Genomic DNA, 247577 nt, shown 5'->3' with positions numbered 1-247577 from the left:
TCACTTTATCTCTGAGGAAACAATACATACTTTCTTGCTTTCTCTGCAGACAGTTTGATGTTGCTGTAGCGCTTGAGATTGAATTTGTTGTGATTGCATGCGTTTGCCAGCAAAGTTTTTCTGAAGAGAATCACAAACAAAGAAAAATGTTATAGAAAATGCTGAATTTGAAGGTCGATGCATCATTTTGTTACACCTAATTCCAGAAACCTCACAATGCTTTGAACTTGTCAGCCAGCAATTTAATTTTTTTAATCACATCTTTGGTAATATGAACAATGAGCAATACATTAAAAAAAAAACAAATACATTGCATTCAGAAAGTTTTCTCTGGGCTGAGCTTTTCCTACATTTTGTTGTTACAAATTATTTGCAAATAGTTTTAATTCATTTCTGTCCCTAACATTCTCCACGTTACCCCATAATGACAATATGATAACATTGAAATGTTTGACAGGATTTCTAAATCATGACCGATGAACAACCACAGCGGGGCTCCTGTTGTTGACTTGTAGAAAAATTAATGATCAGTAGAAATGAGAAGTTGCTGAGCTCCATGACTTTGATTACTTATGTAATGTCATTTTTGAGTGTATTTTTAATTAATTTGCAAGAAATGTTCATGGTGTTGTTGTTTGATGTCCCTTTTGGAATGAAGCTGTAACATAAAACGTGGATTTTCTGTAACGAAGTACATCAGTAATTTAGTGATAAATACATTCCTTATTACTATTTCATTCACCTTAAGACGTCAAAACAAGTGTGGGTAGAAACATTTCCACACTTTGGGGGCTCAGGCAGCAAAAAAGGAGCCCCCAAACTTAACATGGGAGATATTCTCTCATTTGCCACTGTCTCAACACTTGTTTCCATCCTCCTCCTCCTCCTCTTCCTCCTTGTTTTCTTTTTTTGAGGAGGATAGATCTTTCAATGTTTTTCACAGCAGCAGCACCGAGCAGCTCGCTAAAGGCCCCATTCGGGAGATTCCCAGAGTATCATCGTAGCCTGAGGGAGTTTCAAGTTATGTCATTGATACTGATAATATTGAATAAATTCAGTTTCCAAGAGGCCCGTGAACAGTGTCAATATACCGGTGGTCTGCATTCAAGGGATTAAGATAAGATAAGATAAGATAAGATAAGATAAGATAAGATAAGATAAGCCTTTATTGATCTCACAAAGGAGAAATGTACTTGTTACATTCTGCTCTTAAAGACACTCGTGTAGGAAAGACAAGAAATGTGCAAACAGTTAGATAAGAATAGTTGTATCTCATATACAATGACTATCAAGAACTCTGAGGGCCAAACGTATTTACAGTAGAAAGTAATAATAAGTAAAAAAAAAAAAGAAAATAGGACTAAAATAAAAATAAGATAAAAATCACAGACTATAATAAAGTATAATAAGTTCTAAGGGGAGCAAAGTATACAGTAAGATGAAATACAGGAAATTAAACTATGATGGGCGGGACGGCAAAGTGTAGAATAAAAGTACAATAAACATACTATAGTAAAAAATAATACTGTTGGTAGTGCAGGTTCAGTCCTAGTACAAGTGGTCAATTAAGTGACGGAGATAAGGTGACTTAGATAAAGTGGCATAGATAAAGTGGCATAGATGCAGGGGTTATTACAAATAGTATTGCATGTTACTTTACAGTCCTGTTGTCCAGTCTGACAGCAGTGGGGATGAAGGACTTGCTCCGTCCTACACTGAGGGTGTCTCAGTCTGCCACTGAGAGCTCCTCAGCTCCTCTACAGTCCCGTGCAGTGGGTGGGTGGTGTTGTCCATGATGGAGGAGCCTTAACTACCACCCTCCTGTCGCTTACCTCCTTCACAGAGTCCAGGGGCCAGGGGCCCAGGACGGAGCTGGCCCTCCTGACCAGCTTGTCCAGTCTGTTCTTGTCCCGCTCTGTGCTGCCAGGGGCCCAGGGGCCAGGGGCCTGGGGCCCAGGGGCCAGGGGCCCAGGGGCCAGGGGCCTGGGGCCCAGGGGCCAGGGGGCCAGGGGGCCAGGGGGCCAGGGGGCCAGGGACCCAGGGGCCCGGGGCCCAGCACACGGCAGCGTAGTGGAGAGCAGAGGCCACCACAGAGTCATAAAAAGTCCTGAGCAGAGTCCTGCTCACTCCAAAGGACCTCAGTCTCCTCAGAAGGTGGGGGCCACTTTGGCCCTTCTTGTACAGGGCGTCGGTGTTGTGGGACCAGTCCAGTTTATTGTTGAGGTGAACACCCAGGTACTTGAAACTGTCCCCCTCCTCAATGTCCTCCCCCTGGATGTCCCCGGTGTGTGTGGTGGTCTCTTCCTCCTGAAGTCCATCACCATCTCCTTCGTCTTACTGGTGTTCAAGCACAGGTGGTTGGATCACACCAGTCCACAAAGTCCCCGATGACCGACCGGTACTCCAGTTAGTCCCTGATGACTGACCGGTACTCCAGTTAGTCCCTGATGACCGACCGGTACTCCAGTTAGTCCCTGATGACCGACCGGTACTCCAGTTAGTCCCTGATGACCGACCGGTACTCCAGTTAGTCCCTGATGACCGACCGGTACTCCAGTTAGTCCCTGATGACCGACCGGTACTCCAGTTAGTCCCTGATGACCGACCGGTACTCCAGTTAGTCCCTGATGACCGACCGGTACTCCAGTTAGTCCCTGGTGACCGACCGGTACTCCAGTTAGTCCCTGATGACCGACCGGTACTCCAGTTAGTCCCTGGTGACCGACCGGTACTCCAGTTAGTCCCTGGTGACCGACCGGTACTCCAGTTAGTCCCTGGTGACCGACCGGTACTCCAGTTAGTCCATGATGACCGACCGGTACTCCAGTTAGTCCCTGATGACCGACCGGTACTCCAGTTAGTCCCTGATGACCGACCGGTACTCCAGTTAGTCCATGATGACCGACCGGTACTCCAGTTAGTCCCTGATGACCGACCGGTACTCCAGTTAGTCCCTGATGACCGACCGGTACTCCAGTTAGTCCCTGATGACCGACCGGTACTCCAGTTAGTCCCTGATGACCGACCGGTACTCCAGTTAGTCCATGATGACCGACCGGTACTCCAGTTAGTCCCTGATGACCGACCGGTACTCCAGTTAGTCCATGATGACCGACCGGTACTCCAGTTAGTCCCTGATGACCGACCGGTACTCCAGTTAGTCCCTGATGACCGACCGGTACTCCAGTTAGTCCATGATGACCGACCGGTACTCCAGTTCGTTTCCCATCGTGGGTCGGGTGTCTGAGGGAAACGAACTGGTGTACTGGATTCCAAATATTGTTGAATAAAATGTATTGCAGATAGTGTCTAAGTAAAGAATTTCCTTGACATCGTTGATATGGATTAATCAGCTTCTCTTCCCACACTCTGAGTTTGGCTGTATTAGGAGCAGTGTTTGGAATAACGGCGTTTAAAATAACGGCGTTAGGTAACGGCGTTATTTTTTCAGTAACGGGGTAATCTAACTAATTGTTTTTGACGCCGTCACAACGCCGTTAACGTTACTGAACGTTAAATGGGGTACGTTACATTGCATTGATGTCATCCAGGAACACCCCAGGCTTCCAAACCCGTGTGCAGTGACTGTGAGGAGGTGGCTTAAAAACGAGGTCAGTGATTGGCTCAGGCGGAGTCGTCTTTCATGGGAGCCAATCAGAGCCAGTATTATTTTTACATACGTGCCAGCTGAGCACACACACACACACACACACACACACACGAGAGCAGCGTGAAGCAGTCCGATGAAAGCTTTTTTTTTCATTTTTCATTTTCAAGGTGGCGATACAAGCTACTTTAAATTCATTGTGGTCAAAGGCAAGAACGTGCATGTGAAGTGTACATTATGTTCCGGAGCAAAGACTTTGTCGACTCAATTTGATGAAGCGTCTCACAACGACACGCGTCTACAAAGCGTGTAGCCAAAACGAACCTCAACCACAGACGAGATCCTCCGTCCACGAGCGAAGAAGGACACGGAGCAAAGCAAAGCAAGCAGCCAAAGCTATATCTTTCTCCCTCAGCTTTTTTTGTTGTTTAAACATTTACTTTTGTTGTGAACAAAATACTTGGAAGTACACGTTGTGTTACTTGACCAGTTGTCTCAGGTTGTGAACATTTGATTTAATTTGATATAGAGTAAAACACACTCTTTACTTTTTAAGATAATACTTGAAGTGCAGGATAAACCTCTGTTGATGTGCAATAAATATAGTTATGTACAACAAGCACCTGTCTGTTCTACTCATTTCTATTGACTTGTGAAACCTGCTAAAAAAAAAGCAGAATTTTTTGACATATAGCAACTTTTTTTTAACAGTAGCGGAAATGGTTACTTTCCTTGGTATTCAGTTACTTTTATTATAGAGTAATTCAATTACTAACTCAGTTACATTTTGGAACTAGTAGTGAGTAACTATAACTAATGACTTTTTTTAAAGTAACGTTCCCAACACTGATTAGGAGGAAATATCCTGCAAATGGATCCAGTTCCGTGAAGATTGACATCTTGTTGATGTCACACACAAAAAACAACTTTATTCATCATATAAAGTATAGTTTTACTATTTTAGCTGCAGGTACTTCAATAGATCTGTCTGCTCAGTGCTGTGAACATTTTTTTTAAATGCTTGTGTAATGTTATTGTTGTGAACATAAGCTGTCCCTGAGAGTCCAGTTTATCCTAAATAAATTAAAGTAATAACTCCATGTGTGAGCAGCTGTACTTGTTGAATGGCGTCGGTTGAGTTTTGTGTTTGCTGAGATCATTTAGATTTCCTGCTTTTGTGGCTGCCAACCAAACTATCACTGTTTTCAAAATAAAATAGGATTTCCATCATTAATATAGGAGGTTTTCTAATAAAGCTTCCGGACTGTCTTGACCACAGATGTTTCAGATTTACTTGGAGACACAGCGGATCAAGATATACACAGGGATCAGTGAATGGCGGAGGGGTTAAAAATAATTCTTTAAAAAAGAACAAATATCCTACATGCAGAGCTCAGCTTAGGCAGATCCTCATGACAAGAACTTTGTGGGTCACAAGACAGAGCATCTTTTCGAATTGATAAAGAAATTTCTGCTTTTAGAACTTCAAGGCAATGCACATTTATGTATGGAGCACCATTCAAACACAAGGCAATTCACAGTAGGTGAGGAGGAAGGAACTAAAGGCTGCTTCAGCTTGTTTGTTTCTGACTGTAGGAACACTGAGTAAACCTCTTCCTGAGGACCTCACAGGTCTGGAGGTTTGATATTCTACAAGTCAATCTGAGATTGTTTAGGCCTGAGACCATTTAAAGCTTTATAGACCAGAAGGAAGATGTTGAAGTCAATCCTTGGACACGCAGGCAGCCAGTGCAGGGATTGGAGCATGGAGTAATGTGCTCCACCCTCTTTGTGGTGGTGAGGACTCTGGCTGCAGCATTCTGGATGAGCTGTAGCTGGCTGTAGTTCACCAAACGCTTAATGTCTAAATCATGTTTGGTCTCTTTATTAAGGACAATATTTGATATTGGGATGTTTTTCTTGTTATTGGCACAGTTGAACCACTCATCTCCATAATTCAAATATGTTCTTAATAAATTTGCTTTTGTTTAATCCTTATATTGCATTACTATATTTCGATTTACCATTGCCGCAGAGCGAGATGGTGAGGTTCACTTGGGGGGGGGGGGGGGGGGATTTATGTTCTCCCTATTCTTTAACTATGGTTTCCTCCGACAGTCTTAAAACACTAATTGGAGGTCAATTTGTGCAATTTGTTTCAAAAATGACCCCAGGGTCATTGAAAAGGTCATTAAAATGAAAAGTTGTCATATATTCATATTCCAGGTATTACTCAAACAACATGTTTGTGACATGAGGCCATTTGTATTTTTTATTTATTTTTTCATTAATTTTAAGAAATTGCAGTTTTTGTATCACCACCCCACTCTTCCACAAGTGGGGTCAAAAATGACCACAACCAGTTCCTATGGAATCTTCTAATTAAACTTAATTCTTAGCAACTCTGACTGTCTCACTTACACATCTGATGTCATCTCACACATCTAATGCAACTTTGACTGTCAATACTGTCCCACTTACACATGTGATGTCAGCAGTCTCACCACCCTGGAGGACATTTTACCCAGCAACGTACATGTAAGTATTCTCTCCATTTATGAACTTATTTTTCATTGACAGATTATGATGTGTGATCAAACTAGTGATCAAATGTGTGACCAGATTAGCCTACTTTGTTGTTAGTTGACAGTATTGTATTTAGGTAGGTAACAAAGTATTGTGTTCGCTAACAGTAGCCAACAGTATAACACACACACACACACACACACACAGAGAGAGAGAGAGAGAGAGAAACACACACACACTTTGTACCAGTACTTATATGAGAAAGCTATTATAATTAAATACATTATTTATCAAAGCATACAGATGGGCATAAAGCAGACTTGCATGGACAAATACAAAATGAGTAACAGTCACATCATCCAGCTTCCTGACTGTATGACTCAGCCTGCAGGTCTTTTCTTTGGAGCATCACCTCATAGTTCAATAATGTCTGATTGAAACCTACAGAAAAAGTATGACTATTGACTTCCCTTGTCTAGGTACCTCGTTTCACAGGCTGTCGTCATCCTGCCTTCACATCCACCTGCACATTCTAACGAGGTGATCGCAGCCATCAAACCCCAGACTGTGATCGCATTGAATGCTTAACCCATGTGTACCTTTTCCTCTCTTTGTTAGAATGTAGCTGTACACACACACACACACACACACACACACACACACACACACACGGAGGCCCGGGTAGTTTCCTGCAGTCAGACGAAGGAGGTGTGTTTCTAATTATAAAACCTGATTCAGGCTTAAACACTCTCTGCTGGTCACAGCAGCCAGCAGGATCTATGGTTCCACCTTTCAATACTCCCACCTCTGGAGTCCACCAGAGAAGAAAACCTGTTCACTCACTGTGGCTATCAATCAGGACGGTATGGCCACCAGCTGTCAGTCGACCTGAAAACTGATTGTGTTGTATCCTGCAGGAGGCCAGACAACCAACCTGCAAGAGTCTGTGAGCCATGTCACAGTCATGCAGTGATAGTTTTCAAAAATTATATATTGATTTACAGTGGTGGAAATCTTTTTTTTTTTTTGAGAAACCCAGTGCAGATTGTTCTCTGCCCTCGGCCTCAAATCTGCAGGAGTCTATAACCTGAACCTTCCATCTTCTACAGCCAAACAGAGTGAAATGTAAGTGCATGGTGTGTGAAGGCAGAGCACATGGTGGACCAGGCCAGGCCTTCACAGGGCCAACACAGAGGGACAGACACAATTTGACATCTACAGGACACTGAGAGAAACGTATTGGTATCAAATGCATGTGTTTGTACTGCGGGAAGAAATGAGAGGGCTGGAAAAACTAAATATTTACTTGTGTACAGTGTACAGTGAGAAAATATTTTTGCTGAGAAATTCTTTTAACTCAGAATATTCTCACTGGGAGCCCATTTGATATGCTGAATAAAACCTTACAAAATCAGTTCTGACTATGCAAAGAACTCAAGTGGAGTTGTGTATTGCTGGTTAAACACTGCAATACAATATAACAAAATTAACTTAATCACACATTATTAAAGACCCACATGACGAGTAAACTCACTCGGGCCAAAAACGGGTCTGGCTCTGAATCACTTCAGCCTCAAGCCTTTTCATTACATGTCAAGGAAATCCTTCACATATGAGGAGGTTTCCCTTTTGTGTAATAAAGATCCAAAATATTGTGTCAAAAACAATCAGGAATGTTGTAAACAATGCAGTGGAACAAACCTCCCGCATGACAGATGTGTTATTACCAGACATGGACATAGTTCGGCCGTTGCTCATTGCTGGGTTGCTGAAACCTCAGGGGAGCAATGGCCTCAGCTCAGGACAAACAGGGAGAGGTAGCAACTGGACATAATCCAGGCTGTGCTGTGACGAATGCCCCCTTTGGCAAAACACAAGCACTCACATACTTAAGGTCCAAAAGCTGCACATACCTTCCTATATATTGTTAATGACTAAAGAATCAGAGCAAAGAAGCCAAAAATGTCATAATCACAGGAAATTGCATTCAACACAGAAGCAGAATCACTGGGGCGGCAATAGGTGCCGAGGTCAATGCAATAGTGTTGATCATAGGAAGTGTCTCGCTTATTAACAATGACAAAAACAAACATAGGTGGTTCTTTTAGTTGGTTATTTTGGAGCAGGACAGCAACAAGTAGAAGTGGGGCTTTCCTACAGTGAGGCTGGTCTCTCCAGGGCCTGAGGGACATGACAGAAGTGCCTGCAGCTGCCAGAACCTCTGCAGAGGAAAAACCTTTGTTCCTTTGTTCTGCTTCTCAAAAGTTCTTATGGGCTTGTGCTCTCATAGGCGCACCGAGTGTGTCTTTTACTGAGTGCAGCCACAAAACAATGGCTCCTATTGGATATACACGTATAGATTAACAGTCACAATGTAAACAGCAGGTAACAAGTCAGATAGTGACAGTGACATGTAAACTGTACATTTCCTGCACATTGTCCGCAAGCTCCAGAGTCAGATATTTGTTTATATCTCTGCTTCTGTGGCTTCATGTTAAAGACACAATAACGAGCAAAGATTGGAGAGATATAATGTAATCTAAAAAACACTGAAGATTGTAAGCTTGCCTTGATGTTCAGTGAGATTATTGGTTCCTAAAATACATACATTCCAGAGTAAAGACAGTAGTTACTACCTGAAAAATGGCCACCAGTCATTTACATTCACCCTGCTGCTCTGAGTAACAAGATACATAAGCAAACTGAGATAATCGTAAAACTCTTAATGGCCTTGTAGGTATATCACGTGGTGTGGAGTGACATCAAGTGGTCTAACTAACACAGTGCACCGTTGGTGTAATATTTCCTGGGAAGAAAATGGATCTCTCAACATAATATAAAGAATATAAAAAAAAAAAAAAACTCACAAAAAGGATACAAAGTGTGCCTGCCAACATGTTTAATAAAACATACTTATAATAACACTGTTGTGAAACATGCATAAAAATCAATAGCCTCCATTCTGCAAAACCACCACCTGAAATAAAAATCAAACCAGAAGAAAGCCATCAAAAAGCACACAGTCCTGCCTGGCGAGACTACGATCCTATTATTTGCTATACTGCCTTAAAAAAGTTTTTAAATCTATCCACAATGTTTTTGAGTTCTGTTAAACTACCAGCAACCATGTAATCACCTGCGTCCTGGCGGAGGGAAGCTCCAAGGAGGAAATGAGGGTTAGAATTTAGCATTAATATTGTGTGAGGATGATCTGAATCAATGTGAAATTTAAATTACATCTCCTTCTTCAAGATGAAACTAAACACATTTAAACCGTATGTAACTGCAACACGTGTGATTTACAGGCTATATAAAGAATCATGCATTGTTGAGTTGATTAATGTGTCACGACCGCGAAAGTGGGAGATTTGGCCATTTATTAAAAACGTAACCAGAAGAAACGATCTCTCCATAAACCACAAATTAAAACTTTAATCAAATCTAATTGATCGCATTAAAAAGACACCTTTTTCAATGAGAGACTTGATTGGTGTAAAGTGTGCACCTTCAACCAATCAGGGGATCTGTCATGCAAGAAGCTTCTGATTGGCTGTCACTATAAGCCCCGCCCCCAGCACGTTGGGTCCTCAGACAGGCAGGCAGGGTTTTTACAGTTCACGGAGGTAAGCGATGTTTTATCTGTCGTTTTATCGGTAAAACCTTCTTGCTGCATGTTGCACATGTTTGTTTTCTCACAGTGAGCGATTTATGAGCGTCAGTTCGGCCCAGAGAGGTGAAAGTCTGACACAAGAGACCCGCACCGTGTCCGTTTTATAACCGTCCCTTCAAACCAAATGTCAGCTGAGCTTCTGGATTCTGAGCAGGGAAACATGAAGGAAGCAAGAAATACACCTAGTAACGTGTGTATTTCAAGTACTGACTTATTCTTCACATGAAAGAGTAGCCACAACACAGATTCATGATAATACCCACAATAAACAATTCACCTGAATCTATGACCTTTATAGTTTAACTCGAGTTCTAATAGCACAGTTACTATTTGATTGACTGAAAAATAACATGGAGATAAGAAGAGGTATTTGTTTCACTTACTAGCTAGTAGTAGTTCAGAGGTGAAAAGAGAACTTCATATTTCCAATCAGGTACAACCTGTTCTTGTACTTTGTTTAAATTGTACACAATTGCAAGTGAAGCTCAGGCTCTTAAAATGCTCAAGTACAAGACTGTTTAATTGCACATCATGGCATGGAATATTTGTCCATTGTTCCAACTTGCATATATATATATATATATATCCGCAGCTTTCCTCTCATTGAAGAGAAACTATCTGAGAAAAGCAACATGATGGAAAACAAGCCCAAATCTAATGGCGTGACGAAAGCAGGGCCGAGGATTGTTGTGGATGATGACGACGAAGCTCTCAGGTATGAGGAACTTTTTTTTTGATTATAATTTTGTTTTTTAATACATTTATTGTTCATGTGTTCACCTGCCAGTCCGACAGACCTTTCCGAGCTGCTGGCGGAGGGCACCAAGGAGTCGCATGACAAAGCAGAGAACTGCCAGTTTGTCAAAGATTTCCTGAGGGGCCGCATCCAGAGGGAACTGTTCAAGGTGGGCTTCAGCAGTGCAAGGCTCTAGTGCTGCGTGGAACGCCAGCTTCTGCTGAATACTGGAACCATTTGATAGAGAAAGCAACGATTCACTACAGTGTGATTTTGTCTCACGTTAAATCATATTAACGTTCATCTAAACACAGGACCTTTTTGATTGATTTTATTTTTTCCTCCCGTTTCTCTCTTTCTGTTGTCAGAGAGGCACAGCAGCTCTTTACTTCGTCTACTCAGCCATGGAGGAGGAGATTGAGAAGAACAGAGACCACCCTCACATTGCGCCCATCTATTTCCCCACAGAGCTGCACAGACGTGACGCCCTGGCTCGGGACCTGGAGTATTTCTACGGCGAGGACTGGGAGAGTCAGGTGAGCTTCTCATCAAGTCTCTGGATGAGAAGGTTTTATTTGTGGAGAATCAGGCGTCGCTCACACTGAAGGGAAATGAGACCCAATTCAGATTTGGGTTTTTTTTTTTGTCACAGGTGACTCATATCCGACTGGTTTTGTGGCCGTGTGAATGCGCCAATTCTGATTTTTTTTCCCACTCCAGATTCAGACAGTCCCAGCGTCAAGCGGGGGTGTCAGTCAAAATCTAGTCATTTATTTTTTTATATATATTGTTTTCAGTCTATGACAAACAACTAATAAACTAACTCAAAACTCGGAAGAAACTCCACTGACTTGTTAAAAATCATAATTAACAGTTTTAGAAGTTCAAATTGTGAGTTTTCAGTGGTCCTTGAACGCACCACACCATCACGCACCTGATGACGTCATCGTATCAATCCGCCACGAAGAGCGGCTCTTCAGTCACCTCTCACGTATCACTGATATCACGATGGATGTATGGAAAATTGTTAATGTCTGTTTATAGTAAGTGGATGAAAACTAAAAACAGGACATTTTAGCATGTGAACAGATTGCAACCTGCCATGTGCCTCCAAACAAAAAAATCTACACATAGATATAAATAAAGGCACATAAATATTAAACTTGCATTAAAAAAAAAAACTATTAAAGGGAAAACAAACTTAAATTGTATAATTTTCTGTATATTTACTTGTGGAAGTGTGCTATTGTAACTTGTGTCTTATCACGCTTCTATGTGGCTGAAATAAAACTATTGTGCTGCAGAAGTTTTCTCATTCTCTGCATCACATCATCGCCCCCCCCCCCTCGGTTTTCAGCCACCCCCCCCCCCCCCCCCCCCCCCTCCTGTACTGAGCTGGAGCTGGGACTGGATCTGGCCTCAAACATATGTGGTACCAATTCAGATATTGTTCTACATGCGACTGCTTCATCATGGAGAAGCAGCTCCGCCGAAATGTTAAACGTTGTTTAAAGCTCTTTTTTCCTCATTCTCTTTCTTCTTTCCCTCGTCAGGTTGTCTCGATTTTGTTGCTCATATTTAACAACCTTTGGAAAACGCTGACCGGCATTGCCAGATATGGCATTATCCCCCAAACTCTTACCTTTAAACTTTGTTTATTTAGAGCATTTGTGTGTTTATGGCCTGTTCTTTATTACACATTAACATCAATTTCAACATGATTCTTACACAGGCTGTGTGGCTATTCTATTGATGTGTGTGGGTTCTACGTCTTGATTTGAAAGAGTGAGTCACATCTGGCAACCCTGGTTGCTGACCAGTGTGCTCTGCTGCTCAGCATGATTCTGCGTCTTCTGTTCTCTGGGGCCCGAAAACATCCAGTCCGATCGCTGTTCACATGGCAGGTCGTGTTTGAAATGATCACGCGAAAAAAAATCCGATCTCAGCAAAACAATCATCGAGCATTAAGACCTGCAGTGTGAGCGGAGCCTTAGGCTCGGGAATCAATTCAGGCTGCAGTATTATCTACCACAGTACTACAGATGGGCTTTCATATTCCCTCACACAAGAGGGAATACAACTAAAACGCTACAGATTCAGTCTCTTCACTGCTGAATAATGGCTCCAGACCGGTCGGGGTGTCAAGTCTGTTGTCTCTCACAGGTCAGCCTCTCGGCTGGCACCAAGCCTTACGTGGACCGGATCCACGAGGTCGGGGCGGCGGACCCGTTGCTGCTGGTGGCCCACTCCTACACCCGCTACATGGGCGACCTGTCTGGAGGACAGATTCTCAAGAAGGTGGCCCAGAGGGCCCTGAAGCTGCCCTCGACAGGAGAGGGCCTCAACTTCTACCAGTTTGAAGGAATCCACAGTCACAAAGGCTTCAAGCAGCTGTACCGGGGCAGGATGAACGAGCTGGAGCTGGACGCACACGACAAGCACCAGGTCGTGGAGGAGTCCAACCGGGCCTTCGGCTTCAACATGATGGTGAGCGAGCGGGGGAGATGTGAAGCGATCTGATTGCAGGATGCATGGGTGAGATCAGTACGAGAGGGGAGGAAACGAAAGCTTGACAGAAATTTGAGATTTGTTGGGTTTTTCTCTTTTCTCTGTTAAAAGCACCGAGAACTGACTGTTGTATTTGGCGCTGTGTGAATAAAGTTGACTAGAAATCGACTTTCCTTTTGAACACGAGGTGTTCACTGAGCTTGAAGACGTTGGCAAAACCGTCCAGGACGAGGTCCAGGACTCAGGCCTCGGACACAGTCACGCAGAGGTCACGGAGGGGGGAGACGTCAATAAGTGCCCCTACTACGCAGCCAAAATGGGTAAGAAGGCATTCTGGGGGTTTTGAGACTCCACTGTTGTGGAATAAATGGTAAATGGACTTTCCTTTTATAGTGCTTTTCAACTGCATGAACAGCCTCAAAGTGCTTTGCATCGTGAAGTTTGTGGAATTATTAACCTCTAATGGAGAGTATGTAATAGCGCAGTCCACCATTAACTACCCAACACTTTCTAATTACTGTTCTCGTGAGCCTAAAATATTGTCTTTATGAACCGTTCCGCTCTGCTGCCTGTTCTCACGTTCTCCTCTTCCCTCTCATTGGTCCAGCTGCCAGTGGAAATCCCTCTCATGCTTGCCAGTTGGCGGTGACGCTCCTGCGACACGCCCCCTGTCAGGTGGCTCTGGCCACATGGGTGGCGCTTCTCGCTGGGCTCGCCACCTGGTACTTCTTTTGACTGGAGGAAACTCGCCGGTTAACGTCCTTCACTAGTCTGACTGGTGAAACCAAAAACTGAACTTATTCAGGTATTTTTTTTTTTTTTGTCTGAAGCATCTGATGCATATCGCTATTTAAGTTTCTGCATGTCAGTATTAGTTTAATGCCACTGTTCCACTTGCAGAATTAAAGACTTCAGAATAACATTTGTGTTGATGCAGTTGTGAGTCGCACAGCACACCTGGATGCATTTAATTATGTGCCGTATGCAGGGTGCAGAGTTTAGAGATTTTTCATGTAAAAAAAAAAAGGAAAGAAATGTAGGTCAGAATTTAAAGTAACATATACCTAATGTGTTGCTGGCTACACTGTACAAATTGTACATTTCTCTTGACAATAAACAACGACTAAAACTAAGCAAGATATATTGGTGTTGATTGCATTTCAGCTGTTTTTCCTGTATTTTCTATATTCCACATTTCTCTTTAAATATCACTTTAGGCTGTCTTCTTAATTGTCTTTGCCCATTGGCAACAGCCGATCTCCCCCCTCACATATCAAACTCTTTCCACTGCCTCCATCCTCTACAGTTCAACAAATCCCCTCCAGGTTCGCTTCGCTATGAGACGCCGTACTATTTTCCACAATACGGTACTTCCTGATAACGAAGAGATACCTTTTGTTGGGTTGATCAATAACTACAGAACACCCAAAGTACATAGAAAACCAAGCTTTAAGTTACTAAATCTTATTTTATTTAATTGGCACTTCATCTGAATTTGCTGTTGTCACTCAGCGTGTTTAAAAAGTTGTGGAACCGTGTTCTACTATTCGACACCTCCCTAAAGCATCGCCTGTAGTTCCAGCTAAGGTCGATCCTTGAGTGAGTGAAGACAAAGTCTATATTTTGTGTGTGTGTGTGTTAGTTTGGGTCCAATGCAGTTGAACACGGGGAATATTGAATTGTGTACACATAAACATTGGTGGCTGTTAGACTTTATTATTTACCAGCCACAGTGGCAGGTGGACCAACACGTTCATTTCCTTCCCTGGAGGGTAAGTGTCTGGATCTTCTTTTTATTTTTTTTTAACCCTTGGATGCACAACCTGCCAGTTCCTACACTCGTCCACAAGGGGGGGTTAAAAATGACCCCAATTCAAATCAATGCGTTTTTGCAATAAGTATATTGGGTTGTTATCTTCAAAATCTGTAAAACAAAGAGTTGTAATATTTTAATATTCTGGGTATTCCTCATAAAACATTTTTGTGACGTGAAACTATTTGCATTTTTATTTATTTTTTTAATCAATTTTAAGACATTGCAGTTTTTGTATCACGACCCCCACGCTTCCACAAGCAGTTCCTATGGAATCTTCTATGAAACGTTAATTCTTAGCAACTCTGACCGTCCTACTTACACATCTGATGTCGTCTTACACAGAACTGCTTGGGGGTCATTTTTGACCCCCACTTGTGGAAGAGTCTTAAACTGCAATGTCTTAAAATTAATGAAAAAATAAATAAAAATGCAAATGGGCTCATGTCACAAACATGTTTTATGAGGAATGCCTAGAATATGAATATATCACAACTTTTCATTTTAAAGATGTTGAAGAATAACAACCCGTGGGGTCATTTTTGACCCCGCGGGTGCAGCTAAGGGTTAAGTCCATTTGAAGTGTCCTCTTTGCAGCATGTGTTTCACAGCTGCCGACATTTCTTGCACAGCACTGTATATTTGTGTAAGGTTATTAAAAGACTTATCAGGTAGGATTATGATCAGACATTCCACCTTGTAAAAGTACAATTGTTTTCACAAATGTATGCAACACTGGGGTGATATTATAATCACCCATATTTCCCCATAATAGGAACATGTCTAGCTATGACAGGAGGCCTTTCTGTGTGGGACGTTCTTCCCCTCTGTCTGGGATTCTCCAGGTAATATGGTTTCCTCCGCTAGTCAATAAAAACATGCATTTGAGGCTAATTGGTGACTCTAAAGTTACACATTTGTCATATAGTGGAGCAAAACAAAGAATTACTGTAGTTTCTTTCAAGGTTAATAAAGAAATTAACATATATGCAGGATAAGTCAGATGAGAGATGTACAATCAGTCCTTTTCATTAGATTATCTGCGATATTAATCCTAGTAGACGTGCTTGGTCACAATTTGGTCTTCTGGTAGGATATTTTTTTTACGGCAGCAGAAATTCACTGTTCGTGGGTCCAATCATTCTTTTTCGGATTTTTGATGCACGTCTTTTTCTTAGAGTAGAAATGATGGTGACAATCTCATTTATAGTAGAAATATTCCAGATTTTATTGATATCTTTCTTTCCACTTCACATATTTATATCACAGCTTACGAGGCAACTATAATACTCCTGCTAACATCCTGCTTATCTTTGCAAATGCATATAGCCACTTTCAACGGAAGCGTAATAACAACCTATGACAGTCTTACATTTTTAAAAGATTTGGCATTTGAGGTTCCAGCAATTCCTTTCATGTAATATTTAACATTTAACTCAAATCCTTTTTGCGTTCTGAACAGATGTATTATTTGAAACTTCCAAACACCTTTTCAAACTGACGTCTGTCGACCACACGTCCAAAATGAGTGGAAAAATATAACGTCTCTGCACTGCTGTATCTCTTCAGTTTCAATATGGTCTCATTCGGAACGTCCCCGGTGTCTGCGATGGTCATAATGTCCGACACGGGCAGGAAAATATCCCTGCGTTTGCCCCAGAAGGAGAGATGGGACACCTTGAGCGTGGTCTGAGACGGGTCCAAGTACATCATCCCCACAACCCTCCTGAAGAAGTGACTGAGCGTGTACAGCATGACGCCGGCAAACAGTGCGATCCCTGTTGTGTAGCTGACGAGAAACAAAGGGGCAGATCCTTGGAGGTAGAGAATGTACACTGGGGGCAAGATGACCACTGTCATGGCAGTTTGAAGCAGCTTGAGTCTGGACACCGCTCTGAGGTGTTTAATGTATGGCAGCGTGTAAATCACAGTGTACTTCTCAGTAGCTACGTCAGAGTATCTGCCCAGGGGAGTGACTTCAGGCAGCAGGGATCCACGGAGGCTCTGCTGGACTGCTGGGTAACCTGGGACTGAATGACGCCGCAGACTCGGAGGCGTTCGGGCCGCGAGCAAACATGGAGCTCTGTTACAGGACAGGACGTGAGATACTGACCTGCACGGCAGCAAAGATCTCATCTGTAGAAAGACAAGAAGCAGACAAATCTGACTCTTCTGCAAAGCCAAAACATTCAGCTTATGTTTGAATCCAGCACTTTCACAGCCATTTAACTTGGTGACAGTTTCACAACATAGTGAAAAAATGAGGACTCAACAAAACTAAGACAAACGCAACTCATGATTGCTTTTGCTAACAATTACTGTCACATCTAAATGGCAACCAACAATATGTATGAATAGTTTGTTTTTTCACGAAGAGGCGATACAGCATATCTGCTTCATACCATTCTGAATTTAGCCTGGTGTGACTCTTAAAAGTCTTGAAGCAATAAAGTACGATAAACCCACAACAACAGGTGATATTATCAGATACCAGACTACAGGATTCATTTCCTGATCATTTCATCTGTCTTTCATTGTCCAAGTCAGTCTATATTCTATTTTAAAATGTCCACAACCAAATGATGACTTATTTCCCTGGAGGATAGATAAAACAGAATAAAATCAATTTAAATTCATAATTCTTAACTGGATTAATTGTGAATTCTACCCTTTACCCACATGTAAGAGACAAAATTGATTTCAGACAACAGTAGTTGGCACAAGTAAACTTAACTGGATTTTATTATGATGAATACATTTACTCTTGGAAATGTGATCAATAAAATGCATGCAATTACAATTAAAATGAATTAACTTATTATGCAGGTATGGTTAAACCAGAATTTGAAAAGCTGGAAACAGCCCTGCCGTTGTTGGCTTCTAATCTTAAATACTTATTGTTCCTCATCACTGAACTCAGATTCATTTCTGCATCTGAAATCGTGAAAATGTAAGTAATAAACACTCAAATCAAGCAGCAAACAAGATACAAGTACGTATAAATATGCTTTCTTCAATTTGATTAACTTGGTTTATTGTACAAAAAAAAAAAACATAAATTAAAAGGTATTCGGAGAAACTTTCCTGGAATGACTGTGTTTAAAGAATTAATTAAATTATCAATCAGGTCACGTTTCATTGATTTTTATCCATCAGACATTCGGAGCTGTCATTATGGCTTTAAACAGCTCTGTTAGCCCCGGTAGCTAATAACCTTGCTTTGGCATCTTTCAGAGTATTTATAAAACCGTGAAAGGAAATCATAACTTTAGGGAACAGAAAGAGGCTCACCGTCGTCGTCAATGGGTGGAATATATAGATACATAAAGCGAAGAATAGAGAGTAAAACTGAAATGACGCTAACTGTAGCATGAACTAAAGTGACGTTAAGAAGGGACGCTCTGCCTTTTGACCCGGATGTGCTTATTAATGGTTCAATACAGGTTTTTTTGTTTTTTTTAAGTAGAGAACCCCTTGAAGAAAGTTATTTTGGAAAAATTTTTTTACATCAACTATAACATGGAAAATCTCTTACAACAAGATTTCAGTGTTAAATTAAATGTTGCGTTGTCGCGTGTCTGCGGGACGACACGGAAGAAGAAGCGGAACCGTCATGTCCGCCGCTGAGTGGGTGCCACTCTCAAAGCTACTCCGCAAATGAAAACATTTCGTTTCATGGTTTCTCCCGCTGCTTCGGGCGCCTTGACGACGGCTGTTTTCGGGTTCTGTTGTGTTTGAGTCGCACGGTGTCGCCTCGTCGTTTGAGGAGAATAAACTTGTCCGGAGGAGAACCAGAGTGAGGGTAACAGACGGCGACTGTGTTGCGTTCAGGGACCGCTCTCTGCAAGTCGGACACGGGATGTTGCAACTCGGGGATGAAGTCACCCTCTACTCGCTGCTCTTCGCGGTGCTGCTGCTGGGGACCCGGAGCCCGGTGTGGACCACCGGCCTCACCGTCTCCCTCTACCTCTTCGTGGCCCTGTTCCGGTTCCCCCAGGTGCCGTCCAGCCGAGCCCGGCAGGTGCTGCACCCGGCCACAGGATGCGGTAGAGCGTCTGTGATCGCACACCGGGGCGGAGGACACGACGCCCCGGAGAACACGATAGCCGCGATCCGGGAGGTGAGCGACCCTGAGGGGACTCGTTTATGGTGGAACGCCAGAGTGATTGTTTTAAAAATATCTCTATATCAACGTTTATGAGTTACCTTTTTCTAGTTTTTGATAAGCCCCGCCTGGGGGCGCCTGGGAGCCACACTGGACTAGGACACATCGGGGTTCAAGGAGATTTATCTTCTTATCACGTTTTCACTTTGTTTTATTAATGTTAAAACATGGTGGATTTGAACACTATAATCATTTGATTCGTTGTCCATTAGCATTTGCACAGCAACGTTCTGAAAAAGATCTTGGCATATGCATGCATGCAGAGAACAATACCCTGTAAATGTTAAAATGGGTTAACATTAAAATGCAGTGGAATCTTTAAAGTTTTCGTGGTTTTCGTTGTCGTGTAAATGGGGCCTCCGTCTCCATGGAAAAAGGGGAAACACTACTTATTTGAAAGGCTGCTACTGCACACCAGCTGGCCAATCACAACAAAGCTGTGTGCAGCAAAAACTGTGGTATTATGACTCCCAGTCCATATTCTACTGGGACTTGGGACTTTTATTTTGACAGTCACCATAATGACAATCCAATTTGGTGGTTTTATTTTGAGAGTTACAGTAAAAACAATCCAACTCGGTCCTACTCAAATCAATCCGGACATCACCGGGCAAACAGAGCGAGGTGACTGTGATGCTCGTGGGGAGGCTGCTTCCAGACTTCACTGTCTCGAGTCTCTTGAATCGGTTGCTCCGCAGGCCAGTAAGAACGGGGCGTGTGGCGTGGAGTTGGACCTGGAGTTCTCGGCAGACGGCTTCCCGATTCTGCTGCACGACGACACGGTGGACCGGACCACCAATGGGTCGGGGCCCCTCAGCCACATGAAGCTCGCAGATTTGGCCAAACTGGACGCAGCTGCTAAACATAGACTCCGGTAAAAAGGGAACTGCTCCCTGATAGAAACACTTCCTTATATGTTCTGTTCACGAAGGCAGTGATGCGGGACCACTGACGCAACATTCGAAAACAAACCAATTCAAATAAAATGTGCTTTTAAAGAAGGGAACTTGTCAAACATGTCACATGTATTTTGAGCTGTTTGGTGCTTGAAATATTTAATTTCTATTTGATCTATATTGTTGTTGTACAGTCATGAACAGAATGGAGAACAGTCATCGTCCTGCATTTGGATGAATAAAAGAAAATAAAGAATGTTCTCAACACTAGAAAAACATTTGTCAAAATGACTGAACAATGTAAAAACACACTGTCTGAATGCAGCAGACAAAGGAAAGTGAATTGGAGAAAGACGTATTGAATAGAGGAGTTGTCTGATGGTGTTTGTGAGGAAAAGTGATTCTAAATAACTTGATGGACATGACATCAACAAACTGTCATTTTCTCTTCTGCAGTATCTGATATCATCACATTAATATCATCAACTGGTTAAATTAGTTCATGAACTTCTCCTGTTTACTTGTATTATATCCTATGAAACTGGATATTTCACACATTGAATATAACATTTTATAAACTCTTCCTTTGTGTGTGTTGTGAGGTACACGTGAGCCTGATGTTTTTTGGCTGCTCTCCAGGGAGAAGTTTGCCGGGGAGAGGATCCCCACTCTGGAGGAGGCGGTGGAGGAGTGCGTCAGGCTGCAGCTCACCATCTACTTTGATGTCAAAGGTCACCCGAACGAGGTGCGACGTGCTGAACACACAGACTCCAGGCTGTCTGCTGAGTTTTGTTGATTCAGTCGATCCATTTCATGTAACGTAACAGTGTTGAGTGTGATGCTATTCCGAAGACTAGAGACGGCTGGTATTTGTTTTAGTATTCTCTAATCAGTCAAGAATATAGAGTAAGTGTTGGGATTTATGGTTGGTTATTAGTGTTAAAATGACTGTGAGTAATAGATTACTGAAAGTAATAAATCAATGGAAGTAATTTCTGAAAAATTTTAATTATTAATGAAGTAAATGGTCATTCATTCATTAACAACTCCTAGAGTAATTGAGTAATTACTTAAAAGTTAATAAATTATAAAAAATAATTTATTAATAACAATTTATTTGAATAAATTGGTTATTTATCAAATAATAATGGAATTGGGGCACCACCAGCTAAACTGGAAATGGCTAATACCAAAATATCAGTCTTGTTTGTAAAAAGGGTTATTTAAGTTAATATTCCTGTGCAAAATATAACAATCTTAAATAACAGGGACAGTGTGAGAAGCACAGACTGTTACAAACCAGTGAATTATCAACAATAAATATACAATAATTACCAGGAATCGATCAATTCAGCTAACAGGCGTTTATTAACACAAATGTATTAATTCAGAAATAATTCTGAAATTCTGTGTGTGTGTGTGTGTGTGTGTGTGTGTGTGTGTGTGTGTGTGTGTGTGTGTGTGTGTGTGTGTGTGTGTGTGTGTGTGTGTGTGTGTGTGTGTGTGTGTCCTGGGAGTTTAAGTGGGGATGTAATGACCACGAGTGTCCACCAGGTGGCGACGGACCTTGTTGTAATGCTAATGATGCTGATGTGATGATACGGATGTATCACGGCGGCACAAGTTAGCAGTTTGGTTGCTAACTGTAGCTATGTGGAGAGCCTATCTCGATCCGTTAACACACGCGGTGGGGGATACGCACAGGTGCGCGTGCGCACGAGGGGTTAATAAAGGAGACAGAGAGCAGGAACGTTCTGGTGCCAGAAGCTCAACTGGAACTCCTGGTTTTTTATTTAATTTTTCGTTTCCTTTCAAGTTAATTTAGTGCATGATTGCATTGGAAAAATGGCACTGAACTAATTAAATATTCTAATTAATATTCTTGCTGCTGATGGAACAAAGTGACACATGAGTTCAAGATGAAATCTGACACCTGTGAGAAATTATGACATGAACTGCAAAATATTGATTTGCCCGCCAAGGGCACACTTTATCTTTATTTGGTGAGTTCAGGTGATCTGGATTAATATAGAGATGTAGAAATATGCCAAAATTAAGGATAATTTCTAGATTTTGACAAGTTATTCTGAGCTAAAATACTATTATTTTTGAGTTCCAGCTCCATGTGGCCAAATGTTTTCAGCCTTTGAAAATGTAAATCAAATAATAATAAATATCTTAATACATAATATTGCGACATAATGTTGAAATTTCAGTTCTTTATGTTTATTTCTTAATATACATTAAACTATATTGGTATTTCTGAGTATATTTTAATTCCTCATTGTTAACCACTCCTGTTAAAAGGTCATTCTGTATAATAAAGGGATTCCAGTCACCTGATGAGCTGGTATAGACGGAGACAGACTGCAGCGCTGCGCTGGTGGTTGGTCAGTGACTGTCCACAGAGGCTTCAGGCAGTGAATGCACACAGACACAGTTGCCAGTTTACGCCGTGTGGCCGAACACCCAACACCGACAAACGCAAAGCTGTTGCCCGACTGAGAAGGTGTGTGTCTTTGTTCTCTTCAGGCGGCCGCCGCTCTCAAGATTCTGTTCAAGAAACACCCAGTCCTCTACAACAGCAGCATCGTCTGCTCATTCGAGCCCAAAGTCATCTACAGGGTAAGTGGTTGTCTGTGTTTACCCTGTGGTGGAAATAGTCCCCGTCAGCCTGGAACCAGGGCGACACGACCCTGAGTGAGATGAAAAGAGATGAATGGAGAGTCGCGGCTGAACGAGTTGGTGGTTCATTGCGGGGCTTCGCATTGAGAAACAAGAGAAGCACACCCACGGCCAGTTCAGGGTCAACTCCACAAGCACGTCTTTGGTGGAAGGAAGCTACATTTCTAAATAAAAGCCATAAAGATACAAGGACATGCAAACTACACAATGAAATTCTCAGTCGAACCAGGATTTTCAGGACTAAACAGACGATCTCGGTGCCACTTCATGCTCTTATCAACAAAACTGAATATTTACTGTTCACAAACGGAGGAAAAGCTGGAAATCTTTTTCATGAGAAGACACTTTAAATATCTTGTGGTGATTTCCCATTAATATAAGATACGTTTGACTTGTCAACCTGCACACACACTCATTAGCTCCAAACCCAATGATGATTTTTTTTTAAATCTCAGTATTTTAGACTTCCTTGTGTTTAGCCTGAGTGTCCGAGGCCTGGGTACATAATACTGCATGAAAATGAGCATAAGTCTAGAATTCAAGGTGTAATAATTACTTCCTGTGGTGACCTGTGTAAGATGGAGTGGTCAAGTAAACACTTCTTCTAAATGTAGAAGAAGAATCCTACTTTATTTCTACTCTTGCCCTTACAACCTTCGCACTGTGAAGGGAGAGCGCAGACCCCCGTGCTTGTAGAGACCTACAAAATATGATTCTTCTGTTCACATGTCGTTATGTGCAAAAACCTCTTCAAAATAGTCATTTTAATTAGTATTCTCTTAGAATTTCTGTTAAAAAAATAAAGAAATGTATGATTTTGTCCTGATGTTATTGTATTCAAGTAGGTAAAAACAATCTTAAAGTGTGGATTTCAGAGGTAAAAACTGTGATCATGAGGCGATAGTTGCTGCACATTTAAAGAAAACTGCAGGAGATCAGTTTCTATTAAAGTGAGGGTCTGATGGATGATCAAGCTTCTGTAGTACAGACTGTAGTACAGACTGGAGCTCAAACTGTAGTACAGACTGGAGCTCAGATTGTAGTACAGACTGTAGGTCCAACTGTAGTACAGACTGTAGCTCAGACTAGCTCAAACTGTAGTACAGACTGTAGCTCAGAGTAGCTCAAACTGTAGTACAGACTGTAGCTCAGATTGTAGTACAGACTGTAGGTCCAACTGTAGTACAGACTGTAGCTCAGACTAGCTCAGATTGTAGTACAGACTGTAGCTCAGACTAGCTCAAACTGTAGTAAAGACTGTAGCTCAAACTGTAGTACAAACTGTAGCTCAGACTAGCTCAAACTGTAGTACAGACTGTAGCTCAGACTAGCTCAGATTGTAGTACAGACTGTAGCTCAGATTGTAGTACAGACTGTAGCTCAGATTGTAGTACAGACTGTGTCTCAGATTGTAGTACAGACTGTAGCTCAAACTGTAGTACAGACTGTGTCTCAGATTGTAGTACAGACTGTAGCTCAGATTGTAGTACAGACTGTAGCTCAGATTGTAGTACAGACTGTAGCTCAGATTGTAGTACAGACTGTAGCTCAAACTGTAGTACAGACTGTAGCTCAAACTGTAGCACAGACTGTAGCTCAAACTGTAGTACAGACTGTAGCTCAAACTGTAGTACAGACTGTAGCTCAGTAGCTCAGACTGGAGTTCAAACTGTAGCTAAAGGTTTAGTTCAGACTGTAGCTCAGACTGTAGTTCAGACTGTAGCTAAAGGTTTAGTTCAGACTGTAGCTCAGGCTGTAGTTCAGACTGTAGCTAAAGCTTTAGTTCAGACTGTAGCTCAGACTGTAGCTAAAGCTTTAGTTCAGACTGTAGCTCAGGCTGTAGTTCAGACTGTAGCTAAAGCTTTAGTTCAGACTGTAGTTCAGACTGTAGCTAAAGCTTTAGTTCAGACTGTAGCTCAGGCTGTAGTTCAGACTGTAGCTAAAGCTTTAGTTCAGACTGTAGCTCAGGCTGTAGTTCAGACTGTAGCTAAAGCTTTAGTTCAGACTGTAGCTAAAGCTTTAGTTCAGACTGTAGCTCAGACTGTAGTTCAGACTGTAGCTAAAGCTTTAGTTCAGACTGTAGCTAAAGGTTTAGTTCAGACTGTAGCTCAGACTGTAGTTCAGACTGTAGCTAAAGGTTTAGTTCAGACTGTAGCTCAGGCTGTAGTTCAGACTGTAGCTAAAGCTTTAGTTCAGACTGTAGTTCAGACTGTAGCTAAAGCTTTAGTTCAGACTGTAGCTCAGGCTGTAGTTCAGACTGTAGCTAAAGCTTTAGTTCAGACTGTAGCTAAAGCTTTAGTTCAGACTGTAGCTAAAGCTTTAGTTCAGACTGTAGCTCAGACTGTAGTTCAGACTGTAGCTAAAGCTTTAGTTCAGACTGTAGTTCAGGCTGTAGCTAAAGCTTTAGTTCAGACTGTAGCTCAGACTGTAGTTCAGACTGTAGCTAAAGCTTTAGTTCAGACTGTAGTTCAGACTGTAGCTAAAGCTTTAGTTCAGACTGTAGCTCAGACTGTAGTTCAGACTGTAGCTAAAGCTTTAGTTCAGACTGTAGTTCAGACTGTAGCTAAAGCTTTAGTTCAGACTGTAGTTCAGGCTGTAGCTCAGGCGATGACCTGTAGCGCAGGCCATCGTGGCTGTTTCTGATGGAAAACAGTCAAAATCCCCAACACATGGCCGCCATTTTCTTTGTTCAGCAACTGAAGCAGGTGGTTTTAATGTGATGACCCATCCAAGTATTAAATAACGTGATGTGGTGTCGAACGCAGATGAGACAGAGCGACCCGGAGGTGGTGACGGCTCTGACCCACAGGCCGTGGTACCTGAGCCACCTGGGAGACGGCGCCCCGCGCTTCTCGTCTCCATGGAAACAGCATTGGATGACGCTGCTGGACGTGCTGTTGGACTGGGCGCACCATCATGTGCTGTGGAGACTGTGTGGCGTCTCGGCCTTCCTCATACAGAAGAACTTCATCTCACCGTGAGTGTTTGTAGAAGTGAAGGACTGGTTTTGAAATAGTTTTAAGATTGTAAGACGCTCATTAAAGGACCCTTATTTCGCTATATTTCATGTTTCACAGTCCATCCTATGCTCATGCAGGATAATAATTTAGGTGATAGTATACAACACTCAAAACTTGTGAAATTACAGCTATTTCTTGGATTGAGCTGACGTCACCTCTCATGATGGTGGTTCTCAGCTCCTCTTCCTCCAAAGGAAGTCCTCCAAAGTCCAGCCACATTTGCCGCTGTGCTTCTTCTTTCGGCAAGACAAATAGTGTGGAACCATACTTGCACCCGAAAACACATTTTCTCCAAGTGGACATGAAGGTGAAAACACATTTTGTCCAAGTGGACATGAAGGTGAAAACACATTTTGTCCAGTGGACATGAAGGTGAAAACACATTTTGTCCAAGTGGACATGATGGTGAAAACACATTTTGTCCAAGTGGACATGATGGTGAAAACACATTTTGTCCAAGTGGACATGAAGGTGAAAACACATTTTGTCCAGTGGACATGATGGTGAAAACACATTTTGTCCAAGTGGACATGATGGTGAAAACACATTTTGTCCAAGTGGACATGATGGTGAAAACACATTTTGTCCAAGTGGACATGAAGGTGAAAACACATTTTGTCCAGTGGACATGATGGTGAAAACACATTTTGTCCAAGTGGACATGATGGTGAAAACACATTTTGTCCAAGTGGACATGATGGTGAAAACACATTTTGTCCAAGTGGACATGAAGGTGAAAACACATTTTGTCCAAGTGGACATGAAGGTGAAAACACATTTTGTCCAAGTGGACATGAAGGTGAAAACACATTTTGTCCAAGTGGACATGATGGTGAAAACACATTTTGTCCAAGTGGACATGAAGGTGAAAACACATTTTGTCCAAGTGGACATGAAGGTGAAAACACATTTTGTCCAAGTGGACATGAAGGTGAAAACACATTTTGTCCAAGTGGACATGAAGGTGAAAACAGTTATCAACAGCAACAAAACCAGCAGTTCAATGTGAAGCAGCAGAGACTGAGAGAGCAGAGAAGAGGCTGCAGCTCCTTGGCACATTCGTGGGCGTGTCTTGTTTTGGTTTCTCCACATGTCAATCTTCCTGGAGGCGGGGCTTCTCCAGCTCTGTGATCAGCAAGGTGGTGCTGCTTCATCAAATAGAATCAAGGTGTTGAGCTCCTCCACCAGTTAGAACAGAGAAAGATCGTTCTCCAACTCAAACTTGAGGGAATCAATGAAAAAACCACTTTGGGGATGTATATGAACCCCAAATAGCACTTTTATGATGTTTACAGCGCAGAAAAGTCGATTTAGTCGATAATATTTAACAACGAGGCTGCTAAAATCCTCAGTCTATAGTTTCATTATTTTTGTAGGAATTTCTTACCTCATAAGGATCACTAGGACCCATTTATGTTATGGTTGGCTATCGATAATGATTAATAATGATCAAAGATAGTTATTAATAATGTTGTTGAAATTTTATCTGATCTGTATCAGAACCTCGGAGCTCCACCTGTCGTAACAGGAAATGATAGTCAATTCAGTTCTATCAGTCTCATAAGATATACTAAACAGTTAATCAGGAATTTGAATTAATAGTTAAATTAATTACAATTACCAGAATTAACAGTCAAGGTTGAAGGATTGGTGGATCACAAGAAACTACATTCCAAATGGAGGTTATCAGAGAGCAGGAAGTCTGTCCTGGGTCAAGTATGATTCCAAACATTATATTTATTAACAATGAAAACAAATAAACATAGATCCTAAATACCGATATACAGCTGTGTGTGTGTGTGTGTGGGGGGGGGGGGAGAGAGAGAGAGAGAGAGGTGGGGGGAGTGTGTGTGTGTGAGATGTGTGATGAACTACAAAACAAGATGGCGGATCACAAGAAACTACATTCCAATGGAGGTTATCAGAGAGCAGGAAGTCTGTCCTGGGTCTCCACCATGTGCTGGAGAACAATGGAACATGGAAGCTAGTCTTTAGCGTCTGCTTCCTGTGTGTCTCTGCTAAAGGACCATTTCTAGAATGACTTGATGTGAATGAGACTTGTTTTGTAAAACGTCAGGAGTCGTCAGATGGTGTTCAGTTACTGTGTGATGTTGTCTTTGATGTGATATGTGTAGGATTGTGAGTTAACTAGTTAGTAAAGCAAAGATTAGCATGCAGACCCTGTGTCTGTGGCAGAGCTAACGTTGGTTTACAGGTTGATAACTGCTCCTAATATCATTATCTATAGAACTCAATCCCTGTAACAGAATCAACACATCTTCATAAAGTTAAACAGTTCTATCATAGCATCAGGTTTAACTAATCTCAGGTAAAGCCCAGTTGTTCCCACTTCCTTGAAGGAGTTCAGTTGTTGTCCTGCTGGAGGGAAGCTGGTGTCTTCTCCTGTAGTTAGCACCTCCTGCTAACTGTGGTTGCTGGTTCTGCAGGCCGAGGAGAAGAAGATGGAGTTGATGTTTCAGGAGTCCTTCTTTACAGCTCCTGGTTGTTCCTTTTGTCCAGACTGAGGAGCTGGTCGCTCAGGTCTGTGATGGTTTTCCTGCTGGTTGAGGAAAACACAAAGAAGTTCTGTGAGGTGTCGTTTCCCTGGTCCGTCCTGGAGGAACTGCTTGGTTTTCCTGGTTGATGGGAGATCAGACTCTGGGTGCTGGTCTCTGGACCAGGGGAAGGTCTGACCCTCGTGGTGGGTCAGCAAAGGAGTTGAGGAGTGAAGGCCTCTGGTTGCAGGCCTCTGGTGTTAGCTGGATGCTAACGCTGGGTGAGCGGAGCTGCTGGGAAGCAGCTCTTCCCACAGTGTTCACTGGAGATGACTCGCTGCAAGACTGGTTTTGCAGGCTTTTGTTGAAAGTTTGTGGATTCGAAGGTGTTGAATCTTGAGAGCTTCAACCAATCAGTGACTGGCTGAGTGCATGGGGGAAGCGTCTTTTGAGCAGAAAGCGGGGGAGGGTTGCATGGGTCTGCTGTGGAAAAAGTTCCCCCCCACTGGGTGTGATGGTCAACCACATTCCTGCTTCTGAATTCATACATCATGACTGTGTATCATGACAAATGAAAATGGTCTTTCCCTAGAAATGAACAAACTTTCTGTGGTCTTGTGAGATCCCAACACTTTCAATGCACTTTTCCACTGTAAATATAATCCACTTCTTTCGATCTCTGGTTAATCTCATTTAGAGTACTTTTGTTTGGTAAAATACAACGTCACCATTTTATAAGAGAGAAGGAACGTTTCTTTGTGTAGCACCAGAAATGCATCAAATTACATTAAAATCATATAAATACAACAAGATATTAAGAAAATACAAGCAAATTTAAAAGACAAAAGGCAATTAGAACATGAGTATAAATAGTTCATTTGAAATGAAGTCAATACAATGCATTTAGAAAAGTGAACATTTTTAATGTTTACAAGGAGTAATGCAATAAAATGTATATTCTTGAATCTATTTCAGTCTATGTTTTTTTTTATATTCTCACAGGAAGTTCCAAAAGTGAAGAGCGTAGCAAAGTCTCATATATTTCAAGGATTTGTCAGAAATCTTATGAAAACACAATTTTTTTTGGTCTTTTTAATGCCTTTTCATGTTTGTTTCCTAAGCTTGCCTGTCATACTGTATAATCTTATTAATTTTGACTGTCTTTAAGTCACAAAAAGATTTTAAAAAGTTTTCAAATGGAGTGCTCTTTAAAGGACTGAATGGTAAACCTGATGCTGTGTGTGTGTGTGTGTGTATGCAGGGACTACGTTCAGCACTGGGCTCAGAGGGGTGTGGAGGTGGTGGCCTGGACCGTCAACACCAGGGTGGAGAAAGATTACTACCAGGAGCTGCTGCAGGTCAACTACATCACTGACAGCCTGGTGGAGGACTGCCAGCCTCATTACTGACAGGAACATTGTGTCTCCAGCAAGGAGGAGACGATTCTCTCTTCCATGCAGTATGATGATGTTTGCTGCCGACAGTTTAATAATGGGTGAATTCGCTCAAGTGTGGCATTTTAGTCCCGTTTCCACTGCATCAAAACTGCAGGAAGGAAGGGAGAGCTACAAAGTGTAACCGGAGCCCAGTCTGGTGCGTTTCCTCCACAGAAAGCAGGTTCACATGTAGGTTGGGTTTCGAGCTACACAGATATGTGACGTGACAACAGTAATCTCAGCCGGGCGACAGATCTGGATCTTAAGAATACTCTGTTGTTGTTGTTGTTGTTGTTTACATCCTTTGTTCTGCAGCCACAGAGCTGCAGCTGTTACTTCCGTGTTTGCTCCAGTGTCGCGCCGCTGGATGTGACAGCCACAACTTCTGCAGACGTGATGCAAGGACAGACACCGGTACGCCCTGTGTGGATGCGGTCCGAGTTCGGTGGTCGCGTTGCGTCCCGTCGCTGGCCGGTGCGACGGCCAGCGACGGGACGCAACGTGACGTGACGAGCGGACTCGGTAGTGCATGGGTTACGGCCGTAGTGTCTGCTCCTGAGTGCCGTTCTCCCCTCCCTCGCGTCTGCTCTTTTGGGACCAACGTGAAAGAGAAAAAAGAGAAAACAACCAGTGCAAAGCTGAATATGTTAACAACAGAGGAGTCATACAGCCGACATATTAAAATGTGGAAGGCGTGTCTTAAATCACTGACCAATGAGCAAACAGTGCCTCAAAATCAGACCCGTTGTGTTGTCCTGAGTCCCCCTAACGCAGTGCTTCTCAAATGGGGGGGGCGTGGTGGGGTGTCAGGGGGGGCGTGAGGCGGGCGGGGCTTTCAGTATTAGTGTCTTTATTCATGCTTGAACGATAAAAAAAGGGCCTCCAGCTCATTTTATTAATTTATTTTGATAATCAGGCGATTGTATGCAGAATGCTGGTGCAGCAACTCATACAGTGGTTTATACAGATAAATAAATACATATTATCAGGTTCTCAATGGTAGTACAATTCAGGGGGGGGGCCCTGAAAACAATTCTGTCCTCTAGGGGGGGGCGTGACAGAAAGTAATTGAGAACCACTGGTCTAACGGAAGGACGACGGAAGAGCTTCAAGCTTTGGAGCAGTTATTTCTGTAAAATCCACAATTGTTGCAGTGGAAAGCTGAACCTTTAAAGGACTACTACCAGTCCCTCCTGCACTACATGTGCGCTGGAACCGGGGCTGTTGCAGAACCGAAATCAAACGTACTGTAACTCACCACCTCAGGACCAGAGTGACTTCAATTTAGTTGACTCGGCCTTGTTTTTGTGCTTAACTTCCTTAATTCAAAGGTAAATATCAGGTGATTTTTTTTCATGGAGTAAATTTAAATAAATTTATTGGGGGGGAGGGAAAACAGCTAAGAATTTAAAAAAAAATAATTCACATTTAGAATGAGAATGAAATGTTTCGTGTTAGAATTGATTACATATTTCATTGCAATATTAAAATCACTATTTTACTGTATTTGTGAGGACAGACCTTACTTGTTTTCTTTTGAAGACTTTTAAAAACCTCTAAGAATCTGGAGAAGTGCAGGAAATGATTCAGGTGGAGGAAACTGAAAGTTTGTGTATAAATTAACACTTTAATTTCAACTCACTGCGGACATGCAACAGAAGATTAGTGAGTAAAGTGAAGCTACACCTGTCATTTGATTAAACACCTGTCTGTGTTTAATTGCTGCGAAATTGTATTTAAAATGGTAAGGAATTTCAGTGTCTTAAATGTGAATGGAATAAAGAATATTTCTTTTGTTGTAGCAGCTGGTCGGAGCGTGTTCTGGTGTTGGAAGCGTCTCTACGGTGTGTTTTCATGTCGCTGTGACAGTTTGAACTTCACTATGATGAAGTTGTCAGATGAGATTAGAACCCGATGTTTTAATCGTCAGTCAGTCATGGGAGAATAATCAGTCAAGTCAGTTTCAAATAGTCAAATGTTTTACAACACACTTTTTTAAAGAAACATCTGATGGATGAGAACTTTATATTTACATTTACAAACATTGAATAGTTTGTGTTTGCCTTCATTAAACCAGGGTTAATCTTTAATGATTATGAGAGGAAACAAAAGTTTGGGCAGAAGAAGTCACAACTTCACAAAATGTGACTAGATTTACTTTTTCAGTAGTTTTTACCAGGTTGAGACAAATTTTCTGTAAATTCTAGAAGCTCACCCTGGTTTCCTGTCATTATCCCCCGCCGTGGCTGATAGGCCCCGAAGGGGGATCTTGAAACCGTCTCCGTCCGTACGTCCGTCCGTTCGAACGTTTCTACCTATATCTCGGCAACCCCTGGGCCCACAGTGACCAAACTTCACATGTGGATACATCTCAGAGGGGGAAGGGATACCATGGTGACCTTGACCTAATTTGCATATTAAGTAGGTCACAGGGTCACGAAGTGCTTAAAAACACATTTTGGGCTCTGGAGGTCTAGGTTTTTGAGCTAGGGCTCTGAAATGTTATACACACATGATACACACTCCAGGGATAACCTCCAGTACACCAAGTGACCTGACCTTGACCTTGAAGATTGGTAGGGTCTGAAGTTTGCTCGTCATGGTTGCACAATACATGTATTTTCATATAAACATTTCTCCTCATTTCTCAGCAGTTCCTGGGCCCACAGTCACCAAACTTCACACATGGACACTCCCCCTGGGGAGAAGGGGCACCATGGTGACCATGACCTCATTTGCATATCAGGTCACAGGGTCACTAAGTGCATAAAAACACCTTTTGGGCTCTGGAGACGTATTTTGACATAGCTTATGAAGAAGACCTTTCAGATTCTACATAATGATCTACTAGGACCCATGGAACACCCTCTAGTGTACCAAGTGTGCTGCCTTAGAGCTGCTTTGTGAGAAAATATAACGCCCTCCGGCGGGGGATTAGCCCAGCAACGGCCTTCTTGTTTTTACTTGTTTTGAATTGCTTACTGTGGTTTAAGCCACATTCTCTGTTTTCCCATGATTTAGACTGAATTTTTCTAGTTTATATTGAGTTCACAGTGATTATCTGTAGTTAAGGCTGATTTTATTTGACAGTTTAGACCTAATTCAGATAGCATTTCATTAGTTTGAACTACTTTCCTGTACTTCTGGACTGGATTTCTCCTTTCCTGATACGTTCCTACAGGTTTACTAGAAGCAGAGTGAAGCCAGCAGCGTTGATCTGGTGACATAAAGCCTCTGCAGCGTTGATTAGCCTTCTGACCTGGAACTGGCTGGACGGGCCCAGATGGAGGCGAAGTGTTGGATGTCACCCTGGATAAGCACGTCTGAGCTTCTGCTGCTGAACATCTCGGCTCCCTTTTCACCTGAACAACAGAGTTTACATGTGATGAAACCTCAGATTTACACTCTGTAATAATAATAATAAGAAATAAAGAGCTGAAGACAGGAAAGCAACTCTTGTCAACCACATTACTTTTTTTTAATCGTGTGTGTGTGTGTGTGTGTGTGTGTGTGTGTGTGTGTGTGTGTGTGTGTGTGTGTGTGTGTGTGTGTGTGTGTGTGTGTGTGTGTGTGTGAAGACTACTCTGCTGTTTGGGTTTAATAGGTGAAAGGTGATCACTTTGGCTTCGCCCACTAAACGCCTTCTGAGGGGCGAGTGCTGTGACGTCGAAGTGATATCACATGGGGGGGGGGGGGGGGGTGCCCGCAGTTCCAACCGGAAGTAATAATATCACACTGGGGACACTAACTCGTTTCAAAATGAAGGTATGAGCTACTTCAAACTCACTGCGAGACACAAATGAGAGGATTTATATCATAACTGCTAAACTGTTAGAAATGTGCAGAAAATCACGTGGGTTTTTTTTTTTTTTTTGGGGGGGGGGGGGGGGGGGGGGCGCCAAAGACAACATGCAAGTTTGCAGCATTGGCGGTGAGGAATGTGGCTATGAGGCGAGCGCTCCAACCACTGCTCCACCATGCTTCAATGCTTTGAATCAAACCACTGAGGTGCAAGTACAAGGTACAGGTAATACAAGGTAATACCCATTCTGAGGTAGAACACTAAACTGCTCCATATGGATGAACTGAGCACATTACACTACATTAGTAGTGTGAGTGAATTTGATCACCAATGTAACGTGCCTAAAGGGTCATATGATGCAAAATTCACTTTCTAAAGGTTTTCTAACAGTGCTCATTGTCCCCATACTTGGAACGACGCCCAACAAGTGGAGAAAGTGTGTCCTCTCTCTCCCTGGCTTGTTTCAGAATTTAAAAAGTGTGTTGCTCCAACCAGCCAATCAGGAACCCAACCCTATATAGCGTCATCAGGGGTTTAGCCAATCACAATCAAGGTAGGTCCTCCCTTTGACTCCTCCCACAATCAGGCAGCTCTGCTCTGGCACCATGAGAGGAAGTACTTCCTCCTCTTCCAATACATGGGCATGTGTGGGCGGGGCCAGTCCAGCTCACACAGACACAGCAGATTCTGAATGCAGCTTCTATGATCCAATATTCTAATGGAGGGAAATCAAGGAGGAGCTGGAAACTTTGAATAGCAGGTTTCTGGAGCGACCAGCCCAGGAGGAGGAGGTGAACATCTGGATGATAGGAGAACTTTAAATGGTGGAAAATGTTACAGAAGAGACGTTCATGTGCCATTTTATTTACATTGTCAATAACGGGTGTTTTTGAACTGTGGGGAATTACTCTGTTCGATGTGCAAAAATGAACTGAATAATTAATAAAAATATCTGCCCATGAGGGAGAGGCTCCAGATGTTCTCCAGAGGCCTGCAGGCTTTGCTGGTTGGTCCCCCTTTCCGCCATACAGAACACGCAGGTCTTATTTTGAAATCCCCCACGGATCCGGCGCAGTGCATTGCCGCTAGCTTGGCTGCGGCTCCGCGTGGTGGCGCTCCGTCCTACACCCAAGGCTGCTGTGTCCTTGTTTCCTGTCGGATACCGCAGCGGAGCCCCCCTCCCCCTGGTCCCGAGCAGCCCGGACCCCCCAGTGTCCGCTTCGGACTGTCACGAACCCTGGACGTCTGCAGACGCTGCACCTCCTCCTCCTCCTCCTCTTGGTCCCCGACATGTCGCACCGGGTTCTCCTTGAATGACCTCCACGCTCCTCCGGAGCAGCGGACACCTGCAGCGTGGAGAGGGACCTCCTCCAGCGGGCATCGAGGCACCGCGAGCCGGCCTGTCTGCAGGCTGCCGGGCCGAGCCTGGAGCACCTGGCCGGGGAGACCAGCTGTTGCCCCCCCCCACCACATCCCCGCCCCTTCCCCTTCGCGGAGGACCCCCAGTGTTCGTGTCTGAACTCCTGCCGCCCCCATGATGTACACGATCAGCAGGGGTCCCAGCAGGCTGGTCACCCAGCGGAGGACCGGTGAGCTCCGGGTAACACCACCGACCTCAGGCTCGGTGACCAGCCGACTTACGGCTGGACGCACACAGTGTAGTGTGGCGCACAAAGTGGAGTGTGTGGAGAAAAGTGGAGTTTGGCGCAGACTGACTACTGGAATGTCTCTGCAGGTCCCACTCAGCAGATGGAGAACAAGTTCAGCGACTTGAAGCTGAAGCCCACCTCCTGGCTCACCTCCAGGTGAGTCCCTACCCCTAACCCTAACCCTACCCCTTAGCCCTCCGCCTACGCCTCTGCCTTCCCCTCCAAAACGAGGGCAAAGGGATAACAGTTTCAGCCCTTAGATTCCTTATTCACGTGTCCTCCTAGATTGATTGATTGATTGATTGGTTGATTTAATTCGTGATGTGCTGTGGGCTCTTGCTGCCGCGGCGTCCCCAAAAATACTGGGCAGTGAGTCGGGCGGGCGGGTGTGCATCCATTATCGGACAGACCTAGAACCGTTATCGGACACAAGTTCTTCTACCTGCTGAGACAACAGACTTTATTAGATTGTTCTCGTAATGCAGGGACCAATGATCCAACATCCAATGTTTATGAGGAGGAACATTACAAAACATTCAAATTCTCACCATTTAAAAAAAACACAAAAAAACCCCCATCAATCTACAAGAATGAACATTGATGTTGATTTCATGTATTGTTTGGAGCCGGAAACAACTGAGAAACGATATTTGTAAAAACATCTAGTATGAAAAGTAAAGGATTAAAAAAATTACCTGAATGGAGAAATAAAACTGATTTGATGAAAAATAGTTAAATAAACAAAAAATGTAGAAAATAAAATAACATGCATAACATTTTAACTTAAGTTAAAAGTGAGGCTGAGCTGTAAATGTATTTAATGAATCAATTGTAATCCCATTTATTTAGACAAATTAAAATACATTATTCACAACCCTATTGTTTAATAATTTTACTGCTACTAATCTATACCATCTTGTTGCTAAATTATAGTAAAATATCAGTATTGAGTTTGAAGAAATCATCACTAAATATTGTTTTGAGTAAAGCTTGTGAGAGTGAAGTGTAAAATGTTGAATAAAGTTAAAATACATCTTGATTTAGGTTTCCCTTGGTCATTTTAAACAAGTTGCACATAAAGACACAAATTAAAACGAAGGATCTTTGTTTTCTCAGTCTGTAGGTTTGAAAGACACACTAACACATAAACGACATTTAAAATAGAAACTGAAGCTGAAATAACAAACCAGGAGTCACAATAAGAATAGACGTTAAAATAAATTGATTTCAACATTTAAAAACAATCAAACACATGGCCTGATGTCCTGAACATTCCCTCTGACCTCACCGTAGCGCTCCGACGCCCAAGATCGTCTTCAACCGCCTCAATGAGAGGCGTTACCACGGCAACGCTGCCCTGCTGAAGGCCCAGAGCCCGGGGGAGGGATTCACACCGGCACACGAGGAGAACGTCCGCTTCGTGCATGAAGGTGAGGCTCAGCAGTGCCACCACTGGGGGCAATAGGAAGGTGAGGCTCAGCAACACCACCACTGGGGGCAATAGGAAGGTGAGGCTCAGCAACACCACCACTGGGGGCAATAGGAAGGTGAGGCTCAGCAGTGCCACCACTGGGAGCAATAGGAAGGTGAGGCTCAGCAACACCACCACTGGGGGCAATAGGAAGGTGAGGCTCAGCAACACCACCACTGGGGGCAATAGGAAGGTGAGGCTCAGCAGTGCCACCACTGGGAGCAATAGGAAGGTGAGGCTCAGCAACACCACCACTGGGGGCAATAGGAAGGTGAGGCTCAGCAACACCACCACTGGGGGCAATAGGAAGGTGAGGCTCAGCAGTGCCACCACTGGGAGCAATAGGAAGGTGAGGCTCAGCAGTGCCACCACTGGGGGCAATAGGAAGGTGAGGCTCAGCAACACCACCACTGGGAGCAATAGGAAGGTGAGGCTCAGCAGTGCCACCACTGGGAGCAATAGGAAGGTGAGGCTCAGCAACACCACCACTGGGGGCAATAGGAAGGTGAGGCTCAGCAACACCACCACTGGGGGCAATAGGAAGGTGAGGCTCAGCAGTGCCACCACTGGGAGCAATAGGAAGGTGAGGCTCAGCAACACCACCACTGGGGGCAATAGGAAGGTGAGGCTCAGCAGTGCCACCACTGGGGGCAATAGGAAGGTGAGGCTCAGCAACACCACCACTGGGGGCAATAGGAAGGTGAGGCTCAGCAGTGCCACCACTGGGGGCAATAGGAAGGTGAGGCTCAGCAGCACCACCACTGGGGGCAATAGGAAGGTGAGGCTCAGCAGCGCCACCACTGGGGGCAATAGGAAGGTGAGGCTCAGCAACACCACCACTGGGGGCAATAGGAAGGTGAGGCTCAGCAGCACCACCACTGGGGGCAATAGGAAGGTGAGGCTCAGCAGTGCCACCACTGGGAGCAATAGGAAGGTGAGGCTCAGCAGCGCCACCACTGGGGGCAATAGGAAGGTGAGGCTCAGCAGCGCCACCACTGGGGGCAATAGGAAGGTGAGGCTCAGCAACACCACCACTGGGAGCAATAGGAAGGTGAGGCTCAGCAGTGAAACATCTGGATATGAAGCAACACAAAGTGACTTTAACAATGATAAAAGAAGAATCAGAAGAAGAATTGTCTCTATTGTTATTGTAACAGGTACAACGAAGTTGCATATAAAGTTTGGGGGAAAGGACAACAAGGTGAGGAGAGGAGGGGAAAGGACAACGAGGTGAGGAGAGGAGGGGAAAGGACAACGAGGTGAGGTGAGGAGAGGAGGGGAAAGGACAACGAGGTGAGGAGAGGAGGGGAAAGGACAACGAGGTGAGGAGAGGAGGGGAAAGGACAACGAGGAGAGGAGAGGAGGGGAAAGGACAACGAGGAGAGGAGAGGAGAGGAGGGGAAAGGACAACGAGGTGAGGAGAGGAGGGGAAAGGACAACAAGAGGTGAGGAGAGGAGGGGAAAGGACAAAGAGGTGAGGAGAGGAGAGGAGGGGAAAGGACAACGAGGTGAGGAGAGGAGAGGAGGGGAAAGGACAACGAGGTGAGGAGAGGAGAGGAGGGGAAAGGACAACAAGAGGTGAGGAGAGGAGGGGAAAGGACAACGAGGTGAGGAGAGGAGGGGAAAGGACAAAGAGGTGAGGAGAGGAGAGGAGGGGAAAGGACAACGAGGTGAGGAGAGGAGAGGAGGGGAAAGGACAACGAGGTGAGGAGAGGAGGGGAAAGGACAACGAGGTGAGGTGAGGAGAGGAGGGGAAAGGACAACGAGGTGAGGAGAGGAGGGGAAAGGACAAAGAGGTGAGGAGAGGAGGGGAAAGGACAACGAGGTGAGGAGAGGAGAGGAGGGGAAAGGACAACAAGGTGAGGAGAGGAGGGGAAAGGACAACGAGGTGAGGAGAGGAGGGGAAAGGACAACGAGGTGAGGAGAGGAGGGGAAAGGACAACGAGGTGAGGAGAGGAGGGGAAAGGACAACGAGGTGAGGAGAGGAGGGGAAAGGACAACGAGGTGAGGAGAGGAGGGGAAAGGACAACGAGGTGAGGAGAGGAGGGGAAAGGACAACGAGGTGAGGAGAGGAGGGGAAAGGACAACGAGGTGAGGAGAGGAGGGGAAAGGCAGATTACAGACTGCTCTGAGGAGCGAAAGGCGGTGAAGGTACTGTTTGCTTGTCTCTGCAGTTAGTCCAGTTCTGTTGTTGTGAGAAGGCTTGGAGTCCTGAACAGAGCAGCTTCCAGTGGGCCAGGTGAGGGGTTCATCAGGGAAGAAGGGGAGGAAGGGGGGCAGAGCCTTCGTTCCTCACATCCAGGAGAGTTGAAGACCAAACACCAGCCTCGACGACTGGGTGTCTGGAAATCCGAAATAAAGGAATATACTGTGTGTGTGTATATATGTATATATATGTATAGATATACACACAATATAACCTTCATGCGTTTTGCGATCAGAAGGTCCAGCAGGTCTTAATGAAATATTCTTATTGCTCCTGTAGTGTTGTGGTATCAGTGCAGCCTGGAGGCTGAAATAATAGATACAGATGAGTTGGAGTTAAAGAAAATAGAATAAAAGTTGAGCTGAGCATTAAGCTGCTGGAACAGATTGATTAGTCTGGAGGCTCCTTTCATCTTGTTTCGGAGAAAATAATAGAATAAGAAAACTTTATGAAGGAGAGATAAGTACGTTTAATTCCGTTCAGACAACTGGTGAAAGTAATGGACAAATACTTCTAATATTGTAAATAACTTGTGTTCATTGGTTCTTGTGCCTTTTTACTTTTGAAGTATATAATTTCACTAGTAGTGGAGTGTAATATAATCTACTCTACAACTTTGTCTCTACGAAGTATCTCCATAGTATTTTTTCTGACCAGTGAGTTTATTTTAACAAAGAAAATCTCTGCAGGTAAAATGTAATGTTTAGAAAGTGACAGTGTGACACTTGCACCATGTATATTTCGCTTAAGTAATGTTTTTTTTTTTAAACAAATATGTGAATTGAATGCCAACGATTCACAAGTAAGCAGTACTCTGAGAAACATAACTATATAATAATATATATATACATATATATATAATATAAGATGAACCTGCGTTGACGTAAGGAAAACTGGAGTCACGGCTACGCAGACAAAACGGGCAAAAAGTTTGTGAAACTAGACAATGATTATGGCTTTTACCCAGAATGCACTGTGATGGGAATTCCGCCAGCAGACTGATGAAGACCTCGAGATAAACACTTTATTCATGCTCATTTTCTCATGAAAACTTGAGATTCCTGTGAGCAGGAAGTTCTCGGGGCGAAAATATGAACGTCTTTACTGGGAAGGATTTCAACTTGTCTGTCTGAACCACTTTATAGATCTCAAGGTGCTACAAGCAAATCACGAATCTCTGCGTCAACACAAAGTTTTTGGTCTCATTTTAGTTTATATTTTGAAAAGCTGAGCAATCCAGTGTCGTCATATGTTTGTTTTTTTTCCACACACACAGAACATTTGTGGAAGTGATTTATCCCTTCACTCTTATTTTCAACACATGAAACCAGATGAAGAAAAAAGTTGACAATGTCGAAGTGAAGCAAAGTCAGGTGACCTGATCTCATAAACGACAAGTTGCACGTCCACGTCCAGTTTGCTAAAGACTGACAAGAAACGTTTAACCGGCAGGTTTTTTTATCCATTAAAAGGTGGAGAGTTATTCTCTTTTCTTTGACAAATGAAGCTTTTGGATTTAGTTCAATGGTTTGAGGGAAAAGGTAAAGCCTGAAAGAGTCGAGTTCACAGAACTTCAGGATTCATACTTTTAATCTCTTCATCACAAAAATCTGATCAAAAATACATTCAAACTGAATGAAAAGTGATTTCTACTGAAATTCTTCACTTGAGTACAATTTCCAAGTGTTACTGCAGGTTTTTTTACCTTGCTGATGTTGCTTCCACTTGAACATATGGAATCTACTCAACCTGGATTGTATTTATAAAAGTGTTATTTACTTTAAGAGAATTAATAATGGATATAAGTGGCTTCCAGTCTGTTTTAACTGATTTTAGAAGTTAGATTTGAAGATCTGAATTATGTGAAAGTGTAGTTCCATTAATAATCTTTCTGCTCATCTTTAGTTATATGGATATATTATTATGTATAAATTAGTCATTTATTATTTATTTATGTTTAACTGCTGTTCGGGGCAGATTCACTAATCTAGTCGCTCACAGATCCTTTAAATTAGAATATTATTGAAGTATTTTCAGTCAGTATTTTCTTCTCTCACAACATAAAATTGAAAAATATACATTTCTTTAATCTGATCATGGTTTCTGATTTAAAGAAAATTAAATAAATGAAATTCCAATAACATGTCAATAACATGCAGGACAGTTTGTTGAACACGAGCGGAATAGAAATGACCTCAGAGGAGACGAAGACGATAATCCAGCCTTTTATTCACTTCTTTCCATCAGTGGACGACGCGGCTCCGTGGAAGTTTTCTGTTCGTGAGATTATTTCCAACATAAGTCAGAGAAAAGGAGCCTAATGCTCCGTGGTTTACTTGCAGTGTGGCAGGAGGTGCAGCAGAAGCTGGAGGCGTCGGCTGGAAGCCCGGGACCCACTCAGTACAGCGACAAGACGCCCAGCGCAGCGATGAAGAGTGAGTCCCTCCTCATCCTCAGTCAGTCTACTCTCTTTGACATCCGCCTTGATACGAGTCGCCTGCCGACCTTTGAACCGGTGAACTCTTGCTTTTACCCCCCGCCGTGGCCGATAGGCCCCGAAGGGGGATCTTGAAACAGTCTCCGTACGTCCGTCCGTTCGAACGTTTCTACCTATATCTCGGCAACCCCTGGGCCCACAGTGACCAAACTTCACATGTGGATACATCTCAGAGGGGGAAGGGATACTATGGTGACCTTGACCTAATTTGCATATTAAGTAGGTCACAGGGTCACGAAGTGCTTAAAAACACATTTTGGGCTCTGGAGGCCTAGGCTTTTGAGCTAGGGCTCTGAAATTGTATACACACATGATACACACTCCAGGGATAACCTCCAGTACACCAAGTGACCTGACCTTGACCTTGAAGATTGGTAGGGTCTGAAGTTTGCTCGTCATGGTTGCACAATACATGTGTTTTCATATAAACATTTCTCAGCAGTTCCTGGGCCCACAGTCACCAAACTTCACACATGGACACTCCACCTGGGGAGAAGGGGCACCATGGTGACCATGACCTCATTTGCATATCAGGTCACAGGGTCACTAAGTGCATAAAAACACCTTTTTGGCTCTGGAGACGTATTTTGACATAGCTTATGAAGAAGACCTTTCAGATTCTACGTAATTATCTACTAGGACCCATGGAACACCCTCTAGTGTACCAAGTGTGCTGCCTTAGAGCTGCTTTGTGAGAAAATATAAAGCCCTCCGGCGGGGGATTAGCCCAGCAACGGCCTTCTTGTTCTAATTAGTTCTTTCCTCAAAATGTACCTGCTTCAATATCATATTCGTTCAACTGGCTCTGCTTTAGCATTGTTCTCTCTCTCTCTCTCTCTCTGCACCACAACAATGAGTTTAAGAATAATATCTGTCATAAGAAACAGATGAATATTTAAAAGACTGGAACAGTTTGACCTTTGACATCGTGGTTCTGTCCTCAGACTTTGTGGCGATCGACCTGGAGGAGTGGTGGGCTCAGCGCTTCCTCGCCAACATCGCCAACCTGTCGTGACGGACTGACGCTCCCAGGCCTCGGCGCTCCGGTCGCCCGTCACCAGAACCTCTGGCGACGCCCACTGCAGCGGGGCGAGTCATTCTGGAATCTGATTGGACGCCCGGTGCTTTATGCCGCCGTAGAGAAATGTGGGTACAGACCCGCCCCGCTAAGCCCCGCCCACAGACTGAACTCCCGACAGTCTCGTGCTGCGTTCGAGGACCCGTCTCTACTTGAATGTGGCTTCAGATGGAAGCTGTGATATTTTTCTTGGGACTCTCAACTCCTCCTCCTGCTGATCTTTGGATCTGAAGCAACTGAAGAGCAAAACAAAAAAAGTAAAATGTTTTTCCAAAAACTTCCTGTGTTCTGGAGTTTGTTTTTTTTATTGTGTGAAACATTTCCATCCGCAGGCACACCTTGAGTTGAGCCTGTTGATCTGGATGTATTTTATTTTTAACAAGCAGTTTGGCCAGAAAACATTATTTTGGAAACAAGTTGTTGAACAGAAAAAAGAAACCATCATTTAAAGAGTTGCAGTTTCGATATAAAAGCACTTAAATAACGGCTGCACCGCCTCTCTTCCTCCTCACGCCTCCTCGCCCAGCTGCCCTGGGCCTCTTGCCAGCCTGCCGCCGCCGCCGGCCCCCGGCTGTGGTGAAGGTGATGCACTGGGAGTCCAGGTAGTCGATGAGCTTGGCGGCGCCGAGGCGGATCCCCGCTGCCTTGAGCTGCCGCCGCAGCTGCGACAGGACCAGCGGCTCGTAGTGCAAGATGCGGCTGTACAGGTCGGCGTCCGACAAGATAAAGGAGCGGACCGCCAGCAGGCGCTCCTGGAGGCGGGACGCCGCCTGGGACGACAAGGCGCCGCCATCGCTGTCCGAGCCGCCCTCGGAGGAAACGCACAACTCTGGGTTGGACCTGAGGAGGAAAGGAATGGCGATACAGTACCTCGTCTCGGAGGGAAACAAGAGACCTGCAAAAACTCCACACGTGTATTCAGGTGGACAACACAGTGTTTAGCGTGTTTGATTTGGCAAACAGCTTTGAGTAATGTTCTTCTGAAGTAAAAAAGTAAATGTCTGTTTTATATTTATTTCACCTCCATAACTCAGATATAAACAAATGAAGGAGTTCTATAATAATTGGAGGGAATTTTGATTTGTCCTACAATGGAGGAAATCGACGTGACGCCGCTCTTCAGACTCCTCGCCGTACCTTTCAGACTCCTCGCCGTACCTTTCAGACTCCTCGCTGGCGGCAGTCGAAGACGTGTTGGATCCCTGAGAAGTGGACAGCAGCTCTTCCTCTCCATCCTCCTCTTCTTCGTGATGTTTCAGAGGGGGTGGGGCCTGAGGTTCTCGGAACTCCCCCGGGCTGCAGGGGCGAGGCTTCCTGTGAGCCTCTTCCTCAGAGTCTGAGCTGGTCAGCTGGTGGGTGTACTGGTGGATCTCCTTCAGCTTCAGGACCATCTGACGCTTGGGCAGCGGCCGGACGCCAAACCTGTCGGAGAAGGTTTACAGTCACGATGGAACGACATCCCAACAGATTTTGACGGCAGGTGACTGGATATACGTTTCTCACTTAACTGTTTGATCAGAGAGAAATAAACAAACTTGGCTGTCAGTTAACCTCCTGAGGAAAAGCAGTGAAGCGACGGACCTGTTGAGTTTGTTCTTGAGTTCCGGTGTGTCCATGTCGGAGTAGTGAGGCATGGGAGTGACGGGGGCCAGCAAGGGGCGTGGCTTACCGCGTGAGGACGCTGCCGAGACGCCAGGGACAACAACAAAAAAACTAGATTAAATGAAGCGCTGTCATCAACTTAGCAAACATTGCAATAGGCAATCTCGTGGAAAAACCCTCACATGGACTACAAGCTCTGAAGAAACACCTTCAAGATGGCCGGGACTCAAACCAGGGACTTTTCTCTGCACTGTGAGAGCCAACCATTCAACCTCATCTGAGAAGCAGTCGTATTTTGTCTCCTGTGTCGTTTGCCACTCCATTTTCATTTTCCTTGCATCTGCACTTGTTGTATCCACTTGTGGTGCTTAATTTTAAAACTTCACTCTTCTAGAAGTTATTTGAACATTTTCATCCAACAAAACAAAACGATTACGGTGGTTTTTTCTAAGAGTTTTAGCAAAGTACACAGAACTACATCGTGTCCTGTAGAAATACTCACTTGGTGTTTTCAGCTGGGCAGAAGGATTCACCCTCTGGGACAAAGGAAGCACTTCCTCCTCCTCTTCCTCCTCCCAGCTTTCCCATATTTTGGAGTCCAGCAGGTCTTTGTCAAACTCGGTCATTGTGGTGGGGTCCGGGGGTGAAGGTCTGGATGAGGGGCCTGGTTTTGGCGCTGGACTGCTGGATGATTGTAATCTGGTAGCGTTCGGTGGAAGAGGCATGGCCATGGCACCGTGGCTCTTCACTGACTGGATGGTGTGACTTGATGGAGCAGGATGGGAGGAGGAGGAGGAGGAGGAGGAGGAGGAAGGTCCGCTGGCCTCCAGTCTTAGGCTGAAGCAGCCTGGAGGCTGGTCAGCGCCAGCGTCCGCGTCCAGACCACAGGAATCATTGAGAGCTAAAGGCGGTTCGTCCAGCGCCGTGAAGCTGAGCTGGAAACTGGATTCTGCCTCTCCGGCTTCTCTCGTCTCTCCATCAGCTGTGTCTGCATCGACACAGCCTCTCACTCTTCTCGCCACAACTCGCTTCTCTGTCAGCTTGTCACCACGTCTGGCCTCCGCAGCTCGCTGGGTGAATTCGTTGTGGTTTTGGGGACGACTGGAGGAGGCAGGAGACAGATGGAGGCTCTCCGCCGTTGGCGTCTCACTTCTTCCTGCCTCACCAGGGTACCTGTGAAGGGGAGAGGCTGGGAGGAGGGCGGGAGGCTTCCAGTGCTCTGTGTTCAGGGGGGTGCTGCTGTGGGGGAGGGGGGTGTTCTGTCTAAAGGAAGCAGAACTAGTGAAACTTGAGAGGTGTGACTGCTTCATTCGGGGCGGGCCAAACATCTCTGCACTGCAGTTGTTTCTGGGGGAGGCGGCGTTCGGGCCCGAGATGTGAGGCGGTGAAGCGGGAGAAGAGGAAACACAGGACAGAGGAGGGGGTGTTTCCATGGGGAAGAGCTGCGTCCTGCACATGCTGCTCCTGGTCTGGGTGGAGCTGGAGGCGGTGCTCCTGCCGGGCTGCAGCGGCGTGGACGGGATCAGCCAGGACACCTCAGGCGAACAGTCTGGAGGATCGCCGGGACTCCGGCGCCCTCCACTGGGCTCTTTACTCTCCACAGCAGGGGGAGTCCGTCTGCATGTGATCTCTGTGTCGCTCTGCGGGTTGTGGGGGGCGCGGGGGGAGGGCGGCGAAGGACTAAGGACAGCAACATCCACCTCCATGTCCTCGTTGGAGTCGGATAAAACGATGAGCTCCGGTTCAGACGGTTGTTTAGGACACCGGGGAGACGGAGGAATGGAAATACTGCGCGAGCCTGGACGTTCTGGTTTGGTGGGTTCATCCAGCTCAACATCGTCTCCACGGCGACTGGAGGTGTCCGGCTGTCGGGGTGATAGGCCGGCGACGGGCAGGTTGGAGGAACTGGGCGGAGGACTGAAAGAGAAGTTGTCCACCGAGGACTGGAGTACAGTTCTGCAGGACAGTTGAGGTGAGGGTTTGTTGGCAGACTGCTTGGGTTGAGAAGGTTGAGTCTTCGATGTTCCAAAGTCGCCCTCCTCGTAGACGCCCCAAGACTCTGACAAGAGCCGGTTGTAGCTGCGATCCAGACTCCAGTCAGGCTGCAGTCTTTCGTCACAAAATCCTCTTTTTGGCTCAGAGAGTTTAGATTCTCCACCATCGTGCAGCCTCTCCTCCTCCTCCTCCTCCTCCTCACTATACTCCTCCTCCTTTCTTCGCTGCGTGGCAGCAAACTCGTAGATCTCCTCCAGCTCTTTCTCATTCACCTGCTCCTCACTCGTCTCTCTGTTGTCTGCTGCTTCCTTGTCAGCCTGATGATCCTCCTCCACGTGTCTAACTTCACTTCTTCCTCCGTCAGAATCCGTTCCCTCGTCTTCTTCCTCCCCTTCAACCCACATGGAGCGGAGGAGCTCCATGAAGGCCCGGTCCGTTTGGTCGTTGTCCTCCTGATCCGTGTGACCCACCTCCTCTTCCTGGCGGAGCTGACAAAGCTGCTGAAGCTCCTGCAAGTCAAACCTTGAGAAGAAGAAGAGAATGGATCTTTTCCATTTCTTGATTATCTCTCTTTTGAACACATGTTTAAGGAATATTGGAAGAAAAGCAGAGCTTAACATGCTGCTGCTCTTGAGTATTGCATGCATGAACCGGGACCTAGTGTGTTGAAGACGTGGAGGAAACTTTGCCGATTGCTGTTCATATAGAGTAACATCTGCTAGCGGAGCAGAGTGATGGTTTAAAGCAGCATCTTTCTCACTGGAGACCAAATCAATGCACAAAGATATGAAGATAAGTCCAAGAATGTTGGTAAAATCTGATATTTGTTTTCCAGAAGCATTGCAAAATGATCTATTAAACACAAACGACCAGATTTTCCAGACCTGAATGACTGCCTGGGCTCTCAGACCAACCTGGACGCCAGCTCCAGCACATGAGGCTGCAGTGATGCTGGGACGGAGCAGCGGCCGGTGTAGAGGTACTGCAGCAGCGCGAGCACCGCCTGGTTCGGGACATCGCTCATCAATACCCTCCGGGCTGCAAGCAGCCCTTCTTCCTGCACCCCAAATCCACTTTCATGAACCTGTGAGGGACGAGCGAACATGAGCATGTTCGTAGAATAGGACAGCGTGTCAGTGCGTTCAGTGATTACACTACATTTACAGATCAATCTGAAACAGTCATAGTTTCTCTTTTACCATTTCTGCCAGCAGGGGGCAGCGAGCATACACCATGAAGGAGTGAGCAAAGAAGACCTCGCCACTGTCCACCTGGAGCTGCACGTCACTGAGTTGAGGGTTGTTGACCATACTGCTCAGGTCTGACGCCAACCTGGACAGCAACCCCTGCACAGGAAACCATCGCAATGTGATCGGTATCATCGCATTCAGCGCAGAGGTTCAACTTGTAATTGTGCTTTACGGAGCCGTCTTACTGATCCGTGGCTCCATCTGGTCGCTCTCCGCTGATCAGTCGCCATAGATGCTGGGCGGTGAGCGTCCAAGTGTCTGAGCTCAGTTTCTGGCAGGAAGCCGCTGGCACAGAGCTCGTCTTCCTGGACGAAGCCACTCAGACGAAGGTTTGTGGTCTGACCTGCGCTGACCTGCTGACCTGCACAAACAGAGACGAGCCGAGCGAGACGATTCAAATCTCAGGTCAGCAAACAGTCATGAATTCAAAATCTGCACTTAACGAACTGTAGTCACGGTTTTCATCAGCCGACGAGGTAGTTACTAAACAAACAATACATGAAAACCAAGTTGTTTAATTCCTGCAATGTATGTAAGGGTATGGGATTACTCCCAGTTACCAGAATTGAACTTGCTCATTAAAAGAGAATAAAGGAAATATGGTGTTAAGTGAAGCATCAACAAAGATCAACCACAAATGTTCTACGTTTGCATCTTCTGACATTTCTCTGTCCCTTTACCTGTTCCATCACACCGACACTGTGTGAGCACCATGCCGTCCTCAGCCAGCTCCATCAGGTCCTGCAGAGCCTGGCTGCCCACCAGGAGCTGCCCCACCCCTGGAGTGGGTGGAGCCCTGGGGGCTGTGGGCGGGGCCACATAGGAGGGAGGCTGGACGGAGGAAGGACTTTCCTCTCTGGCACACTTGACAGACGACTCGGGCTTGTCGAGTCTCGCATTAATCTATGAAAATTAAAAAACCAGAAATGATTCATCAGGAATTGAAAGCTTGCAACTTTCTTTAAAAATGTAAACACAAAACAAACAGATGTGTCTTTTTCACCACGGCTGATCCAGAGCTTGTGAAGAACTCCCTGAGCTCCGCGGAGTAGTACTCGGACACGCCGCCGGAGGCTCCGTCCTGCAGGAAGCTTTTCTGCCAGAGGGGGGCAGCACCCTCCCGTCCGGGCAGAGTGCTGGGGCGGCGGGTGGGGGTGGGGGGGGAGGGGGCCCGGCCGTGCAGAAGGAGAGCAGAGACACGCTCCTGCAGCCTGGTCAGGGCGGCCTCGGCGTCCTGGACGAGGAGCAGCGGGGGGGGCAAAGGGACGCCGCCTCTCCTCCTCTTTCCACGCCCCCGACCTGCTGGAGCAGACGAGAAACACTTCCTCCAATTACAATCATTTCTTAGTCAATTCAAGAACTGATCTGAATTGTTCCTATCAAGCCTTTGACTTGTTAAACTCGTCATACCCGCTTCCTGTTGCCACTTCAGCACTGGAAGTCTCTCCGCCCCCTGCCCCCCCCGCCACTCCCTCTTCTGCTGCTGCAGGGAAGAGGACAAGGCCAGAGCCATCAGGGTCTCCTCATCCAGGGTTGGGGGCTTCGTCCTGGGCTTTTTCTTCATGGGGAGACCCGGTTTGGGTGGGCCATTTCTTTTACTGCCTAAAGTCTGAGTGCTGAAGACAAACACACATGCTCATCTTCTGTTCGTACGACTGGGACATCCGTCCACCCCGTCAGCATTCCTGCTGACGGGGTGGACGGATGTTTCGTTCAACAGATCGGAGGTTGAGGATGAGGATCATTTCACAGCAGCAGCTGACGTGGGACAGTTTGGTGACAAAAGGAGAGAGATAACAGATGTTGGAGAGATGTAGAGAGGAAGACGAGGAGCTGCCAGACAACCAGAGAAGACGAAGGCCAGTGAGGAAGGACATGGCGGTTCACTCACTTGGTGTTTGCAGAGGAGACGGTGCTCTGGCCCTCCTCGGCCTGCCTCTGCAGAGCCTGAAGGAGGACGGCCGGGGCGACGCCCATCTCTGAGGAGCAGCGCTTCAGGTGAACAGAGCAGCTCTTCTGGGACTTGAACTTCTTTCCACAGATGGGACAGTCCAGGACGCCTGGAGCCGGAGCAGGGACCCTGCCTTCACTTTCATCTAAACACCTGCAAAGATCACATTTTTTTTTAGAAAAGTTGAATAAATGCTGCATTGAGGGGAATTCACACGTTTTTAATACATTCTGCTGTCGACTGTTGAAATGATCACACGTGGAACTTTCCAGAGCAGGGGTGGCCAACCCGTGGCTTGTGGATCTCTGATCCATAACTGAAATCACTGGACTGCGGCTTTTCCAATTATTAAAAATTCCTGGGTGAAACTCAGAGTTCAGAATTTCTTAAGTCGTGCTTAAATGCACCACTCAGAGCACAGCAGGATGGACCACAGCTTCCCTCTCACTCACTTCACTATATGCCATACATACACACATGTACATGTGTGTACATGTACATGTACATGTGTGTACATGTACATGTACATGTGTGTACATGTGGTCCCTGAAAACTAGCGTGGCTGAGGGTGAAATCATTCCTGCCAACGTTGTGAATCTGTGCCTTGTGACTGTCGTCAAGCCTTTGTAATTCCATATGGAGATGGATCACACATCATGTATGGGTTTCATTTTGAGGTATTTCGTGTTTGTGAGAGAGGCAGTTTATTTGTAAACACAATTTGTATGGAGTGGCTTTTTGTTGTTCCTCCATCATTCTAATGGCTCCTGGGCTCTGACTGGTTGGCCGCCCTGCTAGGTTCAAGGTTCAAGGTGTTTTATTTCAAGGTTCAAGGTGCTATAGACGATTGTTGAAATGTTCCTTTGTTCTTTACAGCTAAAGACAAATTCACTTCTGTGTGTTCTCATTAATGCGTGCATCGATGAAAATATCTTCTCTATATGAAATAACAGTTTAACTTTATCTATTCAGTGTTTCAAAAGTTTTTTTTTTAAGTATTTAACTTAAGATATTGAAAGATTTTAAGAAGAGCATTTTGACCTTAAAAACAAACTCACTCTTACTTTAGAAATAATTCAAATCTATACCTTTGAGATTAATAATCTCAAAACTATAAAAAGATCTAATTATTTCGACTTTAGGCTCCAAAATGTGCTATGAGTGACTGACTGTCTCTACTTCCCCAATAAATCTTCAACGTCACCTCAGGTTGGAGATGATAATTGATATAAAAATAAAAGCTCAGACCTGTTCAGATGTTGTGTGCGTCCCTCAGGGGTCATATGTGATAAGTCTTTGTGACAGATCTGACAGAAGAACAGGCCTCCATCCTCCAGGTCCACTATCTGAGCCTCTTTGTCCAGTTCCTGCTGCAGCCGAAGGGCCAACGCCTCGTCACCGTCCTCTGGGAGAGCTTCCTGGAGGTCAGGGCTGAAGGGCTGAAAATCTGCAAAAAGGTAAGAGGAGACATGAAACAGAGGTTGAAATTAATCAAGCAGCGGCGTTACGTCTTGACCAGTTGTTTAAACTTGTACTGCAATAGCAGAGGTGGTAATCATGCTGATGAACACTATTTGATTTTCTCCACCAAAAGAGTGGTAGAACTTTCATTTCATTGGATTGTTGTAGAAGACAGTATATTGTTTAAATTCATTAAATCTCTAAATTCTTTATATTGTCTTGAGTTTAGTTAGAAAACTGACTTAAGTCAATATGTAAAATAGCAATCCAACATGAATCTGAGTGAAGACACAGAATGTACATACTACGTAGTTATGACCTAATACTTGATCTGTACTTAAGTATGACTGCTTTATTAGTATACTTGGGACTTATATATACATATATACAGTTGAAAGAGAGATTTGAAATGACCTTTTTTACTTTAAAGCAATGAAACTTTCCTATCAGACATGCAAACAATTCCTTGTTAAGCAGTGTAACATGAATATTGCAAGTGAATATGTCAAACATGCCGTATGATATAATTTAGAGTAAAAAGTTAGAACTTCCAAATACAAAACATTTTCTCTCTATGAAGTGTTTTCTGAGAAGGAGTGGCATGTTGAGGCACGTGGAGATTTGTTTAGATGGGATCTAATCAATAAAACCTCAGCCCCAACTGTATATTGAAAGAACCAGAACAAACACTCGTCTACCAAGACATTAATCATCTGAAATGGGATCGAATGAGATACAATTTTCTAAAATGTGATAAATGACATCTCTCGTTGAACCTTCACGCTAAGAAACTGCGGAACAGAGAAAGACGCGGCATCTTTTTCCAAACTCAAGGTTGAGGTAGAAGTTTGTAATCGATCAGGGAGAAACAGTCGCATCTTCTCACCTCCTCTTTGATGCTGAGTGGACAAAGCGGATGAGGAGGATGAGGAGGATGAGGAGAATGAGGAGGATGAGGGAGGTGACGTTTCTTTGTGGTTTCCTGTTGGCTCACTGTGCATCTTCTGTGGACTGTCTCTCCTGAACTGCTGCATCCTGTCAAGGACTTTGTCTGCCGCCCTGTGACTACCAGAAACATCCCCCGATGAGACAGCATCTCCATCTTCAGGTCCACAGAGCTGGAGTTTCTCTCCCCGGCTGCCAGCAGGCTGACAAGCAGGTCCCTGCTTCCTCCGTCTCCTCCTCCCGCTGGCGCCGCTGTCGTCGTCTCCTCCGCCGAACTGCCTGGAGCTCTGAGGCACGGCACCTCTCGGCTGTCGGGAATCATCTGGTTTCTTACGGACTCGTTTGAGCGCCTTGGTGCAGAGATCTACGAAGTCCAGTTCCGAGTCGTTCATGATGCAGAAGCGCTAGTCGCTAATCCTGAAACCAACATATCATAAACCTGCCCCAGGGCGTCTCAACGTGCACAAACACACACATCAGACATCATTGTCAGGACATGACGAGATCCCAATACAAAATGTAAACTGGTAACATCCGCAGCGGTTGCATTTTAACTGTTAAAAATAGAAACTGTTGAGGATAGTCAGAAGGCAACAAGCTAGCTGGTCATGCTAAAACTGTATTCTTACCTCGGTTCAGTATATCCGCAGCTCAGCCTCCCGCCTCGTCGCCTCAGCGGTCCGATACACGGATCATTACATCGTATTAAAACCAGAGAGCTTCACGTTTTACACGTTTACCTAAAAATGGGTTTGTTGACATTTTGAAACGATGAGCTCAACCACTTCATTTAGAACTTTCGGTCATGTGACATAAAACAACCAACGAATGGCGACGTCTCGGGTCACGTGACACACGTGCGTCGCAGCGGCCAAAAATAGCCAAATATTAATACTTTTAATCATTTAATCGTGATTTTAGCAATCTTTTTTTCTTTCTTTTTTTTTTTTATGAAAACGCATTTTAAGTATTTAGAAAAATAATTAAATGTGGCTGAATACAGAGCTTAATGAGTGAATGAAGACAGATTATTAAAGTCTTGAGCAACTTCTTGCATGCATTTGGTATGTGGATGTGTTCTCTCAACTTCCTGACACGGTCCGAAGACGCAAATATTGGATAGCAGATACATTTGGAGGTTGGTAGTCTCTCTAATGGCACAATGGGTCACTCTGGCATATCGTTTCTATTGCCTATGGCATCAATACCTCAAGCTTTTTCGGCTCCAGCAGATCAGAACTGCAGGATGTACTAGATAAGTCTTCAAGATGGAGAGCTAGATGAAGAGAGTAGAGGTTTCATATCAGGAGGATGTTGCGGTCTATAATGTATTTTATGGCATAGTAAAAAGAAGTTAAAGATATTTAATTAATGTAGAATTCAAATTTTCTTGCTTTACTGGACTCGTGCCTAAGCAATCAACCACAACATAAGCACATCAACGATCCTCCATCGCAGTTATGAAGATGCTCCAATCCAGTCTCAATTCAACCCGAGCTTTGTCAAACTCACTTGATATTTTACGACTTGCTTGGTTGGTTTCTTTTCCCACTTTGAAGACAAAATGTTCACTTCCTACATTATACATCCTATTCACTGACAAGTTTTATCAGTGTAGGGAGATCAAACCCTTCACAAAGCCTGAAAGATAGTTTTACTCATTTTTTGACACACCAAGTGGCAATATTAGGGGTAATTTCAGATTTATTACATCTGGACCCAAACCAGAATCAGTCTTTATAGTCGAGGAACATCATAATTGTTGCACTCAAACTTGGTCTATAATTTCCATTCATTTACATTATGCCTCAGATAATCAATAATAATAAACTCCACTTATTTTCATGAGAACAATGAATAAGTATCTTTGACCTCAACACCATAAACAACCACTACAAGGGTCAGAGGCCACCATGTCACCCGAGTCTATTGTTCCAGATGAGCCTCGATTTTTTTCTTTCCATGTTACACATATATTTTATTTGCTGCTTTTGCTTGAAGCAAAACACGTTTTTTTTCTCTCCAAGAACTGTTACGGTGGGACATGAACCAATAGTGAAAACACTTGTAAGACTGCAACGCTTCGCGAACCATCAGTCCGTTAGTGCGCAGTCATGTGCTGAGGAAGACAAAGTTTGACCAAAAGAAAACACACCGACAGGAGTGATGCTTCAGTATTCAGTCAACAGAGTACTGGAGTTCTTCTGTTGCACACAGTTTATTTAACAATATGGTATATAAGTAAGAAATGAGTCTTTAACCAGTTTATACAGTGATTTCATTCTCTCTTCCTTATATTTATAGTCTTTTGCTTAACTGGATTTACAATAGGAGAAAAGGCAAATCCCCCTCCCGCCCTCCCCCCCCCCAAATTCAAGTTTCTGTGAGAGAGGAATGAGGGTTGATGACATTTAGTTTTCCTCAAGGTGAACCTCAAATGTGCCCTTCAACCCACGATAGCAACAGATTTAGTGTAAAACTTAAGAGGATTGGGCCTCATAGGGATGTTGTCGACCCACAACCGCTGATCACTCCACCTCAGCTTAGGGGGCTGGTCTCTTTCTCACACTCTCTTTACAACTTTACAACATTTTTGTGACCAAAAAGTATGACAAACTCTTTTTAATGTCAAAGCAACGACTTTCTACACCCGCAAAGACAGATTCTCCTGAACTCAAGGCTACTGAAAAGTCAGCTCCAGTCCGTGTTGATGAAATCAGTGAAACCATTTGAAGCTCTTAGTGATTGTGAGGGTTGGCGTCAGTTTCTTCGCGTGCGCCTGCAGGCCATTTCCTAATTTAACGCAACTGAGATCTGATCTTCACACACAAACAGAAAAGAAGGGAGCGACCTCTGTCCCTGAATGCATCGTCTTTATGGAACAACACTAGATTACATTTGCCAGGAATGACAGCTCGAGAACAAAACGAAAACCTGGCACGATTCCCAGACAAAATATTTTACAGTTTCAAAAAAGAAAAGAAAATTCTTTTGAGTTTTTTTTTCCAAATGTACAAAATAAAAAGATATGAATAATATAATGCAATTGTACATTTTCTTTAAAAAAAAAAAAAAAAAAAGAGAAAAATGAGAAAGGTGAGAAACCATAGCAAAAACAAACCAAAAAGAATCGAGTACTGAACACATTTGGTCTCAACCAAAAAAATATATTCTTCAAATTTTTATTTAAGAAGCAACTTGCAAATCCCTCAATCCCATAAGGAAGAAACAACCCACTGTGTGTGGTTTAGGAAACAATTACATTCTCTCCAAGTTGACTCCCCCCCCCCCCCCACCCCCCAAAATTTTCTTTTCGTCATTTTGCAACAGTTGAAACTTTTTACATGTCAGTACAAAAAATGTTCTCAACCTTAGAAAGAACAAACGAAGCCCTCTGACGGGATAAAGTGGTGAGGGGGAGGAGGAGGAGGAGGAAGAGGAGGAAGGGTCCCTGGGAGTGACAATGTGTTCTTTTAGTTCCCAGCAGAAATGCTACAATCCTTCCACAAACTTCTCCAGCGTGTCCCCCGTAGCGTCTCCCACCATCCCCAAGTCACTACTCAGCCCCCCTCTGTTGGGCGTGTTCAGCTGCGGCAGCATGGCGCTCTGTTCCGCCGTCCCCATGTGACCCTGCTCCAGGGCCTGCAGCGACCCTCCCAGGCCGGGGCGCGGGGACCCCGAGTGCTGTGGCGAAGGCTGTGGCTGGCTCTGGACCTGTGGCGAGGGACTGGAATGTGGCGGCTGCTGTTGCGAGGGCGGACAGGGCGACTGGACCGGCGCGGGGGAGCGGACCTGGTTGCTCAGGGCATTGGAGAGCGCGGGCTGACCAGGCAGGTGGGCTCCGGCCTGGGGCTGGCCGGCCAGCAGGTGGGTCTGCGGACTCATGGGGCTCGGCTGCGCCGGTGAGCTCAGCTGCTGCTTGAGAACGGCCTGCTGCTGGGGAAGCTGCTGCTGCTGCTGCTGAAGCAGCCGCTGGTGCAGCAAGTTCTGGGTGGAGTCCATCCCCATGGCCTGCTGGGCTATCTGGGCCATGGGGGGCAGTTGCCCCATGGGTCCCCCAGCAGCTCCTCCACCCGCCTGCATGGCTATTTGCTGCTGCTGCTGCTGCTGCTGCATGCGGAGCTGGGAGTATGTGGTGGCAGTGCCCTGCACCTGAGCAGGGAACTGGCCAGGGTGGCCCTGAGGCATCACTCCCTGCTGCTGCTGCTGCTGCTGCTGCTGCTGCTGCTGCCGTAAGAGCTGCCGACGGTAGAGCTCCTGGATCTGGGGGTTGTTGTTGTGTGCTGCATTCATCAGCTGCCCCTGAGGCCCTAGCTGAGCCATTCCCTGCACCGGAGGCTGTTGAGGCTGCTGAGGGGCCATCCCCGGCCTCTGAACTGCCCCTACAGCCATGGTCATAGGCGGTATGCCCGGCTGCTGACCTGCTTGCTGTGGCTGATTGGCGTGGTACTTCGCCGTTCGCTGTTTGATGAAAGCAGCCATTAACTGAGGGTTTGATTTGAGGATGTTGAGGACCTGCTGCTGCTGCTGGGGCGAGCTTGGTGATTTGAGTGTGCGGAGGAGATCCTGCAGGGCGTTGGGAGGTATAGCACCGGGTCTCTGCGGGGTCTGCGGCCGGGCACCGGGCTGCTGTGGTATTAGCAGTCTCTGGCCCTGCTGACCCTGCTGTCCCGGCGCCATCATGGCTCGCTGCATGGGCATGGCCTGCTGCGGCGTTTGACCCGGGACGAGGCCCGCCTGTTGGTTGGGAGCTGCCTGCATGGGCCCCGCGGCGCCGGGCCACTGTCCGGGAGCCATGCCAGGCTGCATAACTTGCGGTCCGCGGGGTCCCGGCACCATCTGCATCGGACCGGTCATGCGTTGGGGGGACTGCTGAGGATTCATGGGCAAGCCGTTTATGTTGACGCGGTAGGTCTGCTGGTTCTGTTGGGCTTGCGCCATCAACTCGATGTGCCTCGCCATCTTGACTGCAGCAAGCGGAGGCTGCTGCTGCTGGAGCTGCTGGGGCTGCTGGGGAAGGGGGGACTGCTGCTGGTGTAGAGGGGAAGCCTGGGGCCCAGGTTTGCCCTGGGACACGGGGGCTTGGGGCTGGCCTGCGCGGGGCGTGTTGGCGAACGAGGGGGACATGACGCCTGCAGAGTTGGGGGTCTGCGGTTGGTTGGGAAGTGGCTGCTGGGGGGTTTGAGGAGTGTTGGGCTGGGTGTGGGAGGTGGGAGTGTTGGGGGCGGTCGAGGCTGGCGGGGACGGTAGCGGCATTGTTCGGCCCTGCATGGTGGCCATTCTTCTCTTCATCAGCTGGGCCTGCTGGAGCCGGTGCTGCAGCTGCTGCTGGCGAAGCTTGTGCTTGATGTTCAGGCAGAACGGGACGGGACACTTGTTCTCCTGGCAGTGCTTCGCGTGGTAGCAACACAGCGCAATGAGCTGCTTGCACACAGGACAGCCGCCGTTGGTTTTGCGCTTGCAGCCCTTGGTGTGCTGCACCACCCGCTTCATCTTCTGGCAGGACGGCAACGAGCAGTTGGCATTGCGACACTGACAAGCGTGAACCAGGGACTGGATGCACCGTTGAATACTCAAACGCCGGCTCTCCTGCGGGCTCTTGGAGGCCTCTCCGCTCTGGCTGTTGTTGTCGTCGTCCAGGCCAAGACCCCACTTCACCATCTGGTGCTCATGGCCCTTCGTGTTGTAGCAATTAATGCAAAGATCAAAGTCCTGAGAAGAAGAAAAACAAAAGAAGATTAACATGCGTCTAACTAAAGCTGATAAACATATTCCTCAAGTCAAAGGAAAGACCTCTTTAATCTGGTTCATCAACCCAGACTTGTGGTTCCTCACTGAATTGCTGGTCTGCTGGGCCTAAACTGACCCCACGCCAGGTCTAATCGGGGATTTTTTTAAATGTATTATTAATCACAATGGCCAACAGACTAAATATCTGCTGCAGGGTAGATACCCAACGAGTGACATCATCCATCAAGCACAGCTTCAAACCTCCATTTCGCCTTTTGCAGAGACTGAATAATTTCCAGAGCAAATGAAAGATTTTAATGTTAACCGCGTGTCGACCGAAATCCCCAAATGTATTCCTTTTTGAGCATAAGAATGCCTCACATGAAACTAGCAACATGGGATGTACGCTGTATGTCACTGTCCGTACACTATATTGCCAAAAGTATTTGCATGCCTGCCTTCAGGTATATGAATTTGAGTGAATTCCCATTCTTAAAGCACAGGATTTAATACGATGTCGGTCCACCCTTTGCAGCTCCGGTCTTTCTCGGAAGGCTTTCCACACGGTTTAGAAGTGCATTCATGGGAATTCTTGACCACTCTTCTCGAAGGGCCTTTTTCAGGTCAGACACTTGATGTGGGATGAGAAAGTCTGGCCATTTAACTCTAGAATGTCCAACGACCGCTACGAGTCAGCAGAGCTAACATTGACCATATTTGGAGCGTTTCGACACTGGACAGAGCCGTGAGCGAAACGTTCAGACTCACCTCGCACACAGTGCAGTGCCAGCGCGTCTCCACGTGGTGCTTGCACTCGTTGCAGGTGTAGACGAAGCGGTCCTGTCCCTGGTTGTGCAGCTCAACCAGCATGCACATGGTGCTCCACTTGCACCTCCGCAGGGAGCTGAACTCCCAGTGCTTGTCCCTCGCCAGAGTCAGGAAGGCGTCGCGGCCATCCATCAGGTCACAGGAGAGCAAGGGGTCGGGGTCGGCGATGGGCGGCAGGGTGTTGACCATGGGTCCGGAGTGAAGATGGATCACGAAGAACACCTTCAGCAGAGAAGTCCAAGTTTAGAGGGGAAGACACAAAAGAGGCTTTTCTTCTACCATGAGAGATCCATCGGGTCCTTGCATGACTAACAGATTTAAACACTCGATTGCGATGCTTTTTGTCGGCAGCATGTAACGTTTCACATGAACAAAAGCCTTCTTACCTCTTTGTGCTTCTCCATGGTGGCATATAACTTCTGGGACAGATCGTTGGCTACATTGGGCATCCCAGGCTTCTTCTTATTGGCTCGGCTCACACTGCTCTTGTTTTTATTGGTCTTCTTGTTGTTCTTCTTCTTAGCATTTTTGCTGTCACCTGGTATACCCTGTCAAAATAAATGAGATGATGTAATAAATTAATTATTCTCATTCATTCTTGAAATACAGTTCAATAATGCCCCCAGGGTTGAAAGACACAGTTAACCGGAATCTTAGTAATACATGGTTAAATTAGCAGGAGCAACATTGTTGAGTATATTTTCTACAGAGGCTTTTATTCATTCAGCAGATATCAAGGACTAAGACAACAAACCAAAAGGTTTTACAGGCCTATTCTAGTCTTATATCAAACCACGACTCCATGTCCCACCTCTGGAGTCTCACAGGCTGCAGTGTTCTCCTCCTTCTTCCTCTCCTCCTCCTCTTGCTCCAGCTCCTTGATGCTCTCTTCAAGCACATTCGGCCAGAAGTCGCCTTCAAAGTACGGCAGCTCGTTGGCACTGGTCAGACGATCCTCCGTTGCTTGTTTGAAGATGTCCTGAAAGAATTACGGACAAACTGTCAAGCCAGAAATGCTTGTGAGCTGAACTTTCCTTGTTAAGAAAAAGTATTTCACTTGGGAGGATTTTTAGGGTGGTGGATCCTTACAAGAATCAAACTTCCATTGGAAATGTGATGACATATATATATATATATATATATATATATAATCTGGCTACCTTGTAGTCATGCAGGATTCTTTCAGCAAAGGCCTTGTCCAGCATCTTTCTGTACCACTCCTGCAGTCTTTTAGGTTTGGGGATCTTCTGGTCGGGCGGATGGCAGTGGAAAATGTAGTCATCTCCTTCACTGGGTGGACACGCCCAGATGTGGCCCTGGGCGTACCTGTGCCGAGCACCAACAGACCGAAAGTCAAGCTGAGAGCTGCTGAATCAATTGATGCAGTTTCAAGGTGTGAGGTAACCCCCCCCCCCCCCAAAAAAAAACCCCCCAAAAAACAAAAAGCTCACCCGAGTTTCTTGACATATTCAAGATAACCAATAAGGATCTCATGGTACACTGCTGTTCGTAGAGTCCGAGGTCTGAAGAAGTGAATACTGTCAAGGTATGATATGTAGACCCGTCTGCAGAAGTCAGAGAGATAAAGATACAAGAAGGCAGATTTTTTATTCCAAATAACAACATGCAGAATATATTTCCCGATCTTCATTTATTCTGAAATATACGGCTATTGAAAAGAAACACGTTCCACATGTGGCGACAGTGAAACTGTTCACTCTCCGTTAAAGAAGCAGGTACATGTGAGGGAAAATGTACGCACCTTGTGTTGGGGAATGGACACTCTGAGCCATATTCCTGAACGTGCATCCCAAAGAAGCAAACGTCCACGCCGTCTATTTCCTCAAATGCAAAAAGTGCTTTGGTTCTGTACGGAAAGGTCTCGGGCATTTCACCCGTGTCCACAAACCTGAAAGAAAGAGCACAAACTAAAAATAAAATACATCAATACCATAACTCTGTGGCTACTTTTTGATGTAGAGTTTCAGGGCACAATACGTTTAAAAAACATATTTCTCCTTTTCATAGTGACTTGACTCTCAAGTCATGAGCTGTTTGAGGACAGTTTAAAACAGAAGATTCAAGTCAAGTAGTGGGCAGTCAATCAATTGCAAACATCTTTAGATCAAGCTGAAGATAAGAGGCTGAATGAGGAGCTCCTCCTTGTGATCGTCTAAGAGGAAACAATGGGAGACACACAAGGCTATCGGGGAGAGCGCACACTCCAGCTTGTAAACTGTGCAGCAGCAGCCGCCTCCTCCCTCCTCCTCCTCCTCCTCCTCCCCCCCTCCCTCCTCCTCCTCCTCCTCCTCCTCCTCCTCCTCCTCCCTCCTCCTCCTCCTCCCTCCTCCCTCCTCCTCCTCCTCCTCCTCCTCCTCCTCCTCCCTCCTCCTCCTCCTCCCCCTCCCCCTCCCCCTCCTCCTCCTCCCTCCTCCCCCCTCCTCCTCCTCTCCTCCCCCCCCTCCCCATCCTCCTCCTCCCTCCCTCCCTCCCTCCTCCTCCTCCCCCCCCCTCCTCCTCCTCCCCTCCTCATCCTCCTCCTCCTCCCCCCCTCCTCCTCCACCCCCTCCTCCTCCTCATCCTCCTCCTCCCCCCCCTCCTCATCCTCATCCTCCTCCTCCTCCCCCCCTCCTCCTCCACCCCCTCCCTCCTCCTCATCCTCCTCCTCCTCCCCCCCACTCCTCATCCTCATCCTCCTCCTCCTCCCCCCCCTCCCTCCTCCTCCTCCTCCTCCCCCCCCTCCTCCTCCTCCTCCTCCCCCCCCTCCCTCCTCATCCTCCTCCTCCCCTCCCTCCTCCTCCCCTCCTCCCCCCCTCCTCCTCCCCCCCCTCCTCCTCCCCCCCCCCTCCTCCTCCTCCTCCTCCTCCCCCCCCTCCTCCTCCTCATCCTCCTCCTCCTCCCCCCTCCTCCTCCACCCCCTCCCTCCTCCTCATCCTCCTCCTCCACCCCCTCCCTCCTCCTCATCCTCCTCCTCCTCCCCCCCCCTCCTCATCCTCATCCCCCCCCCTCCTCATCCTCATCCTCATCCTCCTCCTCCTCCCCCCCCCCTCCTCCTCCTCCTCCTCCTCCCCCCCCTCCCTCCTCCTCATCCTCCTCCTCCCCCCCCCTCCCCCCTCCTCCTCCTCCTCCTCCTCCTCCTCCTCCCCCCTCCTCCTCCTCCTCCTCCTCTCCGCTCTCTGTGCAATCAGTGATGCTCTTACCTGGCTTTCATGCCTGGCTTCACTTCCACCGTTTTGTCAGAGCTCGCCACCACTCGCACAAACACTTCCCCAGCCTCCGGGTGGTTTTGTCTCTTCAAGTATTTATTCACACGGTCCTCTATGTACATTCCCAATCGTGTCGACTGCAATCCTGCAGTGAAGAAGTGCAGAAATATTTAAAAAAAGAAAAGACGATTTTGTCACCTCAGCTTTCTTGGACCTAAAGTATCTTAGAACAACACAAAGCCCATTTGTAAAATGGTAACACCTTGAACTGCTGGTGTCGCATATCAATGAGGTCAAGTTGGTCTCCAAGTGTCAGAACGCAGACAACAAGACCAAGGCTGCAACAGCATGAATGGGTAAGACGACAACGTATAATACCTATGTTTAGTCGAAGGTGATCAACCTGGACCAAAACAATAAATCAAGCTAAAGCTTGGAAACTCAAAAAAACAAACAGCAATACTAACTTTTTGCAGAGAACTTGTTTTCCTTGCGTGATTTTCCAGTCTTCTTCAAACAGTTGTCACAGATAAATCTACACAGGGACGGATAAGTCAGACTTACTCCAATCAATCAACACAAATGAAGCACTATAGAGATAAGAAATGGTCATCTCACCCAGAAGGCCAAATGACCTCGTAGTGTAAGACGCAGATTTGATGCATCTTCCGTCCACAATCTTTACATTCAACAAACCTAAAAAAAAAAAAACAAACACAAAGTTTGTCAGAAATGCGTGTCGACGACCTGAAATCACAGATGCTTTCAAAATAGTAATATAATATTAATTAATGTTAACATTCCTCCAGTAGTTGCGCACTGGGAAACGGGTTAATACAAGAGTGTCTTTGAAGGAGGGTGAGGATAAAAACTATGTTGCATTTAATGTCCCGTCACAAGAAAAACAGGAAGTGATACAGTATTCCTGCTTATCAGAGCAGGTAGGGATTATGTGCACATGTATAACACAACTGTGTTCAGCAGGTGGTGCTGCTGAATTACCCAGAAACCACAGTGACTTGATGGAGAGCACCACGCCAAAAACTACAATATGACCAGCACCACTGAGTAGAACGTTTAAGATCACAAATTACGGTAGACCAAATTCCGGTGGGGGGGGGGGGGGGGGGGGGGGGTTCTGTTTCTGCTTACGGTTCAGGGTCCAGTACATCGTTCTTCTTCCGTTCAAACTGGTCTTTTGATATCATCCTAAAAGGAAAAATGAAATATGTAAGAAACACTCCATAAAGTACTTGTGTTCATATTTCCGGATTGAATTCTAATAGTAGACATTCGACATGTCATCTTGGTTCTTGTATGTACGACACGACTTGGCAAAAACAAACGGTGGAGAGTTCTTCTTAATTTTTAAGCTTCATTTACTTCAGATTACTTTCATTTACCAGCAGGTTTTTCAATGGTTTACTTACGTCTGTGGCTGTGCAGGATCGTCTCCTAACGTCACACTCTCCCCCTGGATCTCATTAAAGCATTTTTCACAGAAATGATACCTGGAAAGAAATGTTCAACATTACAAATGTAGCTAAAAAATGATAGCGGTGTTGTTTTCCTTGTCTGAGAACGCAAAACTAAATGTTCAGCTCCTGGTATGTCCGTATCCAACCCAATTCTGCATATAACAACACTGAATATTTTATATTTTATAAAAGAGAGTGAGGAATCCCGGTGCTCCCATTGAGAGTGTAAATGGACTGGAGCTGCGGGAGCCTCATGCTGCTCCGCTCTCTAAACTGCTCGGTCCAAGTGTGATGAGGAAAAAAAAAAAACAACAACCAAAAAAAAAACCTGCTCTGCAGTACCATGATTTATACAGCAGGAGGTGCAAAGGAGCACAGAATAAGCTATTTTGTAGAGTTTCACGTGAGAGGAAAAAGCAATAATGAGCAAGACCATGTGTGGCCTTTACCCAAGCCTCATACTTTCATCCATCCTGCAGGAGCAGCAGCCCTGAAACTACCCAGTCCCTTGATAAAAGCTGAGAAAAAAAAAAAATCAAAACATAGCTTTTTTTCCATCTTCTTTCTTTCTTTTCTTTTCAGTACAACGGCCTTTTGGGTTCGGGGTCTGTTTCTGTTGATGTGTGACGCTGCAACCTGGCAGATGTTAATAAATGTTGCGAACAAAACCATTCTGTGGCCTCATGCTGTGCCAAGACTGGCGGGAAGAATGATGAAGGCTGTGAGCTGTCAGGAAGACAGTACTGCCTGGGTCAGAGCAGTCCCTCCTGAGCTACAAGAACAGAAGGCCAGCTGCAGGGGACAGGCAACACGCTTCAAATGGCTGCATTTATTGTCCACCAAAACACGATCAAACTGTCCGAGCTGCAGTTGGACCTATTAGCACTGTGGGGGTATAGTTGGACCTATTAGCACTGTTTCAATGTCAACCAACACTAAGCTCAGCTCCCCTATAAATGCAAAGAACAAGAACATGTATCCACACACGCATACCTGTTCTGGTAACTGTAGTATGTGCCTCCAGTAGGGATGGTGCAGAGCTGCTTGCCGTAGCAACACAGGGTCTGAGGGGAGAACTCGTACTGCAAACACAAGAAGAACAACACATTTGAAAGAAAACTGACATAATACTCGCAAGAAGATAGCACAATGGACCAAGCCCATTTAAAAGTTGTGTTCTGGTTAGAGATTTATAGTTGCCATGTCTTTTATCCAATGTCTTTAATCCAAAGTCTGAACTACTGATGACTGCACAGTGAGGGGGAGGCTTCCTGTCCATCCAGCTCAACCAAAGACTTTCATGTGTTTTGACAAACTCGATTCCCCCTCTCACCTTCCGCCCGCAGCAATAGCCCAGGCCCTGCATGACCGGGTCGATCTCCGACTCAAACACTTCAGCCAGCTTGGAGCAGTACTTGTAGACGCGGGACGTCTTGCGGTTGTAGAGCCAGGCGTTGTTAAACATCATCCAAACATCATCCACATACTGCCAGGGCTCCTGGTATTGGCCCGTGTCAAGCTTGCGCTTTATTGTGGAGAGGTCTATTGGGTTCTTTACAATGTCGAAGTAGTCCTAAAGAGACAAGAACAGGTAGATCTTCACTCATTACAGAAGTGAGCTCATGCAGCAGGTATCAGAGTATTTATTTGCTACCTACCGGTATACCCAGAAGCATGGGGTCTACTGGCTGCCTGAAGGGGAGCGACTCGGGGTCCTGCCTGTACAGAGACTCTAGAGTTGGCATCAGGGCCTGGCGCAACTCCTCAGGCTTAAAAACTGAAAAAATCAACCATGGAAAGGCAAGTTAAGCAAAAAGCCTGGCAAACAATTACTCCATATAATATTGCAGGAAAAGAAAAGAGTGAGTTGATACTCTGATGCTTTCCAATCTAAACTGTGTTTGATTCTCTTCTAAAACGGTATCCAGTGTCTCATAAGCCGTTCTGGTATCCATGCTGACATTACTCTGGTTTTGAGAGTAAAAACAAGTGCTTTGTATAAGTTCCCACTTCTCGTCAACTTTGGTGTTCATGTCTTTAAGAGGCACTTCAGCTGTGATTGGCTGTCATGAACATGTCTGTGCCCTCACAAATACACCGAATTTGAAACATTTCGCTTTAGAACCAGACGCTGGATAAAGATCTTGTGCATTACTCTCGGGACTGAGCATTACGTGCCTTTCGCAACATCTACACTACCTTGTTGCTGGAGTGGTTAAAATAAACTATTTACAAGCTTCCTCATCTACATGTGTGAAATTTTGTGGAGAAAAATAACACTTGCATTTTCTGTTTCTTATCATAATGTTTGAAAAAGACAAGTCAGGGCAATGAAAGCTCAACAAAACGATCCTAGCCCTGTCTAAACTCGCTCTAACAGTGCTGAAAGCAGTTGGTTGGTTTGATCATTTGTTGAAGAGAGTCTCAGGGCAGAGCCACAAGCCTGTTGGTTGTTTCTGTTTAGCAGTGGCAGGATCAAAGGAAGCACAAGAGTCTGCACATTGTTCAGTCAGCGACAAAGCTAAAGTTGCTCACAGCTGGAACTGTCTCAAATAATAAAACCCTTCTTGATCATTTCCTTTACTTGGTTTTTAAAATCCTGCTTCGATTTAAGTCTCACTTTTCCTCCGCGACTGAGATGGGGACGTAGAAGTAGTGTTAGCTCCGCCCTCTTCCTCTTCTTTGGGTTCCGTCTTCATTTCCGGCTTTTTCTCCTCCACCTCCATTGGCTCCGTCTTTTCTTCAGGCTCTTCCTTCTTTACCAACACCACAGAAGAGTCTTCCTCAGTCTGGAGACAAACAAGCAAATGAGTCATCACATCATAGTCGAGCTGTTTGACTGGAGGGAACATCAGGAGAGGAATGTTTCCTTTTCTGTAAAAGGTTAATTAAGGGTTTGCCTGGTGGGTTGTTTGAGCGTTCCTATGTTGTACACTTTTTACTAATGTGTAACGCAACATCGGGTGAACAAGAGTTTATTAACTGTGTAATAACGCCGAGAGGGATCTCTCAAATCTACAACATAAGTAAATATTTCTCCAATGTTGATCGAAAGAGCACAATGTAAAGTTTAAAAAAATATTTTTTAACATATAAAATCACGCTCCTTACAAAAAGATGAAGTCATTAAACCCAAAGAAGCTTCTTTCAATGAATGTCATGAGAGGCAGATGACTCGCTGGAGGTGATGACACGTGCACAATGAATTAGAGCTGTAATTGGTGAGACAGACCCGTTCCAACTTCAGAGCGGGTCTCAGGTGTGTGGAGTTCTTCAGTTTAAGCATATTGATATTTTAGGTTTATTCAAACGTGCAGCTGCTCCCCACCTCCATCTTGGGCTCAGCTTTGCCACCGGCGGCCTCAAACTTCCGTTGGTCATGGTGCGCTTCTGTTTTGATTTCCTGAACCGGCAGGTCTGCGCCCACGTGCTGCGAGTGCATGTCGGCACTGGCAGCCGAGGCCGGCGTGGGCACCCGGTTATCCAGACTGGCTCCCGGCTGAGACAGCTTCAAAGATGGAAGCAGAAAAAGACAATGATATTAGGACTTTACAACAGCTTCACTGTTCTTGTTTGCATGCAGCCCTGGAGCAACGACGCACTGCTATTCCCATCACTGCTCCTTCGGGTTGACGGAGGAAACATTCCCATTGCAATGGAGGCTACAAAGACGGGTGAGGATGACGTTATAAAACGGAAATGTGGATGGAATGGGTCGGGACACAGCAGTCACAGGGACGGGAGCTTGCACCGGGGGGGGATCAGAGTGGAGGGCATGCTGAGGGACTGTCTCACCGGCGTGGTAGGGGGCTGAGGCGGGTGCTGCGTCTGCGTCTGTGCTGCTGCAGGAAGCTCCGCCTGGGTTTGGGGCTGGGTGGGACGGGGCGGAGTGGCGCCCTGGGCCGGGGCCGGGGCCGGGGCGGGGCCGGGGAGGGTGGGGGTGGAGCTGCGGCTGGAGGGCTGGGGGTGTGGCAGGTTAGTGGCCCCCCCAGCCATGGAGACGGAGGAAGCGGCAGGTGGAGGAGTGGAGTGCAAGGGGGTTTGGGGGGAGGCTCTCTGAGGGCCCAGCGAGGGGCCAAGTGCATTGATGGGGAGGTTAGCGCTCTGCTGTTGCTGCTGCTGCTGCTGGAGAGAAACACACACAAAACACCAGGCGGACGGACGCACACACACACACATAAGCAGACGTACAGTCATCACAGCAGACGGACAAACACCGCACACAATTTGGGGGTTTAGAGAGCACCTTGTGATTGGATCGAAAAAAGTCAAGCACAATTAGTGTGAGGTATGATCGGTTAAAGTAGATCGACTTTAGATTCTAGGCAACTATTTGGAATTAGCTTGAAATTACAGCAACACTTGAAGGAGGCACCATGATGGAATAAAGCGGCCCAGATAGGTCACTCTGCTTAGCTTACGACAGCTCCCTCCATGCCTCACCTGGGTGACAGCAGCTTGGGCAGGTGGCTGGCCCATCCCAGGACCCACAGTGACATTCATGGCCCCCGTCGCGGCCACTCCAGCAGATCCAGGAGGAAACTGGGTCTGAGGCAGAAACTGTCCCTGGTTGGCTGTCTGGCCCACCATGTTGCCGCCACTGTGTCCAGCCATCATGCCCTGGGCCTGGGGCATCCTGGAGGGAGACATTCCCATCTGCAAGGCAAGAAAAGAAGAAAAAAAGATATTGGAAAACGGAAAATCAAGATGCATAAACATGAACTGATGGTCAACACTGGCTATTCACAAAGAAGTGTCGTCCCAGTATAGTATTGTTTTATTTCAGATTTTATCTTCTTCATTTGGGTTTTTTTCTGAATGTTTTGTGAAGCAATTGCAATGCATGAATATGAGATTTCAGGCTACTGTGTTATTGAAACAAAATGTGTTCATTTGACATCTGCCAACTTAAAACCTATATGAGCCTAAATTCCCCGTCTATGGCAACAAGGCTTATGACACCAATTGTAATTTTTTTGTGAAACTGGTAAACAAGGATGAGGGCTTCGTGTGGCATTCAGTGTTCTCATGTTTAAAAACAACAATTTAAACAAAACCATAAATGGCTGAGAGCATAATTCAGTCAAAAGTATTTCAAGCCTGACCATCACGCATCTGCCAACATGTTTTAGAACGTACTCTTGTGGTGCAACAACTCAACTAGTTTAGATATCCATCAGTATTTCTAGTAGCTTTTTCTGAAAATCTTTAACTATTTTAAATAAACCTAATTACTTTCATCAGCGAAGATGGCAGAGAAGGTTATGTTTTCACCTGCGTTTACTGTATTTTCTGCCCTATAAGGCGCACCGGGTTATAAGGCGCACCTACATTGATTGACATAATTTACAACTTCATTCATATATAAGGCGCACCGCTCTATAAGGCGCATGGAATACACCAGTGATCAGCAACCTTTAAGCTCAAAGCCATTAGGTTACATTTTCCACTGATTCTAACACCCAGAGAGTTGCACACACTTTATTTTGATAGTCCTACCTGCAGCCTATGCCAGCAGGACACTACACACAAAACCTTCTTCACTGCTGGTTGACAACTTACAACTACCGGTAATAATAATAATAATAATAAACTAAACTACATGAACTAAGCAACAAAAACACAACACAATTATTACCGACACCACAAACCAAATAGAACCCCCAATAATTGCATTTAAAACACCACAAACAGCTGCAATGAATTATGGGAGTTTCTATCGGCTGCACTGAGGAGCTCAGGCTGAATTTGTCGCTGCAAGGCATGATGTCCCATCATGCCTTGCAGCGACAAATTCATGTTTTGTGTTGTTGGAGGTTATTGTGGGTTGTTGTTGGGCTTGGTGTTGTGTTGATTGTGTTTATGTGTTTTTGTCCCCCAGTTTAGGGAGTCATTATTTCATCTAGTTTATTTTGGTTTGTTAGAATGTTGGTGTGCAACCATGAGTGATGAAGGTGTTGTGTGGAGTGTCGTCCGCTCTGAAGATCCGGTTGTGAAGTTAGAGTTGTCAAAATAAAAGCTTCTGGTTGTTCAGCGTTCAAATAGCAGTCTCGAGTAGAACAATCGTCCATATATAAGGCGCACCGGGCTATAAGGCGCACTGGCAGCTTTTGAGAAAATTTGAGGTATTTAGGTGCCTTATAGGGCGGAAAATACGGTATTTACTTATTGGTTTGTATGTATCCAAACAAAACTAAACACCCGAATTTCATGAAAAGCATCAATTGATTTCTACATGGATGAGAGGCGCCTCATGGAGATCAAATGAGATCAGTGTTTCACAGTGATGTATCCACCTGACAGACCTCGTAAGCATCGACATGAGCCAACATGCAAGTGATGCCAACTATGTTACGCAAAAAGAAATGTGGCGTTGGCGAAGGTCTGCGCTCTCCTGAGTGCAGCTCTAGTTCAATTCACGTAATGGTGTGAAACAACATTTTCGGTGTGTTCCTTCTCACCGCTGGGACGGAGCTCATGTTCATTTGCTGCGGGTGGTTCATGGGTGAAGCCGCTCGGGCTCCCAGCGGTGCCTGGGACATCTGGGCGCTGGGCAGAGCCATGTGGTTGAACTGGTTGATTCCTGCTGAGAAGAGTGGACAAGAAAGCACATCAATGCACAACAAAACAAATAGAAACTTCACATAGCCAATATAGTTTACAACTATTTACTGAAGCTGGAGTAGATAGATAAACTCTTGTCGGTTCTTTGGTAAAAACTGAAATTTGTTTGACATGGCTTGTCCCAATTTAAATAAAAAACATTCAGACAAATTAAAAAGTTATTTATTTTCCTATTTTGTGCCATTTAAAACAGTTATTGCAGAGGGGATGAATGATTTGTTGTAAATGGGGTTTTTTTTTTCCGGATCACTGAGGTTCTGTATTTTTCTGCCTGATGGTAGAGGCAACTTTGTAGCAAATTATGTGATAGACGAAAAAAACGGAGTTAAAGCAAGGTTCAAATATGACTTTGAAAATGCATCAAGGTTAAAATGTTCAGGAATAAAATAGTTGAAACAAGGACTTCACAATAACTCATGGTTTACAGGAATTGACTTTATTTTTCTTCTTCCTCCTGCAAGTTTTTGAGTAATATCGTGCACATACATGCACGTCACTGCATATTTGCACATTTTTTTTGGTATACATGCAATCAAAGCATGTGTTTCTAACATCATTCTCTATATCTTTCTCAGTATTACTTCCATGATAAGCAAACTAAGTTCTTTTTAGATCCTTGGTTCTTAATTATTTAGTACTAATGTATATAACGTGCAATTTAGTCCTTTATGCACATTTAAATTGTGTACAAACCTTGCGGAACCTGCATACGATTCATGATCTGATTTGGCATGTTGGGGAGAGGAACGGGTCCATCTGTAAAACAAACGGAGGAGCAAATCATTAAAAAATGTGTCGACCTTCACTGCTGTGAGAAACGATGAAAGCATACCATCTCTTCAAGTCCTGTTAAGTAAAATTCTTAGAACTCTCAACAAATATGACTAAACTGGCCCCTCTCTTTTAATCAACATTGACGCCAAGATCCTTGCTGAGGTCCATCGCTTGGAGAAACATTATACCAATGTATGTTAAATAATATCTATTCCTAAATACACTGGCCCGAGGAGTACTGATCTCTGCTGATGCTGAAAAAGCATTTGATAAGAGTTTGAATGGAACCATTTATTTATTGTATTAAGGAGATTTGGGCTGGTAAACAGCCATTATTTCCTGGATACGTGTACACTACACTTCACCACCATCTCTACCAAAGGCATCTAATCCAGCTTTTTCCCTTTCAACTGAAGCACCAGACAAGGCTGTCCTTTATTCCCTCTATTGTTCACATTAGCAATAGAACCACTGCCAATTCTTCTAAGGTCTTCCGACTTTACTGGGGTTTATTGATTGGGCACAGAATTTAATTTATCACTGTATGCAGGTGATTTATTATTCTATGTCTTGGACCCAGTTAACTCTATACCGGCAACCCTACTGATCTTTCAAAGACTTGGATCATTCTTAGGCTATAAAGTGATTACTTCCAAAAGCTAATGCTACCCCCATCGATGCCTTCGCCTTAAAGCCAATACAGTTTGATCTCCCATTTAACACTAGCCAGTCTGGCTTTAGGTATTTTAGGATTAATATCAGAACTTTGAATTCCCTTTTTTCTGCCAATTATTTTTCTTTAGTGACAAAAACACGGAGATGGACAAGCTCACATTTGTCATTAAATGGAAGAATTAACGCAGTTAAAATTATATTTTATCTAAAGTCCTGTTCTTGTTCCAATGTCTTCTTCCACAACAATCGATCAAATTATTTCCAGCTTCTCATGGTCAGGAAAGGCACCTGGGGTCCAGAAAACTAGACTCCAAAGGTGTAAATTCAGTGGTGGACTGTCGCTCCCCAACATATTATTGGGCAGCTCCCACAGATAAAATCCAATTTTGGTTGAAATCAACAGATCTGCCTTGGTTTAGAAGCTCAGTCATGTGTCCTCTCTGATTTACTGACCTCTTATATTCCCGTAAACCTCTCGGGCTTTACAAACAACCAAGTAGTTTGATCCACACTTAAAATGTGGTACCAACTTAGGGGACATTTTTTATATTCACGTCAATAACTATTATAGCTCCTTTGATGAGAAATCATTTATTTCACCCTACATTTACAGATTCAACCTCTCACTTATGGCAAAGACCTGGAATGTTTTAAAGACAACTTCAAAGATGGTACTTTTTCTAGCTTAGCTGATCTCTCCCCGAGGAATTCCTCTCACTCCCTCTTTTCTGATACCATCAAACCAGACATTGTGCTACAGCTTTATTTCCATCCTTCCCTACCAGACCACAGTGGGAAGAGTTTAAGTAACAATTTACCGCAAAAGTCAATCATCACCAAAACTTATAATAAACCATTATCAGCACGTTTGTATTATTATTTTTATTATATATTTAAATTTGTATACTTTATTATGACTTCTATTGTTTCTATTACTTCTGACGTTAATTTATTGTCATTTGTTTTCTCTTTTATTATTATTATCATCATCATTATTAATTTGTTAAACTGAAAAGCATCTGAAAGGATGTGAAATGATGCTGTATTTGCTCTGCCCTAATAAAAAATATTTGGGGAAAAAGATGTGCAGACATTTGCAAAAATGACAAACTAAAATATACATTTTTCATTTAGAACAAAAATGTACAATGTATTGAGCAGAAAGAAGGTCAAATTTATGGGTCTGTCATAAACCTTTTGTTTTATTTTTTTGCACAATCTCAGCCAAGTGGTTCTTCGACACAAAAGTATAGATTTTCAACAAGCTGAAGTTAAACCCACTCTGTGGTCTCGGGCCCAAAGCGTTGGACTGTGGGAGGCCGGGTTGCTGTGTGCCCTGGGCAGCAATAGGTGCCTGGTTGATGATCTGCTTTTGTAGTCTTGACCGTCTTTTCTCCTCTAACTCCTTTTGGATTTTGTAGATTTTCTCAGCCAAGAAGTGATAGTACTCATCCTGAAAGGAAGAAGGATATAGTTTGGTTCGTGTGAATAAATATTGGGTGAAATTACAAGTACCGACAAAAGGGTTTCGAATGTGGTCTTTTTGGTACTGAACTCATTAAAGTCATGCCCCCTTTGTAATGGAAAACGTACCCGGCTGTTAGCTGACTCGTACATGTCGCCTTCCACCTTTCGGGCGTAGGCCACCAGGTTCTCCATTCGTCTGTCCTTCAAAGCTGCCGGGTCAGGGGTAGGGAATATGGCTTGTACTCTGCCAGAGAAAACAGAAGTTACAGCAATGAAGTAGAAATTTCAGTCCTGCACAAGGTCAGCAGAGAGCTGCCCCCTCCAGTGGTTTTCACTTACAGTTTGTGTACGAGGTGATTGCGCAGGTCCTGAGTGACATGCTCGTGCCAGGCTTTCCTGGAGCCTGTGGCAGAGACGGCTGCCGTGGGCAGGTTTCCCATTGAGCCAACACTTGAACCGTCTGATAACAGCTGACTGGAGATGGAACAGAAGGAAGGGCAGATGTTACAACACAGAACCATAAAACTGGCGTCACAAGCAATTCTAGTTTCAGAAATAAATCAAATGTAGATAATGTGTTAAGGGACTGACTTGTTAGTGTTGAGTGTGTTGGGGAGGGAGTCAGTGTGCAGGTTTGTCTGGTCTGAAGTGGTCGCACCCATTGTAGCACCTCCAAGAGCCATCTGGTTACCTGTTCAGACAGAACAGTGTGAGCAAACATTGATTAGAACAAGAGATCAGAGTGAGAACAGTGAATCACCAACATATTGACATTTTCTTTTAAAAACTATGGATATATTGTAAGTGAGTTCCATGGAGATTTAGTTTAGATAGAGCTTAGTTTTGTACTTTTGCTCACTATGTTTTACAACAACTCAATGGTAGAGACAGACAAGCCAGGTAACTTTTTGAGGCGAAAATAAAATGTGGCCCAAAAACAAACAAGCCTGTCAGACTTTACCAAGTGCATTGAGGGGTCTCATCTGCTGCTGGAGCTGCTGCTGTTGGGTCTGGGCACTCTGTGCACCTGCTGCCTGCCCAGGGCCTTGGGCCTGCTGAGTCTGAGCCTGCCCAGTAGCCTGGCTGCTGTAGGGCAGCCCAAGTGCTGCGTATGCTCTCTGCATGGAGCTGGGGTCAATGGGGGCTGAGGTATTGATGGTGGGGGCACTGGGCTGGCCCACGCTAACAGACGACATGGGGTTCTGGAGGGCCGCGTTGGGGGAACTCAGCATGGCTGTGGAGAGAGAGATTCAGCGGTTACTCCAAAAACACCGACAGACGACAGCTTGTAATGTTGATCATGTCACACCAAGTACATCATGTAAACAAAGTGCAAACGTTTTCCAACCATTGAATATATTCGAAGAACCAAATGGTACAATACTTTACCAGGAAACAAATAAGGGAATAAACCGTGCATTTGCATAACATGACAGCATAATACAAGGAGAACAACAAGACTAAATGCATTAAGGGCACAGAACTGCATAAATACACGGATCCCTGTGGGGGCCAGCGCATATGCATACTTTTCTCGGTTCAGAATTTGGTCAGGTTAAAACAACCTTCAGTCTTTGCACAGACATAAATTGGAGGAGGCACAACAAAGAACTACGGCTCTCTATTTGCGTTGGCAAGAGCACAAGTCTCAACATCATGTTCTTTAACATGCAAACCAAACGGGGAGAGACGAACGCTGGAATGTTCCAAGTGATGAAAGATGTTCAACAGCGAGTTAAAGAAAGAAAGCAGGAAGAAAGTGTCAATCTAACTACTTTAAATGAGCCACGGAGTTAAAAAAAAAAAAAAGGCGAGGCCAAAAAGTCCATGAACCCATAAAAAACAAAAAGGGAAGCAGTTTCAGTATGAAGCATGTTGAAGTGAAGAGAAGAGAAGCAACAGACAAGGAAACCTCCTGCACACTCTTGGGCTTGTAATCTAACACACGGGAGGGATGAGTGGACTGTGAGGCGTGAGAGAGGGGGAAACACAACAGGACGACATTCTTACTCATCCAGTGACGGAGTCGGAGCAGTTATTAATACCCACATTCAACTCAAAATCATCCGACTGGAATACAAAAAGCATGGTTATTTAAAAAGCGTCGCCCTGGTCAGTTTTGGATATTTGACGTCAAGACCCCGGGTTGACATTTTGTAATGAGCGGGATAGAATGAGCCCGTATGCCGCAGCCAACGGAGGTGATTCCGCCTTGTGTTTGCCGTCTCAGGTCACGGTGAGCAACTCGACGATGGTGAAGGGAGAGCGGGTCGGGCTGCGCTACTTGTACTCACGCTGCTGGGTGCGCTTGTCGCTGGCGTTCTTCAGCGGGAGACAGACGGGGCAGTCGTGTCGCGTGCAATTTTTCCAGTGGGAGATGATCTGTCTGGACGACGCACAGTGAGCCACTGCAAGGAGAAAGAAAGGTTTCAAATGAAAATATGTGTGTGTATGCACAAGCTGTAAAATGATCATCACGGAAATGTTTGTGTCATTTTAACACAACCACTGCAGTTTAGAAAAAACTGCACGCAACAACTTCTTCTAATCTTTTTCTTATTTAACATCTGTAATTTTTTTCAGTCTTATCTTCATCATCCTGGGATGATCTGCCATCATCCAATATAAAAGTGAAAACTCTCCAAACTTTGGAACAAACAATCTTCAATAACAGAAAATTAAGGAGTTAATGGTTCTCCAGGGAAACAAGTCAGAAAAATGCATCTATACCAAGACAGATGGAGATGAAGGCGAATGGGGGGGGAAACCGGGGCAATATGCGCATCTAAAATGCCAACATTTCTGCTTCTGTTAGCCAATTTTTACTTTTAAAAGACTGCGGAAAATGACCCAATGACGACTTTCCAATTGCAATCTGATCAACCAGAGATGCTGTATCCTCCATGTGGCTGAGCTACTGTAGAAGCTTACATTTACAAAGGATTCACGAGGAGGCCAAAAATCACACCCGCTCGCAATGAAGCACTTAATAGTGTTAATATAGTCCATATACGATGACTAATTGGCTTCAATCTTCAATGGAAACACAACTCATCTTTACAGGGAAGCTAAGGGCACAACGTCGCTCACATGCTGGCATCTTTTTGTCGACGTACCTCGTGGTGGTAAACAATGAGAAGGGCTCAGATTCAAGTTCAGCACATGGTGTCAGCTCTGGAGTTCATCAGCAGGTAAAAGTGAATTAAGTCAACATACCTCAGATAAATCTAAAAGCCAACAAATAACCGTGTGTGGGCGGTACAAATTCACTCCGTGTTTATTTAAGAGACACAGAGAGGCGAACGTGAGCAAGAGGAAATAAGCCACCATGTCATCTCCCCGACACTGAACACCTCGGCCGTTCACATGGTTATCATGCGATTTAGCAAGTATCTGAGCCCAAAAGCAACACGACATGAAACCAAATTTAAATGGGAGTAACTCAAGGGAATTTTCTTTTTCCCCCACTGGAATGCTGAGGCCGGAACTGAAACAAGCCGTCATAGATGGCATCAGGTATTCGATAGTTTCAAACCTCCCTGTGCTGAATCTGGGTTGAACACTGACATCACATGAAAGGTCGTACGACCACAGAGCCTGATCATATTTTCCCACAGGTTCAGGAATTCTTGCCCACTCCGCCGCACAGTGAGACGTAACCTACAAGCAGCCAATAGAATAGCAGCACGAAATGACATGACAATCAAAGCGACAGTAATAGGAAGAAAATATATTTTCTCCATCAAAATGCTACGAGAACAATGATTGATCGTCAAGTTTAGTCATTTTCTGGGTACTTCAGAATGCAAGAATATCTTGTTATTTATATTTGTGGGCCACTATTATTCTTCACATCTGATTCAGTGGAGCGCAGCATTGTCACACTTGTACTCTGCTTAATAAAATTCAAGCTACACACTGTAATAAAATTTTAAGGACTGTGCAAAATTAGCACAGCCTGGTTAAGACTGAACAACCAGATTTTAGGACTGTGAGCGGCTGCAGAAATATGTTGGTTTAAAACTCATAAGCACAGGAAGAGCGCGCTAATATAAGGGTGCAACAGTACAGGGAGCCCACAGTTCCTTGGTCTTCGGGCTCCGGTTTGGTTTCGCATTTGTTGTTTTTAACTTCAGTTACCTTCTCAAGTCCTTGACTATCATGAGCATGCATCGCCAGCGCAATGTATGATGCAATGCTTTCTACCGCTTGTGTTTTCACTTACATATGGAGCAACATTTGCAGACAGTGATATTTCTGTTAACTGTTTTCACCCCCTCGTCACTGTATTCAACAGTGAAACCGAAATGGTCCCACACTGGAAATTTGTCTGAATGTATTTTAAGGTAGTGGTGGCCGTGACACAATGGTGAGCATATGCCATATTCTGTACTTCTACTGGCAGTTTGTGCAACGGACCAAGGCTGAAATACAGTGGCAATGACCTACATCTTCCGAGGAGCCATAAGGTGCGACTGGAAACAGCCGTCAAGACGGCTTTAGGGAGCTTTTAACTCCTGAAAGACAATAATTTAGTGAACAGTGGCATGCTGGCAGGCTAAAAGCTAACAACAGACCAACTCTTCTAACTCTGTTCCTGTCTAATGGCTGCTCCCAGGACAACAAGATCGCTCTGCTCAGGCTGAATCTGAAGTTCCACAAGAGGAATTGCTGTGTTTCACCTGAACGGACTACTTTCGTCCACGGCGGGCGCAATCAGCTGTCGGTTTTAAAGAGAACTCTTAGCTAGGTAACACGACACAAACCAATTTATTCATTCATTTATGACAGAATGCCACAACATCAGCACTAAGTGGAAATATATTTCTTTTGTCGCTGCGAGGGTTGAGTCCTGGAATTCGTATTTTTCGGTTACACTGGTGTTGGTGTTACACTGCGCTCTCATGGAGAGAAATTTTTTTTTTTAACCAATTTATTTTATCTGTTATTATATTTGATTTATTTCCTGTTTTCAAAAGATTGAGCGCAGTACAACAGTGCAGTGCAGTTTGTTTTTACTACTACATTACAAGATATTTTCATATATTTAACAGGAGTCTTTTTTAAACATGTTTAATAAATACTGTTCCAAATTCAAAGACATAATCCTGTAAATAATCTTGATTTCAATCTTGCCCAAAATAATCGTGATTATTATTGCTATAAGCGAGCAGCTCTAGTACCCATCATTTTTATTTCAGTTTATTTCTTAGGGATATCTAATGATTGTAAGCAGTTGTTATATACTGAATGCACTTTAATTCTTGGTGTTTATTTGCTGTTTTGCTCTGAATACAATGCACTTTAGTATTTTAACACTAATGCTGCTTTTTTCACTATTTTGGATTTGTGTAAGGAACCGTTAGGAACCGGAATCGATAAGCAGAACTGGAATCGGAATCATAAAAATCATAACGATACCTATCCCTTATAGCTGCTTGATTTTTCTTTCCTTCATTTTCTCAATCCGTTCTTGACCAGTTCTCAGACTCACCTTTTAAACTATCCTCTCTACACATTAAAACAAGGCCATGCCCGACAGCGAAGGCTGTTGAGAATCTAGTGAGATGGCAAAAAAATTTAATCCATAGTAAGCAAAGCAGTAAACTTGAACTTTCAACACCTCTATTATATTTAGAGCTGCAACGACGACGTAATAAAAATGGATAAAATTTGATTATTAAACTGTAGGCAACGAATTTCATTATCCATTCGTTGTGTCGTGCGATTTATGTGCCACTCACCATGTTGTAGAGCCGTTTACACCTTCACAGCTTTGTCAATGCTGGCTGACTGAAATAAAGTAAAAAAACAAAAACAAAGCCTCAACCTGCAGAGTGAGTTGAACTGAGTGAGGCGGTGCAGTAGAACCTGTGAGGTGCGGACCCAGTAAGAGCGACACCCTGTACTGGGCATCACGTATATGTGCATAGACACATATTGAACTGTTAACACACCTTGATGAGCGACAACCTGCAGAACGCAGACAATGCACAGGTTTTCCCGGAAAATGTCAAGGTGAGTGACACCAAGCCGGCCAAATACTTGGGCTGGACTGGATTATTGTAATATTCAAATGTTGTGGTGTCAGATTAGTTTTGAGATGTGAATTATCGCCGCCGCCCCACAGCACATTGCTGTGCTGTTACTCCTCTCCGTTAGTTTCCCTTTCCCTTAACAGCAGAGAACATAAGGCCCAGGAGACAAAACCGACTGCAGCCCTAATGTAATGTGTAAGGTATCACGGTATCTTTGGAAGATCCACAGGTTTGTATCACAATTGCAACAACTGATATAGCAATAGATTGTCCAACTATGACACAACGTGAATGTCACACTGCAGTTAGAAAAGCACACTTGTGTATGTTACTTTTGGAGTGTTTTAGTGTTGCTAGGAATTAGGGCTGCAACCAATGATTATTTGAATAATCAATTAATCGGGCGATTATTTTTTCGATTAATCGATGAATCTGTTAAGAAAAAAACAAAACAAACGTTTCAAATTGTAGGACCAGTTGATATTGAACGAACCAAAAATGTTATTTAAAAGAACATAATTCAACTAATACAAAGATGTGTACAATAACAATACATTTATACACATGCATAAGATGTATACAAGATAATTACTAAATAAGATTGAATTTACTTCGGGGACCACATACAGTCCAGTTTCATCCTGAGTGACCAGACTGGTAAAATATTGCTATAATAACCTTGAAATTTACACTTCAAAGTTTTTCTTTGTTGTGGTCACAGTGTATGACTGCCTATATTTTTACAAGATCAAACAGTTAGCACTGAAAATTATTACAATTTCAACATAAAGTCATGCAGCCCAGATTTTGTGAACGGCTGCGCATGCGCCAGAGCTTCTCCCCGTCTGAACAATCACAATTCAAAAGCAAATAAAGATAGCACTACGACTCAAAACTCCTTTAATGAAATATAAAGTACTTTAGGAAAGGTGGAGAATGCTGGGCAGCAGAGGTGGATATATTTTCGGGATTGTTTCGTTGCGTTATGGGACACGCATGGAAGGTGGCGCATAAATCACGCGACAATGAATCGATAAGGAAATTAGTTGCCAACACTTTTAATAAGGGTGTAACAATGTACGTACTGGTACCTGTACCGTTCGGTCCAGGCACGTTCGGTCTGGTCCAGAGGCGTCCCGCGGTACACAAATTGTAAGACCAGGGCTCCACATTATGGCTTTCCCGAACATCCGGGGCTAGTAAAAGCTTTGCTCGGGCAACTGAATCATCCACCCAAGTTGGCTGAACGAATCCGTTATGGCCATCAGATCATGCCACAGCAGGGCGCGGCCATTTCTCGCCCTGAGAGCACAATCATGTGATTCTTGCATCAACGCCGATGACCACAGCTGATTGTTTTGCCAATACGTCAGGAATCCTTCGAATTACGTAGTCGGGGAAACTCCTCGTCGTCCGCCATTTTGAATTTTTAACTTCTGCCAACATTTAGATCGTCACTGGAACGTATTAAAAACGTACTCGAATTCAACACATAAAAACAACTTCGACTAAAACGACGTATTTTTGATTATTTTGACTTTCTAATCCCCAAGTTTCATAACTTTTTATGGTTCAGAAAAAAAGTTGACTGAGCAGGAAGAGGAGGAGGAACAGGGATAGGATTTGATTTGTTAATATACAGTGGGGAGAACAAGTATTTGATACACTGCTGATTTTCGAAGTTTTCCCACTTACAAAGCATGTAGAGGTGTGTAATTTGCAACAAAGGTACTCAACTGTGAGGGTCAGAATCTAAAACAAAAATGCAGAAAATCACAGTGGATGATTTTTAAATAATTAATTTCCTTTGTATTGCATGACATAAGTATTTGATCGCCTATCAACCAGTAACAATTTAGGCTCCCACAGACTTGTTAGTTCTTCTTTAAGAAGCCCTCCTGGTCTCCACTCATTACCTGTAGAAAAGACACCTGTCCACACACTCAAACAAACTCCAACCTCTCCACAATGGCCAAGACCAGAGAGCTGTGCAAGGACATCAGGGATAAAATTGTAGACCTGCACAAGGCTGGGATGGGCTACAGGACAATAGGCAAGCAGCTTGGTGAGAAGGTAACTAACTGTTGGTGCAATTATCAGAAAATGGAAGAAGTTCAAGACGACAAAAATCCTGCACTGCACGCAAGGTCCCCTTGCTCAAGCCAGCGCATGTCAAGCATCAAGTGCTCGTATTGTCCGTTCTCACCAGGACATGATGTCCGTTGAGAAACGGGAGAAAGCATCTCAGCGTGAGAAACACCGCTAAGAGCTCCAGATAGTTTATACGAGAGCGCTGGAGCACCTCTCACGCATCGGGTCTCGTATATGCCGCCCCAGCCTGTCATGCTCGCGTCTGTTGTGATCACTTTCCGGGACAGATCGGCTCCCATCGGGACCCCCTTCACCAGGAATGCCGGGTGGCGTCAGCAGCGCAGCCCCATTACGCATTGCGCACTGACCATACCTCTCCGTGCGCCATGACGCACGGGGTCCAGCCAGAGGGAGGACACCCAACACTGAAAATCCCTCATGTACAGACTGCTGACGGACTACCAGGATGGCTGAGGCCATCAGCCCCAGTAGTTGGAGGCATAATCTGAAGGGGACCAGGCTGTGCAGGGTGAAGCGTGAGAGACGGGCTCTGAAAGCATTCACCCTCGCGGCTGAGAGACGAGCTGTGAGAGACACCGAGTCCAGTGATAAACCCAGGAAGATTATTTTCTGCACTGGGGATAACACTTTTCTCTGAGTTTATCATGAAACCCAAGCCGACCAGGTGTTTTATGAGGGTGTGGGTTTGCACTATGGGTTCCTCTCTGGACCGCACCAGGAGGAGCCTGTCGTCCAAATACGGGGCCAGCCCGATGCCCTGTCGCCTCAGTGCCGCGCACAAATACTCTCAGGCTCAGAGATAGGCCGAAGGGGAGGACTCTACGCGTAACAAACACCCTGAAATGCGAACCGCAGATATTTCAGGTGTGGAGGATATATCGGGATATGGAAATATGCGTCCTTCATGTCGATTGATGTGAACCAGTCGTTCTGACACAACATACGCAGCAAGGATGCATGTGTGAGCATTCTGAATTTGTATGTTCTGAGGTATTCGCGAATCCCGGTCCCTCCTCGTTTGGAGACCAAGAAATACCTGGAGTAAAAGCCGCTCTGACGTTGTTGGGGAGGCACTACGCATATTGCTCTCTTTATCAACAGCGAGTGAATCTCTTCCTGAAGAACACGAGCTGACTCTCCGCGCACTTGAGAATGCACTACACCAGGGAAACGAGGTGGGACGGTGGCAAACTAAAGCCTGTAACCCCATGATATTGTTCTCAAAACCCAGGCTGAGCCGTTGAGGGCTACCCATCTGTCCTTCATCGCGGAGACAGAAGTGACAGCATCTGACACGCCCCCTGTAATCGGAGCCTCCAATAATTGTGTTATGGGGTTAGCGCTGGATGTTTGTGCACGGACAGCTTCGGTGGATCGCCGGGTCCCGAGTTGGGATGTAATCCGCTCTGGGCCTCGGACGGCACCGAAGCTGTTTATTATGCTCTTGTTTATTAAATGTGACTGCGCCCTCGACCGGAGCGGCAGTGAAAACATTTTTATTAAACAAGAACAATTGTGTGTGCTTGTGTGACTTCCGTGAGCGCACGCAGCAGCGACTGGTCGTGGGCAATGGAAAACGGGAGTAGCACACTGTGGAAGAAACACCGGCGGGGCTGGCGAACAGGAACATGCAGCGCCGGTACCGATGGGAAGAGACGAGGTCGTCAGGCCACCCGCTTCTTCTTCCTGGCCTGCTGACTGGCAGTCTGCGCGGCCTGTGCCGGCGGAGCTGCGGTCGCTGTGGTGGCCTTTCTGGGCCAGCCGGTCCTCACCTCCTGTGCAGGTGCGGCACTAGGGGCAGGGCGGGCCTAGGGCCGCTTCGGGATTTTAAATTGAGGGAATGGAGGAGGCACCGTTGCCTGCGCAGCGTTCTTTCGCTGGGCCGTGGCAGGTGCATGCTCGGCTTTGCGAGGGAGACAGAGCTGGAGAGCTTCGTCCTCCTCCTTCCTGGCTTCACATTGCTGCTGCATTGAAGCGAGGGCGAAGTCGAAGACGCCGTCTGGTGTGACCGGCATATCCAAAATGTCCTCCTTCTCTCTGTTCAACAGGTGGGTCAGCTTGAGCCATCTGGCTCTTTCCGGCAGCACCATCATCCTGAGAGATTTCCCGTGGCTTGAACCGCACAGCGCTGCACACGCAGGCAGATGTCGGTTATCACGGTAATCTCGTCCCACACCGCTGGCTCAGGTCTGCTCGTCATGTCTTCATATAGCGCCGCTTGGTAAGCGGTGAGCATAGAGGACACGTTAAGAGCCCTGACAGCCAGCGCCGTCGACTTGTAAGCGCGCTCCGTCAAAGCAGTCTGCTTTGGACGGCAGTGCGGGGGTCCTGGAGGAGGCGGTCAGTCGCGGGTCCAGGTGCGCGGCGACTAACGGCTCCACGGGGGGCATGAGGAGAATGCCAAGCTTCTCCGTGCCCTCACAGTCCAGGGAGGAAGCTCCGTGTACCAGGCTTCTGCCGCTGAATGGGCAGTCCTTCCATGAGGACGACAGCTCGTCGAGCAGCTCAGGGAAAACGGGGAGTTGCTGTTTCGCCGTCCTCGTAGCCTGGGGTAATTTCTTCCCCTCGTAACGGGACCAGGCGGTCTCCGTTATTGCTTCAGGCCAGGGGATATTCAGCCGGGATGCAGCACGTTTGCACACCGACTGCATGTCCATGCTGATGGAGGGGGAAGCGGGTGCGCTTCCCTCCTCGTCCCCGAGGGCAACCACAACGCCTGGTGTGGCGAACTGAGGTGATGGAATGAGGACGTCATCCTCACTCTCATCGTCAGATATGAGGAGCACCGAGGAGTAATCCTCGCACTCCTCATAATCCAACTCCAGCACGTGGCAGCTAGCGCTCGGCGACCGAGCTGGGTCAGCTCCGGTCTGTGCACAGTTAAGCTAGCGAGCATTTGTAAATTGAGGGATGCTACGGCACGAAGCGAGAAGAGGTGTTTGAGTGACGCTGCGCAGTAAGCGCGAGCTACTTAAGGGTTGGTGGCTCCACCCTGACGTGGGCGTGGTGATCACCAGCCAATCAGGATTGGCGTAATGAGATAAACGCTTCTGAGGCATACGCAGGGGGCGCATCCCATAGTGAGACATCGAAACGAATGCTATGAATGAGAACATGACTTTTGTGCACCGTTACACCCCTAACTTTTAATAATGGAATTTTATCAATTCGTTGTTGCAGCCCTACTAGGAATTATGTGGTAAAGTTAGGAACCAACATGATATTTCTGAGCGATGGCCGTCTGACCAACTGAGCTCGTCTGTTACAAGGAACTACTTAGTCACATAGGAAAAAGGAAAACCAACGATTCCGCTAGCAAAGTTTCAGAAGCCGCTACTGGTCATAAACCCTTTAACAGGAAATACAGGACTGAAGCCACTTTTAAAATGTTTAAAAAGTCAATACTTTTACTCAAGCTACATTTACAAGAGATCAATAGCCAGAAATCCTGCTCATCACCCAGTGAGGCTTGCTTTTTGGAGCTGTGTGCTTCTAAACAGGCAGAGGTCAGAACTGAGGGAAACACAATGTAGTGAAACACAGAAGATCCTTGAAAGGTCTTTGAAGAAAACTAACTCGTGATCTGAAACTTGGGTGAGTATTCATCAGCAAGACAATGACCGGCGTGATGAATGGCGTGCAATCAAGAAAACCTCTAAAGTGTCTTGAGAACAAGTGAGTTTTAAGCCCTCAAAATCCAGGTGTGCCACACTTGTATGGACTAATCCAACAAGGAAGGCTTTTGAGTTGTAATTACCGCTGAAAGAGTTTCCGCAGAACGGTGATTGCCGTGGAGAATAGGATTGGAATAGGAGTTAACCAAAAACAATATGATGGTTCATTGAACGATCTTTTTGTTTAGTCCTGACAAGAATTGCATACCATCTGAAATACACAATGAACACTTCAAAAAGATTTAACATACACATTAACAGTGACTTCAGAACTACTCTTCATGTTAAGTGGAGACAATTTGGGCCCTGGCATTAATGTTCTTGATCAGTTCAGTGTAATAAATAACAAATCCTCATTGTGCTGCCTAATCAGGAAACTGTTTATTCAATCAGCTTGGAACACTGCAAATGTATGCAAAATTTAAATTGCACACTGAATTCAGATCTCGACTTTCTCATTAGGCAAAGCTCAGTGTGTTGCCGTTTTGTTTCTCCTCTTCGCTTCACTTTCTTACCGACATTATGACATGCTGGTGTAGGTTGTACATGTTCAGTTATGACTTTTTAACTGAGGCTGATTAAACCCAACGAGACGACGACATAAGATACATAAAAACTTTACAAAAATATCACTGTAATTACTTCATGAGTGTTCAATATACTATTTAGTTACTATGTGACCAACCAGAAGAAAAATCAAAGTACTAATGTACCAATGGTAGGCAGGATCTTTTTTCTCCTGCACCAGATTAAACTCATGTATGCGTGCGAGTGTACATTCACTCTCGTCCTTTAGTGGAGTGAACTAGGGCTGGGCAATATGGCCTCAAATCAATATCAGGATATATTGAGCAGTTCCCTTCAATAACGACAACCACTCCACTGCGCCCTGTGAGCAAAAATAAAGTTTGTCCACTAGATGTAGAAGTTATATTGATCGTACGACTCCCCTAGACCTACTTATTGCCACTTTAAAGGACTGCAAAACTAGAGTCAGAAAATAAATGACGACAATACAAATGAAGTACTTTTAGTTGTTGTAGAGCTGATGAGCACAGAGGACTTGAAATGAGAAGGACTGAGAGCAGATTACACCGTGACTTCGTCTGTATTGCACCTGAAAACAGGGGATTTCTCCACAGTGATGTGAAAGAAGACCTATTGAACCTAATTCTCCTGAAAGAACTTCTAGAACATGTTTTGTGTGTAAAACGACTTTTCACGTCCGGCCCGACTGACGGCGCATCTCTACACGGCGCTCTGCCCGCGATGAAGGAGCGGATTCCCGAAGCTAGCGTCACTCTGCCCGCTGATTGGAAATACGGACGATTTGCTTCCATGGCTTCTAAAGCCGTTCACTTCGGCCACCGCGGCAGCCGCTACAACTTCTGAACCTCCTCCGTCGCCTCCTCTCTCCATGTTTGTTACAGACTGGATGGGTGGAGTCACGTCTCTCACACAGTACAGCGTCTTAAAGGAACAGGCCATCAATACAAGCTCAAAACCAACCTTTCTTCTTTAAAAAACAAACCAAAAAAAACCCACAGAATATACCGAAATGGGCAAAATGACGTCGGAAATATCGGTAAATTTCGTTATCTGGTAAATTTTTGGTTTATCGCCCATGCCTGGAGGGAACCAACAAAAGCACAATCCCAACCGAAATCAAAATGGCGACATAGAGTTTTGCTACATCTGAAGATTTTCAAATTTCACAAATACTCCAACTCACCCTGGCAGGATTTCCCAGCCTGGCAGTGGGTCATGTGATTGAGGACGTTCTTCATGGTGCGGCAGTGAGGCAAGGCACAGGCCCTCACCTCCCCATTGGCCTGCTCTCGTCGCTGGCACTTGTGTGCGTGGAGCAGCAGGACCAGCTGCTGCTGGATCAGCTTACGCTTCTCGGGGTCGGCCGTGGGGCCGGCCGAAGGGACGGCCACTCCCCCGCCGCCGGCCAGTGGAAGCATCGCAGCCTGCTGCTGAGGCTGCTGCTGGAGTTGCTGCGTTGGATGGCGAAGGAACAAGCAGCAAAATGTCAGCGTTGTGGCGAGTTAAGATCAAGTCAGAAATGTCACACATCAGCAAGACAAACACTCACTGAAACCATTTAATCTGTACACATTATTGTAGCTTCATGCGCACTTGACATGTTATAAAACATAACATTGAAACAATATGTATCAAAGAGAAAAACGGCTGTTATGTTGATAGTAATGACTTAATATATAAATCACTGACCAAGTTTGCCACACTCGTAATAGCAGCCCCTTTGAGCTCGTTGGGGAAGGGCGGCAGGCTGTTGGCGAGTGCGGCCTTGTTCTGGAGCTGCTGGCCCGGTCCTGCTGCACCCTGATTGTAAGGCTGAGCTCCAAAAGGACCACCATTGCTACCAAGGCCCATCTGGAAAGAAAAATGACAAATGTTAATATTGTGATTTTAGGGCGTTAATTACACAAAGACAATGAGCTACTCAAGAGCGTCATTGGTGAATCAGAGCAAAACAGCCACATGGTTACAGAAGTGATTCACTTTATGCAAAAGATTTCTCTGTCAACACTCATTTATAGAGCTAACATGCCAACAAAGGCTCTGCCGCCATTTCAATGCCAATTACATAACAAGACCCCCTTGACGAAGACGCGCACCACTGTGTCTGTGCCATTGTGCTCGGCTGCTCAGTCTGAACCGGCCCAGTGAAGCTCTGGCACTGTGACAGCTCAGCATGAAACCAGCTATTGGCAGGATAGACATCATACTCTTACTCTTACTGACTACGGAACCATTTTCACCCTTTTCACCTCCTCGTCCTCGCTTCGCCAAACTTCGCTCGTCAGTTTTGGAATACCAGTGAATCCAACAGATTTACAACCATCAACAATCACGAGCAGCGGTCAAGTTACGAAACAACCAGGTACATGCTTTTCTATAGCCCCGTTTCCACCGCACAAAAAGTGTGGGAATGGACCGGTATAGTCCGTTACGGTGCGGGTTTCCACCGCAAGAATTTGAGATTTTCCGGAAACAACTGCTCCAAAGGCTGTCGCTTTTCCACTACCCTTCCATCAGGGTACTCGGGAGCATGGAACGGGTCTGAGTTTGAGGAGCCGTCTACTTCGTGTTGGTCGTGAAAGCGCAGACGTGAGGCAGGGGGAGACCGGGGCTCGGAGCACTGGGGTCTGTCTTTGCATCGTGTCCAAGCTTTCTGTGCATCGCGGACACGATGCATGGCCGTCAGCACCGGAGTGACTGCTCCAGCGTTTGAGCAGAAAGCTCGGGCTCCCGTGTCCGTGGCCAGCCGGGGCGCGCTTGGGTGCGGGGCAAGTCACCAGTGTTTGCTCTCTCAAGACCCAACATGGTAGTTGCAGCTGCAGCTCTGCGGCTGCAAAAAATAAAAGTCAACTAAACAACTAGTGCAAAGCGGAGACGTAAACAACAACATAGGATTCAGAAGGTTCAGATCCGCCGTGCCGGCTGAGATGACTGTTGTAACAGTATATATATACACACACATATCTGCGGAGCTCTAAGACCCGCCTACTTTTTTTTAACGTGCTTTCTGCAGTTTTAACTGGCACCAGAGTTGGCTCCAGTCACGCTTTGCCATACTGCTCCATAACGCTCTGTTCTGTCCCTGCACTTTTTGTGCAGTGGAAACATGCCTTATGCTGATTTTTATACATCTTCCTGTAGCTGATGTGACCTGTAGTCTAAATAACAATGGACAGTCATATCCTCATGATCCTGTTGGGCTGTAAAATTAATTATTTATGTAATTAAAGCTAACCCAGAACAAATATAACTGATCATTTGCATTTTTTTTTGTGTCTGGTGACAATCATTCTTGTGCCTGCCTCTGTAAGAGACAAGGTGCAAAGATTACTATCCTGGATGCCAATTTAATTGATTATTATTATTCTGACATTTCTTTGCTGCCGACATAAAAACATAAAAAGTACATCAAAACATGCAGAATGTTCGGGAATAGAGTCTGTTGCCATGGAGATGCAGAGATCAAAAGAGAGGGACAGGCACAAAAGACTTCATCGGGAATTTTCTAGTATCTAATTGTTAAAACATTGATAATAGCTATTCAGGTATTTGGTTCTTTTGACTCTCTTGTGCACAGTTTTTATTACATTTTGAGTTCAGCAGGTTTGTTACATTATCGGCCAGTTATTTAATTTTGTATTTTATTACATTATATTTTATAACGATTTGGGTCATTAAACATTTAAACTTAATGTATCTACTTGTAAATTTAGCAATAAAGTAGTGCATTCAAAATCAATTAATGAAACAACTTTTTGGGGAAACATGTAAACACTAATCTTTAAAATCCTTTAAAACATGCCAAGTGTCTTTCAATAATAAAATGTAATCTAAAACATGTCTTATGTGAAACCATTTTGCATTCATATTAGGGCTGAAACTTTAAGGTGTTTATTATGATTAAATACTAACGGGGGAAAACATGATGAAAAATGATTGGATTTAATCATGGAGTGTTTTTCAGTACAACTGAGAACGTTTATTTTAGTTTCTTGTCATACGGAAGCACCAAACAACAACAAACCATGGCCATAAAAAGCAGCCATATCAGCAGCATACCAGTGAATAAGGCATGAAATAAACCCAGTGAATTTATGCACAACAAAAAATGTACATGTCAACGAGGCACTTTATTTCTTAATCACTTCAGTGTGCACAGACACCCAAGCAAATGTCAATGGTCAACATGAAGTTCACAGCAAAAATGGTTGTTGTCTAAACACATCAATTTATTGATTCATGCATAGATCAAAATAAGTTTGAATTGGAAATTATTGCTTCTTTTAACAGTGAGATGTGATCAAACTAGACTGATCACGAACCTAACTAGATTACTTTTAAGCAAGTCTGTCCACTAAATTTAAATGAATGGCAGGTCCCTCTTAAAAATAAGACGTCAGTCTTGTAATCCGAAGTAACCCGAGTAAATTAATGTTAAACAAACATTGATTAAAAAGTGTCACCAGACAAAAGCGTCTGTGAAATGGTTCAATTTTCACCGGTTTGATTTTACCTGTGGTAATTTTACTCCCAAATGTAAAAATAAATCTATCAAGTAAAATAAGTATAGTCATAATTGTTTTACATTTGCAAACAATTTAACAGTTGGCAACAATTAAAACTGCAATAAAACTAAATCTAAAAGGCTTTTTGTTGGATGCAATAGAATCATACCAACTTTGAGGATGGTGTAATCTCCTAGAAGTTAATCTGACAGAGCAAAACAGTAGTACCACTAAACATTTAAAAAGGCTGCATTATTGTCGGTTTGTTGAAAGATTAAATAGTTGCATTTACTAAAAACCCGCTCATAAACTGACAATCGAAAAAATACATGTAAATGGTTAATTATTGGTATGGTCAACCGTCAAGAACTGGAAATGCATGTGGTGAGATGTATGGCACAAGGGGGAATTAAATCCTTGTTAGTGAGTTGCTTAACACACTGATTAAGTTGCTGCCGCTCGATCATCCACAAAGCTACTGGGAGACCAGACTGAGCCATGCCAGGCCGTATCCCCTCAGGCTGTTGACACCGCTCCAACAGACCAGATAAAAAAGACCCAGCTGAGACGACCAGACACTGGCAGCTTTTCAACACAGCTGAACAGGCAGGCGGGCGAACACCGCCCCCCCCGGTTGAGTCGTCTCATTCAGGCCCTCGCTCTGACACACTCCACACATCGGCAAGCAGGACGGTTGCCAACTATCATCTCACCACTCCACCGCCGGGCCAGACTGTGGAGTTGAACTGCTCTTCCTCCTTCATGCCAAGTGCACTCCCCCCTGTCATTTTAACTGATTAAGCGGTTTACAGTACCTGCCTTTCCCCACGCCACTGACTGGGTACGCAGCCGCCCAATAAGCAAGTGAAAGCAAGGGGAGTGTCCACGGCTATACAATAACAAAAGGTGCATGTGGCAGGAAAGGAGCGATCGCGGTCCCTCACCGACACAAATGCCCAAAAAGAGATTTACAACTTGCGATTAAAGCACAATAGAGGAAACCACACAAAGACTGGGCTCGTGGTTTTCTCCTCTGCAGCAGTTGGTGACATGATAAGCACCGACTGCCAGCTGTGCCTCAAACAAGCATTGAAACAGACACAGGACTTCTCCTGTGAATGTGAAGAGTCCCCTCACCGACACATCTGAATCAGTTTCTAAACTTTCTTGTGGTTGCAACATGTCTCTACACACAAGTCAAATCTCAACACTCATTCATTATCTTTCAAATCTCTCGTCAGCCCCCAGCACCTCTGCTGCGGTTACATACAGATTAGGTGTTTTGGGTCAGAGAAAGCCAGAAAATAGATGCCTTCCGAGAGATTTTCTGTGAAACTACATCATAGCATCCAATGACATCATGAGTTCATATCAACATATCGAGTCCCAGGCTAATCGGGTCCCTGCAGAAAGTGCCATTGGAGGTGTCGAGTGTAGAGGTCATTCTTGTGTGTAAACAAGAACCAAGAAAAGGGGGGGAGAGGGGTGAAACAACAATATAGACCAGGATCGGGCCACTTTTGATCATTATGAGTGAGGAAAAAATGTCCGGGACCATAAGAGGCACCAAATTTTGGCCAGGCAGCGCTTCCACAAGATGATATAGAAAACATGGGTGCTTACTCAATAAGAACCAACTGTGTGTAAAATAAGTTTTTGAAACGGAAATACATGCATTTGCTCTTTTTAGTCACGAAGCTTATCTTCTAACTTTCAAGCCAATATGGACCCGTCAGGCCAATTTTGAATTAACCCTCTGGGGCCTGAAGCATTTTGTGCCGTTTTTCACTACAATTGATTTTTCCTTTATATCTCAGATATAAAATCCTTAAACTTTGCCTTTTTTGGTGTCATTTTGTTCAGGACAACCTCATAAATGCATTTCTGAAGTATTTGCATCACTTTGGCATACTGTATTAAAACAGTGGATCTAAAAACACCATAAAATTACAAATTCGGGTGGTAAAAACATTTATTGACTATAAAATTCACAGACATGGTTAACGAATCATTTTGTTTACTTGTATAGTAAATCTATACTACAATTAACTAAAATGTATCAAAACAGGACTGAAAAAAACTGTTATATACTGATATTTACAGTGAAATAGAAGCACTGCCTCAGGCGTTTTTGTAAAACTATTTACAAAAGGTCACACATATAATGTCAGGTGAAGACAAATGATTTGTGCCACTCAAAAAAACAGATTGTGTCCAACACAACACAGAGGGACACGTCACACATGGCATTTCCATGGAGTGTTTTTACTTTTCTTGTGTTCCTGCAGGCAATTTTTACATTTTAGCCTTTGGCTGTTGTGGTGGAGCTGGAATGATGGGGACAGGGGGGGGGGGCACGTCTCCTGGTCTGGGGGACACCTGTCTCCTCTCTAACAAAAATAAGCTGAGGTCTTCAATATTGCCATCAGAATCAGTCTCAAACTCAGTGTCAGACTCGATGCTCTGCACCTTTAAAAAAAAAAAAAAAGTCGGAGCGCCTGATTGGCGTTCATAAGGCGTCATTGTTTTGATAGAAAAAAAAAAGAGTTCACTTGAAGCTAAAAAACACTCTAATCTCACTCACTACACACTCACTACACACTCACTACACACTCACTACACACTCACTACACACTCACTACATGGTCAAATCATGATAATAGTCGCTTTTTCTCTGATATAAATCTCACCTCACTCTCTCTGTCTCCGTCTCTCTGTTTACTTTTTCACGGGTGAACTAAACAAAATGACACCTCCCACTATGGAAACTTTTGATTGGACATGGGCTCTTCTTCTCAACCAATGAGTGAAAGGTATACTGGCACATTACAAGTGTTGTTTTTTTTGCTGCTCCGTGACTTTCACTTTCACTCCTGACCGGTCTTCTGCACCTGACGCGCACTAAAATGTCGCGGAAAAACACGGGACACAGTTTTCCTCATATCTCCGCTTTTATTTGGGCGATCAACATCATTTAAAAACGAGCTTGTAGTTTTATATCTGCACTTTCGACACAGATTGAAACACTGGACCAGATGACGCTGTGCTGTGACGCTACTGCCTTTTCAAACGGTCATGTGATTTTGACGCTCTGGTGCGTCAATCGGCCCCAGAGGGTTAAGTTGGAGTTTGTGGTACATTGATATTTGACAAATTTCACATTAATGACCAACCTGCGTTCAAAACCAAGTCTGTATTGTGGCAAATAACAATGAGGAAGTCAAATCTTACCATACGGATGCAGATTGGTCAGACCTGTGACTAACTGACAGTAAATGGGTTGGCGGACCCTGCTCTTCAAGCCTAGCAACACTTTCACACATAAATCGTTCAAAGCAGTGGGTTGCACGGTCACTGCGAAATCGACTTTAGTAATGCAGAAATTACTGAGTAATTGCATCTGCGAAACCATTGATTTTTTTCCAATATTTTGTTTACACCTCGTCGTTAATGGGAATTGAATTTTTTGTAAACCATTCCAGAGTGCACAGTTTTTTTTTTAGAATGCTCCAGCTACCTGTAAATAGGGAAAACAGAACTTTTCTGAAATGCTGGTCTGCATATGTGCACTCATAGTAAATAGTGACAATACCCATGGAGGAATTCAGGGACTGTTTATACTGCTCTTTTAAATCCAACTGAACTTCTCCAACAAAGTATACATTTACTACACCATCATCTGGAGCACATATGGATACACATTTTTTAAATACGTAAAATACTGAGTGGGTTGAAACAGCTGAAACAGAGTTTCACGCATTTTGATTTTTTTTTCATAGACCGTCACGGCTTGCCCGAAAAGGCTAGTGGTTTTTATGGCGATATTTTGACGTTTTTTCAGCAAAAATCCCTTTGTATTGCCAACAGTTTGAGCCACCACGGGGCGCCGCCATTTCTCGCCCCGAGAGTGCGATCGCGTGCTTCTCGCGTCAATGCCGATGTTAGCGTGGGAAAATGCTTGACGCAGATTGCAGTTGCCAATTTCTTCCAGATTCGTGTTCCCCATTCAGGTCAGTGACACAGCTTCTTACCTGGAAAACATGCATTTTGATTGGACAGCGTCACGTAATTCCTTGGGGAAACGCCTCCAACGAAAACAATGTATTTTTGATTATTTTGACTTTCTAATCCCGAAGTTTCGTAACTTTTTATGGTTCAGAAAAACGTCGAGTGAGCAGAAAGAGGCAGAGGGACCTGATTTGATTTGTTATTGACCAATATAATAAAGACTTTTTTTCTGTGAAGAACTCAGCGAGGGTTATTTGGTTATTGTTTATTTCATAAATAGTGTCATTTATTTCCTGACTTTTTTTTCTGTGAAGAACCTGAAAAGGAAAAGTGGTCTTGTGTGATACGGGACGGCCTGAATGTTTTCCACTTTTGACAGACACCCAAAGAGGAATATGGTCTTATGGCAATGAATGATAAAACAATTCTAAATGCCAAACAAAACAGTGCCCATTGAGAATGAAATTCAGTTTTACTACTACAACCATTACTTCTGGCTTGTTATATACATGGTAAAGCAGGGCATTGAAAAAGTTAAAAAGGTGGTTTCATCCACGATTAACAAATTAAGCTTCCACTGCATTCAAAGTTTATCAGAGAGATAAGACGACAAGTAACATATTAATGCAATTTTAAGTCAAGACCACACCCAGTGGTAAGCTAAAAAATAAATACCAAACGATCGACTGAGGAAGTTTGTCAGAAGTCTGGACACGAGGATGCATCATTTGCCTCAATGTCAAAAATTCAACTTGTACCCAACATTAAAATGTGATAACACCAATTAAAATTAAAAGAAAATCTGCAGAATACTACCTCAATTGAATAATATCTACTGGGTCCACCAGGCCTTTTAATTTACGTACTAGTGATGTCCAAAGCACCTGAGCGAAAAACTTTTTTTTTTCCTCAAATAACTTTCAAAATAATGCATTTAGGGCTACAGTGTCAATGAAAGTTGAATATAAATGTCACTATTGTGCATCTTGTGGTACCAGTTTTATGTTTCTATCTTCAATATTTTCTGAGAAATAACTATTTTGTCATGCTTTTTGAGCGTTTACGTACTACTGGTAAGTCATCCAGTGTGCTTTTGTTTTTGTCATGTATCTTCTTGAATCTTTTGTTGTTGCTCTATCTCGGTCAGTTTGAGTAACATGACAGACTTTTGCACAAATAGGTCAATTGAATCAAACTTAAAAAGAAACATCTACTGCATATCTAGACTTGAGCATTTGTTTTAGGAAAGTTGTGGCTGTTGAGGTTTGATGGACTAGATGAGAGATAAGATAGAGTGACATAGTCCAGTTTGTTTCAAAGTTTCTGCTGCTTTTGTTAATGGTTTGTTCCAGTATAGTCTCCGTAGGAAATATCCATGATGTCAAATTACTGGGAGTGCCATCCTATAAACCTGGCAGTGTGGAAAGCCTTCACCAAAAACGTGATAACCACCTTGAATTTGTTGGGATTGCCTGGTATTCCTAGATGCCTATCCAGAGGAGAGACCATTCATGCACAGAGCTTGATGGATGGCCAAAGTGCTTTACTCCAAGACGTCTCCACTCCATCAAATTGCTGAGCTTTGGACTGGCAGGGTTACCTCAAGACATCAGTCTAGAAAACGTAAGAGATTTTGTTACAGTTGTGGCTCTTCTCTACTCATCTTGGTGGACACAATGTTAGGTGGCTGTTGCTGCACCTTGGAATGAATGACCTGCAGTTCTTCAAGAATTTGCTTCAGTATTCCTGTGTGTCAGAAGTAACCTCCAACAGTGCTGTGAAAGCCTTCAAAGACCCGTTTCCACCATCACAAAAAGTGTGGGAATGGACCAGTATGGTCCGTTACGGTTCGGGTTTCCGCCGCAAGAATTTGTGATTTTCCGGAAACAACCGCTCCAAAGGCGGTCGCTTTTCCACTCCCCTTCTGTCGGGGTACCCGGGACCATGGAACAGGTCTGCGCTTGAGGAGCAGTCTACTGATTGGTCAGTGATTTACTATATGCCCTCAGTATTTTAATATGTCGGCTGTATGAATCCTCTGTTAGCGTGGTCAGCTTTGCACTGGCTGTTTTTTTTCTTCTTCTTTTTGCTGTTCAACTTTCATGTTGGTTGTGAAAGAGCAGATTTGAGGCAGGGGGATACCTGGGCTCGAGACCGGGGTCTGCCTTTTGCATCGCGACTGAGCTTTCTGTTCGCAGCGTTGCGTCCGCGCTGCCGGTCGCCCTGTGCTGGGTTTGTCTTTGCATCGCGTCCGAGATTTCCGTTGAAGTTGCAGTGCCGTTCTGCGTTCTGTTCAAACGTGGTGAGCGCCGCTGTATCGCGTTTCATGATATGATGCAAAGACAGACGCCCGGATAAGCCTCCGTGTTCCGGCGCAAAGCTGCAGGAATACGACCAGTAGCATGGTCAATGCTGGAGTGGCTGCTCTGGCGTTTGAGCAGCTCTGTGCCACAGCCAGCCGGGTTGTGGTCAGGTGTGGGGCAAGTCAGCTCGCTCTCTCAGAACAAACACGGAAGTTGCAGCTACAGCTCTGTGACTGCAAAAGATAAAAGTGAACAAAACTAGTGCAAAGTGGATTCACAAGGTCCAGATCTGCCAACTGGCTGAGACAACTGTTGTGACATTACATATCTGCGGAGCTCTAAGCCCCGCCTACTCTATAACCTACTTTCTGCAGTGGAAACGGGCACCAGGGTTGGCTCTGGTTACACTTTGCCATACTGCTCTGTAAGGCTCTGTTCTGTGCCTGCACTTTTTGTGCTTTAAGAGACACTTGTGGTACATCACATCTGAAATGGTATGACTGGCTCTCTTCAGCAGTGAGGTACCACCAGAGCACAAGACCTCCTTGGCCTCTATTTGGTTGGCTGTCAATCCAGCCGGCTCATGCAGACGTCCTAATGACAGGTATGGCAAACCAGAGTTTCCAGGAATCATAACCCAGGCAAAAACCCGGACAGACCTGGCGGGACCTGATTCATGGTACATCTTCCACCTTCTTCAGCTGGACCCTGCTTTCCCCACAACTGACGTCTCAACCTGGCCTACTCACCCAGCCTACCAGGAAGCCCTGATCTGATCACCTGGAAATGCATGAATGTTGTTAATGAGCATAATGTCAAGCTCAGCACAGACTACATCAGCTTTGTAAGGGAATACAATTCTCGGATAATTCTGCAGGTGGTTGAAGCGGGACAGAAAGGAAACATCAAATCTGAAGAGAAAGAAAACATGTAATAGTGTGATGTGCTGCGTATTATGGTTAAATTAAGTTTGTAGATAGGGATACTTGTTTATTATTCATGTTCATTGTTGGTTTCCTATCGGGGTGTATATCCTAATACATTACAATACCCACATTAAATATTTGTAGTTTCAAGATCTGGGTGTTTATAGTTTTAGATTTGTTAATTTCTAGTTACATAATGTGTTGAGTTTATTTTTTTTTCTTCTTCTTCATATTATAAGTTAAAGGAATACAATTTCGGACCATATGCTTATTCAATGTTCCTGCGGTCCCCAAAGAAAAAACACTTTTGTCATATCTCTAATAATGATAGACATATAAAACTGGTCCCAAAAGATGTGTGACGGCCGAGTTTATATTCCACTTCAATTGATACTGCAGAGTTTTATTCATCATTTTTTTCCAATATTTAAGAAAAGCTGATTTTTCAGCTTTAATTTCAGGCTGCTGCTACCTGGAAACTTCAGAAGCTCGGTGGACCCAGTAAACATCAACAGAAATTCATCAAATTTGTCACAGAAGTGTACGTTGGTATATGTAAAACAATGATACTGGGCACAAATTGATTTTGGAACATTTTGTAAAAAGTGGGGCAAATGATGCACCCTACTGGACACATTCAAATAATAATTCATTTTGGTCTGGTGTCAATAGTTTCCACCCACGTCCCAATTCAAACACAATGAATGACTAATTCTTTTTGTTCTTATTCTATGCAGATGGGAAATCACAGCCAGACATATTCTGTGGTCCTTGATACGCTGCTGGCTCATAAAGTGCAAGCACAAAGAAAGAAAACTAAATACGTGACTCACCTTGTTCATGTTGCCTGCTTGCTGGGGTGCACTGAGGGTGGTGTGAGCTCCCATCTGCTGCCCCCCCTGGGTGAGTGTCTCAGCTAGAGCACTTCCGGTTCCTCCAGGTACAGGTACAGGTGCAGTCCCTTGCAATGCCTGCCCTTGATATTGCATGCCTGCCACCCCTGCGCCACGTCCTCTCCCAGCTCCTGGTAGAAGACCACCATTCATCACCTGTCCAGGCTGAGGTTGCCCTCCCTGAGCCAGGAGTCCAGTGTGGCCCTGGCTATTGTTTATCATGGCCTGATTGAACCCAGATGCATTCAGGCCCAGAGCTGTAGTATTATTGTTGTTGTTCTGTCCGGCTACTCCAGTCGGTGTTCCTGCTTTTTGGGCCTGGGGTGATGGGTGATTGTTTGGGGAGCCCTGGCCCAGAGGGCTCTTACCCAGCGGTGCTCCCAGCTGTGGCCCCATCCCACCTGGCTGAGGGCCGGCTGAGTTTAGCCCGGTGCCTGGGATACTGGAGGTGCTGCCAGCGCGAAGTAGCTCCGAGAGCTGCTTGTGTTTGGCGGCTGCATCTGGAACGACGGGCGCATTGCCGGGAAGGCCTGATGGCGTGCCACCAGGTCCGCCAGCTCCAGGTGCTGCGCCACCATTTGAAGGCATCCCACCCATCAGGCTCAGGTCACCACCGTTGGGGATCAACTCATCTGGAAGGTCGTTTTCCAAATCATCCCAAGACAATGATCCCAGATCTATTTAGGAGAAAAAAACAAAAAAACAATATGAATCAAAATGGCTTTAGAAAAACAGCATCAGTTCATTCCAACAATAATTCAAGAAAATTAGCTCATAGGAAATTTTGATAAATCCACTGCCCATTAAACAGCATGTGCAATCTGTCTTTTCACTACTGGCGACTCAATCTGCATAACACACAGAGACAGAGACAGAGACAGAGACAGAGACAGAGACAGAGACAGAGAGAGAGAGAGAGCGAGAGAGAACTGCCAGTTAGGAATGGTAAGTATTCTCAGTCAAACAGTTTTTTTTTTTTACTTTCCTGTATTGGATATTAAGAAAACCTGCTAAATGCTGCTGCTTATTGGCCGTGTCCCGAGAGCGCAGGACAGAAATGACACGCGACCTGATAATAAGAGCATCGTTATTGGCTGACAACCACAGTGAGAGAAGCTTCAGGACTCCTGCTGGGTGGTTGGAAGAATATTTGTGTCACACCATCCAGAGGTGTGAGCATAATGCAGAGCCGAGGGAACCACGATTTCCTGGAGATGAAGTGATTAAGACAGTGAGGGGAAAAAAGGAAGAAGTGTGTCTGTATTTTACCAGTCCCCTCATCCATTGGGGGGACTGATAAAAATTGTGTTTTTTAATTTGGGAAAGCTGCACTGAGCAATGTTTCCAGAACTAGGTTTGAATGCCATGACCATTATATTGTTAATGTTACCATTTCAGTTGTGTGTGTGTGTGTGTGTGCGTGTGTCGCGCGCAACAACCAATGAGCTACTTTAGACTGCAACCACTTCTTCAAAACTAAAGATAACAATATACTGTAGACAATGCACTCGGGCTGCCACAAACGATTATTTTGATAGTCGACTCATCACCAATTATTTTTTCAATTATCAAATAATCGGACCATATATAAATTGAATGTAAAACATACAGTTTATCGCACCAGCATGAAGTTGCTCTTATATAACCATCAGTAGTTTTCAGCTTGAAGTGTTTAAGGTATATGCCAACTAAAAATAAAGACAATTAAGATGATAGTTCATTAAACCTTTAATGAAGTATGCTTGTAGCAACAAACACTTGATTAACTGTGGAGAATAAGGTGCAAACAACTGAGTAAAACAAGGAAAGGGCACTTGCCTAAAAAACACAAAAATAAATACTTCAGATTTATTGTTTAGGTTTTTTTCTTTCCTTAAAGTCCCATTGATACTAAATCGACTTTTCTGTGCTTTAAACATCATAAAAGTGCTATTTGGGGTTCATATACATCCCCAAAGTGGTTTTTTCATTGATTCCCTCAAGCTTGAGTTGGAGAACGATCTTTCTCTGTTCTAACTGGTGGAGGAGCTCAACACCTTGATTCTATTTGATGAAGCAGCACCACCTTGCTGATCACAGAGCTGGAGAAGCCCCGCCTCCTGGAAGATTGACATGTGGAGAAACCAAAACAAGACACGCCCACGAATGTGCCAAGGAGCTGCAGCCTCTTCTCTGCTCTCTCAGTCTCTGCTGCTTCACATTGAACTGCTGGTTTTGTTGCTGTCGATAACTGTTTTCACCTTCATGTCCACTTGGACAAAATGTGTTTTCACCTTCATGTCCACTTGGACAAAATGTGTTTTCACCATCATGTCCACTTGGACAAAATGTGTTTTCACCATCATGTCCACTTGGACAAAATGTGTTTTCACCATCATGTCCACTTGGAGAAAATGTGTTTTCACCATCATGTCCACTTGGACAAAATGTGTTTTCACCTTCATGTCCACTTGGACAAAATGTGTTTTCACCATCATGTCCACTTGGAGAAAATGTGTTTTCACCATCATGTCCACTTGGAAAAAATGTGTTTTCACCTTCATGTCCACTTGGAGAAAATGTGTTTTCACCATCATGTCCACTTGGACAAAATGTGTTTTCACCATCATGTCCACTTGGACAAAATGTGTTTTCACCATCATGTCCACTTGGACAAAATGTGTTTTCACCATCATGTCCACTTGGAGAAAATGTGTTTTCACCATCATGTCCACTTGGACAAAATGTGTTTTCACCATCATGTCCACTTGGACAAAATGTGTTTTCACCTTCATGTCCACTTGGACAAAATGTGTTTTCACCTTCATGTCCACTTGGACAAAATGTGTTTTCACCTTCATGTCCACTTGGACAAAATGTGTTTTCACCATCATGTCCACTTGGACAAAATGTGTTTTCACCTTCATGTCCACTTGGACAAAATGTGTTTTCACCATCATGTCCACTTGGACAAAATGTGTTTTCACCATCATGTCCACTTGGACAAAATGTGTTTTCACCATCATGTCCACTTGGACAAAATGTGTTTTCACCATCATGTCCACTTGGACAAAATGTGTTTTCACCATCATGTCCACTTGGACAAAATGTGTTTTCACCTTCATGTCCACTTGGACAAAATGTGTTTTCACCTTCATGTCCACTTGGACAAAATGTGTTTTCACCTTCATGTCCACTTGGACAAAATATGTTTTCACCATCATGTCCACTTGGACAAAATGTGTTTTCACCATCATGTCCACTTGGACAAAATGTGTTTTCACCATCATGTCCACTTGGACAAAATGTGTTTTCACCTTCATGTCCACTTGGACAAAATGTGTTTTCACCTTCATGTCCACTTGGACAAAATGTGTTTTCACCTTCATGTCCACTTGGACAAAATGTGTTTTCACCTTCATGTCCACTTGGACAAAATGTGTTTTCACCTTCATGTCCACTTGGACAAAATGTGTTTTCACCATCATGTCCACTTGGACAAAATGTGTTTTCACCTTCATGTCCACTTGGACAAAATGTGTTTTCACCATCATGTCCACTTGGACAAAATGTGTTTTCACCATCATGTCCACTTGGACAAAATGTGTTTTCACCATCATGTCCACTTGGACAAAATGTGTTTTCACCTTCATGTCCACTTGGACAAAATGTGTTTTCACCATCATGTCCACTTGGACAAAATGTGTTTTCACCTTCATGTCCACTTGGACAAAATGTGTTTTCACCATCATGTCCACTTGGACAAAATGTGTTTTCACCATCATGTCCACTTGGACAAAATGTGTTTTCACCATCATGTCCACTTGGACAAAATGTGTTTTCACCATCATGTCCACTTGGACAAAATGTGTTTTCACCATCATGTCCACTGGAGAAAATGTGTTTTCACCATCATGTCCACTGGAGAAAATGTGTTTTCACCATCATGTCCACTTGGACAAAATGTGTTTTCACCTTCATGTCCACTGGAGAAAATGTGTTTTCACCTTCATGTCCACTTGGACAAAATGTGTTTTCACCATCATGTCCACTTGGACAAAATGTGTTTTCACCATCATGTCCACTTGGACAAAATGTGTTTTCGGGTACCAGTATGGTTCCACACTATTTGTCTTGTCAAAAGAAGAAGCACAGCGGCGAATGTGGCTGGACTTTTTTCCTGCGGACCCGCCTCAGAAATCCGCAAAGAATGTGTTTGTTTGTGAGCGACACTTCACCAAAGAAGCTTCCAGAACTACGGTACTTTGAAACTGGACTTCCTCAGAAGCTCATCTTGAAACCTGCTGCTATTCCCACAATAAAAGACTAACGAGGCGTCGAGATCTGTCAGCATATTACCAAGCGAGCGTGAGCTGCTGGCTACGTCACCGAGGGGGTGGAGGAGGTGGCTGTGGGCTTGAGCCGCAGTGTCCATGTGGGCGGGGGAGGAAGAGGAGCTGAGAACCACCATCATGAGAGGTGACGTCAGCTCAATCCAAGAAATAGCTGTAATTTCACAAGTTTTGAGTGTTGTATCCTATCACCTAAATTATTATCCCACATGAGCATAGGATGGACTGTGAAACATGAAATGTAGCGAAATATGGGTCCTTTAAATTGTCTTTGGCATCAAACATAGCAATAATGAGGGAGGCACTTGTCACTAAGGAATTAATAAGATTTTGGTCTCAGTGACTCAAATACAACAAAAGTGCATTTTGTGTTCAGTGCTCACAACTATTCAACTTTACTACACTCTGACTCTGTATAATCCCAAACTGCACAAGGCTCTTGTTCACAGGAAAGTTAGCATTTCTACATGTCTTGGAGAAAGCCTTGCTCTGTTTAGAGAGCAGATGTTCCCTGCTGCAGAGAAAATGCACTCCGATGGGGTGGAGGCTGCAGGGATGCACGACTGGTCCACACATCAGAACTTACTTTTTTAGCACTGAAACATAACGTAAGCAAACATTAGCATTACCACAATTCCTATTCAAACGCATCACTATAATGCAGTGCTTCTCAAATGGTGGGGCGAGCCCCCCTGGGGGGGCGTGGTGGGGTGTCAGGGGGGGCGTGAGGCGGGCGCGACTTTCAGTATTAGTGTCTTTATTCATGCTTGAACGATTAAAAAAGGGCCTCCAGCTCATTTTATTAATTTATTTTGATAATCAGGCGATTGTATACAGAATGCTGGTGCCAGCAACTCATACAGTGGTTTATACAGATCAATAAATAAATATTATCAGGTTCTCAATGGTCGTACAATTCAGGGGGGGGGGGGGGGGGGGGGGGCCCTGAAAACAATTCTGTCCTCTAGGGGGGGCATGACAGAAAATAATTGAGAACCACTGCTGTAATGTGACAGAAAAAGCATGAAATATGTGTTCAAACGGTGGCTAATTAATCAAATCATCATCGCGAACGTCAACGTTTACAGCTATGAGTAAGTCGTCCGTTAGCGCTCTGTTCACGCTAATATTAGCAGCTAACTAGCCAATTAGCTTGCCAAGACGATGGTCGCTCTTCATCGTTGTCATAAGCCACAACATGCTTCCTTTTCAGGTGCTCGTGCATTGCAGTTGCGCTGCTGTGGAAGGCAGGTTCTGTCCTGCAGATATTACATTGCACGCTTTTCTCTTTTGCTTTCTTAAAATGCTCCTACACTTTTGAGCTCCGTTGCTGCCGGGTAGCTATGATACCCGAGCCCGTCTGGTATAACTTCAGGTGATATCACAACTGACCCCGATTACCATTACTGCGCACGTGTCAAGGACAGAAAGGCAGACGCGGCAGTGGAAGGTGCCGCTGCAGTTTTCAGAGAAAAACAATGATTAAAAAAATAAATAAATAAATAAAAACAACACGCTGACTATTACATTTGTTGGCGACCATTTTAATAGTCGATATAATCGTGACTAGTCGACTAACCGTGGCAGCCCTACAATGCATCTGGGATCACTGTTGGTTTTAAATACCATGATAAAGTTACAGTAAGGTGCAAGTCATCATGATTAATTCAAATAAACTATTGGATTAATTGTTAATCAATGCACAACTGTATTAAATCAAACATGGCCACACAGAAGTCGGATGCAATTAAGCACAATAATCAAGGATTTGGACAAAAAACTAATTCAACAAACTGCTCCCCTTCCATAAGGCATGGGACAATTTCAGAAGTAGAGCTTCCGGTTTCCTTTTGTTTTGTTTGTTTTTATGCTTTTGGAACTCTGACTTCTGGCCTTTTGTCTACATGTATGCTATAATATTGAATTAAAGTTAAATCCAATCAGTCCAAGACAAGAGGTGTTATGGTTATCAGCATGTGGCCTGATTGCAAGTGCTAATAGTTGTAAAAGTGCTCGGACACATTGCAGGCCATTCATGGACGCCATTCATGTGGCTTCGCAGGAGCAGTATTCTTAAAGCAACAGATATGCAATACCAACAGCTGTCATCATAGTTAACTACCAATGGTTGATTCTAGACCAGGGGTCGGCAACCCGCGGTTCCGGAGCTGCATGCGGCTCTTTGGTCCCTCCACTGCGGGTCCTTGAGCCTCCGTCCTACTGCAGTTCATCCCGGAGGGACGTAAGGAGGCAAAGCCACCCAGAGAGGGACGTAAGGAGGCAAAGCCACCCAGAGAGGGACGTAAGGAGGCAAAGCCACCCAGAGAGGGACGTAAGGAGGCAAAGCCACCCAGAGAGGGACGTAAGGAGGCAAAGCCACCCAGAGCTCAGTCCCGCTACAAAGAGTGGAGTAAAATGTAGGCGGGTCGTGAACGACGCAGCGATGTAACGTCATTACGCAACAATAATGGTATGAAGAACGTAGAATTGCGGCTGCAGGCTCAACTGGTATCTGAAGCTGGGAGCTTCCTGTACCTTTCACAGTAAAACTGCTGCGCTGCGGAGCGCCGACAATTCCAGGAGGTTCATTACAGACTTGTTGAGAGTGACGGAACATTCTAGTGAATTACACAACAACTACAGGACATTAAAGCCACACCATCACACTCATCGTTCTAAAAATCCCAGATCTCACACATTTATCTTCCATTTTAATAATGTGTAGCAATAAAGGAGCTGATAGCTGCAATGCATTATGGGAGCTTCTGTTTGTCGCGTTTTAAATGTAATTATTGGGGGTAATAATAGATTTGTAGTGTCAGTAATAATTGTGTTGTATGGTGTTTTTGTTGCTTAGTTCATGTAGTTTAGTTTATTAGTTGCAAGTTGTCAACCAGCAGTGAAGAAGGTTTTGTGTGTCGTGTCGTCCTGGCATGGTCCGCCTGTGGGCGTGTCAAAATAAAATGTATGCGGCTCTTTGGGCGTTGTGTTCAGTGGGACCAAATGGCTCTTTGAGCATTATAGGTTGCCGACCCGTTCTAGATTAAGCAGTACTATTCAATGTAAAATGCCAAGCTCTATCATTCCAGAAGTTTAACCTTGCTAAGACATGGTTTGCCGAGTCCATCACTTTGAAAGGTAATTAAACCAAAAACAACAAAAAAGTTCAGATAAGTCTGAAATTTTATTCTACTATCCCTTTGTTTTACATCTTGACTTATAATAAATAATTATTGGTATGTTCACTATCGAATGACTCAGAAATACAGGTACAAAACAGTTAAATGTAATTTCAGTTCAATGAAAAAAAGATGTGCTTCATTATGACACCATTTTTACTTCTCATTACCAAAATAAAAAGTATATGTGGTTATCAAAACACGTGCATTATGGCTCACATAGAAAGAAGGTAATTGTTTCTGCACAATGTGACAGGGAGACCTGAGGAATGTTAGTTTCTCTAAGGCATTTTCAATCTTAAGTCTTTGTCACCGTACGACGGCTGGAGCCGTGGTGCTAAAACCGCAAGATATGAGAAAACAAAAAGGGCAGTCAGCTACCGTCTGCTGAAGCTGGATGTCTTCATTGAGATTCAGGCAGGATCCTGGTTTTAATGAGGGCAATTGGCCTACACACTTCCCTGAGTAAACACAGTGTTGCCGCACAGATCTGCTGTGCTTGTGAGCTGTCTGTCCCAGGCATAGGGCGAGCAGGTGCTTAATGTGGAGGAAGCTTGTTTCAAGCAGAAGGGACCATCCGTCTTTGCCTCCCCTGCCTCGCTCGCTCTTCTTAGCCGGACCAGTCTATCCAGCAGCCACATGGATACTCTCAGAGCAGCTGTGTTCACTTCCAATGATATGCTCTCAGCCATGGCCACGCGCACGCACGCACCCACACACACACACACTTTGGCTGGAGTCCAAAAATGCAAAGCAATGTTTTGTTGGGTATGGCCACATGCAGTCAGGAGCCTTTTTTAACATGTTAATCCCTCCTTCTTCTGCTCCTTTACCCAATTACGCCCTCCAAAGCAATCCCTGCAATGCTTCCTACTATTCATTGCTCACTCTCTCCGACTCCTGCCGACAAGGTGGCGACTATAAATACCAACAAAGGCCTTCTGAACGGCAGTCCTGACTAAGGATGTTTATCATCTCGCCTTGAGGCATGTGTCTGGTCTGAGAGGGACAGATGTCTCATGGCAGTCTTTCATTTATTGTTCAGTTGAACAGCAAATTAAGAAAGAAGCATACTTTAAAGTGTATGAACACATATGAGGGGTGGTTGTATGGAATAAATATGGATCGAATCATTGACTAATTAAAAGAAATAATATACACAACACACAGAAAAATAGTCAACTCCATTTGTATAAAGAGTAATTGAACTCCAGGTGTAAGCAGAATCCACAAATCAAGTTCCACATAAATCATGCAGAACATACAACCAAAGACAAAACTATCAGTTATGCAGCTTGCGGAGCACAACAGCTTTGTTTACATTCCAGTCAGCAAGTCTATGCCAAGTCTAAACCATCAAACATGAAAAATGAATCACCGTTGGCTGAATTCAGTGCTCAACAGTATTGGAACTGTCAATCTGACCAAAACCTACAACTACCACTCACAGAAAGTTGTTCCTTCCTCCGTGCTGGTGAAATCACCAGCCAGACAGTATGGACTGACAAGTATCGTACATGGAAAAGCAGATGCTGTTGCAGACTTTTACTGCCTCCTTAGTGTGGCAAAGCAACCAGAAAAAGTCCATCTGTATTTTTCTTGTGATTTCAGACTTGAATTTTTCCACCTGAATTTCATTTCAAGTTTCAAAATGTTATTTTTCAAGCATAGTTTCTCAACAGATGGTGTGTTTAATTATATCAGAAGAATAAACAAAAGTTTTAACAAAAGATAAGCCCGCAGAAGTAGATAAAGCAGTAGAAGTCTTAATTCATTTTCTGAATCAACATAATTGGATACTACAATGAGATAATTTGAGTGTTTTTATGTTCTAGCCTTAAGTCACAATCCAAAACAGATTCTTGGCAGTGAGTCATTAATGTTTTACGTTTGATTCCAGTCACTGTGCTCAAAGAGTGCGCGCTTGTTGCTGTAACTACACTCCTGAAATCTTTCCTGCTGCTGTGGTTGCCTTGCTGAACATGCTGATCATGCCAAGTGAACCCTGCTGCGCCTAAAGTATTGTGTGCCGTTTTTCACTACAATTGATTTTTCCTTTATATCTCAAATATAAAGTCCATAAACCTTGCCCTTTTTGGTGTCATTTTGCTCAGGACAACCTCATAAATGCAGCTCTGAAGTATTGTTTTCAGTTTGGCATACTTTATTAACACAGTGGATCTAAAAATACCATAAAACTACAAATCTGGTTGGGAAAAACATAGATTTATTGATGATAAAATTAATATACGTGCTCAACGAATCATTTAGTTTACTTGTGAAGTAAATCTAAACTATATTTAACTAAAATGTATCAAAATAGGACTGAAAAAACTGTTATATGCAGATATTTACCGTGAAATAGAAGCAATGTCTCAGGCGTTTTTGTAAAACTATTTACAAAAGGTCACACATATATTGTCAGGTGACGACAAATTATTTGTGCCACTCAAAAAAACAGATTGTGTCCAACACAACACAGAGGGACACGTCACACATGGCATTTCCATGGAGTGTCTTTCTTTTTCTTGTGTTCCTGTACGCAATGTTTACATTTTAGCCTTTGGCTGTTGTGGTGGAGCTGGAATGATGGGGAGGGGGGTGGGGGACACGTCTCCTGGTCTGGGGGACACCTGTCCTGGTCTGGGGGGGGGGCACCTGTCTCCCCTCTTCCAAAACAAAGCTTGGGTCTTCAATATTGTCATCAGAATCACTCTCAAACTCAATGTCAGACTCGATGTGCTCTTCCCCTTCTTCGAAAATAAAAAGTCGGAGCACCTGATCAACGTTCATAAGGCACCTCACTGTTTTGATAGGAAAAAAAAAAAAAAAAAGACTTCACTCGAAACTAAAAAACACTCTAATCTCACTCACTACATGGACAAATCATGATAATTATCGCTTTTTCTCTTATATAAATCGCAACTCACTCTCGCTGTCTCCGTCTCTCTGTTTACTTTTTCACGGGTGAACTAAACAAAATGACACCTCCAACTATGGGAACTTTTGATTGGACATGGGGTCTTCTTCTCAACCAATGAGTGAAAGCTATACTTCCACATTACGAGCGTTGTTTTTTTTACTACTCCGCTGCTTTCACTTCGTTTTAAAAGCACTCCTGACCGGTCTTCATGCACCTGACGCACTAAAATGTCGCGGAAAAACACGGGACACAGTTTTCCTCATATCTCCTCATATCTTTTATTTGGGCTATCAACATCATTTTAAAGCGATCTTGTAGTTTTATATCTGCACTTTCGACACAGATTGAAACACTGGACCAGATGACGCTGCGTTGTGACGCTACTGCCTTTTAAAACGGTCATGTGATTTTGTCTTCTGCCCAATTTTAAAACCCCATGTTTTATCTCCTCATCATGGAAATCTGCCATATCATCTACAAAAGAATGTATTCGAGGGTCAAAAGCACCGAACGGAGCGGTACGGCAAAGCAAAACCGGAGCTCGGCTCCGGTACCCGTTTCCACCGCAAAGAGGAGCTTAAAGTAGGCGGGGCTTAAGAGCTCTGCAGACATGTGATGTTACAACAGTCGTCTCAGCCTGGCTGCAGATCTAGATCTTATGAATCCTCTGTTGTTTACATCCTCCACTTTGCACTTGCTGTTTAGTTAACTGTTATTTTTTGCAGGCACAGAGCTGCAGCCGCAACGTCCGCGTTTGTTCTGAGAGAGCGAACGCTCCGGCGACTTGCCCCGCACTCGAGCGCTCCCCGGCTGGCTGCGGCACAGACATGGGAGCCTTTAGCTTTCTGCACAAACGCAGGAGTAGCCACTCCAGGAGTAGCGCTCTGTTCAACTAACTGTTCAGTGCCGCTGCATCGCGAGGACAGACCATGGACGCGATACAGAGAAGCTTGGAGCTTGGAGCCCCCCCCGTGTTCCAGCGCAGAGCTGTCGGAGCGTGATCAGCACCGGAGTGGCTGCTCCTGCATTCAAGCAAGAAAGCTAAAGGCTCCCGTGTCCCGGAGCCGCGTGCCGCAGCCAGCCGAGAAGCAGGACACCCCACGGCGCGTGGCGCACCCCCCTGGCTGACGCTATGCTGCAAACAGAAAGCTCCAACGCGATGCAAAGTCCAAAGCCCAACGACCAACACTAAAGTTGAGCAGCAAAGAAAAGAAAAGGGAAAAAAAAAATAACCAGTGCAAAGCTGACCATGCTGAAAGCAGAAGCTTCATCCAGCCCACATATTAAAATATTAAGGGTGTGTAGTAAAATCACTGACCAATCAGCAGACAGCTCCTCAAACTCAGACCCGTTCCATGGTGCCAGGTACCCCAACGGAAGGGGAGCGGAAAAGCGACCGCCTTTGGAGCGGTTGTTTCCGCATTCCTGCGGTGGAAACGTGAACCACATCATCTACATGAGGCGGAGCTTTTGAAGCACGAAAATAGTTTTTTTTAACAGGGGTCCCAGAGTGGGGAAAAACCCTGTCTGTGAGGTGTGGACGGCAAAAACGATCATCTGTGGAAAAAGGATGAAGATGATGCACTGCCCTGCTTCTCCCCCAGATAGTCTATGCTCCCACTTTTGTACATGTGGTTGCCTGGAGGCAAAAGCCTAAATGGCTCCATCCAAGGCACCACTCACACTCTGTAAAAGTGCCATTTAATGCTACCAATGCTATATTAAGTAATTATTTGATGTTCTGGAGGAAATGGGGGGGTGTGTCACAACATGGGAATGAGTGACAAAGCAGATCCAAGGCCTCAGGTGGCCATGTATCAAATAGTCCGTGTTTAGGTTTTATCCAAGCGCAGACATTGCATTCCATCACATCAAGGAAAACATGAACTATCCCCTATAAAGACACTGTAATAAGACCTAAGAGCAGCCAACTTCGTTTTTGGGACTATAGTGTAATAGAAAACAGACTCTTGCATTGTGACAGATGGTCTCAATAGACAGACGGGGCACATGTTTGCTCTGAACCAGCAATAAACACAATGTCTCCGGGAGCGTAATAAAACTAACTTTAAAAACAGACATTAAAGGAATAAAGGATAGGCCCTCATTTACTCATATTTTAGAGTGCTATATAGGAAACCAAAAATGGAATCTAGAATGTATGATGAACTTTTTCAATGTAGGAATTACAATTTTGAATTAATGTTACTACGGTATGATAAAATGTTACCATAATGCATTTAAATCCTGGGGAGTCTCTGCAGAATGAAAACATAGATTAATGACCAAGCTTGTTCACTGGGATGTCAACCAATTTTGAATCAAGTTAGTGACCCCTTATAAAACAAAAAAGGTGTTGGGTTATTGTCTCTCCTTAGCATCCATACTGAAAGGGACACTCCCCACCTGCTGCTACAGGTATGGAGAAAGACAACTAACACTGGCTTTTAAAGCCATTTACATATTGAATGGCAACTAATGATTATTTCAATAATCGATTAATCGGTCCATTAATCGATGAAATGGTTAAAAAAAAAAAATTCAAATTGTAGGACAAGTTGATATTGAATTAAATGATATGTTGCGATCATTTAAAAAGAACATAACTGAACCAATACAAATAGGTATAAGAAAATGTATACAAGATAATTATTAAATAAGATTGAATTTACTTCAGGGACCACTTCAGGGTCCAGTTTCATCCCGAGCGGACCCGACTGGTAAAATATTGCTCTAATAACCTTGAAATGTACACTTCAAAGTTTTTCTTTGTTGTGGTCACAGTGTATGGAATGAAATTGTTTGTAGTGTCTGTATGCAAGATCAAATAGCGGTATGGAGCAGTAAGGTAAAGCGCAATCAGAGCCAAATCTGGTGCATTTCCTCCAGAAAGTAGGTTAAAATGTAGGCGGGGCTTAGAGCTCCACAGATATGTGACGCTACAACAGTAATCTCAGCCAGGACGGCAGACCTTATGAATCCTCTGTTGTGGTTTACATTATCCGCTTTGCACTAGTCGTTTTGTTTTGTCTCCCCGCATACGAGCGTGCTCAGGCAGTTAGCCGGTTAGTGGCTAGCCGCCGGAGCATGCCCGGGTGATGTCTCCCGCGTCGGAGCACACTCCGGCAGCGAGCCGGTTCGCTCCAGTGCCGTGCCGCAACTTCCGTGTCGTTTCCTAGAGCAAATGCCAGTCGGCTCAGATGACGTCTCTGCAGCGTCGGAGTGCGCTCTGGCGGCTCGCTGGTCAGCTCAAGTGCCACGCCACAACTTTGATGTTATCGAGAGAGCGAACGCCAGCTGAGTGACGCATAAATCGCGCAACACAACGAATCGATCATTTTTATCGATTCGCAGCCCTACACCCCACCATTTCCAACCCCCTTGGTGGACTCAAGGTTGAGGTGGAAACCAGAATCAGCCAACCACTGGCTGCCATGGCTGTCAGATGCTGCAGCATCTTTCAACTGGGTAATGTTTATATACGTTTATAAAAAGATGTCCACTACCAACGGGCCGAAGGAGCTTTTACTGATCAATGGAGAGGTTTGTCGGCAAGGTCAGGGCACCATGACATGACCCTAGATCAACTCTGTTGCCCCATTAGCAACATGATGATCTCAAAACTTCACCACCCAAGAGAGGAGGGAGGGAATGCCATCTCATAAACGCAGCTCCTGTGATGGTGAGTCAACAGAACACTTGTCACAAGGTCGATGCATCACTATGTCGAGCCTATTTCAAAAATTGATTGAACAGGTTGGTCGCAATGTGAAAGGGTTAGGTACACTTAACATCTGTTAAAGTGTCTCCTGATGGTCTGTTCAACAAGTCAAAAGCAGTCAGCAGCTTCTCTATTCAAGTTTCTACCGCTACCTCTAAGCGATGCAGCAAACAAATCGAGGGAGACGACCATTTGTTCGCACTTCAGCACATTTGTCACAGCAGAACATGAAAATAATCAACACTGCAGCTAATGCTACAAGCACATTAGGTAACCACCACTGGATAACTTCACAAAAACAACTACTTTACTTTGAACTTGACTGGAACTCACAATGAGAACATTTCCATCATAGCAATGATGAATTTTAAACATTAAAAAAAACTATTTAGGTGAACTCAACAAATTGTACAAATTCTCAATTTGAACGAATGTAATCCATTGACAGTCTTAATCGTAATGGTTACTTCTCCTAGTGCTTCATTCTCCACGTACTTTTTCACTTTGCTAAACCTTCCCAGTGACCATGCAAACCGAATTCTGCAGCTACATGTAGTTTGATGCCAAATGAAAGGTGTCACGTCATTTGTTTTTTCAACTCACCAAGTTAATGTGATAGTTCAGATGTTTACGCTTACCATAATGGTTTTCTTTTAATAGTTTGCAAAGTGTTCATGACACATGCTAGTGCCCTGAAGAGAACAGTTAATAATCAATCAGTAGTAAACGTCTGTGGCCCAGTTCAGACATGCAGATCTCTTCAAGGCAATGGCAAGGGTTTTGCTTCATCGTTTAACTAATCTTTATGTTTTTCTTCTCATGCTGCAGATAATACGAATCTGATCCTCTCAAAGAAACATTAATTGTGCAACTCAAAATCAACGTGGCTGCAAAATGTTAAATATCTCTGAGGATGGTTGCTGCTCAAACAGGCTTCAAGCTTGATGTGTAATGTACTTTGCAGTTGATGATCATCGGTGTTCCACATGGTCCTTAAAATACTGGCAAGGACTACACAGAGGAGGCAGACCATGTTTAATGGTTGGTCAATGCGGACATGCAGTGCCTCGGTCATGTGTGGTCATTTATAATCATTGATGTTACAACAGCCATCGTTGTTGAAAGCTTACCTGACATACTTCCCTTGCAGACAAACACAATTGGTTCTTGGATAGCCCAAGTGTTGGGTATATGTAGCAGAAGTCCCTTTAATTAAAAAAATGTTTTTACCAAGATGACAAACAGCACGACTCAAAACGGAAAGTCCAACATAACCCTTCACACGAAAAATGTTTCTTTGAGATCAAATAGGATTGGACAAGGCAATGTAAATTCAACGTCATTGCAGTATCTGCAAGTGCAATGAAATATATGCAACATCTGAACTGCAGAATTATAATACAACACCAAGAACCCCCATAGCGTGTTTTCGTTAGAATACTTTCATTATTCAAGCTGAGCAAACGTATTAACACTACTGGGGAAGTATAAATATTTTCATCTAAGATAAGTGGCCGAAAAGTGAGATTTAAAGTATTGGGCAACTTGCGCCCAAATTGTTATAGAGACATTAATCCCTGGATCAGACTGGTGTGGAACCAATAAAAGCAAGACCTGCAACATGTGACCACGAGACTTTTTTATTTTTTTTTAAGTCATCGGAGACAACATAGGGCCATTTTGAACTACAATCTTTAATCTAAAAACAAGCTGCAACAGCTGACTTGGGAAAGTTGTAAATGTGCCGCTGGTATGTAGGCATGTCATTCAGGACTGTCGGCAGACATCTGAACAAGCCCCTGATAAACAGTGGGACAACTGTAGACTGGACCAGATCAGCCCATTATCTCACTGCGAGAGGTGCTTTGTAATGACAGCAGCGAAGGATAGTACAAGCCACAATTTAACTATACTCATTATCTACCATTTCATTTTGAATTATTTTGGCTCCAATATATAATAATCACATAATCTAGGAGTAATTTCGCCATGAGAAAAAAGAAAATCTAGAAAATTAATCATTTATCATTAGATGTCTGTATTTAGTCAAATAAATCAAACTATTCAGTACTACGCATGAGTTCTGGCAGACTGCAATCTCAATAATAAAGCCAGTCATTTTGTATGTTCTTAGTTTATCAATACAGATTAGGAGTTCTGCAAATCATGGTACGGTCCTGATCGCAATAACATTTAGTTTGTATTACATGAAACATTCACGGAATATCTGCACTTGGTTCTGAAAAGATGTTTCAGATAGCATTCCTGCAAAGTTCCTTCAAATTCTGTCTGTGACTTTACATCAAAAAATGTATTAAGCAAACTCAAATTGAGAAAGTTTGGCTTTTTTTTTCCAGGCAGAATCCGTCAATTGTTGATATTTTTGCTTGAGCTGCAGAGACACCATCTTTGATATCCCAGAAACCTTTGCAGCAGGATTCTGATGACATCAGTTAGCTAAACATAAACAGAATCTAGGGATCTGGCCGATCTGATCCAGTATCAGGTTCCGATATGAACATAATTCACGGACCGGAAATATCCGATCCAACCTGTGGACGTTTCCGATCAATGGAGCTTCATCTGTGCTTCTGCTGAAGTGAGTCTACAGTGTTTCTGTTACAGATTTCCTGAACAGAGGCGGGTCTCAATGAGACGTGGAGTAATGAGTCAGGAAATCCATTCCACAGTTTGCAGTCAGCTTAGCATGCTATGGAACTAGCGCCATTGTGCTATCCGACTTTTCATGACAACATGTAGCTGTTTGGGCTGATTTTACGCTGAAAACACCACAAAGTATCGCCGTGAATGTTTGTGAAGGCGTTGTACAGGTGGGGTTTTTTTTTAATTCACACACCATTCAATCAATCATGATCATTTTATAGTTTCTTCTGATACATTTGGAAGAAAATTATGAGTTTATGAGTTAACCCCTTCATGATAACTCAATTTATTTGATTCTATAGCTGTACAATTCTGAAAAAATGTGCAATGGTTTAAGTGCTTCTGAAACTTTTCCTATGATATCTTGAGTATAGATATATTCAAATTACCATCATGCGACACAACGGTGAATGGAACAGTCAAACTGTAGAAGTACTTGGGGCGGCTGCGACAACTAGTACATGGGTGCATATTTCTATTTCTCTGCTTTTTGGTAGTTTGAGGAATTTTCCAATAGTAACAGTCTAGAATGGATGATGATGAGAAGTATGCATGCCAAATCCAGTCAGCAGCTACAGTAGGCATACTAGGGTTGGAAATGTAAAATTCCTTCAGAAATAGACATATACCATGCCTCTTCAGCCTTTACTTTTGAAGTGTTACGACAGATTACCACTTCCTGAACCCCGTACCAAACACATTAATAATAACATATTTATGACTTTTTTTAGCACATGTGGAAACTTTTTACATGATGCTGAATTTCTGTGATGCCAATAGTTTTTAATAAGGATTGACCACTTATTTTGATGAGTTTCACACCAACATAAAATGTTTGCAGTTTGTAAAACATAAACCATCAACTATAAAGTGATAAGTGGTCGAGATGGGTTAATGTGATCTCAGTCTGTGGCATCTGCCGATTGTCCGCATATGAGGCATTTAGGGTACATCTGTAAATTATAGTGCCAGATGAAAACGTTGGTTACACACTGGCTTTTTAAACAGCGGGAGTCTCTGTACATGATTAATTCACACATCGTGACATAGACTGAAGTCTGAAGATGGAGGGGAAAGCACTTAGAGAAAATTGCACTTGGTTGTGTGATTTGAATGACATCATACATTCTTAATGTTGCTTGATTGTCTTTGATGACTAATCTAGCTCAAAATCATGTGCAGAAATCAGAAAACTTGAAGAATTTGTTTGATTAGTGGATTCAATGAAATTTCAAAAGTAATAAACTAAAATCATGTCTCATTAGGATATTTTAATCACTCCAGTTGGTAATTATCTCTAATTGGTATGTATTTTTACCAATTAATTTTGTGTGTATTTATATTCTTCCATGTCTTCAAATTGTTTTGTATTGTATTGAGTGTTAAATAAGCAGGGGTTTGTCTTTTGTCTGATAATAAAGCTGCTAAAACCAATGTGACAAAAAAAGAAAAGAGCTATGAATTTCTTTACCCTAATCACTCGATTTTTCTCAAAGCATGCAGGCACTATAAGCTGGAACTAACCCAAAGAAACGCGATGGTCTATCAACAGGTCAATTCAGTCTTAACCTACTGCAGGACGACGTGCAACTCTGGCTTGATTGCTTCAGTTTTTGCACTTAATACTGTGAAATATGTCATCCATACACAAACTTGGACATCTCATTTTTATTTTCACTGGCAACCATCTCTGAATCACTATACAGCCCAATAGATGAAATGGAACCCTTTGGTGGAAAAACACTCACAACTTTAGATACAGACCTGCAGTGCAAACCTGGGAATCAACATGGACTTCTGATTTGAGGACACATGTGGTTTTTGAGTAAATCATTGGATTGAGTCTGGTCTTAAAGAGAGACTGAACTCCCTCCAAGTATTTGACAATGTTTCATCCAATTCGTCCAGTTGTTTTTAAAGACGAGGAATGTTAATACCATGACCTGGATGATTGATTTTCTCTGAAGACTTGAGACAAATTATTGGATAAGCTCACTAAAATGTAAGGAATCTCCACTATGCCATCAACATCAAATATAACTCAAAGTGAAAAATTACAAAAAAGTGGAGTACTCCTGAGCAATACATATCCACGAAGAAGACTTTGAAGCGCTGTACATGCATGCAAAGGTCTTGGCCAACATATGCAGATGGACAGCTGTCAGCTGAATGGATTTTTAGCCAGCCTACAAACACAATGCAGGTAAGAAAACTAATATGAACATGGGTTGCCTGACATCTCAGCTCTTGTCACTGTCAGGCAAAGCTGAAAAGGTATTTTTACTGTGCATATATTTTTATAGATCATTTAAATTCCATACATGACAGATGTTGTTGAGACTCATTTGATTGCAGGGTCAGAGCTGTCTGAAAAAAGATCCACTGGTTGCCGACATGTCACAGTTTATGGCATCTGACATTGTGGGTGGACAACTTCACCAAAGCACATTGAATCTGCATTAAACCTCGTTGAGGATCGTGTTGTCGCAGACCAGTATTAACCTGAGAAACGGTCACCGTTCACCCATACAGCCCACGGCTGCAGTCAAGCCACACTGGACACACATTTCTAAGCTAAACTTGCTGGAATGCCTTATAACTGGATGAAAAACGGGGCAAAAGCTAGGAATGCAGAGCGTCAGTGTTTGAGATCTCGGTGTTTACATGTGCGGACTGTGCGTGAGGCCTTTACCTTGTCCATCAGACGCCGACAGGGCAGGTGAATTCAGCTTCGCCCGCTTGGAGTTGGGAGGTCCGACGTCCAGCAAGTTTTCGGCCATAGTTGCTACCTTGTCCGGGCCGTTTGCTCAAGCGGATAGTAACAGTCGACGTGATGTTATTCTGCGAGCCGCAAACCTCCCCGCATTAGCACATTCGCGAGCCGACAGCCTGCTAACGTTAGCTAACTGGCTAATAGCTAGCTAATTGCCTGCTACCAGCTAAGGTAGCAGTTAGCTTCTCCTCGCCGAGTCTTCAAAAGAGATGCAATAGCGCCCCGCTTCGCCACCGCCATTCACCCCATGATAATCCAACACCCAACACCCACATTATTATCGTTAAATATCCCGAAATGAAATATCACCCATGTACAAATCGAATCTCAAAATGACAACAAGGTTATATCAGGGGTATCGATGCATTGCGGGGGAAAATTTGTAATCTCTAAATGTTCAAAGTACCCATTTTGCGTGACGTCAAATCTCTTCATGCAAAAATCGCGCGAAGCTCCACAAAAATGCACGATTGCATAAAATTGTCGTATTTTTGCAAATTACTTCGAAAGTCACGACCTGGTAAACAGTACTGCTCCAGAACGGCGACACGGGCTGAATCGCCGCACTCTGAAGGGGAAATCAGATATACAGAGCTTTTCTGCCCGACGACCACTGATCCGATTCCAGGTTTTTCGCACAAAATGTCTTCAAGGCGACGTCAAGATTGCGTTTTCGGCAGAAGGACGCTGTCATTTCGCGGTAAGGATGTTCGATTTCTACGTAAAAGCCAGTGTTGGACCGAAATCCCAATTCCGAGCCACGACAAGATGGCGGCTGTTGATTCCTTCGATACAAAAAAGTTTTTTTTTTCTTTTCCAGATCGGCGGTGGAGGGGGAGGGGCCGCGCTATCACGCCCTACGTGAGTGCGCTGCCGCCGCTGGCCGCTGGGGGCGCTGCGGCATCATCTCTCACACAGGTACAGACTGGCCTCATAAAAAAAGTTAAATCAAGTTAATAAATCACAAAAAAAACATTTATATATATTTTGTGTTAAGTGGAAATAATGATTGTGAATTGGTGATTTAATGAGAACTTCTTAAGCTTTGGAGAAACAGAGTTGAGTTGGCTGTGATCACACAGCCTGAAGCATCACTGCATTTTTCAGTCCAATTCCTATATTTTTTTTAATCTAATTTGAGTTTTTTCAATGTGTGATTTATAGTTTTCGTCTGCTCACTGTGTGACTTGTGGTTTTCTTCTGCTGTCCTGCTGCTGCTGTAACACTCAATTTCTCCATTTGTGAGATGAATAAAGGATTATCTTATCCTATCTCTTATCTTAACTACTTTATTCTTCCACAATTCCAGCTAATGATGGGCCAGGTCAGGACACTCCCTGGACAAATAACCAGTCCATCATAGGGCAGAGAGAGCAAACCGCACTCGCATTCACACTTATGGCCAATTTAGAGTCACCGATTAACCGCACATGCATGTTTTTGGACTGTAGAAAAATACCGGAGTATCTGGAGGAAACAAATGTAGGAGATCGTGCCAGTATTTGAACGCATGGCCGTCTCGCTGTGAGGTGAGAGTGCAAATCGCTGCACTTATCTTGTCAATATTTTACTGTGCACTTCAGTTATTCAACTTTGCAGTTAATTATGACTAAAGATTTCAGGACAGATAAGTGCAATTATATTACTTAAAATCATTAGCAATTAAAGAGGAATGTTATCAATACAAATTAAGACCTGATTGAATTTTTTTTTTTTTTTTAAATCTTGTTGACACTGTTGTGGCCTTATGAAGAATGATCTCCTTGCTCACAGCTCGAGTTACCCGCCACATGTGAATGTTTCCAGGAATCCAAATTCACACAAAACAAAATGTCAAGCAAATCAATCAGAAAGTGTATTCCTTCTTGTGAAATGAATCCATCCCCACACTCCACAGTATGCTCAATGGTTTTCTGCTTCGAGATTTATTTCTCTCATACTGAAAAAAAGAGGAATAAAATCATGTAACGCACGCACATAGACACACATTAAATCAATCTGGCAATATGTCTCTTTTTCATTGTTTTCAAATCTGACACATGCACATGTATAAAAAAAAAAAAATCATACGTGACAAAAAAACTGCATATGTACAAACACTTGAGTGTTTTGTGCAAATGTGTACAGATTACGATCATGTGTTGATAAATGATACATGGGTAATGTGCACATAACATACATAATACATCTCATTCATAAACATAAAACAAAGGCATTTTAAATCAAACACTGTGTTAGGTTTTGTCCCAGTGTATTTAAAAACACACGAGGGTTGAAGTCGTGAGAAAACCTTAATTCAAAACATCTGTTATCTGTCACCATTTAAAGGCGTGAACAGGTGATTATTTCCCTTATGTTTTTGTCACAATGAGTAATCACACTTTATTTAATGAAAAGTGATCACTGAATGCCTCCATCATTTCATCAATAAACTTTGCTGTTACTGTTACTTGGTGTTACACATTTTCTCTGCCAAAACTTAAACAAATCACACGTTTGTCACGTTGCCACACGATTTCACTCAATACACTGTCAGAGAAGGACAAAATCCAGCAAACCTTGATATGAGTGAAGCACTATTGCTTCTGGTTCAATATAATTGTAGAAAGAGCAATACTGAAACGCAACAACAGGACAATTGAATAGTTTGGAGGAAAAAAAGAAAAGATGGAAGTGTCCAGAATAGAGGAAAATTGTTCACACGCATCTCCCTCAACTCCTCCAGAGCTCACAAGGCCAGCAGTTCATTTACTTATTGGATTTATGTATGTGTACATGTATGTATGCTACTGGGGGATGTGGTGTGTCCATAGACATTCACCTAAAACCTGCTCTTGATAGTTTTTGTCTCGGCTGTATGTGTTGAAGGGTTCAAAATCACAGGATTACCCAAGGCAAAGTGGTAATCTTGGAGACTGTGATGGAAGAAAACCAAGGACTTTCCTTCACAACCGATAACCAATATTCTAATTTGTTTCTATATTTTTGTGTGCTCTGGTTTCGGTATAAAAAAAAAAGAGCACGTTTGAATGTGTCCACAGAGCACAATACAAAAAGTAAAAAAAAAAAAAAAAAAAGTTTACAAAACAAAAAAGAGCAACACATTCGGTCAAAAAAATCAAAATGCATTCAATCTTCTCTAGCCCTGGATGTACAATGGGAAACTCTGGTGAACTGTCTTTGGATTTTATTACGCTTTTATCAACATTCTGTTTTCAGTAACACACATTAATTAAACAAGTTGTCATTTTAAAAGGCACTGGGTGGGTGTGTTCGGAGTACATAATGGCAGAGGTAAACAAAATGTGCTCTAATGCTACAGATGGAGGAAGCTGCACAAACAGCAATGGGTTCCCCTCTTTCATGTCTCTTCTGCAGCTGGTCACATATTCTCAAAGATATGTGTTTACGGGGTTGAAAAGTGGATTTCTAATCTCAAAATGTTTTCCTTTCTTAAGTAGAATAGTGTGACGCAAGTGTAATGTCTCTTCAGAAGTGGCAGCAGCATCAATAAAAAGCTAAACAGCAGCCAAACTGACTGATTCCCTTCAGCATCTTTTTTTATATTGATTGAAGTGAAACTTTATACCCTTCACTCACAGTCATACTAAATACAAAAAACAAGTGCTTTAACAAGAAAAGATGAAGTGAGTGAATAGCTACAGAGCCAGCGATTGTATGGTTCTAGAGGATTTATGAATATCTGAATGAAAGAACTAGAAAATGGCCAAAGAGTTGGAATTTGTCAAAAAGACAAAAAACTGCATGGTTCTGTCCAATATAATACAATCATAACCAAAATATTCCAAACATACAGCCATACTTTTAGGCACCACAAAACAATCAGCCAGTTTAGGTTGTACTGCACCCAAAGCTCTCTCAATTAAAGTGGCACAATGAAGCCCCCCCCTCAGTGCGGACAGGCTCTGATGGGATCAGAGTTAAATGTCCAAAACCTTTCATAGAAAATGACAAAGCTAAAAGGCAAACAACACTGAACTTCTCAAAAAAACAAAAAAAACAACTCAAATGTTCAAATGTGATGGACTGACCAATGTGTGTCTGTCTTTGTTTTGGCAATAAAAGCAACATAATGTGAGTTTGTGCTGTGGATAGGATATTGATCTGGGGCACGAATTGCATGGAAACCTTCCCATCATCTCCTAAGAACTACACAGTGATTGTCCGTCACAGTCCCGCTTAAAGCAATATTCCACCCAAAATGTAATTTGAGTACCGAACTCTCACCCACTGCAGCCTCGACAAACGTTCTAGTCACATTCTGTGTTTGTACAAAGACCAGAATCAGCTACTAATTCATCTTACTGCTAACATGGCTTTAATATCAATCACCTGATAAGAGCTTCTTTCTTTGAGCCTATTTGTTTCTAAAAAAAAAACAAAAACATATGAATCCAGGAGTGACAACTGTTATACTGGATCATGTTTCTTACCTACTTCCAACAAATGTATTATTTTTCAGGCATTACTGTACAGTAGGGTTATAGTATCTGTTCGTCCATTCATCATGCTGAGGAGGTGCTCGAGCCGATCCCAGCTGACTCGGGTTGGAAGCAGTGTACTGTACACCGTCAACAGGTTTTCAATCCATCACAGTAGGGTGGGTGACATTACAGATTATCTATTATTTACTTTGCTGTCTGCAAAAAACAAAAACTAGTTCTATTTTTTTTTCTAAATGTTTTTTTAATTTGTTCCTGCATGGATAAAGGGGGATTTTGTCCAAGACTGATGTTTTAGATGTTTTTATCATCATTCATTTGTTAACAAAAATGGAATCACTTGGCCAAGGCAAGTGTAACAAGCTTGTTATTTGATTTTGCCAGCAAGTAGCTTCACTTGATTGTTTTCAACGAGGAGTCAAACACTCAAAAACCAAATGAAATAACTGTAAAACTGGGAATATAGGTAGAGCACAAATTAAAAACCGGTCCCTTTTAAAGGGTCAGATGTGGCTGCACAGTTTGTGAAATGAACGCATATATCAAATAAATGCATTTTATTCCTTGATTAAACACGATTCAGAATATTGTTGCATGAATAAACAATGCTCGTGTTAGAGTAGCAAAACTAAAAGAACACATTAAATAATGACAAACAAGAACAGGTTCCAACTATAATTCTCTCCGATTCTAATCTAACAACGTGAGTCATGACAGTTATTTGACAGCCCATGCAGGTATTTTTTTTCCTGGGCGCCTTTCTATGAAGAGTCTGCAAGTTCTCCCTGTGCCTGTGTAGGCCAACGTTGCTACAATCCAAACACATGCACATTAAGTTAATTGTTTGTTCTGATTTGGATGTAAGAAACATTCGTTAAGCCGTTCATGAGCCTGTCAGCTGGGATGGGCTCAACGCCCACGGTCATGACTGCAGGCATCGAGGATGGATGAAAGGAATAATCATACTGGTTTAAGAAGGTATTTTGGTATGAATAATCATTTTGTTGAGCCAGGGTTTCATATCAAAACAATTAATGGCGTGTCCCACACGACTCGAATACAGGCTGGTGGAATTTAGTGAATAAATATGAAGTTTTGTAGTACTTAACCAAGCTGCAGTGAAAGATGCCTGAACCTGCTGAGCACATAGAGGAACAGCACACACATGAATGTTCCCCAAAATCAAGCATTTTGTGGGAAATCCAACATCATCTGTCCTCCAGTCAAGATCAGAGTCCAACGTGTGTCACAGCCATCTGTCAGGTCTACAGAAGGTGAGCGATACATACTGAAAAGCCACATTTTTAGGTATTTTTAAAGGGTCTCCTCGCCTTTTGTGATGGTTTCTCTCTTTAAAACCCCCTTTCTTAAAGATCAATGCTCCTTTATCTTATTTGAGTTTGTGCTTTGATTTTGAGAACTGTGTTTAAACTCAATAAAAAACTCTTTCAATGGTGATAACAACCAAGTATAAGTGGTTGAAACAAAAATTGTGCAATACCTGTGCTTAAAAATGTGCATTTAGCCACTTCACAAACTAAAATTTTCTGCAGCCTGCTTGGTAGCGTGTCCCTCGATAGCGAGACTTTAGCACAAGTGAATACTGAAAAAAGCCCTCGTGTAAAAGCAGAATACATAAATTAATACTGCTTTATGTGATTCCCTCATTCTTCCAATGTTTTTTTCTGTTCAGCCCACCATCCGGCACTGGCACTTTTATACAAAAAAATCCTTTAAGTAAGGTCAAGACTTTGATCAAGTTAAAACAAGTGATATGGCACAACATGTTTTTTAAGAAATACTTGCATTCAAAATAAAGCATGGAGTAAGAATCCACAGCATGATCCGTAGTCTAATATTGTTCAAACTTGTTCAGTATTCATATTTGTTCACTGTTCTAGTCCTGAAGGCACTTAATAACAAAAATTAAGAAAGAACATAAACACAAACCATTCTTTCGTTCCCTCTTTCATACCCCCTTTTTACCCTTTAATTCCCTTTTAAACCACTGTGCTCAACACAGGTCTAACCCACCACACCACCCAGGCTACGTTCCCATGACCAGAGTCAGCAGCTAATCAGCCACCGTCTGCATCGAGGGACCAACTCCCTTTTTCATGCACATGACGTTTGCTTCTAGACAGAGCCGACGTCTGCAGTCAGTCCTGGAGAGGCAACAGGGGTGAGGAAGAGGAGCGATCAGAGGCGCGAGTAAAACTCCTCGTTGAGCTTGGTTAGCTCATTGGCCTCCTGCTCTTCGTCCTCGTCCTCTTGAAGCGCCAGAGGAGCGGGCTGCTCCTGGGAGGCGCTGGGCGGAGAGGAGTTAGCGTTTGTGGCGGGCAGATGTACAGCGTCCCTGTATCCTTCCTCTCTTACTTCTGTATGCTTTGCTGGGGTGCGCTCAGGTCCTGCTCCTACACACTGGGGTTGAGGAGGGATGGTAGAAAGTGTGAAAGAAGGAGGAGGAGCCACTGGCTGGGATCCTTTAGTCTTACTGGCGGGTAATTCCTCGGACGAGGATCTAACTCTCAACGGCGGAGCCAGGTCCGATCGGTCCTGGCATGTGCTTTCCCCACTTTTGGGGTAGAGAAAGGTCCTCATTTGACCTTTGCCTTTAACATTCACTGTACCTCGATAGTCAAACTCCAATCCCATGGCGTTGAGCACAGAGTGGCTCTCCTCGCTCACCTGCACCCGACACTCCACCCCAGTGGAGTCCATTCGACTGGCGATGTTGACCGTGTCGCCCCAGATGTCGTAGAGCAGCTTAGTGGTGCCGATCACGCCTGCCGTCAGAGGCCCGTGGTTAAATCCAATGCGGAGCTTGAAACCAAACCCAAGCATGTTCTTGTTGAAGTCGTCCAACACACCCATCATTTCCAGGGCGAAGTTGAAGAGCGCCCTCAGGTGTGCGTGGGGAGATTCGTCATCGTTCTCAGCCAACTGCTGGACGTTCAGCCCGGATGCCGCCATGTACGTGGCACCGATTGTCTTGATCTTTTCCACACTTTTAAACTCCGGTTTACGGAGAAGCTCGTCAAAGTCTCCGATAAGCTCATTCAGGACCCGGTAGCACTCTTTACCCCCCTCGTAGCTCTCTTCATAGAACTCGCTGAAGTTCACAATACTGGCAAAGATCACTCCCACACTGTCGTGGTTCTTGGAGTAGCTCTGAGTGACCTGAGGAAACAGAGATGCACATTAAACTACCTTCGTGTGTGTGTGTGTGTGTGTGTGTGTGTGTGTGTGTGTGTGTGTGTGTGTGTGTGTGTGTGTGTGTGTGTGTGTGTGTGTGTGTGTGTGTGTGTAACATTTAAAAAAAAAATTCTGTTTTATCTATTTAATTAAATTTTTGGGGGGTTTGTTTTTAAGTTGCAAAGCCATGAGTCAATAGTCTCCCTCTGTTCTGTTGGGGGGGAGTAGGGTGAGTAGGAGTTGGTAGATTGTGTTTTTGTAAGGTTTCATACATTCAGTGGTCACTGAATCTATAATTGTATTTTGTTAATGGGAAATACCAAAATAAAAATGCAAGTGATTTTTATTGCTGTCCAAAATCCTCAAAACAGAGTCCTTGTGTCATGAACATAAATGGAAATAAAGCTCTTTCTAATTCAGTTTTTAAGGCAAATGTGTATAAAAATATCTTAAACATATGAATGTGTGTACAGACATTTACAAGTTTACGTTCAGCACATATCATGTATAGTGCTGGACAATAAATAGTGACCACTCTTCTTCACAGAGAGTTAATATTTTGTTGCAAATATATATATATAAAAAAAAAAGTAACTTAAATAATTTCAAATTCACATTTTTTAAAAAATCTTTTTTTTAATCTGAGCCAAAAGCAGTAGACAAAAGCAAGGAAATCTGTGTTTGGTGGATGATTTCTGTTGGAAAGCCTATTTATTCCCTTCTGAATGGTGCAAACATGCATTTGTGGGATGAGCCGTGGAACTGAGCATGTGGAGTGTGGATGTGAAAATGTGCCTGTTGACCCGTGTCATCCCACAATTGCATGTCAGTTTACAAGTCCAGCAACATTTAAAAGGGAAAATAATCTGGCTTCATAGTTTTATCACCTTGGAGATGACAAATGCTGTCTTTCTTACATTTTGAATCATGTTGGTTGTAATAAAGTGCATGTGACGCAATAAAGATGGTATTTTTTTGATTTTGTTGAACAATTTTGGTCGTCGACAAAAATAAAAGATTTTTACTTGTTGATATTCTAGAGTTTCATGGAGATAAGTGTGACAGAGCAGTAAAGAGAAACCTTAAGCTGGTCGGCGACGTGGATAGGGATGATGTTGCCCAGTAACCACTCGGCCTGGTCCCTCATCGTCTGGATCTTGGAGCGGTGCTTGTCGGCCTCAACGTTGCCATGGTAATGAAGACGGTAGCTGACCTCAAACTCACGGTTGAGGAACCAGACCAGGAGAAGAAGCAAGAAGAAGGCCAGGATGGCCTCTGGGATCAAAAGGTCAAAAAGCCGCAGGGGAGGGTCGGCGGCCGACGCTGAGCCATCGTCAACTGGTGTGGAGGAGTTCAGTCTGAGGGGGGAGACGACGTTACAAGACATTACAACACACTGCTTATAAAAACATTCACCTTATATTTCCTAGCCTAGTTTGTTAACTATACGTGTCGCTCCAGGATAAAGGAACATTTCATTCCGATTTTTGGAGTCAGTCCCAATTAGCAATAGTACAATACAAGACTTCACACCAATATTCAGATTTGTGAAAGAGTGGGCGGTGATACCTCCAGTGGCCTCAATAAGTCACTTTCAATTAACACGATTACTAGACTGCTAAGTTACTCCTACATGTGTCCATTTTTGATTGGAAGCAACCAAGTTGTGGTGAAGAGATAAAAAGTAAAATTACAAAAATTCAACCTTCTAAACAAGTCTTGGACTGTAAATTAAGCATTTTTTCCCTCTCCCAATCCAGGCAGGAATTCTTCTGTTTTTTTTACGTATAATTTTCTCAAGCCTCTGCATGATGCTAAACTCTGATTCAGAGATGACAACCACTAAAGACAAATACAGAAGCACAGCCACATCATTCTGCACGTCATAGACATGCAGCAAAGGTCACTGGAGACAATTAAGTGAAGTTAACTCAAAGGCAAAATGTAATTCTTGTAGCATCTATGTGCTAGAAAAAGTGAGAAAAGAGGAGAAGACAGACTGTTTGGTCTTAGCCTTCTGATTCACATCCTTTTCTGCATTCCTATTGGTGTATTGAGTGTGCAGGAATGTGACCAACCCTATAAAACTTAAAATTACCATTTTTAAGTCACAGTGACAGGTATTTCTGATTGCTATTTTTTTTTTATGTGTGAAAGTTATAAACTGCTCAGTGTATTTCTGAGAATCCTGATCCTGAAGTGAACACTGCGACCAAAACAGGAACTATTGAGAGTAAGAATAGATCTTTATGAGGAACATCTTGGAATGTTGCAAACTTCAACCCTATCATAGACCTCCCTATTACCTTATTTCAACCCCATCGTGTGGTCGTTAAATCATTGAGAAAAGTATTAAACTGACCAGAATCACACATATTTAATTCGTGTTAGTTTTTTTTAAGTCACTTGTTTTTAAGGAAAGAATTAATCAGTCATAATAAGTCATTTCCTATCTGTTCAGAGTTTTCATATGAAAGTATCAATCAGGTAACTGTGCACTAACAAAGAGGCAAAATAAATCAGATTTTATGTTAACATATGACAGCTTTAAAGAAGAAGTGTTAAAAACCCTGGGCAAGCTGTACTTCATGTTTTGTTATCATCTGTGATCATCATGACGTGAGATCGACAGGCGGATCGGTGCAGCGTCTGCAGTTATACGGACGTTGTATCGGTCCGTCGTGGTGAAGAAGGAGCTGAGCCAAAAAGCCAAGCTCTCGATTTACCGGTCGATCTTCGTTCCTACCCTCACCTAGGGTCATGAACTATGGGTCATGACCGAAAGAACGAGATCCCGGATACAAGCGGCTGAAATGAGCTTCCTCCGTAGGGTGGCTGGGCGTCACCCTTAGAGATAGGGTGAGGAGCTCAGTCACCCTTAGAGATAGGGGGAGGAGCTCAGTCACCCTTAGAGATAGGGGAGGAGCTCAGTCACCCTTAGAGATAGGGGGAGGAGCTCAGTCACCCATAGAGATAGGGTGAGGAGCTCAGTCACCCTTAGAGATAGGGGGAGGAGCTCAGTCACCCTTAGAGATAGAGGGAGGAGCTCAGTCACCCTTAGAGATAGGGGGAGGAGCTCAGTCACCCTTAGAGATAGGGGGAGGAGCTCAGTCACCCTTAGAGATAGGGTGAGGAGCTCAGCCACCCTTAGAGATAGGGTGAGGAGCTCAGTCACCCTTAGAGATAGTGAGGAGCTCAGTCACCCTTAGAGATAGTGAGGAGCTCAGTCACCCTTAGAGATAGTGAGGAGCTCAGTCACCCTTAGAGATAGTGAGGAGCTCAGTCACCCTTAGAGATAGGGTGAGGAGCTCAGTCACCCTTAGAGATAGGGGGAGGAGCTCAGTCACCCTTAGAGGTAGTGAGGAGCTCAGTCACCCTTAGAGATAGGGTGAGGAGCTCAGTCACCCTTAGAGATAGTGAGGAGCTCAGTCACCCTTAGAGATAGTGAGGAGCTCAGTCACCCTTAGAGATAGGGTGAGGAGCTCAGTCACCCTTAGAGATAGGGTGAGGAGCTCAGTCACCCTTAGAGATAGTGAGGAGCTCAGTCACCCTTAGAGATAGGGTGAGGAGCTCAGTCACCCTTAGAGATAGTGAGGAGCTCAGTCACCCTTAGAGATAGGGTGAGGAGCTCAGTCACCCTTAGAGATAGGGGGAGGAGCTCAGTCACCCTTAGAGATAGGGTGAGGAGCTCAGTCACCCTTAGAGATAGGGGGAGGAGCTCAGTCACCCTTAGAGATAGGGGGAGGAGCTCAGTCACCCTTAGAGATAGGGTGAGGAGCTCAGCCACCCTTAGAGATAGGGGGAGGAGCTCAGTCACCCTTAGAGATAGGGTGAGGAGCTCAGCCACCCTTAGAGATAGGGGGAGGAGCTCAGTCACCCTTAGAGATAGGGTGAGGAGCTCAGTCACCCTTAGAGATAGGGTGAGGAGCTCAGCCACCCTTAGAGATAGGGGGAGGAGCTCAGTCACCCTTAGAGATAGGGTGAGGAGCTCAGTCACCCTTAGAGATAGTGAGGAGCTCAGTCACCCTTAGAGATAGGGGGAGGAGCTCAGTCACCCTTAGAGATAGGGGGAGGAGCTCAGTCACCCTTAGAGATAGTGAGGAGCTCAGTCACCCTTAGAGATAGGGTGAGGAGCTCAGTCACCCTTAGAGATAGGGAGAGGAGCTCAGTCACCCTTAGAGGTAGTGAGGAGCTCAGTCACCCTTAGAGATAGGGTGAGGAGCTCAGTCACCCTTAGAGATAGTGAGGAGCTCAGTCACCCTTAGAGATAGTGAGGAGCTCAGTCACCCTTAGAGATAGGGTGAGGAGCTCAGTCACCCTTAGAGATAGGGTGAGGAGCTCAGTCACCCTTAGAGATAGTGAGGAGCTCAGTCACCCTTAGAGATAGGGTGAGGAGCTCAGTCACCCTTAGAGATAGGGGGAGGAGCTCAGTCACCCTTAGAGATAGGGTGAGGAGCTCAGTCACCCTTAGAGATAGGGGGAGGAGCTCAGTCACCCTTAGAGATAGGGGGAGGAGCTCAGTCACCCTTAGAGATAGGGTGAGGAGCTCAGCCACCCTTAGAGATAGGGGGAGGAGCTCAGTCACCCTTAGAGATAGGGTGAGGAGCTCAGCCACCCTTAGAGATAGGGGGAGGAGCTCAGTCACCCTTAGAGATAGGGTGAGGAGCTCAGTCACCCTTAGAGATAGGGGGAGGAGCTCAGTCACCCTTAGAGATAGGGTGAGGAGCTCAGTCACCAGGAGGAGCTCGGAGTAGAGCCGCTGCTCCTCCACATCGAGAGGAGCCAGCTGAGGTGGCTCGGGCATCTATTTCTGATGCCCCCTGGACGCCTCCCTATGGAGGTGTTCCGGGCATGTCCCTCCGGTAGGAGGCCTCGGGGCAGACCCAGGACACGCTGGAGGGACTATGTCTCTCGGCTGGCCTGGGAACGCCTTGGGGTGCCACCGGAGGAGCTGGAGGAAGTGTCTGGGGTGAGGGAAGTCTGGGCAACTCTGCTTGGACTGCTGCCTCCGTGACCCGGCCCCGAATAAAGCGGTAGCCAATGGATGGATGGATGGATGGATCATCATGACTCTTCATTGTTTCTGAACGGATATGCTCGATAAAGTTTTCATGCAAACTTAATGTAAAAGCTTCTTTGTGTAAGAATATTTGCCGTCACTTTGTGCTTGTTAAATTTCAGATAGTTTTACAAATTGTTATTCTATAAACATGTTAGCGTGTGAACAGCATCACACACCAATCTTCGGAAAATCGTATCAATTTATCCGCCGTTTGGTTTTGAAGTCTTGATCCAGTTCAAATAAACAAGTCTATTTGTAAGGAGTTTGATCAGTTGTGTGCTTGTTTTAAGCTCAATGGTGGCCGCAATACGAAATTCCAGCCGCCACTGCCTGCATGAGTCATTCCCACCACTAGTGGCACTTAGCAGCCATTTCTACCACCGACACGGCAGAGACGGAGGAGGAGGAGGGCCCGTAGAGGCGAACATGAAAATAAAGAGCAGGAAAGCGTGAGAATGAGTAAAAGGCAGAGCGAGTTGCAGTCGTATGAAAAATATAAAAGAAAGCTGTTGCTCCTGTGGAAATGTCACTCATCGACGGAGCTGCTCCGTTTCCACAGAGACACTCACCCGTGAACTGGCAAGCTGTTATTACTCGAGCTGAAACAGATAAGAGTGGTGTCAGTCAAGAGGAAAGAGCAGAGATGAGCACATAGCCGCAGATGCTATACGTATGGTGTGATGCAGATCACAATCGGTCTCTTTTCACTCGGAACCAGATCGAAGAGCTGTTGGCACCCCTTGGATCTGTCACAATCTAGATGATCTTGACAAATTCCTGCCAATTTAGCATAACTAGAAAGATTGATGAAATCCAAAGAGCCTGTAAAAAGTCAAATATTACATGAAAGCTGGACCTAATTATATACAGAATTAATTTATGTTTTACACTCATTTTTATAGAATTTAAAGCGACGTGGCACACAGAACCAATTGCAGCTGACAATGGGTAAAATACAAGGTACAACATTGACAGGTGTGTAGTCCATCTCAGAGCAAACAGAAACAGACATGATATTGTAATTGTAGTCATTAATATTAGTAATTAGTGTGTTTACAGAAGTTATATGCCCCCTAAACATCTGGAGTCCAAGCTTCATTACCTTCGACAGACAAAAGAAGGTTATGTTTTTGTTTGTGTGTATTTATTTATTGGTTTTTATGTATTTTACAAAATTTTCACAAAAACTACTCACTGAAATTTTCATGAAAAGTTTCAGGGAAATTTCAGGGATGATTTGTCATCATCCAAGAACCAATCAATTAGATTTTGGTTAATGGCTGTGTTTCCAAACAAATCCCCCAAAATGACCCAAAAAATGTCCCATACAAAGCGGATGAGAGGAACCTCATGGAGATCAAAGGAGATCAGCGTCTGTTACCATGGACATGCTCCCTGAGCTAACGGCTATCACGCTCGCAATGCTAACTCGGTTAGCAAACAACAACAAACAAATGTGGCGTTGGCGGAGGTCTAAGCTCTTGTCTATCTATGTGTTGCGAGTTTGCTCAAGCTCATGAATTTGCAGTATTTTCTTTCATGGGCAGATCTAATCTCGCTCTAAAGAATTTGGGATGCAACTCCGATGGCGTCCACCTTGCAACCCTGAACTGGACAAAGAAGATGGATGAAGGGACGGACAGTTTCAAACCCTTTGTTTTTTGCTCAATGTGTCCTTTGGTTGTTGTCACCAATAAATTCAGCTTAAATCCTTTTTTTCCTGACACCAGTGAAATTGACAATCTCCAGATTGAGTTACAAGTTGGACAGCTCTAATAAAGAGGTGTCTGTGTTATTTTTTTGTATTTGTTCTCTAATGCTTCAATTTGATATTTAATGAATTTTCTATAGACTATGTTTTTGTCATTTTATAATCCCTTTGTGATCCATCATGTGTCTAAATAATTGTTTATTTTTTTATGTTTTTTATTGGACAATTTCTATCATATATTAATTTAAAAGTATAGAAAAATGTTTCATATGCTTCGTCAATGTTGCCTTTGTTTAATACAGACTCCCAGTTCTGTTTACACAGATCCTCTTTAAATGCACTTATTGTCTCTGTTGTCACTCACTCTTTCAACTTCTCACCCTAGAATTTATTCTTGTATTCTGTTACAGCTGTCATATAAAACAAAAACTGGTCGATCGTCACAAATATCATTATTTATTAATCCACTAATCGTCTCATTGTCTATTAGGTTTGTAAATGTTATTTATCATTGTGGCACTTTGAGGTGTGATTCTACTGGGCCTTGTGATTTTAGGGTAATTGTATTTGGTGTGATCTAAATAAAGTTGAATTCAACTGAATTGAATCGTTACTGCTTTCAGCCACCCCATCATCTACTGTTGAAATACAATGGACTCCACACATTTGGGCTGAATGTGCAACAGTATTTATAATATTTTATTGAGAATAATGATCTCCTAATCATGTGCACATGCATGTATTTGTGTATCCACGCTAGTTAGTACTCCCTGTTACCTGTGTAAAGGACAGTAGAGCAGCAGCAGCAGAGCGACGCCGGTAGCCGTGGCCAAGACGGAGCGCATCCAGAAACTCAGCTGACAGAAGTTACAGTACTGGACGATGGCCAGGATGGTGGCGCAGCACAGGAACATGGTCAGCTGAGACACACAAACACAACTGCTGGGCATCAAAGTGACTAAAGAAAACCACTGAAAGAATAATAGACAGGATCCTCCACAGACAAGAAATGTACAACAAACAGTAAAACTGTTGGAGGAACAGCTAAAGTTGACGTTACAAGGTGCATCTGATATACTTGTTGATACTGATATATAATCGTTTCTCGGTTATTTGTGTGCTGTTCACCAGCTGGTTCACTGTTAAAACTGTGAACTCTGGCTTTCAACCAATGGTGATACAATTGTTTGTGTTGGCTTAAGGTTAAGTTAACTTTTGCTTAAGGGGTACATGATTCCATTTTGAGTTTTAATGAAGAGGACTAGAAATGGGAGACAATGAGCTATTTACTTTCATAGAAAGACCGGAATCTTTAAAACGGATCTCTTCTTGCTCACAATATCGCATTACTGTATATAATGGTAACACTTAAAAACAAATTGAAAGTTTATTGATTAATTAATGTAATTTACATTTTATGTATAAATGTATGAATGTATATTAATATTCAGCTTCTAATGTCAATGCTTCAGTTCAGTAACATTTGGATGGTTTATTAAGTATATTTGACACAAAAACATGCTAGTGTATTAATGTCGACAACATTGTGTATTTTTAGCATGTCTGATTTAGCAAACAGAAGATTTGTTGGAACTTGATAAGAATCAGCTTCAGCTTCAGAGTCTAATGTCCTAATGTTTTATTTATAATTATTTCCCCATATTTCCACACCATAACTCAGATATGGAAGAACGTGTGAGTGAATTTTGATTTAATACTGATCTGATTTTACACATTATGCCAATATTTTTTGCTAATTTTGACTTCAGGATATTTATATGGGGCTTCCAACTGAGCTTTTTATCAAAAGTAAGGCCTAAAAATGTATTTACATGCACTTGTTCAATTTGTTTACCATTAATAGAATGGTGAACAAAGACAAACATAACTGTATGATACTATATTAAATATATATGATCATATACTGGGGGAAGAGACAGAGCAGAGGTAGAGGGGAATGGACAAAGACATCAAGTGTTGAAAAGCCACATATCAAAACGCCACACATCTTGAAAGCAGCTGTTGGCTCAAAGCTGGGAGGTGGAAGTCAAGCTTGTACAAAGCTGTATATGGCCTCGACTCAAAACAGCACAAAACAAGAATGGCTGTTCTCGATCATCTCGCACGGGGGAATCGTCAGGGGAAAAAACGTCAACATTCCTGCTGCCAGGGTCCACAGGCAAAGGCTCCTGAAGCCCCCTGGCTGTTTTCCCTCTGCTGCTCCTATCAGGATTAATGCCAGCGAATGAATTTCGGGCTCTGGACCACCATGGGCAGGATCTCCAACCAGCCGACTTGTCTCTGCTTACATTGGCTCAGAGACATCGGCCAGGGCAAACCATGATAGCTCGAAAGCGCCGGTGCTACCGCTGCCTCGATCAACTGCACAGTCCTCAGTCCTTTGTACTGACAGCGGGAATCAGGAGAAATTTATTAAAGCAACATACATGCTTTTAGGCCTTATTTCTTTTCGTTTTTGTTTTGGAGGAATCATGAAATATAAGTGGAAAATGCAGGGTACATTTCATATTTGTTTTTCAAAGAATAAACCATTTTGAAACACATTGTCACAATCCATGAATCAATCCCACCTCATTACTGCCTTATCCAACTTATGGTGGCTGGAGCCAATCCCAGCTAACTTCAGGTGGAGGCAAGAAACCTGCTGAATAGATCGTCACTCCAGATGGTGTCTTCAGTTTCTTCATTTTCATTATATTGTTTTCCTTTGTACAACCTGCCCAGTATTTTGGTGAACAAGAGTTGCTTTAACATCTTTGAGAATGAGCTTTGACTGAGAGCATCAATTCATTCCAACGATGTCTTTTCCATACTTCTACTTATGTTTTATAGCCAGTTTATGTTGGAATCCATCACGGGTTCATTATAAAAAGAGACAGCCACATACTTTCACACGCAAAGCCAGAGAAAACCCATGTATGCACAGGGGAAACATGCAATCTCTGCACAGGGAGGTCCATCCAAACATTTTAACTTACAAAATTATACTGTGTGTATATTTGTGTGTGTGTGTGTGTGTTTTTGTAAAAAAAAAAAAAAAAGAAAAACTGTTTCTACTGTAGCCAACTGTAGGTTTTTAAGTTCTGGAAATAAATCGTTCAAAAATAGAGTAAAGAGAAGGATATAACTAATACATTGAATATCACAGAACCACAGTGTTACATTGAAAGTGACATATATAACCTTGATACATTTGTAAGTAATAGCTCTGAACTCCCAACCGTGAACTAATACTATTATTCTATAAAACCCAAAAGATGTGAACAATATATCTTAGTTTGAATCTCCAGCATTGAACTATTCCTTGGTGCTGGTTTTCTTGTGGCTTCTCTTTAGGGATGTTCGTCAGTTGTTTAGAAACCCCGAAACTCTGCAGACGATGACGCACTTGTCTTGTGCTCAAACTGCCGAATGCTCATATCTCCGTACCTGGAGCGGCAGGTGGACGGTGCAGCTGAGGTGGGACAAGACAGAGATGGCAGGGAGGGACACCAGCACGGCCCCGATCACATGGCGGGACACCCAGCCAGAGATCACCAGGAGCAGGGAGCGAGTGCAGCTCATCACCTCCTCCAGGTAGAAGGCCATGCTGTACAGGAGAGAACAGGAAGTGGATCAGGATACAATTAAAAAGTAGATAGAAAAAAGTAAATAACCAGGGAAGTCATAAGGAAAAACATATTTTATACTCCATTGCAACTCCTCTTGGTTTTCTTCCTGCTCATTTGAAAAAAAAACAAAACAATTGCAGCAGATTCTCATTAGTTCGTAATTAAAACACATTATTAAAACAAAACAAAACTGTCCAAGTCCCTGCAAGAGGATGCAGATGTATTGCCTATTTATGCATGACAATAAGCTAACGTTGATTTGTTTTTTAATCCTCTCCATGCACACTCGTAAAACACAGCATGGATTAAATAAAACTCAAGCAGGCAGAAGGTCTTTTTCAGATTTGGAGCGGCACCTGGAACTAGCATGCCGCCGCGCCAGCCGCGGGTCTTTAAAGGGACAGTGACACAATCCAGTCTGATCTGATGGGGAAATTGATCTGCTGAGGCCGGAGAGCCAAATGCAACACAGAACCAGATAAGATCATTTGCACTGGTCGCAGTGAGGAGCTGCGGTTCAACACGGTAGCTAGTTGGAGGTTTTACAATCCGGTGCCAGCGGAGCCCAGGAGACAGCGACTTTTATTAAAACACAACAACCACGGCGCACTTGGAAGCAAACACTTGAATATTCTTATGCCTCTCTTGGTGCAGGTCTGCAACACTTTTCAATCCTGCAAGAGGCACAAATTTAATCTGGGGAAAACACTCAGATCGTATCACTTCTGTAAACATGTGAAAACACCAGAGGCCGCAAGTAACAAAGTCTTTGTCACTTTACTTAAGTAGTTTTATCAGGAGAACTTCAGTGTTTATTTTTCTGAAGACCATGTCTTTACTTTTACAATCTACATTTGAACGTTGCTGGCTTGTTACTTGTAGTAAACTGGACGAATGATGAAGTTTCAAGCTGCTAGGATCCTTTCACAGTAACGCAGTGAGTAATCAAGTTACATTAATAATGGCTGAATGAGAAGACCTCCTGAAAATACAAAAATCTTTAACTAAACTAAATGGTTCATATGGAAATCATTGTGTTTTACAAGTTAAAATAATAGTTTCTGACTCAAAACTATGGAACAAGTGAATTCATACATACATACATACAGTATCACGATAACAATGGTCATAATATACAGTTTCAAGTTTCATATTCTCTGTCTGCTTTCCATAGAGAACGCCACATGTGGCAGTCATATGCTGTACCGAACTTGTAGTATTTTACTTGAATCAAGCAGTTGAATCTGTATTTTTTACTTTATGCCGAAGTCCTTTTAACAAAGGAATCTGCACTTGAAGAAATGTTGAGTTCTCTTTCCATTTTGTGCAACAAACATCCACACGTCATGGTCTGAGCGTCCTCACCGTATGGAGAGCACCAGGGAGGCCAGCTCCAGCAGAGCAGCCAGAGGAGCCAGAGCCAAGGCAGGGGGCGCCGGAGAGCCGGTGGTGGCTGGGCTCACCAGGGGAGGAAGAAAGCAGGCCAGGGTCAAGGCCAGGAAGATGAAACAGCTGAGGAGAACGTCGAGGAACGAGCTGAAGGTGGAGCTGGCGAAGGTCTGCACCTGGACCTGGTTCTTCACCTGGAAAAGAGCAGGAGGGACGTAAAGCTGGAAGGAAGCAGCGTCACATTCTATAGATTACAGAATACTTTGAATTTACAATGCATATAGAATAATCCCCGGATTTTTTGAATTGCACACACTTTCTTTGTAACTGGTTGTGCAGCTTGATATCGTTTCTCTCGTCCCCCAAATTCCAGAAGTGTAAAACAACAAAACTTAAAGACCAATCAATGAGTTTAGCAAACTAATTCCATGCATTAAAGATGCATAAAACATGCTTAGTAAAATGGAAATTGTCTTTCCGTCTGTAGATAACTGAATTAGAAGAGTATTTTTTGATAACCATAGCATTTTCCAACCAGAATTTTCTATAACAATGAACAGAAATGTGCAGGATTAATTAAGGACAAAATACTCACTCTATGGGTTCGTATATTTGATTTGCTTGTCTAAAAATATTGCTAGAATTGTAACCATTATTGTTATTAGACTTACAACCTTATCCACTCTTGTAATAAATACTGTGCAAATATTTCCCTAATATATAACAATAAATAGAGAATAAATAATGATTAAATATTCACTGTTAACCCAGCAAAATGACATATTATCAATGAAGTGTTATATGCTTCTGCAGTGACCCAGCTCCACCAGCAAGGGGCTAGAAGCCTGTGAGGTCAGTGCAGGCCAGCTGGAGCCAATTCTGCATTGAGGACTGCAACCAGCAGGTAAGACAACAACACCTCTTCTTTTACACAGAAAGACGTGAAACACAGATTCTAAAATGCCATTTGGATTCTTTTTCCTATCCAGTTTCTTAAAGAACCGTCAAAAATGTCCACAAGAACGTGTGTGTACCTCCTGCTTGTAGCTGCTGCGGTAGGCCTTTTCCAGAGGTCTTTCTAGAAAGTTTAGGCTGATCTTGTTGATGGGTGGCTTGAAAAAGTAATCCTTCATGAGACTGGAGTGAAAAGGGGACGTGATCAGTGAAGCATTGCATTGCATTTGTCCTGAAATCGACAAAAACCACTAACATATCTAGTTATAAATCAAATCAGACTCTTGGAAGTCTACTAACGCTCCGATTGCATCACATATATTTTTACATCTTTGAATTAAAACAGAATTAGTTTTTGACAAAATGTAGCTCATCAGCTGATGTAGACTTTCATTTTCTTGACATACATTCAGGATTGATGCTGTATGGAAAGAAAGAAAGAACTAATTAAGAATTACGCTGGCTATATAAAAGAAATAAGAAGATAACATTACAGATTATTAATAACTAGATAGATTGCAATACATTTCATCAGCAGTATGTGTAAAAGCCAGGCATCCTTATTTGACCTTATCAGCTCATGAATTCCACCTTCGGCCGGCCGCTCACCTGTCCTCCCTGATAACATCCACAAAGTGGGCGTCGCTCTTCTGTCGGAAGTTCTTGGCACGCAGCTGGATCAGGGCGGAGTGATCCATGCCTGTGCCCGCCGCCCCGGCGCCTCCAGCCATGCCCAGGCTGGTGCCGGTGCCCGTGCTGGTGCTGGTCTTCTTCTCTTTCTCTTGCAGCATGTCACACAGGGAGCTCTGGCTGGCCCGCACTGGGTCCTCCAGCGGGGGGCTCAGGAGGCCGTTGGCAGCCCTGGGGCTGTGGCCCGGGTCCAACTGATGAGGGAAAAGGTGAAGGAGAGACAGGCAGCAGTTAGATATTCACACCAAAATAAATAAATAAATAAATAAAGTGGCTCAATGCGGAAGAGACAGAGGTGCCAGGGCTGAGTCGCTTCAGTGACAAACGCTTTAAAGGGTCTCAACAAGTATAGTGACACCATTCGCGTGTGTGTGTGTGTGTGTGTGTGTGTGTTGTACCTTGGCACTGCTGGTCTTGTGCTCGTCCTGGCAGCCGTTCAGCACGGCCACATCGTCGCACTGCTCTGTCGGCGGGGAAAGAACCACACTGTGGAAGATGCATGGCGGCTGCAGAGAGGAGAGTACGAGTTAAAAAAGCCGCAAACAGAAACAAACTGTGCAACAATATGACATTGTACACTCATCACAAGCTTCCTGAAGTGATCTGGGCAAAATAATCAGATCCAATTTTGCCCGTTAATTATGTTCAGGGTTCAGGGCATGATGTTGTTCTTTGTAATATTTGGCAAAAACGATCTTAAAAACAAACAGGTGGAAGGTAAAACTATGAAATCGTTTTATTAAAACACACGTTTGTTAGAACGGATGTGTGATAGATAGTAGTAGTAGTTTATTTGGTCAACATGAGGCCACAAAAACAGAAAAGGAAAACAAATAAATAAAAACAAAAAAACAATTTCTGTCAACTTATATTGTTTATGGGACAACATCCTTTTTATCATTTGTGACCGAAGGGTTTAGACTAAACTTAAAGTTGTTTTGTTTAACCTGTACCCAATACAAGTAATGCTTCTATAAGTAAAGCAACAAAACAGAAACGATTAATTCTCAAAACTGAATAGAGTATGATTGATGTCAATTTCAGAGGTGACTTGCTTTACTTTGTCATTCCTAAAAACAAAAACAAAAACACAAACAAATTTGAGCTGTCGTTTAAGGAAACAGTGGATTTTAATTTTGTGATTCCTGAGCTTGATATTTTTCAAAAATAGTGAGCTTAAACCACCTTTTTAAATTTTTTAAGCGTCGTCGTTTTGTTTAAATGATCGTCCAGGTTTTTACTTGAACAAAGGATAATCTTAAGCACTACATTTGCAGACTATAAATAGCACTCTACCTTCTCATACTGGCACAACAGCAGTTATCTACCTTTTGCCTGAGGATTCCAGCAGCTGTTAATATCATCTTATAATGCGAAAAACACCAGGAATCCGGTATGCAGCCAAGCATTAAAGCCTGTGCTGCATGAAAAGATATTGTTCTCCTACACTTTGAAAATCCCTGACACAGTTAAATTAAAAGCTATTTCTCGATTTCAGGCCAAATTAAACACGTCCCCTTTGTCCAAGGGCTTAACAACACCAGAATAGGTTAAAATGTGAAAACAAAATATTAAAATAGAAAACCTAACTATTGAAAGCTCTCCTAAAAAGATCATTAGGACAGTTTGTTCTTGGTTCAGCTGCTTTAGATTTTGACCAAATGCACCTCCTATTTGTATTTCACAATTGAACGTGTCGTCTCTGCTCCCTCCTCTGTACTTGTCTGGTCTCTCTGGACGTCAGCCACCGGTTTGTGGTCTACCTTCTTGGAGCGCGGAGAATTTGTTTTTTTGCTGTGTATTGTTAAATATTTGTTTTTATGAACAACGCCACCACTGGATCTGTTTCTTCCTGTTAAAAATGACACGTTTTGTTGGTTATTTTTGAATTGTACTGGATCACATTGGATTATAACGGCGTGGGCGGTGAGAGTGAATATTATTGATTTAGCTGTGAGCGCTTTTAGATCCACAGCTTGGTTTCGTCTGGGTCCGGAGATGAGCGGCAGTGGAAAATGATATGCCGGTTATTTTACCGAAAAAAATTCATTGAAATTGATGTTTAACGCATTTGTGACTTGATCAGATTTAGAGCCGCTGGACGAAGACATTTTTGAAAGCAAGTCGTCTAATTGCAAGTGAGTCAATCGTCACAAGCAAAGTGAGAGAAGGCCACTCGGTGTGTTCGAAGTCAACCAAGCGTTCGATCACCACCATCAGACCTCCACCCTGGATCTTACGCCAGTCTTATCCGGTGGCTGGTGGGGCAGCAGGGGGGGCGCAGCCTGGGCTCCTCCTGGGATGAGGTCCGGCGTGCGGGGCTGAGGGCACGGGGGCGGACCGACCCCCCCGAAGTCGCCACTGGTCAGCCCCGCCTGGGAACAACCACACTGCACGTCGTGGTCCAGCTTCCTGCCGGAGATCAGGTATGTCCTCATGCCTGGAACGAGGAAGAAGCAGGCAATCAGCTGGTACAAGACGAGAATTCCCAAAATACTGACAAAAGTCACTGTGAAACTTCCTTTTCATAAAGATTCTAGTTTCCTGTTGGACCTTTGAGTGAAGCTGCTGTGTGTTCAGCTCCTCTTAGCCTCTATACGTTCATACATCATCACTAACACCATGTGTTTCTCCTTCTCTCTCCTCTTTGTCCTTTCCTGCAGGACTTTTTTTTTATTTTTTATTAAAAAAACATTTTTAAATGCAATACTCATTCCTATGTGCTCTTACAGAGAAAATAGAAAAGCCCAACATATCCACATGAGCAAGCAGGTTTATTTGCGGCTGTGGAAAGGAAAAACTCCCTCCAACAGAAACCTTTGCACAAACCGGACTCAGAGGTGGCGGCATTCTGCGGACTTGATTATTACAACTTGATCCGAGGCTCCTGGCAATTATCTTCCTGTCCAATATCAACTTGTTTGTTGCTTGCCCTTCTCCTCTGCTCCCCCCCCCTAATGGATGAACTCTGGGGCAGCAGAAACCTTTGCTTTTACTGAGTTTTTTCCTGTTAAAGGAGTTTTTTTCCTCGTTTCCCAGATCAGAGTTACTCTGACCACGTCACCCATTAGAGGCAATCGGTAATATAATTGTAGATTTAGTTTTAAACTTGTACAGACAAAAGCTTGTTGCATAATGACACTGAACAACCAATCAGAGCTGGTGCTTCATTGATGCACACACACGCTGACAACCGGACAGTAATGCAACACTGGGTGTTTCACCAACTATGTTTGCTCATCAGCTTGAGGCTCTCGCCTGTTCATGCTGGTGTGGAGCCAACAAGGAAATACACAAACAGAGGATTAGAGTGGTGGCCCGTCGCCAGCTGCTATCAGGCTGTCCAAACACAGTAACCTGGCTCTTCGCTCAAAAGGCCAAATGTTAACCTTTCTGGACTGGAGACCACCGAAGGGACGACTGGAGACTTTACACCCGGTCTGGGAGTGTTAGTAGATTCTCTACTTCAGTTCTAGTCCCGTCGCTCATGTAAAACACCTTGTTATTTCCGATTTCTTTTTGAATATGTGCCCGTGTATCACTTGTTCATTCAGATTTTAAGCTCTGTGTTTTTCAAACAGTCACACTCCGTTGTGAGAGATAAAGCTCTCAGATATTGTATATCGTATATATTGTATTGCTGCGAAGGCACCTCAACTATGAGTCTGTTCTTCTTAAGATTTCTTTAATTTTAATTAATACGTCTCATTTCGCAGCATCGCTCACTTTCAAAGTGTCGGATAAGAAAGGATGGGCTTTTCTTTTCTTTTTTTTAATAGTAGAAATCAAGATAAAAAGGAACAAAAATGGAAAGTAAAACTATTAATCGCTTAATTAAAACACATTTTTAGAACTCAAATATTTGTATGTGTAAAGATGACAATTGAAATTCAAAGTTGTTTTTAACACAGTAGCAGTTGTGGATTCCGACTATGAAAAGACTCATATCTACTGAAAGTGTGAAAATGGCACAAGAGGAGTTTTCTTGCCAGATATTATTGATTTGCTGAGATTAAACTGGACTGAACTAAAATAGTTCGACAGCTGATGGAGGGGGAGAAAACACGGTGCATGGATGTCAAACAGCAACAGAGAAATATGTCAAACTCTCTGAAATATAACTTTAAACTGTTATTTCAGCTGCATCCTGACACAAGCATTTAACATTGAAGCATGTTCTTTTTTTAAAATATGCGAAAAGCACCTTTATTATACTAATACTATGTTTTCAAATACTTGTGCAGTATTTTAAACCGTAACAGTATGAACTGGACTGTTCAGTCAAGACTCTAAAAATGAAAAAGGTGTAGAAAGACACTGTTGAAAGTCTGAGGGAGGAAAACAATGAAGATCAGATTATTTAACCACAAAAAGGCAGAGTTGTAAAGAAAAGGTGTCAACCTGTCTGCAGGATTAATCAGCATTCGACTTGTGTATGTGAGAGCATGTGGGTGTATTCACCAGATGATTTGCATACATTCACATCATTTATAGCCTCGTTTATTTGAGTCCTTCTCTATTTCGGGCCACTTCCACTTCTTCACTGAACTGAATGTGTTAATCGGGTGACCATTAGAATAAAACACAGCTGTGGTGGCGAAACTGCTTCCATCCTCAAGGTTTCAATTACAATAAACATTGACCGGATTTTCAATCCCGATAGTCTCTGGGAACTTTGGCATGCATACAACAAACTAAAGTCAAATAAAAGCTGCTTTGAAAACATCAAATAAATCAGTTTCTGCAGCTTTGTTGCTGGTTTGACTATTAAAGTGTTTGATTTGCAGTAAAAATGTGTGACATTGAAAGGCTCCCGTCCAAGCGGGCCACAGTGAAACCAGCAGTTGTGAACAAATCTCTCCTGCAGCGTCAATGAAGTGAAAGAGTTAATTTATTTAGAGCCAGTTTTATGCTCAAGGGCCTTATTATTGACTCCCTGGTTTATATGATTTTTTTTTTTACTTAAAAAAGTACATTTATGGACCAAAAGCCTTTGTGTCCAGCAACAAATTGGCACACAGTGAATTAAAATGCTTTCTTCTTGGGTGTCGTGTGCCTGACTGACAAAATGCTGACACGTCACAAAACACAAACATAAAGGAGATCCCAAAAGCAGGCCATGGCCTCCAGGTCGAAGCTGGCGGAGAAGAGAGACACAGATCACCTCGAAGGCCGCCGAGTTTTGGCATGCCATACATAGCACACATTCTTTGTCTGCTTCTATTTCAGGTTTCCAACTTTATCAACAGGACGCTCTCAACTCTAAAACAAACCTTGAATAGTGAGAACGTCTTAACGCCTCAACGCGATGAGAAGATGCTGCTGCCTGGCGGTGGAATGCTCACCACGCCGGAGGAGTACGTTTGGATTTTTCACATCAAAATAAACCGCTTGCTTCATGATGGTGTGATGGTTCTGCTTTGACCAATTAGAGGCCAGCTCCAACAAACTCTCTGAAAGGCATTCTGGGTAAAAAGAGCTGTGAACTGCTGCTCTACGACATCATGACACTGTTTGCATGGAGTTGGTGGTGTATTGATCTTTTCGTGCTGTGTGGCGGCGACACCGGGAACAACAAAGTGACACCATCAGCACTGGAGGGTCTGGGTGTATGGGGTTATATATTTGTGCCAAAATTCTGAGCGAGCGATGGGAAAATTTGAGCGCAAAAAAATTAATTGTGCAAGCACACTAATAACATTTTGAGGAAATGTTTAAATTGCGCAAAGACAAACTTGAGATTGCGCGCTCAGATTCTTCCTCTGCGCTCAACCTCTCTCTCTCTCTCTCGCTCAACCTCTCTCTCTCTCGCGCGCTCAACCTCTCTCTCGCGCTCAACCTCTCTCTCTCTCGCGCTCAACCTCTCTCTCTCTCTCGCTCAACCTCTCTCTCTCTCTCGCGCTCAACCTCTCTCTCTCGCGCTCAACCTCTCTCTCTCTCGCGCTCAACCTCTCTCTCTCGCGCTCAACCTCTCTCTCTCGCGCTCAACCTCTCTCTCTCTCTCGCGCTCAACCTCTCTCTCTCTCGCGCTCAACCTCTCTCTCTCGCGCTCAACCTCTCTCTCTCTCGCGCTCAACCTCTCTCTCTCTCGCGCTCAACCTCTCTCTCTCTCGCTCGCTCAAATCTCTCCACCTCCGCTCAAGTCCTGCTGTGCGCTCGCTCAAAATGTGCAAAGCCCAAATGTGACAGACACGGTTGTCCACCAATCACAGAAATTTGGGGCGGGCATTGAACTCTGATTGGTTGCTTCGGTTTCTGGAAGTGCCTCATAACCAACGAAGAAGAAAAAGAAGAAGAAGAGGGAAAAACAAACTGCGAGGGAAAACATGTTGTAATCCAGGATCATTATCTTTAGTTTTCCTTATTTCTGTTTTCCTTCGCAGTTTGTTTTTCCCTCTTCTTCTTCTTTTTCTTCTTCGTTGGTTATGAGGCACTTCCAGAATCCAGAAGTAACCAATCAGAGTTCAACGCCCGCCCCAAATTTCTGTGATTGGTGGACAACCGTGTCTGTCACATTTGGGCTTTGCACATTTTGAGCGAGCGCACAGCAGGACTTGAGCGGACCTGGAGAGATTTGAGCGAGCGAGAGAGAGAGAGAGGTTGAGCGCGAGAGAGAGAGAGAGGTTGAGCGCGAGAGAGAGAGAGAGGTCGAGCACGCAGAGGAAGAATCTGAGCGCAGAAATTATTTTTGAGCGCGCAATCTCAAGTTTGTCTTTGCGCAATTTAAATATTTCCTCAAAATGTTATTAGTGTGCTTGCACAATTAATTTTTTTGCGCTCAAATTTTCCCATCGCTCGCTCAGAATTTTGGCACAAATATAACCCCATATGGGTGCAGCTCGTAGTCAACGATTCACCATACAATCCATCTGGGGACGACCTCAGGTACTACAACCACCATCCTGGATACACAGAAAAACACTACAACACGTAGTGGTACACCTCAGCAGACAAATCATAGCTTTCAAGTATGACTGTGACCTTTTGTCATTTGCGTTACATCATATATCATATAACATAGTGTGCACTTTTTATAAGTTGCACTTCAGAGTGAAAACACAACATTCATGTGCTGTTATACAGAAATTTATTGTAATTGAAATTGTTTTCTGGAAAACTTTAATAGGTGACAGATGCATAGACACTTTATGTGGGAATTAATGAAGATAGCTCTGAAATTTGGTTCAGTTAATATTTAATTTTAAAAAATGTCATAATTTTTTTTTCTCACTATACCGTGTTTATTGTGCATTTATTATTATTGTTATGCTTTGGATATGTTCCTTGACACTGAAATATTGAGAAAAAAATATAACTAACTCAAATTCACACCCAGAAAACCAAACTACTTGGAAAAAAAAAACTACAAGTAAGAACATACAAATTGCATTGGAGGAGGAGGAGGAGGAGGGGGAGGAGGAGGAGGCGGAGGAAGAGGAGGAAGAGGAAGAAGAAGAAGAGTACTTCATTAAGTACACCACAGTACAGCTTCAGAATCAATAAAAAAAATTATTTTTAAACTAATGCTACTTTTCTGAGTCCATCCAGCTTCCAAACCTATTGATCAACCCAGGATGAGTAAAGCAGAAAACAAAACCAGTTGGTGCAAACTGCAGTTTGTCAACTCTCCATCAGAAAGCCCCAACTGGACATGTTGTGAACCACACACTACTGCTTCGGTTTCTATTTCAGTTTCTTTTTACTCTCCATCTTTTTCCCTCATTTCATTCGATTCTTATAATTGGTTTCATCGTTGAAAAAAGTATGACTCAAATCACAGCAGCTGAAAGCACAATAAACCGAATGCAAAAGAGACACTTTTGAGTTTTGCGCCAGAGCAACAGCAGACTATCCCTAGAGTCCAGTAGATTCCTCTTCTCCCGTTGAATGTTTGCTGCTCAGGACGACTGATCCAAATCAAGACCATTCCAGGTGTTTTCAAGGCCGAGTGACACATAATATTTTCACACTGACCAAACAATCCTCCGGCTTCTGTGGTCCTGTGTGAAAGTGTCTGCGCTCGCTGTCGTCTCACAAACTCACTTGTTCATTCAACTCCAACTCATCGCATTTAGGAAAAACTAAGAAATAAATACTACGATTTAATGAACTGAAAAAGTGTTTGTTTAGTTGCTCTCTGCTACAGCAAGTGGGAGGCACTTCCTGTTGGAATCGGGAACCAAACCCAGGTGTAAAATAAACTGATTTATTTCTTGCCGTCTTTATTTTCAATTAATCCAACTGAGTTTATCTGAAGAGTGCAGCTTTACAAGAGGCCAAATGTTGGTTTGTTACAGCAAAGTCCAAACCAATAGATGCAAACAGACCCCTGAGATGGAGTATTAAGAGCTGACACAATCAATCAATCAATCAATCAATCAATCAATCAATCAATCAATCAATCAATCAATCAATCAAGCAACACAACCATGAATAGAGAGGAAGTGGAGCTGAGTTGTCACATTCCACATGTACACTCGAAGACCACACACACACACACACACACACACACACACACACACACACACACACACACACACACCGAGGGACTGTTTAAAAACATTTTTCATACAAACAGACACAGATGACTTGGTGGGACAGAAATGACTGAAACATGCACTCCACTGCTCCTCAGCTCTTATGTAATAACTCACCCATAAATGCCAGTGAATGATTGCACAGCTTTGCATAACCCCCCTCCGACACACACACGCACACACACACACACACGCACACACACACACACACACACACACACACACCAATACATGTGCCCACACAAGCAGACCCAGGCCGTCTCGCGGTGTCTTTTAACCAAATATTTCAAACGGCCCCCAGAGGATCGCTTCAGCCCAGACTCTTCCTGACAAATGACCTTTGACCTCATGGTAGCTTCTGACCACATGATCAAAACCATCTCCAGTGACCCGCGGGGTCACACACAGCAGAAGGCAGGACTTGTGTGTGACTGTGAAAGGAGAGCAGGGAGAGAGGAGGGACATTAAAAAGAGCTTTAAGGATGGAAGCTTGATGCAGGTGGCGGCGGGAGCCCATGACCTTTACACCCTTTAAGATTCATTTGACTTTACTCCCTCATTCCTCACTTTCATCTCGCCACTTGAAACGGTCAGAAAACAAAACTCTGGCACTAAAAATAGACTTCACCTTGTTTTTCTTCTCCACAGTCTCTCTTTTCTGACACTTTGCTCAAGTCTTCTTTCCTTTTGCCTCGTTGAACTCTGCCCATCTCCACTGCCGTACTGTCTCTGCTACTATCTTATCCTGCTGTGCAACCATCTGTCTTTCACTTAAACTTTCTCCCACTGCTCCCCCCCACCCCTCTCCCCTCCTCCTCTACCCTCCAGTTTTCTCCCTGGTCACTGGCGGGTCTTGAGAACTCGACTCGACAATAGCAGAAGCCTCCATATTTGGACACGCTGATGGAACTGGGGGAAGACGCTCCCACACGGTCCTCCTTCAAACACCCTCCCATCCATTCATCCCTCCTCCCTTCTCTCTTCTGTGCCACCAGTTTAGCCCATGGAGTCCCAGACGTGCTCCGTCTTCTTCCTCACTTTTCCCTTTGTAAAGTCAGAAAATGTCCGTACTGCAGGGATTCAGCAAAAACGTCTGATGGGTCACTGAACGTCGCTGCTCCATGCTTTTGTGTCAGAACGCAAACGGTCCAATATGGATAAATAGTGATCAAGGAATTGATCGACCTACAATGATTTTTAAATGTCTAAAATGAAAAAGTCTCTCATGGATTTTGATAAACTGCAGAAATAGAGTTTGTTTGGCTTTGATTGAGAGATGAAAAGTATAGAACTAAAATGTTTTGTGGCCATGATGTCACCAGGTTTACAGAGTGATTCTCACCACAGGAGCAAAAATGTCTGTCACATTACAACAAGCACGGGGAGTGGTCTTCCAGCAGTCTAAACACATTTCCGGTTAATTGGTGATGATAAAAGTGAACGTGTGTGATTTTACATGGATGTTTCATCCCGAAGACACATCAAGGCATTGTGTGCCAGCTCCAGCCATATTCCTGATAAGTGCATCGAACACGCTGGAGAGGTCGACCACTACGTGGGGAACAATCACCCAAATCCACACTTTTACCTGCGAGCAACTTAAGTTCACCTCAATCAACCTCATGTACACGTTTCTGAATTGTGACAGGAAGCTGATGTTCCTGGAAACAACCGCAGAAAGAGAGTACTTGCAAAAAAAAAGCCTGGAATCAAACTCCATTATTCCAACACAGACATGAAATAAGACATTCTTGATGCATTTCAGCAGGGTAAGTATTATACAGAAGAGCTCCAAAGAGAAATTGTCACCTCAAGTTTTCGTATCAAGGACAAAAAGGGAAATGTGAGCCACGTATGAGGAAGCAGAATGCCGATCTATCAAGAGGACGACCGCTGCCGTTCTGACATGATTCATGCTGAAACTCTTTACTGAAAAAGCATGTCACACGTGAAAACTAGCTGGTGAAATATGTTAACAAATCCTTGTTTCCCTGTTCATTCCTCACATGTTTATGGAGGCTCTTCCTTCGTTGGGGTCCGACCAGGGAGCTCTGAGGCTGACAGGAGAAGTGACGCACTCCGACTGCCACTGCGTCACTCCCATAACACACACACACACACACACACACACACACACACACACACACACACACACACACACACACACACACACACACACACACAGCTGCCAAAAAGACATTTCAGTGTTTCAGTCCACCAACTCCTGCGTTTCTCTCAGGAAGGCTGCTGCTCAGCGGCAGAGGACAGGAAGTGACCCGGTGTCTGATGACGAGGTGCACGCCTTTTATTGTCGGCACATATTCATTCTAACACGTTCATCCGTTGACCGTTGACAGAAGTGAAGCATAACTTCGGACATATTTAGCAAATATCTTCCCTTTTTTTTGGTGAAACATTTCAGTGTGGATTGTTGACGTCTCGCTTGAGTGAATCGTCACGCTGCAACGAATCCAGCATGCTTTCATTAATCAGACATTCATTTAGTGCTCACACACGCACGCAAGCACACACACACACACACACACACACACACACACCGGAGCCCAACTGTGGGAAATCCTCGAGAAAGGGTCACATGACCAGAAACTATGCTTTTTCTTCTTTTTCTCACCTTCCTTTAAACAACAACACAGTTTTTCATGGACCACCAAAGCAACAGACATTTAGAAGCTGTTCTCAGTAAAACGTCACAGAAACATGTTTGATTTTCGGCCACTTCGTCACCGTAAAAAAAACAAAAAAAAACATGCACTGTAGGTGTGAATGTGAGAGTTTGCCCTGTGATGGATTGACCTCATCCCTGCCTTCCTGTTGGAGAAATGCTGGATTAATGCCACAAAGTCTCAAATTGGTTGGATGTGTTTTTAGGTATCAATTCATCCATTCCATAATCAAGGAACTCTTCTTCTTTGACTTTTGTGCTTTTGACTTCTGCCACTGTGGAAAGCAGACATGCAGTAAATAAGTCAAGTCATCAAAATATTTTCATATTAAAAGCATAATTTTGTGAATTACTCACAATGAGCAGCACTTTTCTTTTTGATGATCTTGACTTTGCAGAGCATGAATGAACAGTGTAGGGAAACGTACATTATTGCAGTTCTATCAGTCTCCAGAATATTGCACATGTTGACGTCGTGATTTCAAGACTAGGAAGACAAGGAATAAAATCTACACCTTCTTCCAAACCATTACTTTATATTGAGCACAGTCTTAATTTTCTTCTAAGCCTGTCTAAGCCTAAACACATAAGGTTTGTGATTGCCTAAATCTCATCCTCATTCTCACACAGACAATAAACTTGGTTTGGCTCTCGCTCCTCTGAGCAGCTTGGCCACATGAACGTGTGCGAAGGAAACTCATGGATCTTTTAGTAGGCTTGATGCCACCGAAATATCTATTATTCAGACCAGCCGTTTAAACGCAACGGTGCTCCGGCAAACTGAAGTCACACACGCACGCACACACACACACATTTGCTCCACCACCCAGTCACACACTAGGATTGAGGAGTTGAGCTCTGCCATCCAGACGCTGCAGGAGCTGGTCAATCAGTAACATTGCGACGGGCCTTTGTCCCCAGGAAGTGACTTATTCTGACACTCCAGCAGGTTGATTAGCAGCAGGTAAACGGTGTGACTGTGTGAACGACACGGCGCTTCTCTAGAAGAATAGCATTGCAAAAGTTAAAAATAAATACTGAGTGTCTGAATTGCTGCTTTCAAAAAGACCCCGACGTCTCGAGGCTTGACCTCAAGTCACATCCGACGTTTGAATGATATCGCCAAACTCTTATCTCGTCCAAATTGCGCGGTTCGGAAATAAAAGGATTCTGCCAACAAAACGTGGGTCTCATTGTGAATTTCCACATGCTTTTAGAGTATACGCAACCCAGCTTTATCAGTTTCTGTGTTGAAATATTGACCGTGCATTCACACTTGCCGTGTTTGGTTTTCGTCAAAGCTGCTTTTTGAAATTGGCTTTCCTTCACCCGCCTGCAACGTCACTGCTTGCTTTTTACATTGGAGGAGGCAGCTGAGTTTTTTTTTCTCAGTCTGCATAGTTCATGTTGTTCATGTTACTTTAACCATTCAAATAAAAAGCAGGCTTTACACTAAACACCAATATTCATGATGAATGAACAGTTTTGAACAAGATGCTTACATCTAGAGTTGAGTGACGTTTGCTTCATTTGTGGAGAATGCAAAGTTCTGTGTTCAAATCTCCATTATAAGAAAACAAAACTTGCAGCAAAATACAAGAAGTTGACTGTGCAGAGTGGAAAATTATCTTCCCGAACTTATGCAGCATGCAGGTTTTTATGAGAAGACTGAAATTGAGCAGAATTGAGTTGAACTTGTAGCACTCGTCCCCCACCCTTGCACTAATGGCCTCATGTAAAAACACAAAATATTAAGGTCTGAACGAAGCACAGATCTTATATCTACTTAATCCAGATTATCTTTGTGGGGAATGGAGTCCATACAGGATGAACATCAGTCTCCAGACCACTGCAGGGCTAACACACACAACACCACAGGCACAGTGTCTGCACCACAAGGATCTTCTTCAGTATGTTCAACTGCTACTGCTTTCAGTTTAGCTCTACTTTGTTTAAAAGCAATCATGATGCCGGCCTGTCACACGGTTCTATTTGAAAAATAAACCAAACAGACGAGACTGACTGATTCCATCGACAGAGCTACAACACTCCACTGAACTATTGCATGGCCTCCTGTGATCATGTTTCCTGATCAGACTTTACACAAACACAAAGATCGACGACTGAATAAACATATATGAGCGGGACCTTTGACTGAACTTCAGTTTTTACACGCAGACACAGGATATGCTGGACAAACCACCACTGGCATAATGCGAGCTGGTGACTCATATGATTCAATTATAATCACAGAAATTAACCACGACCAAAAATAGCCAGGCGTATTGCACAGAGACATGTCAGAAGTGTGTGTGTGTGTGTGTGTGTGTGTGTGTGTGTGTGTGTGTGTGTGTGTGTGTGTGTGTGTGTGTGTGTGTGTGATCAGACTGCGACAGGGTGAGGCACGCTTATCAACAATAAACACACACACACACACACACACACACACACTTCTGACTCAGCACATTCTCGCGCAATAGAAATGACAAACCTCTGGTGAAACATGTGGGATGTGTGAATAAAAGAAAGCGGATTAGACGACTGTGTGGGAGAGAGGCTGCGTAAATATCACCGAGGATCTGATGTGGCACGAGTACTCGCATTCTTTACTTGAGTAGAAATACAGCTGCAGAGAGACGCTTTACTCAACCGAAAGTCAAAGAAAATAGTCGATATTTTTTTAACTGATTCATTAAGCCTTTTAAAGACCTTTTGGTGAAGACGGTGGTGGAGGGGGGGGGGTCAGATGGGGGTCAGATGTCGGGATGCACAGACGTCTACACATCAAATGTAGTTGTTGTACGACGATGTTTGTCAGGGTGGATTCAGCAGTAATCACGAACACAAATGAGTCAGAAACCAGCAAATATTTCTCCAAAAAATAAAAACAAAAACAGGTGTAACAAGCAGAAATGCAATAATGACCAATAAAAAAGATTTTCCCAAAACTCCAGAAAACCTTAAAAAAAAATTTGATTTATTTCCAAGAAAGTAATGCCTATTTATGTACTATTCATTACTCGTTGCAGTTATTACATTGTGAAAGATGTTTTTGGTACTGTACTACCTCAATCATGCAATAACTTATTACATTACAATACACTAACATTATTATGATTATGGATCAAATATCAAATTACAAAAGGCCAATATTACATTATTGGCCATTATAAAAAGTAAAAAAATCAAGAGGGTAAGAGATATGATGTAATCCAATGTTGTTACAGGGAAATCGGACTTGTGGCTCCAGAACTTCTGACCTCCTGTTTGTTCATTACGTTCCGACTGGAATTGTTAAATTAAGATTTACTGTGTGGCAGACACAGAGAGCATTACTGCTAATAGAATTAGGATGTACTTAATAGAATATTACAGGAGAACATTTTGTAGGTCCACTGCCATCAGTATTGAAGGTCAGACGGAGCTGCATTAATAAAGCTTCCTCATCTGTGAAATGTCATTTTTCCTCCAAAAAAAATGGGAGTTTTAAAAATAATTAAGTTTGCATTGCAAAAAAAAAAGTGCTGTAATTCAGAATAAACTAATCCAAGAAATGTAATTGAATTAATGTGATGAAACAATGTTTGAGTCTGTATCTGGTCCACCATTTGTTAGGATAACTTTCATAAACATACAATGTTCAAAAACGATGTTTCAAAATAAGTTTCATTCAAATGAAGGGATTCAAAAAAAATTAAAAAGACTATTATGATCACAAATTGACATATGTGTCCTGTCTCAGTCTGTCCTACTCGGAGTAAACAAGCCTGCAATGGAAGAACATGCAAACTGAAGACATAGAAAAGCCCAGCAAGAGACTGTCCTTATGCTCCTTAATCTTCTCTTTGTGGACGTTGTGCGTTTACATTTACAGGTTTTTGTCGAGCTGTAGTGAAGGTAGAGAAACCCTCTCACAACATAACTTGAGTTTAATGGCTCTAAAGTTTTGCTTTGCACGAGGGCTGGACCAAACAATACATTTAATCGATTTATCAAATTTGCAGCTAAATTTGCAAATTCACGTTTTTTCAACCAGTTTTTTGGCATTTTTCACGTTCTGTTCTTCTGTTCCTTGTGGGTTTCCGTAGTTTCTGTTGCAGTTTTGCTTAAACCCGGTTAAAGCACCTCAGTTACTTTCTATTTTGAGATTGTTTATATGTATAGCTATGGATGTTTAGGTCTGTGGACAATCAGCAATAAAGTTGCTCTTTTGACAACATATGTGATGTCTGCAGGCATTTTTAAGTGCATTGAGAAAAAAAATCTAAAATCGAATCAAAACTTGAATTTTTCTCTTTTTTTTGGAGGCCAAGTCGCCCAGCCCTATTTTTCACTTTTCACATCTGAAAGCTCAAATTCTTTATCTTTTTTGTTTTCGTAAAAACAAGTGTACTTCTGCAACTGTGGCTGAGAAAGGCACAGAGATTCCTGCATGAATCCTAAGTGATGATTAAAATCTCACATTTTGGAAGCGCTTGTGGCTCCAGTCTGGGAGCAGCTGGCCATCAATCACAGTTCACCTCTGAACCTGCAGCTTCACTGAGCAGCAGTCAGAGACGAGAAGATAAAGCAGAACCCCGGAGACAAGCGTCAGCTCCTAACCAAATAGAAGACTTCTAACATCTAATGCAGTCAGAACCCAGAAGAAGAGGAGAAGTGTGAGCGACATGGACCACGGCAAGCTTTAAATCAGCGTCTGCAGTCTGCAATCGCCACTCAGTTATAAATCTCTGTGTTTACACTAGACGTGTGTCTCTGTGTATCTACGGCACAGAGACTTGGATCAGTCATTGTGTTTTTACTTCCTGGTTGTCTTATCTCTATTATAAAACAGACAAACACACGCTTTGCTTAACAAGCCAGCGCAGCTCACACTGGAAGCCGGGATTTGAGATGAGAGGCAATTATTATTATGCAGCACAAAAAGAGAGCAAACACATGGCTGCCCGCCTCTGCCTCCTCTTCTTTACACCGTCTGCAACCAGAACAGAGCCAGGAGCGAAATAGCAGCAGAAACACCGACAAGTGAACATACACCTGAAACACTTTCACCAACCTCCGGCCATAAAGTTGATCAATTTATGACTTTTTTGTGATTTGTTTTGAGATCTTGTAGAGAGACAGTTGCTTGATGCAAATGACCTAAATATTTAAATGGATGGTATCAATCACTGATGTCAGTGAGGAATTTTTTCTCATCAGACAAGAAATTAATCACCGAAAACTCCTTGGTTACAGGAGACTTTCAGACTTGTTTTAACATGACTGTGGTAGTGATAACACTGACAATGAGCTCAGTTCAAGTGTCCCGGGAAACCGTGGCAGTGAGGCAAGGCAGCGTGAAGCTTCCCAGGAGGGCAGCAGCCCCCCCCCCCCCAGGTCCAGGCTGCCGCCGGCCCTTCTAGATCATAGAGCTTGACCCAGAAGTGTCATCAGACAAAAGACCGGCGGCCAAAACTTCGACAACGCTGAGCTGAGATATCAGAGATACAAAAAAAACATGCACAGGCAGAACATGTGAACTCCACACGGAGCCCCACCTCCACGGCAGGACTGGCTTCCTTTGAGCAAACCACTGCACCCCCCAACATCTTCTGTGAGCTGGTGGTGCTTCTCCCCTTTCTTTAGTCCGTGTGTGTTCATACTCAAACTAAACTGTTTTCCTCAAAGTTGGCCCAACCTGCTCGTTTGGTTTTTAACTGCGTCGTTCCTCCTCCAGCAAACAGGCCAGATTCACAGACAGACATACACTAACAGCAATTGCATTAGGATTTACTTTAATCCAACTAAATCTCACAAATGAGGTTTGTGAACCCCTCCCCGCTTCACCGCCAGGGAACAAGTAGTACATTCTAATGTGTTTCTGAGCCCGACTGTTCTGCAGGTTTTCAAAAAGGATCAAGAGTGATACCCTGAACCGAAAGGCTGTATAATCTTTTGTCACCTGCAGACACAAAGCAGTGATGTAACGTAAGGTAAGAGGAGGTATCTGGATAGACCTCGGTCTCTTTTGGTTGACTGAAGTTGATCTGATCTATTGAGACACATCGAATCTGAACATTGCTGGAGGTCACTGCTGCTTTTGGAATGACTGTACTTCCAACTTATAAGGTCATCGATCATCAAAACACACACACACACACACACACACACACACACACACACACACACACACACACACACACACACACACACACACACACACACACACACTGTCTGAATCATCAGACATTTATCCTCTATTACAGGAAAATAAATGCTGAGAATTTCATGTGGAAATTCCCTAAAAATGTCCCATTATTTGGTAATGCTTAAGAAATTAATGAAAAATGAGCCTTTGACACGTGATGAATTGTGGGTAATTGTTGAGGTAACAATTGGGTCTTACTGTGAAACGCCGATCGTCGGTTATCTGAGCGCAGCACTGCTATTAGTACAGAGACACCGCGAACCTTGGATTTCTATTGGACGCTGAACTAGTTGAACTCAGGATCAGCTGTCAGAAATCTGATGCTGCTTCTCTGGTTGATGCGAACATGTAACATGACATTTATCATCCATCGTCTTTAAACTACACAAAACACCAACAATGAAGTAATTCAGGCTATTTCCATGAGCTGAACCTGAAATCCAGACAACTATTGGCCGTGCTGGAATGTGAGCGTTTGCGTTTGAAGTCAGTGAAGCAAAATTATTTTGTAAGACGCTGTTTGAGAAATACAAAATAAAGAGTCAGTCACTCTTACCTTAGGAAACCACAATGGTGAGAGCCGCATGCGGAGGGGAGAATGGTGAAGCCCAAAGACACACTCAGGCTGGCCTGGTTGTGGTTAAAGAGCTGCCATTTGCAACGGCATATTTAGGTGACATGTTTGATTTAACGCAGACTAACCAGCCTGAGGCCGAGGACTTCCCACTGCAAATGTACAAAGACACACAGCGAAAAGTAGATGTGTTCATGCGCCTCGCGCGCTCGCGTGTGTGTGTGTGTGTGTGTGTGTGCAGTGACGTGACGTGCACGTGTGCAGTGACGTGCAGTTTCTTCCGATGACAGACTGAAAGTGAAGAGGTGCCAGCGCAACACCATGATACCATGTGAGCAGTTCAAGGTCTAAACCTTGAGTCTCACAGACATGAAACACACTCACTCTCTCTCTCTCACACACACACACACACACACACACACACACACACACACACACACACACACACACACACACACACACACACACACACACACACACACACACACACACACACACACACACACACAGCAGGTATAAAGGGAGGATATGAAGTTAAACAAGAATCCAAGAGAGAAAACTGCCGTCTTCACCACCAGCAGTGAAACATGAGTATGTTCGTGTGCGAGGAGCTGGAAGAGACGAGTAGGGCCGGATTAAAGACCACAGAGGAGACATGAGTGTTCAAGCAAAGGGGCGAGCGCAAGTGGCAGCACAAAACACACATGAAATGCAAAGAATCACTGCTCTGGCAGGAAAGGTGTGTGTGTTTGTGTAAAAATCAGACCCTCAACAACTGAAACGTATGAATCACTGCTTTTAAATGTAAAATAATCACTAATGTTGACAAAAGTCAACTACTCAAATTACATTTTGGATTTTGTGTCCAATGTTCTTTGTGCTTTGCAACATTTAGTTTCTAATTAATTTGTCAAACCCATTCAAACCCTAAAATATTCAATTTTCTTTCATTGTGGATTTAATTAGAAAAGCCTCGTGACACAATCCCACCTTTGCAAGTTTTTTTTTTTTTTACCTTTTTCATCCTCTGTAGTTTTGACATGCTCAGTTCTTGTGCACAGTTCAGGGGTTTGCACAACTTCTATTCAAATGTTTGTTTCAAGAATTGTAAGTTTAACAAACAAAGCACACTAATGTTTCTCACTTGATAAAACTTCTTCAGTGGTCATCAAACAAAACTATTTATCTTCCAATACACAGTGGGAAATGTAGTGTTTGCTAAACTGTTGAAATGTAATAAATGCTAATATGTGAAGACTTACCAGGTATGTGAATAGTTACCTATTTTAGACAAACCCTGACACCAAGACCTTTCAATAAAGCATCAGACAAAGTGTAACTTGATTTTGTTTTGAAAAGCATGAAGGAGGTTTTCCACTGACTGATGCAAATATAAACGTTTATAGTTTTCGTTTGAACATATCCTGCGTCAGAGCCAGCTTCATGTTTTCATACATTTTAAAACTAATACGATTAAATCATCTGACATCCAATCATATTCAACTGCTCTTTGACAACTGATCTCGTTGTAGGTCGTCTGTAACAGTGAATTTCTAATACAGGTCCTCAGTTCACCAACTGACAATCACTAAATCAATTAAATGGTAAAAGTCCAGGCATGTAGTATCAGAGATTGTTGAGGTTAATCCACAGTAGAACAAGTTACACAGAAGAGTTGAGTTTACATCCTCTCAGCGGTTGCAAATGATGCAAACAAATAAGAACAATTAAAAACTGACAAGTCACCAAGATGCTGCTGTATGAGCTGCAGCTTCTCACAAACAATAGAAAAGCAGCAGAGACATCAGAGAACAGTAGATATCCTGGAGGTAAAATGCTGGACCAAGTAGAAAAAAAGCAAGACATTTTAAAGTGCTGTACAAGATAACGCCATGAGTCCTCCGTACAGAAGAAAGTGGTGGCGGTCGTCAGCTTGGATTATGTGGAGAACAAACTCAGTGACGCGCCACGTTTATGAAATCCACCTGACAGCCTCTCACTTATATCAGAGTTCCTTCCGTGACCAAACCAAACCACACTTCATTACTTCACTTCTTTGGCTTTTGTCTTGCATGTGAGTGAGATTTTTTTTTTATTCCATGTCTACATTGTTTCATAAATTGACTTCTTCTATAGAAATGCAGCATTCCATCAGCATGGTTCCAAATTTTGGTTTGATGAAAATCTCTCTTCATTTCAAGTTTTGTTACTTTCTTTTTTTGGAAATCTTCTCTGGGTATTGACAAGTAAAGTTTGTTTATGAGCTTAATACATAAATAGAACACTATAATCAACTATGTCATGAAGCTCTAACAATTTTAACTGAATGAATAATAGGCTTGTTCGATCTCTGTGTTTCTTTCATCTCTTTTCTGCAAAATGAACATTGACGAGATGTTTAACAGGCTTTTCCCCAAACTTGGAATGCTGCTAAAGTTTCTACTTCATTCTGTGGTAGCTACAATTTGGATAAAGAGCTAAAGTGATGGATGGATGGATGGATGGATGGATGGATGGACGGATGGATGTATGGATGGATGGATGGACAAATACTGCTTTCTCAATTACTGGTCACGGGTCTCAATTTTGACCAGTTTTACAGCCTTTCATTTCACATTCATAATTAAACGGTTTGCATCTTTAGATATAAATGTGGGGTTTCTATTCTCTCTCTCTCTCTCTCTCTCTCTCTCGCTCTCTCTCTCTCGACGGGGAGTCAATAACGCCATTCATTCCTTTTCTCTCCCCCAACAAAAGCTGCATGTCAATATCTCACTCTGTCACCAGCCTGAAAATAGAGAGGGATGGCAGCATTACACTCAGACACAAAGCCTGACAAGAGAACAGACCTTCTCTTTTCACCAGCAACTGAAGATGAGACGAGGAATCCCCTGCTGGAGAGATTAGATCCATTGATGCTGCTGCGTGTGTGTGTGTGTGTGTGTGTGTGTGTGTGTGTGTGTGTGTGTGTGTGTGTGTGTGTGTGTGTGTGTGTGTGTGTGTGTGTGCTCATATTTACAAATAAATATATCTCAAGTGACTATTCAACATGTTGCCACAATTATATTTCTAACCTTTTTGACCATTCGGTCACTTCATCATTACTTTTAAAACTAACTAGAAAAGGACAGTCATAAAATCCAAACATCACTTGAATACTTTGCTATATGAACCTTATATTTAGAACAAAGATGGAAAGCAGGATTCTCGTTCAGAAATAATGAAAAATGTCTGCAGGTTTGTCACGCCATAGCACGGTGTTGGAATGTTTGTCCTATAAAGGGTAAAAGACACAAAAAATAAAGGCCAGGTCCATCTTCTTATTTAGCTGTATGTGAAGTCTCACAAGGACCAAATGATTCTGACCAGCAGCGGAGGAGAGCAAGTGAAACTTGGCACGTGAAAGTCTGAAACCATCAGAATGTTTATATGTACCTGATGGATGGCCGAGCGATGGGTTGCCCTCCTCGCACTAAATGAAACGTCCTGCTGTGTATGCCTTTTAAGTCCATGCAGAGCTCAGTATGAAATTGCTGTATTGCTGAACTCAAAGCTACAACAGAAAGTGTGTTGTGAAAAAGCCTCACGAGTTTATTAGTTAGGAGACCGTGAACTTCATTAACTTGGCCTCTACAGTAAGTTTGATACTGTGACGCCTGAATCAACTCTTCCATCACCTCAACTCCCATCAGCACAAAAGAATAACAACATCATCTTGTTTGTCGTCTCCAAGCACCATCAGTGCCCTCGGGACATGAAGAAATGAAATGAACCAAAAATCCAGCCATTGTTGAAGCAGCCTTTATGTGCTTGTCATGGTGGTAAAAGTGGAATCTGGATTTGGTGCAGAACGTTACCTCCTGGAGAATTCGTAAAGTTTTATTTTTGGTGTGGCGGAATGTTTTGCTGCATTTCGCTTGAGAATCTTCTCACACTGGCAGGAAACAGCCTCAGCCTGCCTGCGGGCAGCTGCATGAATGTGTGACTGAAGTACAGATTTGAGGTCACGATCACACATATAAGCAAATAAACTAAAATCCAAACAAATATTTGGAGTAATATGTGTGTATGTGCTAAATCCATGCAGTGGTGAGCGCTTGGGCCTCAAAGTGAGAATATCTCCAGTTGAACGCCGTTCTCTGTGGGGTTTGCATTTTCTCCCCCCGTTGAGTTTGAAATGAGTGTCCTCCCAAAAATAACTATTTCAGTTTAACTGAGGATTGTAAACCCCGATATGAGTGTGTGTTCTTCTCTGTTTGTCCTGAGCCGATGATAATATGACAAAAACCTGTTAAATCCAGGAGAAACATAAACCACAAAGCCAGTCAATCTTTCTATATCAACTCTACACCTCAGATGAATGAGGGAAACACTGTGATGATTAAAAGTAACTAAGAACAGCCATTAGTTGAGGTTATTCACGCTGGATTTTAGACAAATATTTTTCATGGTGAAAACTGCATTAAAAGTGGGCTGATTTTTGTATCAGAAACAATAGTAATCAGACATATTGGCCTTCTATACCAGTCAATAGTCAGGATACAAGATAAGGAGGCAACTGAACTGTACGTCTGAATTAATATTTGTTATTGCACCTTTTTTCTCTCCCAGCATTTGTCTGCAGCCAACATTTCAAATCTGTGTGTTGTATTTGGGGATTAAAAGCTCTAATCTCGATGACCCACGCCTCTGGTATCCAGGATAAATCTGTGGAGTGCTGCTCCAAAATAACACATTCATAAATAATACAATCTCCATAAAATCACAAGTGCCATAGTCACAGATTTCTTTTTCCTGTTGGGGGTGTCCTTGAACAACATCCAACAAATGAAGGAATGCACCCAAATGTTGCCTGTGTCGGACATTTTAAATGTTTGTCTGGTAAAATACTCTGCAGCTAGCAGACACATCCTAACTGCAAGTTATTAAATGGTAATACCGCATCCATGTAAACCACAATCAGCGTCTCTCCCTGGTGGTTTTGTCATTTGATCTCCTGCCAGTGTTCAACTGGACCAACTGGTCAGATCTCATACTTTTGTGCTGCCTTGACATGCTGTGACCCAGCGCTGGCCTGGCGACCTCCTACAGGAGACTCTAGTCTCTTCAGCGCATGAAATGATAGAACTATATCAAATGCCACTTGTTATGACATCACTTTAGCTTTTGTTGGTGAATTCACCCTTTTAAAGCAGGCTGACTACCCAGCATGTGATCACAGCTTTGTGGTTCATTTCATTTCCACAGGAGCGTTTTCACTGCAGTAGAATCCTGGAACATGAATTAAAAGAACAGCAAACAGCCACTCACCCTTCAGCTTGTCCATCACACACTGTCCGGCTCGCTCCGCCACCCGTCCGTCCTCCTGCTGGTAGCGCTCGTCCAGGAATCGAGCCGTGGCTTCAGACAGGTGGACTTTTCCCGCCACGCCCAGCTGCTCCATCAAATTGGCCAGGTTGACGTCGTTCGACCACACGTCGAATTTGAAGCGCTTGATTCCCAGGATCCCGCAGAGGACGGTGCCTGTGTGGACGCCAACCCGCATGCTGACGGTCTCACACGTCTCGTGGCAGAACTGCTGGATGGCCTGGATCATGCCGAGGCCCATCTCCACGCAGCAGTAGGCGTGGTCGGGCCGCGGCTCGGGGCAGCCGGCCACACAGTAGTAGCAATCTCCCAGAGTGCTGATTTTCTCACAGCAGGTGAGTTCGCAGAGCCGGTCGAAACGTCCGAAGAGGTCATTGAGCAGACCCACCAAGGCCGGCGCTGACTTGTTGGCTGACATCTTGGTGAACCCGACAATGTCCGCGAAGAGGATGCTCACAGGCTCCATGCGCTTCATGTTGAACGGCCTGAATATTATCTGCCCGCGGGGGATTGAGGTCTTCTTGCGCTTGTGGTTGTTGTGGGGGTTATTCTTCAAGCCCGTGACACTTTGGGATTGTAAAGCGCCGCCACTTCCTCCTCCGACTGAAACGGCCGAGGCGGAGCAGGCGCCCGAGGAGTATCGCTTTCCAGAGTTTTCCCCAACACCCTCATCGTCGCCTTGCTTCATGAGCTCGTCTGCCACCCGCCGTGGCATGACGGAGTGGATCATGCGCTCCTTCAAAGCCTTCTCCACCTCCAAGTCTTTACCGTGCATGATGGCCTGACCCACTTTCAAGAAGGTGCTGCGGGAACGCACCTCCGACATGATGAACAGGTGGATGCCGATGACATGGGCACACAGGTGGAGCAGAGCTTTGGATGGACCCAGCCAACGGAGCGTGTCCCCTTCCCAGTCCGAACGAACCCCCAGGACCTCCGACGCCCGGGCCGTCGTGTCATAACTCCTTTGAAGCAACGGCAGCCATCCTAACGCCTCGAACAATATGGAATACAGGAAACCCAGCATCACGGAGGCATAGAGACGAACATGGAGCACGCTGTACAGCAACAGGAGGACCTCCATGCACAAGGAAAACGTTCCCACGGGGGAGATGCAAGGGACTGGAGGTGGTGCAACTTTGTCCAATGAGAGAAACGAAGCGTTTCCGCCACCGCTCCACTCCAGCTCAGTGTAGCCGGCAGTTTGTATCTGTGGCGCTAATGTGATGGCGAAGGTGACGGCGATCAGGAACAGAGAGGTTTGGTTGTACAGCCAGGTGTATGGCTGAGTGAAGGTAAAGAAGAGGAGCAACCCCAATAAGACCAAAAATGCAGCCGTGGGGGCGATGAAGGTCAGCGGGCTGCAGCGGTCACTGTTGACCCCAAAGTAAATCCCCCAGAGCACGGCGGCCACCGCCAGGTAGAAGAGCACGTAACGAAACCGCCGCTGCGTCTGGGGGAAGCACCTCTCCTGGCACGCCTCCTCCAGAATGGAGGAGTCAAACTTGGGGTCCCAGCACTGTGCGGCGGAGCGCTCGAACAGCGGGGGTGCCTTCCTGTGCACCCGGGGGGAGGAGGTCACAGCTGTTCTGGAGTCTGCTGAGCTGCAGCTGGAGGAGATACTGTACTTGTGGAGGTTAGGGTTCACTTTATTCACAGCCCCACAGCTTCCTCCTCCTCCTCCCCCTCCTCCTCCACTGTTGGCAGTCCTCCGTGGCTCATGTTGATGCACGTGTGGCGCACTGTTGGTAATCCGCACGGTCACGGTGCCATCCCCGCTGGAGTCGCAGCTCACCTCCGTGCCATGCACGAGAAGCTGCCGGTGCTGTTGCAGAGTGGCCATGTTGACTTGGAGTGACTCGGAGACGCTCGCGAGAGAGCGAGAGAGGATGGAGTTAAATATTAATGATCTCTTCTGAAGGCGCTCAGGCAATTAGACACGGTGCGTGGGCGCCGCGCGTGCACATGTGGCACGCAGAGGAGGGGGGGGTGGGGGGGCGGTGGTGGAGCGACACACGGGTAGACAGAAGGAAGGAGGGAGAGAGAGAGAGCAAAGGTGTTTGCTGGAATAATCACACTGCATGAATGGTGAGCACGACACAGACGTATTTCCTACGCACGCAGCGGCCCGCGCGCTCATTCACTGAAGACGCACGGTTCCAGTTCCTCGAGCAGTCCATTACCCGAGCCCGGGTTTGCGTCAGTGCTCACATTACGTGTGTGCTCCTCCATAGAGGTTCTGGGTACGAGCCCGGTTTCTCTCCAGCTGCGGTAAAAACACTGTCATCCCTCTTTCTGCCCCCTGAATTAAACATCCTTATCGGAAAAGACCCGGTCGGTGATGCAACGGGGTTTTTGTTTTATTTTTACACCTTCACCAAGTCCGTCCTGACGTTACATGACTGGAAATGACCGCCACTTGGACAATGTTGCTTATCCTGCTTCGTACTAGAAAAGTTAAGATACCGTCGGGGAGAAATGTCAACCTTTTTTTTTTTTTTCTTCCCTTGCCTTCAAGTCCAAAGATTCATGGCATGAAAACGTACAAATGCGAGGCTGTCAACAGTTGCACACAACGAGCGACAGTAAAAGTTACACACTGGCCCTTCTCTTATCGCCACAACAAGCGCAACAAATGGAGCGTTTACTCTGCCTGTCGTCTCTCCAAAACGCCTACTACATATTCTCTGCTGCTCTGTTTAAACTGTGTGGAAGTGATGAATCAACTCATTATATAGCATTACGATTCATTTAAAGAAACATTTTCTAAAATTAAAGGTAGCAGGGGGAGACTGATAAGTCAATTAAGTACAAAATAGGTAGTTTTAATTAAGGCAGCTTTACCTTCCACAACATCCACTCGCGCATGGCTCAGTGTGCTCAGGACTTTGCATTTTCTATCTCCATACATCCTCCTTCCATCTGTATTCCCGGCGTGCAAATATTCCAAACAGTGAGTTATTTGGAATCCCTGTCCATTCCAGGACCCAAACCATGAGAGGCCTGACAGGCAGGCCTATTCCCACTGATCCAGCCTCGTCCTTTCCTGAACTCCCTCTCCGGATCTCCACCGTTTATTCCCCCTCTGCTTTCCAAAGAGGGGCTCGGGGAGGGGAGGGGGTACGTGCTATTCAAAGACGCATAATCAGAAAAAAACGAATGGCAGAAAATACCCTCCGCTGGAGCCACAGTAGTGGAGGTCTGCAACTTGTTGCGCGCAGTTGGCAAAACATAGAGCTATGAGGAACAGCCTCGGTCGGAACAGGCTGCTCTATAAATAGCTGGGGATGATCAAAACTCTTCGCAAATAACAACACCAGTGGCGTGGAACATTCAAATGCTTTTTTTTTTTTCTTGAACTATGTGGAACAGCTGGAACGCGTCATGTAAGAAAATACTAAGTCGGAAAACGCGTGTAAAGTCAGCCTCTCGTTTCCAAAAGCTCCCAAACTTTTTTCTTTTTTTCCTCTTTCCCAGGCCGTATTTCCTGCGTTTGGAGAGGAGACCCAGTTAGGAGTCTCTGGTTATTTGGAGCTGAGGCTGGATTTCCTCCCCTCGCATTCCCTCAGCGCAAAAGCTGGAGAAAATTCCCAGAGCAATGCACGAAACTCCTCGGATCTCCTCGGAGGGATTATTGTGAATCGTCCCACCGGCAGCGGTGTCTCCTGATCCAACCGATCCGTTCAACCGGGGGAGTAGCACTAGTTTTCTCTGGCATGCATGTGTCCAACAAACACAACACTGTGCGCTCTGCTCTGGCTGTGGTGCGTCCTCTTCCGTCCGCCGCTGGTTGCCACCCTTTCCCCCCCCCCCGATAGAGTAGCTGGAGTTGGGGCCGCAACAAAAACACGTCCAGCGGGAGTTTCTTCGGCGTTTATCCTGGCGATCGTCGTATCTCCACTCTTGTCGCTGCCACCATCGTCGCCGTGACTGGGTCGGAAATCCTCCCCCAGCTGTTGCGGCGGCGTGCGTGTGTGTGTGTGTGTGTGTGTGTGTGTGTGTGTGTGTGTGTGTGTGTGTGTGTGTGTGTGTGTGTGTGTGTGTGTGTGTGTGTGTGTGTGTGATAGAGAGAGAGAGAGCACAGGCAGCGCGTAAAGCGCAAACGCAGCGCACAAAGCGCAGCTTCCGCTGGTGTCTTTCAACAGGGAAAATAAGAAAGTAAAACGTTTCCACCCACGTTAGAGTCCTCTGTGGCTTTTTAGAGAGCGGTGTCAGCAAATCTTCAAAAACCATTAACATATTTTCTGATAATGAATAAACAAGGTGAGAGTGGAATTCAGAAAATCTGATATCACACAGGAAAACAAAACTTGATGAAGTACATACAGCAAAAGTGTGAGAAATTATTACTTGCAAACAACCTTATACTCCACTTAATAATAATAATAACAATACTACTACTAATTATTATTATTATTATGAGGTTATGCGCATAAGGTTGTCAAACAACCTTATACACCACCTAATAACAACAACAACAATAATATTAATGCGGTACTGCCTTTGCACACTTAAAACTCAACCAACATCACAAGGTGCTTAACAGTAAAAAAAGAAAAAACACAAGACAGAAAATACATTGGTAAAAGTAGGAGAATTAGATAGATAGATAGATAGATAGATAGATAGATAGATAGATAGATAGATAGACAGATAGAAATCTCAGAAAAAGAACATGTTGACATGAACCAATGTGAGCAATGCCAACATAACATGCTGAGACAAACTAACTATGAGTCAGAGCCAGAAAATTGGATTGAACCGCCACTTATAAATGGACAAATGGTTTAATTTGAATACAAACATCAACTCCCTCTGTGTGCTTGTCTTTGTTTAACTTTGCAGTTGGTGGCGGGTGTCCAGTGAGGAGTTGCTCAGATGTGAATAACTACCTTTTCTACCTGCTTTAGTTGCTGCTGTAAATGATTGTCGCTCTCTTTGCTTCCCTGAATGAACTAACGCAAACAGCCAAGAATGTTAGCAATCTTCTGCTATTTTACAGTTTATGTTTTTTTTCCCTTTGATTTGAAGGATTCCTGAAATGACATTTAACTCACACACTTCACTTGGTCTTCTGTCTATTTAACAGAATTTATTGTGATAAGTGTTTATAAGTTACAATCTGTATAAGTGTTATTTATTTCTATTGAGAACAACTGGGGTGTAAATTAGTACAACTTGGACTTCCAGTAACCTCAGCCTATTTGTTAAGTCTTATAAGAGGGGTATGAAGCAAGATTCGAAACTTAAACTAAAAGAGATAATAAATTGCTTGAATGTGACAGAAATCAGCTTTGAGTGACACAAAATGCCTCTTGAAAGAGACTCAAACCAGAGTCACACAAAACCACTTCAAAAAGACTGAAAATAACTGCAAAGCAACTAAAAAGCTCCACAAACAAACAACAAATTTTAAAAGAAAGGGCAGCACAAAACAATCACAGAGACATTTTAAACCAATAAACCCTTCCAAGGAAATAAAAACACATGACATGACATAGAAATGACTCCCAAAGAGACCGAAAATTTCTAAGAAGATACAAGATTCAACAAAGTTACATAACTGGGCTAAAAAGAGCTTCTTCTGGACAACAACGTAACACAAACAGCTGCATAAAACCACAATGAGCTGAAGCACAGGATAAGTAGTAAGACACAAAGACACAAGATGATTTTATATCAACATGAAACATGTACGCACAAAAAAATATAAAGACGCAACGCAAACTATACACAAAGAAATAAACGGTATCCATTGACACACAATGATAATGATGTAACACAACCACAGACACAGCAAAAGGACATGAAACACCATCAAACTAATGTCAAAATAGTGATAAAGAGAAGCATATTGACAAAAAAGATTTAAAAACAGACCACAAGAATAAAAAGTAACAATGTGGCTAAAAAGACATGCAAAATGGCCGAAAACAAAAATGCCACAAGGAATAAAATGACCATAAAAACAAGTGTACTTTCCTGAAAGATGCAGGAATCAGCCACAAAAACACTACAACAAGACTACAAACACAGAATGACTACAATTTAATGTAATAATACCCCCTACAGAGACATGACAACAACATTGTACAAACAAACAAAATCAGTACAAACAGATGGAAGATTATGATAGAAAAGAACCTACAAACAAACTGCAGTGTCAAAAAAAGATGCAGAAAATGACTTAAAAATTAGGCAACACAAATTAGCAACAGACACAAAATGTGAAAAAAAACTACAAACAACTAGAACGATAGTAAAAAATTGCCTCACACATACATAACAATGAAAGTCTGAAAGTTACCCCAAAAACACTCAAAAATGTAACTTATCCAAGAGCATAGAGGGTTGGGAGTGAGCCGTAGATGCTAACTGGTGGCATAGAGACACAAAACAACTACAAATAAATGTAAAATAGATACAAACCAACTCAAAATGTCTGAAAATGTTACATCAAAACAGAAATAAAAACATCTCTAAAGACACAAATCAGCCCCAAATGACCACAAAGCACCAAAAAGCAGCTCTGAAAAAGCAAACATTTGACGAACAAATGCACAACAACCACAAAGGCGATGCATGAATACAGAAACAAAACAACCACAATCTTTCCACAAAGGGATGTAAAACTGTCCTCCAGACCACAGAGAGTCAGGTTGTGTCTCCTGACTTCTTTCACATGAGCGTATCTCCTCCCACCTCAGTCAGCCTTCACTCAGGTTTCAGGTTTCTGTGCTCACACCTTGTCTGACGGCTGCTCTGGCTGAGATGAGACGATGCTGCTTTACATCTGATCCATCCGGAAAATGTCAACCAAATGTAAATATTTCTCCCAGTGATTCTGTGACAACTGCTTGGCCAAATATGTGTCACCATATAAACTCTTCATTTGTATGTAAGTACAGTGTTTTTGTTTTGCGTCTGTCTGACTGGAGGTAATGATGATGGAAATGTTGGTACAATGTGAGAAATATGAAATGTTCATTGTCTTAGCATCCAAAATATTGGACACCATATCAGATTTCAAAAGTAACATTTCACCTCATAGAAACACATTATGTTATTTATTATTTGATGTATGTGACATTTCCATTAAAAAAAAAAGAAAAAAAGAACATACAATATTTTGTGTTAAAATGAGAAGAAGAAAAAAAAATGTGATAGAGTTTGATCCCAAATTGCACTGGGTCCCTTCCCTCTTTCTATATTTTAATGTTTTAGATATGTATTATATATTCATATTGAGAGTACATCTCTCATGAATACTGGATGGCCTCATAAATAAACACAAGACAAAACTATAGATTCCTTTTGTTTCCTGAATCATCTGAATCTGGGTTAAGTGTGTGTGTGTGTGTGTGTGTGTGTGTGTGTGTGTGTGTGTGTGTGTGTGTGTGGGGGGGGGGGGGGGGGGGGGGGCTGACTAAAGTGGCTCTCTGGTACTCCTGGCACCCGATATGAGCGCTCTGCTCAATATGAGCCAATATGAGTTCAGACATGCTGTTTCTGTTCATTCACATTCAAATGGCAGAAAATATCCACCTGTTTTGTTGAAATCTGCTGAAAAAGACTATAAATGTCCTTACGACTGTCAATCATTAAAAAAAAAGTAGTTGTGAACAAATTAGGGACTTGAAACCTGGAGTCAATCCCAGTGCAATACAAATAAAATGTATTATTGTTATTATTATTATTATTGTTGTTGTTGTTGTTGTTGTTGTTGTTGTCCCAGCTGCCACTTAATGGAAGACAGGGTTCATCCATAGTCTTTCTTACATAAACTCATAACCAGGACCAACTGAGAGTCACAGACCAACCCAATGAGACTGCACTGTCACTTTGGGCATTTTGTCATTGTGGATCTTCATTTTTCTTCCAATATTGCTTTCCAATTCCATGACGATTGTCTCTCCCAGACCATCTCATGTCCTTCTGACGTTCCAAACCGTGGTCATTCTGCTCAAACCTCAAAATTAGCGATAGTGTGGCGACCACTAGCACCCAGGCCTCTCACCCAGCAGGACTGTGGGAAGGGGGCGTGGTTTAGCTCTCCCGCTTTTGGGATGTTACGTTACGTCCTTTATCCTGCCACAATAGTCTATTAAAATGTGAAGAAATAAGAAGTTTACCCAGAATGTCCCCTCACCTGAGGAAGTGTTTCTCAGAGTGTGGGACGACTCGTTGGGTAGTTACAATTATTGTTTCTTCAACATTCAGATTCAATCACATTTAACAGACTGGTCTGAGTGCTTGAGATTAAAGTGAATGAAATGATTGCCTCTATCATGATAATATATAATAAATAATCAGAGTTTCCAATCGAGTCTGTGTCTGCAGAGAAACTTGTTGACGTTACAAATGTGTCTTTGCCTCCAAAACTGAAAATGATAGGGTCTCAACAATGAAACTGTTGTTTTAAAAAGGTTTCTAAAAAGGTGAATTAAATTTAAACTTCTTAGGATTGTACTTCTTCGCACTGAAACTAAAAGAAATACTTGAATTGCAGTGATTCGTAGGACATTATTAAAACATTTTAAAACTGATTTACTACAAATATAATATAATCAGGGATCATTATGTCCCAGGAACATGAATTTGACACCAGTCACTTATGTTTGATACCATGTAGAGAGACATGCAATAGTTTTATTGGAACAACGGTGTTTTGAATCATTTACATGGCGGAGGAGGAGGAGGAGGAGGAGGAGGAGGAGGAGGAGGAGGAGGAGGAGGCAGGAAGCAGGCGAAGGATCAGTCAGAGAGGGAACAGAGCAGGGGGAGGGGCCAAACCTGGAGGTCAATATACAAACGACAGTCACAAACATGAACAGACTAAACTTGGCAGACTTGGGCTGGTAACAATAACACTGATGGAAACTGGAAACAGACCTGATCAAGGAGGGTTCATACTGTATGTACTCACAAAGTACAATCAACACCAACTAGTCACTCATCAATGAACGCTGAATAGAGAGAATGCATGTACTTTGCGTATGTGTTATACTAAAATCCTTCCTTGAATAGTAGTTGAATTGCAGTCTGTTCATTTCATTCAGTTTAAAATAATTATGCTTATAATATTATCATTATTCACTGTTGAAGCTGTAAAGTCTACAAACCAAACTGCCCCTTTATTTATTTTCTTTCATTCAATTGGACTTTTTTTTTTTTACTTTTTACATTACTGCACTATGTCCTTGGGTGTGTGTGAGCGGGTCTGTGTGAGAGCTGAATGTGTGTGTGAATGTTTAGGTTATTCTGTATATATGGTGCGTCTGCTGAGATGAATGAATGCTGAATGTGAGAATGGCTGCTGTGTTTATTGTATGTCTACTGTGGGTTTTTCGCTACACCGAAATTTCGTTGTGCAATTTTATTGTACAATGACAATAAAAGCTTCTAATTCTAATTCTAATTCCAAATGTAGGCAGCTGTAGTGACTGTTTACCACTTTTTATTGACTGAATCAAAATGAAACTATAATTTCTTGTGTGAGTGTTCACATGAACAAAGGGACCTCAGAACTCTCACTGGGGTTGCTGGTTTTCTACCGTCTGTGTTGCTCCAGAGCACTTTAAGGTAGATATCTCAGATAAATGTATGGAAAAATATCTTCTTTACAAAATTTCTAAATGAAAATTATTTTTTCTTTACATTTGTTGTTTTTTGTTTGCATTGTTCTATTTTTTGTTGTTGTTTTTGTTTGTTTGTTTTGATGAGTCAGCATCATGGGGCAGTGATTAGCGCTCACGCCTCACAGTGTACCGTATCATAGCCGGGTTTTTCTGTGTGCAATTTCCATGGTCTCTTGTCAATGTGTATGTGTGTGTGTGTGCTCTTGTGGTCTAAAAATCTAGACTCATATAATCCTGTTAATGTCAATCTGTCTATTTATTATCATGAAAAGAAGAAAACCTGTTTGCAAGTTCATCCTGAATGGAAGCGACACCTGGTGGCTGCTTTTAGTAACTGCTGGAGGAAATCCAACGACATCTATCAACTGTGTGTGTGTGTGTGTGTGTGCGCGCGCGCGCGCGCGCGTGTGTGTGTTCATCTGAACAATCAAATGAAATGATATTATTGTTGCACAGAACGATGTTTTATCTGCAACATTTTTATTTCCTGCGGGCTTCACAAAAGAAAAGAGGCTCACTGATTGTTTTTGTTGTTTACTCAAAAGAAATCACACACGATTAAAAACAGACAGGATGAGGAAAAGGATTATGGTACACTTTAATGGAAATGCACATGTGGTCTTCAGCCGCGTTGAGGTAAAACTGATGGCAGTTTAGAGGGCTGGAAAAGCAACATGTGCACCGTGAACGGAAAATACTGCTAAATTTGGAGACGTATACACATTTATATTCACTTATTTCAAATTGGGCAAATACACTTTTTAATAGAAATGGCTTCTAATATAAACATTGTACAGCAGAATAAAAAGAAAACGATCACAGTCCATTAGTACAGAACAATATTGTGACTAAGAAAAACACTGCAGCATCTACTTCTGTGTTTTTTGTATCAGCAACAGACAGAGATTGTTTGCGTATCAACCTGGTGGCAAGGAGAATTGAGGGAGTGAAAATCCCAGCAGCTGTGACTTAATTGTCAAACTTTGCACGCATAAGATAAACGGGTGGTGGCATTTCTTATCGCTGCAGGAGTGTAGCTGCTGCTGGCGTCCTCTGATGAAAACAATGTGAATGATGTACAAACTTCAAATGCTTGAGAAAGAATACAACAGTTATCCTCAGATTTCAGTCACATATAATGAGACTTCCCAAAGCTGAAACTGTTTTTTTTTTTTTTTTTTATTCTATATTCGACATTGTAACATTTTAACCCTTTCAAAACTCGACTGGATTCGTTTGGATTTGACAGATTTATGATTGATGAATAATGTGCAGAAAACTTCTGCTACAGTTTTCTTTTTTTTTTAGATAACTTCAACTTTCAAGTGTCTGAGAGTTATGGTGCCGAGAAACACATGACAGAAGTCAAAGAGTTCATTTGAATTGTCAGGGCTTTTTTTGTGCTACAACCTCATTTAAGTGTACGGAAATGTCACGTAAGAGAGCGTGCAGCAGTTACTATTGGTAGTCATGTAAAAGGAGTTGAAAATGTGCATGTTCGGTATATCATGCACATTGAAACTGCACCACAAAATGAAAAGGCCTCACTCGATCTGCTTGGTACTGAAGTTCTGTGGATGTTTTTCTACCCTCTCGTTTATTTCCTTGCTGCTCAGTCTCTCCACACGCCGACCTGAAAAACCACAGCAGAGAGGGATTATTCTCAGGAAACCCTCTGGTTGCTGCTGTCATCTGTCTCCTCTTTTCCTCACTCCTTCCTCCAGCGGTTTTTGGGTTTCTCTTCACACCCGGGACCCTCGCAGGTACCAGGTAGAGGGGGAGGGGCAGCCGGCGCCGCCCTGGGCGGAGCCGGAGCGTCTGCGCTCTTGCTGATGCTGCTGAGCAGAGCCGGCAGCTCGTGAGAGACGGCTCTCTCGATCCTCTCCAGCAGACAGCCGCCGGTCCAGCTGCAGTGGGACGACAGCTGCTTGAAGCTGGAGACGGGGTTGACGCCGAAGAAGTCCTGGTAGGCCTCCTTGTTGGGGAGGTCGAACTTGCTGACGTTGGTCTTGGCCAGAATGGATTTGAAGATGTAGTACTTGTCTGGGTCATCGACGATGTCTCGGAAAACCTCATAGGGGTCGCTGAACCAGCCCAGACGCTCGTAGTAGGTCTGCAGGTAGCGGTCCACCAGCAGAGCGTGGATGCGCACGCGGATGCCGTGCTGTCGGATGAACGCGATCTTGTTCTCAATCTGATTCTCAATCACCTGTGAGGACAAGATGGAGGGATGAAGATTGGAGGCAGAAGGAGGAGAGATGAACAGTCTTTCCACACCTCCAACATGTTTACGCAATAATTTATCTCGTGTTGTTTATGCAAAGACAATAAGCACAATGTTGTAACCATGGCAACGCTGATGTTTGTGAGGGAGGGAGGACCAACTTGGAAATGTGTGATGACCCGGGGAGGAGGCCAGAATAGGAGTGTGAGCTGGAGGCCAGACAGCAGATCGTGAGCGCCTGAGCCCAAGAAATAAGACTCAGCTTCCTGTGGAGCAGGAGGACGTTTTCTCCTCAGGACTCAACCTGCAGTTCTAGACCCAGCTGCAGCCCTAGACTCCAGCTGCAGTTCTGGACTCCAGCTGCAGCTCTGGACTCCACCTGCAGCCCTAGACTCCAGCTGCAGTTCTGGACTCCAGCTGCAGCCCGAGACTCCAGCTGCAGCTCTGGACTCCAGCTGCAGCTCTGGACTCCAGCTGCAACTCTAGACTCCAGCTGCAGCTCTGGACTCCAGCTGCAGCTCTGGACTCCAGCTGCAACTCTAGACTCCAGCTGCAGCTCTGGACTCCAGCTGCAGCTCTGGACTCCACCTGCAGCCCTAGACTCCAGCTGCAGCCCTAGACTCCAGCTGCAGCTCTGGACTTCAGTTGCAGCTCTGAACTCCAGCTGCAGCCCGAGACTCCAGCTGCAGCTCTGTAATCACTGCAGTTTCATTTTGGCATTTTGCACAACACAGCAGGTCTGGACTCCAGCATTCCTCTCTTCTCACCTCTGATCGTACTGCTGAACGCATCACATCCATTTGAACTGTTCTCTTCATCTTCATGGTTTTTAGTTTAATAAAATGTTTGGTCTCCCCCTTGAACTGCTCCCTTACCGTGGTGGGGGAGTTTGAGTACCCGAATGATCTTTGGAGCTATGTTGTCGCCCCCAACAACATAGGCTTTATGCCCCTCAGGGAAGGAGCCCGGGCTTGTGCGGGAGGTTGAGAGATACCATCTAGATATAGTCGGGCTCACCTCCACGCACAGCTTGGACTCTGGAACCCAGCTCCTCGACAGGGGCTGGACACTCCACTTGTCTGGTTGCAGGAGACGCGGCGGGCTGGCGGGGGCTTGCTTATTGCCCCACAGCTCAGCCACCATGCATTGGAGTTCACCTGGTGAACCAGAGGGTTCAGAGAGCAGTTCAGAGTAACCAACCTTCTTGGAGTCCCTGGGGGAGTGCTGGATAGTGCTCCAACTGGGGACTCCATTGTTCTACTGGGGGACTTCAACACCCACATGGCAATGACAGCGAGACTTGGAAGGGGGTGATTGGGAGGAACGGCGTCCCCGAGAGTGGTGTTCTGTTATTGGGCTTCTGTGCTAGCCAAAGTTTGTACATAATGAACACCATGTTGGAGCACAGGGGTGTCCATAAGTGCACGTGGCACCAGGACACCCTAGGCCGGAGGTCAATGATAGACTTTGTGGTCGTGTCATCTGATCTCCGGCCGCGTGTCTTGGACACTCGGGTAAAGAGAGGGGCAGAGCTGTCAACTGATCACCACCTGGTGGTGAGTTGGATGCGCTGGACCAGGAGGAGGCCGGATAGACTCGGCAGGCCCAAACATGTCATGAGTGTCTGTTGGGAACGCCTGGCCGAGTCCTCTGTCCGCACAGTCTTCAACTCCCACCTCCCGGAGAGCTTCTCATGGATCCTGGGGGAGGCTGGAGACATTGAGTCCGAGTGGACCATGTTCTCCCCTTCCATTGTCGAAGCTGCTGCTCGGAGCTGTGGCCACAGGGTCTCTGGTGCCTGTCGTGGCGGCAATCCCCGAACCCGGTGGTGGAAACTGGAAGTAAGGGATGCTGTCAAGCTGAAGAAGGAGTCCTATTGGCTGTTGTTAGCGCCCCAGGCAGCTGACAGGTACCGGCAAGCCAAGTGTACCGCAGTCCGGGCCGTGGTGGAGGCAAAACCTTGGGTCTGGGAGGAGTTCAGGGAGTCCATGGAGGAGGACTATTGGTTGGCCCTGAGGAAATTCTGGCAAACTGTCTGGCACCCGAGGATGGGGAAGCTGTTTTTCACCAACACTGTTTACAGTGGAGGTGCCGATCTGTTGACCTCAACTGGAGATGTCATCAGGTGGTGGAAGAAATACTTCGAGGACCTCCTCAATCCCACCATGACGTCTTCCATTGAGAAAGCAGGAGCTGGGTTCTCAGAGTTGAACTCCAGCTGCAGCCCGAGACTCCAGCTGCAGCTCTGGACTCCAGCTGCAGCTCTGGACTCCAGCTGCAACTCTAGACTCCAGCTGCAGCTCTGGACTCCAGCTGCAGCTCTGGACTCCAGCTGCAACTCTAGACTCCAGCTGCAACTCTAGACTCCAGCTGCAGCTCTGGACTCCAGCTGCAACTCTAGACTCCAGCTGCAGCTCTGGACTCCAGCTGCAGCCCTAGACTCCAGCTGCAGCTCTGGACTCCAGCTGCAACTCTAGACTCCAGCTGCAGCCCTAGACTCCAGCTGCAGCTCTGGACTTCAGTTGCAGCTCTGAACTCCAGCTGCAGCCCGAGACTCCAGCTGCAGCTCTGTAATCACTGCAGTTTCATTTTGGCATTTTGCACAACACAGCAGGTCTGGACTCCAGCATTCCTCTCTTCTCACCTCTGATCGTACTGCTGAACGCATCACATCCATTTGAACTGTTCTCTTCATCTTCATGGTTTTTAGTTTAATAAAATGTTTGGTCTCCCCCTTGAACTGCTCCCTTACCGTGGTGGGGGAGTTTGAGTACCCGAATGATCTTTGGAGCTATGTTGTCGCCCCCAACAACATAGGCTTTATGCCCCTCAGGGAAGGAGCCCGGGCTTGTGCGGGAGGTTGAGAGATACCATCTAGATATAGTCGGGCTCACCTCCACGCACAGCTTGGACTCTGGAACCCAGCTCCTCGACAGGGGCTGGACACTCCACTTGTCTGGTTGCAGGAGACGCGGCGGGCTGGCGGGGGCTTGCTTATTGCCCCACAGCTCAGCCACCATGCATTGGAGTTCACCTGGTGAACCAGAGGGTTCAGAGAGCAGTTCAGAGTAACCAACCTTCTTGGAGTCCCTGGGGGAGTGCTGGATAGTGCTCCAACTGGGGACTCCATTGTTCTACTGGGGGACTTCAACACCCACATGGCAATGACAGCGAGACTTGGAAGGGGGTGATTGGGAGGAACGGCGTCCCCGAGAGTGGTGTTCTGTTATTGGGCTTCTGTGCTAGCCAAAGTTTGTACATAATGAACACCATGTTGGAGCACAGGGGTGTCCATAAGTGCACGTGGCACCAGGACACCCTAGGCCGGAGGTCAATGATAGACTTTGTGGTCGTGTCATCTGATCTCCGGCCGCGTGTCTTGGACACTCGGGTAAAGAGAGGGGCAGAGCTGTCAACTGATCACCACCTGGTGGTGAGTTGGATGCGCTGGACCAGGAGGAGGCCGGATAGACTCGGCAGGCCCAAACATGTCATGAGTGTCTGTTGGGAACGCCTGGCCGAGTCCTCTGTCCGCACAGTCTTCAACTCCCACCTCCCGGAGAGCTTCTCATGGATCCTGGGGGAGGCTGGAGACATTGAGTCCGAGTGGACCATGTTCTCCCCTTCCATTGTCGAAGCTGCTGCTCGGAGCTGTGGCCACAGGGTCTCTGGTGCCTGTCGTGGCGGCAATCCCCGAACCCGGTGGTGGAAACTGGAAGTAAGGGATGCTGTCAAGCTGAAGAAGGAGTCCTATTGGCTGTTGTTAGCGCCCCAGGCAGCTGACAGGTACCGGCAAGCCAAGTGTACCGCAGTCCGGGCCGTGGTGGAGGCAAAACCTTGGGTCTGGGAGGAGTTCAGGGAGTCCATGGAGGAGGACTATTGGTTGGCCCTGAGGAAATTCTGGCAAACTGTCTGGCACCCGAGGATGGGGAAGCTGTTTTTCACCAACACTGTTTACAGTGGAGGTGCCGATCTGTTGACCTCAACTGGAGATGTCATCAGGTGGTGGAAGAAATACTTCGAGGACCTCCTCAATCCCACCATGACGTCTTCCATTGAGAAAGCAGGAGCTGGGTTCTCAGAGTTGAACTCGTCCATTACCCAAGCTGAATTCACCAAGGTAGTTGTGAAGCCCAGAGTTCCTTCAGTCTCTGGATGTGCAGGGACTGTCGTGGCTGACCTGTCTCTGCAACATCGTGGGGTGGTGGGGACACTACCTCTGGACCGGGGTGTTGGTCCCTCTTTTTAAGAAGGGGGATTGGAGGGTGTGTTCCAACGACAGGGGGATCACACTCCTCAGCCCGCTGGGGAAAGTCTATTCCAGGGTACTGGAGAGGTGGATCTGGCCGTTAGTTGAACATCAGATCCAAGAGGAACAATGCAGTTTTTGTCCTGGTTGCGGAACACATGACCAGCTCTATACTGTCCACCAGGTTCTGGAGGGTTCATGGGAGGTCGCCCAACCAGTCCATATGTGTTTTGTGGATCTGGAGAAGGCATCCGACCGTGTCCCTCGGAGCGTCCTATGGGGAGTGCTCCGGGAGTATGGTGTGGTGTCTGGGGCCCTTTGTTAAGGGCTGTTCGGTCCCTGTATGCCCGGAGCAGGAGTTAGGTTCACATATGCCAGCAGTAAGTAGGACCTGGTCCCACTGCATGTTGGCCTCCAATAGGGCTGTCCTTGGACAGAATTTCTAGGCAGAGCCAGGGACCGGATGGGGTCCGGTTTGGGGACCACAGGATCTCGTCTCTGCTTTTTGCAGATGATGTTGTTCTGTTGGCTTCATCAAACCAGGACCTACAGCAGGGATAGGCAATCCTGGTCCTCGAGGGCCCCAGCCCTGCACGTTTTAGATGTCTCCTCATATCAATACAGCTGACAGAAATGAGTGAGATTCCAGATACAAGCGGCTGAAATGAGCTTCCTCTGTAGGGTGGCTGGGCGTACCCTTAGAGATAGGGTGAGGAGCTCAGTCACCAGGGAGGAGCTCGGAGTAGAGCCGCTGCGAGCGGAGCCAGCTGAGGTGGCTCCGGTATCTTTATCTGATGCCCCCCGGACGCCTCCCCAGGGAGGTGTTTTGGGCATTTTCCTCCGGTAGGAGGCCTCGGGGCAGACCTAGGACACACTGGAGGGACTATGTCTCTCAACAGAAAAGCTGGAGGAAGTGTCTGGGGTGAGGGAAGTCTGGGCATTCCTGCTTAGACTGCTGCCTCCGCGACCCGACACCGGATAAGTGGCAGATAATGGATGGATGGATGGATAAATGTTCGGTTCTGATGTCCAGTGTGGTTTTACATTTTATGACATGGTCAAATTTTTAAATTTTTTAAAATTATTATTATTTTCATTTTTCTTAAATAAGAGGCAACTAAATATAAGAATGTTTTCTTCTGTCCCTAATCATGGAAGTGTTGCTGATCGTTTAGGGTGTACAGTTGTTACTGTTGTTCTTTGCTTTCAGGAAAGAAACAAAAATAAATGAATGAATGAATGATGAATGAATGAATGAAGGCTGACTTGAAGTATAAAATGCTGAATTGTGTAGTTATTGCAAAGTTATACCTATTTTCTTAAAATAATTAAGATGAGAATGTATAAATTTAACAACTATTTTATGTGTCCAATAATGGAAATATATTCTTCTTATCATCAGCAGAGAGACAGAGAGACACACAGACAGAGAGAGAGAGAGAGAGAGAGAGCGAGAGAGAAAGAGAGAGAGAGGTTTACCTGGTTGAGGTCCTCCAGCAGGGAGATCTCCTCTCTCATGAAGAGTTCCCGACTGGTGTCCAGGGCATAGTCCTGGGGCCAGAAGGAGCTGATGTAGACCCGGGGTGGCTCGGTGACGTTGATCAGTGGTGCCATGCTCCAGAACAGGGCTCCGTAGACCCTCATCAGGTCCTGGTTGGAGAGGCTGTCGGCCTTGTTGAGGATGAGGCGGATCTGGGACTCGCGACCCTTCATCTGCTTGAAGAGCATCTCCAGCTCTCCTCCCACATCCAGCTTGGTGGGATCGAACACCAGGAAGATCAAATCAGCTCGATCGATGAACCACTGGCACACCTCGTTGTAAGGGTAGCCTGAAGACCAGAGGAAGGTCGCTCCGGGTCAACACCCTCTATAACGGCACATAAGGCTTTGGACAGCCTTGACAGAGGCTGAATTCATTTGCATCCTTTATTTAGGACTGTGTTGTATTTGGTGCTATATAAATAAAGTTGAATTTCATTGAAGTTTAATCTTAAAATTCTTAAAATACGAGTCTTAAAATGGGTTAGCAAATCATAAATAAATCTGAAAGAGTGCATTACATAAAACAGGATGATGTATTATAACCAAAGTGGCCAGTTTAGTTAAAATGATTGACTGTATGTATTTAAATCAACATGCATGCATTTGAAATGTATCTCAGTAATATTGTTGAATTCTGAGTAATTTAAACGGATACCTTTTACAAGTGTGCTTCAAATGACCATCACATGAGAAACCATAAGTTTTAAAGTGTGTTGGGGGGCTGAAGTGTTGATCTATGTCTAATTCAGGCTCCTTCCATTGTCAGTCTGCCTGTTTCTTTTTTTAGTTTTTCCAGATGTGTTTCACAGAGAACAAACGATCATGATGACTTCATTATCACACTGCTGTGATGTGTTTCAGTGTTTTTCCCCACCTCTCTCCTGCTGCTTGCGGTTCTCAATGATGCCTGGCGTGTCCACGAACGTGACCCTCTCCAGCAGCTTGTGGGGCATCTCCACGCCCACCAGCCGCTCCAGGAAACCCTGGCCAAATTTCTCCAGGGGTGAGAAGGACCTGGAGCTGTCCGCTGCCATGACGATGCCCTCCACGGAGCGAAACTTCTCGCCGTGCATGATGACAGTGTACTCGGAGGTGGTGGGCTCGGCGCCTGGTGGAGGGACAGGGGAAAGGTGACCGCAGGATTCACACTCGTCCTCCGATCAGGCTCGACGCGTGCAGACCTGTGTAGAGCTCCTGGGAGGAGCCATGAAGACCCAGCAGGTAGTTGATCATGGAGGATTTCCCCACGCTCCACGGTCCCAGGAACAAGACCATCGGCTTGGAGGTGATCTCTCCGTCTTCACATTGGAGATAAATATGAAGAAGAAAGAAGGTGATGTCCATAAAAATGCTCTTTAACCTTTTGTGGCCACTCACTTCACCTCACTGATGCAATATTTCAAAAACAATCTCAGGAAAAATAGAATATGTATAAAACTAGTGCAAGTTTTAAAACATTTCCCTCATGCCTTTAGTAAATCAATTAAAGCACAAGTAATACATTATATAGCGGGACAGTAAATAGCACATTATTGATCTTTAAAAGAAAGTAACAGCAAAAGTAGCCCACAGTATCATCAGGGACGGTTCACACCCTGGACTGTTTGAACGGCTGCCATCAGGCAAACACTACACTGCAGTCCCTTTACTTAACACTACAACAAACTACTAATGTACAATATATCTATGTCAGGAACCAGCCTGTGTGTGATTGATGAGTGTCTATTTGTTTGTATTTTTATCTCTCTTTATTTATATTTTTAATCTTATTGTACTGGTGACAATGGCAATAAAGATTCTATTGTATTCTAGTCTATTCTATTCTACAGAAATACACAATAAATACGATTTGAAGAGTTTTAATGATATTAAATGGTGAAGTGTGTGCGACCACGGTCAGTATCATACTTACTGACAGATTATATCATGTGAAAAGACTTAATATCCTGCCCTCCATTTAAATAGTTAAACAAGATATTCTACTCCATTATTCATTTTAAGATGAAATATTGAACTGTAATAGTGCTTGAGCACACACTCCTCAGTTAAAATAGTCCTGCTTTCTTGATATTTGTCATTCGTCAGCTCAGTTTTCACCCATGAACAGATTCATGGGCATTTGGTGCCACACACGTTCACAAAGTGCCACTCTGTAATTCAATAATCCACCACAAGGCGTCCTAGAGTCACGTGGCACACTGAGGCCTCCGTCCTGCTGCTGAGCATACATAATAAAGACTCTGCCCTCAAGTGTTATGGAACAAAGTTGCAGGTACCTGGCCTGCACAGAGTTTCCTTTAAGTTTCAGCAGACAGAGTCTTTATTGTGTTTTCTCGTGAGACTGGTTTAAATAATGTCGCATTCTGGCTCCATGTTGCTCGTTAATTACCACAATATTTATACTTTAGGGTTTGCCTGCAGCTTAATTTGTTGTATATGTTGAGGCGTGTGCCGAGCTCAGTATTGAATCCTAGTGAGTGGTTTGGGTGAAAATTTCCCAAAAGAAGGTTTGGTGAATGAGCAATTAATTCTTCATGATATTTAAATGGTGTACATTGGAAGCTGTACACAAATGGTAATATTTGGATTCTTATTTATCTATTTAATTTGTTGCCTTGCCAGAGTTGGGATGCCTGACTCATACTCACCACTAAATGAATGTGCACCAGTTACAGGATGACATTTGAAATGAAACATTTGATTTCCTTATCATTTTTGAGTTTATATCCAATTGCATAATGTCAACTACTGTTGAGTTCTAAACCCTTTCAAGAGTTTCTTCTTCTGCTGCTCAGTTGGGCCTTTGAGACTTGAATGAATGCTGTTGAAATTACCTGTGACTTCATGCTGCCTGAGCTCATTGTACTTGAAGGCTTCCTCCATTGGTTTGATGGCCTTGTGGTAGATGTTTAACAGGGTCTTCATGGCGCCTGGAGAGATGAGAGTGAGGCTGTGACGGTCAGCATGTAAAGGCAAAGATTCATTCCGAACAACACGGTTACAAAATCTCATGCTACCACGACTGATGACAACAATTACGTCTGCTGTGTGTGATGAATTACACTTGTGAAGTTTATTGAATGGAGCTGAAGTGATTAAGAAATTGGCTCGAGTGCAGCCTCGTCTGAAATGAACCAATCTGCTTGGGCAGAACAGAACTTTCTGGACAGAGTTACACTAATTGGTCGGCTGCCTCGAGACACACGCAGGCACGCACAGGCTCAGCAAAGCTTCAGATATCGTGAAGTCATTTTCAGAAAAGTTTCTTTCATTTGCATGCAAACATCTGTTTTTCTTTTCCACACACAAAGGAGCTGTAAACATTTGGCTCCATTTTTTTAATTTAAATTTGTGGCTTTAGGCATTTACACTGCAAATGTCTGAAACACATTTCACACGGTGGACTGCATAGAAGGTGTGTGTGTGTGTGTGTGTGTGTGTGTGTGTGTGTGTGTGTGTGTGTGTGTGTGTGTGTGTGTGTGTGTGTGTGTGTGTGTGTGTGTGTGTGTGTGTGTGTGTGTGTGTGTGTGTAAAACAAGTTACAAATACTCACATGATTGTAATCATGTTGTATTTTTAGATACCAGAGTGTTACAGACCTGAGAGAGTGTGTTACAGACCTGAGAGAGTGTTACAGACCTGAGAGTGTGTTACAGACCTGAGAGAGTGTTACAGACCTGAGAGAATGTTACAGACCTGAGAGTGTGTTACAGACCTGAGAGAGTGTTACAGACCAGAGAGAGTGTGTTACAGACCTGAGAGAGTGTTACAGACCTGAGAGAGTGTGTTACAGACCTGAGAGAGTGTGTTGCAGACCTGAGAGAATGTTACAGACCTGAGAGAGTGTTACAGACCAGAGAGAGTGTGTTACAGACCTGAGAGAGTGTTACAGACCTGAGAGAGTGTGTTACAGACCTGAGAGAGTGTGTTGCAGACCTGAGAGAATGTTACAGACCTGAGAGAGTGTTACAGACCTGAGAGAGTGTGTTACAGACCTGAGAGAGTGTTACAGACCTGAGAGAGTGTTACAGACCTGAGAGAGTGTGTTACAGACCTGAGAGAGTGTTACAGACCTGAGAGAGTGCTACAGACCTGAGAGAGTGTGTTACAGACCTGAGAGAGTGTTACAGACCTGAGAGAGTGTTACAGACCAGAGAGAGTGTGTTACAGACCTGAGAGAGTGTGTTACAGACCTGAGAGAGTGTTACAGACCAGAGAGAATGTTACAGACCTGAGAGAGTGTGTTACAGACCTGAGAGAGTGTTACAGACCAGAGAGAGTGTGTTACAGACCTGAGAGAATGTTACAGACCTGAGAGTGTGTTACAGACCTGAGAGAGTGTTACAGACCAGAGAGAGTGTGTTACAGACCTGAGAGAGTGTTACAGACCTGAGAGAGTGTGTTACAGACCTGAGAGAGTGTGTTGCAGACCTGAGAGAATGTTACAGACCTGAGAGAGTGTTACAGACCTGAGAGAGTGTGTTACAGACCTGAGAGAGTGTTACAGACCTGAGAGAGTGTTACAGACCTGAGAGAGTGTGTTACAGACCTGAGAGAGTGTTACAGACCTGAGAGAGTGCTACAGACCTGAGAGAGTGTGTTACAGACCTGAGAGAGTGTTACAGACCTGAGAGAGTGTTACAGACCAGAGAGAGTGTGTTACAGACCTGAGAGAGTGTGTTACAGACCTGAGAGAGTGTTACAGACCAGAGAGAATGTTACAGACCTGAGAGAGTGTGTTACAGACCTGAGAGAGTGTTACAGACCAGAGAGAGTGTGTTACAGACCTGAGAGAATGTTACAGACCTGAGAGTGTGTTACAGACCTGAGAGAGTGTGTTACAGACCAGATAGAGTGTGTTACAGACCTGAGAGAGTGTTACAGACCAGAGAGAGTGTGTTACAGACCAGAGAGAGTGTGTTACAGACCTGAGAGAGTGTGTTGCAGACCTGAGAGAATGTTACAGACCTGAGAGTGTGTTACAGACCTGAGAGAGTGTTACAGACCTGAGAGAGTGTGTTGCAGACCTGAGAGAGTGTTACAGACCTGAGAGAGTGTGTTACAGACCTGAGAGAGTGTGTTACAGACCTGAGAGAGTGTGTTGCAGACCTGAGAGAATGTTACAGACCTGAGAGAGTGTTACAGACCTGAGAGAGTGTGTTACAGACCTGAGAGAGTGTTACAGACCTGAGAGAGTGTTACAGACCTGAGAGAGTGTGTTACAGACCTGAGAGAGTGTTACAGACCTGAGAGAGTGTTACAGACCTGAGAGAGTGTGTTACAGACCTGAGAGAGTGTTACAGACCTGAGAGAGTGTTACAGACCAGAGAGAGTGTGTTACAGACCTGAGAGAGTGTGTTACAGACCTGAGAGAGTGTTACAGACCAGAGAGAGTGTGTTACAGACCTGAGAGAATGTTACAGACCTGAGAGTGTGTTACAGACCTGAGAGAGTGTGTTACAGACCCGAGAGAGTGTGTTACAGACCTGAGAGAGTGTTACAGACCAGAGAGAATGTTACAGACCTGAGAGAGTGTGTTACAGACCTGAGAGAGTGTTACAGACCAGAGAGAGTGTGTTACAGACCTGAGAGAGTGTGTTACAGACCTGAGAGAGTGTTACAGACCAGAGGGAGTGTGTTACAGACCAGATAGAGTGTGTTACAGACCTGAGAGAGTGTTACAGACCAGAGAGAGTGTGTTACAGACCTGAGAGAGTGTTACAGACCAGAGAGAGTGTGTTACAGACCAGAGAGAGTGTGTTACAGACCTGAGAGAGTGTTACAGACCAGAGAGAGTGTGTTACAGACCTGAGAGAGTGTTACAGACCAGAGAGAGTGTGTTACAGACCTGAGAGAGTGTTACAGACCAGAGAGAGTGTGTTACAGACCAGAGAGAGTGTGTTACAGACCTGAGAATTCTGCTGAGGGTTCCCCGCCCGCCAGCTGCAGTGTCTCCTCGATGTGCGAGCGGTCCCTCGGTGCCGGGCCGGAGGTCTCTCTGTCTGTGATGCGGTTGAGGAACAAACCATCAGTCCACTGCTGATGTCCAAAAACAAAACTAGCAAAGACCGTCTCCGACACATGACAAGTAACGTGTTGTATCACAGCATCCACTGACTCAGTGACGCCACCAGCTTGGTTCTGTAATATCTGCTGCACCAGGTGGAAGGTCTCCTGTGTGATCCTGCGAGTGATCACACCATCTGGCTGAGTTTAGATTCCACAGTTAGATCACGCTGTTGTCTCTCTATCTGTCTATTTTCAGTCCGTTTTATTGTGTATTCTGTACCAGAGGTTGTTGCTAATTCCTCTTTAGTGACACACAGTGTCATATTCTGGAGCTCTGGCATGTTCAAGACCGAACGAGAGGAAGACACTGTCACTTCAGGACTTCAACAGGCAGAGACACAACAATCATCGTTTTTAGTCTTTATTCATCAATATGCGTTTAATTACTTACCCAATAGTGGTTTCTATGTTGTGTATATAATGTGTAGGTATGGCTCATGGCTTTACTAAATCTCTGGGAGCTATATAGTTTATTATTAGCATTCTGACACTAGAGATGAACATTTAAACTGCAATCAATCCATTAGCGCTGTTGTCATCATGTGACACCTCATCACCTTCTTTCAACAGTGGAAAGAATATTGGGTTGATTTTATGTATTATATTGGTCCCACAAAAACAATAAGCAACTGAACATCACTAAAGAAATGTTGAGAATTTTGAATGTGAACCAAGACGAAGTACACAAAGAAAAGCTATTTGTATTTTCATGTTTCTTTCTTTTGTTAACATTTATAGAAGAAATGAGCTATAATGTGTTCATTAAGCAAACACAACAAAATGGCTCACCTGCCGTCACTCCTCAATCTAACCAATCGTCACATTAAATCTTAGACACGTCATATAATGTTGGTAAAGTTTTAAAATGAAATATGAAGTTGTTTATAAAATGTGTAATAAAATGTGTCATTGTTTTAATTTAGACAAAGCAGACATTAATTAATGTATTAATTAATTAATCGTGCAGAGATTGTGTTAATCTTGTCATCAGCGTCACTACAGAGAGATGAGTTAGTGACAAACGACAGCATCAGATTAAAAGGTTGAAAAACTCTTTAAAGACTTTCCTTGGTCTTTTATAGCCGGTGTCAACACCCAGGCCTCCTGTCATGACATGCCTCCTTAATAAGCAACAACCGCAAAGGGACATGTCAGAGGATCTGTCCTCTGAAGTGTCAGTGGAGACATTCAAGTCTCTCCTCTGGTTCAGCTTCATGGTGAAACAGCAGGAAATCAACACAACGTCTTTTTTACAAGAGTTCAGACCATCAAACAATCAAAATAATTGACATTTTTTTACCTTTGAGTTTAGACTTTCCAGGCTTATCTTCAGTCGCCTCCTCCACAGTCGCCTCCTCCACCGTCGCCTCCTCCACAGTCGCCTCCTCCACCGTCGCCTCCTCCACCATCGCCTCCTCCTCCGTCGCCTCCTCCACCGTCGCCTCCTCCACAGTCGCCTCCTCCACCGTCGCCTCCTCCACCATCGCCTCCTCCTCCGTCGCCTCCTCCACCGTCGCCTCCTCCACCGTCGCCTCCTCCTCCGTCGCCTCCTCCACAGTCGCCTCCTCCACCGTCGCCTCCTCCACAGTCGCCTCCTCCACAGTCGCCTCCTCCTCCTTCGCCTCCTCCACAGTTGCCTCCTCCACCGTCGCCTCCTCCACCATCGCCTCCTCCTCCGTCGCCTCCTCCACAGTTGCCTCCTCCTCCGTCGCCTCCTCCTCCGTCGCCTCCTCCACCATCGCCTCCTCCTCCTCTTCCTCCTCCACCGGTTCTGGCTTCACCTCAGAACTGGCTTCAGGTTCTGGATCCAGCTCAGCCTCATCATCTGACTCTGGTTCTTCTGTTTCTGCTTCCTCTGTTTCAGTTTGAGTTTCAAGATGTTGCTCTGGTTCCAATTCTGGTTCTGGGTCTGATTTGCCCTCCTCCTCTTCCTCCTCTTCCTCCTCTCCCTCAGGATCCATGTTCACCTGCTCTTCAGCTGCTGCCTCCATCTCCTCTGGAGCATCGACTGACTCCTCGGCAGTTTCCTCCTCTTCTGCCTCCGCCTCAATTATTTCCTCTTCCTCCTCGGATGATTCCTCTTCCACTTCTTCATCTTGCTTGGTTTTCTCCTCCTTTTCTTCCTCTCCTCCTTCTATCTCAGCTGTTTCCACCTCATCTTCAGGTGATTCAGCCTCCTCCGCTGCTTCTCCTTCCTCCTCTGATGACTCCTCTTCAGGCTCTGCTTCTGGTTCTTCCTGAGAGGTCAGCTCTTCATCTCCCTCTTCTTGTCCTTCTTCACTCGCCACCTCCTCAGTAGAAGCATCCCCCTCGGGTGGCGGGACTCCCTCCTCCTCTTCCTCCTCCTCCTCGTGCTCCGAGGAAGACACCAGCTCTTCTTCAGACTGTCCGGCCGACGGGGGCTTGCAGGGCTGACACACGGCCCTCTTTGGGGCCGGGGTGTCATTGGAGGAGCTCTGACTGGCGTGTTCCTCTGGCACGTCGCATCCACAGGAGAAGAGGTCGTCTTCTGGCTGCTGGAGCTGCAGATGCACCAGAGACTCCTCGTCAGCGACGGAGGACTCTGGCAGGAGATCTTAGAAGAAAAAAGAACACGCACTCATCTAATGAAGATGATCACGAAAAACCAAAAGCGAGCATGAGAGCATTCCAGTGAAACTCCTTAGATTTAACATTGCACAGCTCGTCCATCCCTCAACCGGCCACTTTTATTTGCTACGTCAGCACTTGATCTGCACTAAAATCTCAAAGTGAGAACAGAGCCGATCACATGTTCAGCACCTCCCGGAGGTCAGACTCAGGTTTCAACTCCTTGAATGGAGGCGGGGAGGAACAGACTATTTCAGGTTGACAAAGACAGGACAGTTGTGTGGAGAATTCAAGAGGAGGCAGCGGAGGGAGAGGAAACTATTAATGCCATCGCTTTGGTGTCGACGTGGAGCTGAGCTTCCTCTGAATGAATATAAATCACTGAGGGAAAGGATTGAAACTTTAGTTGCAAAGCCTTTTTGTTGATTGCTGTTTAATTTTTAACTCATCCATGAGGTAGATATTTATTCATTCATTCACTGATGAAGTGAGCTTGCTCTCCTCCTCCTCCTCCTCCTCCTCCTCCTCCTCCTCCTCTTCCTTCCAACGTCTATACTTTTACGCTGAAAAGATCAAATGATCCATATAGTGAACAATAAGTGTCTATGTAGGCTGATGCAAATGTTGAACGAGCTTGTTTGAACATGACTTCATCAGTTTTCTACTTTTCAAACCTAATCTCAACTAGACGACTTTCAACATCCAGCCATGATGACATGTCAGAGCACTCATATAAAACACAATCCTCTACTGCAGGGGTTTCTTTGAGGCCTTTCTTGAAGAGTTTTCCGGAGTATTGAACAAATGTTGTCCCTCCTTTGGATTTAGTTTCTCCGTGACATTTCTTTCAATGGTGCATCGGCAGACACTTTTAAATTGCTGGCTCATGAAGCTCGGAGCTGGTTGGGCTCCAGACAGCCTGTGCTCAGCCTCCATTACAGCGAGCCTGGCTCCTGTGAACAGGGGAGTCCCTCTGTTACACAACACACGTGGACATGACATGGACCCGCAGCACACAAAGAGCAGGAGGCCGTGACCTCCATTTAATTATAACCTGAGAGGAGGAGCACACCGTGGTTCACGGCCTGACGTGAGGCTGCTGGATGCCTGTGAGCCGTTCAAGTTACGGGACGGGGTCAGTGTGAGGGGCGGAGCCTCGTCGGTGATGGCAGCTGTTAGGGGCTTTAGAGACACTCTGGAGGAAGTATTAATGAAAGCTTTATTAATGGTTCCTTCTATCCAAGAGTAAATGTTGTGGTTAACCGTGTTGCCTCATAGTGAGAAGATGGCTGGCGTTGGTCCAGGAGAGAGTTTGCATGTTCTCCCAGTGGCTTTTCCTCCTCCAGTGTACAGGCATGCAGTACTGCTCCATAAGTGACCATGTGACTGTCCTGGGTAGAAGCTGCTTTTGCTCTATGTATGTATGTATGTATGTATGTATGTATAGATGGATGGATGGATGGATGCATGGATGCATGGATGCATGGATGCATGGACGCATGGACGCATGGATGAATGTAGTTTATGTTTTATACTTTGCTGCAACACTAATTTCCCTAAAGAGACACAAGTAAATACTAAATTGAACTGAATAAGTATCTCTTCTTAATTTTATTCTTATTTTTACTGGTCTTGGAGATTAACTGGTATTCTGTCTTTTGTCAGGTTGTCCTTGTAAACAAGAATCTGTTTTTAATGAATTAGCTATTTTTTGAGAGGTTTATAATTATTATTTTTTTTATTTCTAACAATTATTATTTACTTTGTTGAAGATGCAGCCCATTTCTGGTGTATGATGTGTGAGGAGCACAAAACGGTTTTTAATTGTGGTTTGTGTTTCGAATGAGTGTGTGAAAGAAGACGTGTAAAGCCAAGCAGAGATCCATCAAACCAAGATCAGCTGTTCCTGAGCTGAGATACTTTATATTCTGAGCTTGGATGAAGCTTAATGCTCTTGCAGCTTTCCTGAGTTACTCCAGCAGGACTCTATGTACCCGTGACGCTTTCTTTCCCCTATTTTAAGACCCTGAATCACACATCAAACAAATCTGCTCTCTCGATGTCGCTTGTCACCTCTTGTATTGCAGAGCTCTGTTAGCTTAGCACCTCGTGAGGCGGCTGTCAGCATCAGCGACCAGTGGAGATCGGGTTGGTAATCCCACGCTTCCGTGCTGCGTGCAAACACCAAGAAATTTTACCTTTGCAATTATTAATCAAGATTGATGTTAGGAAATGTCAAAGTAGAATCTTGGGCGTTGGTGTTCGCTGTGTTTATTCCTGTGAAGCCACGAGACTGCTGGAGCACTTCGTCTTGAAGAAGTCCGACATGAATTTCAGAGATTCGTCAATAGGATGTTACTCAACATGTCCGTCCGACCTCCAGCTTCTATCCTGTGCTCATATAAAACGTGTCTTGGCCAGACTTAAGTGTACCGTAGGTGTCAGTAATTAAATGAGAGGCTGATTAGTGGAGGGAAACAGGAGGATGAAACCACGAGAGACAGATTTGGATGCAGTCTACAGACGCCGCTCTGTCACATTGTCTGCATTAGAACATCGGCGGAGTTAGAGAACACGTCGCTACATACGTACGAGGTGTTACAAATAACCGAGTCAAACCTCGAGCACCTTTCAGTCTGTTCAGTCCCGATGATTGGGAATAAATCCCCTGCAGACTGTGGTCATTGTCAAAAGTCATGCTGATGCCAATCATCACATGAAAACCAACCATTTCTAAGGTTTCAGCTTGGCTCAGTGTTATAGCATTAGCTGCTGTGTCTCTGTTACCATTTCATGTAACTCCTGCTGTTTGGAGAGAAGGAGCCTAATTTATCCAGAGCTGGCTCAGCATGTGAAGATCAACATGAATGATATTTTAATGTGAGTCACATTAACGTATCCATTGTACCTGCAATGCTCGTGTGTGTATTCGCTGTTTATCCTGTCATTGTATTTATTTCATAAATCAATTTATTTCAAGAGACCTTCACATTAAGAGCATCTTCCTAATTGAATTAACCAATGTAATCAATAAAAGAAGAAAACTGCTGAATTTATTTTCCTCTTTCTTTTGTTAATTCTAAAATAAAACAGTAAAAAATGCTTCATTTGTGATTTCTGCGCGTTAATCATCTTGGCTGCTTTGACAGCACAACATGATCTTCTACTTTATCGACGCAGTCACCTTCATGGGCTGCTGCTTTATTCAACAAGTGAGTGTCAGTGGATTGGAACTAGATGTCACATGTTCCCTCAGCAATCAATGAGATCCAGGAGTCACATCTTCTCTAAATGATCATGTTAAAATGCTCCAATTTCTGATTCCTCTAATAGATTTGACTAATAAGGGATTGCAGTGATTTCTTAGATAAATTGAAGAAATGTATTATATATATATAATTATTATACAATTACATTCTAGAAATCCGAAGCATGGTTAAAATGATTGTTTGAATTGCACAGTATATGAATGGAAAAAAAAAATCTTTAATTGTTATTACTATTTATACATTGTCTCCATTCATTATAAACTATTCACAAAAAGTAATTACATCCATGTTTATTAAATGACTTCTCTGATCATGCCTCATAGCAACAGAAATGCCGATTATTATTTCCTTTTATTTTACTCATTTGTACAGAGCAGCAAAGAAAAACTGCTGGTAGAGAAGATTTACATTTTCTTCATTGTCAAATTATCAGACTTTTCAATGGAATAGGATTACCAAAGCACACATTTACAAATACTGTATTACTTTTATTGTCTGGATATGACTGTAAAACCTTCATCCTCATGGCATAAAAAATATATATAAAATATTTAAAAAATATATAAAAACAACTGTATGTTAAGTAGGAAACATTATTCTATCGCCATGATAAATCAGAGGCATGCTATCAGCATGCCTCTGATTTATCCCTGAGCTTTTCTCAGGCAACCAGTAAATTATCAGGTGTGTTATGGAGGTTTTGGTGCAGCTCTGTCACTGTCTGGCTGTGTTAAAGACCCTCTCTGGTGGCTTGGGGCTCCCAGCTGCTGCTGCGACTGACTGCCCCTGCTACTTCTGCTGCTGCTGCGGCTGCTGCTACTGCTACTTCTGCTGCTGCTGTGGCTGCTTCCACTTCTGCTGCTGCTGCGACTGCTGCTACTGCTGCTGCTGTTAATGCTACTGCTGCTGCTTCTGCTGCTACTTCTGCTGTTAATGCTACTGATGCTGTTGCTTCTGCTACTGCTGCTGCTCTTAATGCTACTGCTGCTGCTTCTGCTACTGCTACTACTACTGCTGCTTCTGCTATTAATGCTACTACTGCTGCTTCTGCTATTAATGCTACTGCTGCTGCTTGTGCCGCTGCTTCTGCTGCTACTGCTACTACTACTGCTGCTTCTGCTACTGCTACTGCTACTACTGCTGCTTCTGCTATTAATGCTACTGCTGCTGCTTGTGCCGCTGCTTCTGCTGCTACTGCTTCTACTACTGCTGCTTCTGCTGCTACTTCTGCTGTTAATGCTACTGCTGCTGCTGTTAATGCTACTGCTGCTGCTTCTGCTGCTGCTACTGCTACTACTACTGCTGCTTCTGCTATTAATGCTACTGCTGCTGCTGATACTACTGCTGCTGCTTCTGCTTCTGCTGCTGTTAATGCTACTGCTGCTGCTTCTGCCGCTGCTTCTGCTGCTACTGCTGCTTCTGCTGCTACTTCTGCTGCTGCTTCTGCTGCTGCTACTGCTACTACTACTACTACTGCTGCTTCTGCTATTAATGCTACTGCTGCTGCTGATACAACTGCTGCTGCTTCTGCTTCTGCTGCTGTTAATGCTACTGCTGCTGCTTCTGCCGCTGCTTCTGCTTCTGCTGCAACTGCTACTGTGGCTGCTTCTCCTACTGCTGCTGCTGATACTACTGCTGCTGCTTCTGCTTCTGCTGCTGTTAATGCTACTGCTGCTGCTTCTGCCGCTGCTTCTGCTGCTACTGCTGCTTCTGCTGCTACTTCTGCTGCTGCTTCTGCTGCTGCTACTGCTACTACTACTACTACTGCTGCTTCTGCTATTAATGCTACTGCTGCTGCTGATACAACTGCTGCTGCTTCTGCTTCTGCTGCTGTTAATGCTACTGCTGCTGCTTCTGCTTCTGCTGCAACTGCTACTGTGGCTGCTTCTCCTACTGCTGCTGCTGCAGGCCTGCAGGGCTCGGCCATAGGGGACGGAGTGGGACAGGTGCCTGGCTGCAGGACAGTGCTCATCGCAGACAGAAATAGTCCCACAATGAGTCAGAGGGTGAAAAGAAGGATGGATAATTCCACTCCTATTTTCAGGAAGCATGACGCTCGTCTCCTGCCTGTGATTGTCAGGAGGTCAGCCTGAGACGCCGCTGCACTGTTGCTCAGAGTCCCTGCAACAGTGTGCGACTCAACGTCTCTTTGCAATGAGGAGAAAACAATCCATGCATCGGACTGATGCGGTGCAGCACACAAACTGTCAAACTTATCGATATCGTGCTTAAATACATGAAAAGAAGTGGATCTACAATAAAAGCAGGTTTCCCCGTCATGTCACTTAGTTTTCCCCCAGCAGAGTAACTCTAACCAGGACAGCTGCTGTGCCCCTGTGCCGTGGTCCTTCATGTCCTCTGCCTGCTGCCAGTTTTAGACGGGACATCCCCTGGACGAGCACTGGCTGCCTGGAATGACAGATTAGCAGCTCTGCAGATGGACTCCAAGCAGGCGAGGCGAAGCTTTAAACACGGAGCTGACTTTAGCTGCAGACGGCCAGTCTGCTCGCACCCGTGTCTGATTTTATAATTGGCCTGTAATTGCATGCAAGTGCACCTAAATGAGTCCCTGCATGTGAACGTGTACGTGATCTGTGAGCATTCCTGAGCCCCTAAAAGTGATGTACGAACACAGTGTCTGGTAACCACTTTGTCTGATGCCTGACAACCGACTACAGCAGTTCGGAGTGGCCAAATCAGCCCCTGCAAGGACAGACAAGGGTACTCCGCCTCTGCACCAAGAGAGAACGACAAGTCAACCGGTAAACCTCCAAAAGCAACACATGTGCTTCACATGGACTGTGTGAAATGTCAAGAGCAAGGAAGGTGAATTGAAAAAGCTCCAACAAATGATTTCATGGAGTTTTGGTGATTCTTTGCAGTTGATCCAAGCCACTTAGATTTCCACCCACGGCGGTCACGTCACAGCTCTGACAGCTCACAGTTTACGGATTGTCACTGTCAACATCAAAGCTTAACACACACCTCACCTCGATACTCAACTACAAGCACAACCCTGACAGAAACCACACGCCTCTTTACTCGAGTATATCGGAATCAACAAATATGCACAAATCAGGCTAAAAAGTCACAGTTATCAGACTAGCAGAAGACGTGTAGTGCTCAAACAGACACCAGATCCAACTGCAGTGCATCATGTCCAAGCTGACTGGATGAAGTCAGTACAGGATTCCTAAATACTCCCAACGCCAAACACGAGTTTCGGTCCTGCACCGTACCTGCTGCCGACAGCACCAGTAGGGACAGCAAGCAGCACGCACATGCCACAGACTTCATCTTGGCTGCCAGGGGCCTTCCTCTCATCTCGGCCTGCTATATATACTGCCGTCCAGCGGAAAGGTCAGAGGGCGCGCCGGTGGAGGCGGGGCGCGGCAGCTGCAGCCACGGCCGCCATTGTGTGTTGGAACAGCTGTGAGTGGCGATCAGGAGCCCTGAGAGGAGAAGCAGGACACAGAGTGTCAACCTGATCGAACCGACGTTTAGTGCAGGGTGGGGAGCCACTGGGGGGCGCCAGAGAGAACCCGGGAAGTGTGTGTGTGTGTGTGCTTGAGGTGATTTCTGGTCATTTGGTATCTTTTTCTGTCATGGCGTTCTGTGACTTCATCTCGACTGTCGTCATTATTCTCTGGTACTTTGGTCTTTATGTTTGTTTAAGATCATTTATTATCTCTGTGTGTTTTTTTTGCATCTTTCTGTGGTCTTCACTGCGTCCGTGGCGTCTTCAGTCTGATATCCTGATTGGCTTGTTTTTTTTTTTAACATCACTTCAAGGCTAATTTACATAATTTTGTTGTCATGATTCCTTGAGGCCATTTAGTCTTTCGTACCTTTTGGGCTCATTTTTAATGTTTCCTCAGATCATATTTTGTTCGTTGGTCATTTTGTGCTTGTTTTTGATTTTTGTCATTTTAGCCCGTTTTATTTAAACTTGAGGACATTATGAGATTGTTCTGGCCTTCCTTGAACTCATATCTTTTGGACCCTGTGGTTCTCGAATCAATATCTCGAAAAATGTGGCCATTTCACATAATTTTGTGTTTTATGAACTATATTGTTTGGTCTATTTTTCTGTATTCGGCATCTTTCTGTGATTCTTGTCAATCTCAGATGACATTTCTGTGGATATTGTCTAAAGGTGATCATTTTTCTGTGGTCACTCTGCCTAATCTGACGTGTAAAAGCTTTCCTCGCTGCTTTGTCTCTGGTTTTTTTCATGACTCATTCTATGTTGCTTTGTGGCTGTTTTACATCAATTTGGTTATTTATGCTTTGTGTTAATTTGATCTCAGTGATCATTCTATTGTGCAAAGTTTTTGTTTCCTCTTTGTGGCCATTATGCATCTTTCTCTGGTTCTTGTTCAGTCTGCATAGCAGTATTACGCATTTTGTGGTTTTTGTTACTGTTAATTACTTTTGGTAATTTGACATCTCAATATTCTGTTGTACATCTATTCTGATTGTCTTTGGTTGTCCTTCAAGTATTTTATCACCGTGTGCCAGCTTATAGCTGTTGAATTCTAGAAGATGCTTTCCCCCCCCTCATTTATCACATTCAGAAAGGAGTAAAGTCATTAGTCTTTTATCACCTTCCACTTTTAATTCTTGCTTCAGATTGTTCCGTGAGGTCTTCTTTCAAGTGTTTAACTTTCTCCGGTCGATCAAAACACAATAAGACTAAAAGTTCACTCCTGTGATCAGAGTGCTTTGTTTTTCAATTAAAAAAAAATTAGTTCCTCAGGTCCTGCTAAACAAGCACCCACTGGCGCCACCTGTTGGACAGAACAAACTGCACATAAAGTGGAAGAACACTGGTGTGTAATAAAAAAGTACAAATTTTATTTTTTTCATCTTTACAAAGGCCTGTTTACCCAAGTTTTTTTCTTCTTCTTTTTTTTTTATAAACAAAATATAACAGCTTCTCATCGCCCTGGACTGAAAAACAAAAAAATTAAATCACACTATATATATATATATATATATAAAAAGGTTGTCACTGAAAAAAAAAAAAAAAAAAAGACTAATGAAGACATAAGAGCAGAACATCGTGGACAGACGTTAAAATGCGTCACAGCAAAGAGCTTACAAAAAAATAAATGGCAAATAAAAAGAAAGAAATCTTCCTCATAATGGACTCGGGCAGTACAGAAGAGCAAGTGCTTCATATCAAACATGTCAAATTCCACCAAAAGAGAGCAGTGCTGCAGCACCACGGACAGAAACATTTAGGAGTGCCGCGTTTCTTCTGACAAACAAGCCAAAGCTCGACATTTATCAGGACAACACCGAAACCCCCAACAGAGCTTCACAAAGAAAATAGATCCCCTCCACTCCCCCTTGTTCAGCATGAAAATACTAATTGAACCAAAACTGAGTGAATAGTGTCAGCAGATCACACAAGACAGTCAGTGGACGCATCAGTCTTGTGTTCATGGAAAAACAAAGAAAAGTAGAAAACCTGCACAGAGTAAACAAAAGTTAATGACAAAAGCCTGCTTCAAAAAACAAAACAAAAAACAGCAATTAGTAAAAAAAAATGCATTCGATTGGCAACAGATCATACGACAGATACAAAAGCAAATAAGAGGAATGTTTACAGCATGAAGTCAGCGAGTCGAATCGAGTGTGACAGGAAGGTTTCCAGTCAGAGTCCCGGGAGGAAAGCAGACGCAACATGAGGCGGACAGACTTGGTGCACGTCGGGCGGAAGTGAAGAAAGGGAAGGTTTGTGTGCGAGACGCAGTTTCAGCCTCCAAACACTGATTTCCTTCAGTTTTTATTGAAAATACACTAACTATCACATGCAGTTCGGATGTTTTTGTGTTTCTCTTCCGAAATTCCGATTTTTCCGAGTTCAGGCCACTTCCTGACTACTCTTTTTTTTTTTTTTTTTTGCAAAAAAAATTATTAAAAAAAAATGACACTGCCCCACGTTTCTCAGAGCAACTCTGAAATACAGGAATGACAAAACATCGTGAAACGTGAGGGGCAGCGATGTTGGGTTCGGCCTCAGCTCAACGCTCATCAGCAGAGCGCCAGTCCACAAAGAGCGCCTTGCAAGTCCAGACTACATTCTTTGATACGAGCATGTCAAGTCTTTTGGAGACGCGTATACGGCAGGTGTTTGTGTACACACCCATCAATAACGGTGCATAGAGTAATTCACCTCATGAGTAAATGATGCCACACAAATGATACAGGAGATGGATTTGCATAAATACCAAAAAACGCTAGTGCATAGTCACTGAAATCAACAAACTGAGACCAGGAGAAAGGCTGAAGTCTTGGAGGAACACCGGGAGGAACACCGGGAGGAACCCCCCCCCCCCCCTCCCCCCCCAAAAAAAATGCAGTATTAGGGTATCCGTCACACGCCTGGGTTTCAGGTTCTCTGCCTGGTTTCTCGGGTTTTAAAATCTGATCTGAATTTTTGTGTGTGTGACAGTGGTGCGTTCTTCCAGCTGGGAAATCACAGCGCTCCATTTGAGAAAGTAAAACTCCGCCATTACAATACATCTATGAAGATTTACATCAATTATTTATGCATTTGACTCCTACTCGTCATCCACTAGTGTCAATTATAAGTGAAACAAGCTTGGGTTATTAGCAAGTGCATCAGAATAAAATACGATTCCTCCATGTCATCACATGTGGTATTAAATCTGCGTCTCACACTTTCAAAGTGTTTGAAGCAGAAATGGACCAATTTTCCAGTTGCTGATGAACGCACAAAGTTAAAAACGGCAACGTGGAGAGAATAAATTATGGAAATCGCAGGCGGGAAGCTGAAACTCATGTGTGGGACCACCGGCGTCCCGTGACAATCCGACGAACCTCCACTTTGTTAATCTCAATTAAAAAAAAAAACAAGAAACAAGTTCACCTTCAGCATTCAGGAACCCTGACGCAAAGTAAAAGATAAAAAGACAAATACCCAATGGACATTGTTCAGCTTATTTTAAAAAGGGCTTAGAAATTTGTTTTTCAAGTAAATCTGGATTTAAGTGAATAGTTACCAAATTATTCATGTTTACGTTAGAGCTTAAGTCGGATCTAATGTCCATTGGCATCAAAACAAAACAACAACTGGGACAGAAACAACTTCACATCTGATTTTGTAGAATTAAGAGCTGCTTGTTTTTTTGTTTCCTGTGTGTGTCCTTACATTCAACTCTCCAATATACACACTCCGTCCTTTAGTTGTACTACTGCCAGCGAGCCGGTGGCACACGGAGACGGAAGGTGGACAGACGCTGGGAGAGTTTCTTTTTCTTTTACACAAGACCAAAGTTTTCAAGTTGCCACAAACCGGCTCTGACATTGAAAAACAGCTTCTAGAAATCCCCTCTGACCATCCTATGTTTTCAATATTGACAGATCTTACAGTACGAGACTGACACAGAGCTTAACCACTGGATTTTGTTTGGATAATGCCAAAGAAAGACTTTTTTTCTGTTTTGTTTTTTTTTTGTGTCAAAAGTAGTCGAGCTCCTGGAGGGAATCTTACAGTGAGAAGGTTTTCTAAGTGTTTCTGTTCTGACTGTGTGAGTTCCTGGGTTCGGTCAGTTCATGGAGCAGTCCTCTCCCTCTGTGTCCGTGTCTGTGTCCGAGCAAGCGGTGTCCATGGCGACGTGGGCGGGGCTAACGATGACGGCCCGTCTCTGCTCCTCCTCCGCGCTGGCTCGTCTCTCCTGAGTGCGTTCGATGTGCTGGATGGCCTGAAAACGAGAAACGTGAGTCAAACCGACTGGCGTGTGCTTCAGGGCGACGGAGGGTCTTCACTCCCAGGACTCCCGACCTGCACGATGGTGTCCAGGTTCTGCCTGGACGTGGACACGGTGTTGCTGTGGACAGACGGGCTCATGGTCACCACGGTGACGTGATGGGGAGCATGCTGGGTGAGCGCCGGCGCCGGGACGATGACCGTGGGGTGGTGGGTGGGAGCGGGAGTGGGAGGAGCCAGCACCTGGGGGACAGACGCAGCGTTAAGGAAACGTGGAGCGTTGACTTGCTGTGAGCACCTCCTGAGAAGAATCGCTCGGTGCAACAAAAAGCCCGGAGCTGTGTGAATAAGACATCAAACCTGGGGTGCAGGACAACAGTGTAAACAAATAGATAAAGTAGTGTCATCACCACCACCTGCGGCTAATGTGAGACGACAAAGTTTGCCAACGTTTACTGAGCAGGGGAACGCAGGTGAGGCCCAGTGTTAACAGTGAACTGTACTTCGTGCAGTGACCTGCTGCAATGTGAAAGAATGAAACCATGACAACCGAAGCGTCATGGAGCTGTACTTTGAAACTACATCCAAGTTGAGATCAGTTTTATTTCATAACTGTGCAAGAAAAGTTAGTCGGGTCTGTTTCAGGATGAGAGACGTGGAAACTAACCTCCACAAAAGAGACTGTTCTTTTCCTCAGCCAGGTGTCATGAGCAAACCTTCTGACACGTTTATGTTTACAACAGAAAGATATTTTATATTGATTGGTTTATCGGTGAAAAAATCTACATATTCATGTTTTTATGGCAATGATGCGAGACCAGGGTTGTCTGAGAAAAGCTCAGTGGGACAAGTTTCTCCAGAGGACCACACCCCCTCCTCCGAGTTCATTTCAAAGCTCTCGGGACACCAGCATGCGCAACAAACCGTCTCGTTAACGCTTTGGCTCCTGTAGAAACCCTACTGTTTGATCAGGACAGCTGTGGGGGGCAGATAAGGGTTTTTTTTTTGTTTTTTTCTTAACCTCTTATGTCTGGCTGAAGCCGAGCAGACTGCTGAGCTGAAATGACCTTGTTGGGATGATCCAAGGAGGATCTGACTTCACATCAAGTAAAGTAGCAGGAGAAGCGTGTTGTGATATAATCACCAACTCACGTCAGCTTCAGAGCTTTTTGACGACATGAGCCAGACGATCCTTACAGTGTGTGTGTGTGCCTGACCTGTGGACTGTGTGTTTGCCGGTCAGCCGCGTGGATCTGCTGAAGCCGTAACAGCGTCTGGCTCTGGATGAGCGCTTGCTCCTCCTCCACCTGCTGCGTGATGACCTTCAGGCGCTCCGGGTACAACTGGGTGTCCAGAGAGCGCACCTGTATGAGAGGCGTCAGTCGAGGTCTGTTCAAGTAATGATTTCAGGCCGTTCCTCTTTCAAGACTTTAAGCTGGGTGATTGGGCCCAACAAAAAAGAACAATTCGATGATTTTTTTTGGAAAGAAAAATTGGATTTTCTATTCGATTTATTTTCCAAATGCACTCAAAAATGCCTGTAGACATCAGATATATTGTCAAAAGTGCAACTTTATTGCTGTGATAGTCCTCAGAGTTAAAATGCAGAAAAGCGATCCCAAAATAACAAAATGAGACAAATTCAAGCGTTGACCAATTTTAAGCAAAACTGCAACAGCAACTACGGAAATGGTCAAACGGAATGCGAAGTATGCCGAAAAAAATGCATTTGCAAATTTGATAAATCAATATTTTGCCCAGCCCTACTTTAACCCTCTGGGGCCGATTGACGCTCTGCAGCGTCAAAATCACATGACCGTTTGAAAAGGCAGTAGCGTCACAGCACAGCGTCATCTGGTCCAGTGTTTCAATCCGTGTCGAAAGTGCAGATATAAAACTACAAGCTCGTTTTTAAATGATGTTAATAGCCCAAATAAAAGCGGAGATATGAGGAAAACTGTGTCCGTGTTTTTCCGCGACATTTTAGTGCGCGTCAGGTGCAGAAGACCGGTCAGGAGTGAAAGTGAAAGTAACGGAGCAGCAAAAAAAAACAACACTTGTAATGTGCCAGTATACCTTTCACTCATTGGTTGAGAAGAAGAGCCCATGTCCAATCAAAAGTTTCCATAGTGGGAGGTGTCATTTTGTTTAGTTCACCCGTGAAAAAGTAAACAGAGAGACGGAGACAGCGAGAGTGAGTTGAGATTTATATCAGAGAAAAAGCGACTATTATCATGATTTGACCATGTAGTGAGTGTGTAGTGAGTGAGATTAGAGTGTTTTTTAGTTTCAAGTGAACTCTTTTTTTTTTCTATCAAAACAATGACGCGCCTTATGAACGTCAATCAGGCGCTCCGACTTTTTTTTTTTTTTTGAAGGAGCAGAGCATCGAGTCTGACACTGAGTTTGAGAGTGATTCTGATGGCAATATTGAAGACCTCAGCTTATTTTTGTTAGAGGGGAGTGAGGTGTCCCCCAGACCAGGAGACGTGTCCCCCACCCCCCCCCCCCCCCCCCTGTCCCCATCATTCCAGCTCCACCACAACAGCCAAAGGCTAAAATGTAAAAATTGCCCACAGGAACACAAGAAAAGTAAAAACACTCCATGGAAATGCCATGTGTGATGTGTCCCTCTGTGTTGTGTTGGACAGAATCTGTTTTTTTGAGTGGCACAAATCATTTGTCTTCACCTGACATTATATGTGTGACCTTTTGCAAATAGTTTTACAAAAACGCCTGAGGCAGTGCTTCTATTTCACTGTAAATATCTGTATATAATTGTTTTTTCAGTCCTGTTTTGATACATTTTAGTTAATTATAGTTTAGATTTACTTTACAAGTAAACAAAATGATTCGTTAACCATGTCTGTGAATTTTATAGTCAATAAATCTATGTTTTTACCACCCGAATTTGTAATTTTATGGTGTTTTTAGATCCACTGTTTTAATACAGTATGCCAAAGCGATGAAAATACTTCAGAAATGCATTTATGAGGTTGTCCTGAACAAAATGACACCAAAAAAGGCAAAGTTTAAGGATTTTATATCTGAGATATAAAGGAAAAATCAATTGTAGTGAAAAACGGCACAAAATGCTTCAGGCCCCAGAGGGTTAAACCATTTCTTTGTATTTTCACTTTAATAAAAACTCCAATAAGGAGCCCCCCCCCCCCCCCCCCCCCCCAAACCTCATGTTTACACTCCACTTTAAACGCGTTCCACGTTCCTGTTTATCTTCGCCATCTGCGCAGCCTCTTTTGTGTGAACCTGCCATTCAGGTAAGTCCAGGTTGTGTTCATCAGGAAGCGCCAGTCAACACCAGACTGCCACTCAGGTTTCAGGACTAATCTTCTGACTAACTTCATGTCTGTGGCCATAACGCAGCCTCGGGACACGGGACTTTTAGTCATAGTGTCATTTAAACAAAGGCTTCATGTGTTTGAGTATAGAAAGGCTGTTGTTAACCTCTGGCCGGCTCCTCACCTGATCCTCCAGCTGCATGCGAGCCGAGCGCTCCTTGTCCAACTGCTGCCGCAGCTCCAGCATCTCCCTCCTCAGCTCCTCCACCTTCTCCTCCTCCAGCGTGTCCGGAGAGCCGATCCCTTCATCCTTCTCCTCTGCCCGCCTCCTCTTCGGCGACGAGCCGTTGAACTCCTGGAGGCAACCGAGAGGGAAGTCTTATTTAAAACTCAACACGAGAACAAAACCTGCACACACAAAAAAAAAAAAAAAAATCGGCTTTATTTTATTTTATCCTTTGAACAACGAGGGTGTAAACAGAATATCTGGCGAAGGTACAGTTTGGTCCACAGATGTGCCTCGTGCTCAAACTGAACAGATGTTTGCACAAAACCTGCAGCGAAACAGAGATGAATCCTTTCACACACTGCTTAGTGGAACCTTTCAGATATTGATGTTTGTGGTGTGCACCTGAGGGGGAGGATGTCCCAAACAGAATGGAGTGGGTGTGTTAGTAGTGGGGAGGGGTTATAGGGGGAAGTGCGGTGACACGGGGGGGGGGGGGGGGGGTTGGTTTGACAGGTGAACGGTCATTGCTGTTGGAGGAAATAAAGAAAAGCGACTCTACTCCTTTCTCCGCCTCCACACGTTTCACTTTCACTTCAGGGCTGATTCTCCCACGTGTGGCATCGAAACAATGTCGGTTAATTACAGGCGATCAGACAAGTTGTGCTGTGGTCCAAAGCTTTCGTGTTATGTTGCCTTTAACAATACGAGCATCACACTGAATTTTGCGGCAGCTTCGTGCAAACAAGTTCCAACTGGTACAGATTACAGGAACGCAGAGAGAAAATCTTTCAATTTCACTCATTCGCAGCGGGTCTGGTTCGCATACTTAGGCTGCGTCTCATTTCTCCCCCTTAGCCCTTCATCTTACCCCTACCCCTCTGAAATGTGCATTCACGAGAGTCTGCGGGGTGAGGGGAAGGGCTATTCACCCCTCTAAATGAAGCGTTTTCAGATGCACACTTTAAACGGAGGGGTAGGAGGATTTGGCGCTGAAGGACTCATTTCACATATATAGCTTCTAAGGTTATATCAACCTGTTGTGTTTTATACTAGTAGGAACGGCAGTAGCGCTGCCGTCTGCCGTATGGAGCTTCCGTGTGTCTTTGTTTGATAGAGACCGTGTTTATAACATTTTATTATTACACTGTAGAGTTCCAAAGTCTTCTAATATGGGTGTTTAGAAAACAGGGACCCCCGAGCAAACAAGGAAGCTCCTCCGCTTTCACATGGTGAATGAGGAAATATTCCTGAAGTCCAAATACACAAAACTGAAGTAATCCATGTCTCCGTCTATTTCTTCTCCTTGATGGGGGAAAGGTGGAAAACGAAACAGAGCAGCCAAGCTGCTGCAACACGTTGAATTTGGGACGGCATGACGATGATCCTGCTGGAAAGTCAACAAACATCATGTGGCTCAGCGCTGCTGATATAACGGCGCCGTTTTGTGACGTCAAAACTGTGAGACGGAGCGAGAGGGGCGGGGCTGAGCAGAGGGAGAGGGGGGTCCCAAATCTAAGGGCTGAAACTTTTATCCCTTGGCCCTCATTTTGGAGGTGAAGGCAGAGGTGGAGGGCTAAGGGGTAGGCGGAGGGGTACAAAATAGAATTGGGATTGGGTCTAAACCACTCAAAGTATTCATCCAGCAGGAATTCAACTATTATCGAAACACAAACTCGGTTTCCAATAATCTACATTTGTGACTCCAGTAAACATTTACCAAGAATCACCTTGACATCTACTGAAGCTGTAAAACAAACCAAACCAAAAACTATCTTAAATATTCACTGTAAACAGACTTGAAAACACTTTCAGCCATTCTAACATCCTACTGGACTGCAGTTTGTTTATTCAAAACAATCACGTTTCTCACACTTTGAAGATGCAAGAACATAAAATTGATCGTTTAATATGACAAACAGTCACAATTATTGTGAAATAAGTGTGACATGTGGCAATCAACTCAAAGAATGTGCCAAACTCTCATATTGGCGCGAATTAGGGGCCAGAAAAAGAGCAGTTATTTGGACAGAAAGATCTCAAAGCACAAAGACATCAACATTCGACTCGTAAGTGCTCAAAACTCAACAATATTGTCTCAAGTGAAATCCTTGTCGCCCACGGCAACATTCACAATGAAATCCAACCAAACTGCACCAGAGTCTCGACTGAATGAAACTCATTCACACCAACAACAAAACCAGGCCTTTGTGGTGTAGAATCTGAAGAATACACCGACTTCACAAAGCTGCATGGGACATTCAAAAACACTCACGGGGCCAAATGAGATGAGATTCAGGCATTTTGAGAGTCTGAATAAAAGAAGAACTGAAGCAACCTGGGAAGACGTGAAACTGCAGACAACTAATGCTCACACTGAAAACTGTACCGCCGCTCAACTCAAGAGTTTAACTCGTCTGGATTCAAACACTCAAACCGCCTCCAGTCGTCTGGCACTGTGTGATTGTTTTCCCCAAAGTGCGCATCGTCACCTGGATGAAGCGCTTGAGCTGGTTGTTCTGAGCCAGGAGCTGCGTCTTCTCCTGCTCCAGGGCGAAGATGTAGTCCGCCGTCTGCTGCAAGATGGCCGCCTGACACACACACACACACACAGACAACTTTGATAGATGCAGCAGAACGGGGAGGAAAAATAAAACCAGCGCAGAAGGCCAACACATGATCGTCTGAACGTCACGACGCCAGTTTGCACGGCGGCGGCACCTTGCTGAGTTTCTCTCCGTCAGTGTGTGGCAGCAGTGTTTTCAGCGACTGGAATCCAGCATTGATGCTCTGCATGCGCCGGCGCTCGTTGCTGTTGGCGATTTCGCGGCGGATTCGCCGCTCCTGGTCCTGGGCCGTCTCCGGACTTAGGGGGATGTTGGCCAGGCTGAAGGAGCAAAGAATAAAAGACGTGAGCCTGAGTTGGTGCTTGACCTTGTGACGAGGAAACTTGGGATTTCTTTTGGCTGAATGTCGGCAGATTTGGAGTAAAAAGTGCCATGACTGAAAGCTTCAGGGCATTTTTTTGTTGTTCTCCAATCCAATGAGAAATTAATCCAGTTATAAATGATGAGAAAATGTCAGTTTTGCACTTTGACAACTCTTGATTGCATAAAAGGTTCATATACTGGTGTTTATATCCTCACACTTGCTATTTATCTCAATCAGAACTTATAGGTTTCCACAAATAGTTCTCAAGAGTGAAGACAGTCTGAGGCATTAATCATAGTATTAGTTAAGAAAACATTTAAGTATGAAGCCTCACATCGCTGTTCCACCATGATGAGGCAACTCTGTGGCTCCGGGTTAAAATAAAGCCAAGCAACAATAAAACCTTCAACTCGAATGCTCTAATCCTTGGACCTGGAGGCCCTGACCACCTCACATTCCTCAGAGTAGAAGCACGAAGGTCTCCAAGTTTGCCTGAACCCGGCAGCCCACCGGGTGGGATGTCATAGTGGAAAAACCATCGCCGTCATATTTACTCAGGGGGACAAATAGATGAACCATTAAGGATGAAGACGGATAAACAAACCTGAAGTCCCCGGTGAGGGAGGTTGAAGAAGAGGAGAAGGCAGAAGGCAAGCCTCAACTGAGCCACTTATTATAATCCCAACATGGAAAATAATCTGAGAGTCCACTCCATTCTTTGTTCCAAGTTTTAATTTGACTTTGCTTTTAGCTCTGTGGTAGCACCTCAAATTAAAAAAAATTAACAAATTTAAAAATAAAAAAATTGAGAATGTTAAAATAAATGTTTAATTTGGTTTTAGAATTCCCTAAAACAAACACTAACTGCACTTTGTGTAAATATAACTGAAGATACCACTGTATTTAAGCCTGACAGTGTGTCATTGTAATTTTATCCACTTAAGCTATACATTCTGAACTTTTCCCCCCAGATTAGAAGTTGTTTCAACAAATTAAACATTTGCCAACATTTTCTTTCTGATTAAAAAAAATTATATATATTTTTTTTTTTTGTCTGCAACAAGGCAGAACTGAATTCACTGACAAATTAACACATTTGCCAAAGATCTCACGATCATTTTAGTTTATAACCATTTGAAATTAGAGGTAAAGGAAATATTCACATTTTGGAGGCTAAAATACAATTAATGAACGATGTTTATTTTAACATTGCATCAATTCGGTTTTTAACTCGTCAGAAATGTCCATAAAAAGCTATTATAATGAACCCTATGAGAGAATGAGGCCAGTTGGTTGCAGACTCTCACTCTTTAGGTCTTTTATAGATGTGCTTTCCGATCACAGTGGATTATTAAGATAATCACTAGAGCTGTTTTAGCATCTAAAATGTTGCATTTAATGACCTCTGTATTGACTGATGCAGAAAAATCTGTACCTCACAACAAACAGTTTACAATGAAAACAGTGGATTTTTTTATTTTTATACATCACATTTATTCTAGAACTGGTGGTTCAGTGGTAGAATTCTCGTCTGCCATGCGAGAGGCCCAGGTTCGATCTTTTCATCTTCTCTTCTCGTCTCAATGCCATTCTGTGGCATACTAATGCTGCTGAAACAAAGTTTCCCCACAGGTAACAATAAAGTAAATATCTATCCCCATTTTTATTGAAGCGATGACATTTATGTTATCAACTGATTTTTTTTTAATTCTATCTTATAAATCAATACAAAAACAATATTTCACAAGAATGTCCCCACTTTTAAGGTGCAATGGCATCATAATTACATATACAGTTATGAAAAAAGAAGAAGCTTTCACCTTATTTTTTCAATTGTGTAAAAATAACGGACAAAACAAAAAGCCAATTCTGTTTGAGAGGCGCGCGCGCACACACACACACACACACACACACACACACACACACACACACACACACACACACACACACACACACACACACACACACACACACACACACACACACACACACACACACACACACACACACACACACACACACACACACAGAGCAGTACTGCCGCTCGGCCGCTGGGGGCACATTTTGCTCTGCCAGCAGCAGCAGGCCCCCTGGCAACATGGAGAACAATGCTTTCCACGTTTAGCACCGAGCTAACCGTCAGCTAATCAGCTGCTACGCACAACTACACATGGCGGCACTGTAACGCTCATTAAACGAGCCGTTTCCGTCCAACGTGCGGCCACAAGCGAGTTTGAATCGGACAAAACACGTTCAGTGCAGTCAGGAAGCGAGTGCGCAGCGAGGGCTAACCCCATAGCTAAGCTAAGCTAATTTTAGCACAAAACACTGCCCGAGGCAGCGCTAAAAACGCACACGCGCCACCGCCAAAATGCAGTTTCACATACTCTGCGGTAGGACCGCAACTGTCCCCTTGGGTGTAAATTTGTTTTGCCCACAACTGAGCGCTACATGTAAATATGTCGTTACAAACGTGTGATTCGTCGTGTAGCAGCGAGGCGGCGGGGAACACGTTAACTACCACGTGGTTGGTGTTCGACTGAACGCCAAAGGTATCGATTTCCCTCCCGCTTATTTACATATTTCTCAACCAAATAGCTGCAAACATGTCCCGCGCGGAGCGGGAGACACTTCTGCCCGACAGCGTGTGTATAATAAACCCGGCGGGGGCCACGGGTTCGTTCCCAGCAGCTCAGACTGGCACAATAACACGCGGCTAGTTTCCAGCAGGAGCGGCGCGTGCTGGCGGCACGAGCTAATCGTGCTAACGTGCTAACACGCTCCGTGCGGGCGGCTGCACCGCGCGCACACATTAGACACACGACGACACGCGCTACAGACGCATGAAAAAGAGCCTCCGTTTCGTCCGCCGCACACGTAGAGGCGGCGGCCACGCACCTGCACAGACCGCCGATCACGTCCTTCTCCGTCTTCTTGAACTGCTGCAGCGACGAAATCTTCTCTGTCGGCATCATGAAATATTCCATGCTGCCGGAGTCCTTGCGCTCTTGTTTTCTTCTCCTCCGCTCGACTCGACCCGCTGCTCGCTTCCTGCACTTCGCTCCTCAGCGCCGCATCGCCCGCAAACCCAGAAACACCTGAACGCAACGGAGGGTTTGGAAATAAAATGAAAAAAAATTGTAAAGTAAATTCAAAGGCTGTGTTGCTTTACACAGCTGATGGGGTTCCCTCCAGTGTGTGTGTGTGTGTGTGGCTTCTTGCCTCCGCCTACTACGAGTTGTGTGTGTGTGTGTGTGTCTGTGTCTGTGTGTGTGTGTGTGTGTGTGCAGCTGATCCGCGTGAGGCGGGAAACAGCTGGTTGGAATCAGAGCTCGTTTTCCGGAAAAGGGAACAACAGCAGCCAAAAGACTCATAGAGAGAGCAGCAAGCTGTGAACAAAATCTATCTATCTATCTATCTATCTATCTATCTATCTATCTATCTATCTATAATATGAATGAAGCATACGAAAAATAGCTATATGTTAAATGTAATTCTTGCATGGTGAAAATTGGATTATATACACTAAAAAGGCTTTTTTTTAAACTCTCTTAATTGTATAGAATAAGTTAATCCTTTCACTTTAAAAGAACAGAAAAATGATTAAAAAAAAAAAAGTAAACTTAGAAAGAGGTCCGTCCTGCAGTGTTCATGTTTCTATCGTGAATCATTTCACTCAGATTACAACAAAGGCGACGATTAAAGGAAATGCCCGTGTGCAGTTCTATATTTGGCACAGTAGGGGGCGGTATTTCATTTGCGTTCCTGGACATTTTCAGAGGCTGAAGCCTGCACGCGAGAGATTAGAATAGAATAGAATAAAATTAATGGGGATATGTCTTATCATTCCCACAGAGAAATGATTTAAAGTAAAAATGTTTGAATCCTTTGTAGCTCTGCGATAAACTTACACCATTCACTTTAAACAGAGTACCTATAAATAATCCAATACAAATAAACATTTACAATGAAAAGGCCATTAAACCTACCCCCCCCCCCCAAAAAAAAAACAAACAAACAAACCCCAACAACAACCCCTAAACAGGTAGAAGTGAATTGATGTAAAAGTATGCAAGATAAACTTCCAGTTTAATGCATCTAAACTAGCTGGCTCGGCCAACGCAAAATTAAAAATGATAAGTGTTACGGTTAATAATTAATAGCTTGAATACAAAGTTATTGGAGTCGATTCTTTTTGTCTCTGGCATCACAACTCAGAGTTTTCGTATTTCATAGCAACATAATGAGTGTGTCAGTGCTAAATATAAAACTACAGCAAGTTGTGTTCAGTTATCTTTAATAACAAGCCAAGCTCAGTGTCTGAAACCTTTATGACCAAAACAGACAGTTCTGACACTTTCCAACAAATACATTTCATCTGGAGCCAAAAACCTGTTTCGCCTTTGAATTGAGGGCTCATAAAGTTGTGCATGTATTTCAGCTATACGTACATACAGAAACTGTTGACGTGTCATTATTCCAATTTAAAACTGTGGACATCTCATTACATTTGAGTGGTTTTCTTGCTGTCTTTTGTTTTGCCATATTGAATATTATTGTTTGAGCACTTGAGTTTACGTGAACTGTAAAGATCATTTGAGACCATTTTAAGTTTGTAATTCATGAGTTTTAGTTCTATATTCAGTTTAACCAAGTATTTATGTAATTTATTGTGCAAGTGACAGACGTACTTCTTTAAAAAATGTTTTGATGATCATTTTATGTTGCTCTGTGGGGTTTTTGGAGGATTGAAGGCAGCATGATGTTGGATTGAGACAAACTGCAGTCAAGGTTTTAACCACAATCCTGAACCCGGCCTAATTCTCACTGCACAACTTAAATACTAAAAGAAACCGTTCAGAGGGAGCTGTGGAAGAAATCTGAACTTAACTGTCCAAACTGAGCCATCAGGGCACTTAGATTATAACGCAATATTATCCATACATGATAACGAAACAGGCAGAACAAATGTATAATTCAAACATGATTGTACACAGTCTGAAGAGGAAGCAGAATAAAGTTCACCCTTCCAGTTTATTAAACAAAGAATTTTAGTGGAGCGAGTGTGCAGCCTCCATGTTTCTCTGGCCAAAGTGCCACAAACGCTCCATGTTGTAACTGAATGTAAAAACATCACACAGGCAGCAGGAATTGCTTTTTATTTGGGAGTTTATTTATTACATGCAGTCAAGATTTATTAAAGCAAAAATAAAAACAAAGATAAATATTTGGCCCATTTTCAGTACTCCTTAAAAATAATAATAATAAAAATAACCTAAACATGTCTTACTTATCCCACATTCACTCAGGTACTAAACAAATAGAGAAACTTTATTCCATCACCATAAAATAAGCTATATAATATATTTTGGAATGATGCAGAAACCATTTTATATTCATAAAAACAAGCATTGTTCTACATTTACATACGTTAGTGTATCATTCTAGACCATTTGAGCATCAAATTGACTATAGAATATAACATCTCCACTTCAAAAGAGCAAACCATGAAGGACACAAAAAGCAGAAGAAAAAAAAATCCTAAAAGACAAAGTGCATAAAAAAAATGGAACTGAAGCATCCGGATGCAAAGATTTAAAGCTGCAGAGAGTCGAAGCAGGACAGCAGATACTCTAGAGAACTTCCGTCATTTCTTTAAAAAGCATGTATGTCATTAAAACAGGATGGTTCTTTGGTAAATGGACAGTTTGAATGTTTAAAACGGGTCATTCTTAGTTTGGAAATATCATCATGCCGGTGGTCGAAACCTTCCCAGACGTCCAGCTGAAAGAAACTCTTTACACTTCAAGTTTTCTATGATTCATAAAATAAGTCGATTATCCCTCACTTGTAACATGCTTTTGAGGTTTTACTGTAACGAGCCGTTCGGACAGGATCAAGCAACAAAAGTAAGACGATTTGTAAAGAATGAAAGATCACTGAGCCGTCGATTCACCTCCTGTTGTGAGCGAGGGTCGGCTCCGCTTCGCAGCAAACTCCTCCACCGCAAACGTGTAGTTATACTAAGACAAGACACTCAGAGTTTGATGGAATAAAACAAAGCAAAGCACCAACATGAGCCAGTTTAAAAAGCTTTTTAAATAATACATCATTAGTAAATATATGAAAGAGCAACAATTTTACCTCGGACAGCAATAATATATAACATATTCAATGGTATAAAATATATTAATACTTAATAAACATGATAAAAGGTATATATTGTGATAGAGAATATTGTTAACTTAAATATTGCTGCACTAGGTTTTGTATTTAAAATGTGATTACATTTAAATAGTATGTTATTTATACTATTATTTGTAAAAGTTCTTGTTCAATATTTGTATTAAAATTATGTACATGTCATATACATTCATGTGCAAGTGTATATATGTATATGTGATTGACGTACATGCATTAAACTGTATATATAAAATTGGTGTATAATATTCAGTATATTGATTGTGCATAGTAAAATACTCATCAGTTATCTAGGGAGCCTTGTTTTTTTTTTTTTATAGTGATGGGGTAGGATTCAGCTTCAACCTACACCCTTTCGGCTAATAAGTGTGATAATTGAGTGTTTTGTTTCTTTGGTTGTTCCGTTTTTGTTTTTTCTTCAGAAGACTGAACAAAATATATTCAATTCAAATTCAAAATACATCAGAGTTTAGTGTTGCTTCCTATACTTCCATCCTAGAAAAACACAAAGAGACTTAACTTTACCTCATTCTCAATATCTTGGAGCGACTTGATACGAATGTTGTTGATCTGCGAGTGGAGCTGAGGATCCTGACAGAGAAACGACAGGCAGGACGCCTCCGTCACTAAACCACAGACTAAAAAGCTATAATCCGCACTGGAAATCATTGCTTTGGTATGGAACCCCGAACGTACCGTCCCGTTTGCTTGGACGTTGTATTTCGGGTGGAGGCTGAAGGGAACGCCGTCCAGAGCTGCGGGGGAGAAGACGGGTGTAGCAGGTGAGTGGAGGAGAAGCAGCATCATAACGCTCCTGTGCGGCGGCGGAGTACCTGATACGCCCTGCACGCTGCTGTCAGCAGGTTTGTCCGCCTCGTCCTTGTTCGTCAGGCTGCCGCGTCTGTGACTTAACCTGGTATTCGCCCGCGGAGGTGGAGGAGGGTTGCTGAGCAAACGACAACGCTGACGTCAGCACATTTTGGTTCTGACTCACTTTTGAAGCCTTTTTTTTTTTTAATGAAATACATGAGGAATGATAACTTTTTATCAATCAATGATGCGAAACTGGGCATAATGTTTAAAGGTATACAGGAGGATTTTCAGGAATTTTAGGAAAGAACCGCCCTCTCCACCGTTTGAAAAAAAAAAAAATGCGCATGCGCAACGCTGTACCTGCTCCCGAGACGGAACGCCTACTAAAACGCGTGCGAGAGAAACGTGCACGAGCCCAGTTCTCCTCGTGCACGCTCTGTTTACAAGTCACAAGTCGGCATCGCTCACATAAGCTCACTTTACAAGAAGATTTGCACCAGAGGGGGTGAAACTGTGTAAAAATGTCCGAGAATAATGCGTCGGGTCGGCCACCGGCATGATGAGAACCGTGTGGAGTGAGCTGCGCGCAGGGACGAGCACGTACGACGGGCTTACGTCATATATCACCAGAATGATTGACAATTGGGAGGACCAGTTATTTTGATGATCCACCCGGAAGAAGAAAATCCTCTACTATACCTTTAAGTGATAGTTGTTTTTTTGTTTTTTTTCTCTTTAACACATTTAAAATAGTTGAGGAAACGTGCCTAAATCAAAAATAATTATTCCTATATAGATATGTATTTATGATCGTCCATTATCATATATTCATAGTGTTTATTTGCCGAGTCTCTCTGCATGTGAGAGAACAAGCAGCATGTTGAGACACTTTTTTTTTTTTTCTTCCCCCCTCTCTCTTTCTAAAGTAAAAAAAAACTTCTCCAAAGGGCAAAAACAGATTCTTTTCCGTTGTGCTTTACCTGGGCCTCAGGGGCAGAGGAGCAGACGGCTGCTCCAGAGAGAGGCCCCTCAGGTCCAGACTGACCCTGCGGGGTTTGGCCTGAGGTGCGGGGCTGGTGAAAAGCCCCTTCCGGCACCACAACACGTAGCCATGGATGTCCCTGAGGAAAAGGCTCGTTCAACCACCAAGCTGGGACCGATGTAACAGCAGATCGACGACCGACTGCGCTTGAATACCGACCCCACATAGGTGTAATACTGCAGCATCATTTTGCTCTTGGCGGTTAGTTTGATGTCCAGCAGGGCCGTGTCCACGCTGCCCACCGGCACCATGCGGACGCACAAACGTTTCTTCTTCGATACGGTGGCCTCTGCACACACACAACAAACAATATGGATGATGTTGTTTCACGATTCCTTACAGTGAAGTGTGTGTGTGTGTGTGTGTATGAGTACGGACTTGGCTCCAGGTGCTCTGCCACGTAGCAGTAACCGTGAGGAATGCGGTCCTTCTCTGAGATGACCTGGACGTCTGACACCACCATGCCGCCGGCCAGGTCCTACACCGCCAGAGGGAACAACACAGGTGGCCGTTCAGTTGGTGGAAAGGTTGGGCGCGTATTAAATAACGGAGGAGAGTCTCTCCCTGTCTGCTGACCTTGCTGTAACACAGATAATATCCAGATTTCATTCCAAAGCTGCGCGTGAAGTTTGCCGCTGCACCTTCCTCCGTGATGCTGATCTGCAGAAAGCAGGGAGACGGATGAAGGAACGCTGTGGCGGACAACATCTCTGAGTGAATACAAATAGGCGGAGGACACAATGAAGTGGAGGATAAAAGGAGCATCAGTCTGGTGTTAAAAGAGGAATGTGAAGTTTAAGGCCCAATTTACACGGCGTTTCACGTGACGACACAAAATCCGTTAAAAAATAGAAGTGTGTTTCCACTGCAGCAGCGGAGACACTGGCAACGGTGTAGTTGGTCTGCCGGGCCACGGGAGGGCGCTGTTGTTTGATTTTGTAATGAAACCACACACTGTGCAGAGAACAATACGCTATAAACGTGAAGAAAAGGAGAGAACCGTAGGACTGATGATCCATCGGATGCTATCAGGAGAGAATCTCAACTATTTGACTCCTGATATGGACGATAAAACTAGAATACTGTCAAACCACTACCGTCCACCATGTTTGTTGACAAGTGGATGAGCAGAAGGAACTATTTTCAACAGGGAGGGAGGGAGGGAGGGAGGGGGGGGGGGGGGGGGACGGAGGGAGGGGCAGCAACAGGCTCCATAGCATTCTTCAGTCTCTGCAGGAAGAAAGAGCGACCGTGAAAGAATCTTTCCACCTTGAGAGCCGGATTAAAACCTTTGTGGAAACAGAGGATCACAACACTGGTGTCGTGGAAACGGATCCCCAAAAAACTGAAGACAGTTTTGCGGATATACTCGTATTTGGTACCATGGAAATGGGGCCTGAGACTGGGGCATCCATCGCCTGCTGGACACAGCGCTAGATAAAAACAACTCGTGTAAATAAAGTTATGATTTTGACGTGTAACTTAATTAAAAGTCTTCACTAAAAGTAGGATTTCCTCTCACAAAACACGATCCCATCACAACCCCTGTGAACAATAATCATTGAAGTATTTATGCAGTAATGAAGGGACATGAGAAGAATGACTACAATCACTAACTCCCACCTTGAGAACGGATAAAGTTATTCCATGAAGGTTGGTACATTTGAATGTGTATATAATGAATCCTGTGTGTTTCCTCGCAGGTTGTAGAACAGACGTCCTGAGCGAGGAAGTAGCATGTGGTTGTTTTTCCTGGTTTGCAATCTGTAGCCAGTCTAGCACATGCCACTGACGGGACACAGCGGCTCTTCCACTGAACTGGAGAAGCTTTTATTTCCTGGGTTCACATGAATCCCAGTCAGCAGGACACACTGACGTTGATGTGTGTTTATCAGAGTGCTTACCAAAGGCCCAAGCATTCTGAAGAGATCCAATCTTGACAATAAATCTAAAACCGATTTACAAACAGGAACTGCAGTTCAGTTAGTACAAAACCGCTTGTTGATGAAAGTCATTAACATAAAATTAGACACATTCAGTGGCTGTGAAACATCAAATCTGGTCTGGACTTTTACATTCTGTGTATAAAAAGTGTTTTAGTTTAGGATTAAACGCTGGAATGGCTCCTCCGACTCACAGATGACAGACACTTCTCTCACAAAGTACTTTTTCTGAATGGGTATAAGTAAGTCTGGGAAGGTAAACCATGTCAGCATCTCAAGATTTTAATATCAAACACTTTCTGTTTTTGCACAACACCTTTGGAGTGTTTAATCTAATAGTTTCCTAAAAACAAATCAAACAGAATCAACAAATGCTTGAGCTGTTTCTCTTAATGAAAATGGTGAAGGGAACAACCTGAATAATCCTCATGATTTCATTTATTCAAACTGGTGCATAAAAAGCTGATATTGGGATTCCACTAATCAACTTTTCATACAATCATCCATATTAAAACTTCTGGATGTTATATGTTGAAAAGCATTACAAATTCTGTTCCGTGTGATGAACAGATCATCCAGATGATATTCAAATATCATTTTTTCAAAGAAAGGTAGTTTATAATCGTAGCAGGGTGTTAATGTTTGAAACCTGTAAATTAAGAAGAAATGTTCATTTTGGGAGTGAGGCTATGGAATGAACTGAACAGATGAAATTCTCTGAGTGTTTTCAAAAAGAGTTTAAGATGTAAAATAATTACAAGTTATGCTGTGAACTTTTAATTTGATATTTACTTATTATTCAAAAAGTGATTTCTAACTTAAACTGTCATTGAGGTTTTTGTATTTATGTTCTTGTTTCCTGCTTTGTATAAATCAAACTAAAATAAACTAACTAAAAACAATGTAATTCAGATTTTAAGCGACAACACTTGTTTATTTAAATCGTTTTAATTTCTCTTCTATTTTAACTGTCTCGATTGTCCCCCTTTCTTATTCTTTAACTTTTATAATTACTTCAGTCTTCCACATTGAGCCTGTTTCAGTTCTCTAAAGTGTTATCCTTTTACCGTGGTTTTAAATCCGCTATATTGTTCTTCATGTTTTAGAAAAATCTCCTTTTTATCGATTGGATTTTTGTTGTTTTCTTGTATGTTGGTTCAATATTAACACCTTTTCCCAGCTTATTTTACACAACTATTTCAGACAAGTATTGATTCTCTGTTAAATACTATTGACGTGCGTGTGTGTGTGTGTGTGTGTGTGTACACACTGTACTTATGCATCCTGTAGATTCTCTACTCTTCAGGTTTTTGCAATGCTGCTCAAACTGCTAGTGAACTTGTGAATTCCAGTTTTCCTGGTTAAAGTCAGCTCAGTTCCTACCAGAGTGAAGTCTTTGGGGCAGGTCCCTGTGTTGGACGTCCAGGCCACTCCGGTGATGGGCCGGACCATCCCACGCTCCATCAAGGACATCTGAGGAGCAGATGGGAAGAAAATGTAAAAAAAAAAGAATCATACTTGTTCTTCATTATCTGTCGTCCTGAGTGTGGGAGGATGAGCCGTTCTCCATGTGACAACAAATACTAAGTGGAGGTAACTTGGTTTCTATGTAAACAAAAAGTCCAGCGCATCCTGAGGCGACACATTGTTCAGGACAGAAAGACCCCATTCAGGAAATATAATCCTATTATCACTATGAAGTCAATGAATGAATTAACCGATTCAGTGGAAGAGTTTGTCCTTGACCACAGCAGAAATATCATTTTACCCCAGAGACTCTTCCCCCCCCCTTCATATGTAAATAACATGAACAACACGCTTGTCCTTACTCCTTATGGAAATATTGACAAGGCTGAAATCGAGGACATATTTTAGGATTTTCACTCAAATTACAAACAATAAAGGAGTTGACTGCATTGAGTTTGTATGAATTTTGACAAAAATAAACGTCTTAGTATTGAATTTTCTCACTCGCACTGCAGTTATAAAACAGACATGAAGCTCTACTTCCAAAAGAAGTTGAAATACTGTGTTGACTGTAAGTCAAATCTGAATTACGCTTTTTTTTTTTTTTTTAAAGGAGAATTCGTTTACTACGAAATACATTTTTCCAAACTTTTAGATGACTGGTTAATCACAATTAGTTTGTAAAATCCGTCAAAGTTTAAATAAATACATAACTGAAAGCTGGTATTCAGAATCTGGAAAAAGCCAACAAGTGAAGAATGAATTATGAATAATAGCTTCAAGCCACAGAAACCAACTTCGGTAAATGTTAACGTGTATTAGTTTAACAAACCTACACACATAATGATACGATTATTAATTATTTAAACTGGTAAAGCTTTTAATTTGGACAGATTTTAAGTCATGATCGAGTATTCATGACTTTAGCTCCCGATTGTTCCCACAACTTCGTGTTAAAAATGGAATCGAATATGAATTTGTTCAACAATTGATGGATGTATTTAAGAAAACAGACACTTACTGTGTGGACGTGTTGACTTCTCTCCCTCCGACGTGTCCTCAGTCTGGAAGCTTAAAAAACTTTGTGGCTGTCAACAGAAATGTCCTGATCTTCTTCGTCAAAGCAGGAAGTATTGAATCCATTGTGACTACAAGTCCCATCAGGCACTGCGGCATGACGTTCGCGTTAAGGCAAACTGCAGTTTGAACGCCAGAGGGCAGCAGAGGAATAAAAAAAACCCAATCAATATTAACTTCATTTGAAATGCGCATAGTTCTTTATATTACTAATTTATCGGTAACTATTTCAACTTTCTCAGCCGCTTCTTGTTAAAAAAAAAGAATTATATTCAAGAAAAAAACGGCTTTATTGTTTACCCTAGCTGTAAAATACCCATGATGCTATGTAGGATAGACAAAGACAAGCTGAATCGATTTTCATTTACATAAAGAAGAAGGTGAGCAAATAGACAATGGTGGCAGGGGTGGGTACGATGAAGAAAAGTGAGAAGAAAAATAAAGAAGACATTAATTGTAACAAATTTACATCACTAGCGCCATTCAGACACTAAACAATTTGTAGTGTATTGCAAAGAAATAAAGGACATACTATGCAAGAAAACAATGTAATTAAAAATCCTAATCTTAAGCGATTGAGATCATGAAATACATTAAAACAAACCTATTAAGAAAGGCATAAAATGAGAATAAATAAAGTAAAAATTGTATTAAGATAAAGGCCATGACATAAGTAAAATCTAATATTTAATGGAAAGACTGTGGAAATAATAGTGTTAGAGGTTCACAGTGTTCCACAGGTGAGGACATGGGGACGAAAAGCTGCATTACCTTGTTTGCTTCAGACACTGGAAAGTGAAAATGTCAACGGTCTACATGTTTCATACTCCACTAGTAAATCTGAGATGCATTTAGCTCATTCCAAGCTGAACAGACCAAGAGTAAACATTTGAAGAGGATCTTTGACACACAGGCAGCCAGTGCAGAGGAACAAACTCAGGTGTTTTGTGCTGGTGAGGACTCTGGAGGAGCTGCAGCTGCAGATTCAGGCTTTAAAAGGGAAAACCGTGAGGAAAGACTCATTTAAAACCAACTATGTTGGTGGGTCCTATCTAATCTAATAATAAATGAATGGCATGACACATCATGAGCAGGTCACCTGTCTGTTACACACACACACACACACACACACACACACACACACACACACACACACACACACACACACACACACACACACACACACACACACACACACACACACACACACACACACACACACACACACACACACACACACACACACACACACACACACCAAGAGTTAACTGTTAAAGGTATTCCTGACTCCTTCAAGTGACCTTGGATTTGGCATGGGCAGTCAAAAAAAATGTATATTTATGTTAAATAGGAATCTATGTCCATAAAATGGCTGGAGACAGCTTGGAAAAGAATAAACATCGTAAACTAGTTTCCAGTCTTTTAAAGTGCCGTTTGAATGTGTTTGACACCCAGTGACCTGGCATTTTCACAAAATACTGTGAAAAACAGCAGCAGCAGCAGTCTGGGCAAATCCAGAGAGGTTATGTTTAATTCAAGACAATTTATTCCTGCCTGAAGTATCGTGGACTTTTTTTTCATGTTTTAGTCATGAGTGAGCACAAGGAATGTGAATAATCCTGAAAAAAGCCCCCAAAAACACACACACAGAGAGAGAGAGAGAGAGAGAGAGAGAGAGAGAGAGAGAGAGAGAGAGAGAGAGAGAGAAACATGCACAGAGAGCACGACATCGACATCAAGGCTGATCAACAAAGCAAGGCAACATAGAATACACAGATATTCCTCTTAATTTACTGTGAGGATGTGTGTGCATGCCTGGAAATGAGAAAAGACCCCCACTTGCAGCATCCAGAGGGGCTCAAGTCCCTGTTGGCATGGCAACATGCAGAGCGGACCATGGGCGGTGGTACAGCGGGGGGATCCGGAGCAGGTGGACTCTTCCATCTGGGTGAAGAGGAAAATATGTTCTTTTATTCTGAGTCTTTAGTTTTATCAGCTCGTTGGCCAATTAAGGAGAAAGAGGCAGCATAATCTGCTGAGTCTGAACCAAGGCAGAGTGTGTGTGTGTGTGTGTGTGTGTGTACGTGTGTGTGTGTGCGTGTGTGTGTGCTGGAGATTCATTCATCTTTCCAACAGGTCAGATTCTCCAGAGTCCGTCATTAGAAAACAAGACACCACCCAGAAAGACACAGAAACCAAAAGAGAGGATGCTGACGTCTTGATTGGGAGCAGAAGAGAGATAATGTTTGTTTATAGTGTGAGGAGAGACGTATGGGAAGGAATGCTGAGGACGAAGGTTCCAGGACGGAAGAGAAGATGAAGGCCAGTCAGGTTTTTTATGGAAATTGTAGGATACAGGAGAAAGAAGAAGAGCCTCTGTCGTCATCCTGAACAGGAACATATCAACAGAAGAAGAAGACAAGACGCACTGAAGGGGATGTGAAGAAGGTTGACGACAACATCAGTAGTGAAATAAACACAAACAGACATGTGATGAAATGATGACAGTTTGTGTGATGCAACAACCATCCAAGATATATGATGCTGATAATTAAAAGTAAAAATACAGTCAATCTGGAACCAAATCACAAGTTGCTACTTGGTGTTTCCCCAACAGCTCTGGCTCAATAGATTGCATTGATTTGTTTTGACGTGGGAGATAAACGTTATCATGCAGTAAAGATAATTCTGCGTTATGCAGGCCAGGAGGGATTAGTGTCGCCTCCACGCCAACAAATCACCGCTTGACGTTATAACCTTTTACACAGGCCGATATGTGATGTTTACATTTGGAAAATACAATTCCATGTAACAAGTGAAGGTTTGTGTTCTTATGTTGTTATGTCTCTTAAAACCACATTCATTTAACTGTTGTTTATGTTTATTTATTTCCAGCTGTTGTCTGACCTGCAGTGAAAGTAGGATGGTGATCAGAGGTGTGTAAAACTGGAGCTGATAATGCTGTCGTCGTAATTTCTACCATCATCGTCATCATCATCATGAGGAAGACCAACATGATTCCTCTTCACGTGTTGCCTCTTGAGCCCCCCAACATGGCGATGCAGAGCTCTGTGTGTGTGTGCGCGCGCGCGTGTGAAGCTGCAGAAGACATAGCATGAAACCGGAATTGTAATACTTTCAAAATAAGAGTGACACGTTAAAGCAAAGAAAAGCCCAAAGATGTAAATAAATGTAACTGCACAATTGAATTCATTATACATTTCGTCTGCAAATTCAGTGTGTATCTCAATTTTTATTTGATTGTGTATTGTCTTGTTAATGGACCATGAATGAATAGATTCCTGAAATGAATGAATGAAATGCTCCTAGTAATGTCACTATAACTGACTGTTGAATCAATAACTGACTTTGCAAATTAGCATTTTATTGCTCTTTTTCAAACCTTCTACCTCCTTTTATATATTGATACTGTACACATGTGTGCATATGCATTTATGCATTTTACATTTATAATCTGGCACGAACTTACAATTCTTTTGTTTTTGACATTGACAATAAAGTTCAGATCATATTTGTGCTAAAAGAAAAAAAACAAGTACATAATTCAAACTTCTAGAAAGATTTAGCCAATATAAAATGAAATGAAGTCCTTATTTCTAAGACTAACTAAAAAGAGACGAATTGAATGAAGAGAAGGACCTATTAGATTTGACCTTAAAGTACACTTTTAGATAGAGAAGGATGTAAAAATTACAATATGGCATTTTGTTGTATGAACTCCTGACAAAACAAGAAGTATATAGTATGTCTATTCTATTCTATTCTATTCTAAATATAACGCATAGGCATTAAACAACAGTTGTTTGTTCAGGGGCTACATACAGAAGAACCAGTAACATTTGACCATAATAACCATTAAACTTAAAACCTTAATGTTTTTCTTTGTTGGGATGTAGAGTATATGTGATGGAACTTTCACAAACACAAACAATTACTCATGAAAAATACCCACAAACTCCACATAATTTTAATGAAATCTGTCCACTTATCTCGGTGGATGTTTAACACGCTGCTTTCAAGGGTTTACATTTTAATTGCATTACATTGTGTTGTGGTATAATTACGTATATGTGAGTTTTGACAATTAAAAGATAGACTGATGTGAAGGTTTGCAGAGGGTTTGTTGATCACGCGCGGCGCACGAGGCGGATGCGCCTCACTCAGGCCGCGAGCTGCGCGCGCTTGACTGCGCAGCTTGTCCGCGGTGCGTCTGGGAGGAGCGACCTGCAGGAAGAACACCGTGTGGCGACGCGAAACTGGAATAAGCAACAATAAAGGACAGAAACCGGCCGCGGGAGGTTCCGGGTGGATTCAGCTCCGGGGGATCGGCCACTGCGCTCCGTGTTTCCGGTGACTTTTCGGGGATGAAGGCTCAGAGAGCGACAGAACAGAATAAACACGGTTATGAAATAATCCCAGGCTTCACCAGTCCACAGTTTTACTTTCATTAAACGATCATTTCTCTCGCACCGACCAGGTTCAGCCTCAGTTATTTGTGTCGTGAACACATCTCATCTTTATTTCTTGTAGTTTTACTGTTAGAGGAGTGTATAACACACACTGGTTGTAGATTCCTGTTTTATCTTCTGTGGGACTTTTATTGCCAAAGAAGGTTTGCAGTTTGTGGAATTTAGTTCATTTCATTGTTGGGCTGCTGCACTTTTTTCCCCTTTTGTTAGTCAGCCCAGAACAATCAGCCTGCTCACTCTGTAAGTCCTGTAAGTTGGAGGAGCCTCTTCCTCCCAGCCGCACCCCCTCCTTCACTGGGAACAGGTATGGAGGACCAGACCCACCTGGTGAACGTTCACATGGGAATAACTGGGGATGATGTAGGCGATCCCGATGACCTCCGGAACCTAAAGCACAGCCACGGCCAGCCACAGCAGGACATTGGTGATGTCCTCCAGCAGATCATGAGCCTCACAGGCGGGAGTCTGGACCAGGCTCAGGCCAGGTAACCTGCTCTCATGCTCCTCCTGTCACTGGATGTTGACCTGTGGGCCCTGGGTCATGGTCCCAACTTATTTCAACATCCTACTGGTTGGCAACAAAGCAAAAGTATAAACACACAAAATTGAAGGAACTTTTAAAATGCAGCAACAGAACAAATGTTGTGCGAGCCATTTCATCTTATTGTTCTTTACATGAACATAATGTTGTTGCTCTCTAATCTAACCAGAGAGCCCATAGCTTCATTTCAATTCAATAATTGTTTTGTGTTGGAGGGATTAGTCATGATGAGGTGCAGTGAAAGATAAGGACTATAAGGACAAATCAAATGGGAATAAAAGTCAACATTTCATATTGTTCAGCCTGAAATTGCTTTGTGATACTTTAAATACCCAACGTTTACAGTTAGATGTGGCTGAAATGACCTTCCTTGTCTCATCACTTGTTAATTATGCCTCTGTTGTTTGTGTCCCACCATGTCAGCTCTAAATGACTTTGACTTGTCGCTTTTAGGTGAAGCCCCAGTTGTGGGTATGCCTTCAGTGGTAGGTCATTAAAGTGCTCTATGGTTGTTTTGGTACAGATGGGTAGGGCACCAACTCATTTGTTAATCTTCATATAAACAGAATTGTACTATTGAGATTAAATATGACTTTCCCAGGTGAATCGGCTCATTATGGTCGCAAACAGTTTGAAAACATACAAGAACACATGCTACGTTACAGTTCTTAGTGACGCTGCATGTTTTTACTCTGAGCTAAAGGCTTCATGAAGTTATTTCTTAATGGGGATATTTTAAACCCAAATATTAGAAACGGTGATCAGGTTTGACTTATAGGGCTCATATGAAGTGAAATTGACTTTTGTAGCGGTTTTGCAACACTAATAGTCATCCACACACCCGGAGCAACGCCCCAGAAGTGGAGAAAGTGTGTCCTCTCTCTCCCTGGCTTGTTTCAGGTTTTACAAAGTGTGTTGCTCCAACCAGCCAATCAGAAATCAAACCCTATATAGTGTCATCGGGGGTTTAGCCAATCACAATCAAAGTAGGCTCCTACCATTGACTCCTCCCACAATTAGGCAGCTCCGCTCTGGCACATGGCGCCACGAGAGGAAGTACTTCCTCCTCTTCCCAAGATGGACATGTGTGGGCGGAGCCAGTCCAGCTCACACAGACACAGCAGATTCTGAATGCAGCTCCTATGATCCAATATTCAAATGGATTGAAAATCAAGGAGGAGCTGGAAACTTTGAATAGCAGGTTTCTGGACCAACCAGATCGAGAGGAGGAGGTGAAACGCTGTAGAATATGACTCCTATAAAGTACATTTTCCAACTGTTAAAAGTTGTACGTCTCCCAAACGACCTGCTGAAACAGAGTGAAACTTTCATTATGTTGTAGTGAAGCACCGAGCCGTCTCATCTGTATTCCAGGGAACTATTGTCTATTGGGATCAGAACTTACTATAGACTCTACAGTGTCAACAAGTTCTTTATGATTGACTTTCTGTCTCTCTGTCTTTCTTTTATTTTCGCATGAAAGGAAACATGCTTTGAATTGCCACAGAATGAAGTCGGCCCTCTTCGGCGTCCTGTGTGAGATCAAGGAGAAATCAGGTAAGATGTTTGAACGTCTGTAGTTCGATTACTCACAGCAGCCAGTTGAGAAAACCATTGCATGCTGGTAGAGTTAAGCGTTGTCTACTTTCTCAATGCGTCTTGACTTTGAACGTTAAAGCCACCGTTTACACGCATTGTTAGGCAGCGTGTCAAAGCTGGAGCCTTTTTCCTGGTAATGTCACAGACTCAGAGCCGCACAGTGACACATCTGCGACCGAGACCGAGAGAGAGATTGGAGACACATGATGATGATTGTACACTTTCCCAGCCTCCACTAAGCAGATGTGATTTGTTATTAATGCACTGTCTCTCTTTCTCCCTCTCCTGCTCTTGTGCTCAGTGTGTCGCTCGCTCTCTCTCTGGCCTTCACTGTTTTTGATGGGATTTTTTTTGGTCTCTAAAACTCATCTTCTGCTGGCTGCCTTGATGATTTTTGATGATGCTCCCATCCAAATGGTCAGATGGTGAAAAGACTAGAGGCACTACTGCCGGAGGAGCGTCATAACTCCAGACGCTATTGGCTGAGAAATTCATGGGAGCAACGGGATCAACTGATCGGGGTGATTAATTTAACGTCAGGAGTCTGTGCCGGCAGCTCAGATGACGCAATGTTCGGATTGATGCATTTGTGACTGTTATCGATTACGTGGGCCTCACACAAAGATACTGTTAAGTTTTCCAAATTTTTAAATAGGATTTCATGTGGTTTATTCGTCAGCAGCTTTGAATCTTGTTATTTAATAATATTGTGTTAAAACTCTTATTTGCTCTGAAGAAACTGAGTGTTTATTCTGAACCTCTTCAATGTAAAAAGCTACATCTGAATGTGGATTAGAACATTTTATTTTTCCATCACTGAGATCTAAAAGCCTTTGGTGGGATGTTTCATTTGATTATTGTTGTAGTTTTCAGTGGAAATGTGTTGAAATTCTTATATTCTTATAAAATAGCCAAGTATTCCATATGGTAGTAAGCACATTGCAAATTACTTATCCTTCTTTTTAGTTTTTTTTGTTAATTAACCTCAAAACATAGGCTCCAGTTCATTGTTGCATGTAGAAAAGGATGTATGGAAGTTTGTCTGTTGTGTGAATTAGTTGTGAGTGATTTTAGTAAGTCTGTGAAATACAGTGCAGCGTCGACCAACAACATATTGAAGCTAAAAAAACCCCACATATTTTCACACAAACTAATTGCATGGCTTTAAACATGATTTGAGAAATCAATAGTAAGTCTGATTAGGTGTTTGTGTGTGTGTGTGTGTGTGTGTGTGTGTGTGTGTGTGTGTGTGTGTGTTCAGCAGGCTGTCATCTCCCTTGTTGTGGGTTATAAATGGGAGACGTTCACTTGAAGCTAATTGACACCTAATTTGCATACCTGTGCAAATGAATGACCTCTCAAATGAGCTTTCATTTCTATCCTGAGTCTTTAGTTGCTCTTTAAGAGGGCCTGTTAATTAAAGCTGTGTTTGATGTGAAAGCTTCACTTCCTCTAATAGCAGCGCCTTCATTTTTTCATCCTGAAGGTGATCCTCCCTCTTGTCAGTGGTTTGTGTTGTCACTGTGTTTTCTCTTTCTTCTTGGGGTTTTATGGAGAGAATAACAGATTTAGTTGTACTTGAGGCCACTTCACCACCTCCGCCACAAACAATTCTTCGGTCCCGTGTCTAAAATATTGACTTTATCGTGCATGTCTAGAGGAGATCTTACTGAAAGTAATGAATTATTAATTCGTTTTTATTCTTTGGAGGTGTGTGATGGAATAGTTGAAACACTTCCTGGATTAATTCTCATGTTCAAATATTGATATTTACATTATAGTTGGTATTTTCTGATAATTGCGTTTGCGTCACGGAATAAATTGTGTTACAAACTGCTTATATGAGGTTTAAAATTCAAAACTGGTTTTAGTTTACACTGACAGAAATATATGATTTGTTTTAATTTTGACTGAAATGTGGACAAGTTGGTCTTGTCCAAATATACTTTGTGTTTTAAATATAGTCCAAGGCCATGAGATTATTATTGAGGATTTATTTTACAGCTGACGAACCTGCAGGAAGGCCAATGAGCTGCCAGTGATGTTTGGAAAAATACATTTCATGCATATTTATTAGCTTGAATAACAAGGATTCAATGAACAAAATTGTTGATGAAGAATGAAAACGTATACTACCTGCCTATTTGTGAGAGCTATAATTCAAAATTAAATACCTTTAATGCCTTTCTCTTGTCACAGAAGTTGAAGATTACAGTCACACGTTGTTGCTGAAAAATGTAAAGTAAGAGAAAACTTGGAAATCGTGTGTATTTAGTCTTGTGGTGTGAACTGGTGCTCCTTGCTGCTCCACTTCAACTCAAAATAATCAACTTGATCAAAAATGTCCTGCGCGGCCTTTAGAATTCCTCTGCACTGTAACTGAGAAAGGCAAAATGAAAGATTAAAATGTAAAACTCAGTTCAATGATGTCGCTGTCAGAAATGGTGCATCGCGGCATTGATGCAGCATTTCATTCAGAATTAATTGAGCAAACACAAACATGAAAAATTCAAAGAAGCAGCTAATTATTACTGTTAATCCATTTAAAAGTGACTCATTGAGACACTCAAGAGTTCATAAAGGTTTGGATGTCAGTGTGTTTGGGTAGATAGTGTCTTAAACGTATGGATCCTATATTCCTGCTTCTGTACATTAGAACCAAAACTTCCTGCTGGTTCGCGTCAAGCAGGATGTGTTGTTTATTGTGTTTCCTGTTTCCTCGGCTCGTCTTAAACCTGCAGTTTATTTTCTTCGTGGCTCGGACTAAAACTCCATATCAGAAACATGTAATACTGAACCTAAAAGTCAATAACTCCACCAAGTATATCCAAATATATGAATGCTGTCATTCACAAAGCCGTTGGTAAACAAGGTATGCTGATGTAGTAAATGGAGAATGTCATTCAGCTGTGAGATCCAGAAGTGGAAACCTTTTTAACATGGCGTCTTAAACTGAGATACTTTCTGGATTTGATGCTTCAGTGACAGCTTCTCTTCCACTCCTCAGCTCTCAATATTCAGGGAGTCCAACAGGACGACCCCCCGGACCCCCACACGATGCGACTGGACAACATGCTACTAGCAGAAGGGGTTGCTGGTCCAGATAAAGGCGGAGCCTCCGCCGCGGCAGCGCTGGCGGCGGCTGAAGGGACGCCTGACGACGGCAGCTTAGAACACGCAGACTACCGGGAAAAGCTCGCTCAGATACGACAGATTTACCACGTGGAGCTGGACAAATGCGAGCAGGTGAGTGAGACGTTGCAGGGTTTCACTCCTCCAGCTGAAGTCCTCAGCTCCTTGTCTCACGCAGACCTGCAGCGAATTCACCAGCCATGTGACCAACCTGCTGAGGGAGCAGTCCCGGACGCGGCCCATCACGCCCAACGAAATCCACCAAATGGTGGCGATCATCCACCGCAAGTTCAGTGCCATTGAGATGCAGCTGAAGCAGAGCACGTGTGAGGCCGTCATGATCCTCCGGTCCAGATTCCTGGATGCCAGGTTGGGTTTTCATTTGTCCAGCTGTCAAGCAGGAAAATTTGGAAATCCTCCCAAACGATTCCTCCAAACCACACGTGTGGAACTCCGGTCCTCGAGGGCCGCAGCCCTGCACATTTTCCACGCCTCCCTGCTTCTATACAGCTGATTGCAATGAGCAGCTGGTTATCTGGCTTTGTGCTGAATGTGGTGATGAACCATCAGGACATTCAGTGGAGGGAGACGTGGAAAACCTGCAGAGCTTCGGCCCTCCAGGATCTGAGTTTGACACCCCTGCTCCAAACTCTCAGTCTCTTGTGTTTGTCTCAGTCTCAATCACCCACTGGACTAATATGGTTTTAGAATCACTTGTGCCTGTGTATGCAGTGCTCAGTGTTGGACCTTGAATTGTATCTGCAAGCCAGACGCATGTTTGTCATGAGGTCTGCTTGTGAAACTGGGATTTGTGCTTACACAGATTTGTACATCTGTGTGCACAGTCCAAGTTTGTTCTGTGTTTAATACATGTAAACTGACGATCACGTGGAAATCCTTCTCCCTCCACGTCTTCCAGTGGTGGCCCTCAGTGAGCTGGGTTGTTGCTGCCCTTTTGCCATAACAGAGATTTATCAGTGACGTTGTTTTGTTCGCCCCAGTCAAGACTCACAGGCTCACCTCTGTTCATCAAGATCTTTTCCTGAATCTTGTGTCTGAAATCACTGAGCCCAACCAGAGTTGAGGTATATAAAGGTTGTATACTGTATCTATGGGGACACGGATAAGCCTGTCAGTCCATGATGAGGGCAAACCTGCCCCGCTGAAGTTGCGCACAGATCTCATTTAAAGCAACATTTCTGGGGTGGAGATTAAGACAGAGAAATTACACACACGCACGCACGCACGCACGCACGCACGCACGCACACTCACACACACACCTCTCCCCCTTGGTATGTTCACACCAAACATATTGGATTATGCACAAACTAATCTCAGAAGAACTGTCTTCTGGAGATGCACACACACAAAGCATTTGGCACTCTATTAGTCCAATATTTACTGGTGTCTCTATTCTATTCTATTCTATTCTATTCTATTCTATTCTATTCTATTCATGCCTTGCCTCCTTTTCAATATTGAAATAATCAGTCCTTCAGTGTGTTTGATAAAGATTGGTAATCGTTGAATGATGTTCTTCCACCAGACGGAAAAGAAGGAACTTCAGCAAACAGGCAGTGGAGATCCTAAATGAATATTTTTACTCCCATCTGGCGAACCCCTACCCTACTGAGGAGGTTAAGGAGGAGCTGGCCAAGAGGTGCTCCATCACTGTTGCCCAGGTCAGGATGTGAGGAAGCCATGCTGGACTCAAAGTTACATCTCTCATAAACTCACATCCTTCCTTCTTTCCTTCGCATTTCTTTAAGGTGGCCAACTGGTTTGGCAACAAGAGAATCCGGTACAAAAAGAATATCACAAAGTTTCAGGAGGAGGCCAACAGCTACACCATGAAAACTGCAGTGGATGCTGCGAGTGTGTCTTCACTCTCGAGCCAGTCCGACTCCCCGGTGACACCAAACTCAGGTACACACTCACCTAATGTGTTGGGGGGGAAAAAGTGTGATTCAGTCAAAGCAGATGGGATGAGATCAAAGTGAAACCACCGCAGTCCAGGGATTGTGCTAAAGCCGGCCTCCAGTCTTTCTCCCAGTCGACTTCAAATGAGCCAAAGCCAACAGATCAGACTGACTCAGGTTCAGGCAGACATAGTTTGGAAGCTGCTAAGATGTTTTCACTGACTAAACAAAGCAAACACGAGATGGATATTGAATTTCCAGTGTTTGCTCTGCACTCCAGCAGCAGGTTCTTTGTGCTTATCCATGGCCTGTTTTCTTTGGATTGCACAAAAGCACAACCCCCGAACGAGCCCACTTTAACAGATATTTTCCCTGAACTGCAGTCTGCTGTTTTCCTGTGAAGCAAAAACGATTCCGTCAGAGAGCACTTCTAATCCTGATGGTCACAATTTGTGTATCATCAGCTATAGACCTTAACTAAAATATGCACAAAAGGTATGAAAATATGTGTTTGGTAAAGGATTCCTTTGTTCAATGCATTTTATACACGTTTTTTTTGCTTTGAAATGTGGCTGTGCTTGTGAGGACCATGCCTTTGTGGGATGAGCTTACAGAGCTCAGGTTGTGAGTTTTGCCATTTGAGAAACGAGACAGATTTTCTCTGCTCATGCCAAACAGCTTGTATTTGGGTTAGAGTGGTGACGATCATGTCTGCTTGGACATCAGGAGAAGAGGTAGCGATCATATATAAAGGCCAATATATCTGTATATTTCTTTTGATTTAAATTCCCCAATTGATCAAACCACACTAAGCAAGATGAAATAAAAGCTGTTTGGTAACTCAGCTGCTCAGCTCAGCTGCTCATCCTACAAAAACATGTTCTTTATATTTAAAAGGGAAATAATCCAAAGGCATCAGATCTACTACACTCAGAACTACTAAAGTGTCCTGAACTTTTGTGTGTAGTTTTATTTCTTTCTAACTAAATATCACATTAAGAGAGTGAACCCGTCATTGTTGCAGTCCGGTGTAGATCACCAGCACGCCAGTTAAAGCAAGATTATTTTAACGTGTGTGTGTGTGTGTGTGTGTGTGTGTGTGTGTGTGTGTGTGTGTGTGTGTGTGTGTGTGTGTGTGTGTGTTTGTGTGTGCCCAGAAGGATACCCAGCCATCTCTTACACACCTGATTAGACGTTATGACACAGTCTCCTGTCTTCAGGTGAGTTTTGCTGCTAGCAGATTCTAATGAATTGATTGACTTCACAACTCCACAATGTCCTCCTGTCCTTTCCTTATCAGATGGACGGCAACCGACCAATGAAGTGGATCAACTTCGTCTCTCGTTTCTTCCTCTGGCTCTTCAGAAAAACCTCCCATAAACAAATGCATTATATTTCTTTTCTTTCTGATCGTTTCTCAAAGTTCCTTTAACCTCCTGACACACGATACATATTTCTTTCTAATATCTTCATTGTTTTAAATGAGTACATCACCAAAACAGAAGCAATAATAAGAAAAAGTATTGCTTCACTTTTAAAGACTAGAGCTTGCATGTGCTCTTGATCCAATATATTGATTCATTATTTTATTTTCAATACAATAAAAGATGGAGAGAAGAAAAAAGATGCATGGTACCCTGTTTTTAAACAAAATCTTAGATACTGATTGTATTGTCTCTGTTTGTTTTTAGTTGTTTAGAAAATGACACAGTGCGAGCAAAACATCACATAGCCAAAATGGAATAAATGCACTTGAAAAAAACTTGATAAAACGTTGTATCCTGTGGTTTGGTTTTCAAAAGAAAAGCAATTGTTTTCTTTAATAAATCATTATGCTCATTCAGTTTTGTTTGTAACAGTGAATTAAGTTCAACAAAATAAAGTAAACCAAAGACAGTCTGAAGCAAGTGACGATCTTCAGTTTTTATACACAATGATTCCATTTCACTTGTAAAACAAAGTACGTCGACGGTAATGTGTTTTTACTCACGTGCGCCATCTGGTGGTCAGTTCTGCCACTGCACACATTTTTCATACCTGTACGAATCTCAGCGGTATTCCTCTTCTCTGACAACTGTTTATAATGTCTTGTGTTCACTACATCCAGTCTTTCTGCTCCAAACACCCTGACCTGTCTCGTCTGGTTTTACCTGCAAACTGCTCAACGTTGATCTTGTCCATCGAACCCAGAATCTTCCCACTGAGTTGCAAGTGCTGACCACTGCACCTCATATCGTTTTATCTGAGAGCACGACGATACATTCCTACCAGTTGAAAGAGTTGTCATTTCCTTTGGTTTAGATTTTCTTTGTTTTAATAAAAATATTTCTTCCACATTCCTGATGTGGTGACTGTTCTCCAGGTTCTCTGCCTCTCTGACTGTCTTCATCAACCAACACAGAACAGAAAGCTTTGTTTGCAGCTTCATTTAATCTAATGCTGCAGACTCACTGATCAATACAGGCACATCAGCACTTGACTGTTGTGGGTCATTTTCTTGGAAAGCTAAATAAAACCAAGACAAAATTGCATTATGTCTGTACTCATGTTACTGTAGACAGGTTTTATTTTCCTGTTACTCATTGTAATCATATTGTGCCTGTAGTATCACTGACATGGCTTATTTACCACTTGATGGTTTAACTTTACCGATCAGAGTATTTTGAAACGTTGCAATAATATGATCAAAGCTGCGCACGTCGAAACTCGTAAGCTATCAACCACTCCAGCATTTGACGAGGGGAAGTGGTTAAGGAAAGGTTAAAGGTTGACCACGATCACAGACAGACGCAGACAGAGAGGTTGAGTTCAGCAGAGGTAGTGTGTTCGTCATGGATTTAACTCCCGCAGCTCTGATCCTGTGTTCTCTATTGTGTTCAGGTAATTAATCTGTTTCAATTCTAGGAGCAGTTACAACATTTAACTGGCTTAATGAAAGACAATAGCTGTAAATGTTGGTTAACTGAGACATGGCTGTGACTAAAAAGGGCAATTTCAAGGTAAATTGCCATCAACACACACACAAAAAATACATTCAAATTCATCTAAGTAATATTATTGTTATTTCTGGTTATTTAGAGGTGTTTTATGTGTTTTTGTTGGACTCTGGATTTTATGGAAGAAATTGTCTGAATGAGAACTACAGGCAATTCAAGTTTACGACAGGAATGTTCTTTCACACATTTTTCCTCTTCCGAGCAAAATAACAATAGCAAGAATAACAACACAGAGTTTCTCCTCTGTTGCTTTGTTGAAGGCATCTCAATCTTTAAACTCTGTGCATATGAAAGCAAAGATGTGATTTCATGTAATGTAATGATTTGGTCTCTTTGCAGCTCATTTCATTTAAATAAGCTGCACCCCAGTTCAGAATGTGTATTTGCTTTGGTTGTTTGCTCTGAGGTTGTGTTTGTCTTTGAAGGCCTGTCTAAAGGTTGACAAAGTTGTTTTGTGCATGCATGTGTGGTTGAGGCGCTCTGTCTGTCTGTGCAGTGGCTGCTCAGGCTCCCGTCGTCTCAGTGGAGCCTAAAACTGTCACTGTGCGCCAAGGAGAGTCGGCCAGCTTCCGCTGCCAGGTGAGCAGCGGGGCACAGCCGGTCCAGGTGGAATGGAAAAGAGCCAATAACCAGGAATTACCAGGTCAGGGATAAAAAAAACCTGTAAACACTGACAAAACAATAACCCCATCTGTGAAGTTGCACTGAAATCTCTTGTTTCCCTGCAGAAAATGGAAAAGTCGGCCCAGACGGCGCCGTACTGACCATCGCCAGTGCCCGACCTGGAAACCAGGGGCAATACCGCTGTGTTGCTTCCAACCGCGCTGGCCGAGGGGCAGCTGCCGCTGTGCTCAATGTCAAATGTGAGTCAGACTCGGTGTTCTGCCAAAGCAGTGTGTGCAGAGAAAACCAATACATGAAATAGCAGGCCTCTCTTTGATTTGGTCTGAAGTAGTCACACGTCTGTAGCTATTGAACTGCACATTCAGTTGTGAGCCCCGAAGTGTTTTATCACATTTTCACTGTTTCATTTTAGAGCAGCACAACAACAACAACAACAACAAAAACCCACAAAAAAAAACGTGTGCGCTTCAACTCACTGTTGAGCCATCCGACTCACAACTTCTCTTTCTCTTACTGTCAATGCTCTGGATCATTTTCAGTCCCAATAGGCAACTTTTTCCAGCAGCTTCTGCACCAAACAGCAGAAAAAGAAAAAAACACAGTTAGCAACAGGCTACAAACATAACAGACCCAGAAATATCCCTCGAGTTGTTGCAGTCAAAAAAACAAACAAAAAAAAACCAAGTTAAAAAAGAGTGAGAAGTTTGCCAAGTGTCCAGAGATGATGCCAAATAAATAACCAGGCTGCTCTGAAAACAGAAACAGTTGGCTTCCGTGTCAGTCAACGTGAAATTGACGTTAGTGTTCTCACGATGTTCCCAGCACCTGAAGGAAAAATAAAAAATAAAAAACAAGAGTGTTTCAGTGTTTCAACATGTCTGTCGTCCGTCTTCTTTCCCTCAGATGCTCCTAAAGTCCAGCTGACCCCCGCCGGGCCCCTGCGGGTCCGGATGGGTGAGTCCGTGTCCGTGGGGTGCCAGGCCTCTGGCAGGCCTCGACCCAAACTGTCCTGGAAACGGCAGGGATCCACCCTGCAGCTGGTTACCACGGAGACAGACGACGTCAATAGCATCCAGGTGAAATGTGAAGTTTGATTTCTCTCTGTGCAGAGCGGGCATGTTGTGGGTTTGTTGGGTCTCTCTACGCTAAAAGCACTGAGAGATGACTGTGTTTTCTGAATACAGTTGAATTGAACCTTCACCTCACTCGCTCCCTCACTCCGTCATATTGATGTTTTTTTTTCCCCCTCAGTGGCCGGCCATCCGTCCAGAGGACTCGGGAGTTTATATCTGCCAGGCAGAGAACACGGAGGGGGTGACGGAGGTCAAAGTGGGAGTCATTGTTGAGGGGGGGTTGGGGGCGCCAGTGGCCTCAGTGAGCGCGACAGAAATGACGGTGATCGAGGGAAACACGGTGGTGATGGAGTGTCAGGCCAGCGGTGAGATGCATGTTTGATGCCGCTCTGGTTTGCCAACCCAGTCCTCACCCTGTCATCTATTTCTGCTCTTGAATCCAGGTTCACCCTCTCCTGTCATCACCTGGTCCAAGCTCAGAGCCCCTCTGCCTTGGAAACACACTGTGTCCGGTGGAGTTCTGACTCTGACCAGCGTGGGGCGCCAAGACTCAGGACAATACATTTGTAATGCCACAAACATCCACGGATACAGTGAGGCGTATGCTCAGATGGAGGTGGACTGTGAGTGAACTCTGCAGATACATTTCATTTGCTTCCTTTATCACCACTTATTCTGACTTTGTGGCGGCACAGCTCCTCCGTACGCCACCTGTCTGCCTGAGCAGGTGAGGCTCCAGGCCGGAGACCCTCTGCTTTTGCAGTGCCTGGCTCACGGCTCTCATCCCATCCAGTTCACGTGGAGCCGGGTGGGTAGGCCCAACCTGCCAGCAGGCTCGGAGACCACGAAGGACGGGAGGCTGCTCATAGCCCACGTTAAACCCAGTGATGGTGGCACGTACAAGTGCGTGGCCACCAACCACGTTGGCTCCAGTGAAGCACTGGCCAGAGTCACCTTAAGAGGTGAGTTATTGTTTTGTTTTAATGATTTAAAGTCTGTCAGAATAAATGATCCTTTTTTTAATCTTGTACTTCTCTCTTCTTTGCTCTTACAGCTTAAACCAACAGTGTCACTGTGTCATTGATGAAAATTTGATGCTCACAACAAAGCAAAGCTGGATTTTAGCCTTCAATACTCAAAAGGTCTTGATACTGAGAGACTGGAGAAAATTGTATTTAATATATCCAGACATTTGGATGTATGAAGATGACATTGAAAAAACATTGATAATGTTTAAGATTTGAGCATAACTGGTAATTTTCTACTTTTACAGAAGATTGCAGCCCTTGTTTTTATCATTGCTGTGTCATGTTGGCTTGTGGAGCGTTTCTACTGGAACATGATGTTGACAGACATGCAACATCGTGCGTGCAGGAGTTTTTTCTTCCAGTAGAAAGTATCTGGATACGACTGTTCTTCTTTGAATGTCCCTGCTATAATCTCAAACTTAAAAGTAGAGCATAGGAATAAACAAAATTGATGAACACAGGAGAGACCAATTAACTATTATAATATAAGCCTGTCGAAAAGCGTGACCAGAATGTTTTACACAATTGTTTTGCTTGAAAGGGTCTGTGCAATTAGTAACAGTACAATTAAAACTAATAATACATGTTGTTGTGTGCCATGTCTCATTTAAGTGTTGTTTACTATGCATGGAGTAAAACAATGCTACGTGCATCAGAATTTCATTTGTACAGTCAGGAACAATGAAGAAGTAACTCAAAGGCCCACAGAGAAAAGACTCAGATGTCAGAAAAGTCAAAAGAATTCCCAGAAACAGGAGACTGCGTTGCAGATTTAAACTAGAACGCCACTCGGTAGAGCGCAGACCTTCGCCAATGCCACATTTGATGCCTGAATGTGACTCGTCTCCATGGAAACGGCTCAGCTACCAGGTTATGGAGAGGCAGCAGGCTCTGCGAGATGTATGAGGCCTACCAGAACATTTCAAAGGAAATTTAGTTTGATGAGATGAAAGTAGATGAACGGGGCTTTTGGACTTTATTCAAAAATGGTTAGCTTTAATGTCTCAAAATGTATTGATTAAACTTTTGATGATGACAAATCATCCCTGAAAATGTCATGCAATTCGGGTGAGTAGTTTACAAAAAGTTGGTAAAATAAATAAATACATTAATTAATAAATAAATAAATAAATAAATTCATTAATAAACTAGAACTACACTCGGTAGAGTGCAGGCCTTCGCCAGCAGCACATTTGTTTGTGTAACTGAGTTAGCATCGCGAGCACGATAGCCGTTAGCTCATGTCGATGCTAACGAGCCTGTCAGGAAGCTACATCTCTGTGTGAAACACTGAGCAGGGAGTGTCTCATGTCCCATGGCAACAGATGCTGATCTCCTTTGATCTCCTCCATGAGGAGCCTCAACCACCTGCTTTGTATGGGACATTCTTTTTGGCGTTTTGGGGGATGTATTTGGAAACAGTTTGCCGTAAACGCCGCAAAATCTAATTGATTGGTCCTTGGTTGATGACAACTTTCGTTTTTGAAGATGATAAACAAACAAAAAACCCACTCGTCTATATTAGTGGAGAAGTCTTGGTTCACAGTGAAACTATCCGAGTATGAATGTTTTTCTCGGTTTGACTGTGAATGTGTTCAATGGTGCTCTGACCTATAATTCAAGTCTCGTGAGCTGCAATCGGTTCCTCCCGCCTGCAACCCGACGGTGGATGGATTGGATGTATGAGATAAAGCAAAAAGCAAGCCTGCTCCAAATCTAGAAATATGACAAATACAACAAAGTTTAAAAATGCAGAAAGTACAATTAGTTTTTAGTGTATATTTTCGTGTTGGAGCAACAAGCTTAATTTTGATATGCTGGTGTGTTCTGAGATTGCTAAGAGGCTCTCACATGAAAATGTGTATTTCCTAATCGGTTTTGAAAGAAAATCTTGTGAACCACTGAAATGATCAACATGAGTAGCTTTGAGTTTTGTTTTCAATTCTTGCCAAGCATTTCTGAATTCTCTCCGATGTTCTGCATTCACCTGCTTGTTTTGACATTCACTGAGGAGGATACAAATAAAGACAAAATACAGACATTTTAGAGAAAAGATCCTCGTGTTTTCATAATGTTACAATGCTTTCCTGCCATGCCTGAGACTCAGGCGTTTCTTCATCCACAGGGTGGCAATATGTAGCTTTAAGGCACACGGATGACTTCAGGTCAACAAACAACAGACAGACACCTAACAAATGGAGGGACAGATGCAGAGCACATTCATTTTCTAAATGACTCCCTGAGTTTATAGAAGAAAGAGACCAGTGACGGGTGTCTGCAGTTCTGTATGAAGTTCAATGTGTTGCAATGTGACACACCAGCGGCTGCACTATTTCACAAAATCTGAAGCTGCTCCGCCTAGAAGTAGGTGCGAAGTCGACATTTAGGGTTTGTGGCTGCGAGCGGCGGTCGAGTGGTGAACTACCATTTCCAGAGCGGCTGCCAGAATGCCGCCCTTATCTGCTGCATGAGATTGTGGGCCTCCCTCATAAAAACACCCAACCTCCATGGAGAACCAGGCTTTGGCCTTTCCACCAGTCCTCGCGCCGTCTTTCACAAGCGTCTTCAAAGCTGTGGAGGAAACATCTGCCCTCTGTCACCTTAATCCACCCCCTCACTTCGCAGAGAACCCGAAGGAGGGAGGGAAGAACACAATGTCAAAAATAAAGGCACCACGAGGGATATCACAGAAGGGGAATCCACATGAATTTTTAATTTAGAGCGATGAAGAAACATGAAGAAATAGAGGAGAGAGGTCAGTGTCGGAAGGAATTCCAGTCTGTAAAATCGGATTCCTCTGGCTCTGAGTGCCTTTGTATACATCTGACCAGACATGTGCTCTCTAATGGAGTCAGATGTAAACACAGAGGCTCAGCGAACTCGTGGTGCAAAAAGGACGTGCACACACACTCACATTAACAGTTTGTCACAATTTCAGAGGCAATCGATTGGTTTACGTTCCAGCAGGAGGCTACAGCACTGCTGCTTTTAAACTGGACCGCACTTTGTTTATGTTGGAGTCAGTTGGTGAGGAGAGAGCAACAAAAAATTAAAAATACAGACGCTGGAATAAGTTCCAGTAATCATTTAGAGGTGTGCCTGTGTTTGGATGATGTCCCAGCAGTGATAATAACGATGCGACCAAACGAAGAGACCAATGAGGTGAAAGTTTCCTCAGGAAGTGATGGGAGGGGACGCCGTCCACTGGGTTCGTCTGCGTTTCAGCCTGGTCAACGTGGACGAGCGACTTGTTTTTTCAGAGCAGAGGAAAGCAGGCTGATGGTGCGATAAGGAGCCGGGGTCCTGTATTGTGTTTAGATGAATAGCAGCGTTTAGCATCACACCCTGCCTCATTTCACAGTGTGTCAATGAAATGCTCTCTTGTCTGACTTGTGCAACAGGAGGTCACAGGGATACATATCTTGCGTGCTCAAATAAATCTTTTGATTTAAATGATCCCATTAGATTAAGAGTCGGTCCTCCTCGGTGGCAGAGAGGTTCAGGTTGGAAGCTTTTAACATGAATGGTTCACAAAGGAAGGAAGTGTACGGCCATCATAATAATGGACATTATTTATAGAAATTCCGTCCAAACACAGTCACAAAGTGCTCCGCAAGATAAACAGAATATAATTTAAACACAGACACAATAAAAGGAACTAACAGCCATGAAGGCTAAACACATAATAAAGCACACAAAGAGTCAAACAACCTGAATTGTTGTTCAAACCTGAATGAAATAACTGCGGCAGAGATATTCCATTCAGTCTCTGTGTTATTTCAGGTCGGAACGAATGTGTGTGTGTGTGTGTGTGTGTGTGTGTGTGTGTGTGTGTGTGTGTGTGTGTGTGTGTGTGTGTGTGTGTGTGTCGGGGGGGGGGGGGGGGGGGGGGGGCACAGACTGAAGTGTTGAGTCCTTCAATCTCAGGCTTCTTCCCTCAGTGACTCCACATCCAGATGACTGAGGCTTTAGAGTAGGTTTGTTTTTCTCAACATGCCTCAAAATGACATTGAACCCATTACTGGATGAATGGGTTAATATGAAAATGTTTTGAGAAGCTGAAGCTAGACTCCGATCACCATTAGAATCCCTAATGTTGTCAATTCGCCTCAAATGGCTTGCTGTCTTTAATCAGGAGAGGATTCTTGTATCCCACCAATGTTGATCCAGCCTATGTTCTGTATCGAAGCAAATTGCAGCTATCTAGAAGTACAACACTGACTTTCACTATACTAAAATTATTAATGTTTTCTTCTGTGTTTTTCGCATCTGCAATTGAATCAGATCAACCGGTAGATGAAGAGCGAAACATGTCTTCTAACATACTGAGTGCTTTCATCAGCTCATCTTGCTCTCTTGACTAGAACAGTCTCACGTCCTGCTCAGAAACCGACTGAACATCCTCTGAGACACACGACATCGTCCTGCTGACATGATTCAACTGATTAGAAGTGTCATACTGACACGGCTCTCACAGTGGATCTATCAGCCAAAGGTCGCTGTGATGTCCATGTTCTTATTTTCTCAACCCAATCACTCAGGAAGACACTCATGTAATCGCTTTTATTACATTTCTAAATGGTCTTTCATACATTTAACTACGTCAACTACCACGACGCATGCTAATTCAAGTTTTATCACTTCGTTACTAAAAAACTCATACTCTTGACTTCAAAAGTCTTATGGAGTTGCACTAATCATTTTGCTCCACTCACATAAAGCTTCATTTAGTGTGCTTATATAAACTTTATACTACATGAGCCCTGCCATCTATTCTGCCTTTACAGAGTTAATAATGTTTAGTGTTGTTAGATACTGTCAAATTTGTTTTACCTTTATTCTGAGGTGTGCATTGGAAATAATATTGGTTTGGACTACATTATTCTAACACGTATTTCTCATTGCACACACTCATTGCAAAAGGAAAATAACTCCCACTACAATGAAGCTCAGGTAAACACAAGAGCAAATTCATAACATAAAAATGGAACACGTTATGTACAAAACACGAATAAAACCTCTCCCGACAGGTCAAACTGAACATTATTACCTTTGTAAAGCCAAAATCCATGGTGACGTTGAATCAATGGATCTGCATCACTTTAGTGGAAAGAAAAGAAGTATTTTCCACTTTGGGTCCTATTTTTAGCACAAGTGCATATAATGATGTGGCTGGTGAGTGTACATTACTGTGGAAATACTGACAAGTGTCATGTGAAAGGAGTTTCTCTTTTTCCACAAAAAAAGCCTTTTAAACTTATTGTTTTGGTTCACCATGACCGCTCTCATAAAGTTTGTTCAGAAATGGTTTCCTTCAGCCCCCATAAATTCAAAATACAGTTTGAGATCATTTCTAAATAGTCAGATTTCCACATTGCACATACTGACTTCCATGTTTTCAGATGATTTTTTGGGATTATAAATGTGATTATCTCCGGTCCCATTCCCACACTTGGCTGAGGCGCAGCTCGCTTCAGCAGAATTTTAAGCCTGAACACGTTTCTTACTTCCGCCTGCAGAAGCCACAATTTAGATTTCATTGATAACTTTAACTTATTCTGGAAACGTCCCTCTTTCTTCCGTCCTGACGGACTACATCCCAGCAGCCAGACATTAGCTGCTAATATCCTACATAAAGTACACTCGTCCTCTCGAGACTGACTGTTTACATTCCACGGACCCCCCCCCCCCCCCCCAAGTGTCCTTCCTCGTGGACTCCTCAGACTGCTGCTGGCACCACCAGCACCCCCTACTGTTCTCCTCTGTCTACTACATCCTCACCATCCGTGTTCTCAAAACTAAACTCTCTTCCTGCGGTCTCCTCACCCTCGAACATCCAAATCTTTCATGTGGAGACTGTTTTTGTTCCACAACCATTTTACCAAAGACAAGATGAATCCCATAGGAGAGGTGTTCAACATAGGAATCTGATAAAAATCAAAACTGCTCCTATTGGTAAATAAAATCCCACAACAATCAAATGTGGACTGTTAAATATTCATTCACTATCGTCTAAATCTTTATTTGTATGTGATTTAATAATGGATCACACATTTGATTTATTGCCCTCACTGGTTAAAAAGAGATGGATATCTCAGCCTCAATGAAACATCTCCTACCACTCATGTTAATCACCTCAAGAAACTAGACGAGGAGCATCTATTTATAACTCTAGTCTTCTTATTGATCCCAGACCTAAACCTAACCAGAAATCCTTTGAAAATCTCACTCTAAATCTTATGCATTCTGACCAAAATCACAGCAGCCAGTTCTACTTGTCATAGTGGACTGTCTGTTAGGGATCTGTTTTTGTTGTTGTCTGTTCCCCCTCCCCTTTTCTGTTTCTGTGCAGGGTGTGTGTGACAGGGGGCGTGGCCGGCTCCTCCAGGAGAGTGAGGCACACCTGAATCTACTCCACACTAATTACAGTCTTCAAAACCCTGGTTCTCACTCCACACCTCTGCCAGATTATTCCGTCTACTTGGTAGTGCCCTGTTCGGCTTCTAGTATCGTTCTCTGCCATTTTTTGGCTATTAATACTTGTTCCTGTGCTCAGGTTTTTTGTGCCTCTCCTGGAGTGTCGTTGCCAGCCTGCCCCCTGTCTCCACTGCCTGTCCTGCCTGCCGTTTGGAAAATACATTTTTGAACTCTGTTTGATCAGTCTCTGGGCTCTGCTTTGGGGTTCTAACTTCAAGCCCTAACACTGTCCTCCTGGACCATACTCTGAATTTCTGTCTGAATTCACAGACCTTCTCTCTACTTTAGTACTGAGCTCAGATAAAGTCATCACAGTGGGGGACTTTAATATTCATGTAGATGTTGACAATGACAGCCTTAACATGGCATTTAGCTCATTACTGGAAACAATTGGATTTTCACAAAAGGTGAATGAACCCACTCATTATCTTAAGCACACGATTGATCTTGTCCTCACTTGTGGTATTGACATTGATCAAATAATGGATTTTCCCCACAACCCTCTGTTGTCAGATCACTTCCTGAAATCATTCAAATTTACATTAACTGGCTTTATAGCCCCTGAAAATAAACTGAAGTATAAGAGATATTTATCAGACAATGCTGTAACCAAATTCAGGGAAGTACTCCCACCAATATTGACTTCAATACCATCGTGGATCCAGCAGTAAACAGCTGCCACACCATCAGCCCTGCTCAGGTTGACTTGGTTGTCGATGGAACAGCAACCTTACTTCGCTCCACACTTGATTTTGTTGTACCCTTGAAGATCACAGCAACAACTCAGAGGAGGATAGCTCCATGGTATAATGATAACGCTAAAGAAATCAGCACAAGCATTAGATAAGAAATGGTACTTAATTCAGTTAGAAGAATTTCGAACAGCTTGGAGAGAGAGTTTGTTAATCTATAAAAAAAATCCCTTTGCAAAACACAAAATGCCTACTATTCCTCCTTAATAGATGAAAACAAGAAAAATCCTAGATTTCTCTTCCATATAGCCAGGCTAACAAAAAGTTACAGCTCTGTTGAACCTCATTTCCCTTTAACTTTGAACAGTAATGACTGTAAATTTCTTTAATGACAAAATTCGAACTATTGGGGATAAAATCAAAGACTCACTGCCCAGTGCAGTCACAGATCAATCAACCACATCTTTAGATTCATCAGTGGAGCCTGACTTTCAGTTATCCAGCTTCCACTCTATAGAAGCCCTTGAGATACACTCAATCGTGGCTTCATCTAAACCAACAACTTGCTTTACTAGACCCAATAACCACTAAACTGTTTAAATATATTTTCCCTCTGATTAGTACATCAATACTAGATCAGATAAACTTAGCTCTAATAACAGGTTATGTACCACAAGCCTTTAAGGTTGCTGTTGTTAAACCTCTTCTTAAAAAACACACCCTTGACCCAGGAGTCTTAGCAAATTACAGGCTCCAACCTTCCCTTTATTTCTAAAATCTTAGAAAAAGTGGCCGCAAGTCAGCTTTGTGACCATTTAACAAAAATTTGTTGTTTGAGTCTTTCCAGTCAGGTTTTAGAGCTCATCATAGCACAGAGGTCAAAGTCACTAATGATCTTCTCATGGCTTCAGACAAAGGACTGGTCTCTGTTCTGGTCCTGTTAGATCTCAGTGCTGCTTTTGATACTATTGATCATAACATTCTGTTAAAGAGGCTACAACACATTATTGGGCTTAAAGGTACAGTACTAAACTGGTTCAGATCATATTTATCAGACAGGTTCCACGTCGTTCATGTTCACGATAACTCCTCAGTCCAGACTGAGGTTAAACATGGAGTTCCACAGGGTTCTGTCTTAGGTACTATCCTTTTTACTGTATACATGCTTCCTGTAGGGAACATTATTAAAAAACACTCCATTAATGAATTTAAAAAAATGTCTGCAACCTTATCGTGGTGGGGGAGTTTGAGCACCCGAATGACCCTCGGAGCTATGTTGTCGGGGGGCTTGCCCCCCCAGTAGGGTCTCCCAAGGCAAACAGGTCCGAGGCGACGGGTCAGACTAAAAGCAGTTCAAATCACCCCTATGGATACACACACGAGGAGCACGGAGACGTCGCCCGGATTGGCGCAGCCGGGGCCACACCCTGGAGCCAGGCCCGGGGTGGAGGCTCGCACGCGAGCGCCTGGTGGCCACGTTCTTGCCCGCGGGACTCGGCCGGGCTCAGCCCGAAGGGACGACGCGGGCCCCTCCTCCTCATCCTCCTATGGGCCCACCACCTACAGAGGCTGCCGTAGGGGTCGGGTGCAGTGTGGATTGGGTGGCAGTCGACGGCAGGGGCCTCGACGACGCGATCCCCGGACACAGACTCTGGCTTTTGGAACATGGAACGTGACCTCGCTGGGGGGGAAGGAGCCCGAGCTTGTGAGGGAGGCTGAGAGATACCGTCTAGATATAGTCGGGCTCACCTCCACTCACAGCTTGGACTCTGGAACCCAGCTCCTCGACAGGGGCTGGATACTCCACTTCTCTGGAGTTGCCCGCGGTGTAAGGCGGCGGGCTGGAGTGGGCTTGCTTATTGCCCCACAGCTCAGCCGCCATGTGTTGGAGTTCACCCCGGTGAACGAGAGGGTTGCGTCCCTACGCCTTCAAGTAGGGGACAGGTCTCTGACTGTTGTCTCGGCCTATGCACCGAACAGCAGCTCAGAGTACCCAACCTTCTTGGAGTCCCTGGGAGGGGTGCTGGATAGTGCCCCAACTGGGGACTCCATTGTTCTCCTGGGGGACTTCAACGCCCACGTGGGCAATGACAGTGAGACTTGGAAGGGGGTGATTGGGAGGAACGGCCTCCCCGATCTGAACCCGAGCGGTGTTCTGTTATTGAACTTCTGTGCCAGTCACAGCTTGTCCATAACGAACACCATGTTCGAGCACAGGGGTGTCCATAAGTGCACGTGGCACCAGGACACCCTAGGCCAGAGGTCAATGATAGACTTTGTGGTCGTGTCATCTGATCTCCGGCCGCGTGTCTTGGACACTCGGGTAAAGAGAGGGGCAGAGCTGTCAACTGATCACCACCTGGTGGTGAGTTGGATGCGCTGGACTGGGAGGAGGCCGGATAGACTCGGCAGGCCCAAACGTGTAATGAGGGTCTGCTGGGAACATCTGGCCGAGCCCTCCGTCCGCGCAGTCTTCAACTCCCACCTCCGGGAGAGCTTCTCACAGATCCCGAGGGAGGTTGGAGACATTGAGTCCGAGTGGACCATGTTCTCCACTTCCATTGTTGAAGCTGCTGCTCGGAGCTGTGGCCGCAGGGTCTCTGGCGCCTGTCGTGGCGGCAATCCCCGAACCCGGTGGTGGCAACCGGAAGTAAGGGATGCCGTCAAGCTGAAGAAGGAGTCCTACCGGGCACTGTTAGCTCATAGGACTCCCGAGGCAATCGACAGGTACCGGCAGGCCAAGCGAGCCGCAGCCCGGGCTGTGGTGGAGGCAAAAACTCGGGTCTGGGAGGAGTTCGGAGAGGCCATGGAGGAGGACTTTCGGTCGGCCTCGAGGAAATTCTGGCAAACCGTCCGGCGCCTCAGGCGGGGGAAGCAGTTCTCCACCAACACTGTTTACAGTGGAAGTGGGGAGCTGTTGACCTCAACTGGGGACATTGTTGGGCGGTGGAAGGAATACTTCGAGGACCTCCTCAATCCCACCACCACGTCTTCCATTGAGGAAGCAGAGGCTGGGTTCTCAGAGGTGGACTCGTCCATTACCCAAGCTGAAGTCACCGAGGTTGTTGTGAAGCTCCTCGGTGGCAAGGCACCGGGAGTGGATGAGATTCGCCCAGAGTTCCTTAAGTCTCTGGTTGTGCAGGGACTGTCGTGGCTGACTCGTCTCTGCAACATCGCGTGGCGGGCGGGGACAGTACCTCTGGACTGGCAGACCGGGGTGGTGGTCCCTCTCTTCAAGAAGGGGGATCGGAGGGTGTGTTCCAACTACAGAGGGATCACACTCCTCAGCCTCCCCGGGAAAGTCTATTCCAGGGTGCTGGAGAGGAGGGTCCGGCCGTTAGTCGAACCTCGGATCCAAGAGGAACAATGCGGTTTTCGTCCTGATGGTGGAACACTGGACCAGCTCTAGACCCTCCACCAGGTGCTTGAGGGTTCGTGGGAGTTCACCCAACCAGTCCACATGTGTTTTGTGGATCTGGAGAAGGCGTTTGACCGCGTCCCCCGAGATGTCCTGTGGGGGGTGCTCCGGGAGTATGGAGTCCGGGGTCCCTTGTTGAGGGCTGTTCGGTCTTTGTATTCCCGGAGTAGGAGTCTGGTTCGCATTGCCGGCAGTAAGTCGGACCTGTTCCCAGTGCACGTTGGCCTCCGGCAGGGGTGCCCTTCATCACCGGTTCTGTTCATTACTTATATGGACAGAATTTCTAGGCACAGCCGGGGGCCGGAGGGGGTCCGGTTTGGGGACCACAGGATCTCATCTCTGCTATTTGCGGATGATGTGGTTCTGTTGGCCCCATCAAGCCTGGATCTCCAGCGTGCACTGACACGGTTCGCTGCCGTGTCTGAAGCAGCTGGGATGAAGATCAGCACCTCTAAATCCGAGGCCATGGTTCTCGACCGGAAAAAGGTGGCGTGCCCCCTCCAGGTCAGTGGAGTGCCCTTGTCCCAAGTGGAGGAGTTCAAGTATCTTGGGGTCTTGTTCACGAGTGGGGGAAAGATGGAGCGTGAGATCGACAGGCGGATCGGTGCAGCGTCTGCAGTTAAGCAGACGTTGTATCGGTCCGTCGTGGTGAAGAAGGAGCTGAGCCAAAAAGCGAAGCTCTCGATTTACCGGTTGATCTTCGTTCCTACCCTAACCTATGGTCATGAACTATGGGTCATGACCGAAAGAACAAGATCCCGGATACAAGCGGCTGAAATGAGCTCAGTGACCAGGGAGGAGCTCGGAGTAGAGCCGCTGCTCCTCCACATCGAGAGGAGCCAGCGGAGGTGGCTCGGGCATCTATTTCGGATGCCCCCCGGACGCCTCCCTAGGGAGGTGTTCCGGGCATGTCCCTCCGGTAGGAGGCCTCGGGGCAGACCCAGGACACGCTGGAGGGATTACGTCTCTCGGCTAGCCTGGGAACGCCTTGGGGTGCCACCGGAGGAGCTGGAGGAAGTGTCTGGGGTGAGGGAAGTCTGGACAACTCTGCTCAGACTGCTGCCTCCACGACCCGGCCCCGGATAAGCGGCAGTCAATGGATGGATGGATGGATGGATGTTTTGGCCCAAATATAATAATTTCAGTTTTATCTAAGTTCAGGAGCAGGCCAAAACATCTGAGAGACAAATTATCTAAAAATATAGTCACACTGGATGGTTTTACTTTGACCTCCAGTACCACTGTGAGAAACCTGGGAGTTATTTTTGACCAGGATTTATCCTTTAACTCACACATTATACAAATATGCAGGACTGCCTTTTTTCACCTACGCAATATTTCCAAAATGACAAACATGCTGACTCAAAATTATGCTGAAAAGCTAATCCATGAATTTATTACTTGGAGAGTAGACTATTGTATCTCTCTATTTTCAGGGTGTCCAAATAACTGCTTAAAAAGTCTTAATTAATTCAAAGTGCTGAAGTGAGAATCCTGACAAGGACCAGCAAAAGAGATCACATCACTCTAATACTAACCTCTCTTCATTGGCTCCCTGTTAAATCTAGAAAATAATTAAAAATCCTTCTAACCTATACAACTCGTAACAACCATCATATCTTAAAGAACTATTAGTCCTGTATCTCCCAAGAAGAACACTTGGTTCTCAGAGTGCTGGCTTACTGGAGGTTCCTAGGTTTTCTAAAAGTAGAATGGGAGGCAGAGCCTTCAGCTCTCAAGCTCCCGTCTTGTGGAACCAGATCCCAGTTTCAGTTATGGAGGCTGAAACAGTCTCTACTTTTAAGGCCAGACTCAAAACATTTCTATTCACGAAAGCTTACAGTTAGGGCTCCTTCAAAACACCCCCTCCCTGCCTCTCTCTCTACCTCTCTCTCTCTCTCCCTCTCTCTCTCCTCCTCTCTCCCCCTCTCTCTACCTCTCTCTCTACCTCTCTCTACCCAGACCAGGGTCTGTT

At 43.9% G+C, this 247577-nt stretch overlaps 11 protein-coding genes across 21 annotated transcripts; 4 read left to right on the top strand and 7 right to left on the bottom strand.

Annotated features, from left to right (window-relative positions):
* The first annotated feature begins 9711 nt into the window (after nt 1-9711).
* hmox2a (heme oxygenase 2a) lies at nt 9712-14180 on the top strand. 2 transcript variants are annotated; one of them, XM_080520471.1, is made up of 7 exons: nt 9712-9756; nt 10396-10518; nt 10591-10708; nt 10908-11075; nt 12703-13026; nt 13235-13367; nt 13655-14180. In XM_080520471.1, the coding sequence occupies exons 2-7, from the start codon at nt 10436-10438 to the stop codon at nt 13780-13782; spliced, it is 954 nt and encodes a 317-aa protein (XP_080376597.1). In that variant the 5' UTR covers nt 9712-9756; nt 10396-10435; the 3' UTR covers nt 13783-14180. The 2 variants fall into 2 exon arrangements, with proteins under 2 accessions (XP_080376597.1, XP_080376598.1); XM_080520472.1 differs by lacking the exon at nt 9712-9756 and adding an exon at nt 9859-9993.
* A 1931-nt stretch (nt 14181-16111) lies between these two features.
* Nucleotides 16112-18262, bottom strand: tmem186 (transmembrane protein 186). 2 transcript variants are annotated; one of them, XM_080520473.1, is made up of 2 exons: nt 18152-18262; nt 16112-16996 (listed from the first exon to the last, which is right to left on the bottom strand). In XM_080520473.1, the coding sequence occupies exons 1-2, from the start codon at nt 18230-18232 to the stop codon at nt 16328-16330; spliced, it is 750 nt and encodes a 249-aa protein (XP_080376599.1). In that variant the 5' UTR covers nt 18233-18262; the 3' UTR covers nt 16112-16327. The 2 variants fall into 2 exon arrangements, with proteins under 2 accessions (XP_080376599.1, XP_080376600.1); XM_080520474.1 differs by lacking the exon at nt 18152-18262 and having other exon boundaries at nt 16112-17264.
* Nucleotides 18263-18518: 256 nt separating this feature from the next.
* Nucleotides 18519-29963, top strand: gde1 (glycerophosphodiester phosphodiesterase 1). Its single transcript, XM_080520470.1, has 6 exons — nt 18519-18980; nt 19724-19899; nt 20561-20666; nt 22454-22546; nt 25372-25583; nt 29383-29963. The coding sequence occupies exons 1-6, from the start codon at nt 18720-18722 to the stop codon at nt 29528-29530; spliced, it is 996 nt and encodes a 331-aa protein (XP_080376596.1). The 5' UTR covers nt 18519-18719; the 3' UTR covers nt 29531-29963.
* A 4515-nt stretch (nt 29964-34478) lies between these two features.
* Nucleotides 34479-42513, top strand: mcrip2 (MAPK regulated corepressor interacting protein 2). Its single transcript, XM_080520476.1, has 5 exons — nt 34479-34948; nt 35095-35164; nt 36302-36438; nt 41028-41120; nt 42127-42513. The coding sequence occupies exons 1-5, from the start codon at nt 34894-34896 to the stop codon at nt 42195-42197; spliced, it is 426 nt and encodes a 141-aa protein (XP_080376602.1). The 5' UTR covers nt 34479-34893; the 3' UTR covers nt 42198-42513.
* A 179-nt stretch (nt 42514-42692) lies between these two features.
* Nucleotides 42693-52196, bottom strand: slx4 (SLX4 structure-specific endonuclease subunit homolog). Its single transcript, XM_080520478.1, has 14 exons — nt 52094-52196; nt 51406-51881; nt 50307-50505; nt 48999-49211; nt 48518-48723; nt 48111-48406; nt 47788-48010; nt 47293-47468; nt 47057-47203; nt 46772-46941; nt 44365-46379; nt 43842-43941; nt 43398-43682; nt 42693-43100 (listed from the first exon to the last, which is right to left on the bottom strand). Exons 2-14 carry the CDS (start codon nt 51854-51856, stop codon nt 42737-42739), a joined length of 4845 nt encoding a protein of 1614 aa, XP_080376604.1. The 5' UTR covers nt 51857-51881; nt 52094-52196; the 3' UTR covers nt 42693-42736.
* A 2569-nt stretch (nt 52197-54765) lies between these two features.
* Nucleotides 54766-117607, bottom strand: crebbpa (CREB binding lysine acetyltransferase a). 9 transcript variants are annotated; one of them, XM_080520454.1, is made up of 31 exons: nt 116765-117607; nt 97195-97931; nt 86309-86470; nt 85803-86070; nt 74541-74654; nt 73208-73480; nt 72838-72937; nt 72586-72720; nt 72373-72490; nt 72061-72232; nt 70024-70086; nt 69168-69292; nt 67150-67362; nt 66502-66831; nt 66035-66214; nt 65327-65495; nt 64365-64483; nt 64040-64279; nt 63700-63788; nt 62659-62739; nt 62381-62437; nt 61847-61924; nt 61696-61763; nt 61223-61373; nt 59785-59931; nt 59474-59587; nt 59183-59348; nt 58834-59001; nt 58409-58570; nt 57963-58244; nt 54766-57176 (listed from the first exon to the last, which is right to left on the bottom strand). In XM_080520454.1, the coding sequence occupies exons 1-31, from the start codon at nt 116850-116852 to the stop codon at nt 54957-54959; spliced, it is 7389 nt and encodes a 2462-aa protein (XP_080376580.1). In that variant the 5' UTR covers nt 116853-117607; the 3' UTR covers nt 54766-54956. The 9 variants fall into 9 exon arrangements, with proteins under 9 accessions (XP_080376580.1, XP_080376582.1, XP_080376581.1 ...); XM_080520456.1 differs by having other exon boundaries at nt 66502-66828; XM_080520455.1 differs by having other exon boundaries at nt 69168-69289.
* Nucleotides 117608-118740: 1133 nt separating this feature from the next.
* On the bottom strand, nt 118741-165040 carry LOC308148905 (adenylate cyclase 9). Its single transcript, XM_080520464.1, has 11 exons — nt 161236-165040; nt 140182-140381; nt 138340-138447; nt 137861-138135; nt 137332-137434; nt 136274-136491; nt 134727-134886; nt 132054-132196; nt 130135-130164; nt 125585-125861; nt 118741-124488 (listed from the first exon to the last, which is right to left on the bottom strand). The coding sequence occupies exons 1-11, from the start codon at nt 163133-163135 to the stop codon at nt 123508-123510; spliced, it is 4395 nt and encodes a 1464-aa protein (XP_080376590.1). The 5' UTR covers nt 163136-165040; the 3' UTR covers nt 118741-123507.
* Nucleotides 165041-171448: 6408 nt separating this feature from the next.
* On the bottom strand, nt 171449-194189 carry LOC308146249 (sarcalumenin). Its single transcript, XM_080517977.1, has 8 exons — nt 194112-194189; nt 186315-187589; nt 184855-184947; nt 181780-181875; nt 180127-180243; nt 179820-180053; nt 178883-179232; nt 171449-173139 (listed from the first exon to the last, which is right to left on the bottom strand). Exons 1-8 carry the CDS (start codon nt 194167-194169, stop codon nt 172639-172641), a joined length of 2724 nt encoding a protein of 907 aa, XP_080374103.1. The 5' UTR covers nt 194170-194189; the 3' UTR covers nt 171449-172638.
* A 1436-nt stretch (nt 194190-195625) lies between these two features.
* LOC308148400 (transcription factor AP-4-like) lies at nt 195626-208188 on the bottom strand. Its single transcript, XM_080520277.1, has 7 exons — nt 207968-208188; nt 204860-205025; nt 204631-204729; nt 202097-202267; nt 199831-199977; nt 198689-198856; nt 195626-198608 (listed from the first exon to the last, which is right to left on the bottom strand). The coding sequence occupies exons 1-7, from the start codon at nt 208054-208056 to the stop codon at nt 198453-198455; spliced, it is 996 nt and encodes a 331-aa protein (XP_080376403.1). The 5' UTR covers nt 208057-208188; the 3' UTR covers nt 195626-198452.
* A 2052-nt stretch (nt 208189-210240) lies between these two features.
* On the bottom strand, nt 210241-217679 carry mvb12a (multivesicular body subunit 12A). The gene is made up of 10 exons (XM_080521100.1): nt 217557-217679; nt 216452-216541; nt 213702-213785; nt 213504-213603; nt 213285-213414; nt 213064-213204; nt 212104-212216; nt 211967-212025; nt 211796-211861; nt 210241-211092 (listed from the first exon to the last, which is right to left on the bottom strand). The coding sequence occupies exons 2-10, from the start codon at nt 216539-216541 to the stop codon at nt 211006-211008; spliced, it is 870 nt and encodes a 289-aa protein (XP_080377226.1). The 5' UTR covers nt 217557-217679; the 3' UTR covers nt 210241-211005.
* Nucleotides 217680-222531: 4852 nt separating this feature from the next.
* On the top strand, nt 222532-230778 carry LOC308149032 (pre-B-cell leukemia transcription factor 1-like). Its single transcript, XM_080520663.1, has 8 exons — nt 222532-222587; nt 224127-224200; nt 227250-227488; nt 227553-227743; nt 228922-229057; nt 229145-229301; nt 230452-230514; nt 230595-230778. The coding sequence occupies exons 1-7, from the start codon at nt 222547-222549 to the stop codon at nt 230484-230486; spliced, it is 873 nt and encodes a 290-aa protein (XP_080376789.1). The 5' UTR covers nt 222532-222546; the 3' UTR covers nt 230487-230514; nt 230595-230778.
* Nucleotides 230779-247577: the final 16799 nt, after the last annotated feature.

Source organism: Blennius ocellaris (genome assembly GCF_963422515.1).
Source record: "Blennius ocellaris genome assembly, chromosome: 3".
In the NCBI taxonomy this organism is placed as follows: Eukaryota; Metazoa; Chordata; class Actinopteri; order Blenniiformes; family Blenniidae; genus Blennius; species Blennius ocellaris.
This window is presented reverse-complemented; position numbering and strand designations above follow the sequence as displayed.

Coding starts and splice junctions, on each gene's coding strand:
- hmox2a (XM_080520471.1), top strand. CDS start 10,436: ATGATGGAAAACAAGCCCAAATCTAATGGCGTGACGAAAGCAGGGCCG. Junction 13,027..13,234: donor CCTTCGGCTTCAACATGATG/GTGAGCGAGCGG, acceptor TTTGAACACGAG/GTGTTCACTGAGCTTGAAGA. Junction 13,368..13,654: donor CTACTACGCAGCCAAAATGG/GTAAGAAGGCAT, acceptor TCATTGGTCCAG/CTGCCAGTGGAAATCCCTCT.
- slx4 (XM_080520478.1), bottom strand. CDS start 51,856: ATGAACGACTCGGAACTGGACTTCGTAGATCTCTGCACCAAGGCGCTC. Junction 49,212..50,306: donor CGCACACAACATCTGAACAG/GTCTGAGCTTTT, acceptor TGATCTTTGCAG/GTGTTTAGATGAAAGTGAAG. Junction 46,942..47,056: donor GCCCCCTGCTGGCAGAAATG/GTAAAAGAGAAA, acceptor CGTCCCTCACAG/GTTCATGAAAGTGGATTTGG.
- mvb12a (XM_080521100.1), bottom strand. CDS start 216,541: ATGTCCTTGATGGAGCGTGGGATGGTCCGGCCCATCACCGGAGTGGCC. Junction 213,604..213,701: donor ATTATCTGTGTTACAGCAAG/GTCAGCAGACAG, acceptor CTGGCGGTGTAG/GACCTGGCCGGCGGCATGGT. Junction 211,862..211,966: donor ACGTCCAAGCAAACGGGACG/GTACGTTCGGGG, acceptor TTTCTCTGTCAG/GATCCTCAGCTCCACTCGCA.
- LOC308148905 (XM_080520464.1), bottom strand. CDS start 163,135: ATGGCCACTCTGCAACAGCACCGGCAGCTTCTCGTGCATGGCACGGAG. Junction 130,165..132,053: donor CTCTACTGTCCTTTACACAG/GTAACAGGGAGT, acceptor TATCTGTTTCAG/CTCGAGTAATAACAGCTTGC. Junction 124,489..125,584: donor ACGTCGCCGACCAGCTTAAG/GTTTCTCTTTAC, acceptor CTGTTTCCTCAG/GTCACTCAGAGCTACTCCAA.
- LOC308149032 (XM_080520663.1), top strand. CDS start 222,547: ATGAGCCTCACAGGCGGGAGTCTGGACCAGGCTCAGGCCAG. Junction 222,588..224,126: donor CTGGACCAGGCTCAGGCCAG/GTAACCTGCTCT, acceptor TTCGCATGAAAG/GAAACATGCTTTGAATTGCC. Junction 227,489..227,552: donor AGCTGGACAAATGCGAGCAG/GTGAGTGAGACG, acceptor TGTCTCACGCAG/ACCTGCAGCGAATTCACCAG.
- LOC308146249 (XM_080517977.1), bottom strand. CDS start 194,169: ATGAAGTCTGTGGCATGTGCGTGCTGCTTGCTGTCCCTACTGGTGCTG. Junction 184,948..186,314: donor TGGAAAGTCTAAACTCAAAG/GTAAAAAAATGT, acceptor ACCGCATCACAG/ACAGAGAGACCTCCGGCCCG. Junction 173,140..178,882: donor TGCTGGAGGACCTCAACCAG/GTAAACCTCTCT, acceptor TTGTCCTCACAG/GTGATTGAGAATCAGATTGA.
- crebbpa (XM_080520454.1), bottom strand. CDS start 116,852: ATGGCCGAAAACTTGCTGGACGTCGGACCTCCCAACTCCAAGCGGGCG. Junction 66,832..67,149: donor CCCAAGCTGCTGTCACCCAG/GTGAGGCATGGA, acceptor GTTTCTCTCCAG/CAGCAGCAGCAGCAACAGCA. Junction 66,215..66,501: donor CTCAGCCCCCTACCACGCCG/GTGAGACAGTCC, acceptor CCATCTTTGAAG/CTGTCTCAGCCGGGAGCCAG.
- gde1 (XM_080520470.1), top strand. CDS start 18,720: ATGTTGCAACTCGGGGATGAAGTCACCCTCTACTCGCTGCTCTTCGCG. Junction 19,900..20,560: donor GCTGCTAAACATAGACTCCG/GTAAAAAGGGAA, acceptor GCTGCTCTCCAG/GGAGAAGTTTGCCGGGGAGA. Junction 25,584..29,382: donor CAGAAGAACTTCATCTCACC/GTGAGTGTTTGT, acceptor GTGTGTATGCAG/GGACTACGTTCAGCACTGGG.
- tmem186 (XM_080520473.1), bottom strand. CDS start 18,232: ATGCTACAGTTAGCGTCATTTCAGTTTTACTCTCTATTCTTCGCTTTA. Junction 16,997..18,151: donor TCCACCCATTGACGACGACG/GTGAGCCTCTTT, acceptor GTCTTTCTACAG/ATGAGATCTTTGCTGCCGTG.
- mcrip2 (XM_080520476.1), top strand. CDS start 34,894: ATGATGTACACGATCAGCAGGGGTCCCAGCAGGCTGGTCACCCAGCGG. Junction 36,439..41,027: donor CGTCCGCTTCGTGCATGAAG/GTGAGGCTCAGC, acceptor GTTTACTTGCAG/TGTGGCAGGAGGTGCAGCAG. Junction 41,121..42,126: donor GCCCAGCGCAGCGATGAAGA/GTGAGTCCCTCC, acceptor TTCTGTCCTCAG/ACTTTGTGGCGATCGACCTG.
- LOC308148400 (XM_080520277.1), bottom strand. CDS start 208,056: ATGGAATATTTCATGATGCCGACAGAGAAGATTTCGTCGCTGCAGCAG. Junction 204,730..204,859: donor ACGGAGAGAAACTCAGCAAG/GTGCCGCCGCCG, acceptor TGTGTGTGTCAG/GCGGCCATCTTGCAGCAGAC. Junction 198,857..199,830: donor GGCAAACACACAGTCCACAG/GTCAGGCACACA, acceptor TCTGTCCCCCAG/GTGCTGGCTCCTCCCACTCC.